Source organism: Diadema antillarum, unplaced genomic scaffold, assembly GCF_040938485.1.
Source record: "Diadema antillarum isolate AM-2024a unplaced genomic scaffold, OU_Dant_1.0 seq00000371_RagTag, whole genome shotgun sequence".
In the NCBI taxonomy this organism is placed as follows: Eukaryota; Metazoa; Echinodermata; class Echinoidea; order Diadematoida; family Diadematidae; genus Diadema; species Diadema antillarum.
Window position 1 is genome coordinate 44,168 of NW_027271371.1, and position 229,337 is coordinate 273,504.

At 39.9% G+C, this 229,337-nt stretch overlaps 3 protein-coding genes across 3 annotated transcripts; 1 reads left to right on the forward strand and 2 right to left on the reverse strand.

The window, feature by feature from the left end:
• The first annotated feature begins 13,787 nt into the window (after window positions 1-13,787).
• On the forward strand, window positions 13,788-14,435 carry LOC139731435 (craniofacial development protein 2-like). Its single transcript, XM_071642321.1, has one exon. The coding sequence runs from the start codon at window positions 13,788-13,790 to the stop codon at window positions 14,433-14,435; it is 648 nt and encodes a 215-aa protein (XP_071498422.1).
• Window positions 14,436-22,462: 8,027 nt separating this feature from the next.
• Window positions 22,463-161,089, reverse strand: LOC139731427 (trans-1,2-dihydrobenzene-1,2-diol dehydrogenase-like). The gene is made up of 7 exons (XM_071642310.1): window positions 160,643-161,089; window positions 99,085-99,248; window positions 92,886-93,021; window positions 91,070-91,183; window positions 89,867-89,991; window positions 65,810-65,981; window positions 22,463-24,154 (listed from the first exon to the last, which is right to left on the reverse strand). Exons 1-7 carry the CDS (start codon window positions 160,851-160,853, stop codon window positions 24,039-24,041), a joined length of 1,038 nt encoding a protein of 345 aa, XP_071498411.1. The 5' UTR covers window positions 160,854-161,089; the 3' UTR covers window positions 22,463-24,038.
• On the reverse strand, window positions 60,772-65,787 carry LOC139731428 (uncharacterized). The gene is made up of 2 exons (XM_071642311.1): window positions 64,169-65,787; window positions 60,772-62,499 (listed from the first exon to the last, which is right to left on the reverse strand). The coding sequence occupies exons 1-2, from the start codon at window positions 64,559-64,561 to the stop codon at window positions 62,221-62,223; spliced, it is 672 nt and encodes a 223-aa protein (XP_071498412.1). The 5' UTR covers window positions 64,562-65,787; the 3' UTR covers window positions 60,772-62,220.
• Window positions 161,090-229,337: the final 68,248 nt, after the last annotated feature.

The window sequence follows — 229,337 nt, forward strand, 5'->3', positions numbered from 1 at the left end:
CAAAGTACAGATCCGGATTGTCTAGAAGATATGCAACCAAGGAAAAAAAAAGTGGGAGGAACGTTTCACTGACGCCGGACCTAGGACCCCTCATGAAATAGACTGTGGGATGTCAACTTAAATTGTGAATTTCCGTGGGGCGGCATGTGCAACCACGTTTCCTAGCATGATAAAATGTAAAATAAAGCATTTAAGCCAAATTGATATGTTGCCATTAGTAACATTTGCTCTCACTCTCAAAATGTGATAAAATAACGTCTGTAATCGGTCTATACCTTTCATTGCAAAGTCCGTTATTCACCGTATGTATTAACATTTTAATTTTTTATATATGTATTAACATATATAATCTTGGCATATTCATGTATAAACTAACAACTAATGAATTACCATCTGTTTTTATTCACATGTTCAAAAGAAATCACTCTATTCATTGCTACCCCACTCGTCAGAGTGACGCTTATCACCTTCCCCGTACTCGCACTATTTTTGCAAAGAAAACAATTATGTTTACTGGACCCAGATACTGGAATGACCTCCCTCAAGATATTACTTCTTCCTTATCCTTATTCACCTTCAAACGCAAACTAAAACGGCTATTACTTAGTGGATACACACTACCCGGCTCTTAGCAACATTTTTTTTTTAATACCCCCAGTCTTTTGTCTTTGTCTGCAGCTCCAAGTTATTTAACGATACCGTTCTAGCACTCTTTTTGTGTGTGTGTGTGTGTAAACACGGCGAAATATGTACAGTCTCGTTTAAGCGATACTAAAGTATTCATGTGGTTCGATAGTTCGTTTTTAATACTGATTTTGCACTGGTACAATTTAAGTTGGTCGAGATAAACATGTCTGTTCTCCGTATAATTTCACGCCTATAAATTCGGGAACCTACAATTTTTACAAGCATCATTGCTTTTATGTAGGCCCCATCATATTTCTGACATTTATTTGTGATATCCTCAGATGATAACGACCATTTATATTTGTGTGTAATGTTTGTTTGCTTTTTTTTCAAACATAAGATATGGTTGTATATATTTTGTACTTTTGCTTTATTGTCAATCATTTTGTAATCCCATCTCTGAGAAAGTGGAAATATGAAATAAATTTGAAACTTGAAACTTGAAACATTTCACGCAACGCTGTAGCGTACAATACAGCATATTATGGTCTGCTCAGCTTTGCTGCTCAAGCGGGGTTCCCACTATCACGATTGGCGCCACGATTGAAATCGTGGTCTTAATCGTGAAGCAATCGTGATGATGTTATCAGATCGTATTAGATTGTATCAGATCTTGAGGTCAATCGTGGTAATCGCGTTAATCGTAGAAAATTTTTGGACGGTTCAAAAATTTTCTACGATTAACACGATTGATTTTTGATCGTGATCATCGCATCAGATTGTCTTGAATCGTATCAAAACGCATGAAACCTTATCTAGTATAATCGTGCTTTTTAATCGCGTTGATCGGGATCGACTCTTTCACTTTCCTTCTGCTTATTTAGCCCATTTGCCCTTATTTTACTCGCAAATTGTATATATTTTGTATTCCGCGAGATTGAATAAAAGAGTGGTGGCACAATGAAATAGATGATGACTGGCGGGGGAAGGAACGTACCGAATGTTCCATCCGAAGGGTTTGAAATGCTACTTCGGGAGGCTATAAGTCCCTAGACTTCGTCTCGGGACTTATAACCTCCGTCAATAGCATTTTGAGGGTGGAACGTTTAGTACATGTTCCCGACAACAAAAGTCATCATCTGTTATAATATTATATGGGTTAATCAAATCTGCTATTTATCCTATCGATTGCGTGAAAAATATGATCGTTCAATCGTTTGGTATCGTTCGTCATTTGTTACATGAAAATGTTTTCCCAATGGGAGAACATTACAAAAATGTTCTGCCCATGGGCGAACATAACGAATGTGCCTCCATCACGTGACTGTGTTTAGCCAATCACTAACCGGTATTTGACTAACCCATTTAATATAAAATAACAACACCACTGAAACATCCAGCAGAAGCAGAATTTTCCACATACCCCACAAAGTAACTCTTGTGACTTTTGAAAAGTGACCATTGTTGTGGATGTAAGGTCACTCGTGCATGACTATAAAGATCACTGTCATTATTTTTCACATAGAAGTTAGTCAATAAGTGTAGCAACCCCCCCCCCCAGATTTTTTTTTAAATTTTGTTAAAAAGTGACATTATTTTAGGGGAGTTACCTTTTTGTTGTATGTGTATGTCGGTTTTGTTAAACACTGTTTAAAAAACAATAAATCAAGCCAAACCAAAAACACTTTCAATGCCCCATGAGATAACGACATTTTGAAATAAAAACGCATATTCAAAAAACAAAATTCATGCTTTTTAGTAACTCTTTAGACAGCCTACCAGACAATATAACATTTGATACTACTCCCCTAGAAGAAGTTTCTTCCTTTAAATTTCTTGGTGTTTGTGTTGATAACAAGCTTTCATGGAGGAATATATCAATAACATATGTAAAATTATTTCACGTAATTAATATTGGCGTTATGAACAGATTAAAATATTATCTTCCTTCATCTGCATTATTAACTCTTGATTCTAGTTTGATACTACCTTATTTAAACTATGGGATTCTTGCTTGGGGTAATACATATCAGATATTACTAGATAACCTTTTTTTATTGCAAAAGAAAGCGCTCAGAATTGTTTTTAATCTACATACCCGAGAACATACAGATGCTTTGTTTTTTTACCATAAAATATTAAAAATAAAAGATTTGTATGTGTTTGAACTTGGCCAGTTTATGTTTAATTATAACCAGTAATTTTTTACCTAAAATATTTCATGACTTATTTCATCGAAACAGTCATGTACATAATTATCCCACGCGACGATCCGATGAATTTCATCTTCCATTAATGAGAACCGCACATGCCCGAAGTACATTTCTTTATACCGGACCCAAACTTTGGAATAATCTAGATAATAGTTTAAAAGATTCCCCCAAAATTCGTCACATTTAAATACAAATTCAGAAAACATCTACTCTCTACTTATAATTTTAGATAATTCAAATTGTTCTAATTCATGCTTGAGCTTTCACCTGTCCTGATGTCGCAGCACTTTGCGTGTTCTGAATGCAGACCTCTCTTCTTTCTTCTCTCCTCTTCCTTTCCTGGCTTTTGTTCTTCGTAGACTTGTATTGTTACCGTCTTCTCTCCTCTCGGTACTGTCTCGCGTCTTACATGTGTGTGGGCAATGTGCGTACGAGTGTGTTGTCCTTGTCATATTTTCCCGGTAGCCCGGTACACGTGGTTAAGTGAACAGTGTCCGGGCATTAGCATTGATATCTTTTTCCCGACCTGCGTATCTCAATATAACTAGATATATATATATTTTTACAAATGATTTAAATAATCTATATCAAATATAATAGCTATGAAAAACCCTCGAATAATATATTATTTACTCATTTTTTATCTAGCGATCCACGTTCCACAAGCTTTGCTTTTTAGTGGATCACTATTTTCCATAATCGAATCTATTTTCCGCACGTCCACGAAGTATGTGATTATGTATTGTTCCTCCTAATTATTGTATATATATATATATATATATATATATATATATATATAAACATATGTTGTTATATAATTTATCTCGGATATTACACGAATCTTTTGCAAATGTTTGAACAATATCATTTCATGACATGTATACTTTGTACTATGTCTTTTTGATTTTCGTTGATTGGAAATAAATTATGATTGAATTGAATTGAATTGAATTGAATTGAATTGAAATTGAATTGACTGATTCATACTATGCGAATATGAAATCAAACACACAAGCAATGATATCTGTTCGGCCAACTTATGAGCGTACATAGCACATATTATGTTCGCATTCAAAAAGAACCCTTCCTCTTTTTTAGCTTCAATTTCATCATATTTTCTTCATGTATTTCAAAGAAAGGTGAAAACATTTGTCTTGATCTTTTTTTCTGGAGAAGATGGGGCAATGATTTGATCTTGTGTACGTTGTATTCGGTTTTTTTTTGGGGGGGGGAGCATGAGCACGTCGATTCAATAATCTAGCATGTGTGTGTGTGTGTGTACATGTGTGTGTGCGCGCGGATGTGTGTGTGTGTGCATGTGTGTGTGTGTGTATGTAAATGTGTGTGTATATGTGTGTGTGTGTAACGGTATACATGTGTGCGTGCGTGCGTGCGTGCGCGGGAGTAATGGCAGGGTTAGATTTTCGGGTTGGTGCACCAACGTGTCTGCGCCAAGTGGCCTGCATTGTGTGTGCGTACGTAGGCGTGTGGGTTTGTAATTATTATTTTTTTTTTTTGGGGGGGGGGAAGGGGGATGGGTTATTTATATTTTATATTTTTATTCTATGTAAAGAAATATATCTATAGAGGTGATTTTATTTCATTTTGATTGTCTCTATTATGATAAGTATTCATGTGTGTAGATTTTAATGTTTTACTGTTCAATAATGTATGAAGGTTAATTTTGTGTTACGATGAATGTTTATGTATTTTAATCATGGGCAGGGCTCTCTGGAAGAGCAGGATCTGCTGGTCTTGATGAGACTACCCTGTGGAAATAAAACTGAAATAAATAAATAAAAATAAATAAACAAAGGCTGTACTTGAGCGCTGCAGAGCAGTATGTGACGAGGTAAGAAAATGGAGGCCAGTACAATACACCATATAGACGTAGTAGATGCAATAGGCATACGGCGAGGATAGATTGATATCAGAACGCACAGAAAGTAGAAAACTGACGGAAATTCAAAGGTCTATAAGTGTGTCGAAATATATGAAACATATCCCATGGCAGGTGATACAAAGTGGCGTCCAGTGACGATAAGAAGTGAGGGAACAGTTAATTACATGACGTATATAGGAGATGTATATGCAAACTCCAACCTCAATTTGTTAGCATAGGACTACACGTACCGGTCAAGTCTTTACCAGAGGACCAACGGACTTGAAGAATTAGCAGCCAAAACTCACATATACATGTCCAAACAGTCCAGAAATGTTTCCAGTTGATGCATGATATCCTTGCAAAAACATGAATCACCAAAAGCGATTTTCTTCTGCGTAGGAGAAGGGGAGTACTCAACACCTCTTCGCACTTCTCTCTCACACACACTCACTTCGCCGCCACCTTTCGCCGCCACCTTTCATATATATATATATATATGTGTGTGTGTGTGTGTGTGTGTATGTGTATATAATCAAAGTGTAATTATATAATTATATGTGTTTATGCCAGAATCTTGGAAAAGACAAAATGTAAAGCTTTTCGCAAGCATTTCGGATGAATTTTGGAAAATTAGGCGAGGGTTTTTTACCGACGTAATAAAATGGACTTAACAGCAGAAGACGACGTGTCACAGCTAAGACAAATATCATGAGTGTATTCATTGCTACTGAAGAAGAGGTTAAATTACTTCGAATTAGGCTAATTGTGATATTCTTCGAAAAAAAAAGGTGGCACAGAACGTACTCGACTGTACCAGTCCGCAGAGATTCCTAGGAATATCCCAGGAAAAGCCGATTTGCACACTTCTTCCGCGTCTGACGCGGACAGGATGCCGAAATGACAGCATTTGCTTCCTATAGGCTTGTCCGCGCCCTAGTGGACGTCGGTCCTTATAGAGCAAAAACGCAATACATGGTGTATAATTCCACCAGGAATGACTCATAAGCAGCATAAGTACGGTACACATAAATATTTGATAACACTGAAATTGACCACTAAACACATGATCACTTTGGCTTGTGTACAACGGTGTAGCGAGAACATGGCTACTAGCTGCTTGTCCACTACAAGATGGCCAAGTATTAAAGCTTTAGGAGATACACTTGACCGCACAGACACAGACTGCTACTGGCAGTGTACAAAGTGTAGTAATAACATGGCTTTTGCATGCAGGTACTTGCCCACAACAGTGATCAAACTTATAAAGGTACTTGCAGAACAATATACTTGATGATTTGACCAGAAATAGGTCCTGTAGCATAAGTGGAGTATACATAGGCTATATACAAATGTTCAATAACACTCAATTCAACAGAATGAAACTCGCTACCAGCAAAATATGAAAAGAAGAGAGAGTCACAGCAGCTGCTACGCACCCTGGCTCTTGTTGGAAGGTAGGCCTCGTGACATGTTATTAACTGTTAAATGTGGCAAGATATTATTATCGTTATGTAACAAGACTACACATCAAACACACTCTCATCATACAGCCATATTCCAACTTCCTGAGTTATGACTCCACTCGATTTACTAATTATAATAACAGTCGTTTGACAACAGAATATTATGTTCAATTATTAGTATACACGCTTTATTGTCGTGTACATTATGTATCACACGCAGGTGATAATTATAAGGGTATTTTCCACAGAATTATGGATTAATCAGTGAATTGATTATACGACTCTCAATGGGCAATTAACAGCATCACTAAATTATATCTGCTCAAACGTTGAAACGGAGGTCTTGAACTTGAGGGAACATAATACATGTGGTTATATTAAGAGCGGTAATACAAATCAAAGGGTGCATGAGGTACGAACCACCGCGACAGTCCGAACAGAGTCCCAAGTCGCTTCAAGGGTGAAATATGGCCACGTCACTCTCCAAGGGGACCTCGATCGCGATCGCGAACTGCAGTGCGCATTGCCACGATGAGCTCCGGGTCGAGATGCTGACGTGTACTCTGTCTGGAACGGGTGTTCGCCGTCTGGTCGTCGCCTGGCACTCACATCACTGCGTTGACACTAACGCGATTATTAAGGATGCGATCCCAGCTTGGAGATTCACATTCACGCTAATTCGTCGTGAGCTGGAAATGGATGAAGTTCATCCTCAGTCATTGACGACGGGGTTGACGATGAGAGGAGATGCGAGACGAGCTCTGATGCAATAGCCTCATGCAGCGTCCGCAAGTGTGACAGGAAGGCAACTCCCGTAATAATTGTTCCAAAACTATTTAAAATTGATGTTGTTGGAACCAAGCACCTCACCGACGTGGTGTAAAATAGACATGTATGAACTTCAAGAATTATAGTAAAACCGCCTCAATAAGGAATGGACTTGACTCTGGAAAGTAATATTGCATCTCCCTTTTGTATTAGACGCAGGAGAGCGATGGTCTATGTCCATCTCCTTTGGAGGTTGAGGAGCCAGAGTAAGAGTAAGAGCTATGTCCACGGTTAATGTTAGGAAAAGGGGCTACGTGGCAAGTATTATGGGATAAGCCTACCCGTACCTTTTTACATAACCGTGGTCAAAGGACTGGTCAGCAAAAATTAGCTCTTTTGTTTCTTTTTTGCTATCGGGGAGCGTCCGGAGAGAGTAACATGATTATACTACCGATTAAAATAGCTCCTTCTCTCGGCCGGTGACTTATTGTCAAACTAACGGGGTACGTGCTGCTACAAGAAATCCCCCCCCCCCCTAGTACGTAAGTCCTATGACCAGCACTGACGTGTGACAAAAGGAAAAATAACTGTATGTACACCGTCTTACTACCTGCCAAAAACACAATATCAATACAATGGTCATGTATACCATTGAGGACGGTATGCAGGTTGTTAGAAAGCAAACAAAACTTATTGTAAAATACTGTACATATGAGGTCGATCTGACTGAACTGTGTGTTGGTTCAACGGCCTCAAGCAAGGACCATGCATTATAGCACGGACTCGATAATAATACAAACAGATAAACATCTGTAATGAAAAGTACAAACAAAGCATGTTGGCAAAGTATGACACACACAAAAAAGAATTGTATGTCATGTTGCTCGTGCCGTTCTGCGATGGCAGCCCCTAAGCGTTATACTACATCGAGTATCGCAGAAAGCACACAAAGTAATATACATGTACGACAAAAATACGGAAACTTAATGTATCTGGTTGCAGTGAATCCGCCCGTGGTAAGCTTTCCTTCTACGGCAGTAACTCTGAGATCTTCACGCAAAAGAAACTAAGATGATAACAAATTATCACACACACACACACACACACACACACACACACAAATCTGTACAAACTGTATACGGCCAAGGCGTACACATATAACATACATACTGATTACCTATGACAGTCACATGATATCCACATTAATTAATTAAATCCGCCTTAAAACCTCGACATCATCAAGAGTGATAGCAGACGCCTCGTAACTAAATGAAATAACGTTATCCTAACGATTTATACCACATAACGCGCCGGCCATCTGACGTGGCGCCCCGATCTCGCTTGTCGGACCGGTGGATCCGACTTCGCATCGGGCGGATCCGACGCCGTCGACGTCGCCGGGGAGACTCGAGTGGGGAACGCGTTGTGTCGCGAGGCACTACTCTATGGAAGCAGGAGCCCGTCAAAAACATGGATATACGTCGCGTAGCAATTCGAATTACTACGCGACGTACTTAATTACGTCGCGTCGTAATTCGAATTACTACGCGACGTAATTATTAACGTCGCGTAGTAATTCGAATTGCTACGCGACGTAATTCCGAATTACTGCTCAACGACTTAACGTCACGACATAAAATGAATTAGTGTCATGTTGTAATTCCCAGTGCTACGCAACGTAAATAATTACGTCGCGTAGTAATTCCAATTACGACGAGATGCTAAATAATTATGCTGTGTTGTAAATAATTACAACACGACGTAATTCCGAATTACTGCTCAACGACTAACGCAGCGAATTAACGTAGCGACGTTAAATCAACCAATGGGATCGTTCGTAATAGCGTGTGAAAAACAGGTAGTGAAGCGCATGCAATATTCGCTCACTGCGTGCTGGTGAAAACCGGAGCTGACTGACTATACAGCAGGGTGGTGGAAGTTCCTTTCCACCTCCCTGCTATACAGCGAGCCATATGCCATTCCGTTGACAGTAATCCTATGAAATGTTTATAATCTAAATTATTGGGTTTACATTGCATAAGAAATATATGTATTCCAGGTATACCAGCTAACCAAGAACTCTGTACTGACAAACATGCTGTAGGAAATGAGTGTCTAGCCCTTTGGCACGTGCACCGTGATGCATCACTGAGCAAATAACGAACGATTTCATTGGTTGATTTAACGTCGCCACGTTAATTCGCTGCGTTAGTCGTTGAGCAGTAATTCAGAATTACGTCGCGTTGTAATTATTTACAACACTACGTAATCATCTGCGTCGCGTCGTTATTGGAATTGCTACGCAACGTAATTATTTACGTTGCGTAGCATTAGGAATTACAGCATGACACTAATTCATTTAATGTCGTGACGTTAAGTCGTTGAGCAGTAATTCGTATGGAAGCAGAAGCCTATGGAAGCAGGAGCCCGTCAAAAACATGGATATACGTCGCGTAGCAATTCGAATTACTACGCGACGTAAATAATTACGTCGCGTCGTAATTCGAATTACTACGCGACGTAATTATTTACGTCGCGTAGTAATTCGAATTGCTACGCGACGTAATTCCGAATTACTGCTCAACGACTTAACGTCACGACATAAAATGAATTAGTGTCATGTTGTAATTCCCAGTGCTACACAACGTAAATAATTACGTCGCGTAGTAATTACAATTAAGACGCGACGCAAATAATTACGCTGTGTTGTAAATAATTACAACGCGACGTAATTCCGAATTAATGCTCAACGACTAACGCAGCGAATTAACGTAGCGACGTTAAAACAACCAATGGGATCGTTCGTAATAGCGTGTGAAAAACAGGTAGTGAAGCGCATGCAATCCGCTCACTGCGTGCTGGTGAAAACCGGAGCTGACTATACAGCAGGGTGGTGGAAGTTCCTTTCCACCTCCCTGCTATACAGCGAGCCATATGCCATTTCGTTGACAATACAATCCTATGAAATGTTTATAACCTAAATTATTGGGCCTACATTGCATCAGAAATATTTGTATTCAAGGTATACCAGCTAACCAAGTACTCTGTACTGACAAACATGCTGTAGGAAATGAGTGTCTATCCCTTTGGCACGTGTACTGTACTGTGATGCATCACTGAGCAAATAACGAACGATTTCATTGGTTGATTTAACGTCGATACGTTAATTCGCTGCGTTATTCTTTGAGCAGTAATTCGGAATTACGTCGCGTTGTAATTATTTACAACACTACGTAATTATTTGCGTCGCGTCGTAATTGGAATTACTACGCGACGTAAGTATTTACGTTGCGTAGCATTAGGAATTACAACATGACACTAATTCATTGAATGTCGTGACGTTAAGTTGTTGAGCAGTAATTCGGGATTACGTCGCGTAGTAATTTCAATAACGACGCGACGTAATTATTTACGTCGCGTAGCAATTCGAATTACTACGCGACGTATATCTGTGTTTTTGACGGGCTCCTGCTTCCATAGAAGCCCGTCAAAAACATGGATATACGTCGCGTAGCAATTCGAAGTACTACGCGACGTAAATAATTACGTCGCGTCGTAATTCGAATTACTACGCGACGTAATTATTTACGTCGCGTAGTAATTCGAATTGCTACGCGACGTAATTCCGAATTACTGCTCAACGACTTAACGTCACGACATAAAATGAATTAGTGTCATGTTGTAATTCCCAGTGCTACGCAACATAAATAATTACGTCGCGTAGCAATTCGAATTACTACGCGACGTAAATAATTACGTCGCGTAGTAATTCGAATTACGACGCGTAGTAATTCGAATAACGACACGACGTAATTATTTACGTCGCGTAGCAATTCGAATTACTACGCGACGTATATCCGTATTTTTGACGGGCTCCTGCTTCCATACTTTAAAGTGATCGACGCTCACCTGCTCTTTCTTGCCATTGATTTCGAGTGTGTAATGCCTAATGTTGCGTCGTAACACTTTGTAAGGCCCATCGTAGGGCTGTTGCAAGGGCTTACGAACTCGATCAACACGGACAAAAACATAAGAATAAGTGTGCAGGTCTATCGGCACGTGAGTAGTCGTGTGTTGGGAGCGCCGAGGTGGAGTAGGTGTGAATTGAGACATGCGTGCTATGAGAGTTTGTTTCAGTTTGGTATATCGGTTGGCAGAAGGTGGGTTAACAATTAAGTCACGCACATCCTGCGCCACTTCGGATGACAATGCGGCGATAACATAGGGGTATTTTGTATTGTTGTGTTACGTTGTTGTGTTCAGACGTGTGTTGGTAGAGCTCCTGAAGAATCGATCATTTGCATACTTTCCAGGACACTTTTGATCACCAAAACACATCATCTTCAAGGGCTTTGTACAAGAAATTTCCCGGGCATATCTCTTTTTGTATTGGATCAACATTTTTTGGTCTCGTCATCATTTTTTTAACCTTTTTCCTGCTCGATTCAAGGTTGGAGTTTCAACAGGATATTCAAGCCATCACAGTGCTGTTTTTCCCTGAAGCCCTAATAACAGGCGTATGCGCTCTCCAGATCCCCGGCAACGCATCCAACTTTGAGCGCAATCTTATGAGGTGTGACGCACCTTCCTTTGTGACATCATTAACGTTACAGGAATCGACGCTATCTTCAATTGTGAAGTCATCGGAGTTACAGTGAAAACTAAGTTTCGGTAAGTGCTTGATAACCCGTCTAGCACTATTTAATTTTTGCTTGCAATATATTGAAAGAGTCCACTAAGAAACTTACCTGGCTGACGCGGTTTGCCGGAATGATGAGTCGGTTTGGAGTATTTTGAGAAAAATAATAATAGTAGGAAAACCGACTTTTATTCCAGAAGGCTCCAGACTAACTCGGTCTCGGGAAAAATTCGACCCTACTTCAGACAATTCACACGCAGTAAGTGATCGCCACATTCTACTGGCCACTGCATAATACCAAATGAGGCCTAACTGAATGGACAGGAAAGTGCGTGCTAACGTAATCCTGTACAAAACAAAACAAAAATGACAGCGCGCGGTCCTCAGTTGCTGAGACGCGCGGTCTTTGGGGTTTTTGTTGTTGTTTATCAAGCGACTTTGATTGTTTTAGAGGTGCTTGATAGGCGCACAAAAGAGGTTTTTGATGCGCGCGTTGTAACAACTCGGACCATAATACTGCGAGTAGCCAGAACACGAAGCTCTAGTTTATACAGGCCGCTCCCATAGGACAACACTGTACAATCAGAGGGACAACCATTACAACTCATCCCGCCGTCAAAGCGAAGCCGAGTTATCCCCGAGTCCGAGTTTAGCCTGACCCCGTTCGGGTAAGTACTGAGACTGAACCTTTTTGGTTAATATTTCGCATTTTCGTCGTTACCCATCGAATATCTTGTAATAACATCGTTATCCCGCACATTTCCTAAGCATACGTTCACATTTGGAAGCGAAATTTGACAACTTTTGCAGGCGTACCAGAACTTTGTTTGGGCTTTAAAGGAACGTTAAGCAACGTGTGAATTCCATCGGGGTGTACCGGGGATCGTGGTTTGAGGATTTACATCGTGGAGCGTGGTTTGTGGATTTACATCAAGATTCTTGTCACATGTCAAGCCTGGACACTTCAAGTAAGATCTTTCCGGTTTTTTTTTTTCTCTTCATGATGGTGTGATATCGTGGTTGAGTTTTCGCGTGTGTCAATGGAGCTCCTAAGAACGGGACATTAAGTGATAATGGGGCGACTCTTATAGAGTGATTTTAAAACGATTCTGATTACCAGAACATATCATCTTCACGGAATCTCCTGGACGTGTCAATTGTTGTACTGGATCAACATTTCAAGGTCCTATTATCGGGTTTTGTTTTTTTGTCTTTGTTAAATCCCCCTCATCAATTCATTCTTGGACTTTTGGAAGGTTCGAGTTTTTTTAAAGACATCACTGTTTTTCACTGAAGCCCTCTACTAGTAGTTCAAGCGTGTGCACTCTCTGGATTATTGGAAACGCAGCCCACTTTTTGCGCGATCTCAGTATAACGCACTTTACCAGTGTGCAGTGACGCACTTCCATTGTGACATCATTGGATTTGAAGGTTTTTTAAAGACATCACTGTTTTCACTGAAGCCCTCTACTAGTAGTTCAAGCGTGTGCACTCTCTGGATTATTGGAAACGCAGCCAACTTTTTGCGCGATCTCAGTATAACGCACTTTACCAGTGTGCAGTGACGCACCTCCATTGTGACATCATTGGATTTGAATTAATCAACGCAATCTTCAATTGTGACGTTATTGGAGTCTTAACGTAAAACAATGTGTGAATTTCATCGCTTTTATCGCAGGATTATGTTGACACTTTAGTGCGAAACGGCTAGGAGAGAGTAGTATTTAGTATAGGTCAGGTCAGGAATAATCAACCCTGCTACTAGTACCACGTAACCTAGTACAACCTGCCACGTGGTCCCACTGCCTTGTGGTTATCTTCGGGAGAAGAAAAGGCTAAGGAGTAAACCCTACAGAAATCCGGAGTGGAGTCCCTAAGGCGGTCGAGCAACCTATTGCGTTACCTTCTGGCAACTCCTGCAGCTGTGCTGGTGCCAAATTGTATTGGTTCATCCTGTCCTTTTGACTACATCAGCAACGCCGAGAGGGGAACTTGACGTATGGGCAGCACGAGTTCTCCATTTCCCATCAGCCCAGGCTCGTAGCACTCTGAAGAAGACACTCCAGCGACGTCTCAAGACGTCGACACAATTTAGAAGTAGCAATTATCGGGCAGAAGCTCAATCTGATAAGCAAACTGTAGGCCTAAATCATGCATCCGTCAGATAGGAAAAGAGAAGCTAAGAAGTGAAAATGAAGACTCCAACTCTTCGGCTAGCAACCTGGAACGTTCAAACCATGTGCCCTGGTTTTAATAACGACATCGAACAGAACAATGATGCCCGAAAGACTGCGGTTATCGACAAGGAACTATCAAGACTAAACGTTGACATTGCCTGTCTACAGGAGACCCGTCTGGCAGACAGTGGTTCTATCAAGGAAGCCAATTACATCTTCTTTTGGACGGGTCTGTCACAGGACGACCCAAGACAGCACGGGGTGGGCTTCGCCGTGAAGAACTCTCTGGCTTCCACCATTGAACCACCAACTGGCGGGACAGAGAGAATACTCACTCTGCGTTTGTCTACAACAGTGGGCTTCATCAACATCTTCAGCATTTATGCACCGACACTCTGCTCCACCTCAGAGACTAAAGGCCAGTTCTATGAAGAATTGGATGAGATGATATCCAGGATCCCCAACACTGAAAGACTTTATCTTCTAGGAGATTTTAATGCTAGAGAGGGTGCTGACTACAACACCTGGCCTTCCTGCCTCGGCCACCAAGGCACGGGAAAGATGAATAATAATGGACAGCGGCTGCTAGAGCTGTGCTGCCATCGTGGTCTGTGTGTGACAAACACCTATTTCAAAGGTAAAGAACGCCACAAAGTCTCCTAGAGACATCCTCGGTCTCAACACTGGCACCAACTTGATCTTGTCATCACCAAGCGTACAGACCTTAGCAGTGTTCTCCACACACGGAGCTATCACAGCGCAGACTGCGACTCAGATCACTCCCTCGTCAATAGCAAAGTGAGATTGATGACAAAGAAAATACATCGAACCAAAACCAAAGGTCTCCCACGCATCAACACCTGCTGTATCAACGACCTCGAGAGGTGTCGACGATTTCAAGACACGTTCCATGAGAAAATGATCACTTCAATTCCAAATGACAATGATATTGATAGTAAATGGTGCCACCTTCGGGATACTATCTACTCCTCAGCCTTCTCTGTGTTCGGGAAGAAGGAACGTCGGAGCGAAGACTGGTACGAAACTCACTGGGATGAGATGCAATCAGATGTTGAAGCCAAGAGGAAAGCCCTGCTGGCCTACAAGCAGAACCCCATCTCTAGCACACACAATGTCCTAAGAACTGCTCGCAACAAGGTTCAACAGACTGCGTGCCGTTGTGCTAATGACTACTGGTTGAACCTGTGCCGCAGGATTCAGACAGCTGCAGTCAGCGGAAATACCAGGGACATGTACGACAGCATTAAAGCTGGAATCAGTCCCACCGCAATCAAGACTGTACCGTTGAAGACAAAGACTGGAGAAGCCATCACAGACCAATGTAAGCAGCTTGAACGCTGGGTAGAACATTACCTGGAACTTTATGCAGCCCAAAATAAGGTAACAGATGCTACCTTGGACACCTTAACTAGCCTTTTAATCATGGAGGAAGTTGATGCCCTGCCTACAAAAGAAGAACTCAGCAAAGCCATTGACTGTCTATCCTGCGGGAAGGCTCCAGGAAATGATGGTATCCCACCAGAAGTTCTAAAGAGCGGCAAGCCAGTACTACTGCAACACCTCCATGAGCTCTTGTGTCTTTGCTGGGAAAAAGGCCACGTCCCCCAAGATATGCGTGATGCCAATATCGTCACTGTCTACAAGAACAGGGGAGACCGCAGCGACTGCAACAACTATAGAGGCATCCCTCTCCTAAGTGTTGTCGGAAAAGTCTTCGCACGTGTAGTTCTGGCACGCCTGCAGAGTCTTGCCTCCCGGGTGTATCCAGAGTCGCAGTGCGGCTTCAGGGTAGGCCGATCTACAGTAGACATGATCTTATCACTACGCCAGCTGCAGGAGAAGTGCCGTTAGCAGCAAAAGCCGCTGTACATTGCCTTCATAGACCTGACGAAAGCCTTTGACCTGGTCAGCCGATGTGGACTCTTTAGTCTCCTGCAGAAGACTGGATGCCCCCCGAGACTGCTCCAAATTATCATTTCCTTTCACGAGAACATGCAAAGTAGAGTCTGCTACAACGGGAGAACTTCTGATGCCTTCCCTGTGAACAGCGGTGTGAAGCAAGGTTGTGTCCTCGCACCAACACTTTTCGGAATCTTCTTCTCCATGCTCCTTCAGTATGCCTTTGTTGACTGCACAGAGGGCATTTACATCCGTACCAGAGCGGACGGGAAGCTATTTAACATCGCCCGACTGCATGCCAAAACCAAAGTTAGAGAGGTTCTTATCCAAGAAATGTTGTTCGCTGACGACGCTGCTCTGGTATCGCACACACAAGCGGGATTGCAGATGCTTGTTGATTGTCTGTCCCATGCCTGTAAAGAGTTTGGACTAACCATCAGCCTGAAAAAGACTAAGATCTTGACCCAAGGCACTGACTCTCCAGACATCTCCATTAATGTCACACATATGGAAGAAGTGGACTCTTTCACCTACCTTGGTTCAGCAATCTCCAGTTCCCTCTCCCTTGACAATGAGATAAGCAGTAGGATAGGGAAAGCTGCCGCAGTCATGGCCAAACTGAACAGGCGCGTATGGAACAACAGTCAGCTGACCAAGAACACCAAGCTCAGCGTTTACCAAGCCTGCGTCCTCAGCACCCTGCTATACGGCTCTGAGTCCTGGGTAACATATGCTGGCCAGGAGAAGAGGCTCAACACCTTCCACCTCATTTGCCTCAGACGACTCCTGCACATAAAATGGCAGGATAGGGTGACAAATGCAGAGGTCCTCCAGCGTGCCGGCATTCTCAGCATGTTTTCACTCCTCAGCCAGAGACGCCTGAAGTGGTTGGGTCATGTGCGTCGAATGGAACCAGGTCGCATCCCGAAGGACATGCTGTATGGAGAGCTATGCGAGGGGTCTCGTCCCATGAGAAGGCCGCATCTTCACTTCAAAGATGTGTGCAAACGTGACATGAAGACGATGGACATCAACACCAACACATGGGAAGGTGTAGCTGAAGATCGTCTGCTATGGAGAGGCACCGTCAGGGAGGGCGTTCAGAGAGCTGAAGCTGTAAGGCACGTACAGCCGACCGACAGCAGAGCTAAGAGAAAGGCACGGGCAGTCTCAGTATCGGCCCCAACAGACTTCATCTGCTGCAAGTGCTCTAAGGATTGCCACTCAAGAGTGGGGCTTTACAGCCACTCAAGGCAGTGCAGACTTCTTGCCTAGCTAGTGCTACGCCATCGTTTCTCGAGACGAATGGATGCCAACCAACCAAGTTTGTCTCCTCTTTAGTAATGCCGCGCGTGCTAAACTGTGCCTCCGCTTGGGCGAACCAAATTTGAGGGTCGTTTGCCCAAAACGGGGGCAATTTGATAGAAACTGTGCCTAAGAGTGAGCGTTCCTCGGGCTCTTTTGCAGGCGAGGCCGTCGGGGATAGAGTTTGCTCCGCACTGTCGGTAGCCATGGTTACAACCTCTTCACGCAAAAATAAAAACGCCTAACAAGGGCTCAAGGTCCTGACCGAAGCGTTATGTGGTATCGGTCACTGCCGCAGCAATTTGCTACTGAATAGGAACTATTAGGCCCACAAATAATCGTGAATAATTTGCAAACTTAACAGACAGCAACGTACATATAACTATGTAAGCATAACATAAAATTGCCAGTCTATGTGGTATGAGCATGAATATGTAGGAAGAAAATACTTGCTCAGATAATATGATCCACACTAGGTGCGTGTGTGGTTGTCACGTACATGAGTATTATAAAGTCATATTATCAAATGGAGTGGAATCACATCTCTCTTAGATCACGTCGGGGTCACCACTTTGTTGGAAGGTAGGCCTCGTGACGTGTTATTAACTGTTATATGGGGCAAGATATTATTATCTACAGATAACAAGACTACACACCAAACACACTCTCATCATACAGCCATATTCCAACTTCCTGAGTTATGACTCCACTCGATTTACTAATTATAATAACAGTCGTTGACAACAGAATATCATGTTCAATTATTAGTATACACGCTTTATTGTCGTGCACATTATGTATCACACGCAGGTGATAATTATAGGGTATTTTCCACAGAATTGTGGATTAATCAGTGAATTGATTGTACGACTCTCAATGAGCAATTAACAGCATCACTAAATCATACCTGCTCAAACGTTTAAACGGAGGTCTTAAACTTGAGGGGACATAATACATGTTGTTATACAGCTGTATTAGGAGCGGTAATACAAATCAAAGGGTGCATAAGGTACGAACCACCGCGACAGTCCGAACAGAGTCCCAAGTCGCTTCAAAGGTGAAATATGGCCACGTCATTCTCCAAGGGGACCTCGATCGCGATCGCGAACTGCAATGCGCACTGCCACGATGAGGTCCGCCGTCTGGTCGTCGCCTGGCACTCACATCACTTAGCGTTGACGCTAATGCCATTATTAAGGATGCGATCCCAGCTTGGAGATTCACATTCACGCTAATTCGTCGTGAGCTGGAAATGGATGAAGTTCATCCTCAGTCATTGACGACGGGGTTGACGATGAGAGGAGATGCGAGACGAGCTCTGATGCAATAGCCTCATGCAGCGTCCGCAAGTGTGACAGGAAGGCAACTCCTCTTCCGTAATAATTGTTCCAAAACTATTCAAAATTGATGTTGCTGGAACCAAGCACCTCACTGATGTGGTGTAAAATAGACATGTATGAACTTCAAGAATTATAGTAAAACCGCCTCAATAAGGAATGGACTTGACTCTGGAAAGTAATATTGCATCTCCCTTTTGTATTGGACGCATGGTCTATGTCCATCTCCTTTGGAGGTTGAGGAGCCAGAGTGGGGGCATCCCACGAGACCGACACCCACGAGTCATACGGTCCACGAGACCGACATCAATAATAGGTCCATGAGTCATACAGCCCACGAGTTACACGGTTCAGGAGTCATACAGCCCATGAGTTCGACACTACGCACAAAAGGCTCATGAGACCGACACTAAGCAAACATAGCCCACGAGACCGACACTAAATAATAAAGGCTCATGAGACCGACACTAAGCAAAGAAAGCCCACGAGACCGACAGTAGGCAAAAACGGCCCACGAGACCGACAATAAGCTAAAAAGGCTCACGAGACCGACACTAAGTAAAGAAAGCCCACGAGACCGACAGTAGGCAAAGCAGGCCCACGAGACCGACAGGATTAACAGCGCCATCTACATGTCAATCACCTGTACAGGGTGTTCCATGAACGGAAAAACAACATACTGGCGGGTGTAATTTCGTAACGCTATCAATTGAAAGATGGTGACCATCTACATAATTATGAACGTCATCAAATATGTATTTCTACATACTTCTGGGGGGGGGGGGGGGCAAGTGTGTCAGGGAGCGACATTATTATCAAGTAGAAAAATTGAATTGTATTCTTCATGCCCCCGCTCCTACCCCCCAAAAGAAAAAGAAAAAAAATAGAAGAATTAGTATTCTTCATCCCCCCAAAAAAGAGCCAAAAACACAAATGAATTTAAAAGAGGACAAGAACAATGTATGAATTATTTTTAGAGTATTGCTAATGCCATGGTGCTATTTTTAATAGGCTTTCCCAGTTTTGTTGTTCATTTCCATCTGTGAAGATGGCTGGATAGCCCATATTCAGCTACACTAAGCTGGTCTTCCATGGGGTCCAGTTGGTTGTGGGGTGGGACCACTTCACCGAGTTAGACACCCTGCTCTTTGCGATGAATGAATGAAGCGGGATCTTTTACGTGCATGAGCTGTGACTCTCTCATACACGGGACCTCCATTTTATGTCCTATCCGAGGGACAGAGTGTTTTGCCTCTTGCTAGAGGGGACGGTATGTTTACACACAACATTGCTCAGTCCAGACTCGGGTTCGAACCCGGGCCGCATGATCGTGAGGCAGACGCGCTACCGACTGTCCCTCTTCTCTTTCCCGATTCACTAGTTACTTATTCTATTTTAGATATTCTACCCTCCTGCTTTGACGTTTTGCAGTAAGATTTATTTGTAATTTTCTCTGTAACTATGATGTAATTCTACTGATTAAAACGCTTTATGTCGCAGGGATTCACCTCAATTTTGTGGCTTGTGTTATTCTCCTCCGAACAGATCGTGAAATACAATAGCTGTTTTCATGGATGCATCTGTTTTTTTCCGAATCCCTAACGCTACCTTAATAGACGATTACGTTATTTTTTATTTTTTATTGATACTAAATCAACACCCTCGCAGGTTTATTGTAGAAAGATCTGTTACACACTTTTACTGTACTTTGTTCATTTTTTTTTCACAAACACACACCCATGCAAACACAATTAAAGATCCTGCCCATTTCGGGGGGGGGGGGGGGGGGGTGGGCAACTGATGGGGTAACACCCTGCCAGAGATGGCAACTCTTCTTTTCCATCTCTCATATCTTCCTATGCTATTATCAGGACACCCTGTACAATTTATTGGTCTATAGGTGGCGCTGTTCATCCTGTCGGTCTCGTGGGCCTTCTTTGCTTAGTGTCGGTCTCGTGAACCTCTTTTGCGTAATGTCGGTCTCGTGAGCCTTGTATGCGTAGCGTCGGTCTCGTGGACCTTTTAAATGTTGTGTCGGTCTCGTGGGCTTTGTTTGCTTACTGTCGGTCTCATGAGCCTTTTGTGCGAGTGTCGGTCTCGTGAGCCAACTCCTGGGCTTATTTTACTTGATGTCGAACTCGTGGGCTTTATTTACTCAGTGTCGAACTCGTGGGCTGTATAACTGGTGGGCTGTATGACTTGTGAGCTGTATGACTCGTGGGCTGTATGACTTGTGAGCTGTATAACTTGTGGGTTGTATGACTCGCGGGTGTCGGTCTCGTGACGTGCACCCGCCAGAGTGGGAGTAAGAGCTATGTCCACGGTTAATGTTAGGAAAAGGGGGCTACGTGGCAAGTATTATGGGATAAGCCTACCCGTACCTTTTTACATAACCGTGGTCAAAGGACTGGTCAGCAAAAATTAGCTCTTTTGTTTCTTTTTTGCCATCGGGGAGCGTCCGGAGAGAGTAACATGATTAACCGATTAAAATAGCTCCCTCTCTCGGCCGGTGACTTATTGTCAAACTAACGGGGTACGTGCTGCTACACTCTCCCTTTACGTAGAGTTGTCTTGTCAGATGTTCGAAATACAGCAATAGGCATTTTTTTTTTTCGTATCAAGGTATCGGGATTCTGTATGTATTGTTATGCATTTCACTCTATATGTACAATGAATCATAATTTATGATTGTATTTGCAGTATAGGATTAGACAGTTTTGTTATTTATATATGCGAGGAAGTGTCTTTTTGTGATTACATTTGCAGTACAATAAAAGACAAGTTTGTTATGTTTTATGTATGCTTGTCCTTCTAAGTTTCTGTTACTGCTTTGTGTGCAAAAGCCATGCCTTTGCAGTAATGTAGCTGCTGGTCATGTGAAAGAAAAACAATCATAGATTTGTCATACAACGATACATCAAAGCAAAGCTTGGTATTTCTCTACAACTTTACTCACTATTTGTCCAGATCAACAGAAATCTATAGACGTTACATAGATTTGAAAAACAGAATGTTTTCTCAAAAAATGACACCGTTAGTGTCTCAGAATAATGTGGCACAAAGGGGTTTCCACCATGGCACAGGAAGAGTTAACCTCCTTCTGCGAGAGACTGCGAGGGAATATTATCTTGTTTCTTACATGCTCATGAATCTTATGATTATTCTTTTGTGTGTGTGTGTGTGTGTGTGTGTGTGTGTGTGTATGTGTGTGTGTGTGTGTGTGTGTAAGTGTGTGTGTGAGAGTGGGTGGACATGTATGCTCATGACTGTGTGCGCTGAATTGCGTATTACTCCCATTGACAAGTGTGACATGTATGCCGGCATTTATGTCAACACGTGTTCTGATGCTAGTTTCATTTTTTCTTTTTGTGTCTTTCTCTGCAATCTTCTCGCTAAAGGATTTACAAAGATGAACTTGAAATGTGAATGTTATGTTGTTGATAATTAACTATTTATCTGATTAATCATTTCAATTACTGCAGCTGATTTGGATTTGTATACTGATGATAATTCATTGTAATGACTGAATTTTTGTTTGTATGTTTTATCTCAGGACCTAGATGAAAAACAGCTCATGCTGATCAAGCAATCCTGAATAAATATGTTTCAATAAAATAAGATAAAATAATAAAATGTACAAATGGGAACAATTCAGCAATTTCATTACTGTAAGCACGCAAAACCAGACACTTGCACACACACATACCGGTACCCGCATATACATAAACATTATACACGTACACACATGCTCAAAGACACTTCCCTCAAGCACCTCAACAGATGTTGGAAATGCACCAATAGGCACTCTCTTCGTGGCAAAATATTGGAATTCTAAAAATATTTCTATGCATTTAACTCTATATGTACAAAGAATTATATGTATTAGCAATACAAGTATTATACAATTTTGTTATATTTAATGCATCATTCCTTTTATGTACATTGTACAATTGTGAGCAATCCAGCAATTTCATTGCTGGAAGTCACGATTTCAATAAACCATGAACAATAATAATAATAATAATAATAATAATAATAATAATAATAATAATTGACATTCTACACTACAAAAAAATACTACACGATGCGAACATCTTAACGAATATCTTCGTTTTTATTTGGTGCTCCTTTGCAAAAAAAGAATGATACATTATCGCTGTGCAAACGTCACTAAGGAATAGACAATACCAACGATGTATTGTGTATTGGGATCGGTTGAGCTTAGAGGTACAATGTACTTTCAATGAAGTATCGTGAAACGCGGTAAATGTATTTCCAAGTCTCATTTGTGTCATGCCATCTCCCTTCGGGCTTCAGATTCAGTCTTTCCGAATAATATAATTCTCTCCATACGTCTTAAATCCGTGATAACCATTAGTTATAACATACTATTAATGGGTAAGTGGTGAATGGGGGTGGAGTCTGGGGGGTGTGGGAGGGCAGAATGTTTGGGTTTGCCTCAACCTGGTCGGAAATTCGATGGAGCTAGATGTTGCTTGATACAGTGAGGGAACAATATTTTAACATTCTGTTGGTATACTCGAGGGATGATGAATGTCAGTGACTCACTGGAGGTGGAGAATATTGGTATGTGTCATTGACTGGCCTGGGGTGAAGTGACATATCCAGTCACAGTGGAGTATACCGAGAAGGGGGTAGAGACAACTTTGTGTGTCATTACACAACAGTATCACGCCATTGCATGCGTTTCAGTTATACACAATAAGTTCTTAGCCGCCTGGGTAACAGAACTTTGTAACATTCACATTCAATGATGTATCTGCAAGGTAATTTACAAACTAACTATTGACAATGGCAAGCAGACAAGTATCATAGATACAGTGATCTAATGATCTGCAACTTATATCTATCTGCCAATTTGTCTGAACGCCATGTGGTAATGGTACGATTAAAAGATAATGACTACATAACGCTTGACAACTATTCAATTCCCCAAAACGTCTACTTCGTACATGTTTTTGCCTATTTCTGTAATACTGAACAAAATAATTGCGTAATAAAGACGAAAGTGTACGCCACATTGGAATACATCTAAGAAATGATTTCATAAACAAGGGCATAGTTATCAAGCTAGAGTGTACGAAAAAAAAAAGAAGTTTGTAAATGAAAATGACATGAATCTACCTTTTTTAACTTCTGGAAGATTGTCAATCTAGATGTTTTCCGTTCTTTGCCTCACATGAAAAATAGTCAATGTGCGACTGGAAAATGAATGAATATAGTAGAAAAGATATCAATATGAAATTCGTGAGCAGTAAAGTCTTTCCCTTTTCAAGAATGATAAAAAAAACCGCAGTTACCACAATGTTATGAACATGTTAACACCGAGAGTCAGTCATGGTGAAGAAAATTGAGAAATTTTCTATCCGTCGAGGGTTAGTACGTGATACTTTTCCATCCTCTTCGAGCATATTCAATTCAATTCAATTCAATTCAAGTCACTAGAAATCTAGAAAACGGAAAGAAAGACACGAAGTGTCAGAATTAAATATAGGACTGCGACTCATGGCAGCAAATGACAAGTTATATCAACATGAAAGTGTCTTCGGCTGCACGATTCTTTCTTTTTTTACCCTTCCAATTGAAATCTCAAGATGACAAAAAGCAAAAACAAAACAAAACCTGAGAATAGCCCCTAGAAGACGGAGTGATCACAATTTGGTGTAGATTTTTTTCTTCGACCTTAACCCTGCAGCTCCTCTCCTTCCCAAACAATATCAAGATCTCTCCTTGCCTTGTCCATCAGGGATGCAATGAGCTCCGACTCCTTCCAGCTGATGAGGGCTTGCTCTTTTTTCCCTGCATGTACAAAAGAAGAGGGATATGTCATTCCGTGCAGTATACACTCTCTACGAAATTGACTTCCCTGGAAGTCAATCCGTCAGATCAGGCGCATTTTACTTCCAGTTATATTTGCTTCAGCATATGGCAGAAACTTTAATAAACTGTGAAATATGATACTTTGTGATTGTACAAGAAAAAAAGATAGACTGCGTTTTCATTTGCATCGTGGAGTCCGGCTAATTGAATTACAAACAATCCAATAAACAAAACGCTCACAACATCTTTCCTATCTAGTTTTGAAAATCCATGATTTTCATAAATGCTATCAACATCGCAAAATGATGTCCTACTATTTCACTTCATAAGTTTTTAGACGCACCATATAGTGTAAGTAGACATTGGGTCAACCAAACTCAAATAAACCATGATATGAGGATTAACATGAATTTAGAATCCTATCATCACTAAGAATTGTAGGTCTCCATTGGAAAAGCTGTGTCCATCAGTTCGTTTCATTATTTACCGTTGTCTCCTTACATGAATGGAACATCCTTTCAGCCTCAGACATGGCACAATTCATTAAAATACAAACAGAACAGTCAATTTCTGAAGGAGTATACCGACTACTTATAGCAAAGGACACTTCTGCTCATGGAAAACGTTGAGCACAAAACACCTGCAACAAGCAGCATATTATAATCTTCAGCGATCGATGTTGTAGAACAGTAAAATGCCTGCACTGTACCCTAAAGCGCACCACCAAATCAAAACTGAATGTCGCTAAAGGTGACTACTACCCTCGCCTAGAATGAGAAACATGATAAACAGTATACAAATAATGACGCACAGGTTCGAGTGCGTCAGTCGGCATTGTGTGGATAAGGTAACTATATAATGCTTAGGCTAAATTCCAGTTACCACATGCACACTACTTCGACTGACGCACGAAAATCACGCGCGTCATCCGTGTAAGAGAATGGGGACAGTTTTCTTGCCAGAAATCCATTTCCGATCATGTTATCTGATGGCAAATTCACTGGATGCATTTCCTTTTGGCTTGCCACAGACGAAATTTTGAAAATCAAGCATCCAGAACTTCAAAACCAATGGAAAAAGTACTGGCTCCCATTTCATAAAAGAAAACAAAAAATAATATGATGGCAACTCTTGCTGGAATGGCAATCGTCATGGTAATGCCCAAGAATTCAGCTTCCTGATTGACCGTAGCTGCTGAAACTACTCTCGCTTAACCATTTGTGGACAGACTGATTTTGCTATAACATGCATTTCCCACAGACACCAGCCGGAGATTTGAGGACTCGTCTTCAACGGGTTTACTTTGAAAACAGTCTAAAACAGTTCCAAAGTTAAACGCCCTGTCACACCTTTCCGGGCAAGCCTTGTGTGTGACTTGCGAAGAACAATTTTTGCTACCCGGAGGTCCCCGCAGAGGGCCAGCACATGACAGTAATTACAACGTATCTCACCAGTGCACCCCTTTCAGTAACTGTCTTGGCTAGGGCCAGGCCCGAGCCATGTCGTAATTTTTTTAGTTTGAAAATGGGCCGGGCCAAATTGGCACGCGCCAGGTTTGGGCTATTTTGGCCCTGCTGTAAGCTAGCACCAGGCGCGGGCCAGGCGCGGGCATGGCGCCGATCGAAGAGTTTATGAACGATAGCAGCGCCAGGCTCGGGCCAAAATTCCTTGCACGGTAAAAAAGTCATAATTACCTGGCCGTGCCTCCGCAGCGCGAGTTCAGTGACCATGGTAGTTATCCCTTACGTGGCCGAGTTCGTGAATGGGTCATCGTAAAAGTAGCGCCGCGGTGGCTCTGCTGTGGTAACTGAACGCAATTAAGCAAGGTTCCCACTTAGCTGAGTTGGAGTCTCGAGTTGTGCCGAGCTGCGCGAGCTTGAACTCGCGAGGACTCGCTTGAACTCGCGTGAAATTTGTCAATTTAATGAGCTGCGCATGAGTGATCTACGAGGCAACATCGAGTTTACTACGATAGCTGTACGAGGGATCCGAGCGTGATACGAGCCATACCGATCTCGGTGTGAGTTGTGATGTCCTGTGTCCGACTTAAACCGAGTTTCCATCGAGTTATGAAAAGCTTGTTACTTGCCCATTACGAGCCCGTTATGAAGTTCACGCAATCCCTACTGTTCGGTTTGGCCTCCAGTGGGGTCTTTCCTCCCATTTTCTTCTATTGGGACCTGGGGCCTGCTTCATAAAACTTGTCATCATTGACAAGTTGTCATAGATTTGACAAGCTGCTGAAATCCTTGCAGCTGATTGGCTGAGAGCAAATTTGTCATAGAAATGTGGCAGTTGTCACTGATGACAAGTTTTATGAAACGGGCCCCTGGACTCAATTTCATAAAAAAAGTATATACGATAGTAAGTCTTGCTGGAATGACAATCGTCATGGAAACGAGAAGAATCCAGTTTCCTGATTGGCTGTTGCTATTGGAAGTTGCCATTCCAGCAAGAGATGCTATATCCTAACATCTTCTACTCTCGAAAAAGATCGAACGAAAATATGTACTCTTGAAGGAGTGAATACAAAAAAAAATTGAATTTAGAGTGAAATTGGAGTGAATTTTGAGTGAAAATATTCATTTTCACTCGTTTTGGAGTGACCTCAGGGATCACTCAAAGATTTTGGAGTGATCCCTGAGGTCGCTCTAAATGAAAATGAACATTTTCACTCAAAATTCACTCCAATTTCACTCTAAATTCACTTTTTCATTTAATTCACTCCTTCGAGAGTGAATGTTAGTTTCACTCGATTTCTTTTAAAGAGTATGAAATGGGGCTCTGGTCCTTTGGGTCTAATTGTTCAGAGGCTTGGTCTTCTGACTGCCTCTGTAGCTCATCACGGATGATTCTGTTTCTACTGTCACTTCCTGCTCTTCTACCTCTTCTTCTGCCATTGCTTGATTGATCTCCGCTTCCTTCTCCGTTTTTTTCTTGGATTTTTTGAGCCGAGGCATGTTTTCTGTCTTAATTTTTACGTAGGTCTAAAAATGTAATGGCAATGGCCTATTTGTACACGTGCACGTGCGTGTAGGGTTGAATTAATGTCTCTTGTCATGAAAACGCTGGGAAAATGTGAATAATTCCATATATTAATGGGTCAGTACGTGTAATGCACTCTAAATAAGCTAATACTAAACTCACGCTTAGCTCGAGGGCAACTCGCCCTTCCACATACTGGTAGTAGGGTCGTAGTGCTCGTATCGCACTCTTCAAAACTCGAGCAGAACTCGCGTATATACTTGAAGGTGGCGAGTTGCGAAGAGTTCATCGCGAGCTTCGTCCGAGTATTGAGAGTTTGTTACGAGTAGTACGAGTATATCACGAGTTTAAAAAAGTTCAGCACGAGTTACTTCGAGTTAGGGGAAATTTTGATGACCCTCGGCTCATCACCGAGTTCACTCCACATAAGTTCTGTGGTTTACCCCGGTTATCGCGCCGCGCTCAAGCCACCTTATCTATGGCGTCACACTCCTCTCGCGATAGACGATATTGCGCGAGAGAGCATGATGACTTCTCAGTTCACCTGTTTTGCTATTTCTTACGAGAGAATATTGATAATGTGATTACATGAAAGCTTATAATCTCGATACGTCACAGCAGCAGCGCTGCCATACAAACTACAGCCTTTGGTACCTACTTTATTTGCCCGCTTTCACTGTTTCGCAATTTGCAATTGCACACCGTAGTCCCACACATGCATTTGCACGTAATGCGGTACGCAATCACATCTCAGTGCTTGGCCTAGCTAGTGCAGCGCATTTTACTTTGCAACCTTGCCATGCATGTTATAAATTCCACATAATTCATCCCAGGAAACTTATTTGGTATCTAGTTAAAGACAAAATAAATATTCCAGGTAGAAAAACAAGTCACAAATTCCACATATGTGCACCCAAGGCACAGGTAGCCACCTGCAGTACTGCACACGCCACGAGACGTGACGCCCGAAATCAAAATGTATTTCAGCAACAGGTCAACGTAAAAGACGTGAACGCCTTGACATACGCTTACGCTTAGCGTCACAACCTTCTCTCGTTCACACCAATCGAAAACTCCCAATAAGCCAGTTCGTAGTTCCACTTTGCGCATGAGCAGAAACAAGGTCATTCGGACCAACAGGCATAATGGTTTTTAAATTCACTGGGATAAGCATCTGTAATGTAATGATTATTCATGAGATTATAAATGCTGCTTGCCAGCACATCCGCCTGAGAGCAAAAGTGGTATTGGCAATATCAATAGAAAGGGATTGTCAATACATTAAATGCAAAATAATGAAATGGATGCTTTCCCAAGTGTAAATTGACGGATCGTTCTGCTCATCTGGTTTACGCAACTCTATTCTTTGTTCTGGTTCTGGTTCTGGTTATACTGCACACAACGCCATGTGTGGCTATCACGGTACAGTGGTCGAGGTCATTTGCAGCAGCAACAATTAAAATCTTGAAGTGTGCTTTTTGGGTTATGCTAAACACATCTATATTAATAGATCTGCTTTAAACTTGTCAAGGTTGTGGGCCGTTTTCACACTATCTGGTAGTAGGTTCCAATCTGGAATAGAGCGAGCGTAAGAGGGAGTACTTAAAACAATCCTTACTGAATTTAGGCCTCTCATAGGAAAATTCTCCATGAAGTCGACGAGTATGATAGTTTCCTTTGTGGGGTGAATTTCTCTACATTGTTTGGGATCAGTCCATGGGTTTCTTTGTAGATGGTTGTAAGTCTGGCTCTAATACGACGGTCTTCAAGGTCTCCCATCCAACACTCTTTGGACCAGGGAAGGCGAGCTGGTTTCTCTGTTGTAATTGCTGGTTACAAATCGTGCAGCTCTATTTTGGATTTTTTTTTTCAATTGATGATATGTGTACCTTGTGGTAAGGATCCCAGATGGCATGGCAGTATTCCAATCTTGGGCGTACCAGTGATTTATAAGTAATTGACTTAACTTCAGGAGGACAGCAGTGAATGTTTCTTCTTAAGAGCCCCAGCATGCTATTTGCCTTGTTGCATATTTTGTGTATATGACGCGACCAGGTAAGATCTTTAGATATCTCGACTCCAGATATGAGTAGTGTTCCACTTCAGCAAGGGGCATATCGTTCATCTTGTATGTGAACTTGGGAGGTTTGCGTTTGTGTGTAACACTCATAGAGTAACATTTGGATTTGTTGAAATTCATTTCCCATTTCTTTTCCCAGGCAATGACATCAGTTAGATCCTGTTGGAGTCTGCATTGGTCTTCAGGTGACTTGATCTCCTTATAGATAATACAGTCGTCAGCAAGAGTCGTTATGTCTGACTTAATTCCTCTGGGTAGATCGTTAATATAAACAAGGGAAAGGAGTGGCCCTAAAACTGTCCCTTGGGGGAACTCCTGATAACACTTTGGCCTCCGCGGATGACTTGCCATCCAGCACTACTTTCTGATGCCGTTGTGTTAAAAAATTTCTAATCCAGGTGAAATGTTATTTCTAATGCCCACACTGGAAAGTTTAAAAGCGTTCATGTGGAACAGTGTCGAACGCTTTACTAAAATCCATGATGATCATATCCACTTGCCCCTTTGAGTCCAGAGTTGTTGCAAGATCGTTAATAAGACCAGTAAGTTATGTTTCACAGGAGAGTCCTTTCCTAAACCCGTGTTGTTTGTCGAATAAGACATTATGTTGTTCAAGGTGGCATATTATATGATGGTAGATAATATGCTCTAATAATTTACATGTAATTGAAGTGAGGAGATCGGACGATCATTTGCAGGATTCGATCTATCACCTTTCTTGAAAACGGGAGATACGTTTGCATTCAGCCAGTCGTCTGGAAGTGAACCAGTAGACAAGGATTTGTTGAAAATCTTGGTTAAAACTGGAGCCAAGCTCTGAACATTCCCGCAGAATTCTGCCTGGAATTTCATCAGGTCCTGTTGCTTTATTTGGCTTAACATTGTTAAGGAGTTTTAGTACACCGGAAGCTGTGACATTAATTTCAGTGATATCAGGTATGTCCTCATAATTACATCTTGGCATCTCAGATTGACCTTCTGTAGTGAATACGGAGCAAAACTGATCATTAAGGGTGTTTTGCCTTGGTCCATTGGCAAGGTTGCAAGACTCCCATCACTTCTCTTCAGAGTAGATACACCAAAAACCTCTTGTTTTGTGGTTTTGATGAAATTCCAGAATGGTTTTGTGTTGTTTTCCTTTAAACTCCCTCCTATGGTGTCCCTTATATAACTCCTGTAAGCTTTACGAATATATCTATCAGTCTTACGTCGGTGGGTTTTGAATTTTTCCCAGCTTTCAGATGTTTTCAGTTTTTTTAGCCCTTTTGTACAATCGCTTTTTCTTTTCGTATATCCTTCTTAATGCTGTGATTTACCCAAGGGAGATTACGTCTCGACGAACTTTCCTTAGAAGGGATGTACTTATTCATTGAAGAAATAATAATGTTCTTGAAACCTAACCAGATTTCATTCACATCATGACTTGCTATGTAATCAGGAGTGAGGAGCTCATCAAAGGCTGTAATATCCTTGGAGATGTCATCGTACTTGGCCTTTTTGTAAAGGAAGATTTTTCGTCTGGGTGGTCTCACAAATTTTGGTTTGATATCTGCTTCGATGATTACCACATCATGATCACTAATACCTCCAGTATCTGTGACATTTTTCACAAAAGATGGACTGTTTGTGAAGCACAAGTCTAATATGTTCTTTTCTCTAGTTGGTGTAAGAACCTTCTGGTGTAGGTTGTGATCCTGTGTTATTTCAATCATGGCTTTGCTGGGAGCTGGATAAGATCCTCCACTGACAAATGCAGGGTTTTCCCAGTCAACGTGAGGTAAATTAAAATCCCCTAGTAGCCAGATGGATGCTTGTCTTGGGATTTTGTTTAATGCGATATCAAGTTGTCTGATATAATCTTCCTTAGTTGACTGAGGTCTGTAAAATGCACCAATAAACACGGGGCTAATACCTTTGACGTGTATGCTTGCCCAGACTGATTCAGTTCCAGTTTCTAAATTCTTTTCCTCCGAGGCAATTAAAGTATTTTTAATGGCTAGGAATACTCCTCCGTGAGCATCAGTAGTTCTATCTCGCCGAAAAACTTGGTACTGAGACGGAAAAATTTCCCCGGATGCTATACCACTGTGTAGCCAAGATTCAGTTCCCACAACGATATCTGGATCTTCAGTTTCAAGAAGCAGGAAGAAACTGGCTGCTTTTGAACAAATACTTTGACAGTTGACATTTATAATTTTCAATAACTTATGCTTTAGTCTGGAAGATTCCTTTGCCCTTGGGCTAGAGCTAAACTTAGGTGATCCAATTCCACTGCCGTTTAGAGCACTAGAGCTGGGTCTGGATCTAGTGGGAGATGAAATTCCACTGTTTGTACTTGTGTTCAGATTGTCTTCCGGTTCTGGTGAACTAGGTACATCTGATGATAAAATACTTCCTGTGCTTGATTTTTAATCATGTAGTATTTCAAAACTATTTGAGAGTTCAAGAGCAGCATTAGAACTTCCAAAACTATATTGGTCGAAGCTAAGGCAGGCCACATTGACAGCAGATCCAAGAATATGAGTCATGTTGGGCCAGAATATTATAAATATCTTCGTTTAATGCTAAGCATTCACGATGATACTAAATTTGACAATTGTCACATTCAATGGCTTGTTGGCCCCATTTAGCTGCTTTGGAGCAGATGCCACATGGGTATTTTGGCACATATGGACCGGGGTTTACTGCAATGTCCCCACACAGTAAAACAAGAAGGCACAATTGAGTCTTGAGACTGAAGTTTTGTATTGTCACCGAGTCTGTAATAAATCTGTTTAATTTGTAGGTAGAACTAACAAATAAAGAAGCATGGAACGGACTCACCAAGGAGCCTTGGTCAGTTGATGTATATGCAGTCAAGGTTGACGACCAGTGATGCTGACGATGACCAAAATATTTTGGGCTGTCAATGTTTGCAAGGCTAGGTCCAGGTCTAGGCGCGATGAAGATCCACCAGAGCAGGACAATGGTAGTAAGGAGTGTTGAGCAGTATGATGATATTCTTAGCAGACCCATATTTAATTCAAAATTCCAGCTAATTAAAATCTAAGTTGAAGCAAGATGGCGGCACAAAATGGCGATTCAAGATGGCGATTGAAAATGGCGGTACAAAATGGCGACTTCGTAGTTGAAAAATGATACTTCGTAGTGAAATAATTGATCTATTCTGATATCAAAACACGGCCTTGAAGTTCTAAAAAATCATTGAAATGCGCACAAGTCGAATCACTTTCAAACTATCTAAATTTTATTATCAGACACAATAAAAATAGCGCTATGTTTTGCCGAAGGATAACGGCTAAAAATTCCACGAACAACCACAAGTAGATAAAATGTCCACGCTGGAAGGGCACTGGCGTTAGCTAACTAACTGGCTCATCACACAATAGTCAATACGTGTGTATCCGTGTGTATGTAGGTAGGTGGTAGCCACGATGTATGCGTTGCACGAGCGGGTGCGGGGAAGCATTGGCGGGTAGCAGGACGGTGTAGCGTAAAGGTGATATGGCTGCCTGTACCGATCCGAACGCGGGAAACTCAAAAAACTGAACTCAAAAATCCTCCTTCCTGATGCGAGAAGATCATCAAAATTCCAGTTCACAATGATCTTGACGTCTTAGGGTAGTAAAAAATGCTTAAAACTCGCAAGAAAGGTGAACACAAAAAACAGAAAAATAAGCTAAAAATCCTAAAGAACGGGAGCTCAAAAAATTTGCTGCTGCTGCTACGCGTGACACTTGACCAGTTTGAACAGGATTGTGAATCCCATAAATTGTTATGTAAAGCTTATGCATTATGTCGCTCTAAAACGAGTTAGGTGCCCCTAACCGACTGAGAAAAGAGAAAGGTCATTCGTACCAATGCGCCCATGAGCTAACTCCGAACTAGCTTATTATACTGCTTGGCGCGGGCCAATTTAGCTCGGGCCACGAGCTGACCAAAAAATGCATGAATTACCAAAAGGGGTGATTGTTGCCCGGAATTGCGCACGCTAGTCCCCCCCCCCCCCCAACACACACACACACTCGGGTGGTCATCCGTACTGCATGCGCGTTACCGATTTTTCGGGAAAGGGGTATATTCTAAAAATCCCCGAAAATTCCTTAAAATAGGGGACCTTTAACACCCCCCGATATTTCTAATTGGGGTAGCTTATAAATCTTTTCCAGACAATCCTGACATTGCTAGATCCCGAAAAAAAAAGACAAAGAGCAACGGGGTCCGTGTTTTGCTTTACAGGATACCAGGCTCCAGCTGATCGCCTTTTCGTACACATTTCACCTCATGCGTTGCACGTACGCGCACCTTATATGCTGCATGTATACACTAGTAGACGACTTAAGGAGCTGGTTTTGCTTATTTATGCATGGACCTACAACACGATAACATTCCATACTACTGTGTACACAATACAATGGACAACACAACACTTGGGTTCCATAAACTAGGCGAACCATTTCATGGAGAACGTTCGAAAAGCTTCGTTATACAACCCTACACGTGGAGGGTTCCTGATTGTTCAACAGTAATTTATTCCAAAAGATAATCACAAGTGTGAAGAATTATTAGATATCTGTAAATATCTCTTAGGAAAAGACCCCCCCCCCCAAAAAAAAAATAATAATAATAACTTCTCGGTGAAATACATGTTGAATAATCATTATACACATGACTAATTCCATCACATGTCTGTCTGTTTTTCTTTAGTGGAAAAATGAGCAAAGAAATTGGATTCCATCGGGATACGAACCCGAGACCTCCGGATTGCAAGCCCGGTGCTCTACCGACTGAGCTTTAGAAAGCCCTAGTTCAGTTTTCGTCGCAGAAGCCCTTAATTCTTTTTTTTTTTTGTCAGACATGTCCATCTGTAGAAATCCCAACCTGGATCATGAGTGAATGAAAGTGCTACAGGAAGTAAATCTTCTCTGGTATACAGCATGAGAATGTCCCTAAATATACATGTATTCCCGTCCATGCAGGTGTTGAAATTGTGGACTCTCATCACCTCACCACTCCTCCTTCATTTAGGGGTAATTTTGTTAGCTTCCCTTCCAAAAAACATGTGATACAGGGTCAATTCTGTTGGCCTCCCTTCCAAAACCCTAAAGTCGTGGGGGGGGGGGGGGGGGGGGGAATTTTGATGGCTCCCATTCCAAAAGCCTGTGATAGGGTGTCAAAATCCTAACCCGTTTCCCTCCGTAAAGGGGGTATTTCTAGGAACCTGGAACTATCCGCCTGAGTGGGGGCGAGTTCCGCATGCGTCTAACCTGCTGGTCCTGCGCTACTCACGCTCTACTTACGTGTATTCCATGTGACCTGCGTGTCAGGTGCATGGGTGGCGCGTGAGGGCTGACAACTCTGTAAAGTACTCCCTCTGAAGTATTTAATATGCAGAAATTCCATAGGTTTAGGCCGCAGCCGACTCTCAAATAATCAGCAGAAAGGCAGTAACTGACCCTCAGCATGCACGCAATTTGCTCGTAATTGCTCTCTACACGCCCGCTGAACTGACTAGCTACACAGATGTTGGCATTATTGCCACCATTCCTAGCCAGTAAAACACCCGTATTACGCTCGTAGAATGCTCGCAGATGACGCGCGTGTCTGGCACATAGGCACAGATCCATGGGAAACCTACGTACTTCAGGCGGATTATTGCCAGTGACTTGCGGCAGCTACAGGCCTTCTACTGGTGTTCTGCGTTGACCTCTGCAGTCAATCCCCGCAACTCACCCGGTATAAGTTTTGAGCATGCTCAAAACTTGGCTGCGGTTAAATCGGACTTGCGTGCGTACCTCCTGGTAACTACGGGCGAGATGTGTGCTAAGTACTGTCGAGTGCGTGTCATCTGCGGGGACCTCCGGGCAGCAAAAATTGTTCCCCACACTTTTTAGTCACAAGCAAGGCTTGCCCGGAAAGGTGTGGCAGACCCTTGAGCATGGTCAAAACCTGTTCCGGGTGAGTCGCGGGGATTGCCCGCATAAGTCCACGTAGAACACCAGTAGGGGTCTAGTCCAGATTTGGGCCGCTTTTTGTCGGCCACAACTCTCACTGAACGCGAGACCCACTGATTTCGCTATCCCACAAACGCGATATCTTCACAAATCGCGCCCGGGTCTCTCCTTGCTCTTATACACGCCCTCAGCGACGGTTCTTGCCTGTATTATGTACATCCATCGCAATAATACTAGGTGTTTCAAAAAACATTTCCCACTTTTGATCATTAATAGTTAAAAAACTATTCATCCAATAACTGCCATTGATATGAGTAATAGCTGAATAGTGTACAATTTTGTTGAAGGTGATTTGAATGTTATCCAAATACCTTATACCGTTAATAAGAAAACCTACCCGTGTGACTGGCACATCATCCACGTTGATAGACAATATTTTTTGTAATAATATTTCATCTGTATTATCTGGTGTCATAGTATCCGATATATCTGATCATTTCCCGATATATGCAAAGGTTCCTCTCGCGAAAAGTTGTTGTCTTAAGTCTCAAGGATTTACTTTTCGTGATTTTTCTGAAAGAAACATCGATAGACTAAGGGAGAGGTTGTTGATTGCTAACTGTGAAGAAGTCTTTGGTATTGATAATGATGTAGAAACTGCATTTAATATTTTTTTGGATAAATTTTCACTGCTTTATGATGAAATTATTCCTTTACGACAATCCACCCGTTCTACCAATAAAAAAACACCAAGAATGCCTTGGATCACCAAATCCCTCCTTAAGTCTATCAATCATAAGAATAATTTATTTTGTAAATACAAGAGGAATCCAAATGATAAAACGAAAGGTAAATATGCTCGTTATCGTAATATTCTTACGACTAATTTGAGACTTGCTACGAGGAGTTATTTCACAAGGCAGTTTGACCTTTACAAAAACGATACCAAGAGCACGTGGAAGGTGATTAATAAAGTTCTCAGAGTTAAAGATAAACCAGAACAAGTCAAGGAAATATCCCAGCATGGTATTTTGATCCAAAATCCGATACATGTTGCTAATGCGTTTAATGATGTTTTTGTTGATTTAGGCCCCAATCTTGCTATTAATATCCCAGTAACAGATAAAGAATTTCATTAATTCTTAGCAGATCCAAATCCTCAATCTGTGTTTTTTACTCCCATCCAAGAATACGAGGTGAGGGATGTAGTTCTTAAGTTAAAAGCAAAAAAGGGTGCTGGACATGATGGTATTACGAATTTTTTACTGAAAAATATTATATCCGCAATATTGTCTCCTTTAACATATATATATTGAATTTGTCCCTTGTTACTGGCGTAGTGCCTAGTCAAATGAAAATTGCTAAAGTTGTTCCGGTTTATAAAAAAGGTAATAAACAAGATGTAAGTAATTATCGTCCTATTTCTCTTTTGACGGCGATTTCTAAGATTCTTGAACATTTGATATATTCTCGTGTAATTAAAATCTTAAATGAATGTAATATTTGTTGTGAGTCTCAATTTGGATTTAGGAAAAAACACTCTACTACTCACGCTGTGCTTGCTTTTATAGATAAAGTAGCCCACGCTATAGACGACTCATCTCATACTGTTGGTATATTCCTGGACCTGTCCAAGGCCTTTGACACTATCGATCATGGTATTTTGTTATATAAACTCTCACATTATGGGATACGTGGAAAGGCCTTGGACTGGTTCAGGAGCTATTTAACTAACAGGAAACAGTTTGTAAATATCAACGGCTTTAGTTCCAGTCTAAAAACACTATCTTGCGGGGTCCCTCAAGGATCCCTTTTAGGCCCACTTTTGTTTATTCTTTATATAAATGACTTTAGAAATTCATCTAATGTTTGATCTTTTCTTCTTTTTGCCGATGATTCTAATATTTTCTTTTCACATCGAGATCCAACAACTATTTTAGAAGTAGTGAACAGAGAATTAATGTCGGTTCAAATGTGGATTCAAGCAAATAAGTTATCTCTTAATGTAAACAAAACTGTTTATATGTTATTTAGTAACTCTGCTACGCATTTGCCTGGCGATATAAAAATGAATAATGGTTGTTTGACTCAAGTTGAATCGTCCAAATTTTTAGGTCTTTATATTGACCATGAATTAACATGGAAATATCATATAGATTATTTGTCTAAGATGCTTTCGAGAAATATTGGGATCTTAAATAAGCTAAAACATTTTTTTCCCAAGCATATTTTTAAAAATTTATATTCAACGCTTGTTTTACCCTATCTCAGTTACGGTATACTTGCCTGGGGCAACTGTGCCAAATTACACATTGATAAAATTTTCAAACTACAAAAACGGGCTATTCGTTCAGTTAATCTAGCCGATTTTTATTGTCACACGAATCATTTTTTCTTTGAGAACAGACTCCATAAGGTTGCTGACTTGTTTTTATATAACTTAGGCACATTTATGTTTCAGTTATCAGCCAACGGCTTGCCTGACGTATTCACCCACATGTTTCAGAAAAACTATGCCGTCCATGCTTACCCAACAAGACAAAGAGACTCATTTCACCTTCCACGTACTCGTACACTCCTTGCTCAAAAAACTATTGTTTTTACCGGACCTAAATTCTGGAATGATCTTTCCGCCGACTTAATTAATTGCTCTAGTATGTTTATATTCAAACAAAAATTGAAATCAAGTTTAATAAATGAATATAACCTGCCTGATTAGAATTTTTCTTTGATATGTTATCTGCAGTATCCTTATTTAATGTATGATGAATCAACCTGCAGTTTATGATTGTTTGCTTCTGGTTTATGCTCCCATTATATAATCACTGCATCCGTACCAGTAGTAACATATTGAACTCGTTATGAATTTGATTCTAGATATGTGTGTGTATATACTTGTGTATCTATATGCTATATTAACTTTTTTACCCTGTTGTTACTCCTTAGGTTCTTGTTTTTTCCTTTTCTTTTTCATCTCTTTTATTTTCTTTTTCCTTTGTACCTTGATAATTTAGTTTTTATATAGTTTCGTCATTATTACTTCGTGTCCTATCTCCATTGAATGCATATCAAATTTACACAGGTATACTTTCTTGGAACCTGCGTTTACAAGCTTTGCTTTTGCGGTTCCATCATATTTCACAAGTTATAGAGAATTGTTTTATGCACATTATATACGCTGACACACTTTTTGTCCATGACCCGATTTATAACATATTTTGTATCTTGCTTGGTTTGTATTCTTTTTAGTGTATTTCGATGAAATGTATCTCAAGTGAAATATGAAAATAAATATGTTGGAACTGTTTACTGTGTCTCGAGTGTAAGACCGGTGCAGTTTCAGTTATTCAATTCAATTCAATGTGTAAGCATAAATCAGTTTCATTGAATCTAAGATTGATTTTGAAGTAAGGTTTCAGATTTTGGTCAAATTTTAACCCTCTGTACAAAAATTGAACTTTGCATAGGAACCAATGATGTTTATGTGAGTGTGTGCTGACAATGGACCTGAATAATGGACATGCCTGAACCACCTGTTGACTAGGCGTCAGTCTCGCACTCCCAGGCACATGAATAATTCATGTGGATTGCCCTCGGCACTGCTAGTCTGAATTCATGCAGGGTAAAGGGTAAAATGCATGCACATGATTCACATATCACTAAATTTGGGATATAAATAAGCATAAATGATCTAAAGTTCTTCATTTTAAAACAACTGTGTACTAATAGCCTGACAAATTTGTCGCTTTTTCGATAAAAAGAGATCATATTTGGTAAAGAGTTCAGCAGCATTTTTCATTGGGGCGATTTGTTTCACAGTAGATTTATTTAAGGCTCCCTATACACAAGTGTATACTCTAATTCATTTTCTTTGCGTCCTGTCACCATGTTTACGACAGAACAAGGTATTCATTGTAATTTCGTTTTTCAGAAGTAGGGAGAGCACTGTCGCGACTCATCGACAGTATCGGCAGGCGTTTGAATTTACACAGATACTGCCAGAAGAAGAATAAAGACTAGTTGTGATAGTGGAATTTCTCATGAATAGATAATGAAGCATTCAAACCCTGGCCATTGTTCAGGACCATTGTCAGGGTGTTAACCACACACTCCCATACACACCCATTGACCCCTGTGCAAAGTGAAAGTTTTGTACAGAGGGTTGAAAACAGAGAAAAAATCTGGAACTTAACTGTGAAATTAATCATGGTTTTCATGAAACTGATTTATGTTTTCATATCTAAACCACCTCCAACAAAATTGTACACTATTCAGCTATCACTCATATCAATGACAGTGTTATCTGATATGTAGTTTTTGAATCATTAAGAATCAAAAGTGGGAAACGTTTTTTTGAAACACCTAGTAGTAGGCCTCCGTCGGTCAGTGTTGACCATGGGCAATGCGCTCTAGGAGTTGTCAAGTTTTGGTGATAATTCTTCCACTGGTGCCACAGTATCGGCTGTGGCTCACAAGTCCAATTCGCGAATGGCAGTCTCTACCACATCTGTGAAAAGTGTGGGTAGTAGCAGGGTTTTCTCCGCGAGCTTATGCTTTCCGTCTGGCTCTCTTTTTATCTGCAAGGCTCAGGATCCTCGCTTCACCTGCTTTGAGTTGCCTCTGAAGCGCATTGCGCCATCTGATGCGGTCTGCTGATATGCCCTCCCAACTGTTGGTATCAATGTCCAGGGCTTTCAGGTCACGCTTGCAAACATCCTTATACCTCAACTGGGGGCGGCCAATAGATCTTTTGCCAGAGGCGAGCTCACCGTATAGGATGTCTTTTGGTATGCGGCCATCGTCCATCCGGCGCACATGCCCGAGCCAACGCAATCTGTGTTTTCTTAGCAGCGTGTACATGGTGGGGAGGCCAGCACGCTCAAGGACCTTGGCGTTTGGCACTTTGTCGGTCCAGTTTATGCCAGGGATGCGCCGCAGGCTGCGGAGATGGAAGCTATTCAGCTTCCGCTCATGTTTGGCATATGTGGTCCACGCTTCACTTCCGTAGAGGTGTTTACTGATGATACATGCATTTTACACTGCCATCTTTGTAGTTACCGTTAGCTTGAGATTCTTCCAGACTCGTGTCGTCAGTCGGCCAAATGTAGTCACTGCCTTCCCAATGCGACAATTGATTTCAGCATCGAGGGATAGATTTTCGCTGATTGTGGAACCAAGGTAGGTGAACTTGGGGACAACATCCAGCTTATAGTTGTCAATAGTGATGACAGGTGGAGTGTCAACATCTTGGCCCAAAACATTGGTCTTTTTCAAGCTGATGGTGAGACCGAAGTCTTTGCAAGCTTGAAAGAGTCTGTCCATGAGACACTGGAGACCCTGCTCAGTGTGTAATGTAACTGCTGCGTCGTCAGCAAATAGTAGGTCTCTGATAAGGACTTCGCGTATCTTAGTCTTCGCTCTTGCAAGGTTGAACAGTCTACCGTCTGATCTGGTATGTAGGTATACCCCTTCAGTTGAGGTCCCAAAGGCATTCTTTAGTACTATGGAGAAGAAGATGCTGATGAGGGCGGGAGCAAGGACACAGCCTTGTTTCACACCACGCTCGGAAATGTTGCCCTCATACTGTACAGTTGCGCTCATGTCATGAAAACATCTACTTATTCTGTGTAGTTTAGGAGGACATCCAATTATCAGCAGGATGTTGAAGAGCCCTTCCCTGCTCACCTGGTCAAATGCTTTAGTCAGGTCGACGAAGGCGACATACAAGGACTTTTGCTGTTCTCTGCATTTTTCCTGCAGTTGGCGGAGGGAGAAGATCATGTCCACTGTTGAGCGTTCTGCACGGAAGCCACATTGGGACTCTGGGTAGACGCGCTCTGCTAGCTTCTGCAGGCGCATGAGCACGACACGGGCGAAGAGTTTGCCGACAACACTTAGGAGGGAGATGCCTCTGTAGTTGTTGAAGTCACTTTTGTCACTCTTGTTCTTGTACAGGGTGACAATCTTGGTATCTCTCATGTCTTTTGGTAGTGTTCCCTCTCTCCAATATTGGCAGAGGATGTCAAGAAGGGGTAGAAGAAGGGTATTTTTTTGTAACACTTGATCAGGTCTGGCGGGATGCCATCGTTGCCAGGTGCCTTGCCACAAGTTAAACTGTCGATAGCCTTGCAGAGCTCCTCCTGTGTTGGATTTACATCAAGCTCCTCCATTACAGGCAGAGGTACAATAGAGTCAAGGACGGAAGAGATAACAACGTTTTCTTTGGAGTACAGCTCTGAGTAATGCTCAACCCATCTCTCCATCTATTTTTCTTTGTCAGTAATTACTTCCCCACTAGCAGATTTGAGGGGGGCCGTCTTGGTCTGTGTTGGGCCTAGCGCACACTTGATTCCCTCATACATCCTTTTGATGTTGCCTGTGGCAGCTGCAGTCTGGATGTCATTCCTGAGCTGCTGCCAGTATTCGTTAGCACATCTTCTTGCTGTCTGCTGCACTTTGCCCCTAGCAGCTCTGAGTGCTTGAAGAGATTTCTCGTTTGGTGAGCGCTTGTATTCAACGAGGGCAGCACGCTTTGCATCGATGATGGGCATCATCACATTTTGACTTGACTTCTAACCAATCGCAGTTCTTGGAGGTCTTCCATCCGAATGTATGAAGAGTTGTTTTCTGAATGGTCTCCCGAAGGTGGTCCCATTTCTCAGAAGCTGAGTTTCGCTGTTTGTCTGCAGACAAAGCATCCACAAGTGACTTGGCAAACTCCTCAACTTTATCCGGACACTGCATCTTTGTGGTGTCGATGCGCGGCTTCCCCGCTGTCTTTGTTCTGTGGAACTTGTTCGGGTGAAGTCTGAGCTTGCTGCACACTAGTGAGTGGTCGGTGTCGCAGTCTGCACTGTGGTATGAGCGAGTGAGAAGCACAGTCTTGAGGCTTGTTCGTCTGACAATGACCAGATCCAGCTGGTTTCCAGTGCTTGGAGCGTGGGTGTCTCCATGACACTCTGTGCTGTGGCTTAGTCTGAAATTAGGAGTTGGTTACGCAGAGGCCGTGGAAGGAGCAGAGTTCTAGCAGGCGCTGCCCGTTCTCGTTAATCTTGCCCACACCGAAGTGCCCTAGGCAGGATGGCCAAGAGTCGTGGTCAGCACCCACGTCTAGGTAAGGCTCAGCATTGATTCCAGTTGCCTCCCATACTAAGAGTAAGACGTATGGGGTTACGCCTTTACCACCACTGCAGGGATCTGAAACACCTAGTACACACATTACGAAGACAGTCCAGGAAGTGGACTAGGGTCTCGTAGCGGCCGAACCTTGCAGGCAACTCCACGCAGGAAGCACGCAGTTGTAACGCAAGTACTTCGCGGTGCCCGCATGTCGTCCGTAACTAGAACGTACGTAGAACGTAAGAAGCACGCGTCCAGCAGGTAAGACGCACGCAGAACCCAAATCCTTGTCTGCCCGCAGAGAATTGTCCTGAGCGCTGGAAAATCCCTACACGCAACAATCCCGCGTGACTTGCCCGGGAAGGTGTGACAGGGCCTTAAACTCATGCATCCAATTCTTACCGATAAACTCTGTCCTGTGCATCATTTGTATAATATACTGTAACCACGAAACATGCTCTTTTTTTCCCTTTAAATCCTGACTGGGGAGCCGTAATGCACTGTTACCACGGCAACGTACTTCCGCTTCTCTTACAAATTTGTGCTGAACAACTTAATTTATCATCATAGTATAGGTTTTCCCGGCCAATATCGTAAAAATGTCATTTATTTTCATTTCATGTGCATTCACATTCATATGTTTGAAGCGATGCAGTGGTCAAACGATTTCACGTCTAATGCTTTCAAATACGTTTTCAGACACCCAAGTTATAGTGGCCACCGACAAGTTCAAATTCGGATGTGAGCATTCAATTTCGTGTTTAAGCATGGATTTCCAAGTTTGTGCATTCAAATTCATAGGCGCCGGAAGTGGGGGGGGGGGGGGGGGCGGCCGCCCCCCCCCCCCCCCCAATCCAAAAAGTGGGGGGGGGGGGGGGGGCAAAACGCATTTTTGCCCCCCCAAAAAGCCCCCCCCCAAAAAAAAATAATAATATTAAAAATAAGTGAATAAACAAAGAAAATAAAATAAATATGTATATATATGAATAAAAGGGAAAAAATATGGCTACAAAAGCTTTTGGACTGTAAAATGTCAAAATTTTCAAGCTCGCTCGCTTCGCTCGCTCGCATCCAGCAGTTGAGCCCGGTGCGCCTCCCCCTTAATTTCTAAAGCGAAAAACATAGCTACGACGGCAGTTGTTGGACTCTAGAATGTCAAAATTTTCAAGCTCGCTCGCATTCAATCGTTATGCCATTCTCCTAATGTTGCTGACAGTAATTGCCAGCAGTTGCGCCCGATGCCCCCACCCCTTAATTTCCAAAGCGAAAGATAAATATAGCTACAAACGGGAGTTTGGGGACTGTAAAATGTCAAAAGTTTCAAGCTCGCTCGCTTCGCTCGCTCGCATTGAATCGTTATTCCACTCCCCTAATGTTGCTGCCAGTAATTGCCAGCAGTTGCGCCCGATGCCCCCACCCCTTTATTTCCAAAGCGAAAGGTATAGTTACAAACGGGAGTTTTGGGACTGTAACATGTCAAAATTTTAAAGCTCGCTCGCTTCGCTCGCTCGCATTAAATCGTTATGCCACTCTCCTAACGTTGCTGCCAGTAATTGCCAGCAGTTGCGCCCGATGCCCCCCCTTAATTTCCAAAGCGAAAGATATAGCTACAAACGGGAGTTTTTGGACTGTAACATGTCAAAATTATCAAGCTCGCTCGCTTCGCTCGCTCGCATTGAATCGTTATGCCACTCTCCTAACGTTGCTGCCAGTAACTGCCAGCAGTTGCGCCCGATGCCCCCCCTTAATTTCCAAAGCGGAAGATTTAGCTACAAACGCGAGTTTTTGGACTGTAAAATGTCAAAATTCTCAAGCTCGCTCGCTTTGCTCGCTCGCATTGAATCCTTATGCCATTCTCCTAATGTTGCTGCCAGTAATTGCCAGCAGTTGCGCCCGATGCACCGCCCCATTAATTTCCAAGTGAAAGATATAGCCACAAACCCCAGTTTTGGGACTGTAGAATGTCAAAATTTTCAAGCTTGCTCGCTTCGCTCGCTCGCATTGAATCGTTATGCCATTCTCCTAATGTTGCTGCCAATAATTGCCAGCAGTTGCGCCCGATGCGCCCCCATTTATTTCCAAAGCGAAATATATAGCTACAATTAAAACTCCCGTTTTGGAACTGTAGAATATCAAAATTTTCAAGGTCGCTCGCATTTTATTGTTATGCCATTCACCTTATGTTGCTGACAGTATATAATTTGTCGATCGTTTCACACCGTCATTCCATAATCCATGTAAGGAAAACTTACAATGTTCCTCAATGACTGCGTTGTTAAATGTATCACATTCCGTAATGTATTGTAGTCCCATTATTGCTCACGCACACACGCACAAGCATACAGACCGTCAAAATTACTTTATGGTTCCCCCCCCCATGTTTCGACCCACCGTACGCCACTTTACATATATATATATATATATATATATATATATATATAATAGATGTGTGGGTGCGTGTGCGTGTGTGTGTGTGTGTATGTGTATGTTGTGTAACATATGCATGGTCTAATCTTGAGCCCCCTCCAATGTTTGCCCCCCCCCCCCCCCCCGATCCAAAACTGCTTCCGGCGCGCCTGTTCAAATTAGTGCGATGGGCTCGATAAGATCTTAAAAGCATTTTCGATTTCGTTTTTATGCAAGCGATTTTCACAAGTGAGTATTCAATTTCGTAATGCACGTATACTTATAAATAGGCAAGAGTGATTATGTTCAGCTGGTCATTGAATGTGACTTTTATGATTTTTATCTTACATTTCATGATCGTGATCAGCGCTTGTTTATTGGAACATCCAGATTGTTTTCTTTTGCTAAACATGTTATGTAAACTTCAATATAAAAATCCTCATTTTCGTCATAATCATCTCATGGCTGTCTTTATCTCTAATTTACATCTTTATTTCATTAAGATCATTATATGGTGTTTACAATCTTCGTTTGACTTCCTTATCTTAATTATCACCACAAAACTTTCTGATCTTCATCTTATATACTTAATTGCATCATCTATGTGATCCACATGTAGATATTTTCAACATTCAACCTAAAACGCAGTACAAGTAATGTACTTTTTAATGGACATTGCACAGTTTTAATTTGAATGCTTATCTTATAAACTTTTTTGCCCATATCCGAATTTGAATACTCGGAAAGAGCTGGCGAAAGGTGGAAGACGAAGTTGAATAACCATTGCCGAAAACGTATGCACATTCAATGAATTAGAATGCGCAAATGCGAAATTGGTTGCCAAATTAGACAATTTTAACAGGGAGGTGACTCACCTGCCTGATTTGAACGAAGAAATCGATTATGAATTACTGTATTTTGATGCCTGAGCAAATTTTACGAAAATGAATGCTCCTAATATAAAATGAAAGCATGTGTGGCAAACTTTTTAATGGCATATGAATGACTGGAGAATTTCAATATGTGAGGCTTTCTTTTTTTCTGTTTGGGGGGATAATGCACTGCAATGGCGTAAATCCGTACTGAGGAGTGGGGGGGGGGGGGGGATGATCGTCGATAGTCACCATTACCACGATTACAAGCCCATAACCGGACCGGCGCAGCCTTGGGAGTAGTCAGTCAGACCGCAGCACGTATGCTAATGAGCCGATCCCGCAAGATTTATTCAGCACTCTCGTTGACGATCTTTGCGTTCGAAAGGTGTCTCGTACGTGCGAGATTTTGCGAGAGTTTGACAGGGCTATGGTTTTCACAGTGTAGCGACTTGTACATACATTCATCATGGCTAGAAGTCACAGTAACTTGTTTTCCAGACTTTGATCTTTATTTTGATACCAAATTTGCGTATAATATCGGTTCTTATCATGACGATAGAATCAGGTGAATTTGTGTAAATTTTACCTGCTTTTTAAGGAAGATTTTGTCGTCTTAAATTCGTTTTTGGTTCCTGACCGGATTAAGAAACTGTTGTTTCTGATTTTGGCTCTTTCGTAGAGAGGAAACTTAGATGCTCATCATATATTGGAGCCAAGGAGACGCAAGCATGATTTATACTAGTTTTTCCGTTTTGAAATGTCTGTAAAATTCACTCTTAAGCCGGAAGTATGCTCCACACAAAGTGTACAGTGGCGCGAAAAAGCTCTCTCATTGGACAGTGCTTGCATTCAGCGCTTGAACAACACGCGTGCCTATATGCAAGCATGCGCTATGCACGCACGTGGCATGAAACCGTAGCAGCGTAATGACGTAAAGCAAGCGCTCTCCAATGAGAGAGCTTACTCTTGAGATTGCACGGTTTCAAGCCAACCAGCACTGACATCGATGTATATTTTACTGGTTCCTGACCGGATTAAGCAACAAATTGGCAAGATATTTACATAGATACAAAGATTAAGGTATTGACTACCAAATAATGCATTTTCATTGAGACGTAAGGTGAATTATTCTTTTGACGTCTTGAACGTGTACTAAACGAATTATTTTTTTCATCATTTTTCAAGCTGAAATTACGCTATGATATTTTTCATTTACAATAATTTAAGTAACATGTAACGATAGCTTACATATTTCCCTTGAATTTGATACCAAATTTGTGAAAAAAGGTGTATTTTTGTTGCCGAAAGCCCAAGGACAAAATCCCCTTCCGCAGCTCATTACTTATGCAAGCCTCGAGCGGACTTGCATACGATTTGAATAAATAAGAGCAAATCATCGGGTGCTGCGGTCTGACTGGTAGTCCACTGCCTGGACTGCCGTCGTATACGGTGTGTACTAGCATGGTCTACAGCACAAGGAAGTATCGTCGTTGAGGGCGTTTAGTATAAGGCGAGACCTCCCCCCCCCCCCTCCGATTTTCGGGGGGCAGCAGTTTGTGAACTGTCGCGATCGAGAAGATTTCGCGCTACCACCAATGAGGGCGTATGAGAGAGTGAGAAAAAAAAAAAAGAGAGTCCCGTATCGAGACCACAGAACTCTTGAGTTCTGTGATCGAGACTACCTTGGGGAGGGGGGGGGGGGGGGGGGGGCTTGGTGCCCCCCCTCCCCACGCACGCACACTTTACAGGGATCGAATGTCCCACTTTTTTGCATGAAATATAAAGTGGGAGGGAAGTGGCAGCAAAAATATGAAGACTTTTTGTTCTCGTTTTTGTTTGTTTGCTTGTTTGTTTTGCTTGTCAGCCGACTTTCGGCGGAAAATCAGACCTTAAAAGTATGAAGACTTTTTTGTTGCTGTTTCTCTTGTCTTTTGATTTTCTTTCTTCTTGACTGACAGGCGATTTCGACCCTCCCCCCCCTTTCAAAAACGTAGCCCAGCCCTGAATAATGCCCAAATAAATTCAATAAATGGTAATATGCATCTCCATTTCTTTGTATGTAATAACGTATAGTAGATATTTTCCTGTAGCTACTCGTATTGTATTTTTCAATTTTCTTGATGTAAGTCAATAAAGCAATCATCCCAGGGGCATCTTGCCGTTTTAATGATGGTGGGTGGGGGAGGGACTTGGAGTTGGAATATCTCTGCGAGGGAGCGGAGCGACCGAGCGGGGGTAGGATACCCTCCTCCCACACGAGGAAGATTTTGCATTTTCAGACCTGAAATTCAGCTATCTGGTGCACACTTTGGGTGATATTGTGGATTTTTTTTCCTATCAAAAAGCAAGTAAAAAAAGAAATATTCATAGATAATTAAATGACTAAATCGTGGTATCTCAGCTCTTGCTCCGCCTGTGCGACATCGCTGTGAAGGCCTACTAAATAGTGGGGCCTATCACCGGCGTAGCCAGGATTTGATCTTAGGGGGAGCGGTTAGATGTGAGTCAGCGAAGCGAGGGAGGGGGGTGTCCCCCCTCCCACGGTGAGAACATTTTGCATTTTGATGTTGCACATGATGCAATTTGATGCATGTTTTTGCGCGTTTTGTTGACTTGAAACAGTCCCACTTGTTTAAGATAGCAATATATGTTGATATCGATTATTATTAAACTATTTGGCTATAAAATGGTATTATTTAGATAAACTTCTTGTATTAATTCTAACACTGAATATCATGAACACGACCGAAACCGAGCGAGCGGAGCAAGCGAGGGAGGGGGGGGGGGGAGAGAACCCCCACCGTGAGAACTTTTTACATTTTGATGTTGTACGTGGTGCAACTTGATGCATGTTTTTGCGCATTTTGTCGACTTGAAACAGTCCCACTTCTTTAAGGTAGCAATATATTTTGATGTAGATTATCACTGAACAATTTGTCTTACGTGGTATCATTTAAATAAGCTTCTTGTATTAATTCTTCCACTGAATGTCATGAACACGACCGAGCCCGAGCGAGCGGAGCGAGCGGGGGGGGGGGGGGGGGATGTGGGAGGTGGGTGTCCCCCCTCCCAGGGTGAGAACTTTTTGCATTTTGATGTTGTAAATGGTGCAATTTGATGCATGTTTTTGCGTGTTTTATCGACTTGAAACAGTCCCACTTGTTTAAGGTAGCAGAATATTTTGATGCAGATTATTATTGAACAATTTGCCTTTTATAGTATCATTTGAATAAACTTCTTGTATCAATTCTTCCACTGAATGTCATGAATACTACCGAGCCCGAGCGAGCGGAGCGAGCGAGGGGGGGGGGAGGTTTGGGAGGTGGGTGTCCCCCTCCCAGGGTAAGAACTTTTTGCATTTTGATGTTGTAAATGGTGCAATTTGATGCGTGTTTTGCGTGTTTTATCGACTTGAAACAGTCCCACTTGTTTAAGGTAGCAGAATATTTTGATGCAGATTATTATTGAACAATTTGCCTTACATGGTATCATTTAAATAAACTTCTTGTATTAATTCTTCCACTGAATGTCATGAACACGACCGAGCCCGAGCGAGCGGAGAGAGCGAGGGAGGGGGGGAGGTGTCGGAGGGGGGTGTCCCCCCTCCCAGGGTGAGAACTTTTTGCATTTTGATGTTGTAAATGGTGCTATTTTATGCATGTTTCCGTGTTTTACGACTTGAAGAGCATTTTGAGAGTATTTTGAGGTAGATTACAATGAACAATTTGCCTATGAAATGGTATTATGTAAATAAACTCATTGTATTAATCTTTACGATGGGTAATTATCATAAACGCTGTCTGTTAAGCAATTCAAACAGGAAAAGCAAGCACACGAGGGTGTAGATAAGGGGCACATTTCCTCCCACACGAAAGTGATTTTGCATTTTCAGACCTGAAATTCAGCGATCTGGTGCAAACTTTTGGTGCAATACTTTCAGCGCCCCCCCCCCCAAAAAAAAATAATTGAAGAAATAAATAGGACTTTTTCAGGGAAGTGTTAAAATCAATGGAATTTAGCTCTTATTCCGAGTGTGCATCATCTCTGTGTATGTACAAAGTCTAGTGAGGTAGAGCTTAGGGGGAGGGTGTGGGAGGGGACGGTGAGCAGGGTGAAGGCGTGGGCGAGTGCTATCACTACCCTTCCCGTACGAGGGAGATTTTGCCTTTTCAAAGTTGAACTTGAGATATCTCGTATACGCATATTTGATGGAATATTTGGGAAATTAAAAAAAAATTATCTGTGATGGGGAAAGTGAGCGAGGAAAGGGTTGATTAAAAGGGGATATTCCCCTTATACATGAAGGAACTTTCGAGTTTTCGGAATATAAGTGATAAGTCTTGTGCACTCAGAATTATTCAGAATTTTTTGTAAATCTGACAGTGTGCGAAAGCTAGGGAGAGGGGCACAGAGGGGGAGGGTTTGGGAGGGGGTATCCCCCTCCCAAGCACGAGAGATTTCGCATTTTTTTTCAGAATTGAAATTCAGCAATCTGGTGCACACTTTGGATAAGATGTTTGGAAAAAACGCAAGAAAATATTCCTCATTTCGGGAATTATCGGGGGACAAAATTACATGTTTGCCGCCCCCCCCTCCCCTCCAGTCCTCCAGGATCGACGTCCCTGCATACGAGTGGGCTTTTGCATCCTTAGAATACAAATACAAATGAAAAGTCTTTGATGGAAAATTCGGAAAGCTGTCAATCCCCAAAGTGTACTAAAGCTTTTAATGGGAAACAAAGCAAGGAAAGGGTTGATTGAAAGAAGATATCCCCTCCCACCCGCGGTGGATCTTTTGTGTTCTTTTTTGCAACTGAAGTGACAGACCTGGTGCACACTTAAGACAAAACATTTGGGAATCTGTCAATTTAAAAAAGAAAGAAGGAAAAGGACCGAAAGGGGGAGGGGGTATCCCCTCCTACGCGATTGAGATTTATTTATTATCATTTTTTTCAGAATTTGAATTCTGCAATCTGGTGCACACTTTGGATAAGATATTTGGACAGTTTTTCTATCAAAAAAACGCAAGAAAATTTCCCTCATTTCGGGAATCATTGGGGATCAAAAATGATATGTTTGCCCCTCCCCCTCCCCCCGTCCGCGCCCCCGTCCTCCAGGATCGACGCCCCTGCATACGAGGGTTGCTTTTGCATTTTCAGAATTCAGATGAAAATATCTCGTAAACACATTCAATGTCATCTGGGAAAATTTCAATCCCAGAAGTGTATACTATTTTTTTCTTTTCTTTTTTTTTTTTTTGGGGGGGGGGGGGGGAACCCTCTTTTATAAAGTATCTAGATGTCTCCTCCCACCCACGGAACGTTTGCATTTTTTTTTAAACTGAAGTAACAGACCTGGTGCACATCATTTAGATGAAACATTTTAAAAATCCGTCAATCTAAAGTGCATTAAGTAGAAAGGACTGAACGGGGAGTGTATGGAAGGGGTTAGGCTTATCCCCTCTTACGCGAGGGAGATTTTATATTTTCAGAATTGAAATTCTGCCATCTTTGGGTGAAATATTTAGACGGTTTTCTATCAAAAAAGTAAGAAACATTTCCACATCTTGGGAGTTACGAGGAGGAGCAAAATGATATGTTTGTCCCCAATACTTTTATGGGGGAACCATCCCCTCCCCCATCGACGCCTCTGCATATGAGGGAGCTTTTTGTAAGTGAAAGATCTGCTGCATAGTCTTTGATAAAATATTAGGAAATACGTCAATCTCAAAAGTGTAACAAAGTCTATCGAAAGAGACCCAGTAGCGGAGCTTTTGCATGTTTATGATTGCAATTCAACGATCCGGTGCATAGTTCTGGCAGTATTTGGACAATTTTCCATAAAGAAAGTTCGAGATTTGTCCTCATCTCGGAATTGCTTGGGGGAAAAATGATTTGTGTGCCCCCAACATTTCCGTAGGGGCGGGGCAAATACCCCTTTGCCCCCCCCCCCCCCCGCGGAGATAGATTCGACGCCCCTGATCATCCCTGGGTATGCCCATAGATGTATCCTAACTGCAGTCATCAGAGTCATCATCGTTTCAGGAATGATTCAGGAAATGGAGGGGGGTTCAATAATTATGGCGGTATAGTTTTTGCTATTGTTTGTTTGTTTGTTTTCGTACATAATTTGCAGATGGTCCCGAGTTGCTCGCATGTTTACATGTAGGTCTATACTATTTGACGTTGTCAACGTCTGGACCATACCTTATGTCGATATTACTTTCTTCGCGAGCGAGCGAAGCGAGCGAGCGCTTGAGAAAATTATGTATACATTATCTTACAAGATAGAATACTGTTCCGCTCTGTTACCTGTCTGAAAGCGGGTGTACGAACGTCATGCAATATGCCAAAATTGATACAATCGCATGTCTGCTTCCTCCATTTTTTTTTCTCTCAAATTTCAGGGGGAGGGATGATTGTACAGGCCATCCCCCCCTCCTCCATTTCAGGGGGGATACATCCCCCCTCCTCCATTTCAGGGGGGATACATCCCCCCCGGAATTTACGCCCATGATGCACTGTAACCGTGGTAACGTACTTTTCCTTATTTTAGAAATATTTCTCTTGCACAAGTTCACATCGACTTTTTTGTTTCATTTCTGCAAATTTTGGTAATTGTTTCTGAAAAAAAAAATTGGAGTACATGTAGTTTGATCCTTCAGCCTTTTTTCCTGATTTCCATGGCAACACCGACACCAATGCTACTGTCGAAAAAATATTGTAATATTAGATATTGTAATATTAGATATTGTAATATTTTAGGTTTCATTGTTTTGTTATTCACTTTCGTATTACAAGCATTCATTTTGACACATTTGCTCAGGCGTCGAAATACCATCATTAAAAATCGCTTTTCTTCGTTCAAATTACCTTATTTGAAGTTTGTAACCGATTTCGCATTTGTACATTCTAATTCATTAAATGCGCATTCATTATCGGCAATGGTTATTGAACTTCGTCTCCACCTGTAGCCAGCCTGTTCCTAGTATTCAAATTAGCATATGGGCAAACATGTTCGTAAAAGGAGTATTCAAATAAAACCTGTATGATGTCCATTAAAAAGTACATTACTTATACTGCGTGTGAAATTGAATATTTAGAGCGTCTGCATGTGGATCACACATGATGCTGCAAATGAATACTTAAAATAAGGGCACAAAGGAGAATAATAAGCAAAATCAAAATAAAGATATCAAATGAAGATTAGATACACAATAAATTTAACGATCATAATCAAATTAAAGATGTTAATTAGTAATAACGAAAGCCATGTGCTGACATGATGAAATGAAGATTCTATGTTGAAGTTTGCATTACATGTTTAGCAAAAGAAAACTAGAAATGTCGCTATGCCGACGGTATGCCTCCACCATAATGCATGGTTCTCCTAATAGGTCTACAGTACATTGTCTTGACAATGTGTAATGACAGTTTCACATAACTGGCAAAATATTAAAATGACATGTTTGTCACAAATGTGTTGAATGTTCACTTTCCCTTGGACTAGATTTGATTGGATGAATGGCTATGATTATTGTCTACGAGTGCTTGTATTTGGGTATTTGAGGATTTCTACTTGACTTTTGACATTCTATAGGCTTATGCATTGAGTAATTTTCAAGGTACGGATTAACAGTATTGAATAGTAACATTTTAGTATTTTTACCAAGCCTTTGACCCTTGACCTTTGACACTATGACCCTAAAATTCCCAAGAGAATCACGGTCAGGTAGATCATGTATAAATATGTACTAAGTTTCATGATGATACCTTGAGTCAATTTCGAGGTATGGCGGAAGAAGCGAAATTTAGCACTTTCACTTGACCTTTGACCTTTTGGCAAGAACCTTCCCAGAGAATACATGTATACAATCTATTAAGTTTCAAGAAAAATCCTGCAGACATTGCAGAAGTATGAGGGAAATGGTGACATTTTGAGGAGTTGACCTTGATCATTGACCCCTAAGCTTTGACCCATGACCCCTACATTCCCTACATAATCACTGCCAGTGAGTACAAACATATGTACCAAGTTCCATGAAGACTTCTTGAACCCTTTGTCAGATATGGGGAAAAAAGTGAAATTTTGATATTTTCACTTGACCTTTGACCTTTGACGTCTTGACCCCAAACTCTCTCTGGTAAATCTTTATTTGGTAGTTCATGTATACACTCAGTTTCAAGAAAATACCTTCAGGCATTGCATTAATATGGGGGAAATAGTGAAATTTTTTGCATTTGACCTTGACCTTTTAAAGGGTGTGTACAGTTCTGGTCGTGGTGAGGATTTAGCTTATAACGTTTTGCGAGATATTCAGAAACCATTATATGAGATGTCAAAGAGTATGCAATTCTAAGGGGTATCAAAAGTTTACTTGATGAAAATCGGTTTTGAAATGGCTGAGATATCCAAAAACAAGGTGAAACAAAGAGATCCTAATAAAAGGCGTGGCCTGTCGCCTTTATCATTATCATTTTTATATATCTCAGCCATTTGAAAATCAATTTTCATCAAATAAACGTTGAATCTTACTCAAAATTACATGCTCTTTCATATTTCATAAGAGGTTTCTCATTATCTCACTTAGGAATGTTCAAAACATGAATCCCCACCTCAAACAGTACTGTAGAGTCCCTTTAACTTTTGACCTCGTGCATGTACACGCAAAAGTTGGTAGGCACAACTTCGCCCACTCATACATATGCATGCCAATTTTCACCAGGATGGAAGGACGGACGGAAGGACGGACGGACGAACGGACAACCCGAAAACATAATGCCTCCGGCGACACTTCGTGGCGGAGGCATAAAAATCTGGATGTTAGCATTAAAAAATCCTGATCATGACGATGAAATTAAAGATAAAAGGTAAAAGTCATATTCAATGAATTTCTGGACATGATAATTTTTATTCATAAGTAGCCCTATTTACGTGCATTACGAAATTGAATGCTCGATTATGAAAATCGCTTGCTCAAATCGCTTGCTCAAATCGCTTGCGCAAAAACGAAATTGAAAATGCTACCGAGCCCAACGCACGAATTTGAATGCACACACTTGAAATCCTTGCCCAAACACAAAATTGAACGCTTATATCTGAATCTGAACTTGTGACCATTGATTTGGGGTGCCTAAAAACGAATTTGACAGCATTAAAGGTGACATCGTTAGACCAAAGTCGCTGCACCGCTTCACACGTACGAATTTGAATGCACATAAAATGAAAATGAATGACAATGTAACGAATTTGGCAGAGAAAACCTATTATGATGTGAAAAAATCATATACTGCCTATTACAGAAAGTTTTTAAGCGCTTTACAGGTGAGGACACCAAGTTATATTGATAAGTAACGAAAGAAACAAACACAAATCAACAAGTACAAATAATCCATAAATTATATGATTATCGGTACTGTTCTTCAAATAATTCTTAAATTTTACAAGTAATACGAAGTATAATTAAGATTCTATTGGTAATATGAAATATAAGTTGAAGAGGTTAGCATTTTCCAGGTGTTTCAGGCAGTGATGTCACATAATGAAATTCAAAGTTCAGCTGTAGGTAAATTCCAAGCAGTCCCAGTTGGCTATATGTACCTATGTCAGTGAACAGCAATCATCTATTGAAAGAGAAAACAGTTTTTAACAGACCAGTAACACCAGTATTTGGTTCAATGCAGACAAACTCACTGGTCATTCTGATCATACAAACAAGCAAGATTGTAAGCGCACAATCATTGCTGTTCAAATGACACGGAGCAACCTACGTTCGGACATCTCATATCAAGCAATCAACCAGAACATCAGCATACAGTATTAGTTTTGACTTCTGTGCAGTGTTGGAAAGGGAGGGTTCAGAACGGGAGAGTATTGACTATAAAATGCTGGGTGGGAACCTCTTCGACTTATTTCATTATTACTAATAGGATCCTAATTATACTTCGTATTACTTGTATAATTTTAGGAACTCTATTACGTAATACTCGTATAAGTCTTCAGAGGTTAGCATGTTCAAAGTTCGGTACAGAAGTCAGTCTAGTAAGGGCAAGAGGACAAGGAAGGATTATAGACAGTTGTTTTCACAAAAGTTTGAAACTTTAATCATGACACTTCACGCACAGAGAGTGTCTATCGATGGTTACACACATTGCCGCAAACATAGAGGTACTCAAGCACAAGGCAAGTGTCAAAATGTGTCTCGCCCATTTGCGTAGAATGTTTTTCTAACTCCCGCAAGTTCATTGACCCGCCTATGACCTTTGACCTTGTGCTGACCTTCAACTCCCCAAGGGACATTTATCAGCCAAGTTTGGTCACAAACGGACATAGGGATCCAAAGTTTTGAGCCATAATCAAAACACACCGTAAAAAAAATAACATTGGGCCCTAAAAGTTCGTTGACCCCTGTCTGTGACCTTTGACCTTGAGATCACCGTCAATTCCCCAAGGGACATCTACCATCCAAGTTTGGTCGCAAAGGTACACATTCATCAAAAGTTATGAGCCATAATCGAAACGCGCCGTAAAAACTGAACATTTGGCCCTAAAAATGTGTTGACCCTGTCTGTGACCTTTGACTTTGTGATGAATTCCAGCTCCCCAAGGGACATCTACCATCCAAGTTTGGTCACAAACAGACATATGGATAAAAAGTTTTGAGTCATAATCAAAACACGCCGTAAAAACTTAACATTGGGCCCATGCAAAAATTTGTTTACCCCTTCCTTCTGATCTCTGACCTTGACGTAACCTTCATGTTTGGTAAAATTGTGTAACTTTGTATAACCACTCTTCCCTCCAAGTTTGATTGAAATTGAAGTCCTCAGTAGAGAGTTATTCAAGTTTTTGTAGCGTTACGGACGGATAGACGCCGCAGGCGATCCCTTAGTCTCCCCGCACCTCCGATGGGCTCGACAAAAATTGGCTTGTGAACTTTAAGTACAAGACATAGAAGGGTAGAATGGGACTCTTGTACCCTTTTCCTAATCAAGACTAGATTTTGGTTTCATAATTTATATACATTAGGATGGAAGAATTACACATCAACCAGTTCATACGCAGTAATATTGCAGCAAGCATGAGAGACAACTCCGTCGCCGTTTTGGGTCGATGTTAAAGCTTAAATTCATCAGTTTGGTGAACCGAACCTGTTGAACAAGTGACCCAGTAATGTGTCGCCAATTTCCAGTGCACAACGTGATATAGTCTTGCATCTTATATGACTCGTATTATAGGACATTGTTCGTAATTGATAAAAGGACATACAGGTATATCACATACTATCACAATTTACATGCTCCTTTATAACTCAGCAGAACTGAGAACTGTTGAGCTATAAAGGTGGAGTCTATTGGTATTAGGTAGAAGGTTCGAAACGTACCAGCGTTCGTCCAGTATCAGCTGGGGACATGATTTCGTTGAGACTTTCTCCATGTGCGAAAGTTTTAGAAGTTGAGGCGCTTCGGTAGCTATGAGCTGAGAACGTAGAAGTGTTCATACCTGCGACTGAGAGGGACGCTTTCAACCACCGCGCCAAGGTACTTGTCACCGATTTTCGGGGATGTTTCGTAGAAATTAAGAGTTTGCTTTCTGACCTTGCTCGTCGGAGATAATCTGCGCGTTTAATATACTTCCGAAAAGTTGATAAAACACAGAGTTTAGGATTGGAGGTGAAAGAAGGCACTTGGTTAGGAATATACTTTTCTTAGCATTAGTGGTTTTAAGAATATATCTTACGTGAAACTTCGCCTTGTCTTCCGATAATGTCATGTAATTAAGATCTAGATGACTCAGCGTTTGTGTATACGTAAGTGAGTGCAAGCAAGGAAAGCAGTTTTGCCTCAAGGCAAGAGATAGTTCATGGTTATCTTAAAGAGAAAAAAAATGAATCAAAAACATTGAAACACCATAGTCTTGTTCAACGGCGTAAATCCGTACTGCGGAGTGGGGGGGGGGGGGGGGGGATGATCGGCGATAGTCACCATCACCATGATTACAAGCCCATAACCGGACCGGCGCAGCCCTGGGGGGGGGGGGGGGGGGGCACACACACACACACTTTACAGGGATCAAATGTCCCACTCTTTTCCATACAAAATGGGAGGGAAATGGCAGCAAAAATGGGAAGACTTTTTGTTCCTGTTTTTGTTTGTTTGTTTGTTTTTTGGTTGTCAGCTGACTTTCGGCGGAAAATCAAACTTTAAAAGTATGAAGACTTTTTTTGTTGTTGTTTCTCTTGTCTTTTAATGTTCTTTCTTCTTGACTGACAGGCGATTTTGACCCCCCCCCCTTTCAAAAACGTAGCGCAGTCCTGAATAATGTCCAAATAAATTCAATTAAATGCTAATAAGGATATCCATTTCTTTGTATTGTATTCTCCAGTTTTCTTGATTTAAGTCAATAAAGCAATCATCCCAGGGGCATCGTTCTGTTTTGATAATGGGGTGGGGGGTGGGGGAGGGACTTGCAGTTTGAATATCTGTGCGAGGGAGCGGAGCGGCCTAGCGGGGGGGGGGGGGGGTATCCCCCTCCCACACGAGGAAAATTTGGCATTCTGAGACCTGAAATTCAGGGATCTGGTGCACACTTTGGGTGAAATTTGGGATTTTTTCCTATCAAAGAACAAGTAAGAAAAAGAAATGTTCATAGATAATTGAATGACTACATCGTGGTATTTCAGCTCTTGCTCCGCCTGTGCGACATCACTGTGAAGGCCTACAAAATAGTGGGGCCTATCACCGGCGTAGCCAGGATTTGATCTTAGGGGGAGCGGTTAGATGCGAGGGAGCGATGCGAGCGAGGGGGGAGAGTGTGGGAGGGTGGTATCCCCTCCCACAGGGAGAACTTTTTGCATATCGATGTTGTAAATGGTGCAATTTGATGCATTTTTTGCGTGTTTTATCGACTTGAAACAGTCCAACATGTTTAAGGTAGCAGTACATTTCATGTAGATTATTATTGAACAATTTTGCCTATAAAATGGTATCATTTAGATGAACTTCTTGTATTAATTCTTACACTAAAAATCATGAACGCGATCATGAATTTGGACATTTTACAGTCTCAAAACGGCTGTTTATAGCTACATTTTTTTTTGCTTTGGAAATTGAGGGGGGTGGGGGGCGCACCGGGCGCAACTGCTGGCAATTACTGGCAGCAACATCAGGAGAATGACATAACGATTAAATGCGAGCGAGCGAAGCTTGCGAGCGTGAAAATTTTGACATTTTACAGTCCCAAAACTGACGTTTGTAGCTATATTTTTTTCGCTTTGAAAATTAAGGGGAGGGGGGCGGAGGTGCACCGGGCGCAACTGCTGGCAATTACCCGGCAGCAACATCAGGAGAATGGCATGACGATTAAATGCGAGCGAGCTTGAAAATTTGGACATTGTACAGTCCCAAAACTGCCGTTTGTAGCTATACTTTTTTCGCTTTGGAAATTAAGGGATGGGGGCGCACCGGGCGCAACTGCTGGCAATTACCCGCCAGCAACATCAGAATTACATAACGATTAAATGCGAGGGAGCGGAGCGAGCGAGCTTGAAAATTTTGACATTTTACAGTCCAAGAACTGCCGTTTGTAGCTATATTTTTTCGCTTTGAAAATTAAGGTGGGGGGGGGGGGGGGGGCGCACCGGGCGCAACTGCTGGCAATTACCCGACAGCAACATCAGGAGAATGGCATGACGATTAAATGCGAGCGAGCGAAGCAAGGAGGCTTGAAAATTTGGACATCGTAGAGTCCAAAAACGGCCGTTTGTAGCTATACTTTTTTCGCTTTGGAAATTAAGGGGGTGGGCGCACCGGGCGCAATTGCTGGCAATTACTGGCAGCAACATCAGGAGAATGACATAACGATTAAATGCGAGGGAGCGGAGCGAGCGAGCTTGAAAATTTTGACATTTTACAGTCCAAAAACTGCCGTTTGTAGCTTTATTTTTTCGCTTTGAAAATTAAGGTGTGTGTGTGGGGGGGGGGGGGGGGGGGGTGTGCACCGGGCGCAACTGCTGGCAATTACCCGACAGCAACATCAGGAGAATGGCATGACGATTAAATGCGAGCGAGCGAAGCAAGGAGGCTTGAAAATTTGGACATCGTACAGTCCAAAAACGGCCGTTTGTAGCTACATGTATACTTTTTTCGCTTTGGAAATTAAGGGATGGGGGCGCACCGGGCGCAATTGCTGGCAATTACTGGCAGCAACATCAGGAGAGCGAGCTAGCTTGAAAATTTTACAGTCCTAAAACTGCCGTTTGTAGCTACATTTTTTTGCTTTGGAAATTAAGGGGGAGCCCGGTGCGCTACCCCCCCCCTCCCCCTCCCCAGGATCTGCCACTGGTAGTCAAGGGTGTCGGTTTATGTTCATGATTGGGGGAGGTATGACTAGCGAGGTGGCGTCGAAGTGACCAAGCGGGGGAAGGATGTCGAAAATCTGCACTGTAGAGCATCCCCTTATTGTTTGTGTTTGTACAATATATTTTCCATAAAGAAAGTTCGAGATTTGTCCTCATCTCGGGAATTGCTTGGGGGACAAATTATTTGTCTGCCCCCAACATTTCCGTTGGGGCTGGGCAAATGCCCCTTTGCCCCCCCCCCCCCCCCCCCCCCCCCCCAGATAGATTCGACGCCCCTGATCATCCCTGGGTATGCCCATAGATGTATCAGAGTCATCATCGTTTCAGGAATGATTCAGGAACTGGAGGGGGGGGGGGTTCAATTATGGCGGTAGAGTTTTTGTTATTGTTTGTTTGTTTTCGTACAAAATTTGCAGATGGTCCCGAGTTGCTCGCTTCATAGCATGTTTACATATAAGCCTATGCTATTTGACGTTGTCAACGTCTGGACCATAAATTACCTTATGTCGATATTACTTTCTTCGCGAGCGAGCGCTTGAGAAAATTATGTATACATTATCCTACAAGATAGAATAGAATACTGTTCAGCTCTGTTACCTGTCTGAAGGCGGGCGTACGAACGTCATGCAATATGCCAAAATTGTTACAATCACATTTCTGCTTCCTCCATTTTTTTCCTCAAATTTCAGGGGGGGATGATTGTACGTACAGGCCATCCCCCCCTCCTCCATTTCTGGGGGGGGGGGGATATATCCCCCCCCCCATCCCCCCGGGATTTACGCCCATGGTCTTGTTGTTTTTAGGCTTGGGAGGGTCGGAGTTAAATACGCCCTTCATAAGTCTGACTACAAGGGGCTGTTTGCCAATGTCGTAGCCCTCAGATTTAGGTAGTATTAAAGACAGGGCAGGTCTATATGAGTTAATCGTGGGGTAGGTTTTGTCTAAGCTATGCCGATGGCTTAGAAAGCTGACAACATGCACTATAGATGGGTTAAAGAGATCACAAGATTGTTCAGAACACCAACAATGCCATCGTCACTGTAAGAGACGTGTGACGTCAGAAGCGAGGGCATGGGCGCATTTCATAATTTTACACGTAGAGGGCGTTGTATTTTTACTGCTTACAGTCACATGTCGTTGGAGATGACTTCTTGTCGTGCATCCAGCTGTATTTCTCGATAGTTTCAACAAGCCCGATGTCGTAAGTAGCCCAATGATGTAAATTACCAGAAATTTAAGTATTCCAGATCCGATATTCCAGATCCGATAGGCCAAAGCACATTAAATGACAGTTATGACTTGTGTGAGTGAGAAATTTGTGTTGGAAAATCGGTTGATGCATATGAAGATTGCGTGGTTGGTGTATTGCATTGCATGCACGTTATATGATAGCGGACCGTTCGTTCGAACGGAGTAGGCATCGTAGACCCACATGGATAAGCTGTACAATTGTATATACACTGTATACTGTAATGAAATAAGTTGCAAATGAGTGTATGTCCGGTAGCTTAGTTGTCGGGAGATTTATAGCGAGTGTTTTGGCCGTAGTTACAGTCATTGTTATAGATGAATAGTAAGAGAAGTTGTGCTTACAGTGCACAGTGAGTACGGTTAGTGATTGGATATGTAGGAGCCTTGTGTATGAAAGTAGGTCGCAGGGTCATTACAGTAGTCAGTCTCGTTACAGTTCAGATATTCATACAGAGTTTATAGACACATGATAAGCAGCACGGTCATGTTGTGTAAGAAAAAAGTGATTTATTCATATACATAATTTGAGTCACAAGAGACAGTGGTGTGCACATGCAGGCAAACAATGATTGCTGATATACAGATGTAGGTATCTAGAGAGTGCACATGTGTATTATAAATCATATAGTGAAGGTACACATCAAGTATAAACATATGGGGGTATCTGAATACAATACATTGTACAGTCAGATGGTTATCAAGTGATGATTTACTGAGTTTAACAGTAATTGTTCTGTTGTACACTGTTCATGATACTCATTGAACCTTGTTTTTTTTTTTTGTCATTAAATCAAGGTAGAACCGCTCGCTCGCTTTCTAGCCAGTCGGCTTGGGTTTTGCCACTAGCAGCTTGTTGCTGCTTGATACCAATTGCAGGCGTGTACTAGTTTGCTGATGTGCACTATTCTGCGTGGTCACCTTGGTGTCAACATATTGACGTCTGGTTTGAATGATTGGAGAAATGCAGTGCAGTTAAGGTGGATGTGACCATCTACCAGCTACAGTCACCAAGCACCCTCATATTGTGTATTGATATTGCCCCGCTATGATGATGAAGGAGCTTTGCGGCGTGTTGCGATGTGCCTGTCGCTTGTCATCGCTGGCGAAGAGCACCCAGGCGGCTAACATGAGGCTAGTCGGTGTGTGAGGGTGTGGGGAGAGACTTCTCTCGGGGAGTAGTACTAGAGGTGGGGCTATTATCATTTTGAGCAGTACCGGGAACCATGGCTGCCCCGCCATATCGGGGCAATGAGGAGTGCTCTGTCCACCTGGTCCCGTTGAAGCTTGTGGAGGACCCTGGGGATGAGACAGAATGGGGGAAAATGTATGGGGTGAAAACATTCTAGGGTAAGGAAAAAGCGTCGGAAGCCAGGGCATTAAGGTCGGGCTTCCATTTGACATAAGAAGGGAGTTGGGTTGTTGAACCGAGATGCAAAGAAGTCAACATCTGGGTCAATGAGTGTATGGAATTTGTGGATCGTGTCATAAAAAAATATTACGTAGTAATTATAATTCTTTGTTCATGTCTCTACGAGACAAGCAGCTTCAGAATTGTCTACACCTGCTAAATGCGAAGCTGATATCCAATTGTTAGAAGTTAGACATCAATTCCAAATGTCGACTGTGATTTCGTTCGGGTCGGGTATGTTACCGCCCATCTTGTTTACATACGAAACAGCTGTAGTATTGTCTGAGTGAATATGAATATGCACACGTGTACATGAGCCACACAAGGCTTCAAGACCATTCTGAATTGCCAGAAGTTAAAGCATATTGATATGCAGGGAATTCTGCTTGGCACCCCAGACTCCCTGCAATGCCCTGAGCAAAGGAATTATTGTTCAGAATTAACTGCTCCCCAACCAGACATGCTAGAATCGGTTGAAATTATTATGCTAAAGGGGGTTGTGTAGATGGGGTGGAGAATACTTCGTTTTTGCGAGACAGCCACCAAAGAATCTCTTGTTTGGCATGACTCGATAAAATAATTAAAGCGTCAAAGTCACCTTCTGCCCTTCGCAGAGCGTTAGTGTATTCTTTTTTCTAGTTCCAAGTAACGAAAATGTAATTTTCCTTGTGGAAAGCATTCAAACGTAGATATGACAAGTCTAATGAATTTGACTAAATCCCGAAATTTGGTTTCGTTGCTTTAGACAACATTGAATTTCCAAGAGCAGTAACGTTGTCAATCTTGTTTTGAGGAAAACTGGAAAACATTTGCTCCGAATCAATATGAGAACCAAGGAAGGTCTCGACGTGCTTTCGGTTTAAACTTGCCGAAATTAATTGAAAATCCTATAAGGATGACAACGAGTTGATCATAAAATTGGTGTTGTCAAGACATTCTTTTCTAGTACGAGAAAGAATAAGAATATCATCGAGATAGGTGACTGTTCTAATGCCACTACTCCTCGCTGAGGCAATGACAGGTTTCATAACTTTAATGAAAATCCGTGGGACCGAACTTAGGTCAAATGGAAGGCACTGAAAACAGTAAAAAGGCCCTTTCCATTCGAAAGACAAACACCTTGATGAGCGGGGTGAATGGAAATCGAAAAATATGCGTCCTTAAGGTCGATACTAGTCATTAAGTCTAGGGGCAAAACGAAATCTTTTATCAAGTGCAACTGTTCCATTTTGAAGTGTTCGTATATCACAAATTTCAAATTTATTATTGGTCTTAGACCGCCAGTCTTTTTCGAGACGATGAAGATAGTAAAACTGAATTGACAATCAGGATGAGAAATCTCTATAATAGAGAATTTGAGAGAAGCTTAGACAATTCTGTATCCACTGCCTCTTCCCCCTAGGAAGAATGTACACTTTAGAAGTTCATTGGTAAGGGGTTGAAATGAAATCGAGTTTGTAGCCAGATATTGTGGCCAATATCCAAGAATCGGAAGTTATTTTTGACCAATTCTTTAAATAGCTTGAGATTTCCAGCTATGAACGGTTTTGGACTTACTAGTTTTTTTGTTAGGAGGTCAGCCGAGGCTGCGGGCACCATATTGCGACGTGTATCCGTCGAAGTGCGCCGGGGTGATGGGGTGGGCGTGGCACTGTTGGGGCTGCCAGGGGCGATGCCACTAGGAAATCTACGGCTGGGCCTCTGGTTCTGCCAGGATGGTCGCTGTTTGTAGTCGTAGGGTTGAAAATGATTGGTGCACATCCTTTTGGGTCGTTGCAACTTGCCGGCTACGGTAGATACTTTCTGACTCACATTGTATGCTAGTGCGACACTTGTCAATGTTTTTCGGATGTCTTTTCTGAACAGCTTACTATCAAGTGGAATCGACTTGCTGCACAAACCTTTGTATCTGGGGTTGAGAAGGGGTCTCGAGCTAGCTCGACGGTGCATGCTCAGTTCATACGATAAGGAAAGCCCGAGAGTGTCATTCGTTTTGTGTCAATTGGATGATTATCCGTGCATGATCTGTGAATTTCAGATAAGATTTCCCCTTTATGGTAGAAGTCCTTTCACTACACTTTGTCGTACCCATTGCAAGCTCACGTCAAGACCCCAAGCCTAATTACAGGGAACAGTCGCCCAAATTTCGACCTCGATTTTTGGTGTGCAAGCTGCTTGAGCATTCGATGGCGATTGATAGCTCTCAGCGATTTTATCGAGACTTCCTTCTTAGGCGGCAGTATGACCGCCTTCTTTAGCAAATCAGCAAATTTTTCAAATTTTGCCGGACCAAGATCAGAGTTTTAGTCATTATGTCATCGTCAAAATCAGACTTGGTATCAGGCTTTGGCTGTGAGGGCATGACATCCGACTCGAATTCGGTTGGGTCGTAATTCTTAGAGACATAACCATCAACCATCGAGGCATGAGTCAAGGCCACCCAGTGCAAGGCAGTCAGAGTCGCCGGGAAAGAGGCTGAGAGTACTGTCGTCCCATGAACTGCCAATGGGGTTGACTAGCTCGCTTAAGTCTTCTCACGTGTCTAGACAAACCGTTGGGATGAGCCCTCCTGCCGGAGCTGGCATGGCTCGCATGCCGTTTGTCATCATCACGGTCTGCCGCCGCTGTTTCCAAGAAGCGGGAGAGTGTTTCGGACAGTTTACGGATCTCCATAGCTTGAACTGCAGAGCGGCCTTCCATGCCCTGATCTCCCCGCAGGGAGGGGGGCTGAGAGATAGCGTTGTCTTCCCGATCACTAGACATTGGAGTTCGAGATGTATAATTCACTGCCGTCACACTTGAAAACATGATTACTGTTCACCGACACGGGTATTTGTATAGCCATGGAATTGCTTGGAATTTTACCAACTTTGAATTTCATTATGTGACTAAACACCTGGAAAGTGCTAACCTCTGAAGACTTATACGAGTATTACGTAATAGAATTGGGTCTCAAGTTTGTTTTTGAAAACGTCAATGGTAGTAGAGTTCTTAATATGGATAGGGAGGTTGTCCAGATAAAAGGCGTCTTGCACAGCTTTACACTGAACTCCAAATGTGTACCAAATTCGTTTTAATTGCCTGAAAACTGGAGTAGTAGATTTACACTTAACATATGCAAGAGACCGCTCAATTATGCTTCTGTCCAGCAGCTACGACAAACATGTAAATCAGATCAGTTGCAACGTAATGCCTCACCTTCCTCTATTGCCTTCTTCACGGCGTCTGCCTCGTAGAGCATGCCAGACCAGAGTGGGCCCAGTGAGTATTTAGCGCTGGACGGTGGGAGGGGGAACTCAAACTTCTCGATCAACTTGCCTTCACTGTCCGTCCACTCCAGCGTGGTTGGCGCCCAAAAGTTGTCCGGAATCTGATGGGCAAATACAAGCTGTGTTGACTGGCGCTCATATCTTTGCATAATCTAGCAGCAAAATACTTGACTGTGTCTTTGCAATATCCCTTGTTTGTCGTATCTATTCTGTCCATGCGGTATCTTTAGCCTTTTCGTTTTTTTTTTTCAATTTTGTTTTAAATAAACTTAGTCTTCCTTACGATAACGGTATGTCTTTGATATTTCTCCTTTCTTCAGTACTTTATTCTCTTTCCTTTTTTTTTCTCTCTCTCTCTCTCCACACACACATAAGACAGTAGATGTCGCACGATGTCGGCTAGTGGTAGAAGCTTTCGAACTCAAAAACATTCTTCAATTTCAGTGGCGGATCCAGAGGGGGGCGCATAACCGGCGCACGCCCCCTTTATTTTTCGTTAAAAACAAAAGAAATAAAAAGAAAAAACATGAAATGAAACCCAGAAGTGGCACCAGAAATATTAGTCACGCCCCCCCCCCTTTACAGAATTCCTGGATCCGCCCCTGAATTTATTACTATAACTAAATATATGATAATGGGTATATATTACGTAAAGACAAATAATATAATAGAATATAATATAACATAAATATATATATAATAAACAGAAATAAAGATATCATAACTAAACTTAATAATTTTGATTTTGCCAGTAATAGTTGATTCTGTTACATATCATAATTATATGTGTATACTGTATATTTTTGTGTTATGTGCCTATAGGGACAAGTGGCAACACACCATCTACTCTCTTACTGGCCCTGGTTCCTTGCCTGCCATTGTGAATGACTGTGAACCAGCGCTGTAGGAGTTAAAGACTGGCAATGACCACGTTATATTGTAGGCCCTACTTTTAAACAATCCTCCATTGACACACTTACATGAACACTGAACCCATTTTTCTATAACATCGACCCTACTCCTGCCTGACATGCACCACCGCACACACACCTTCCCTCCAAACATATCACATGATCACCCTCATCCTGCCACAGACAGCCACAACACAATCCAAGAAACACACGCGTCTACCTACCAGGTAACTACATTATTAAGTTTAGTTATTATTTGTTTATTTCTGTTTATTATTTTTCATTCTATGTATGATATGTCTGTACGCAATATATACCCATTATTATATATTTAACTTACAGTAATATATTCAGGAATATTTTGTAATTGCTAAATATGTTGTCGAGTATGTTCTTAGGTCTTTAACTCATGCTGAAACTATACATGTACTCGATGTATTATGTTCATTACTCCACATGGTTTGTTATGCTCAAAACCTCTATTCCATTTTGTATGAACAGACAATAAAGCTGACGAAGACCCGAGGTCGAAAGCTTCTACCACCAGCCGACATCTTGCGACATCTTTCTCCATTGTCTGAATTATATGATTCTTCCCAAGATGACAGAAACGTTCGGTACAAATATCAGCATCATCGCACTATATATATGATTAAGATTAATGCATTTTTTTTTTCGCCAATGAAGTTTAGCGAGTGGTGACGCACTTCGCGTAATACTGTATTGAGAGAACCTATTCTCCTTTTCTTTATATCAGGGTTGGTCAATTGAACTTCTAAAGCTATACTCTTCTGTAGTTTGATACATTGTTTATATTATCATTATTTTTAATTTGTTATTATCATTATTATTATTAGTTTATAAAAGCATACTAGTAGTACAACGTAATATGGCAAATTGTAAATTACACAAGAGGCCGACTGGTCTATACAAACTCGATACAAACTCAGTCTTCGCGACAGGTCGTACGCTGCACACGCACAATCAACATGTTAGCATTGAAGTTAACTTTGACGTTAGACCTGTTCTACTGACGGTGTGAGTGATACCAAAGATCCTACATGGTGATTCCACTCTTGGTTGGAATGCAGAATTCATTTGCCATCTTCTTAAATAGGGTTCTAGACGGACCTGTCTCTTCTCGTTGGGCTTCTTATCTAACGATAGTAGGCCTAACAGTGACAGTGAATGTTAGTAAACATGGTCATTCCCGAGTGATGAGACTCAGCTAGCTCATAACAATAGAGACAATCTTCTCGTATTTATTGCCATGCAGAACTGACTAGCCAAAACGTCCTAAAAAGGGCATTTCAGCCTAACTGAATCAGATCTAGCTGAACATCTAAGCCCACCTAAGTGATGTTTGACTTATCAATTTAATGAATTATTCCGAAAAAAAAAGTGTTGTTTTTTTCCTGCACAGATCTCAGAACTGCCTTCCAAAACACATCGCCGTTCAAACCCCCGGCGCTGAGGTAACCAGTCCAGTTACGTGTTTGCGGTTACTGCTTCCCATAGCATCGTCATTTTTTTTTTTAACGAGCAGCATGTCCACAAGAGATATGAATCCATTGCTGACAATAAGTAGGCCTACAACATAACGCTTTCTGCTTTTTCCTCACCTTTAAGCTCACCTGAGCCGAAGGCTCAAGTGAGCTATTGCGATCGCTCTTCGTCTGGCGTCCGTCGTCCGTCGTGCGTAAACTTTTTACATTTTCATCTTCCTCTTGAAAACTCCACGACCGATTTTCACCAAATTTGGCAAGTAGCATCCCTAGGGGGTTAGGATCTCAATTTATTAAAATGGGCACCACGCTCCACCCAGGGGGCCACCAAGGGGCCCCGAACCCCCCAAATTAAGGAATCTTTAAACATCTTCTTCTCCAGAACCAGAAGTGATAGAGCGAAGTTAATACTATGAGTTAGTAAATTAATGATTGTAGTTCCAAGTTTGTTCATGGCAGATCCAGGGGTGCCCCTCTTTAAGGGGTGGGGAGGTCCAAATGGGGCCTAAATTGTATATTTTCATCTTCTTGAAAACCTCATGATGGATTTTCAAAAAACTTGGCAGGTAGCATCCCTAGGGGGTTAGGATCTCAATTTGTTAAAATGGGCACCATGCTCCACCCAGGGGGCCCCCAGGAGGCCCCAACCCCCCCCCCCCCCATCAAGGAATCTTTAAAAATCTTCTTCTCTAGAATCAGAAGTGATAGAGCTAAGTTAATACTATGAGTTCATGAGTAGATAAATGACTGTAGTTCTAAGTTTGTTCATGGCAGATCCAGGGGTGCCCCCCCCTTTTTTTACGGGCAGGGGGGAGGGCAGGGGAGTTCCAAATTGGGGCCTAAATTGTACATTTTTTCATCTTCTTCTTGAAAACCTCATAATGGATGTTCACCAAACTTGGCATGTAGCATCCCTAGGGGGTTAGGATCTCAATTTGTTAAAATGGGCACCATGCTACTGCCTCCCCCACCATCCCCCCAAATTAAGGAATCTTAAAAATAGTATCTCTAGAACCAGAAGTGATAGAGATGAAATTGATACTATGATTGGGGGATGGGGTCTGAATTTGGGCCCTAATTGTACATGTACATTTTCTACATTTTCTACTTGAGAATGCCTGGTCAAATTTTGGAAGAGCTGTGTGTAATTTAGTGACTGCGTGAAAGGTGAACTTGCGATACTCAGGTGAGCGCTAGACCCGCGGGTCTCTTGTTTTTTTAGCAGCAAGAACAAAATTTACGCAACCATTTATAGAAGAAGTATTAGTGTACTAAGCATCGTGATCAGTGCAAAACATTGAAAGAGAAAAAGCACAGGCAGTACAGTGTCTGTAGCTCATTGTGATTATGATCCCTTGTGTGATCGTCTTCCCTCCGTAGGCACAGTTCAACGCGTCCATTAGAGGTTCATGCTGTGTGGACCGTATTGTGGGTCGTGGTATCGGAAAGTATAGATTTGCTTGTTTCTCTTTGTTAGGTTTTCGTAGATAGCGATTCCGGGTGGTTTTTTTTATATTTTATTTTCCGTCCCTCGGTGAGTACTGTTTTCTTTTGGTAGGATGCAAACTTCACTATTATGGGTCTTTTTTTTTTGTTGCTGTGTCTTTCCATTCTTGGATCTGTGCTCTGTCTTGCCTCGGTTCGCTCTGCGTTATTTCCTTTATCCTTTGTTCCGACTCGATGACTTCGATATATCTCAGATTTCTGTAGGTCTATCCCAAGTTTCTCTTTCGCGATGTGACAAATGATATCTGATGAGTTCTCTCCTTGTCTCCGGTATGCCGAAGAAACGCACGCAGTTTCTTCTTGAGTAAGTTCGAGGTCATAAATGTCTGTTGTAGATGGATGATCTCCTCATTTTCTCTCTCTAGCTTTGAGGACAGGACAGCAACATCTTTCAATTTTCTTTCCGCTAAATTTTCCAGATCCATGATGCGGCTTTCGTGTCATTCGATCGCCTCGTAGCATGAAGCAAGTTCTCTCCTGACAGCTTCTTTCACTACGTCGTGAATGGACGTAAGGAATGCTTTGTTCGTGCTCAGCTGCTTTGTAGCCACCACATCGACAGAAGCTTCGTTATAAAAAGGAAACCCAAACCCAAAGAGAAATGTGGATTGAGGGAAAGTAGCAACATTAGAAGAACACATCAGCGAAAGTACGAAGAAAATCGGACAATCGATGCAAAAGATGAATTTTTTAAGTTTTGGTGTTGGAACCGCTGGATGATGAGGAGACTATGAGAGGTTATGATGTCAAGTGTGGAGAACAATATGAATAAAAGGGAATTCAATTCACCTTTCTAGCATAATGACAGAGCACTTAAATAACCGCTTTCAGAAGGCAGGGGGAATAATAGCTACCCTTAACATAATTTATGTCAGTATCAAGTTAATGCAATATTTAATTTTCATGAAAAAGGAATTTTTGTGGAAATCTAAATTAGCCATCTAATACAACAAATTATATGATCGATAGACTGATATACATAAAAAGTGGAAAAACAAGAGAAACTGAGATATGGAGACCTATAGCTAATCTAACTAACCCGAAACAAACACTCTGGACAAATCCCTACGCTGTCATGCAAGAAGAGAAATAGAGAGAGAGAGAAAAAAACTTATTACGTGATATGAAGATAAAAGTCAAAAAGAGATAGAAGACTACAACAAAAGGAAAGGTAATGGATGGTTGGAGCCGCTCAGCAATTGTTGCTTGATTTTAGCAGAAAATAAAGTTGATTTTTTTTCAACCATTAAAGGATCAACACAATTTTACAATTAATAATATAAATATACATAATACTAATTTACATGATGAGATTCAGAAAGATTCTTCTCGAGACCCTATGGAAAAACCTTTGTGATAGTTTAAAGGCGTCCCCAAGGGAAGGTTTTTTTAAAAGAATGATTTGAAGAAAAAGATTTTTAAACATTTATAAGAATCTATCTGAATCTCATCATGTAAATTAAATTATGTACATTATGAATTGTAAAATAGTGTTGATCCTTTAATGGTTGCAAGGGTCTAGGGCAATTACCCCCCGGGCAATTACCCCGGACCCTTCCCCTGGCCCTAATTTTAATCCTAATCCTGAACCTAATCCTATATCTAACCCAAACTCCTAAATCTAACCCAGGGCTCGACACTAACGGTGGCCCGGTGGCCCGGGGCCACCAAAATTTCAGAAATGAATAATTTGGTGGCCTGATCGGGCTACCAAAAAGGTCGGATGTTTGCCTTTGGGCCACCAAATATAAAAGTTAGTGTGGAGTCCTGCCTAACCCTAACCCTAACCTTAATCTTTACCCTAACCTTACCACTAACCAGTATTTATATAATTGCCCTCTGGGGGTAATTGCCCGGATGCGATTCCATAACATTTAGTTCCTGCAAATGTATAGATTGCGTCAAAAAAGTCCTTGTTAAAGACAGATGAATTCATCAGAGTGACGAGTCGGGTATGGAATAAGCGGTTTCTCGCAGACATGCAGGTGAAACGGACGGCAATAAATCATTTACCGAGTTTGTATATAAATTGGCCAAGTTGATAATAATAAAGATCAGTTATCTTTACAATTTTGTTTTCGGAAAATGTAAAATCGGAGTGAGCTCTCCAAGATACATGGCAAATTATTCGAAAGGCTGTCGAGATAAGATGGATGAGTGTTTCCCCAAGCGTTGATACCATAAATAAGAAAAGGTAAAATTAAAGCTGAATATAACATTAAAAAGGTGTGAGTGGGAAAATGATATTTAACTCTATTAATGACACCAATATTTCGAGATATTGTTTGACAAACACTATCAACATGTGACTTCCAAGAAAATTAATCAATAACCAAAACCTAAAACTTCATTGATGAATTTTCATCTATAACTACAGTATACCATCTATTTTTTTATATATATTATTGGGGAGGAGGCTATTCAAAGTATTACTAATACGTACATTTAGTTTTAGAAGATTTAAAGAGAATGTATTAGACCTTATTCGACAAAACAATTTTTAAGTTCAGAAATTAACGTATCCACCAAAAATATAAAGATCTGAATGGGAAAGAAAAACATTTGACTCATCAGCAAACAATACAAAAGATAAAATATTAGAAGCGTTTGTTATATTATTTATATACCGTATGAACAAAAGAGGTCCCAGTAAACTACCTGAGGAAGCACCACAGTTGACGGATTGATTACAGAGTTTTGACCAGATACTGAAACGTATTGTTTGCGATCCGTAAGGTAGCTCCTGAACCACTCCAAGGCCTTACCACGAATACCATGGTGACATAATTTATGAAGTAATATCTTATGATCAATTGTATCGAAGGCCTTGGAGAGGTCCAGGAAGACACCCACTGTGTGATGAGCCCTATCTATGACAACTTTGGCTACCTTTTCAATAAAAGAGAGAATTGAATTTGAATTGAATTTTATTTATTTATTTATTTATTTATTTCTTATCTTTTGTCAGGGTAGTCCATTCACCAATAAATAGTGGTCTTCCATGGAGCCCTGAATAATATTGATGAACATTTATGTACATTAAATAGCAAAACGTATATACAGAAGATGACATAATACAGTGTAGATACATACCAGCATACTGTACATTGCAAAGTAACATAAAAAGTACATGCCACAGCAAGAGTTCACCAGAATGCCGAAATAACAATTAAAAACGCTATTATACAGGAATGATAAAGCCCAGAATGAATTTCGTGTGTTACTTACAAATAGCAACTTTGCTTAAACAATCTCTTAAATGAATATATGGAAGAAGCTGATCTAATTGAATGATCTAGCCTGTTCCATTCAAGTACAGAGGATACGATTGGGCTGCACTTGTGACAATCAGAGCGAAATCTTGGCACACATAGATTTCCACTGTCTATTAGCCTTGTATGATGTTCATGTACATCACTAGGCTTAACTAAGTGCACCTGAAGGTACGAAGGTGCTAAGTTATGGACGCATTTATATATCATCATAACGCGGCTGAAATCAAAACGTTTGTCTAGTGTCATCCATTTAAGACTTTTGAATAAATCAGCCGACGGTGTGTCATATGTTTTGTCCAAAATTATTCTTGCTGCCCTCTTTTGAATTTTTTCTAGCTTAGTTGTATGGTATTGAAATCTGTTTGACCAAACAACAGAACAGTAATCAAATTGTGGTAACACTAGACTATTATAAAGTAATTTTAGGGATTGTTGGGGCAAAAAGGCCTTCGCTCTCTTTATCATGCAGACACTTTTTTTGGGTACGTTTACATACATTTTCGATTTGTTTAGACCATTTCAGTTCTTCATCTATCAAAACACCTAAACATTTAGTGAACTGAACTCTTTTAATCCGACTACCATCTAATGAAATACTGAAATTGTCAATTTTCCCGAGATTAGCACGGGAGCCGATAATCATGACAGAAGTTTTGTCAGTGTTAAGGACGAGCCGATTTTTCTTAATTCACCCCATTACTTTATTTAGTGCAACAGCTATCTTTTCTTCTAAAACTGTTGCGTCATTAGCACTGACAGTGAGGGTCGTATCGTCAGCGTACATATCTATAACACCTTCTGAAGTACACTCGGGTAGACTGTTGACATATATTGAAAATAAAAGGGGACCAAGAATTGACCCTTGAGGTACACCCAATTTAATAGTTGAAGGGTGGGACTTGGCTCCTTTGAATTGCGTCACTTGCTGTCTGTCTTTTAAATAGGATTTAAACCAATCTACAGTCGTCTTACTACACCCTATACACTTTAATTTATGTAAAAGTAGGTCATGATCTACAGTGTCAAATGCCTTCCGAAGATCTATGAAAGCAACTCCAGAAATTTGATTATTATCTATATTCAAAGACCACTGATTCACAAGTTTTGCAAGAGCAGTTGATGTGGAATGAAATGGTCTAAAACCAGATTGATTATGGTGTAGTAAATCATTCGCATTCATGAATTCGCTCAGTTGTTGATGTACGGCCCTTTCGATAATTTTACTCACTGTTGGTAAGATTGAGATGGGGCGGTAGTTATTCAACGAAGAAATATCTCGTGCTTTAAATATCGGTATTACCCGAGCCTTTTTCCATTCACGTGGAACAACTCCCGTAGACAGGGATTTGTTGATAATATCGCAAAGAGATTCTACAATAACATTCTTTGTCATCTTTAAAAGTTTGCAGCCGATGTGATCTTCTCCGGTTGCTTTATCTATGCCAAGAAGCTCGATCTGTCTCAATACAAAATCTCTCGTTATCATACTTAAATTAAATTGAGGATGAGATGGAACAAAGCCTTTGTCCTCATCAAATATCATTTGCGAAGTATTCCTCTGCAGGTCTTTTGTAATTTTAGTAGCATTAGATATGAAAAAATTGTTGAATGCTTCAGCAATACTTGCGTTGTCCGATACTTCTGCATCATCAACCTTTATGGTATTGGGAGAAATGGGTGATGATTTAGGCGTAAGTTCCTTCAAGCTCTTCCACATTTTCTTACTGTTGTTACGATTTTGTAAAATTTGGTCAGTGTTATACTGTTTTTTTCTTATTCTCATGAGATGAGTAACTTTGTTTTTTAGATATTTATAGGTATTCCAAAGATCATCACTATTGTTAGATTTAGCAGCTTTGAGAACTTTATCACGTTCCGTCATGAGCTTAACAATCTCATCAGATATCTATGGACATGCATGTTTTCTTATCCGTTTTTTGCGCAAAGGTATGTGCTTGTTGATAACATCATTGAAAAGAGTCAACCACATATCCCACGCATCATCAACGTCGTCTATATCTTTTATGACCTGCCACGGAGCACTTCTCAAATCACTATAAAATTCCTCCTCATTAAGATTTTTGAATGAGCGAAATTCCGCACATTCAGATTTTTGATGGATCTTTGCACTGAAGTCCCGAATAGCATATACCAAATAATGATCGCTAATGCTAGTCTCAAATATTCCCCATTCACTGTAAAGTTCTTTGTCTGATACAAATATCAAATCAATTAAAGTAGAAGCAGTATTTGTAACTCTTGTGGCAGTATCAATTAACTGACTTAGTCCGTACATATTTGTATAAAACATAACTTTTTCGGCATTCACATCGTATTGGTGTGGCATATAATTACAATTGAAATCACCTAATATAATACAACTCACATGTTCCGAGAGAGCAGAGTCCAAAGTCCTGTCTAATTCGTCAAAGAAATCGACGTGAGAATTCGGAGGTCTGTAAAATTCCCCTACAAGGATGGAAGGCTTATTTGGATAATGCAATTCAAACCAAAGGCATTCTAAAGTAGATGAATTCAAATCGTCTCTTATTTTATAGTTGAATCTTTTGGAAATATATACAGCCACACCGCCACCATGTCTTGTACGGTCTCTACGTAATAGGACATAATCATTGATATGCAATTCAGAATCATCAATCATGGAATCACAAAATGTCTCATTCAAACCAATGACATCAAGTGATGTATGTCTCAGAAGTAATCTAAGTTCATCAATTTTAGAAATTAAACTACGAATATTCAAATGGGCAAATTTTAGACCCCTCTTTCTGAGCGGAGGAATTGAACCATTCATCAAATTATTAATTTTACTTTTGATTAGTTCATGTGGTCGCTCCTGGAGAGCATTTTGTGCTTCGCCAGTGTTAACATTATCATTGCAATTCAAATTTTCGGTACAAACTTTCAAAGCACTGTTAGAAATTGGTTGTGATTTTGACTTCAATAAACGAGAACTCGCACAGTGTTCACCAAAGTTAGAGCGGGAGGTTAACAGCATGTTGCCGTCACGAGACGTAGATGCTCGTGCCACCCCTGTTGAGCTTTTGTCAGTGGAAGCCACGGGTGGGTGGGGGTCGATTTCAGCCGCCCTCGAGGTGGAATCATCCTGAAATTCGGTGTTGAGGATCCCACCACTTCAGCATACGATCTCTGTTGAGAAGATGCAGTGGGTTGCTCTCTGGGTCGCCTGATGAAATTTCGCATATTCGAAGCAAGAACAGCTTGCCCAGCCTTGTTGATGTGAACCCCATCTCGCCCAAGATGCCTATCACCAATGCTGCTGTTGTCAATGAAACCCCAGCTCCGTTCACGGGCAGCGGTATGCAGACGTTCATTCACCCCATCGACGAGGCGCCTCTGATGAGCTGATTCCCATCTACGATGCACGATACTAGATAAGGCAACTTCACATCCTTCATTTGAAATCCCGTCTGCTAAGGCTATGATGTCATCTGCGGTGGATGTACTGTATTTATTTAACCACGGTAAAAAGCCTGCTATCAGCTATAAGCTGTTTTTCAGCAAGGCCGTGAAATGATATCAAAACATAGAAATCATACAATGAAGAGAATGCACATAAAAAAACACAAAATAATCATTACAAACGAACGCCAGAAAAGAAATGAAAAAAAAAGTCACAGAATAAACATTGTGTAAGTACAGACAAAAAAAAAAATGAAAATGAAAATGAAACATGTGACAAGTTATTGGGAGATAGCAATTACATAAACATTGTGTACTTTAATAAATTTAATATAATCAGGTAGAATAATTAGCAAAGGAGATGTGCGAAATTGCTCTTGAGAATGCAGTGATTGAAGTTAAGGATCTTGTTTCTGTTGGTAATGTATTGAATAATCTCGATGCCGAATATAGAGTGCTATTTTTAAGAATAGTTGATTTGGGCTTAGGGAGGTTAAGAATATTTTCATGATTACGTAAATTGTAGTGGCTTACTCTTTTCTCGAGACGTTCACATAAACTTTCTGGTAGAAAATTATTTAGCAGTTTGAAGATGAAAATCAATGCTTGCTTTTTCCAACGATCGATTAAACAGTCAACTTTAAGTGTACTATATAATGTTTGGCGGTTAAAACGATTATCAACTTGCAACACGATTCTCAGCGCCCTGTTTTGTATTATCTGCAATCGCCTTAAGTGCACTGAATTACCATTCATCCACAGAGTACAACAGTAGTCAAAGTGACTTTGGATTAAAGTGTGGTACAGCGTAAGAGCTGTTGCTTTGTCAATAAAACCCCTTGCCCTTCTGAGTAAATAAAGATTGCGTATGGCCTTAACTCTTACACTTTCAATTTGCTGAGACCAAGTTAGATTACAATCAATAATAACACCGAGGTATTTACATTGATAAACTCTTTCGAGTTCTGTATTACCAATACAAACATTGAATTTGCTAAAGGGTCTTAATTTTGCTTTAGATCTTAAGATCATGTAATTACATTTCTGTACATTTAATATCAGGTGGTTATGCGAAAACCAGTTAGCCATCAGCGAAAGATCATTATTCAAAACGTGTTGTAATTCTTGGGGGGTTTTGGATGCAAAATACACACAGGTGTCATCCGCGTATAAAGACAGGCGACACTTTTCAACAACTTTTGCGAGATCGTTTAAGAACAATATAAATAAGAGCGGACCCAATATGCTGCCTTGCGGTACACCACAATGCACAAAAGAACAGTATGATTCATTTCCATTGACCACAGTTATCTGTCTCCTTTGACTAAGGTAATGTCTAAACCATCTGGTCACATTCTCATCAAAACCATAGTAAACTAATTTCTTTAATAAAATGTCATGCGAAATTAAATCAAACGCTTTTTCAAGATCCAATGAGATTAAACCAACAACATAGCCTTTGTCTATGGCACACACAAGGTCTTCAATGACATTGATTACAGCAGTCGAAGTGGAGTGTTTTGGTCGAAAACCGTGTTGTTGTGAACATAAAAGACGATTTTCCGTTAGATACGCAGTAACCTGCTGAAACACTATTTTTTCCAATACCTTAGAAAGCACAGGTAAAACAGAAATTGGCCTGTAATTGGTTACATTGGTTGGGTCACCATCTTTATAAAGTGGCGTGATACGTGCTAATTTCCATGCGCTTGGTACTACACCTTTCACCAGAGATAAATTGATCAAATGTGCTAAAGGCCGAAACATATGACTTACTGATATCTTAAGTATGCTTGCAGGAATATGATCAAGACCAGTTGCCTTGTTCAAAGGTATTGTATTGACATGCTTTAGAATGTCTTGTTCTGAGATCTCCTGAAAAGTAAACACAGACGATGTTTTTTCCATAAATTGTTCCATGTTATTACCAAACAGTTGTGTTTCTTTACGTTTGTTTGCAATTCTTGTAAAATGGTCATTCAAATGAGTTGCAATATTTCTACATCCACTGACATCTTTACCTGAGACAACCAACTTATTAATAGAAGTATTCTTCTTTTTGTTCGGCAAAACACAACGCAAAGATTTCCACATAGCGGGGGGGGGGGGGTTACCCTTGTTGTCTCCGATCATTTTAGAGACGTATAATCGTTTGGCCGTTCTTCTCATGGATGTAACTCTATTTCGTAGTTTTTTATACATGTCCCAATGAAGCTCAGATCCAGACTTTTTAGCTTGCTTTTTCATCTGGTCCCTTTCTCGAATCTTACTTAATACATCATTATTCATCCATGGTGTCTCTTTTTGTTTGACTCGCCTTTTCCGAAGTGGAACATGTTTGTCGAGAATGGCATTGAATTTAGAGACCCATAATTCATATGCTTTTTCTACATCACTTTCCGCAAGCACGTCACTCCAAGACACCTGCTGTAAGTCTTCAATGAATTCGTCTTCACATAACTTCTTAACACTTCGGCTGACTACATATCTATGGTTACCTGACGGTGGTTTGGTATTACCCCAAGTAGCCATGACCATAAAGTGATCGCTTAAACTCAGGGGTATTACATCACAAAACGATATTTTGTCATGATTTGAGGAAAACAGAACATCAATTAGAGTTGAGGTTTTAGATGTAATCCGAGTAGGCAATTCAACGAATTGTTTCAGCTCGTGCTCTTCCGCTATTTGCAATAAACGTTTGGTGTGATGTGCTGATGGCACTTTGTTAAGATCACAATTCATGTCACCAAAAAAAACAAACAAACATAATCAATGCTCTGGGTTTCAATATTCTCTAAAAGATTTTCTATCTTATCAAACATATCGATATAAGAATCTGGGGGTCTATAGTAGTAAAGCACAAGAAATGGTTTTTGTTTTGGTAGACAAATTTCGATACACAATAACTCCAGTTTATCATCAAATATATCCTGTCTCTTTTTGTATATTACAGACTCGTGAATATATATCAAAATACCTCCACCATTTCTGTTTCTGTCCATTCTGATGCTTGCATATCCTTCAATAAAAATTTCATTATCAGTAATAGATTGGTCTAATCTTGTTTCAGAAAGACACAAAACATGGATTTTATTTGTTTTTACTACGTGTGTTATTTCATCAAAATTTTTCAAAAGAGAGCATACATTCAAATGTGCAATATTAAAACCAGGATGCGAGTTTACGTGCTGAAATATAACTTCAGGTTTTTAATGACTGATAAATGTATCTGGAGACAGTTTATCAAAACTTTCCTGACTGATACTTACATGTTCATGGTCATTATCATTCAACTTATCTATGTTTCGAGGCAGTTCATTCATTAAACATGCATTGCACATCCAATCTACATCAGAATTGAAAAGTTCATGAGAAGCTCCTGAGCAGCGAAAGTGTGCCCATTTTAAACAGGAGACACAAAGTATACCTTTTTGGTTAGACCTGACTGACTTGTCACATGATAAACACGGAAATTTAACAGCCATATATATAACAATTTACAAAAATAATATGCACAAGTGTTCTGATACCTCACAGCTTTTCAAGATCTGCTCGATGTCGAATGTTCACTATCTTGCTATCCCTTGTCAGTGCACGAATTCTGCCGTCATTGGTCCACACCCTGGTGATCGAGTCGCATCTCAGAGCCTCACGGACGAGTTCTTGCCTAGATGATGTCAGGTCTTCGCGAATGTATATCGGGGTTCTCTTCAGCTTCATTCTGGCGGCATACACTTTCTGACGAACATTGTACCGTGCAAACTTGACAATCAGTGGCCGTGTTTGATCAGCTCTTCCTGTCTGAGGTCTTTTCGGTTGAATCCGGTGTGTTCTGTCCAGGTCGCCTTCCCCCACGTTGAAACCGAGGTCGAGTTTGGAGTTGAGAAGATCGAGCACAACGTCATCGCTGATTTCGTCCTCCTTCTCCGGCACGCCGTATATTCGAAGGCAGTTTCGCCTGGAGTACTGCTCTTGTTCCTCCTGGTGGTTTCCGCTGTCAGAGAGCTTTTTCTCCAGTTGTTTGACTTTTTTCTCAAGTTCATTCACTTCTTGTTGCTTTTTCTCGACGTCCAGGTTGACTGCTGCATACACACTTTGAGATACCCGGTCTATCAGAGCCGCTGCGAGGAGGTCAACCAACTTTGAAAGGATGGGCTCGGCACAAATCACTTCTTTTATCTGGTCTTTGAGTTTCACTGTGTCACTCTCGTCGAACTTGAATGACGCGCATTCCGGAGTCGCATCATCGATTGTGTTGCTTGAACCCTTGTCCGTTTCCATGGTAGACTGAGCACCCAATTTGGTACCATCTTCATCCTCGTCTCGGCAGCCGGAGGGTTCCCCATCGTCGGACGCTAGAGACTCGTACCTGCCGACATTTTTTGATGAGCTACCTCTGCCCGTTTTTCTCTGTCCTGCTGTTCGATTTCCTGATCTCATCATGTCCAGAAATTGATCACAGACAGTATCAATAGTCACCACAGCATATTGCTTGGGAAGTGCTGTGTCCTTTACGGAAATCGAATTGTGAATCGGAAATGATATCATAACAATTAAGAAATTTAAAAGGTCTTGAATAAACAACTCTTTCTAACAGTTTTGAAAAAGATGATAATGAAATTAGTCTATGATTACAAATATCTTCTTTGTTACCGTTCTTAAACCGACTACCTGTTGAAATTTCTGAAATACGGCAAATCATACATCAAGAGAAAGCTAAGAGCATGAACAATGTCAATATGGCATTTTAGATACTAGAAGGTTTAATCAGACGGAACCAAAAAGCTGTATTATTTTTGCTTTCCTGACCGAGAAACAGCTACGATTTCGGCTCCCTTTTGGATGACGTTAGTCGATGAATGAAGTACGACTGACAGCCCAGCTGCAAATTGCATCAACAAGGATGATAGCGCGCCCGAAGCTCGTAAACCATCTTTGCTGCGAAATACAAGTACGGTATCTTGCACGGCGTGCGTGCATGTTGGTGTTTGCGCAGAAATAAAGCCAAAGATACGATGATAAAGTATTATTTGAAAACTGGCAATAACCAAAATGCATTGTTAGTACCTACCATTTTGCTGTGAAGAATTAGATTTCAATGGCTTCTCAAATAAACTCGGACAGACAGGAATATTTCATTTCTGATTTCTCGAATATAAAGGATACTAAACTTGCTCATTTGAATAAAAGAAGTTGATAATAATAAATAAGACGATAGATTTGAAGCAATTTTGATAAGAAACTCATACGATATATTGGGTATTTCAGAGACTTGGTTGAATGGTAACATTTTATTTATGGTCTCAATAGATGGTTGTAGTTATGAGGGATTGGATAGAAATGGTCTCGATGGAGGAGTCGGGCGTTAATGTTAAGAGCAAATATACATATTATGTACGAAGAAATGACTTAGAACGTATAGCGAAAATGAATTGATATGGTTGGAAATAAAGCGTGAAAGTAGTAGTTCATGGTATAAACATCAGTATTCTTTACAGAAAGCCCGATGCACACGAGTCGTTTTTTTTTTTGACGCTCTCGAAGAGTCAGTTGAGAAGTTGTTATCCCCGTTAAATAACGTTATGATATTGGGAGAATTTTTATCGTGATTTGAATACGAAAAATAATCGTAATATTTCAGAGCTTTGTACCACAACACAAATGAGGCAAATTATCGAAGAATCAACCAGAATCAACCCCCCGCGACAAGAGGGGGGGGGGGGGGGGTGCACCCCTCATTCCCCCATGAACAAACTTGAAACAACAGTCATCAATCTACTAACTCATGTGGTATTAACTCAGCTTTGTAGTTTACTTGTGGAGAAGATTTTTGAATACGGTATTCTTTAATTTGGGCGATTTGGGGCCCCAAGGTGGGACATGGTGCCCGTTTGAACGAACTGCGATCCTATCCCGCTAGGTATGGTACCTGCCGAGCTTGGTGAAAATCTATCATAGCAGAGCTACCAAGTCTCACGCATTCTGAGTGAGATTCAAGCATTTAGGGGTCGTCTCACGATCTCATGCATGGCACCCATTTTGCTAACGCATAGGGCAAAGTCTGCAATTTGGGCCCATAATAAGGAGCACAGCTCAAAAGACTAAAGTGATAGTTACAATTTGAAGGTATATTTTCCTTTTGTCTTTCAAAATAAGTAAAAATTGTTAATAGTCACTTAAGTATGCACCTGATCGCACCATTAAGAGCTAAAAATTGAAAAAGCTCTCTACCGTGGGAGGCCACGGGGGGGGGGGGAGGGACCCCTCCCACACCCTCACTTGCGTGCTCATTCGCTGGCCGAGATGCCGAGTCATGAAAATATCACTCATAACTTCTTTTTTTTTAACTTGGCATCCCTGTCATAGGCTTTTCAAGAAGAAAATGAAAATGTACAATTTAGGCCCCCATTTGGACCCCTCCCACCCCTTCCCCCTTTGATGCCAAGAGGGGCACCCCAATGCCGCCATGAACAGACTTGAAACTACAGTTATCAATGTACTAACTCATAGTATTAACTTAGCTCAGTCATTTCTGGTCCTAGAGAAGAAGATTTTTAAAGATTCCTTAATTTTGGTGGGTTTGGGTCCCCTAGAGCTCCCAGGTGGGGGCATTGGTGTCCATTTGAACAAATTGAGATCCTATCCCCCTAGGAATGCTACCTACGAAGTTTGGTGAGAATCGGTGATGGGTTTTTCAAGAAGATGAAAATGTAAAAAGTTTACGTACGACGCACGACAGACCGCCGGACAAAAAGTCATTGCAAGAGCTCACCTGAGCCTTTGGCGAAGGTGAGCTAAGAAGCTATGGGTATTGACGGCTTACACCCAAAACTCTTGAAATTTGCAGCTGATTATATTCGTGAACATATAACTTTTATATTCAATCGTTCACTTCTATACAAACATCTCAAATTCCGGCTAATTTTATAAAAGCTCGAATTACACCACTACATAAAGGTGTAACATATGACATTGATAATTTTCGTCCAATATCAATACTATCCATTTCATCCAACAACAACAAAAAATAAAAAAAACAGTACATGGACAGTTGTATAGGCCTACTTGTCTAAAATTTTAAATGAAAACAAATTATTAAGTATCTTCCCAACAGTCTGGTTTTAAGCGATGACATTCGACCGCAACGTGTATGACAGATATAGTACATTATCTGTTAGAAAATACAAATAAGGGACATCTCCCAGGGGCATTTTTTTTTTCTGGCTTAAAGAAATCGTTTGATATGACTTCCCATAATAAGATCCTTAAAACTGTATATACAGAAAGATTGCACTGTCAATCAGTATACGAGTGAATTTATTATGAAATCGAGGGTACCCCAGGGGTCCATCCTTGGCCCTCCGATTTTTTGTTTGTATATCAGTGATATTTGCAGTCTGAAATAAAATTCTTTCCCCCCTTTTTTTAAAATCCAAACAAAAAAAGACTCTTCAAAATGATTTGACAGTAAGATGGTTAGAATGTAAAGATAAGATTTATGCATTCTGAAAAAAAAAACTAAGGTAATGTTCTTTGGCTCTAAAACGAAGTTGGGAAATAAAGTACCTATAATAATCTATAATATTTTGATAAAAACCATTAATACTACTAAAGATTTGGGGTACCATTAGATTCACAATTATTGTGGAATGACCATATTCTGTATACTTACGTGGAAAGATATCTCGAACAATCGGATGCATTCGCCATCTAATACCCACAACAATTTTGATTAATTGATATTTTGTTCTTATATTACCCCATATCGATTACTACTGTGCGGCATGGGGAAGTTGTTGTAAAACCAATGCGCAACAATTACAAAGGATGCAGAGTAAGTATGCGCGATTAGTGCATGATGTTGATTGCTATACACCCAGTGCCCTCTGCTTACCACATTAAAGGAAACACAAACCAAAAGAGAAATGTGGATTGAGTGAAAGCAGCAACAGCAGTAGGACACATCAGTGAAAGTTTGAGGAAAATCAGACAATCAATGCAAAAGTGACTTTTAACAGTTTTGGTGTTCGAGCCACTGGATAAGGAGACTATTTGAGCTTATGAAATCATGTGTTGACAATATAAAGAAAATATAAAGAAAATTCAACATGCTTTCACTTTAATAGCGTAAGACACCATGACTAAACGCTTTTAGAAAGCAAGGGGAATAATTACTACCCTTAACATACGTCAGAATCAAGTTGATGGAATGTGTAATTTTCATGATTTTTTTTTTAGGAATTCACTTTATATTTTCTTTATATTGTCGTCCACACATGACGTCATGAACTCTAGTGGTCTCCTTATCCAGTCATTACAACACAAAAACTTCAATAAAAATAAATAACTTTTGCATCGATTGTCCGATTTTCCTCAAACTTTCACTGATGTGTTCTTCTAATGTTGCTGCTTTCACTCAATCCACATTGCTCTTTGGGTTTTGGTTTCCATTAAACTGGCTCTCTATTGAAGAAAGAATTAAGCTACAATATTGCATAATCACCTTAAAAATTCTTCATAATCTGGTACCTGCCTATGATTTTAAACCCTTTGGTTACTTCTTATTCGGCCAATTACTACAAAACGCGATATTCTCAGAATACGTTGTATAAGAAACAATTTCAATTTATTTTCACAAGCCATTCACATGTAATACAACCCCCTTGTGGGGACACGTACATTGTTTTGCATAATTACAAAAATTGAACCAGGTTGATGTTTACATGGAATTTTGTGTGGGACCTTGAAAAAGCACAGCTTGTTTTCGCACACCGGTATCTCTCTTTTCAACAATTCCCCATTGCAGTACATATGTCTTCGTCTCTGAATATATTCAAATAAATTATATAAGATTTATCCGCGCGCTTTATTTTTTGTCCAATGAATCCAACAATACTTTATTTTTCTTCGTCATTGTCACACCCACTAGACATTCTTATGGTTATTCTCCCCTCTTCCAAATTGATTAGGCCCCACCTTTGATGTATACAGTATTGTAACAGTAAGTAACAGAAATGTAGTTAAGTTTATTTCTTTTGTTTATGCCAATGTTGTGTATTTGTGTGAATCAAATTACTACAACTGTATTTGTCATTTCATTTTGTGTATACAGGGCGCCATTGTAAAGCAGTTAGCAAACTGAATGTAAGTACCCTCTATTTTTTTAAAGAAAACATGAATAGGTAGATAAAATAAATAAATCCAAAAAGTGACGTGTACGAACGCTACGTGTACGAACGCTAACGTATAGGCTGCAAACGCAGGGTCTGCCAAAACGTTTAGCCATAGTTTGAGCACCCCTCACTATAATTCTTTGTTTTTCTCTCCTGAAAAGAAAAAGGAAAATGCTAAAAGAAAAAAAGAGGGATGTCAGGTACTCTATCCACCCGTACCAAGTGATTTCCTCACATTACTCAAATTTATATCATCTTACTTTATAAAAGGTCGAAAGGCGGTTTCACATGCATACACGCAACTTTTTTCCACATTTATTTTTTCGCCTTCCAAACGGGGACTGCCCCCAAAGTCCCCAACCCCCTTGGCTATGCCTTTTCAATTCACGACCGACGTTGAATGATCGCAATGGAGAATGCACTGCTCAGAGAAGACGAATAATGACACGTATCAAGATTACTTCGATCGAGTGTAATGTGAGGTTATCAAAAGCATGGAGCTAAAACTCGTTATAGTTCCATGGTAAAAGCATGGAGCTACAAGTATCTTCATTGTAAAAAAAAAAAAAAATGGGGGAGGGGGAGGGTGACAAAAACAAATGGGACAGAAGACGGCATGAATCTATAAAAAGAATGTGTAGGAACTAAAGCCAGGACAGATCCATATTTATGACTCCTTTTGAGCTTCGGCATCGTATACTGGCTTGCAACTCTGCTCATTTCCTATCTTCGGCGGTCTTGAACCCCCGCCTGATAATACCCTCCTAAGGTCCGCCATAGCACGGAAAAGACAGTTTGGTTTGAAGTGAGCGGCCACAGAGAAGTCTTCACGTTTTGTTAAGATGAGCATTTGTGGTTGTTAAATTTTTAGTGGAATCGACTACTTGTTTCAGTAATATAAGAAATTCCTGGACCTTTTGGGCACATAATGCAGCATAGGACATTGCTCAAGTGGCAATTATGGTTGGGTGGTGTGGTGGGAAAGGGTGTTGGAAGGGGATAGCCCCCTCCCACACGAGGGAGATTTTGTATTTTCAGACCTGAAATTCAGGGAAATGGGGCATATTTTTGGTGAGATATTCTATTTAAACGAGCAAGAAAAATTCTAGCTCACATTTCGCAAATTCACGCAAATGAGCGGAGTAGGGCGTACGAGGGGGATATCCCCTCCCAACTCCTCCCAAGACGAGGATGATTTTCCATTTTCAGACCTGAAATTTAGAAAAATATGTATTTTTAGAAAGTGTGTGAGGATGCGGTGTGGAAGGGGAATACCTGCCCCCCCCCCTGCCCCCCCCCCCCACACACACATGCACACGAGGGAAATTTACAGATGTGATGCACAGTTCTGGTAAAATGTTTTTAATCAATAATAGAGCAAATATACACTCAGCAAAAAAAGTAAGTTCCCCCTAACATTTTCGGATATATCTCAAAAAGTATTTTACGGATTTTCATAATTCAAACGGGAATGGATAGGGAATTTCATTACTCATAACATGAATGGCATATCACTGCCATCAGATATCATTATTGGTGTAAAAAACGCATTTAATGTCAAAATGCATGGGAAAAAAAAGTAGCACTTCAGGCTATATGAAGCATATTGTACACATTTCCTATGTAAGTTGGCAAATGACCTTTTTACATTGTCTAATTCTCAGGAATTTCTTCAAATACAATGTGCTTCCCTATTAAACAGATGTTATGCCTACTTTTTAAACAATAGGCCTTTTCAATATGAAAATGTGGGTAGAAGCCATGTGATTTGTAATTCCAATTTGGGTTGATGACATTAATGTGCCTGTGGCCATTTTGCATCATGCGCTCAAGTTGTAGATCAGTTTGTTGAAGGAAATGGCATCGAACGTATGGAGTGGTCTGCAAGATCCCCTGACTGTATTCCAGTAGAGAATCTTTGGGATATCATTAAGCGGAAAGCGAGCAAGAAGGTGAAAGATAACACTTCACTGCAAGAATTTCAGCGCATCTTGCAGGGAGCATGGGCCAACATTGAGCAGCGCCAAATACAAACTTTGGTTAACAGTATGAGGAAGAGATGCCGGCTGGTCATTGAAGCGAATGGTGGACATATCAATTATTAACTACTTCACTGTATGCTCATGAAAAGAAAGAGATAGAGAAATATGCAATAAACCATGCTTAAAAGTTCAAAATCATGAGTGATTGTTTATTTGTGTAAAAGTCATTGCAAATCACTAAAGTGCAACTTTTGTTTCCATGCATTTTGACATAAAATGCAATTTTTCACACCAATGATATCTGGTGGCAATGATTTGCCACTCATGTTATGAGTAATAACATTCCTTATCCATTCCCGTTTGAATTATGAAAATCCGTAAAATACTTTTTGAGATATATCAAAAAATGCTAGGGGGAACTTAATTTTTTTGTTGAGTGTATATATATATATATATATATATATATATATGCAGGGAGAATTTGGGAGGTGAGGCAGCCCCTTTCCACATGAGACAAATTTTGCATTTTCAGACCTGAAATGTACAGATATGGTACAGAGTTTTGATAAAGTGTTATATTTTTCTTTTCTGTCAAAAAAGTACTAATAAGTAAAAGACTTGCATTCATGGCAATGTGAACGGGAGGGTGTGGGAGGGGGATACCCCCTCCCACACGAGGGAGTTTTTGCATTTTTGTGATTGTTATTTGATGATCAGGTGCACATCTTTAGTGTTATGTTTGGAAAGCTGTCAATCCTCAACGATTTTATAAGTCAAAGTCTCTGTATCCCCCACCCCCTTGAACACGAGGGAGCTTTTGTGTTATAAGAATTGAAATGACAATATGTCGTATACTTTTGACGTAATATTTGGGAAATTGTATATCAAAAGTGTACTAAATCCTATAAAGGGGAACCGAGCTGCGGAAGGTTTACTTGGAAGGGGATGTTATCCTCTAATACGAGAGAACTTTTGCATTTTGTAAGTGAAAAATCTGATGCATATTTTTTAATGAAATACCAGAAAAAATCTCCAAAGTGTACAAAGTCTATCGAAAGGGACAGAGTGGGGGGGGGGGGGGGAGCTTTTGTATTTTTATGATTGAAACTCTACGATCTGTTGCATATTGTATTTCGGTGGTATATTTGGACAATTTTCCATCGAAAAAGTTCGAGATTTTCCTCATCTCGGAAATTATAGGGGGTAAATGATATGTTTGCCCCCGACATTTCCATGGGGGGAGGGGCAAATGCACCTTTGCCCCACCCCCCCCCCCCCCGATCGACGCCCCTGATCATCCCTGTGTATGCCCATATCCTGACCGAGTCATCCTGACGTATCCTGACTGAGTCAGCACTGTTCAACGATTCAGTAAATAGGGGGGGGGGGGGGGAGGGTGTTTAATTCTGGCGGTATTTTTTTTTTCTGTACGTAATTTTCAGATGTTCCTTTCATCTTGGTCAGACCATATGAAGCTACCGTCAAACGTAATGCGCTTGTATCTGAGCAGCTGACTGCAAACAAATGAATTGTACTCTAAATGAATTGTACTCTAAGAAGTCAGTGGGTTAGCCGTAGGTCTACATGTGTTCGCCATAAAATGTATTTTATTTGTTAGTGTCCATTTTGATCAACTACTGTTAATCAGAGCCTTGAAGAAGGAAGCTTAAAGTAATTTACAATGAAATAACTTCATTGGCAAAAAGCACTAACTGTATTTTTCTTGACCTTCGTCAATGCAAAAACGTGGATAATATAACAACCACCCACGTATACCTACACACCATCAAGTACCAGTATAGGCTCACAAGTCATCTCATGCTCACACATTTACATATCATCTTCCAATACATCCACGTGAGAATCACGTCTATGTAACACATACAGTGTACTCCTGCGGCCCTAAATCCGCTCTTGTTTCATGAGTCTGTATGAAGTATTTTTAATGTACTGTTGCGTACAAAGAATAATACATTTTCACTACATGAGGTGGTTTTTTTTTTCAACATGCTTTATGCACCCATTCCTGTCTGAATATGTTAAATTCTTTGGCTCCGCAACCCTGTTGGCTCACGAAATGCAATAGCGTTTAAATATTAATGTAGATGGTGATCATAAAAAAAGAACCACACACACACAAAAAAAAACAAAAAAAACCTGACAAGTTGACACAAGTCATGTGCTCACGATCAGTCTTCCCTTGGTGCCCACGATTACAAAATTGTTTGGGTATTCCACTTTGTAAGAACATGAAATGGTTGCCATGGCGTTGTTTGGAAACATCATCACGGTGGTGAAGGTCTCGTCAACTCCTGTGAAAATACGAACAGTGTTGTAAGCTCATAATCTATAACACGATACATGATTAACGCGACGTCAAGACAACATGGCAGTCGAAAAATAAATACGCTTTAAATACGCTATTTACTAGCAATATCCCAACTCTTCCCGACATTTGTTTTTATAATCACATGCTTGATCAAGTGAACACTACAAAAGGTTTGATAATTGATTTCGTTAACAATGTCATTAGTAACATTTTATCCACAAATCACTGAGTCATAAACAAATTAAGAGGTATTTTCCTCGTTCTGCTTTTTTTTTGTTTACTTTATTCTACTTTGGTCTTTCCCATTAACATTATGGACTTTGGGTCTGGGGTAACTCAGGTAAACTTTCGATTGATAGAATATATCTATTCCAAAAGAAGGTTGTTCATATTACTTGAAGCACTAATTCTTATTCACACATGCACCGATCATTTGCTTCATGAACATACAATTTAAAAAATACATGGTTTATATGATATCTATTAAGGACAGCTCATGCATAAATTCAATTACAATGATCTTCCAATAATGAAATTTTCATAAAAAATATAATTCCAATCACAGTTACCCAATAAGACAGTCAAGCTCATTGCAATTACCTTAATGAACAGAGCTTTGTTAGCTAACAAAATGTTTACATTCATCGGGCCTAGACTCTGGAATTCGTTGACATAAGTTTGACTAACTTTCAGAGATAATTCAGAAATGTATTATAACGAAAATATTGTTAATCCGAACATTTGTGGCGTTATTACGAAGGTTCGTTAATTAGACGTTCGTTATTCCGAATATTCGTAATGCTAAAATGGGGGATAAAGTTTGTACAAACGAACCTCCGGAATACAAAATCTATTTCGTTTCCGGATTAATGAATCTTCGAAATAACGAACCCTTTTCAATTTCGGATTAACGAACCTCCGGAATAACAAAACTGTAACCTGATTACTTTGCCTGTTATCAGAACGTCGTCGATTTGTTTTGTTCTGCTTTTCTTCGAACTTTGTTCTGCGTTTCTTCTGTCACTTTTGACAGAAGTCTCTGTGATCAGTAGTCAATTTACCGTCTTCATTGAGAAACCCGTGTGAATGGCTTGACGTTGGTCCACGGCCGAAAACCATTGTGATGAACTGAAAAGTGTAGATCCCCATGTCGTACAGAGCGCCCCCACCCAGGGCTGTTAACAGATAAGATGAACATTGATAACAAAAATATTCATCATCACAACTTGCATGGCCGTCGGATCCGGCGGGGGGGGGGGGGGGGGGCATGGCGGCTCGCCCCCCCCCCCCCCCACACACACACACACTTTTTGTGCACTATACAAAAGAATACATAAGATGTCATCACTTTGGGCACCCCCACTTTCCCACTTTTTTTAACCCGGAAGTACGTAAGTGGCACTAAAAAGAAACAGATAGAGATCTTGAAGTGTGAGCGTGTTTCCGCTGAAGACCCCCCCCCTTTTTTTTTGGTTGTTAGCTCATGAAAGGGAAGTGGGCCTCCCACTTTTGAAAACGCTCCGCCGGCCCTGATTTGTACCGCCTTGGAACTTATTTTCAAGGCAGATATGATATACAAAACACTCACTGGAAAAACAGATACCCATCAGCTCTTTTGTTATTTGCTTATTGCCAGTAAGATCAAAATGCACACCCTCTTAGCCTAGACATAGTTAACAGATTATGATTAACAGAGTAAATCGGGAGATATTGGTTTGTGCATGTATTTGTATACACATGTCTGTGTTCGTGTGTTTATGTGATTTTTTTTTTTTCAAAATAATCAACTGCATACGGTCATGCAGGCCCGTAGCCAGGATTTTCATTATTTTTCCATTTTTCAAATGAGAAAGTAGGGAAACTGAATATTCAGATGCAATTTGAATGGCTAAATCATGGTATCTGTCACCTCTTAACCCGTATGTGCGTCTTCATGGTAAATTAAGCTTATGGAGGCTAAAAAAAGATGGAGGGTACTCTCAACTCTGAACGATCTGGCTCATTTTGCTGTAATATTTTCACATTTTTTCAGTCCTAAAAGAAATATAAAGCAATATTCAGGAACAATTTAAATGTCTAGATCGCAACATCCGTCACCTGTTGATCCGTTCTATATATCTTTTCAATAAAAAATATTTATAGTTTATGGAGGTGGACCAAATTGGAAAGGTGTAGAAGGGGGGGGGGGGGGGAGTCCCACTAACACACGAGGGAGCTTTTCACATTTTAAGAATTGAAATTCAGCGGTCGGGTTTGATGCATGCATCAGCGTACTTACAAAGGCCTTTCATTTGATTCATTTTTCAAGTTACACATTTTTCGTCATGGATACTTTGCACTAAACTACTTAACTCTTGAATAATTAGTATGGAGTCTATATTCTACAAGCTTTTGCTTTTTAGTAGTTTCCTCATACCGGGTACTACACATTATTCGTATTTACTTATATTTGTTTATTCCCATCACATGTTGAATGTCTTGTGTTGAACCTATTATCTTGGAATCAAACGGAATATAGCATTGTGAGAAATGTGATTGATGGAAAAATGAATAAATAAAAGAAAATGAGTTACACACTGCACTAGTGTGAGAGTGACGAGTTTTATCACTAAAATACTTTCTTTTGAAAAGGTGGACCTCTAACTCTTTTTTTTTTAGAAGGAGGGGGAAGGACGTACGCACGCGACGCACCCCCCAACACACAAACACACACACACACACACACACACACACGGGCCTGGCATGTAAGGGTTTCTCGAAATTCAACGGCAAACTTGCCACTGAAACTCTAGAATCTGAGATGTCCATGATTTCATGAATTATGTGGGAAATAACGATTAAATCATTATGTCTCTTTTATCATGTTTACGAGATTACCCTTTTTTATTGTGCGCTCTCGATTTGGCAGGCACAAACCAAAGTTGCTCATGATATATTTGACGTCACCAAGTTGCCCGGTTGAAATCAGTTCACGGATCTTGGAACTAACAGGAAAAAATCGTGTCCACACCGCCTGAAATCAATACAAAAAGACATAGATGATAATCTGACATTGCATCAGTCTGTTTATGCTCAAAAGAAAGTGAAATAACATGAAAAAACTCTGATTAAGCCAGTGTGTTCAACTTTTCGAAGCTATCACTTAGTATCGCGTATTATTACACGCCTTGTTGATTTCGTCAATTCATAACCTAAAATCAAGACACAGAGCGGACAACCATGCTACTGGTTACTTTGCAAAAGAAGGCAAACCAGAGCGATTTCACTATAATACAGAACCTATTCCAAAACGATGGTGACATTTTGGTGACAACGAAAATTAATAAGTTCTATGATGTCTGTTTAAAAGTCAACGACGTAAAAGATTATCAAACCAAGACAACAAACCCAAAACAAAAACAAAAACAACGAATGACGTATCTCATCCTGTTTGTATCCACTCCATCATTTTTTAGACTGAGATACAAAATATATTGGTCCCTGTGTTCAGAATTTATTTATTGACCATTGAGGCCTAGCTGTGTGTATTGGAATATCATCCTGGTAATTACTAAGTATGTCGATTAGAAGCATTGGCACTTGAATTAAAGCCGCGAGTGATGCGAGACGGTGTTCCGCACCAGTCTAGCATCAGTCAAGGCTTAGATTGTGTTCACATTGAGGTCCCCGGTCGCGCACTTACAGCGTATTTGCGTTTTCATAGTGAAGCCAGCTGGTAAACACCGCTTAAGATTACATAATCCCAAAAAGAAAATAAGAAAAGTTGCCTTCTTTCTATGCATGCTCTATAACCTGACTGCATGTGGAATGTGGTTACATTATTGTCGTTATAATAATAATAATAATAGTGGCCTCTGCGCTGAAGTCCATCAAAATGATGCTCATGGCGCTCTTAAATAACCAGCATAAACAGTACATAATACAACCATGCAATATTCAGATACGATAACTTATCAGAGCAAGTGAAAAACAAACGAAAACAAAATGCTTTACTCTGCATAACGAAATTGATCTCAGAACATAAGAAAAACCCATCATGTACGAAAAACAATGTTCGCAGTTATGTGTACAAAATCAATCATCCTTCATTCACAATTGAGAATTAAATAGATATGTTTTAAGGAGTTACTTAAAGGAATTGGTAGAGAAAGCCTGACGAACAAAAAGGGGAAGATTGTTCCAGAGAAAAGGACCGGGGTTGGAAAAGCTGTGGTCTCCCCAAGAGTGAGAGGATCGAAGAACCTGGAGAAGTGAAGTACCAGCTGAACGGCGTCTACGAGGGGGTTGATATGAATGTATGGAGCTCTGCAGGTAGAGTGGCGAGGATCCATGGACTTTGTGGTAGACCAGTATGAGAATAATGAAGATGATGCGCTTTTCGACTTGTAACCAGTGAAGGGACTGAAGAATGGGAGTTATATGACAGGATTTCTTAGTGAGGGTGACAAGTCGAGCTGCAGAGTTTTGGAGGCGCTGAAGTTTGGAGCGCTGTCGTTGGGAAAGGCCGAGCAGGAGAGAGTTACAAAAGTCCAGGCGAGAAGAGATAAGGGCGTGGACAAGCTGTTCTGTTACACTCCTGGTCAGATAACTGCGAATGAAGCTAAGGTTGTGGAGTTGGTATCTTGTGGATCTTGATATGTGAGAAACATAGGCATTGAAAGACATATTGGCATCGAAGATAACGCCCAAAGTGCGAGTCTTGGGGGACGGGTAGACGACGTTATTGCCAACGTGGTTGCCAAAGTCCTTCATGTCAACTTTGCCGAGCATTTGCTTTGAGCCCAGAACAATCACCTCGGTCTTCTGTTGATTCATTTTTAGACCATATGCACTCATCCATTCGTAGATGTCCTTAATGCAAGCTTCAAGGCGTCTTACAGCTAATGACATCGAGGAGAAGGCTGGAGGAAATGACACATAGAGCTATATGTCATCCGCGTAGCAGTGGAAGCTGACACCATGAGTCTTGATGATGGGACCAATAGGCTGCAGATACAGGGAGAATAGGAGGGGGCCTCCTACCGAACCTTCAGGAACGCCATAAATAAGATTACTTTCTTTGGGACAAGGCATCAACAATGCTCACACTTTGACAACGATTTGTCAGATATGATGTAAACCAACGCAGAGCTGTCCCACTGACTCCCAAAGAAAAAAGTTGGTCTAGGAGAATATCGTGGTCAGCAGTGTCAAATGCTGACGACATGTCGAGGAGAATTAGAGCTGTAACGTTTGCCCTATCCATCTGCATAGGTAGTACATCATCTGCTAAGTTAGTCAGGAATGTTTCCACGCTGTGGTTGGGCCAATATGCAGACTAATGGCTGTCGAGTAGCATGTTGTCACACAGATATTCTGAAAGTTGAGAGAAAGCCACACGCTCCAAGACTTTGTATAGATATGACAGGTTGGAGATAGGTCGGATAACTCTGAAGAGACTCAGTGTCCATTCCTGGTTTCTTTAGTGTCCGACGAACGATAACTCTCTTCAGATCCGCAGGAACTACTCCAGCAGGAACTACTCCAGTAGCAAGGCTGGTGTTGATGTTTGTCATGGCAGGAACAATGCCAGAAAAACATTTCTTCAGAAGAGACGTTGGGATAGGATCTAATTTGTAAGATTTCGCTGGTGACTCTGACAAGATCATTCGGACTTTCTCTTCATTGGTAGCAGTCAGAGTGTCCAATACTGCAGCAGTTTGACGAACTCCAGAAGGTCTTCTAACATCTGGCAATGATGCACGAATAGCATCTACCTCTTGGTGAAAAACATGTCGAAACGTGAGGTCAGATTCAAAGCAGATGCATGTGTTGGAAGAGGTGATTTCTGTTTTCTATTCTGAAGATCATTTGCAATTTTGATCAGTCGCTTTGACTCTCAAGAGCAGTCCTTGATTCGTTCTGAATTGTATTCCCTCTTCGCTGTACGAATCATAGACTGAACACATTGACATTGTTGGCGATAGAGTTGTCAATGTATTTCGAGCTTGGAAGATTGCCATTTTCTCTCATGTTGCCTACGTAACAGTTTTGCTTCTGCGATTTCTTGCGTGTACCATTCAGTGTTTGGACAAACAATAAACAGAACGCTGTCGGACAGGAGCATGCTTACTTAGAGTCTCCTCAAGAATAGAGTTATAGTTGTTGACAGCAATGTCTGCATTGCTCACCATGTATTTCTCCGTCAGTGAGGCTTTATCAAGATCCTCTATGAAGCAGCTGGCCTCTACAGACTGGATGTTTCGCGACACAAGTTTGTCGTGATGATATCTGGCTTGCTATATGAAGATGACATATGATGGCGGAGTGGTCCGAAATACCATCGATGACATTGACGTAAGAAAGCACGATTGTATCAGTTTCCTTCCGTTAAATGAGCAGATCCAAAGTATGGCCCCGTATGTAAGTTGGCAGCTGGATATGTTGCTGTCGGCCATATGAGTCAAGAAGGTCAATCAACTCTCTGGCATCTGGTGCAGAAGTCCCAACATGAATGTTGAAATCACCAGCAATGACCAGACTGGATTCGAAAACTCTTCGAGAAAACACCTGAATGGAACTGATGATCTAGGAGGTCTGCAGATAACTACTAAGTGCATCGACTTTGAGTTCTCTATTACATCCATCTGCATCATTTCAAAGGACTTGAAATTGTCAACCTGTGGATAAACTTTTGCATTCAAATAACTCCGATACAGGAGTTAAGCCAATTCCACCACGACGTTTCCCTATCCTGGGAATATACTTGAAGGTGTACCCCCTGGGGCTAAGCTCTGTAATGACAGCATCGTCGTCGGTGGATAGCCAGGTCTCACAGACGCTGACTAAATCGAACTTGTTGTCAACAACAAAGTGAAGAAATTCACTGCTTTTATTCCTGAGAGAACGTACGGTGATCACACAGAAAGAGGTTGTTGGCTCTCTCATTATCCGTTTTGTCTTTCCTTAAACAGCATCGTCGTCGGTGGATAGCCAGGTCTCACAGACGCTGACTAAATCGAACTTGTTGTCTACAATAAAGTGAAGAAATTCACTGCTTTTATTCCTGAGAGATCGTACGGTGATCACTCAAGAGGTTCTTGGCTCTCTCATCATCCGTTTTGTCTTTCCTTAAATCTTTACCGGATGACCTTGGCAGCTGGTCTCTCTTCTATTTTGCGAGGGGTCAAAGTTACTTCGTACAGTGATAGGTTTTCTCCGTCTCCCATGACCAATAAGCACTGGAATCAAACTTTGAGGGATCCTCCTTCTTCTGTTAGTTTCAGCTTTGCAACCCCTACGTGTACGTCTTCGGAGAGCACGATGCTCATCAGGATCATACGTTGGTGGATGCAGCAAGCATGGGGTCTGTCTGATATGTAAACTTGTAATATACCTGCATGTATGTAGCTGGAAAGGACACGCTTGGTCATTATTAAACCCTTCATCCTTGTTCAGCACAAAGAGCTGGGCAGATGTGTAAGTGAACTTCTGCTGGTGGGAGGTTGAATGACCAGAAGTCGTTGTAAGCTTCAATATACCTCCACAGAGATGAAATGATGACAGTGAAAGACTTGGCGGCTTACTGCTTTCCCGACAGCTGGCTAATCCAAAAAGGTAATGGTGCACAATACTAGGCCATGGGTGGTGCAGAACTGACCTACTGTGAATGATCGCCTTCTGGAATGCTATTGGTTGATATCCATGTTGTGTGAAAGCTGCTGAAGAGATCGTTGCACCTATGTCCAAAATACACAGAAAGGTCAGAAAAATGATCCTAGATATTCTTCAATCAGAAACCCTTTCACCGAGAGTGCAACAGCCCATGATGATCAGTGAATTTCAAGCTTTCTCTTGATATAAAACTCATAATAGATCTCAAAGTGGAAAAGGCTAAATGCAGCCGAGAATTAGGAGTCAGATGTGGAGCTGCCAGGTAGTAGCGCCTCACACATTACCTTTTATGAACATCGCTCCCTTTTTGCGTTTCGCAGCAGCATGCTTAATGTTGAAAATTTAATTGTTCAGCACTAGAGTTTGATTATCTGGTGAATGAATGAGCTCCACACATGCAGTTCGGAAAATGCTTGAAGCCTTCCATATGTTAGAGTCACACACGGCCGGGTAACAAAACGGCTTTGATCCGGGTGAAAATGAGCCGGATTAGTGCCGGAATGGAGGGTAATTTATGCCACAGTCACACACGGCTAGATTTCAAACCGGGTCCATAAGGAATTAAAACCGTATTGACCCGTACCGAACCGTATACAAATCCGCTTTAAATCCTTAACTGAATCCTTTTCAATCCCTATATCGACCCGTGTCAACCCGCTTCGACCCGTACCTACACGGATGTATACCTTGTCATCATCCGTTATATGAAGGCAATGTGGTATACGACAAGGGTCCATACGGTTTTATACTGCGGGTTGCAGCGGGTCGATGCGAGCCAATGCGGTTCGAACCAGGTCAATTTGAACATCAATACGGAATTGAAATCCGTGATAAAATTTTGAACATGACCAAAAATTTTCACCGCCGTTTCGTAACCCGCGGAATCCATCAGGAATTGACACGATGCGGGTCAATGAGGGACTCTACGGCTCGAACCGGGTCGATACGATTTTAATTCCTTATGGACCCGGTACGAAATCCGGCCGTGTGTGACTCTAGCAATACAAAGGCGACAAACACAGAATTGTTTGGAAACACAACCTACAAACAGTTCACTACACCAAAACAATTCCCTGCAGAGAGCGTTCAAAGTGGCAGCAGTCTCGCAGTTTTGACTGTAAGATTACTTTTAGACGGTGTTGATGCGGTGCGCGATCATACTGCATCAAATGTGCCGCACCCGTCGCGGACAAGTCGAGCACTCACTGCGGAGTCGCAGGCCATAGTGAACACGATATGAGTAGCATTGTTTTCCTTTTTCTTTACACGCTGTTTTGTCTTTAGTTGGAATAAAATACTGCATGAAACATTGCATTTTCATGTAGAGACTGCTATCATAGAACTATGATACACTTGCAGCACGTCATGCAAAGAGCTGCTGGCACAATCCATACGATTTTGATTACGTGATTCTCCGTCTTACTTCCATGAAAAAGACGTCACTTTCTTTCGCTGCTTGGAGAACATCTTTAGTTTCACGCAGAGAAAGAGTCAGAGGCTTTTCACACAGGATGTGCTTCTTGTGGCTTAGAAAGAACTTGCAGAGTCTTCGATGCTCCGTGTTCACAGACCCGATATAGACAACATCTAGAAAAAAATAGCAGGAAAGGAGATTGATGAGCACTTGGCCAAAAATGAACAAATCATTTACATTTCGGTTGCCAACTTGACTTATACAATCAGCAGCTTGAAGATAACCACTTGAAAGATGGTAATGACATGAACGAGTCTCATGGAATAGTCAATCTTGTCAATATTTTTACCTTGAACCACATGACACATGCTAGAATCTAATATTGTAATGTACATGTAGTTTCATTATCTTACTTGGCATTGAAAATGTAGGACTGGCGTTTACAAAGAGTCAAAGAGAAAATATCAACTGCATACTTCATCTTAAGAAAAAAAAAAACCCTAGGTACTCAGAACTAAGTACTAAGAGCTGAGGGGAGGAGAATGGTATATGGAGAAATAATGTACGGCTTAGGAGAGGAAGAAGATTGTGCTCTTGCCGTTGATGATAAAACCAAGAAAGCAGAAAAAAGGAGAATGACACATGAACCTTCCACTTTGGATGCGTCTATATCTGCCCGCAAGTCCTAATTTCTTGTTTCTCAATTCACTTTTAGTTCAACTTTCAGTTCAATCTTTATTTTTATCAACAAAAGTATAATAATACAAAGAATGTATTTGTCAGTTCATGTTAGTGAGCAATTTGAAAAATTAAAATACAGATCACGAAATATTATTTAAAAAAATGTACAGATGATTTGAAGTTGGGCACACAATACACACTTTCCAATAGAAACCAAGAATGATCAAGCCCTATACCCGACATTTATTCATTTGAGATTGGATTTTATAAGAAATTATTAAGACACAAAGAACCACTAGACCTATACATCGGTTTTGTTTTAACTTGATTTAGTTATTCTCTGTGTGGCATTACTTAACAATTCCTTATTATCAGGAATTCCATCAAACAATTATAGTAAAATACAGGGCGCTACACACCATGGCCATTTCCTAAAATTTTCCACCAAAAAATCATTACACATACATTTGTGACATGATTACATGTGTTATAAATTTGCATACAGAACGGTTGCCAACGATAAGCAAAAAGCTTGACTCTTTGGTAACCGATAATACATAGCATTAATACAATAAAACAAGGGGGTCCAACATGATGCTTTTGTGGAAGAGAGAAAGAGAGAGAGACAGAGAGAGACAGAGTAAAAAAGGGAGGGGTTATCAACTTGTAATGCTGATATATGCATACGTAATTATATAGATTATAGTAATATCTTCCCGTACAATTAGACGTATACAGTGTTGATATTGTTTTAAAAAATACTTTAGCAGTAACATTGGGCAAAAAAAAAAAAAACCCACACACACCTTTGGTTACACTGATAATTCCGCATTCAATCTCTTATGTAACCGAACATCATCTGGCATACAAAACTATCATCTGCATCGAGGTGAGAAAACATGTCATGTTATACGCTGAAGAATAATCCAGGTAATACAATTGTGTAATGATACCCAAATAAAGTACCACCCTCTTCCATTCAACAACAATGACCACATTCTACCTCCAGCCAGTCACTGACCCATGTCATCCCTTTCACATTCCATTTCATTTCCACATTATTGAATGATAAAACATGAAATTTTTATGTAAATCATTACACTGAATAGTCAAAAGATAATATCCTACACAACTTGCTAAAGTGTTATGGGTGAGCATATCTCCCTTATGTGAGAATATGATTTTAATTCATTGTGACTGATATCAATATTGTATATATAAATTTTGGATAAGCATGTTCCTATTTTTTTTTTTAGATGTAATAATTAATGAAGATTTCCTAGGCTGAGCTGGATATCTTAATCTTTTTTGCGATCAATCAATCGTAAGAATAATTTGTATTATGTTGATAAAATTAAACGCACTCAGCTATCTCATTATAAATATAATTCATATAAGAATTCACATAAGATATTCTTGCTTAAACATGATAACTTAGTTATTATTGCTGTTTATTGCTACATAAGTATCAAATATTTTTAATCAATATTTTTCGCAAATTGGAAATTATCTTGCTCGAAATATTCCTGATACTCAAAAGAATTTGTTTGATTTCATCAAACATTCTTTCCTTTTAGGCTGACGATTCTAATGTATTCCTTTCAAATTCTGATCCTGATATGTTAATTGATACTTTAAATTTTCATTGGATAAATTACTTCAATGGATAAGAGCAAATAGATTGTCGTTAAATCTATTAAAAAAACCCACACCAAATGTATGCTTTTTATGGAAAATGTACCACCGAATGTTTACATGATTTATACGGTCATTGAAGAAGTCTCTTCAATTTTTTAAGTCTGATTCTTGACCGTAAACTCACTTGGACTTTACATATTGACTACGTATATGTCGCATTATTTCAAGAAATATAGGTGTCATGAATAAAGTTCAATTTTGTTCACCCAAGAACGTTCTTTTAATGTTATATTCATCTCAGAGTTTACCATACTTAAATTATGGTATACTTGCCCGGGGAAACGCATGTTCCTCGCATTTAGAAAGGACATTTTTGTTACAGAAAAAAAAAGCTTTTCGTATAATTTACAAGGAATCATGGGTAAGTCACACTGATGTTTTATCTGATGAACCCAAGATTTTGAAAGTAAAAGATTTATACTTTTTGTACTATTTATGCGCAAACTTACCAACAATTCTTTCCCATCTGTGTTTGAGTCCATGTTCATTAATACATCTGTTCATTTTTACCATACTGTACCCGGCAATCCGTAAAAATGCATTCACTCAAATCACATGTATATGAAGGTGGATTTGTCCTTTAATTTTTGACCCATCTCCTCGACCCCCCCCCCCCCTCACATGGCCCCCGTGCCCTGCATCCCTGGATCTGCCATTGAACTTGAAACAATCTGTCATCAATGTCTTTATAGCACCAACATATACCTCAGTTTTATTTGGTTATAGAGTACAAGAAGAATTTTGATAAAACCATAGTTCTGGGACTTTGATCCCCCCTTTTTTTTCCCCGGGGGTGGTGGCTCATTTACACAAATTGAGATCCCATCGCCATAATGGTGCTTCCTGCCAGTTTTGGTGAAAATCTGTGAAGGATTTGATCAAGAAAATATAAAAGGTGGAGATTCATGCGCAGTTCTGATATGGAGTTTTTCTACCACCTTTATACACAATATCGCTAAAGTAAATGATTTGCACATTTCCCGGCAAAACTAAACGTTTGCTCATTTCTCGGCGTCATGTTTGCACATTTGCCAATGATGAATTTTGCACATTTCCCGGCATCTGCGCATTTCTCGGCCAGACGTTTGCACATTTCCCGGCTCCACAGGCCCTTCACTGCACCAGTGAAACGCTGTTGAAAAGCTCAAGACCGGGGGTTCGTTTCATGAAGTCAATTAAAGTCATCACATAAAAGTCTTTACATAAATCTCGGAATGGCCAAAGTCGCTCATACTCCTGTGTAGCTATAGGCCCTATATGAGACTTTCAAATCTATTTCATGAAGTCTGTCACAAGTATGTCTTAAAGGAGCAAAAAGTCTCTCATATTTAGGACTTTCAAGAAAGGGACCCCTGGATTTTATTCTTTCTTTTTTCATCAGTGCACTGATTGGCCGCCAAGTGCAAAAAGTAAAAACCCATCATACGTCAGTCTTACAAATGGATATCTGTATGTAAAAGATATGTGAACGACCGCCAATTGGTTGACTTTCTGTGGAGTTCCGTTTGACATACCTTATTCGCATTAACATAAAACATAATACCGTTTAGCATTAACATCACGTATAGGTGCTGCCAATATTCAGTAGACCATCATACTCAACTACATTGTATAGAGAAGCACTCTGAGATGGCAGACGATGTGAAGCCGGAAAATCTGCAAACGTCGGAAAATGTGCAAACGCCGGGAAAAGTGCAAATCTCTAAATTGCATCAACGGGAAATGTGCAAACGTGACGTCGGGAAATGTGCAAACGGTCAAATTTGCGGGAAATGTGCAAACCGTTAACTTCACCGATATTGTGTAGATAAACTCCCTATCAAAACTACGCATGAACCATTGATACCATTTTTATTTACAATTAAATCTGCCTTTCGCTAATAGCGACCTCTTCTCTATAGCGGCGACCTGTCTATCACGGCCACTTTTTTTTTTCATTTCCCTTTGGTGGCCGCTACAGATAGGTTTGATTGTAAAGCAAAACCTTTCTTCGCGACCACCTGTCTGTAGCGGCCACCTGCCGTATACAACCACTAAAAACAATTCCCTCCGAGAAAAAAAGCATGTTAAAGAGCTGCCTATAGCGGGCGCCTGTCTATAACAGCCACTTTTTCGTCTCCCTGGGGTGGTCGCTATAGACATGTTTTCACTGTAGGGCTGCAGTCAAACCTGTCTTAGCGAACAACCGTCTATAGCGGCCAACTGCCGTATACGAACCCTAAAAACAACCCCCCCCCCCTCTCCGAGAGAAAAGGCATGTTAAAGAATCTGTATTAAATAGCGGCCTTCTGTTTATAACGGACACTTTTTTCGCTATAGACAGGTTTCACTGTAAACATTAGGAATACAGTCCGTCTAAGGCAACCCGAGTAAAACAATGCTTTGCTAGGGTTTTCGACACCGTTTTGTCTCACCAGCCAAGCTTCTTATCTGCACAGTTAATTCCTTGTACAAACATTGAGCTATAACAGAAGAAGGTACTCCTTTGAATCCATACACGAGTGGCAACACCAATCTAATTGGCAAAGGGTCTGGAATTCAGACTACCCTTATCCAGAAAACGGTGTCAAAATAATCCCCACACCCGAGTTGGGAAAAATTTTAGACGTGCAACTCCTAACATTTTTTGGTGAGATAGTGAGAAACCTCTCATGAAATATGAAAGAGCATGTAATTCCATGAGGAATTCAACGTTTATTTGATGAAAATTGGTTTTGAAATGGCTGAGATATCCAAAACAGAGCGATTCTTAATAAGTGTGGGACCCACCTTTTATTACGATCGCTTTGTTTTACTTTGTTTTGGGGTGTTTCAGTCATTCCAAACTCGATTTTCATCAAATAAACTTTGAATTCCTCATAAAATGGTATGCTCTGTACTATTTCACAAGTGTTTTCTTGGCATCTCGCAAAGAGTTAAAAACCCAATTCTCATGTCCACCAATACTGTACCATCCCTTTAAGGATTATTTCAACACAAGTTTGTAGATGTGTAGTCTACATCAAAGGCACTCTTATACATTTGTAGCAGTGGAGATGCATTGCTGATGGCCAAATTACTTCTTGTTGCATGATTGTGATGTGGGCATTCGTAATATTGTGTAAATTTTCTACCAAACACAGGCTGCAGGATTTTTTTTTTTTCATTTCGTATTCAAGAAAGTGCAATCTTTATTTGTGCAGGAATATATTTTCTCTGCAAGAGTACTTCACAGCTCTTTACCACTCTATTCTGGGGATAGATTCAACACTGTTCTAGGGGATTGCAAGGTTTAAACCTGAATTGTATAAAGATCATATTCTGGGAGGTGGGGAGGTCTCTTCCCACCTCCCTGGCATGTAGAAATGGCAGGGAGAATACTCATGACAACATAGCAACAACAATGTGCGGCAAAGCACACTGATGTGTGCGTGCAGCACCCGTATGCATGCAGTCATTTTACACTTGACAGACGAAGATATAAACAAAGGAGGGGGGGGGGGGGGTCTCTAATAATGCCTCTCCTGGGTATGGCAGTCACATCGTAATAGCATTAAGATAGCAGCTTCTCTTGTGTAAACATTCAAAACGGTGAGTTCAATTTAGACGAGGTGTTCTCGTCATGAACATGTTTTAGAGCCACCACCTGTCTATAGCGGCCACCTGCCGTATACGACCACTAAAACAATTCCTTCCGTTTTCAAGAAGAAGCTGAAAATGTGAAAAATCCGCCTACTCGCACCTCCCCCCCCCCCCCTTGGGCATCCCTGGATTCGCCACAGCAAACTTGAAAACATATTTTTTGAATGTACTAATCAATATAGCGCTGTACTAACTCTACAATACAATACATTATGGACAATTATATTGCACTCGTACAATGAGTGAACACGGATCACAGCGCTTCACGGAAATGTAATATTCAACTTACATTTAGGAGGTAGGAGAAAAAATACAAAAGACAAGAAAAAATACATAATTAATCAATCAGTTAATATATTTGGAAAGGAAGGTCTTCAACGATTTTTGGAACATTGACAAAGATGGTGAGTCCAAGATACTTTGAGGGAGCTGATTCCACTGACGTGAGGCAGCTGCCGAGAAGGATCTGTCTCGTGCCCGAGTGAGAGGGCTAGGGACAGATAGCCAGGTTGGGTCTTGGCCTTTTCCGCATTCCTTGTCTTTCAGATTGGTGACGTGGGATCAGTTTCTGAAGGTAAGCTGGAGCACAATTCTGAAGACATTTAGGTGATTGACGAGATTTTGTACATGATTCGCTTTTGCTCGGGGAGCCAGTGTAATTCCTCAAGGAGAGGAGAGGCATGGTCACGCTTCTTAACCAGAAAAAAAAAAACAGTTTTGCATCTCGGTTTTGAGCACGTTGAAAGCGCTGGACATTACTACATTACTTGAAGAAGTGCCAGATAGCATGAAGTTTGCGTAGTCTATTCTTGAGGTAATGAGAGCTCTCACAGCATGTTCACAAGCTCTCTGATCAAGGAAGGGCCTGATACGTGCAATATTTGAGAGATGGAAATGAAGCGAACTGCTTAGAGAAGAAACATTATGATTCACCTTCAGGGAGGAGTCCATTTCAACACCAAGGTTTCTAACCCAACTTGATGGATGAATGACGACATTACCAACTGCCAGGGTGACATCGGATATCAAGGGATGGAACCGCGACTTCGGTTTTGTCACAGTTCAGTTTCAACAGATTACCCTCCATCCACAGCGGTAGATCCCTGACACACGCAGATAATGTGGTAAGAGCAAGTTCAATTGCCTGACTGTTCTTCGGGTCTGCAGAGGTGCAATAGTTGCACATCATGAGCAGAGCTATGGTGCTGTATGCCCTCATGGTGTTTGATGATGTCAGCCATGGGTTGAGTATATAGACTGAAAAGTTGCGGGCCTAGAACAGATCCTTGAGGAACTCCGAGAGAGAGACATTGGTTCGGAAAGTTCACTTGCAACCTTCAACCTGAAGCTGTGGTCGGAGAGGTAAGAGGTGAAGCAAGATTTCACGCTCCCGGAGATGCCAAAGTGGCTTGTCAAACGAGTAAGCAGAATATCATGGTCGACACAGTCAAATGCAAATGTCTAAGAAGACGACGAAGATAACGAGCTTGGTGTCCAGTGCTCTAATGATGTCGTCTTGTACCTTCAAGAGAGCAGTCTCAGTACTATGCCAACGTCGATAAGCTGACTGGTTCTCAACATAGAGATTGTTTGTATTCACGTTGTTCGAGATTTGAGACGAAGCAGCTTTCTCGATTACAATTTGTATCTTCAAAAGAAATGAAAGACTGGAGACTGTTTTGTAGTTTTTCAAGTTATCGCGATTGAGGTTAGGCTTCTTGAACAGTGGAGTTACCACAGCTTCCTTCAACGATGATGGAAAGACACCACTGCTTAGTGATGTGTCAACACTTGATGCAATGTACGGGTAGCCACGTAGGCACTGGATCCAGCAAACATGTCTTATTGGGGGCAGAGTGGATTAATTTGTACACCTCCTGGGCTGTGATAGCATCGAAATCTGCCAGCTTGAATATAGATGCATCCACAATTGATCTATTAAAACAGACGGCAGCATGAGGTACCTCGTTCCTTGGTCGGAGATTTACTCTTATCTTTTCAACTTTCTCAGCAAAAAATATGGCAAATCTGTCAGATAATGATGTAGCTGAAAAGTCAGCAGGTAGCTAGGCTTGCTGGTGACTGTTCAAGAGTGTGTTCAGAACACGAAACACGTTCCTCACATCTGCACCCTTTTCAACTGTTCTCTATAATACTTTGATTTCTCCTTGTGAATAAGGCAACAGACGGCATGAATCTGAGTGAGGTACTGATGGCGTCTCTCCGCCGTGTTCTCCAGCTTTCTCCAGCGTCTTTCGAGTTCGCCGTGAACGTCTCGCTTGGTGAATTTCATTGGTTGCAAGGGGGATGAGGGCAAAAACGATGAACACTCTTGGTGGACGGACAATGTTGGTTGAACACATCCAGAATGGTACTGTTGCAGAATGCAACCTGATTATTACCATCACCCTCGAAAGAAAAGTCATGACAGGCTTCTTTGATATCAGTGATGAAGGAACCCTTGTCTATAATTTAAAGTTTCGAAAGTTTCTGCGATGAGATGTCGCAGTATGTTGCTTAGGTTTGGCTGCATCAATAGTGCAGCCAATAATATAATGATCTGAGTAAAGTTTATCACAAGCTTGACAGTCTACCACAATCGAGTCATCCAGCTTGGAGATTACGAGGTCAAGAGTGTGGCACCACCCTCGAAAGGAAAGTCATGACAGGCTTCTTTGATGTCAGTGATGAAGGAACCCTTGTCTATAATTTAAAGTTTCGAAAGTTTCTGCGATGAGATGTCGCAGCATGTTGCTTAGGTTTGGCTGCATCAATAGTGCAGCCAATAATATAATGATCTGAGTAAAGTTTATCACAAGCTTGACAGTCTACCACAATCGAGTCATCCAGCTTGGAGATTACGAGGTCAAGAGTGTGGCACAATTCGTGTGTAGCGGTGGAGACGTGCTGCCGCAGACCTGCTTCCTCAATGATTTCCTAGAAACATGCGACATCAGGCTTACTAGGAGTATCTACATGCATGTTGAAATCACCAAGGATAAGAAGATTCCAGGAATGTGCAGTCAGCTCACAAACAAGTTCCTCAATTAAGTTCCTCAAACTCCTGAAGAAACAACTGTGTCTTAATCCATTCTTTGAGGAGGGTGGAGGTATGCAGATGACAACATAGCATATTAACCGTGAGGGATTGGTAACAACAGTTATTTCAAATGTATCGTGAGGAGACAAAATGTTGCTGTTGTTGGACAAGTTCAATGCAGTTTTGTATATGACTGCTATCCCACCATGAGGGTCATTCCCACCGCAGGCCACATTCAAGAATTTATAACCTGCTGGTGTACACCCACCATTGACAACCGGATCAACACTATGCAACCAGGTCTCCATAAGGAACAAGATATCCACATTGTTATCAATAACATGTTCAAGCAGGAGGTTAGTCTTGTTTCTCACAGAATTGCAGTTCCATAATTGCAGTTCGAAGAATTAATTCTTCAGTTCGGACGTCGGACGTCCTAGAGAGCTGACCATTTAAGTGATCATAATACAACGTACAGCTATTTTTGCCAAGTCCATTTCTTCATTTCCTTCACAAATGCTGTATATCATAGTGGTACTGTTACTTTTGACGAAAAAAACCAAACATTCCATGGAGAAAATGTCGACTTTGTGAGGAATACTTGCATGTTCAAGCGGATTCCAAGAGTGACCACTATGATTTGTGCCACCCCGTAGTCCCACCTGGTGCAGCGTACGTCCACTTCTCATCCTACACTTGAGCTATATACTACGAGCATTTTCCTATACGTTCCAAGGTTGATTATCTAGAGAAGGTACTGTATCATTGCCTTAATTTGACTCCTCATTGAATCATTCCCTCTCATGTTTGAAGTATGTGGTAAACATCGGTCGATCTCTCTGCGAAAGGTATCATCTTGGACATGTTGTGGTAACTGTCGGCGTGAAACATGATACTTGTGAATTACCGTGATTACCAAATTTGCAATGACGCAGAATGAAACCCACACATTTCACCATCTGTTATTTTGACTGACCCCCTGCTTATCTGATTATCTGCTTCTACATCATCATATCTTGAAATATTCTGCATTCTTCTTCCTGGAACATCGCCTAACATGGCTTCGACTAGATTCCAAGCCAACATAGAGGCTATCGCCGTACATGCCATGCAAGAGTACTTGCAAAGCGATGCATTCTTTGAAGCCTTTGAAAAGGCCCTTGAAAAGGGAATCAACAAACAATTGGGGAAATTTGCTGACCGATTAGCGAGTTTAGAGAAACGCAATGTGGAAATAATGACGAGGCTGGAGAAGAGTGAAAGTGCCACAATGGAGAACGAAGTCGCTATTCAGGCCAAGGCGAGTGAGATTGATCACCTGAATAGCCAGCTCGCTTCGCAGGCAGATACAATCCACAACCTCCAGCTATCCATCAACGAAATGGAACAATACTCTAGACGGAACTGCCTAAAGTTCTACGGTGTTCCTGAGGGCAACAATGAAAACACCGACGATCTCATGTGCAATTTGGTGACCCAGCGACTGAAGGTGCCTTTGTCTGTGACCGACTTGGACCGATATCACCGAATCGCTACGAGACACACTCAGCCTGGTGTCAAATCTACATCGTCCACCGCAAATGGCGCTAAACCTAGGGCACGTCCGCGTGTCATCATCGCCAAGTTCCACTCGTACAAAACACGAACGGCAGTGCTGCGCGCACGGAAGAAGCTTGCGGGCACAGGCATGGGGATCGACGAGGCCCTGTTGAACCCACAAATGTAAAAACGCCCACAAATGTAAAAATACATCGCCCACAAATGTAAAAATCGCCCACAAATGTTAAAAACCACCGCACACAAATGTAAAAAAATCCAACCACAAATGTAAAAACGACAGCGCCCACAAATGTAAAAAACGCCCACTAATGTAGTAAAAAATTCAAACATCAACCACATGTGTAAAAAGTTTTTACATTTGTGGTTGACGTATTTTTACTAAGTGGGCATTTATGTAGACCCTTATTTCGTGCGTCTTACCTGCTACTAGACGCGCGCTACTTAAAGGGGATGGCTAGTAACCGATCAGTGGGAATCACTGGGAATGCTGAGGGGTGATTGTTCCAATCCTTGTGGGATTAATTTAAGAGTACATTTTATATCTACTGTTGTGTGAAAATTATTTGCTTCAGAACGGTCTCATATTCAAGTAATGTGCAGATTAATGCCCCGTCACTGACCAGGCACGCTAAGCTGGAAACATTAAACTGCACATTACTAGAATATGAGACCATTCTGAAGCAAATAATTTTCACACAACAATAGATAAATAATGTACTCTTAAATGAATCCCACAAGGATTGGAAGAGTCATCCTCCAGCATTCCCACTGATTCCCACTGATCAGTTACTAGCCATCCCCTTTAATTCCATGTATTCCGTGTACTGTGACCTGTCGAAGCCGATCCGTTTTCAGTTACGAGCGACATACGGGGACTGGAGCTCTAAAACTAAGGCCTTGTCACATATCGTGTCTTGGGGAAGTGGGTTGACTTGCGGGGAGTTTTTTTTTTTCCTCTGGAGCTCCCCGCAGTGGTGTTGGCCCGCACTAGTACTCGGAGGCGTGTTTTTTTGTTAGACGGCACAGATTGGGGACCCTAAAACTCTATTGGGGACCCTAACCCCAACCCTAACCCTAACCCCAACCCTAACCCCTAACCCAACGTTTTTCCCATAGGTTTAATACGCGCCATGCCCCAATCTGTGCCGTCTTAAAAAAAACTCTACTACTCGGAGATGCGCACGCAAGTCTGATTTGCCAGTGTCGCCGGTCATCTGCGTGCATGTTGAGGGTCAGTTACTGCATGCCTCTCTGCTGGTTAGTTGAGAGTATAGGCCTATAGACATTCTGTATGACTTTCTGCCATTTCAAATTACTTCAGAGGGATTCCTTTGCAGATAAGTCAGTCCTCACCCGCCGCCCAGAAACAGAAACTTGCAGGAAAACATACATACACACACACACGCACACACACACACAAGCACACACACACACACACACACACACACACACAAACAGACAGAAGACAAGCATGTTATCACAGTAGTACATGCAACGATACTCCATGGTAGGTCGGCATGCAAATAGCAGGTAAGTGGCACGCGTCTAGCAGGTAAAACGCATGCAAGTATGGACACCCGCAGAAATTGTACTGCTCGTATTCGCAACAAGCCCGCGTAACTTGCCCGGAGGCGCAGCTGCTCGCCGGAAAGGTGTGATACGTAGCACACCGTAACACACAGACAGACACACGCACACACATCTCCCCCTCCGAACTCTCCACTCCTACTATACCCACACACACGCACTCGTCTCCGTACACGTACACACTATTTTACAAGAAGTGCACTGCTATCCTAGAGAAGTGAGTCTACTTATATCAACGTACAAGGTGTACCTTATGAGTACTTGTCGTTTTGACATTTGTGGGCGACGTTTGAAATCATTTCTACAATAGTGGGCGTTTTCTACATTTGTGGGCGATGTTAAATTTTTACATTTGTGGTCGATTTTCTACAGTTGTGGGCGATGTATTTTTACATTTGTGGGCGTTTTTACATTTGTGGGCGTTTTTACATTTGTGGGTTCAACAGGCCCTCACGGCACAGAACCAGCAGCTACTATGGGACGCGAAAAAACACGCAAAAGTGAAGGAGGCTTGGGCCTCTGACGGGCGCATTGTCGTACTCTTGCCTGCCACAAATGGGAAGTCTGTAAAGAAGGTGATTAGGGGCAGGGACGAATTGGTCAAATTATGAATCAAATTAAAAAAGTACATGCCAAGTGATATATTGCGATTTGTCATTGGTAAATTTTTGATAGCTTTCTGTTTGTTTTGTCAAACTACATTGTGACAATTTGATATTTTTCCCCTCCTTATATGTACATGCTCTGTTATTGTTTTTTTCTCTGCTTCAGTATTTACAATTTTGATATATTGATCTTCGTTTGTTGTTGATGTTGTTTGTTCTTCTAACGTTTTGAGGTATTGTTTCTGTATGTCACACTCAGTAGATACATTACAATTTGATTTTTCTGGCCGTGATGAAACTACTACTGGTTATGTAGAAAATGATAATTCACTAAATAATTTACCTTTTTTTTGGCGTCAGTGATGAGGAGTTTGTAGATTTTGATAAGCACGCAGAAAAGAAAATGGATTATCTCAATCTGGGAAGCAGATTTCAGTTTAATGCATTTGATGGTGATGATAATTTGATTTAGGATGTAAGAACTGTAGATTATGTAACTGATGCTGAATTTAATCTTAAAGTAAATAAAGTAGATTTCAATTTGAGTTTTATACATATAAATGCACGAAGTTTATTATGCAATTTTGTTAAAGTCTGCGGTTTTCTTGCGTCCCTTGATTTTTCTTTTTCTATAATCGGCATATCCGAAACATGGATATCTCCTGGCATGCCGTTTTCTTTTGATATTGACGGGTATGATTTTATACATTCTGATAGGTCTTCAGGTAGAGGAGGGGGCGTTGCAATGTTCATCAGGAAAGATTTGAAGTACAGTCTGTAAACCAATGCAAGAATGTGAAGGGCTTGAATCTCTCTGTATTGAATTATTATCTGGAATTTGTAAGCATAGTATTGTTCAAGTTTTGTACCGTCAGCCGAAATGTAATGTGCAATCATTTATTGCTCATCTTGAAACATTTTTAAATCACGAATTTATTAAAGATAAAACTGTATTTATTATGGGAGATTTCAATATCAACATACTCAATGTGTATAATTCTTCGTATGTAAGTGATTTTGTTAATTTGTTGTTTTCAGCCGGCGTGTATCCCTTAGTAGATAAACCTACCCGTATTCAAGGGAACTCTGCTTCTCTTTATATAGATAATATATAATGACAAATGTTGTAAATAAATCTATACATTCCGGAATTCTTTTAACTGATATGACAGATCATTTCCCAATTTATAGCATAATATATCCCTCACATGGTAAAGATAGTGAAAAAGTAAAATTGTTCACATTTCGAGAGATTAACCCAACTAATATTTTGAAATTTAATAATGTTTTAAAGTCGATTGATTGGTCATTTGTATATAGTGAAAGTGATGCAAATAATGCATACAATGTTTTCCTTGAATTTTTTTGTGCGGAGTACGATAAATGTATTCCTAAGGTGAAAAAAAGTAAACGTAAATGTATTATAAAGAAACCATGGGTTACATTTGATATTTTGAAAGATATACGAAAGAAAAATAGGCTCTTTAAACAATATATGAAAAAACCCATCTGAAAAAAATAAAGTAACGTATCAAAAATGTCGTAATGAATTGAACTCGTGTTTATGTCGAGCGAAAAGATCTTATTATTATAAGAAGTTTTCATTTGTAAAGAATGATTTAAAAAAGACATGGTCTTTAATAAATGATGTACTTGGACGTAAACAGAGTAAGCAAACTCTATGTAATTCATTTAAGAGAGATGATAATATTATACATGATCCTGATATAATAGCAAATAATTTTAATGAATATTTTGTTGATATCGGTTTGAAAATAAATGAGAATTTTTCTGAAAATGAGTATGCTTTCACTGAATATATGAATACACCCATAAATGAAAATTTGTTTTTGAAACCTGTAACTAAAAAGGAAATCCTGGATGTATGTGCAGAAATGAAATCTGGGAAAAGTTCAGGATTTGATGATGTTGATGGTGAAGTAGCTAAAGGGGTAATCGATGTAATAATTGAACCATTAATGTATGTTTTTAACCAATCTTTTTCTAACGGTATTGTACCTGATAAGCTGAAAATAGCCAAAGTGATTCCTTTTTATAAAAAAATGATTCTCAAGTTTTTAGTAATTATCGACCCATTTCAATTTTACCTTGTTTTTCTAAAATCCTCGAAAGAGTAATGTATAATAGATTTTTATAAGTTTTTATTGTCCAAAAATGTTTTATATCCGAGTCAGTATGGTTTCCGAATTTTTTTTTCAACTGAAATGGCTATCACTGAAATACAAGACCGAATAATTAATGAAATAAATGTTAATAAAAGTGTAATTGGAATATTTATGGATCTTTCAAAGGCTTTTGATTCACTTTCTCATTTTATTTCATTAAAGAAATTAGAGTATTATGGTATTAGATGTATTTGTCTGAAGTGGTTTAAGTCTTATCTCTCTGGTAGAATGCAATATACTGTTTTTGATTCTGTTTCTTCTGATTTTAAAACGATTTGCACCGGGGTCCCACAGGGGTCGGTTTTAGGTCCTTTGCTTTTTTTTTGCTTTATATCAATGATATTGTTAATTCTTGCCCTGATTTTGAATTTATTTTGTATGCTGATGACACCAATATTCTTGCTTCACATAGTAATATAGATACTTTATATGATATTGTAAATAAAAATGTTCTTAAAATTGTGACTTGGTTTCAGTGCAATAAACTGTCATTAAATGTAGATAAAACTAATTATATGTTATTTCAAAAGAGGGGAAGTGTGCCATTCATAAATGACATAAAAATATATGCAAAGCCAATAACTCAATGTAAATCAGTTCAGTTTTTAGGTATTATTCTGGATGAAAATATTGACTGGCGTGAACACATAGAAAATGTATGCAGAAAAGTTGCGCAGTTTGTAGGTGTTTTATAGCGTTTGAAGTTTGAATTACCATCTTTTGTTTTATTTTCTCTTTACAATTCTTTTATATTACCTCATTTGTTGTATTGTAATGTCGTATGGGGAAACACTTTTAATTCCAGACTTGATAAGTTATTCAAATTACAAAAGAAAGCAATTCGTAATGTTACAAAATCTCCACATTTAGCTCACACCTCTCAGTTATTTAAACGATTGAATACACTTAAGCTGCTTGATATAAATAAACTTCAAATAACTTCTTTGATGCAACGTTTTCAGACAGATACACTCTCTCCTTACATCATGAACATGTTCACATTAAATTCAAATATACACACTTATAACACACGGAGCTGCAATAAAATTCATCAATGGAAATGTTCTAGTACGAAATTAAAACAAACTCTTCGTCATACAGGACCAGTTTTTTGGAATGCAATAAACCCAGATAATTAAATAAGCAACATAATAATTCACTTAAGAAGCAGTATAAAAGACATCTTTTGTCTTTTTATTGAAATTACATTGACGTATTTAGCAATCCGTCTTATGTTTATTTCTTGTTTTTGTTTTTGTTTTGTTTGTTTGATGTTCTTTTGTGTATCCTCTGTATAAAACTGATTTATGATTTCTGAAAATAACTTAGATTCCAATTCTACATGATTTGTAACAACGGTGTATGCGCGCCTACAGGCCTCATTGGCTTTTTATGTGTACACCATTTTCCATTTTACTTGTTGCCTGCTGTAATCTGTAACAATTTTTGACTGTAATTCTGATGTCGTTGTGGTTTCTTTTATATGTCATTGTTTTTTTATATTCATCTGTAACAGTGAATGCTTCATGTTGTTTTTATTGTGATTGAAATGGAAATAAACGAATTGAATTGAATTGAATTGAATAATTGAACATTCAGTTAACAATCATGTTCCCGAGACACATTCACAATGCTACTCAATTTTCTGCTATTGCCATTACGTACTTCATAGCTCCAAACCCTATCAGTGACATTCGATGCAGAGTATACATGAATCTGTCTCTGTTTTCGCATTCCACCACTATTGCCACGATGGTTCGGGTGCACGTCACGAGACCGATCGACAACCACGAGTCATACAGCCCACAAGTCATACAGCTCACAAGTCATACATCTAACGCAGCCCACTAGTTATATACAGCCCACGAGTTCGACACTGAGTAAATAAAGCCCATGAGTTCAACATCAAGTAAAATAAACCCACGAGTTATACAGCCCATGAGTTCGACACTACACACAAAAGGCTCAGCAGACCGACACTATGCAAACAAAGCCCACGAGACCTACAATTCGCTTAAAAGGCTCACGAGACTGACACTAGGCAAACAAAGCTCACGAGACCGACACTAGGCAAAAGAGGCTCACGAGACCGACACTGAGCAAAGAAGGCCCACAAGACCGACAGGATGAACAGCGCCACCTATAGACCAATTAATTGTATAGGGTGTCCAGATAATGGCATAGGGAAGATATGAGAGATGGAAAAGGAGAGTTGCTAGGGATCACCCCGTCAACTGCCCTCCCTCGCCCCCTGAACTGCTCAAGATTTTTAATTGTGTTTGCGTGTTTGAGTGTTTGTGAAAGAAAATAAACAAAATTCAATAAAAGTGCATGATATGTTTCAACATTAATTTCGAAAATGCCACCCCCCCCCCCCCCCGTTTCTCTTTCCGCAAAACATATACCGGTAAAAACCTGCTTGGGAAAAAAAATAAAATAAATTGATGTGCACATTCAGATAAACCAACTAGAATAATACACAGGAGTGAAATAAAGTTTATAAGAAAATATTTCACAAAATCGTCAATGTTGCAGTGCACAATTCTCGCTATCGCCAATGACGTAAAAAGTACCCGGATGTGGCTTTCTCGTCAAGATTTAGTTCACTTGGTAGCAAGGGCACTTCCGGCGCGGGGCATAATTTGCACAACGCTAGCGTGCGCGTACGTGTACCTTACCTATAGCGCAGCGCCGACCACGGATACTAGTACAGTAGGCCGCTGTACTGCCCGAGCCAGCGAGTGGCCAGGCCTGTCATGCATACTCGTACACTGTAGTCCCCGCCGCCGGCGGCCGGCCTTTCTTGCTAGCATGCACCACTCACTGCACGCTGCAGCGCATAAGCTAACACATACCGGTACGGCGTACATCACAGATCAGTCATCTCTGCATACGCTGAAAATATGCTGGAAAATATTCACCCACCTGGATATACAGTATATCGTCATGGAATGCCCATCTTTTTTCTTTATTTGTTCTCTGTCGAAATGTCGCGAACACAATCGGGAACGAACAGTGATCTCGAACTTATCCTGTCTCCAAAGCAATTTCTTCCAAGTAAGTACACGTACGTACAATGTACGTAGGCACTGTACTAGGTCTACTACTAGTACCTAGTGCTACTACCACTACTAGTAAATCGCGCGTGCACGTACTGCGCTGTGGAGTCACCCGCAAACTTCACCCACGCTGCCACGTCACGTCTCGCATGCCAGTAAGGGTCCTATTTCTGCAGATTTTTTTCATTTATTGTCGTGCGAACAACACATGGCAGCTTCGCAGCAACAACCAATAGTTGTAGTAACAGCAATTTCTTAAGAATGGAGAAATTTCAAATCATATTAAAGCTGTAATTCAAGTCGAGAAAACCGGAAGTACACGTAGAATACAGTCGGTTGTGTGTGTAAATCGCATTAGTCACGTATCACGCGCGTACGAACGGAAGTGATTTTGCTACCGGACTATCCCATAATGCACCGTAAATGACGCTTAAATCAACATCCGGGTACTTTTTACGTCATTGGCGATAGCGAGAACTGCTCTACATGATATGGAAGAGGAGTAGTCATCTGCAAAGGTGCTGTTTTAGTACACATTTACAGAAAATTATATGATCGTCTATTAAGGTAGCTTTAAGGATTTGGAAAAAGAAGATACATCCATGAAAACAGCTATTCTAGTTCATGAAAATGTACCGTTTTCGGAAAGCCCCTGGGAGCAACTTTTTTTTTCACAGGGGTGCTTAACCCCTGACCCACCCGTTCGGTTGCCGGACCATTTTAGCAGCGTTTCAGTATATGGGGTGGGGGGGGGGGGGGGGAGATGCATAGGCCATACAAGCACTGTCGACAATTTCGGGGGGGGGGGGGGGGGGGACATCGAAACCAGGATGAGAAAGCCCTGTACCACACAAGGAAACTTTTGCATTTTTAGTGAAATTCAACACACTTTTTTGTGGTAAATTTGGAAATTCTTCAATAAAAACAGAACGAAAAATGATTACTCGTCACTATGTTCATGGATGAAATGTTGAACAAGGTATCTGTTATCTCTTGATCCGTGTGTGGGTCTTCACTTTGTATATAAGTCCATGGAAGGGGACCTACAGGGGGAGGGTGTGGGAGGGGGTTTCCACACTAGAGAGATTTAGAATTTTTACACCTGAAATTCAGCGATCTGGTGCACACTTTTGATGAAATTTTTTTTTGAAAAGAATGAAAAAAAATCTTCACAGAAATGTGAATGACCATTAAATCGGGTTACAATCAACTCTTGTTCTGTGTGTGCGTCATTACTGTGAAATAACTGTGTGGAAGTTGATGAGGCGGGGATGGGAGGGGGCTACCATGCGACGGAGCTTTTGTTTGCATTTGTAGAATTTAATTACAACGATTTGATGCACACTCTTGGTGGAATATGCCCATATTTGTATCAGAACATTGTGTGTTTCTTCACTTTGTATAGGGGGACCTAAAGGGGGAGGGTGTGAGAGTGATATACTCCTCCCACACAAGGGAGACTTTGGATTTTCAGACCTGAAATTCAGCGATCTGGTGCACACTTTTGGTGAAATGTAAAAAAAAAGTATGAAAGATAAATATTCACAGAAATGTGAATGTCCATTAAATCGGGGTGTGATCAGCTCTTGTTCCGCGTGTGCGTCATCACTATGTAATAAATGTATGGAAGTTGATGAGGCGAGGATGGAAGGGGTAGCCAGGCCCTTCCACACGATTGAGCTTTTGCATTTTTTTGAATTGAAATACAATGATCTGATGCACACTCTTGGTGGAATATCCCCTAAAGTTGTATCAGAGTTCGTGTGTGTGGATCTTTACTTTGTATAAGTTCATGGAAGGAGACCTTAAGGGGGAGGGTGTGGGCCCGAGGGGGTATCCCCCCCCCAACACACACACACACACACACACACGAGGGAGATTTTGAAATTTCAGACCTGAAATTCAGCGATCTGGTGCACGTTTTTGGTGAAATTTTTTAAAAAGTATGAAAAATAATATTCACAAAAATATGAATGACCATTAAATCGGGGTATAATCAGCTCTTGTTCTGCGTGTGCATTATCAATGTGTAATAAATGTACTCTCTAAAAAAAAATCGAGTGAAAATATTCACTCTTGAAGGCGTGAATACAAAAAGAATACAAAAAGATCTTCGAGTGATCCCTGAGGTCACTCCAAAACGAGTGAAAATGAAAATTTTCACTCAAAATTCACTCCATTTCACTCTAAATTCACTCCTTCAAGAGTGAATATCTTCACTCGATTTTTTTTTTTTTTTGGAGAATATGGAAGTTGAGGAGGCGGGGATGGGATGGGAGGGGTAACCCCCTCCCACACGACGGAGCTTTTGCATTTTTAGAATTGAAATACAATGTACAACGATCTGATGCAAAATCTAGGTGGAATATCCTGGAATTTGTAACAGACAAGTGTAGTAAGTCATCTATGAAGGGAGACCACGTGGGGGAAGGATGTGGGACATGTATCCCCCTCCTACCTGAGAGAGCTTATGCATCTTTATGGTTGCGATTCAAAGATGTGGAATTTCTAGAATTTCACACAATTGATTTAATATGTATATAATGTAATGTAATGTAATGTAGCCATAATCAATGCATTGAGTGGAGGCTAATACAGCAAGGGGGAGGGTTTTGGAAGGGCGTGTCCCCTAACCCCTCCCATTCGAGAGAGCCTATTGTCTCTACTCAATTAGAGTCATTTATGACAACGTGCGCGCGCACCTTGCAGAGGTTGCCCCACTGAGTGCTCTGAAATGCTGTCATTTTTGTGACTTACTTGGTTGTGTTTCACTAGTATTATACAGTGAAACCCCGTTATAACGAGTTCGGTTATAACGAGGAACCGCTTATAACGAGGTGATCGCGTCGGTCCCGTTTTCCTTTGCGTGTAAACCTATGGCAGAACGAATCGGTTATAACGAGTTCGGTTATAACGAGATTCCGGTTATAACGAGGACAATTTCGGTGCATCATGATAAAGAAAAACATAAGCAATTTGATCGGATATAACGAGGCTCCATTTCTTGACTAAATTGCCGCTTTCAAACACGCGACAAACGAAACACTGAAAACCGAATTCACGCTATCCACGTCTTTTTTACATTTGCAGAGAACTGTTCCTTCCATGTTTTCTCCTAAATCACGCGATAAGACACAGGAATGCCTTCCGATGTTCCTACTAAATCATTAATAATCATTCGATTTTCTTTTTCGCGAGATACGCGTGCGTGATATTAGGGAAGACCACAGCGCAATGAGAGAAAAAAAAAAAGATAACGCATTCAAAAACTTTCCATGTAGCGACACCTGTGGCCAAAAATGGACAATTGGAATGCGTGTACAACTCATCATTATATCCTTTCCATTGTTAGTTCCAACTTCCAGTTCTTTTGCTGGTTAGCAAATATGATTGTGGATGAGTAGAGCCTAAATAATGAAATCATCGCGATCCCGCCGGGTGACAGTAGCGTAAAAATAGTTGAATAACGCATGTTAACTTACTTAATCGGTGTTCAGAAAAAGAAACAAACGCATTTATTAATTTGAATAGATCGGGATTTGTTCATTATCATTTAACAAATGATAATTCAAATATGAGTGTGTATTGATTAAAGCCGAAATTATTAATGAAATCATAGCGATCTCGCCGGGGACAGTTTTTTAGCGTAAAAATAGTTGAATTATACGCATGTTACTATACTTAATCGGTGTTCGGAAAAAGAAAAAAAAAACGCATTCAACAGTTCAAGAATGTACAAAACGAGAAGAGATTTTCGAAAGAAAATAAAGAATGTAGTTTTAATCCCTTCAGACGCCACTATCATACATTGTATAAAATTATATATACCGCCGAAATGATTCATGAAATTATCGAATTCCCGCCTGGCACCAACAGCGTAAAATACCTCGCAAGTTAACGGTAAACAACGCATGTATGCTACTCTGAAATTATCACGATCTCACCTGGTAACAGTAGTTTAAAAATTAGTCGAATAACGCATGTTAACCTAAATCAGAAAAAGAAACAAACGCATTTATTAGTTTGAATAGATCCGGGTTTGTTCATTATCACGATTTTAACGCTGCATTTCACAATGAAGATTTTTCTTTCTTTCAGAATGGTGTATGAGGTATAAATTTGCGTAAAAAGGATCACAACGTAACCTGCCACATTCAATCCTGTCGCATATTTTTTAAGAACGGATGTACAAAAAGCGACGAGATTTTCAGAAGAAAGTAAAGAACGCATTTTTAATCCCATCGAGCGCATTTCACAATGAAGATTTTTCTTTCTTTCAGAATGGTCTATGGGGTATAGATTTGGGTAAAAAGGATCACAACGTAACCTTCCACATTCAATCCTGTCGCATATTTTTCAAGAACGGATGTACAAATCGGGAAGAGATTTTCGGAAGAAAATAAAGAACGCATTTTTAATCCCTTCGAGCGCAACAATCATATATATTGTACAAGATTACAGCCGAAATGATTCATGAAATCATCGCATTCCCGCTGGGCACCTACAGCGTAAAAATACCTGGCAAGTTACGTAAAAAGCGCCTGTATTTTACTCTATTTCCGCCAGTTTTAGAAAAAAAATTAACAAACACGAATTACAATGAAGAATTATCTTATTATTTCAACCCCTGCTTTTACGTCTATTCACAAATAATTTCCCTTTATTATCTCAGTACTAATGATCTATAATCGTGTAATAACAACGCAAAGGATGTTCTTATAGTTTCATTGACGGGTATATGATGTCGTGCTTATGTTTTTCTGTGTTTTTGATGCGTACGGTTATAACGAGGTACCGGTTATAACGAGGCAATATCGCCGGTCCCACGGACCTCGTTATAACGGGGTTTCACTGTATGACAGAACATTGTTTTATTATTCATGATTACACAGGACTTTTTTTGAGGACCATTATCATTGTGCCTGTACCCAGATTTTAAACCAACAGTCCTCACCTTCGCCTAGCCTCGTGACTTGGCTCGAGGGAATGTTCCCCATGTGGTATTACGGAACGCAAGCCACAATATGCACTGTCAAGACTGCACCTGCATGTTCTGTGTACGGACTAGACTCACACAACTGTGAAAACTGGGGAAACTGTGGCTCAACTAAAATTAATCCAATTTTTACCCTCCAAAAACGTGCTGTACGTTTAATTACCAATTCCCGTTACTTATCCCCATCCAATCCCCTATTTCGTCAACTAAAAACATTGGAAATTGAGGATCTTCACACCTTTCAAACTGCTGTTTTTATGTATAAATATACATTTAATTGTCTTCCAAAAATTTTTGACGGCTTCTTCACTCCAAATTCCACCGTTCATTCATATCCAACACGTCAGTCGTCCGATTACCATCTCGAAAACCCCAGAATCATTTTAGCTCAAAAATCATTAAAACATAATGGACCAGATATTTGGAATTCTTTACCCCCTAATATAAAACAATGTACGTTGTTGAACATTTTCAAACGAGAACTAAAAAACACCCTCATAATCCAGTATACTTCTGACACATAAATATTCATACCACCTGGTCAACAAACACCCTAAACAATGAGTTCATGGCCATATCTGAAGTAACATTCACCTCATCACACTGATACACAAAATAACACTCAACGTACAAACCAAGATTCATCCCAACACAATGCACACCACACTGCACCGCACGTCCTTCGCACAATTACTTCCCACTCAGTGAGTGGCAAGATTTTCTTTATGTATCTCTTTATTGTGCCCTTCGCACAATTACCCCCACTCAGTGAGTGGCAAGATTTTCTTTATGTATCTCTTTATTGTGCCCTTCGCACAATTACCCCCCCCCCCCCCACTCTGTGAGTGGCAAAATTTTCTTTATGTATCTCCTTACCTGGTTACCTGGGGCCATCTTCCTCGTCAAGCTTAGCTTATGATGATGGTCCCCTGCATTTCATTTTTATCATTTCCTATTACTTCCTTTCATATATGATATTCGTTCTTGAAAAAAGAAAATGTATGTATGATCCAAACGTTACGAATATTAGATCTGTAAATGACGATGTAAGTATTTTGTTGATTTGTTGATTTGTATTGATTTTGAAATGCAGAAATAAAAACTGAACTGAACTGAACTGAACTGAACAACCATCGCATTACGTAAGTGACTTTTATACTTCGCCATCTTTGCTGTAGCCTGTCACGGTTAAAGAGTGGGTAGGCTCTACCTACCCTGCTACTACAGAGGATATGTATACAATGTACACTTGTTCGTCATCTCTCAACCAACAACCAGTTTTATGACAATCCTAGCTAAACTGGCTTTATTTGAGACTTCGTGCCTGCTCAAAATTTACAACTCACTGAACTCAGCACTGTGCCACTGGCACTGAGTTGAGCTTTGCCTGAACCCACCCACTTCAAGTATTACATCCGTAGAGTGTGATCTGTTGTGCCGCACTCACTGATGTTTCGAATTTGGCCCATCGTATCTTTTCTTCTGTTATCTGTTTGTGCACACACAAGTACTGAGAGCAACTTCAACACAAAATCAAAGTTACCGCAATGTCAGCTGAAACGTTTGAAATTTTTAGGGGCTCGCATAGAATACTATGCAAACACGAGAGCAACATTTCAACTGTCTCTTACCATCTATGGAGACATAGAACCAAATCCAGGACCTCAACGTCAAAACATCAGTCATCGTAGTCATACAGCTGCTTCTTATAATAATTGGCCGTCCGCAGACGATGTTTCGGCTAAGCATGGGTGGAATTCCACAACTTCCAGTCATCAGCTTCATGTGCATGAGTGCCTAGGACTCCATGCGTGTACCTCTTCGCCATATTTGCATTCAACACTCCCTCATCAATATTTCAACAGACAACGTGCCTCGCTGGTTTTAAGATGTCGCCAAACTCCACGCTTTCCTCAGCATTTGCCCAAAGTACAATATACAGTGTGGAAACGAATTCATGATCTAGGAATATCACGAAAAAGAAAGACCCACCGGGGAAGCAAAGGAAATGGAAGGAAAACAAATAAATTCAACAGAATCTGTACTACAGGTATTTCGCAAATGTCGATTGTCCAACCAATACCAGTGTTATTATCAAGAACACGTGTGATTTTTAGAAAGGAAAGATCAAGTTATGGAAAACAAAATCTAATTTTTATAAAACCGGTTTCACAGTTGAATAAAGAGGTAAGATATGATCTGCCAAATGATTATTTAGCAAATGTACGTTCTCTTAGAAACAAATTTGACGAGATAGCTGTTACTGTAGAAAAATATGATGTTCATACCCTGGTTTTGACAGAAACATGGCTTGATGAAAGTACACCGATTGAGTATTTTCCCCTTTCTGGTTTTATTTCCTTTTCTCAATCAGGTATGAACAAAAAGGGTGGTGGAGTCGCAGCATATATAGCTATAGAAATTATTTAGATTTATATACGACCTCCTCGTCTCCCTCGGTCAATTTCAAGTATTATTTTGCGTACAGTATATTTTCCTCCCAAAAACCCAAACTCTGAATTATATATTGATCATATTTTAACTAGTTTGGATTTTTTAGCTACAAAGTACCCAAATGCAGGCTTCGTTATAGCTGGAGATTTCAATGATTTGGATGTTACTCAAATACTTTTATTAGAGAATTTCAAGCAAGTTGTGAATAAGCCAAAAGAGGTCTGAATATTTTAGATAAGATTATCACTAATATCAGTCATGTTTATGATTCAGTTGAGATTTTATCACCCCTTGGGATGAGTGACCACAATTGTATTTTCTGGTGTTCCTTACACCAACAATATAAGTCTGAATATTCAGGTAATAGGAAGAAAAAAAGAATTGTTCGACCCTTAACTGATAGTGGTATTCGTGAGTTTGGCAGCTGGATAACACACATGGGCGTCACCAGGGGGGTGCATTGGGTGCGAACGCACCCCCCTTCAGATCTATTAAAAAAAAAAAAAAAAAATCAGTCTGCGAGCGACCTCAACGCCGGACGCTAAATAATGATTCTTTTCTATTTTTTTTTTAATTTTGTACCAGGGACACACACACACACACACACACACACACACACACACAAATCGTCGGCAAAAACAATTCGCACCCCTGGTTCTGGTAGCACTGATTTTATACATATCTATTAGTATTCTACAGTGTTTACTATTTATCGACCGTACTGTACATCCGTACGATACGGAGCACTTATACACGCTTGCATGTATACGTGTGCTACTTACAAGTATGTAGGGTCTATGTACGTTACTTCTGACCAATTCATATTGTCAGCCCAAGAGCGAGCCTAAGCCTCATTAAAAAAAAAGAAAAAAAAAATGGAGGGGCAAGCACATCATTTTGCCCACCCCCCTCCATAATTCCAGAGACGAGAAGATTTTCTTATCTTTTTTTTTGACAGAAAAACAAAAAGTTACCCCCCTAAAAATATTGGAGGGTCAAGCATATTTTGATTTTGCCCCCCCCCCATAATTAATAATTCCCGAAATGAGAAGATTTTCTTGCTTTTGAAAGAAAACAAAAATGTTGCCTCCCATAAAAATATTGGACGGCAAGCGCACCATTTGCCCCACCCCACATAATCATAATTCCTGCGATGAAAAGATTTTCTTGCCTTTTTGTTAGAATTCAAGAAATCTGTCCAATTATTTCACCCAAAAGCAGTGGCGTAACTACGGAGGGAAGGGGGGGGGGGTGCGCCCCCTCCCAATCCGCTGGTAAAAAAAAAGACTTACCGAAATAGTAGTTCAAGTGTTAGTAAACTGCTTTTGAATGAAGGGGTGATCAAGAAATAAGATATTTTTCTATGATTTCTTTTAACCATAATCAAATAGTTATATAGTGTGAAACATTGTTCAAAAAGCCCGGACCCAACAAAAGATTGTGATTCAGCGTGATTCCTGGTTGGCATTCTGCAGATATAAGCAGGATGTGCGCAGTGTACTCAGTACATCCGTACTAAGAGTAAGAGTCGCTACAATGTTGCGCAATGTGATGTAGAATGTACACCTTTGTACCTTACGCTTCGTTATATCAAAGAAACATCATTGATTTTGCAGTGTTGCTTTACATACTAGTCTATATAAAAATGTCTTGCATTGCCAATAAAAAGACTTGACCTGGGCTAATTCCTAACTTTTCCATGTATATAATACACACACACAAACAAACACGCACAATTAGTTTAGGGGATGCTCTAAAGTGCAGATTTCGGACATCCTTTCCCCGCTTGGTCACTTCAACGCCACCTCGCTGGTCATACCTCCCCCAGTCATGAACATAAACCCACACCCTTGACTACCAGTGGCGGAGCCAGGGGGAGGGGCGCACCGGGCGTCCCCCCCTTTAATTTCCAAAGCGAAAAAAATAATAATATAGCTTCAAACGGCAGTTTTTGGTCAGTAAAATGTCAAAATTTTCAAGCTCGCTCGCTCCTCTCGCTCGCATTTAGTCGTAATGCCATTCTCCTGAAGTTGCTGCCAGTAATTGCCGGCAGTTGCGCCTGGTGCACCCCCGCCCCCTTAATTTCCAAAGCGAAAAAATATACACTGCAAAAAGTCCGGTGTTAAATAGTGAACACCGAGCTGGTGTTAAATTTTCGGTGCTCATTTATGGTGTTAAGTTAACACCTCAGGGCGTCATTTCCAAATTTTAAACTGTTTCTTAGTAACTGCACTTCTTGTTGATTTTTAATTTAAACAAGACGATCAAAAATTTTACATTAAAATACTAGATTTTTGAAAAAATGTGAAAATAAATTTACACCAAAGTAACACCAGCTGGTGTGGTCTCTTATTGAAGCTGGACGGGTGTTAAACCATTGATATTAACACCAACAAATATCAAATCAACACCATGTGGTGTCATTTTTGAATTAACACCAGTACAGTGTCAAAATAACACCAGGTACAGTGTCAAATTAACACCACGAAGTGTCAGGTGAACACTTTTCAACACCATCACAGTGCATTTTCAACACCTGTGGGTGTGGTCCTTTATTGAAGTTTGATCGGTGTTAGATTTAACACCCGTGGTGTTAAATCTAACACCGATGTTTTTACAGTGTAGCTACAAACGCAGTTTGGGGACTGTAAAATGTCAAAATTTTCAAGCTCGCTCGCTCCGTTCGCTCGCATTTAATCTTTATGCCATTCTTCTGATGTTGCTGCCAGTAATTGCCTGCAGTTGCGCCCGGTGCGCTCCCCCCCCCCCTTAATTTCCAAAGCGAAAAAATATGGCTAAGAACGGCAGTTTTTGGACTGTAAAATGTAAATTTTCAAGCTCGCTCTGTTCGCTTGCTCGCATTTAATCGTTATGCAATTCACCTGATGTTGCTGCCAGTAATTGCCAGCAGTTCCGCACGGTGCCCCCCCTTAATTTCCAAAGCAAAAAAATATGGCTACAAACGGCAGTTTTTGGACTGTAAAATGTCAAAATTTTCAAGCTCGCTCGCATTTAATATTGTTATGCAATTCTCCTGATGTTGCTGCCAGTAATTACCGGCAGTTGCGCCCCCACCCCTCCTTTATTTCCAAAGCGAAAAAATATGGCTCCAAATGGCAGTTTTTGGACTGTAAAAATGTCAAAATTTTCAAGCTCGCTCTCTTTGCTCGCTCGCATTTAATTGTTATGCCATTGACCTGATGTCGCTGCCAGTAATTGCCAGCAGTTGCTCCCGGTGCGCCTCCCCCCACTTAATTTACAAAGCAAAAAAATGTGGCTACAAACGGCAGTTTGGGGACTGTAAAATGTCAAAATTTTCAAGCTCGCTCGCTCCGTCCGCTCGCAAGAAGTCGTTATGCCATTCTCCTGATATCGGTTCGCTGCCAGTAATTTGTCGTTTCACACCGTCCTTCCATAATCCATTTATAGGGGGTACACCCCCCCCCCCCGGCACTTCCACACCCTCCCCTCGCATACTACCCCCCCCCCCCCCGATGAAATCGTAACTACGCCGGTGCCCTTTCCCCGCTTGGTTTCCCTCAAAAAAACAGTAGAAGTCTAGGGATTGAGAGCTTCCTATATTCCAAATGTCAGTCCAAAAAAAAAGCTCGTAAACATTTAGTGAAAACGCACCCCCCTTGAAAAAAAGCTGGTGACGCCCCTGACACAGCACACTTGGGAAGAACTTTGCATTACCACTGATGTTTCTGAAATATGTAATGTTTTTGCAGGTTTTAAAGCACCGAATAGATCAATTTTTACCTGTGAAAGAAATAAGTGTTCATGAGAATGATAAACCATGGATAAATTGTGAAATCAAAATATTGATGAAAAAAAGACAAAAAGCATTTATTAATAAGAATGTTAAATTATGGAAATATTTTAGGAACAAAGTGCAAACAGCAGTAAAAGTAGCCAAGAATAAATTTTATAATGAAAGAATACAAAGGTTGAAAATTAACAATCCTGCTGATTGGTATAAACATATTAAATTGATGACTCATAGAGTTCAATGTCAAATGCAGATTGATGTACCTGATGTTAGTGAGAATTCTGAGAATGTAGCAAATTATATTAATGAATTGTTTTTATCTGTAACAACCGATTTTTATAAACTGGACAGATCACAGTTACCTGCATATCTGCCTTCACCTTAAATGAATGCCCAGTCATACAACCACATGATGTTTTCAATAAGTTACGTAAGTTGAGTTTACGAAAATCAACTGTGTCTTATGATTTGCCAGTGAGAATAATCCGTGAATTTGCTTATGAGATATGTTTTCCTTTATGTCACATTATCAATATTGCTTTCAAGCAGGGTACTTTCCCAAAAAAATGTGGAAATATGCTGAAATTATTCCAATTCCCAAATGTTTTCCCCCAGTAGTATCTGAGTTAAGACCAATAGCTCTGACCTCATATTTTGCTAAGATTGCTGAGTCTTTCATTTGTAAATGGCTGTTAGAAGACATTAGGGACCAAATCGATGTCAATCAGTTTGGTAACCGCCCTGGCCTTTCAACTTGTCATTATTTGATTGCAATGCTTCATAACCTGTATAAAAATGCTGATAAGCAAAACAATGTATCAACTATGGTTTTAACAGATTTTTCGAAAGCATTTGACCGAATTGATCATAATATTCTGATTCATAAATTGGTATTTATGAATGTGCGTCCATTTGTTATTTCATTAGTTGTGGATTTTTTATGTTGCAGACAACAGGTTGTTAAATACAATGGCAGTATCTCTGATATTAGAGAATGCAATGCAGGGGTTCCGCAGGGAACAAAACTTGGACCGGTTTTGTTTTTGATTATGATAAATGATGCTTGCAAAGATTGCCCTTTTTCATTCTATAAATATGTTGATGATTTGACTATTGTAGAGGCTAGGAATAGAAATCAGCCATCTCAGATACAAAGAGAAATTAATGCACTGGCAAGTTGGTCATTGTTGAATAACATGAATCTTAATCCTCAGAATGTGTTTTTATGACAATTTCTTTTATGAAGCAATCAATTCAGCAAAGTTTGTGTATTAACGAAATTTTTTTGAAAGAAACAAGCACTGTTAAGATTTTAGGGCTGTATTTTCAGCAGAATCTCAAATGGGATGCACATGTTTCTGAAATGGTGAAAAAATGCAATAGGAGATTGTTTATGTTACGTAAACTGAAACATTTTAATTTATCAATAGTTGATCTTATTACAGTGTATACAGGATATATCAGACCAATTTTAGAATATTGTGCCCCACTTTTTTATTCGAGTCTTACAAAAAACACACAGAGGTAATAGAAAAGATTAAAAAACGTGTATTGAAAATCATATTAGGTTGTAATTATGTTACATATGATGAGGCCTTACAAGTGTGCAATTTATTATCTTTAAAAGAAAGGAGAAGGAAATTGTGTTTAGATTTTGCTCTGCAGTTAGAAAAGCACCCCAATCATTCATTGTGGTTACCGGATCAAAGAGATGTTAAAATCAATTTAAGAAATGTTACAAAATATTCTCAACTGTATTGTAAAACTGATTGGTTTAAGAAAAGTGCAATAGGGCAAGTCCAAGATAAGGTCCCCTCAGAAGGCAAAATTTCATCTTTGTTCAATATTGACATGTTTGGTATCATTTTGAAGCTTATGAGTTGAAGTTTTGATCTCCATGGAGGAAAAAAATCATATTATGTAAATTTATGCAAATTTCAAGGGCTTCAATTGCATAAATGTGAAACACAGCGTTACGTATGGGACATTTATAAAAATTCATATTAATTCAAAGGAAAGCAAATGATATTTGATTAATATGTGGACATAAGAAGTTCATCAAATAGTTTAACTTGGTATGAAAATTTAGGGATTATGCAAATGATTATGCAAATTAGCTCGTGTCCTATCATGAGATGTCCCATACGTAACAAATTAAGGTCACCTTTTTTAGGTTTTTTTCTGAAATTGCTGTTATTTTAATGCCCTTTTGGAAAGTTCTAATCTATTGTTTAGAGAAATTAAATACCATAGAAAAGAGAAAAAAAAAGCAGTAAAAGAAATATTCTTTATTAGGCATTGAAATAATGTTACGTATGGGACAAATGCGTTACGTATAGGACATCCTCATACATATTGCATGTGAATGCATGTAGCTAGCTGGGAAGGTCTCTCAGTACACAAATGGTCAATCATCCTGAAGAAAGCATACCAACATTGTAGCTACTTTTTGAGTTATAGACACTTTAAACAATACATGTACTTGACTGAACAATTTTCAGAAAGGGGGAGGGGAAAATGGCAAAATACACAATGAAAAATCAGCATTAAAGGGATGGTATAGTGTTTTTTTTGTAGAAATGGGGATTCAGTTTTCAACATTTAATGAGATGATTGGAAACCAATTATATGAATTACTAAAGAGCATACAATCATAACACTAGAGGAATTCAAAGTTTATGTGATGGAGATCCAATTTGAAATGGTCGTGATATATATTTTGAAAAAATATAAAGTAAAATGATTTTTTTTTTTTTTATTGCAAGTGATACATAAATTGTCCTTATTCAGTTTTCAATAGTAGCCACGACAAAATTCAGGGGTATAGGATATACATACTGAGGTGTGACTCGAATTAATGACCTGACTGCTAGACAGACATCATATCTACTCGATAACTGGGGTTCCACGCAGCAGGTATTGCTTACTTATTGAAATTAATATTTCTTGTGTCAAGTTGTTTTTTATTGAAACTAAATGGCAAACTGCCCTTCATCAATGGAAGTAAACACTTTCAACTATTCAATTTTTCAGTAGTAACTATCCTGATAAAAATAGGGCATACATACTCAGGTTGGTCATAAAAATATAGAATATGATTGAATATGATTATGATGGTAAATATTTGGGGAATATTGTTCCCTTGTCAATCTGCATCAGTATTTGAGTAATTTCAACTGATTCCATTTCAATAATTATGCAAAAATTTGTTTATGGGTATTTTGCAAAATTATTTTGCAAAATACCCATAAACATGGTTCTCCACACACTAAACGAATGGGGGACAAAGGGCATGCATACTCAGGTTGGTCATAAAAATATAAAGATATGATTGAATATGATTATGATGGTGAATATTTGGGTGTCACAGTGTGTTTAAATTAGATTTAAATCAACTCCTTACATTGGGGAATATTGTTTCCTTGACAATCTGGATCAGTATTTGAGTAGTTTCAACTGATTCTACATCAATAATTATGCAAACACGTCATGTCTGTCTTTAATTAGAACCTGTAATTAGAGCTTTTCGCCTAATGACATGAAACTTACCTGTGGTAATTGAGTGTTGTGACTTTCATCACAGAGAGTTACAAGTTGTAGAATGAAATACTTTCAGAGAGTTTTGAGGTTGAAAAAAAAAAATGTTCAAAAAAACAAACTTTTTCTGGTCCCATACGTAACGGCACATATTTTCTCTTCTAGAATATAATTGTCATGGTCATTTTTCTCAATTTTTTATATGATTATACTTCTCCTAGATATCAATCACCATGATGAAGTTCAATATGATCAAAGGCCATTAACACTATTTTTCAGGTCATAAAAGTCTCAGAATGTCCCATACGTAACGCGCGCGTTATCTTGGACTTGCCCAGTGGTGGGAATCAGCCAGTACGTGTGTGTGTATCTTTAGATGTCTGTGTGCGTCTGTGTGTCCGAGTGTCATTTCATAGCTCTTCTGCTATGTCAGGAAATGAATCCGCACACACATGCCCTTTCAAATACATGCTGTCACACTCGCCTTTGTTCTTGTGTTCGCACAGGCGGGACGTCCCTTTTGTTGAAAACGCAAGCAATTGCTTGTGCGGGACAAGCAAAAGGTGTAAGTACAAGCGAAGGTTATGCATATGGATAATTGCTTGAACTAGACCTTTTGATAGACGAGCTTGTGCTTTTGCTGGGAGCAATTGCTTGTTTTATGCATTCGGACCACTGAGGCCTTTATGCCCCAACCCCCTCCCCCTCCCCCGGCTTGCTGCCCCTTCAAACGAACAAAAAAAAAAAGAAGATAGAAAGAAAGAAAGAAAGACGTCCTATTAGCCTATATATGGATGCTACCTGCCACGATTGGTGAAAGTCTGTCATAAGATTTTAGAGAGAAGTTTAATATGCGATTAAAATTTTGACCCATCTACCCATGTCCCCCCCCCCCCCTTCCCAAGGTCCCCGTGGAAGGCATCCCTGGATCTGACATTAAACTTGAAACTATACAGTCATCATTGTCTTTATAGCACCAACCTAGCTCTATCTTATTAGAGAAGAATTTTTCTTTTGAGATTTTGAGGTGCCTCCTCCCCTCCCCCCTCCCCCCCCCCAAAAAAAAAAAAAACCGGAAGGGGGACAATTTAAACAAAATGAGATCCTATCCTATCCTGGTGCTTCCTGCCGTGTATAGGGAAAATCTGTCAAGGATTTTATCAAGAAAATATAAATGGTGATGGTTCATGCGCAGTTTAAGAGTTTATCTACCATCTTTATACGCAATATCGGTGAAGTAAATGGGCCGGATGCATAAACGCTGGAAATTGCTTGTGCTAGCCTTTTACTCGAATCCGTATGCATAAAAACAAACAGTGTTGCTTGCGAGCAGAAGCTTTGCTAGCAAGCACAAGCAATTGCTTGCTGCCCGCAAGCAATTACTTGGAGACCAAGCATTTGCTTAAAAACGTATGCATAAAACATACCTTTTGCTAGTTCTTGCTAGCAATTGCTCACGATTTTCCAAGCTCTGTTTAATGAGCTTGAGCTTTTGCTTAACTGGGACGTTCCCTTTTTAATATCATTTTCATATTCACGAAAGAAAGACTACACTTGTGCAGGAGTGGTATAAATCTACAATAAATCACTTTAAATGGTGTAAGAAACTTTTTTTCATTTCAAATAACGGGAATGTCCAGTTGTTAGCACGCAAAATGTGATGAAAAACAGGTAGGATGTCTGACTTCGGTGGAGAGCAAGGAGACCTCTCTCCACGTGCGATCTGGCAGATCCGGGCTACTGTAATAGTATATAGGCTTGCTAAGGGCGAAAAAAGGGATGATCGCTGCATTTTATAGTACAAATGTCCTATTTGGCACACATGTTCCTCGGTACAATTGGAATTTTTTCATCTAAAGAGACAATCTGCATCTATGCAAATAAGCCTTAATTTGCATAATTTATGCAAATATACATGTAAAAATTATTACAAAATATATGTGCATCCAGGAGAAATACCTAATTTGGTAGAAGTATTCTTTAGGGTATGTGAAAAAAATTCCTGCAAAAATTGATGTCATACCTATGTAAATAAATTTAAAATTTGCATAATTATGTGAGTTATGCAAATTGATTAACCCGTTAGAAACACTCTATGAAACAAAATGAGGAAAGAATTTGAATAATTGAACCATCATTACCAGCAAATTCACACAATTATTAAAGAAAGTAAAGTAAAGATATTATTTTCAAAGTTTTTCTTACCGTCTAAGAACTGCGTTAAATGATGAAAACTACCAAAGTAGTATGCATATCCTTTAGTCAAAAGGAAATGGTTTGTAATATCAAAAGACTATTTCTCTAGGCAAATACCACCTAATTAGCACATTGTGCACATTAATACCCGAATGTACTAGAAGTCAATGGTCAAGGTCAACTTTAGCATAAGAAATTGTATCAGTTTTCGTGATAACTGGATTAAGACTGGATTAAGTAAATTTCCCCAAACTTGGTCCAAGGATGACGTATGATGGGGCAATTAATTAAGCAGTTTTTAATAAAATTGGCAAGAGGTCAAGGGTCAAAAAGTTCAAGGTCAATGCTAAAATTTCATTATTTCCCCCATATCTATGCAATGTCTGAAGGTATTTTCTTTAAACTCAGTGACTGCATACAATGTACTACCAAAATAAGATTCTCCAGAGAGTTTCAGGTCAAGAGGTCAAAGGTCAAAGGTCAGGAGAAAATGTTAAAATTTCACTTTTTTTCTCTGCATCTCGCAAGTGGTTCAAGGTGTCTTCATGGAACTTGGTACTGGCAGGGATTTTCAAGGGAATTTGGGAGTCATTTGTCAAAGGTCAGGGTCAAAGATCAAGGTCAATTGGGCCCTCACAATTTTTCTCGAAACTTAGTATACATGTATTACCTAATGGATATTCTATGGGAAATTTCCTGCATTTTTCTTCCATATCTTGAATGTGAATCAGGGTATCATGAAACTTAGTACTAGGTGTTTCAAAAAACATTTCCCACTTTTGATCATTAATAGTTCAAAAACTATTCATCCGATAAAACTGTCATTGATATAAACAATATCTGAATAGTGTACAATTTGGTTGGAGGTAATTTGAATGTGAAAGCATGAATCAGTTTCATTGAATCTAAGATTGATTTTGAAGTAAGGTTTCAGATTTTGGTCAAATTTTAACCCTCTGTACAAAAATTGAACCTTGCACAGGAACCAATGATGTGTATGTGAGTGTGTGCTGACAATGGCCCTGAACAACGGACATGCCTGAACCACCTGTTGACTAGGCGTCAGTCTCGAGCTCCCAGACACATGAATGCTTAATCAATAATTCATATGGATTGCCCTGGGCACTGCTAGTCTGGATTCATGCACGGTGTAGGGTAAAATGCATGCACATGGAAAAAGGAAGCCCATGTTTCCATGTGCTTGCAAACACCACATTCCATTCCAGCTGGCAATCATTTTCAATTTTTGCTTCACATATCACTAAATTTGGGATATAAATAAGCATAAATGATCGAAAGTTCCTCATTTTAATACAACTGTCAACTAATTAAATAGTCTGACAAATATTTCGCTTTTTGATAAAAAGAAATCATTTTTGGTAAAGAGTTCAGCAGCATTTATCATTGGGGCGATATGTTTCACAGTAGATTTATTTAAGGCTCCATTTACACAAGTGTACACTCTAATTGATTTTCTTTGCTTCCTGTCACCATGTTTACGATAGAACAGAAGATATTCATTGTAATTTCGTTTTTCAGAAGTAGGGAGAGCACTGTCGAGACCCAACGACAGTATCGGCAGGCATAATTTGACTTTACACAGATACTGCCAGAGGCTGAATAAAGACTAGTTGTGATAGTGGAATTTCTCATGAATAAATAATGAAGCATTCAAACCCTAACCATTGTTTAGGACCATTGTCAGGGTATTAACCACACACTCCCATACACACCCATTGACCCCTGTGCAAAGTGAAATTTTGTACAGAAGGTTGAAAATACAGCAAAATCTGGAACCTAACTGTGAAATTAATCATGGATTTCATGAACTGATTTATGTTTTCATATTCAAACCACCTCCGACCAAATTGTACACTATTCAGCTATTACTCATATCAATGACAGTTTTATCTGATATATACATTTATAGTTTATGAATTATAAAGAATCAAAAGTGGGAAATGTTTTTTGAAACACCTAATACATATTTGTGCATGTTGTACCTGACAGTTACACGCTTGTTGATTATCGAACAAATGTTAAGCCCTCCCCTCTCAAGTGTTTTTGTTTCCTCTTGATAAGTAGGAAAGGACGTGGAATTCAGTGACATGGTATAGTCATCACCGTCATTGTTTCAAAGGTCAGGGTCAAAGATCAAGGTCAATTGGGCCCTCAAAATTTTTCTCGAAACTTAGTATACATGTATTACCTAATGAATACTCTATGGGAAATTTCCTGCCTTTTCTTCCATATCTTGAATGTGAATTTAATAGGGTATCATGAAACTTAGTACATATTTGTGCATGTTCTACCTGACAGTGATACCCTTGTTGATTATCGAAAAAATGTTAAGCCCTCCCCTCTCAGGTGTTTTTTTTTCCTCTTGATAAGCAGGAAAGGACATGGAATTCAGTGACATGGTATAGTCATCATCGTCATTGCATTTAATGTATGGGTCGCATGAAAGTTAATTTTGATGCACACATGTACAGTTTAACCTCTGACATCTTTACACAAAACCAGTTATATATTTTTTTTTTGAAAAAAGCTTGAAGATTATCTAGGTTATGATCATCTACACAGGTATTAGCTGATATGTGGTGGAATTTAACATTCTTTGGACTGCCACTAGGGAGTTACATTATCACAAGGGAAAACAATCACAACCAGGAGAATATGACATTTACGATCCTCATAAACAGTTACATGTGACGATCTGTTGACAAATCACATCCTAGTAATTGTAAAGGCCATCTGATATACTCTTTTATAACTATGAACATATTATTTTTGCTTTGATTTATGGTCGAAATTGACTGATTTTATGACAGAGACTTAGATTATTTGACTTAAAGTAGCCTATAACATCTCCTATATTGTTCACATGACAATTTTGGCATATTATTGCCTTATCAAAATGTTATTGTGTATAAATTTCCTAGCATATAGTTTCCATGCCATAACAGCTCATAGTATACTGAGGGAACGTTTTTTTTTTTCAGAAACAGACTTTGTTTCTAACTCAAGCTTGTAAGTTCTTAATGTGTGCAGATACCCTTGCATCCACATAATTTGCACAAGTTTATCATCAGTCTGATGTATTTAATTTGCGAAGCCTCTTATTCGCTTGGTTGCCTACAAAATACAATGAAGATCAGAATTCACACTTTCACTATGGTAATGTTTTTTGTAATGATTTTCTAACCATGACCTCAGTTGTGTACTGTTTGCAAGGGAAAAACAATCCTTTTGTAAGCAATATTGTTCCGATTTGCATCTGTTCATAATATGTACGCCCTACTGTTATATTTGCATAAAGAGTATCACTATCGGTTGCTATTTTTCCCACCCTGCAAAGCATTTATGCAATGAGGGAAAATTGATGGCAGAAATTATTTCAAAGATCAATATGTTTCGAAATTTCACGTCTTGTATACTTATTTACATAATTTATGCATAAAATGCATAAGTTAATTAAATAATATGGAAACGATTTAAGCAACTGAAAAGTGTTGTTGTGAGAATATTGTCTTATTCTATTAGCTTTTTGGCTATTAAGTTCAAAGCGATTTAAGACATTGTCACATAATGTTTTTTTTTGTTTGTTCTGATTATCTATGTGTAGGTATTGATATGCATATTATGCAAATAACAGGTTGTTTGCATAGAGACAGTTTGTCTCTTTAGATGAATCATTTGCTTTTGACCCAAGGAACATCCATGCCAGGTTCAAACTTTGTACTACAAGATCCAGTGCTTAATAGATTAGAAATTGTTTTAAAAATGCAGATTTTTGCACAATAACGTAACTAAATAAAATAATAACGTAATTATGCAAATTTTATGTTTATCTACATAGGTATGCAATCAATTTTTGCAGGAATTGTTTCCACTTACTCTATAGAATACTTCTCCCAAATTAGGTATTTCTGCTGGATGCACATATATTTTCTTATAATTTTTATATGTATTTCTGCATAAATTATGCAAATTAAGGCTTATTTGCATAGATACAAAGTGTCAAATTTTTCATTTGCCCTAGGGAACAGCTGTGCCAAGTAGAACATTTGCACTAAAAAATGCAGCGTTTACCCCCTTAGCAGGTCTACTATAAGCAGTGTTGGGAATCAGCCAGTAATACGAGTGTGTGCGTCTGTGTATGCATTTATAAGTGTCATTTCATAGCTCTTCTGCTATGTCAGGAAATGTTTCCGCATGCCACACACATGCCCTTTCAAATGCATGCTGCCACACTCGCCTTTGTCTTTGTGTTCGCACAGGCGTGACGTCCCTTTTGTTGAAAAAGCAAGCAATTGCTTGTGTGGGACAAGCAAATGTATAAGCACAATCAAAATGTTATGCATATGGATTTAAGCAATTGCTTGAGCTAGACCTTTTGCTAGACGTGCTTGTGCTTTTCCTTGAAGCAATTGCTTACAAGCAATTGCTTGTTTCATGTATTCGGCCCAATGATATTCACATTTCCCGGCAAACTTAAACGTTTGCACATTTCCGGCCGGCGTTTGCACATTTCCCGGTTCCACAGACCTCCGCCAAGCAGCTCATTACAACCATTAATCTTGTTCATCCATAAAGATCACATCCACCCATACGTAATGCATGTTGAAAATCGCCCGTTTTTTCCCTGTATAGAAGTCTTTTGTTACATCATTTCATTAACTTCCAGCTTGAAAGTTTGAAACATTGAAAGTTTGTTGACTTAATCACTCCATTTGGGGTATGCAAGTTCAAAAGCAACATTATATACAAAGTATGATAACACACCCAGACGTAATATGTACAGAAATGTATGGACACAAGACACAAGACGGCAGAATCAAGATCAAAACCACACACAACCTCTACACTATAGCGACACAAAATGACCGGACGGAACACTGCAAACGAACTCGAGAACGATGAGTTGCCAGGGACGCTCACCAGCCCTCATGATGTAAACAAACATGGCCCGTATGTATGTTATTCGAACTTGTGAACTTTTGAACCCGTCTTTCCTCTGCTTTGTACTCTGCTCGATTGTATTACTATTCCTTGCCGTCATTTCTGGTGTTACGTAATGTGTGTGCATGTGTATGTGTGTAATGTAGTTTATCATGAAGTGTTAAATCTGTCTCAACTCTGTGAGAGCCTTTCAAAAGAAGCGTACCTGTGTATAATGTAGATCGCCTTGTCATGAAACTTGCTGTACATCTAGGATGCATTTGCCCTTACCTTGTAATTCCTGGATTTGTTTCCAATGCACTGCAAACGAGCTACCTTTCAATCAAATCCTCGATGATGATGAGTTTCAAATAACAATTTACACCTTTTTCAATTTCTCGAGTCATTTTTGCCCTTCACGTCTTGATTCTTTTGCTTTTGATGTATTTGGCATGAATGAAGAGGAAGGTTGGTCAGCCGGTAACTTAGAAAATCCCTGTAATTATTATTTCAATGATACTTTTGATAGAAAGTTTAATAAATGCAGAGACTCCAACTCTCCCGTTCTCGACGGGAGATCTCCCGCCGAAAGCCCATTTTTGCACAATCTTCCGTTCTCCAGCTTGAGATTTGATTTCTCCCGCCCTGGCTCTGTGTCTTCCGGTGGAAAGGATTTCTTACTTATTGCTGTCGTATGTTGAAGAAATAAGCCTTAGATAGCACCAGAGAACATCTAGAACCCAAGGAACTTCGCGCTTCGCACACATCAACTTGGAGTCTCCCGTTTGCTTGGGGTTTCGGGCGGGAGAATCTCCAGATCAGAATTAAGGTGCTTGGGGTTGGAGTCTCTGTCAATGTGGAGATAAACAGGCATTTTCTGTCTTTCATCTTAATTCGCAGAGTTTGTGTGCTAAATTTCACTCCATTTCCGACTTTATTGACAGCTTATGTCACAAATTTACAGTTTATGCCTTTTCTGAAACATGGTTTAATTCCAATGTACCGTCTATGTATGATATGAAGGGCTACTCCTTTGTACAAAAACCACGTGAACATCGGAGAGGTGGCGGAGTCTGTTTATACGTTGATGAGAGATTCACTTTACAAGTGAGAGATGACGTCGTTTTCAAACGAATCTGTAGATACAATGTTCGGTGAGATCGAAATGGAAAACAAGAACATCATAGTACGTGTGGTTTACAAGGCGCCCAACTCGGATGCACAAGCTTTCAATGGAATGCTGGAGAATTCTGTAGCAAGTATTGCCAGAGTGAACAAGTTGTGTTACATTGCAGGTGATTTTAACTTTGATATTCTGAAGCACTCCATTAATTCATGTACTAATAATTTTCTTAGCATTATGTATACACATGGCTTGTTCCCCTTAATAACAAAGCCTACCCGAGTGACATCCTCATCATTTACATGTATTGATAACATATTTACAAATGTCTTGGACAAGTCCATTACTCCTGGTATCATATTTTCAGATATATATGATCACCTATACCTATTTTTCAAGTCACAACTTTTGATTCGACTGATATAAAACTGGGCAAGAGCCGTCAATACTTTAAATGCCAAAGCTTTGCAAATAATCTGAATTACTCAGATCTTATGCAAGACCTTTGTTCTGTTAGTTGGTCCTGTGTTGAATCTTGTAACGATGTAAATATGTCATTTAATGTTTTTCTTGAAACTTTAAGCCAAATTTGTAACAAACATGTGTTGAAATCAGCCCCAAAAGTTAAATGTAAGAAAACAATTGCAAGAAAACCTTTGGTAACGAAAGGCATTCTGAAATCCATAAACATTAAACAGAGATTATTACGTGCATATATTAGCACGTCTTCTAATAAAAATAAGCTGGTATATCAGCGGTATAGAAATAAGTTAAATAGTATAATACGTGCTTCAAAGCGAACATACTTCACAAACTTAGTCATGAGAAATAAAACCAACTTTTGTAAAACTTGGAAGATTGTTAATGAAATTTTGGGGAGATGTAATACATCCAAGTTCCCAAATTCCGTTGAAGTGCTCGGAAAAAAGATTGAAGATGACAAAGAAAATGCTAATGAGTTCAATAAGTATTTCTCTGATATTGGTGTTTCTGTTGGTAACAAGGTTGACACTGGTAAAAAATGTTTCACAGGTTTTTTGAACTCTAAAATTTCTGAATCAGCTTTTTTCATGCCTATGACGAGTCAGAAATAATTGAGATCACAAAAAGTCTGAAAAGTTCAGCTTTCTGTGGACATGATGGATTAAGTTCTGCATTTATAAAGAGAATTATTCACTCCATTGCTCAGCCATTGTGCCATGTTTTCAACCTTTCACTCAGGCATAGTTCCAGACTCCCTTTAAGCTAGCCAAAGTTATCCCGGTTTTTAAAAAGAACGAAAAACATCTCACAGAAAATTACAGACCATCTCACTCCTCCCTACTCTCTCTAAAATCCTCGAGCGTATTATGCACAAAAGATTGTACAAGTACCTGTCAGAAAAGAACGTATTGATTAAAGAACAGTTTGGATTCCGACCATCTTGCTCTACTGAAACAGCTCTTTTACATGTCGTGGAGCAGATTAGAGCTGCTTTAAAGAGAAAAGAAATTCCTTTGGCCATTTACGTCGACTTGTCCAAAGCTTTCGATTCATTAGACCATGGTATTCTGCTACACAAATTAGAACACTACGGCATTGGAGGTGTACTCCTTCGCTGGTTCGAAAGCTCTCTCAGTGGTCGAAGTCAATATACTAGTTTTAAGGGCACCAACTCAGACATTCTACCCATAACGTGTGGGGTACCATAAGGGACCATTTTGGGACCACTTTTGTTTTTGGTACACGTGAATGACATCATCAATGCGTCCAATCTACTTCGTTTTGTACTGTATGTGGACGACGTAAACATTTTGGCTTCTCATTCTGGCAAAACAATATTGAACAAAATGACGAACGATGAATTGCAAATAGTCTGTGACTGGCTTAAAGCTAACAGATTACAAATGAATGCAAGTAAAACAAAATATATGATATTTCAGTCCTCCAGAATGAAGCTGTCACATGATGATAAGATGATATACGCAGATGGTAATGCTATTATCAGAGTTGATTCAATTAATTTTCTTGGGGTTATTATAAATGAGAGATTATCCTGGAAAAATCACATCAATCACATTCATGGCAAGATCAGCGTATCCATTCGGATGATTTATAAGCTTCGCGTGATATTACCGAGGAAAACCCTATTAATGTTACACAACGCCCTTGTCTTGCCTTACGTATATTACTGTAACTTGGTTTGGTCTGGAGCCACTGAGCGTGACTTAAATCGTCTCACTGTTCTTGAGAAAAAGCTATTCGATTGTGTACAAACTCTATCTTGCTCATACTCCTCCCCTTTTCAAAGACGTAGGCTGTTTATCCCTCAAAGATAGGATTTCTTATAGAACGAGTATTTTTATGTTCAAATATGTACATTCGATATTGCCGTCTATTTTTGATGATTATTTTAAAACGCATTCTATGAGTAATAATTTTAATACACGTTATAAACAAAACTTTGTCTTGCCATTATGTCGATCTAAGATGAAATATAGGAACTCATTGCAATATAAAGGTGCAAAAATATGGAATTTTTTGGAATATAATCTTAAGTGCATTATGAGTTTAAATCATTTTAAGTTGAAATTGAAATATCTCTTTGAATCTTATGATTAATTACGTTTCATCAAGGTATTGGAACATTATGCATTCATGACGTTTTGTTTTGTGTTGTATGTATGTATGTTCTGTTTTTTTTATGTGTACTTTTGTCTGTTATTGAGTATCTAGTATTATTACGTAACATTTTGTATTTTGTATTTTCATGCCAATCTGTTTTTAATGTACTTCTGTATAGGGAATCAAAATCTTCAAGCCACTGGCTTTTTCGTGGTTTTCCTTGACATTTGTTTATTGTACAAATATTGGCTGTATTGCTTTTATGAAATCAATAAATTGAATTGAATTGAATTGAAAACGTTGCAGGCACCGCCCGCGAGAACTAAAACACGAACTCAGCTCTATCACTTCTGGTTCTAATAAGAAGATATTTAAAGATTCCTTTTTGGGGGGTGGGTGGGCATGGTGCAAATTCTAACAAATAGAGATCATATCCCCCTAGGGATGCTAGCTGCCAAGTTTGGTGAAAATCCATCATGAGGTTTTCATGAAGATGAAAATGAAGAATTTAGGCCCCCATTTGGACCTCCCCATCCCCCCCCCCCCTCCAGCCGCAAGGGGGACACCCCTGATAGATCCGCCATGGACAAACTTGGTCTACAGTTATTAATGTACTATTAACTCATAGTATTAACTTAGCTCTACCACTTCTGGTTCCAGAAAAGATTTTTAAAGATTCCTTAATTTGGGGGGATTTGGGATCCCAAGGAGCCCCCTGGGTGGGGCATGGTGCCCATTTTAAGAAATTTAGATCCTGAGACCCGAGGGATGCTACCTGCCAAGTTTGGTGAAAATCGTTCTTGGGGTTTCCAAGAAGAAGATGAAAATGTAAAAAGTTTACGCACGACGCACGACGGACGAGCGGACGCACCATGCACGACGGACGACGTGCAACGGACGACGGACGAAGAACGATCGCAATAACTCATTTGAGCCTTCGGCTCAGGTGAGCTAAAAGGGGGAGTTTCCGTTCATTCTATCGCGCTATTCAAAAATAATAATTCTGGAGCATATATTTTGCACTGTATAATGTTGCCATTGACGCACGCGCGAAATTTCAACTTGGACGGGCCTGTATGACGTCATATTAATTCGGAGTAACCTGAAATTTGGGAAATATATTTTCGATTATATTGTGGTAAAATGAGGGACATATCGAGGAGATGAGCTTTCGAGATTTTTTGTCCTTCGCTCAGCACAGCGCTTTAACCCGTTGAGGACGAGTCCCGAGTATACTCGGGCAAGTGTCTGCGTGTTGTAGCAAAATCAGCCCGTCCTTTAATAACCGTTACGAATTCAAAACCTTACGCCCCTTTTCGTATCGCCGGGCCTGAAAATGTAAGTTTTCTACTCCGAGAGAAATTCTCTACCTATTCCACTTACCTATCAGTGTCGCAGCACCCCCCCCCCCCGCCCAAAAAATAAAAAAAACAAAAACAAAAACAAAAACAAAAACCAACAACAACAAACAAAACAAACAATAACCAACACGTGTCACTGAATTAAACCATTAGATGACTATTTCATTGCAATGAAATGTGCACGTGGCATGAAAACAGCGACTGGGCTGTGTACTAAGAGTCAGTGGCGTACCGTGGGTCAAGACATTGGGGGGCACCTCGTGGGAAAGTAATTTTGAGGGTGTGTATGCTTGTGCGTGCGTAATAATGATGAAAACATTTATGATAGAAATTGTGTATTTTTTATGATATTCCGAAATTAAGTGACGAGAGTAGAGAAAGTTGTGAAGGGAAAGTTAATATAAATGAATGTTTTATGGTTTTAAAAGAAAGGTAATAAAGCTCCTGGAAATGATGGTTTTACAGTGGAGTTTTATCTCATTTTCTGGCCGGTTTTGGGGCAAATGGTTGTAGATGCTCTGAATGAGGCATATGATGAAGGGGATTTATCAATATCAGAAAAACAAGGTGTTATTACTTTATTAGAAAAAGAAAATAGGGATGTATTATACATCAAAAATTATAGACCAATTACACTTTTAAATGTAGATTATAAGATATTATCTAAGGTGTTATCAAATTAGTTGGGTACCTAAGGGGGGGGGGGGGGGGGTCACCGTGCACCCCCCCCCCCCAGGACTCCTCGAAACTTACATTTTCAGGATCCTCATGACATACCAAAACATAATCAAGATGTTAACAGGAACGAAAAGTGGCTGTTCTAGGTGAAATTTAATGTATTCTATTGTTTTTCATAATTTCTTATGTATTTCTCTGTTTTCCAGCTTTTTCAACATTTGTTTTTTCTTTGTTTTTCTATTGGAAATTGTCACTGACAACTTTTCTACCACAATTAGCACAAAACTAATCAATGAAAGTGATTAATTGTAAAAATAATCAGGTTTTCATGACTGTCATGACAGAGCACCTGTTTTCCATAGGAAATGTACACAAAAGCACAAAATTGTGGCCGTTTTGGGACAACATTCCGTTACGAAAATGGGCGTGACTTCGCACAAGTATGCGGGGAAGTTGCAATTTTGGTCTCGAAAGTTGCGTGAGACTTGAACAAAGCAAAGTCAAGTAAGTTTCGAGGAGTGGGGGGGGGGGGGTTCACGGTGACCCCCCCCCCCCTTAGGTACCCTACTATGTAGGCCCTACATGTAAGCACATATATATTACATACAGCACACCCTGTTGTGGAAACAGAAGAAATACATTAATATGTCGAACGCACCCACGAAGTTAAGTGACTTTCGGTTTATGAAAAAGAAAGATATGGATAAATACTTAGTAAAGCATACCACCTCCTTAAAAATGAGATTATGTGAAAATTGATTTTTTTTTCATGCAACATTAACCCTTTAAGGACGGGAGGGGGGGGGGATCCGCCCCCCCCCCCCCTCGAAGTTTCGCGCTATACATCTGTCGCGAGGCTTCTTGATTTTGTTTGTTCAAATCTCGCACAACTTTTGAGACCAAATTTGCAACATCCTCGTATACTTTTGCGAAGTCACGCCTATCATTGTAACGGAATGTCCCCCCTAAACGGGCACCATTTTGTGATTTTGTGTACATTTCCTATGGAAAACAGGTGCTCTGTCATGAAGGTCATGAAAACCTGATTATTTTTACAATTAATCACTTTCATTGATTAGTTTTGTGCTAATTATGGTAGAAAAGTGGTCAGTAACAATTTCCAATAGAAAAACAAAGAAAAAACAAATGTTGAAAAAGTTGAAAAACAAAGAAATGCATAAGAAATTATGAAAAACAATAGAATACATTAAATTTCACCTAGAACAGCCACTTTTCGTTCCTGTTAACATCTTGATTATGTTTTGGTATGTCATGAGGATCCTGAAAATGTAAGTTTCGAGGAGTCCTGGGGGGTGCACGGTGACCCCCCCCCCCCCTTAGGTACCCAACTAAATTATAGAATTAAAGAAGTTTTGGGAGAGATTATTCATTTTGATCAAGTTGGGTACACTAAGAATAGGAATATAGGAGAAGCGGTAAGATTAGTAGATGATATATAATTTCATTCTTTGCACTACACAAGTGGGTTTTTGGTCACAGTGGATTTCGAAAAAGCGTTTGATTCAGTTGCACATGAATTTTTATTTCGGGTCTTACATAGGTTTGGTTTCGGCGATTCGTTTTGTTCCTGGGTTAAGGTGCTTTATAAGGATATTAGCAGTTGTGTTATGAATGGAGGGCACTCTACTGGTTATTTCAAAATCAAGAGAGGGGTTAGGCAAGGTGATCCCCTATCTCCGTATTTGTTTTTATTAGTAATTGAAACACTGGCACAAGTAGTAAGGAAAGATAACACTGTAAAAGGAATATGTGTGGGGGGAAATGAAATAAAGCAAATTTTATATGCGGATATATATTATATATATTCATATTTCGTTGTTTATAAAGGACATAAAATCTTTGAATAGATTACAGTATATTTTTGATGAATTCGGGAAAATAAGCAGTTTAATTGTAAATAAAGAAAAATTCAATTTTTTTTTTTTTGTGGATGGGTAAGGATACAGAGAAACCTGTATTATCTGTATCTGGAAAATATGTTCATGCCGTCAAACCCCCGTTTGAGACGAGACCCCACTGGCAAACGAAGCTGATGGGGTGCTATACTCCCCTAACGAGTCCTCGTTTGAGAGGTGGGAGGATATGTATTTGCCCATTGCAAAATAACTTTCTACTCAGGCGTGGCAAACCTGGAGGCCAAGCCAGGGTTTAATGACTGCAACAGCTGTCATATTACGTAAGAGCATGATAAGGATATCTGCCTGTGGCAGACCATTCAAAGTGAACTCAATTTTCTCTATTCTTTCTAAAGTTTAAAATTTTATATTCTATTGAGAAATTCTATAGTCATTCGTTTTGAATTTCGGACGAAAAAATTTGACCCATAAATAACGAAAATACAGTGATGCAGTTAAAATTTTGGGGGTTAATTTTGCAAGAGATGTGAGGGGGAAGAATGAGATCAATTTTAAAGAAATATTAAGTAGAATAAAAAAGTTATTAGAATGGTGGAAACAGCGTGATTTAACACTCATGGGTAAAATTCATTTATTGAACACTTATGCATTATCAAGGTTAAATTATGTTTCATCACTCATAGTTGTCCCTCCATGGATATTTTCTGAATTGGATAAGATGATTTTGGAATTTTTGTGGAATGGTAAAGACCGGGTAAAAAGGAATATTATGTATCAAGATTATGTTAATGGGGGACTGCGAATGATAAATTTCAAGCTGTTTGTCAAAACGCAACGTATTATGTGGTTGAAACGTTTATTGTATGGTGAGAAGAAATCTGGGTGGATTGTATTTTGATTTTAGTTTTCGATCAGTAGGAGGAAGGTTTTATTTTTATGTGATTATGAATGGTCTAGATTGACATTGACAAATCCAGTTCCACCTTTTTATATAGAAATGGTTAAGGTATGGCAGGAAATGGATAAATGTACGAATTTTGAAGATGAAGTGATGAATCCAGTTGTATTTAATAATAGAAAAATATGTATAAAATGGAAGAGTATTTTTATTTGATTTGATTTGATTTGATTTGATTTGATTTATTCATTCTCCGTATGGCAACATGTACATTTTTTTCAACATAATGAAACATAATGATATACAAATATGAAACTCATTATAGCTAGTTTCAACAATTTCAACAATTTTGATTACAAATACATTTAAGACAAAATTACAATACATGTGTTATGAATTACCATACAGAACGGTCGCCAATAATAAGCTATAAGCTTGACCCTTTGGCAACCGATAATACAATACGTTCATGCAATAAAAGAAGGGGGTCCAACATGATGCTCGTGGGTTAGGGGGATAATAGGAGAGACAGAAAGAGCAGGAAAAAAAAGGGTGATAGAAACCTTCCGATACCAGGCTTGCCAGATCAAACTCACAGTAAATACATACAGGTGTACATATGATTATAGATTACAGTGATGTATTCACATTTCACGCACACATAGACATGATACAGTGTTGCTGTTGTCAAATAAAAGTTACATTGAATTACGAATAGAAGAGCAGTAAAAACAACTACGAAGTATACACAGTTCAGCGCCCTACCAGGGCTTATAGAAGAGGATAACTTGCCTGACATAACAAGAATAATAGATATCGGAGACAAAGACGTATATGATATGGGAGGAGTGCGGAATGGGCACAGGCAAGTGCGTCCCGTATGTGCAGAGTCTCAAGAACAAACATGTATAAAAGCTAGGGGTAAAGAATGAATAGGGTAGGGTTTCGGCAAAGAACATCACTGATCGTGCTGGTACTGTGTGATCAACATGTTCTTAACTGCTCTTTTGAATGAATATATGGACTTGATGTTACGTAATTCAGTTGGTAATTTATTTATTTGATTGCGATTTATACGAAAAGGGTGTTTATAATGTAAATCATATTTTACAAGGAGGTTTTATTAAACCCGTTGGGTATTTTCGAAATTTAGGTATCATGGGAAATGGTATATTTTTAATGGTAGTGCTCGCCTATGTGGCTGACACACTTTTGGAGCGCTGCTTTTAGAGTCGTATTTCGCTGCACTAAGTTGATATCCAGTTGCAGTTTTATCACCTTCCTTCAGAGGAAATTGCCTGGACTTTGCTGGAGTAAGTTTGAAATCGTGAATTGTAGCAGTGTTGTGGTAGTGAGCGAGAAAACTTTCTGAATTTTGCATGTGCAAGCTTTGGCAGACATCTTATGAGCCAGGCAGGTTCACTCAAGCAGGAACCCTTCAACTGAGCAGGCACAATGGACTTGGGAGCCCGAACACCACCCCTATTCAATCCAGCTTGCGCCCCTCTATTGTGATCTCAATTGTGCACTGTGCTAATCTGCAAGAAACTTGAATGAGAACATCAGCAACAATGAAGAAAGCTCTCCCCTTCTTACTGCCCTTCTTTTGTTTGGAATTCATGTGAATCATCCACTTCAGAGCCCTGTGAGTATTACTCTGCATATGACTGCCTGTATCCTTGTCCCTTAGAAATTTGCTGGCAAGCGTATCACATACACTGCTCAATCGACTGCCACGTTTCGTGCACTCCTCCTGAAATGTGGTGACATTAATCCGAACCCAGGCCCATTGCAGAACCATGATGAATACAGGTATTCTTGCGAGTTTCTGCACAAAGTAGGGGAACAAAGTACTGATCTTAAACTTTCCCCTGTGACCTGGAATGTTATAAAAGACCTTGGTATAAACTCCAAACCTACAGAATGCTGAAAAACTTAAATCAACGAAAGTCAAGCATCACCGGAGACTTACCCGTTCGAATCTTGCGGGAGTTTGCTTGCGAACTGGCCTCACCTCTTGCCAATGTGTTGAACGCATCTTTCCAGCAAGGTGTGGTACCCCACATATGGAAGTGCGCTGAGATTGTCCCCATCCCAAAGTGTCAACCACCAACTCTTCAGAATCTCCGCCCGATTGCTCTTACAAGCTACTTCGCTAAGATCGCTGAATCTTTCATGGCTAAATGATTACTAGAAGATATCTCCAAGCACATAGATAGTAAGCAATACGGAAACAGGAAGGGCTTGTCCACCAACCATTATCTTATACAATTACTTCACCAAATCCTAGAAAATGCGGAACTTCCCAAGACCATTTCAACACTTGTATTCAGTGATTTTTCGAAAGCATTCGACAAAATTGACCATAATGTCCTTGTCAACAAGTTGCTCAGCATGGGTGTTAGACCGTGCCTTGTCTCATGGATAATAAGTTTCCTTGAACATCGTCCACAGTGCGTAAAGTACAGCGGAAGCATGTCCAGCTGGAACACCATCAATGCAGGTGTGCCCCAGGGCACTAAGCTTGGACCTATACTTTTCCTAATAATGATCAATGATGCATGTGAAACAGCGCCTGTCCAATACCTCAAATATGTGGATGATCTCACTTTGATCGAAAGCAGAAAGCTAACTCAACAACCCCTCATTCAAGATGCACTCAATGACTTAAGTAGTTGGACTGGTAACAATAACATGAAACTGAATCCTACAAAATGTTGTACAATGCAAGTAACATTTTGCAAACATCCTCCACTACCCGAACCTCTGTTCATAGACAATGTTGAGTTGAGTGTGGTAACTGAAGCTAAGATATTAGGTGTTGTGGTACAGGCAAATCTCAAATGGGAGAGTCACATCTTGCAAGTAGTCAAAAAGTGCAATAGAAAACTGTATATGCTTCGTAGCCTCAAACGCTTTCATATCCCGTTGACTGATTTGATAACAGTATACTCCGGATATATCAGACCTGTCCTCGAGTATGGAACCCCTGTGTTTAATGGCGCACTCATAAGAAAGCAAGATAATCAGAAACAATTCAAAAAAGGGCATGCAAAATCATGCTAGGCACATCGTACTCCACTTACGGTGAGGCCCTGGAGTTGTGTAATCTCAGCACTTTGTCAGAAAGAAGAAAAACATTGTGTCTTGACTTTGACCACATTTTAGAAAAGAACCCCCTGGTTTGTAACTGGCTACCACAAAAAACGACCCATGACCATGCACTGCGCTCAAAGAAAAAGTATGAAATGTTCAAATGTAAAACGAAAAGGTTCCAGGATAGTTCCATACCTTACCTCATCAGACTCCTTAATTGTGAAACTTCTTAGCTGATTGAATGCAGTATTGTAGCTGCCCTTATGTAATTCAGTAATTAATAAGAAAATTAATATATCTTATTTGTTATCATTTTTTTTTGTGATAAATTCATCTTCGTAAGTTCATTTTGTCACAGTACTGAAACCTCAGTGGGTTCTGATGCCCCTTCTTCTTTTTTTCCCCCTATGTCACCGCTTATATAGCTATTACAGTAATTGTTAAGATATTTGAATGGTAAAAATATTATAATTTGTTATTTGTTTTTGTGGTGATAAATATCCTAATATGGAATTTATCTCTAAAGTGTTAGAACAGTCACTGCTGATACTTGTGTATTGTAACCATAAGTATTATTTTGGAAATCAGGAAAAAAAAAATAAACCCACAATCATTGTATATCTGGTCTGTATGTTTGATATACATATATATATTTTTTCTTAGTTGGAAAAATATGCGATATCATTATGTATGCCCCTCCTTTTTTTTTTTTGGTTTGTGCATCTCATTTATATACTCAGATATGCATAATGTGTCATTTGTAATTAGATGGTGAATAAGCAATACATTATAGCGTATTAATGGATTTGCAATTTATTTTGATACAATGCACAAGACTTAAAGATTGTGTACTTTATATATTTTAGGTGAGTATGACAATGTTTCCATTACTCTTTTTTTTTAATATAATTTACCATATAATTTTGATTCATTGATTGTGGGTATGCACACACGCACATCCACCCACCCCCACACACACGCACAAACACACACACGCACACATGCACACACACTCACACACACACACGCTCACACACTCACACACATACCCCCACACACACTCACACACACTTAGCCCCTTTCCATACACATGCGCGAACAAGCACACTCAAATACATAATTCAAGTTTCAATATTGATTTTGTTCCTAGTGCAATATATTATTTTTGTGATCAAACATAGAGTATATTATATGGATTATTCTTCTTATAAATATATCTTTTATAATTATATTTTTATGCTTTCGTTATTAATTCAGTTTACTTTTGATTGCTTTGAGCGTATTATAAACACTATTGTATTGTCTTTTTCAATAGTGATTACATTAATGTTTATTATAGAAATATGTGCAATTATGCCATCAGTTATGTGTCTTTTTAAGTTTTGAATGGTTGATCTAGGGAGCTAGTATATAGATAAAAATGTAATTAGTAATTTGTTATTTGATGATTAAATTATGTTCATATTTTTTTGTTTCTCATTAGTAGCGATAATTATTTTAGTAATAATTTTTAGTATATTTTAAGCTTTTCAATGTTTAATTTTAAGTTAATATTTTCAGTTTTAGTTAAGTGCATTTTGTAGGAGATTCAATTTTCTTGTTGTTTTATATGAATTAATAGTCATGATTGTATTTTTTATCTTTGTAAACATGTGCAATTCAGCCACTGGCTGCGATACATGACTGAATAAAACCTTTATTGAATTGAATTAAGATAAATGATATTTATAATGTTTTTTCCAGAAAAGTGGAAAGAGTCCACAGGGAGTGTAAGGTTTCAGCAAATTGATGTATTAAATTATGATATACAGGTGAAGATTTTTGCTAAAATATTAGAATTTCAAAATATTAAGTCAAGAATATTGTATGAGTATTTTGTTACAGCTTTACAAGAATTGTATACCCTGGAAATAAGATATGGTGAAGTGAAGTATGATTTCAGTTATAAGGAAATCAGAAATTTATTTATTAGACCTAGAAGTACGACTTTACTTAGTAAACCTAGGGAATTTCAGTTCAAGTTGTTACACGGGGTGATATATACAAGGGAACATTTGTTTAAGTTCGGTTTGGTGAATGATAATCTTTGTTCTTTTTGTCAATTTGAAAGGGAAACTTATTCACATATTTTTTTGATTGTGTGAAAGTAAAGCCGATATGGCAGTTTCTTATCAAGTATTATGATTTAGTTGAGTTAGAAGAATTAGAATGGAGAGATATCTTCTTGGGTTTACGAGGTAGTTCAAATCGAATGAAATGCGTGAATGCCTTGATAATTTTGATGAAAATTGTAATATTTCAGTCAAGAGAACAAAATAAGTTACCCAAGAGGGAAAAGATAAAGAAACTTGTTTTGGATTTCATAGAGGAGGAAAAGAACGTTGCGGTTAAAGCAGGTAAGCTTGGTTTTCATTTGCAAAAATGGGAGCAGTTGAAACTTTCACAGAGAGTGGTGTTGTTGTTGTTGTTGTGGTTTTTTTTGGCACATTGATAGTATGAATTATATATCTTTTTTTTTTTAATCTTTCTTCCCCCACGTCAGATGTATGGTCAGTTTAGGTTTTAGCCGTATTAATGTTTAGGAATCGGTATATGTATCAGCATTATGGTGGTCACTTTTTTTTTCTTTCCCATGTAAAACGTTTAGTTAGCTTCGGTTTTTAATGTGTGTCTAACTGTCAAAGAAACAGGTAACCAAGATACCACACCTATGTAGTGTGATTTGGCGTGCAAATGTTGGTGTTTGTGAGTGCGCACTTGTGGGTATGTCTGTTGTTGATGTTGTCTTTTTAATGTCTAGAGTATATGTGGGTGTGTGTGTTGAGGGAAGGCTACGGGGGGGGGGGGGGGGTATGTTAGTGGGGAAAAAGGTGGGGATGGTTAGGGCATGGAGCTACTAAGTAGCTCCATGGTTAGGGTTAGGTGGCTATGTAGTTAGGTAATAGTAGAGTAATGGTTATAGTGGGGAAATAGGTGGGGATGGTTAGGGTTAGGTAGATGTAGTTAGGTTTATAGTAGAGTAATGGTTAAGGGGCTAGGCAGGAATGTGGTTTGTTTTGACGATATACACATATTATCGTTATTTTGTTTTGTACGGGGAGGGAGGGGTAGGTTGATAGGTTAGATAAAAAAATGATGAGTTTTGTTCGGTTAATTTAAGAATGCTTTTTTTATGATACGTTTCAGGAAATGCTGTATTCTCAAGAGAGTGTAAGAGAATTTATGTAATGAAGTGGATATTGAGCATTCTGATCAAGTTGCTCAAGATCTTTTTTCCTTTTAAGAGTTATACTTTATCTGATATATTTGTGTATATAGCGTGTGCTCTGCCCAAAAAAAAAGAAAAGAAAAAGAAGGAAGTTACGTTAAAAAAGTGATTTAGTACATAGCACGAATTTCTTATTGGGTGTGTGAGTGATAAGGCACATTCGGATTGGCTTGATTAGGCTGATCAAAATAGCTTTTTCTGAGAATTATGCAGAATTTCATGTCATTTCTCTTATAAAAACAAGGGTATGATTTGGTAAAAAGACCCAAATATATCGTATTGTATGCTTGAAGAATGATTGAGCAGCACAAGAAAGAAGAATACAGCTGCTTTTTTGTTGTTGGTGGTAATATTGATTTTATTGTTAATATGGATTTGATATTTGAATGAAACTCAAATAAAGAATGTAAAACGAAAAAAAGTGTATGTGTGTGTGTGTGTGTGCTTGCGTTGTCAGTCTGCAAACTTTGTAGTCCGTTTGTAGCTATATTTTTTCGCTTTGGATATTAAGGGGGGGGGGGGCGCACCTGGCGCAACTGGTGGCAATTACTGGCAGCAACATAAAAAGAATGGCATAACGATTAAATGCGAGCGAGCGAAGCGAGCGAGCTTCAAAATTTTGACATTTAACAGTCCAAAAACTGCCGTTTGTAGCTGTATTTTTTCGCTTTGGAAATGAAGGGGGGCGCACCGGGCGCAACTGCTGGCAATTACTGGCAGCAACATCAGGACAATGGCATAAAGATTTTATGCGAGCGAGCGAAGGGAGTGAGATGAAAATTTTGACATTTTACAGTCCCAAACCTGCCGTTTGTAGCTACATTTTTTCGCTTTGGAAATTAAGGGGGGGGGGGTGGCGCACCGGGCACAACTGCTGGCAGTTACTGGCAGTAACATTAAGAGAATGGCATATAACGATTAAATGCGAGCGAGCTTGAAAATGTTGACATTTTACAGTCCCAAAACTGCCGTTTGTAGCTATATTTTTTCGCTTTGGAAATCGGGGGGGGGGGGGGGGCGCACCGGGCGCAACTGCTGGCAATTACTGGCAGCAACATCAGGAGAATGGCATAGCGATTGAATGCGAGCGAGCTTGAAAATTTTGACATTTCACAGTCAAAAAACTGCCGTTTGTATCTATATTTTTTCGCTTTGGAAATTAAAGGGGCGCCCGGTGCCCCCTCCCCCTGGTTCCGCCACTGCATGGTGGTCAAAGGTGTCGGTTTATGTTCATGATTGGGAGAGGTATGACCAGCGAGGGGGCGTCGAAGTGACCAAGCGGGGAAAACATGTCCAAAATCTACACTATGGAGCATCACCTATGTAATGTTTGTGTTTGTTTGTTGTGTGTGTGTGTGTGTGTGTGTGTGTGTGTGGTTTTTTATATACATGGAAAGGTTAGGAAAGAGCCCAGGTCAAGTCTTAATATTGGCAATGCAAGGCATTTTAGAATAGACTACTAGTAGTATGTAAATTAAAGCAACACTGCAAAATCAATAATTATAGCTTTGATATATGGGCCGGATGCATAAACGCTAGCAATTGCTTGTGCTAGCCTTTTACTAGAGTCCGTATGCATAAAAAACAAGCAATTGCTTGCGAGTAGAAGCATTTGCTAGCAAGCACAAGCAATTGCTCAGAAAACATACCTTTTGCTTCTTCTTCTTGCTAGCAATTGCTTACGATTTTCCAAGCTCTGTAAAATGAGCTTGAGCTTTCGCTTGACTGGACGTTCCCTTTTAAGTATCATTTTCATATTCATAAAAGAAAGGCCACACTTGTGCATGAGTGGTACAAATCTACAAGAAATACGTTTTCGTTTCAACAACGGAGTGTCCAGTGGTTAGCGCGCAAAATGTGATGAAAATCATGTAGGATGTCTGACTTCGTGGAGAGCAAGGAGACCTCTCTTCACTAGTCAAGGCGCAGGGACCCAGAAAAAATGACTTCGTTCAACCCACCCCGCAGAAAAGGTTTGACTGCGTGGGGTGGTCGGTTGGACCCTCTGGAACACCCCTAGGTAGTATGTGACTCCAAATTGTGGTATCAATAAAATTTTACAGGCCACTTAAGTTGCGACAAGACCTTATTCTTCGAGAAAGAGTCTGCGCACGCTAAGACTACTACACGTACCACTAGCTCTGCTACAGGCGCCAATGCCAGTGGTGCGTGTAGTAGTCTTAGTGCATACAGACTTTTTAGGTCACAAACGAGGGTTTTTGCCTGCAAACTAACATTTCACGCCAAGCTGGGGTCGGTGTAGTGTAGTTTCTAGACGTTTTTATTTCGTGTTTATTTCTCCGAGTTGAAGTAAGCAGAGTGAGAGCGCCAGTGGCGTATCTAGGGAAAACGGCGCCCGGGGCAAGCGCGAAAATTGCGCCCGTAATTTCAGAAAAAGACTATTGTTCAACCCCAACCCCATCCCGGTAGGGACTTTAAGCAAAGTCCACATGATATGCTTTTCAAGCCCTTAAAAGGGGTCTTTTGAGGGTGATTTAAATGTAATGAATTTTGATAAATTTTGGCGAGCGAGCGCAGCGAGCGAGCCGAAAATTTGTGTATTTCAGCTGACAAAACATGGAATTCTTGTCATTTTTTGTTACCAAATCTTACAATTCTAATCAAGATAGTGACGGCCTTATAGATAACGATTTATCTATACCAACAAACTGAGTACTTTAAAAAATATTCTAAATCAGAGGGGCATTTCATGAAGCATTTTGTCCGACAACTTGTCGGACAAAATTTGCTTTCAGCCAATCAGAAGCAAGGATTTCAGTAGCTTTTAACAGTTTGTCAGACGAAATATCTGACGAATTGCTTCATGAAATGCCCCCCCCCCATGTACGCGCGAGTGAGCCGAAATTTGTATATTTCTGCGTCATCATCACGTTTTGTTCTTATCTCCTTTTTAATTTTGATAAATTTTGGCGAGCGAGCGCAGCGAGCGAGCCGAAAATTTTTGTATTTCAGCTTACAAAACATGGAACTCTTGTCATTTTTTGCTTATCAAATCTTACAATTCTAATCAAGATACAATGTATAGTGACGGTCTTATAGATAACAATTTTTACCAACAAACTGAAGACTTGAAAAAATACTCTGAATTAGTACGAGCGAGTGAGCCGAAATTTGTATATTTCCACGTCATCATTACGTTTTGTTCTTATCTTGTTTGATTTTTTTGGCGCCCCCCCCCCCGTATGTTCGAAACCGTTGGCGCCTTCTTTTGATCCAATTGGCGATCGCTTCAGAACGAAAGAAATTGCAGCCGCTGCTCAGTGAAACATTTTGCCTGCTAAATATAAAATTACATGTGTGAACACAATAGAAATTGTCATTTTGTCCGCTTCATCATCACATTTTGTTCTTACCTTCTTCTTCTATATAAAATTTAGAGAGCGAGCGCAGCGAGCGAGCCGAAAATTGTATTTCAGCTTACATAACATGGAATTCTTGTGTGAACACAATAAACATTGTCATTTTGTCCGAGTCATCGTTATGTTTTGTTTTTATCTTTTTTTGATTTGGTTTTCTGCCCCCCCCCCCCCCCCTTTCCGGTGAGTTTCTTCTTCTTCTTCTTCTTTTCTTTTTTCTTTTTTTTTCTTTTTTTCTTCGTTTTTTTTTTCTTCTTCGTTTTTTTTCTTCTTCTTCTTTTTTTTTTTTTGCGCCCCCAAGGAGTGGCGCCCGGGGCACGTGCCCCCCTTGCCCCCCCCCCTAGATACGCCACTGGAGAGCGCATACCCAGTGATTGCGACGCCACAACCGTTTTTGTCGCAATCACTGGGTATGCACCCTCACTTGGCTTAGCGCAATACAGCGGGCTTCTGCACAATACACAAGCTGCAACTCAGAGAAATAAAGACGAAATAAAAGCGGCTAGAAATTAAGACTAGGGTCAGTAATGCTTGTCGCTATTGGGGCACTGAAAATGACAAACTTATCACAGTTCTTGCACTTATTTCATGAAAAATTCATCAAAACTGCATAAAACTATATATGTACACGTTGCTAGAGATGTCAGCAAAACAGTGGGATTCATTGTAAGTTATAATATTGTGCATGGTAACCATGGTAACGGGATGCCTACAGGTGATTGGTAACCCCCCCCCCCAAAAAAAAAAAAATATATATATGTATATACATTATATATATATATGGAATTTGATTTGTTTCTTTTGCCTTTCGTGCACATCACCCATTGTAGACCTACCTCAACACTTAAATTAGCCTGGATAAAAGGGAAAAGACGCCCAAGAGTTTTCCCTCATTGTCTCCTTAGCATTAATTCATTACTGCACGTTTTGATACAAATTTACATATCATGATTTTTTTTTCATTTTATTCTATATATATATATATATATTTACAAAAGCTAACGAACACAAAAGTACCTTTAATTCTTTGGTGGATAATCCAGCGCACGTGGGAGGTGTATTCCTTCTTTACAAAGAAATTTATCAGCATTCTTGAATAAACTTCCTTTACGAACATGAACAATCATTGCTTTCCTCTGCTCTCTTCCAGGATTGTTTTGCATAACCATCGCTTTGCTCTCTGTATTCACCTATACTTTTAAGGGAAATTTGTGTCCATACATTACTAAAAACTACATTTGCCTATGTACTTTGAAGTCAAATTTGTGTTGAAAGTACGACGGATGCAACTTTTTCATGCATTTTACTATTCGAAAATGATATCTTTCTTTCAATGGCCGTTTATTATGCCTTTGTTTACAAATATTGCAGTAACTTGAGAATGCTTCAGTATATTCTTCACATAAGTTGTACACAAAATATGCAAAAGGAAGGACATGCTCACTGAGCTTTTTGAAATTATGGGCTTTAGTTTTTGAGTTATTGACAGCTGAATCATGATTGGATAATACTAGTTGCCTTGGCAGCAGATCTTTTTTTTTTTACAATAGTCAATAAAAAGGTTTTTTTTTAATTGCATCTATAAAATCAAAAAAATCAAAGTTTGCAGCAGTAGGAGGCACTTTGGGGGTTACCAATCACCTGTAGGCATCCGGTTACCATGGTAACCATGTACAATATTATAACTTACATTGAATCCTACTGTATTGCCAACATCTCTAGCAACGTGTACATATAAAGTTTTAAGCAGGTTTGATGAATTCTTCATGAAATAAATGCAAAAACTGTGATAAGTTTGGTATTTTCAGTGCCCTAACAGCGACAAGCGTTACCGACCCTAGTCTTTATTTCTAGTCGTTTTTATTTCGTCTTTATTTCTCTGAGTTAATTGCAACTTGTGTATTGGGCAGAAGCCCGCTGTATTGCGCTAAGCCGGGTGAGGGCACAAGCCCGCTGTATTGCGCTAAGCCGGGTGAGGGCACATACCCAGTGATTGCGATTCGGAATGATGAAAAATGGCCAGTAAAATTCTACTGACACCACAATTTGGAACCACATACTACCTGGGGATGTTCATGGAGGTCCCATCTACCACCCTGTCTGGTCAAACCTTTTCTGCGGGGTGGGTTGAACGATCTCCTTAATTAAGCCTCCTACAGGAATTAGCGCCTTGACTACACGTGCGATCGGGCAGATCAAGCAGTGATGGGAATCAGCAGTACGTGTGTATTTGTGTGTGTATAGCTGTGTGTGTCTGTATGTGCATTTGTGAGTGCCATTTCGTACCTCCTCAGCTATGTCAGGAAATGTTTCACACACACATGCCCTTTCACATACACGCTGTCACACTCGCCTTTGTTCTTGTGTTCGCACAGGCGTGACGTCAATTTTGTTGAAAACGCAAGCAATGAGTATTGCTTGTGCGGGACAAGTAAAAGGTATAATCACAAGCAAAAGGTTATGCATATATGGATTTAAGCAATTGAGCTAGACCTTTTGCTAGACGAGCTTGTGCTTTTGCTGGAAGCAATGTATTGCTTGTTTTATGCATTCGGCCCGTTACGAAGCGTATTGAGGTACAAATGTGTACATTCTACATCACAATGCGCAACATTGCAGCAACTCTTTTTGCCGTTCGGATGTTCTTAGTACACTGCCCACATTCTGCAGACCCTGCTTATACATTCAGAACGCCCTCCAATAATCACGCTGAATCACAATCTTTTGTCGGCACCGGGCTTTTTGAACAATGTTTCACACTATATACCTCTCCAATTATGGTTAGAAGAAATCTCAGAAAATATCTTATTTCATGATCACCCTTTCATGTCGATTTCAAAAGCAGTTTACTAACCCTTGAATTACCACAGCGAGTACCACACGAGCCTGTGACACAGTACCATACAGTTCCTGTGGTAACATATATTTGTGTGGTACATTGTGTGATACCGACAAGTACCACGAGGAGTACCATATGAGCCTGTAATACAGTACCACACAGTTCCTGTGGTAACATTTGTGTGGTACATTGTGTGGTACCGACAAGTACTACAGGGAGTACCCTACAAGCCTGTGGTACAGTACCACACAGTTCCTGTGGTAATATTGCTTGCGTGTGGTACATTGTGTGGTACCGTCAAGTACCACAGGGAGTACCACAGGACTTTTTTGTTAGGGCAATTCGGTATTTTTTTTTCTTTACCAGCGGATGGGAAGGGGGGGGGGGGCACGTGCCCCCCGTGCCGCCGCCCCCCCCCCCCCCCCCCCCCTGCTAAGAGTACATACACGTGCACGTAGTTAGAACACTACATGAATCAATGCAATCAAAAGGGTGACAACTTCCACACTTTACCTATGTCAGGGTCGCGAGCCAGCTCTTCGTAGTTCCCATATGCCCTAGGAATATTGAACTCGGCTGCAAACTTTCGTGATCGTTCCATGGAGCGCGAAGCTACCGCACCGATAAGATGAGTGTCCTCGTGCCCTTGCAGGCTCGCTGCGAAGTCATGTGAAATTTCGCCCGCAGTACAAATTCCCCAGCGTAGGGGTTTTGTGGTCGCCATGTCGACGCTCGGGGAATGCAGTGATGGGAAGGAAAAGAGAAGCCGAGGTCGGTGACAAGCAGCGATCTACTACGGATCGCGGAATATGAATCACTTGGTGTGGATCAAAGAGTATACAGGCGCACGCAGGGCGAACTTCTACGCTCTTTGGTGTGGATTCCTCTCTATCACGCCGCGCCTCAACCTCGAGGCGACGCATGCACATCAAGTACGTGGCTACACAGAACACAGAAATGGTGTCTCCAGTCAATGTCTAGGGAGCTTTTGAAGAGAGAGCATGACTTGACAAAACAGTTGTGGGTTAATCTTTCATAATTTAAGAGATATGATTATCAAAGGTCAAACCTTCTTTATGATGACGACAAGCCCTGTCAATGAGTAGGCTTTGCAAACAAACTCGCAACGCAACGTGGTGCACTTTACAGTTCATAGTACACTATACCTCCTTGACTACGCAGGCCAGTGTCCTATGATATGCATAAGAACCAGGGCATAATGGACTGCTTGGAGGGGGAAAAAGAAGGAAAAAGGAAGGGGGAAAGAGGGGAAGAAGGGGGAAGGGAGGGGGGAGAAAAAAACCCACGGATTTCTACAAAATATACTGAAAAATACTTGGTTTTCTGTATATAATCATTCAATTTTGGGACCTTTGACCTTTATAATAGTCAGGTCAACTTGATACTTACAAATACTGACTAGACTTGCACCCTAGAGTGAGAAAAATGGCAACATATTTCAGGATCCTACTTCAAAGCTTTTAAATCTTAACCTTATTTTACTGCATCTTCCACGCAAAAAACAAGTTTTTGTAGATAACAGATGAACATCCACTCACACGTAACTCATGACAATTCAGACAAACACCAAGCCATGTATCGTCCTCGCCCACATAAATATTACACTCTGTCATTAAAATGTTTTTTAAGTGTATTAGTTCTAGAGTTTTACTTCTGACCTTTTACATTGTTCAATTTAACCAAGTACTTGACAGGCATATATCTTTAGCAGATGTACCCATGTTTGAGTTTTGCGGACATAGCTCGAAGTTGTGGAAATTCGTTATTGAGAGCAAACAATATATAACGCTAAATCGGAGAAAGTTCATAGACCATCTGACCTTTGACCTAGTTCCTAGAATATTTACCAATATTCAAACTTGAGCAGAATCTTCAGGTGATATGCATGTGGTGTTAATGTGTGGCTATCGTAGCTCTCAATGTGGAAAGTTATTGAGTGTACACCACAATGTGTCCTTATATTGTTTCAAGTGCTTATTAAGTAAGTTCACCGACCATTAATTCCATTAATTTGACCTCTGAATTTGTTGGACTTCACTCATATACAACTTGATTGGCAGTTTTTATTTATTTAGCCTACCTAATTTGTGAGTTTGGTGGTCATTGCTCAAATCTGAAAAAAAAAATATTGATGAGTACACCTCAATAATAACAATAATGATAATAATAATGATAATAATAATAATTAGACAAATCTGTATAGCGCAGCTACTATGTAAATATACTCTACTGTGCTGTGATGTAACAGAGCTCCTGACATTGTTACTGATTAGACACACACACAAAAAAAATAAATAACAAATTAATCAAATGCTTCTGAAAAAGGTAAGTCTTCAACCGGTGAAAGATTTGAAGACAGCAAGTGATGGGGCCTTCCTCATTTTCTCAGGTAATTCATTCCAAAGTTATGGAGCAGCGCAGCTAAAGGTACAATACCCAAAAGTTACTTTTGTTTTACGTGAGATTGCTTTAGAAGCAACTTAAAACTCTTGTGTACTTCGTAAATTATGTGAATATGAATATGATTTTATTAATATTAATTCTGATAGACAACCAGGTGCTTGACCATGCAGTACTTTACATATAACAAAATCTTAAATGCAATTATCTGCCTTACTGGCAACCAATGTAACTTCAATACTGTGAGTACCTTGCCTATGAGGAAAAATTTTTCAACCATCTGACATTTGAACTTGTTCGACTTTGACAACCACATTTTGAACTTGATTGGTATCTTTAGGTCATGCACCTGTGATGAGTTTGGTAGTCAAAGCTAAGCCTAAGATCTGTAGAAAGTTACAGAATATACATCAATATTATGAGTATAGTGCTTATCAGGGCTAGTTCACTGACACATTCACTTTGACCTTTGACCTAGTTAGACATCACTCATATTTGAACTTGACTGGCATGTTTAAGTATGTAGCTGTTGTGTGAGGATTGATGGTAATAGCTCAAAGTTGTGGAAAATTGGAGGAAGATTGGGTGGTATAAGACTTAAAGGTGCAACACTTCTTTCTAGAAAAGGTCTTATCCGGGCTGGGAAGGCCCTTTTCAGGGCCAAACATATAATCTTGAAAATATATGCGGTGCACCTTCAAGCCTTCTACGATCCAATGTTTTACCGCCGCAAAAACCTTCAAAGATTTCATGGAAAGAGTACATCAAATTGTTGATGTCACCATTGACAGAAAAGTGATGTCTATGCCTCGTTTTTGATATATGGGAGAGACCAAAACTTTACAATCAACATAATTATACACATGAACTTACTCGTAAAATACATAAAATGAAAATGAAAGAGAGGAAAACAAATTCATACCTTCATTTAACATGATCTGAACCAAAAGGTTCATATTCTCTTTATTCAAAACTACGATCTTCATTAAAATGAATTTGGCAAGATTCATCAAGATGTTACATGGCATTTTGCACACAGACAATGAATACCTGGAGTGTTTTCAGATGCAACTGTCAAGTACACCATGTTTTCACTACATATGCTGTCACAGAAAGTCACTTATTTCCTGCGGCAAATATCACATACATATTTAACTGGAAGTGTTTCCTAAATGAGCTGGGCAAGTATGTAATGCCTCTATCAATTAACATAATAAGTCACCAAAATCATTCAACATAATATTATACATTGTTATTTGGTACACTGGCAATACAGCTGTAGGGGCCTATATGCTGGACATATTTCCCAGAGGCAACTGGCAAGTATGCAACCACAAGTACAAAGTATTGGTAGCCTAAACAATTTCATGATATAATCATAAAACATTCTGGAAACTGACACATATATGTCTTAACAGTGTTCATAATAAGGTCATAATGTTCATAAAAGGTCCCTTATTTCACTGAGCACATGAAATAATGCAACGAGACAAACCAAAACTAGGCCAGGGGAGCAGCCCACCCCCCTCCCCCTTCTTAACATTCTGACATTTATGTTATATATATATATGTCTTAATAATGTTCATAATAAGTTCATAATGTTCATAAAAGGTCCCTTACTTTACTGAGCAGATGAAATAATGCCACGAGATGAACCAAATCTATAGGCCAGGGGATGAGCCCCCCCCCCCCCCTTAACATTCCTCTACCAATAAACATAATAAGTCATCAGAATCATTCAACATAATATACATTGTTATTTGGTAGGCCTACACTGGCAATACAGCTGTATATGCTATACATATTTCCTGAGGCAACTGACAAGTATGCAACTACAGGTACAAAGTATTGGTAGCCTAAACAATTTTATGATATAATCATAAAACATTCTGGAAACTGACACATATACAGTGGACTCCCGTTATAACGAAGTCCTCGGGACCGGCAGTTTTCTTTCGTTATATCGAAATTTCGTTATAACCGAACGAATAAACAATAGAAATACATTAACTGGATAACGTTATGGCCCGATTTTTCACTTCGTTATAACCGGAATTTCGTTATAACCGTGTTCGTTATAACGGGAGTGCACTGTATGTCTTTATAAAGGGGATGGCTAGTAACTGATCAGTGGGAATGCTGGGGATAATTGTTTCAATCCTTGTGGGATTCATTTAAGAGTACATTATATAGATCTATTGTGTGAAAATCATTTGCTCCAGAATGGTCTCATATTCAAGTAATGTTTCCAGGTTAGCATGACTGTGCAGTGACGGGGTGATCATTAACGATCAAATAAAATGGAATTTTAGCCTCTGAACCTGACCTTTCACCCTTGACCTTTCACTCAATGTCGCCCAAATCCCAAAGAATAACTGTCAGGCAGTACATGCATATCCACTAAATATCATGATGATACCATGAGCCATTTCTGAGATATGGGAAAAATAGAATTTTAGCATTTTCATTTGACCTTTGACCTCTGATCCCATAGCCCAGAATTTTACCAGAGCAACTTTATCAGGTAATATGTATACAGACAAATTTTTAACAATTGACCATGGCCATTGACCTTGAACATGTGCAACCAAAAGTTGAGAGGCACAACTTCCTTCTCTCATACTCACCGTTTATGCCAAGTTTCATTTGGATACCTAAAATGGTTCTTAACCCTAAAAAGACTGGGGGGGGGGGGCCTAAAAGGCCCCCCCTCGACATTTCGCGCGATTACTCAGCAACACGCAATGCTCTCGCCGCGATGCTCTATGACTTTTTTCTTTCGAGTTTCCCACACATTTTGACACCAAATTTGTGACGCCCGGGGGTACGGTTCTGAAGTTACATAACTTTTTGTACATGCATGTGAGACCGAAAATGGCTCAAAAATGTGATTTTGTGTACAAAGTCAATACAAATTGAGTTTTATCACATGGTTCATATAAATATGCTTATTTTTACTCTCAATGGCTAAAATCAATTTGTTTTAGTAGTATTATGCTTCAAAAAGGGTCTGCCACAAATTTTGCTGAAAAAAACAACAAAAACAAAAGGTCGAAAAAACAAAGAAATACATAAGAAATTCATAAAACAACAAAACAAATAAGAAATTAATTTTGATACCAAATTTTTTTTCAAGTACATTTGCTAAGAATGCTACAAAGAATATCTAGACCAAAAATGAGCACTTTTGGAGCTTTATTTACTGATTTAGATAAAAAAGTCTGATTTATCGCATAAATTAGCATAATTAATCAAAATAAAATAAAAGAAGACTATTTTGGAAAATTTAAATATACGATCTTGTAGATTACATCACACACTACCATTGTGCAAATTTCCGCGGCGATCGCGCGATCCACGGCTGAGATCTTAAGGGGGGGCCCTTTAGGCCCCCCCCCCCCCAGTCTTTCGAGCTACCAAAATAGCCCAGTCTTTTTAGGGTTAAAGGGAATCAAGAGAATTGTGGACTGAGTAAATTGAGTATTCCCTTGTTTTCTGAAAGCAATTAGTCATGTGCTCTTTCATTATGCTAGAAAAGTGAATTTTGGTGGAATTTCTTTAATATTTGTTAAATTGTTGTCTACACATACGTTATAACCTCTAGCCTCCTTATCCAGCGGTTCCAACACCAAAACTTTAAAAATTCAAAACTTTTCCATCGCTTGTCCAATTTTCCTCAAACTTTCACTGATGTGTTCTACTAATGTTGCTGCTATCACTCAATCCACATTGCTCTTTGGGTTGGGTTCCCTTTAAGTTTAATGCTGTCCACAAAACTGATTACTGACTGATGGAAGGAGGGATGGACAACCCCAAAACAATGTCTCTGGTTACAATTTGTGGTGGAGGCATCATAAAAAAAATGATTTTTTCATCAACCAAATTTACCAAAAATATGCCTTTTTGTGCAGTTTTTTAAAGTGTTTTTTTTTTTCCTTTAAAAAACAAAAACACCCAACTTTACAGTTTTGTATACTGAATTGCAAGGGGGGGGGGGGGGGCTGGGAGAGCTCTGCTCTCTTGAAGTCATCTGCAAATATACATTACAGAAAAATAACCCAACCAAATTAAAGTGTTAAGGGATATATCAGTCCTTACATTCTGAGTGAAATTATGTGACCTTTTTCACACACTAGACCATGTACAGTGCTTTTGAGTTGGCATGATGTTGTCCTGATGGAAAAACCCACGACTTTGCTGGTAATGAATATTATTGCTTGAAATTATCAAAAAAAGTTTAGTACCTTTAAAGATATCAAGAGCCATTGTCAACTTTCTCAAGGTTTCATCTTCCCAGGTTAATCATATTAATCATGAAAGATTACTGCTAGTTCATGCAAGTGTGCTAAAACAAGTTTGAACAGACAACCCAAAATCTTTTATGATGAGGGTATCATGACAACATGTCACTGTCATATAAGATATAAATGCAAATATTCTGTGATACACAACTCACATTTAACCCTTCCTAATCCAAGTATGGGGTTGGAGCTTATTTGTCCCCCTCCTCAGATCTTGACCTCCAATCGCCCGACCATGGGGAAAATGGGGGAGTGGGTTGTTTGGGCTCCTCCTTAAGATCTTGGCCATCCATCAGACTATCGCGGCGAAAATTGCCAGGCATGTTCCCTATCGCATAATCTCCAAGAATAAAGAGGCATTTTTTCCAAAAACATGGTTGTTTTCTCTAAATTATGTTCATTATGCTAGTTACATACAATAATTTTTTCTTTTGTGTGTGTGTGTGTGCGTATCAGATTTTAAGCTCTAAACTTTTGAATGAATTCTAAATGGGCAATTTTTTATCTTAACTTTTTATATAGTATTAAGAAATATAAATTTGAAAAACTGCGGTGTCAAAATAAATCTTCAGCAGGCGGTACAGATTCTTCAGCAGGGGGCACAGATTCTTCATCAGTGGGTACAGATTCTTCCGCAGGAGGCTGGGATACTGTGGCAGGGGGCTGTGTCTTTCCTGCATGACAAAACAAACAATGCAGAATATTTTCACAGACACATATTTCAATATCTCATGTGTATCACGCACAGCTGACAAGTATAAAAAAAATACAATCTATTTTGTTCACTATTCTAAGACTTATTCATACAAAGCCATGTCTGGGAAATCATTGCTTATCAACATTACAATTCAGCATCATTGCAATTGATTTACATATTGCTCCACACTGATTTCAATAAGCACTGAACTAATCAGTGTCTTTTAGTAGTAGCCATGACAAAAAGACATTATGGGCATATGTACTCAAGCAGGATTTGAATCTATGACCTTCTGATCTTCGGACAGGCGTCATCTCCACTAGACCACCAAGCCTTCGCCTGACAGCAAGTGGTGGTTCTGATCCTTATGGCATGCAGCGGATACTGCTCAATTATTCAAATTAATGAAATTCTTCCGTCGAGATGCTTCCATTGCAACTGACAGACAAATGGCCCTACACCGACGTGAATAAGCACTAGGTCTGAACTGATCAGTGTTTTGCCAGCAGCCATAATAATAGAAATCATGGGCATAATGTACTCAAGCAGGATTTGAACCAATGGCCTCCTGATTTTCTGACAGGCATCATCTCCACTAGACTACAGAGCTTACGCAAGACAGCAAGTGGTGGTCCTAATCCTTATAGCATGCAGCGGGTACTGCATAATTATTCACATTACAAAAATTCGACAAAGGAAGTTCATGAATTTGAATACAGCATCACTCAAAGAATCTGGTCAACACTAATTCACATAGTTCTTAGAAGTATAATTCAGTTTATCACTTGTATGATGAGCATGTGACCTTAGTTCAAAATGAATGATGCATCAATTGTCTTCCATAAGTTTTACGGTAAATTTGTGTAGCTGTTATATGTCAATATTGTCCCACAATTCTACAAGCATTTCAAGCATGTTCATTTACGATGGAGGAAAGAAATTTGGAATTTGGATACGTTTCACTTTTAACTTTTTTACAAACTTTATCAGCCAATAGACAATCATCAATTATGATACTAACCATACATTGCTGAATGTCTTGGAAGAGCTGGCAAAGATTGTGTTGTTGTGTGCTTTTCAATATCTTGAGTAAGCGTCTCTTCTACTTGGACACGACACATTCTGCCACATATCTGGCAAGACACCTGTGCATGGTACAGTCATGGTGCTCTGCAAAGTCTTTGACTAAGATATTTCAGTGACACAGGCAACATTCTCTTGCTGCCTGGTTTGAATACTGTTGCTCGGAAGATGCAGGTTGTTGAAGCCGAGCAGATTGTTGAGGTTGAGCAGGTAATGGAGGCTGAGCACATGCTGACACTGACTCAGTTGCTGGATGCCTTGTTGCTGCAGATGATGAGATGCTTGTCACAGGTAAAATGCCTTCACTGCTTTTCTTAGTCGGCTGTTTGTGAGAAAAATAAATGTAAATTCCAATGTAATACACCTCCACATACTTGTCATGACCATAAAAATTCAAATTTAAAGAAGGATAATAACAAACTGCTGAAACCATTAGACCTAGATAACTGGAAAGAAGAAGAAAAAAATCTTTCAAATGGGTAAAATATTTTTGATAGCTATGTATGTTACTGTTGTTATTGTGCTGATTTAATGTAATCAGATGGTTCATTCTTTGTCGAAAATTACAAGGACTTCTTGATATCTATTTAACAGGAAAAGAGCTTCAATTGAATCCATGGGACAAACCTGAACACTGCAGCACACAATTCACTTCCCCAAACAAACAAACAAACAAACAACAACAACTAGAAATGTCGCTATGGCGACCGGTATGCCTCTGCCATAATGCATCGTTCTCCTAATAGGTCTATAGTACAACATCTTGACAATGTGTGATTACAGTTTCACATAGCTGGCAAAATATTAGAATGAAAGGTTTGTCACAAATGTGTTGAATGTTCACTTTCCTTGAACTAGCTTTAATTGGATGGATGGCTATACTGCCTAAGAGTGCAGGTACAATTGTATTTGGGGATTTGAGAATCTTTACTTGACTTTTGACACTTTTATAAGTCTATGCATTTAGTAACTTTCAAAGTATGGAGAAAAAGTGTAATTCATGTATTAAATACTACAATTTTTGCATTCTTACTTGGCCTTTGACCCTGGACCTTAGACCCTATGACCCTAAAATTCCCGAAAGAATCACCATCAGGTAGAACATGCATTAATCTGTACTAAGTTTCATGATGATATCTTGAGTCACTTTCGAGATATGGAAAAAAAGAAGAAGTGAAATTTAGCACTTTCACTTGACCTTTGGGCAAGAAACTTCCTAGAAAATCTCTATTGGGCAATATATCAAGTTTCAAGAAAAATCTTGGAAATATTGCAGAAATATGAGGGAACAAATGATATTTTGATTTGACCTTGATCGTTGACCCCTGACCTTTGACCAATGATCCCTACATTCCCTAGATGATCACTGCTAGTAAGTACATGCATAGATGTAATTACATTCTATGAAGATGCCGTGAACCATTTCCAAGATATGGAGAAAAAAGGGTGAAATTTCAACATTTTAACTTGACCTCTCACCTTTGAACTTTGACCTCATAATTCCAAACTCTCTGGAGAATCTTTATTTGGTATCACATGTTTGCATCATGTTTAAAGAAAAACCTTCAGGCATTGCATAAGGGAAAAATAGTGAAATTTTTGAGCCATTTGACCTTGACCTTTTGACCTTTGACCTTGAGCATGAGCACCTAACAGTTAATAGGCACAACTTCGTTCACTCATGCATGATATACATACCAAGTCTTATTAGGATGCCTCAAAGGTTTTTTTTTGTTACGCTGTCCACAAAATTCATGACGGACAGAAGGACGGACGGACGGACGGAAGGACAGACAACCTGAAAACATAATGCCTCCGGCGACACTTCGTGGTGGAGGCTTAAAATTGTAGGCTGAGGGTCAGAATTTAATTTCAAAGGCATATTTGGAGCTTAGTTCATAACTGAAAAAAAAAAATAGCATTTAAAGACAGACTAACACTAAATTCATGTCCACTCCGAGGTACAATCACTCTCATCTCTCTGATACATTATTACAGCCCTGGGCTGAAAGTCATACCAAAAGTCAAATTGTAATTTCAACATTCAAATAGTTTATTATGTAGAATCGCAATAACACATTTTGGACAAGAACTTGCTGGTACAAAAAGATTAGGTCTAAGGCATGACTTCTAATATGAATGACTTCAAAATTGGTACAGTTTAGTGTGCACAAAGTATTTCACCAATTTCAATATATGTTTTATTTGGACTTTTTTAACTGACTTCTATTCTTTTTCATCATACATAATATGATCTAGAGGCTGCAGCTGAAATTAGACTTTCTTCACTTCTTTCCAATATTGCATCACTTTAAATTCCCCAGCAAACAATCTCTGAACCTAATATATAATGTATTGGACATTTACAACAGTCTGTATGAACTCTGCATCACATGTACAGCTATGTTTTGCAAAACATGAGGATGGAAATATTTAATCTGACAACTCAGGGGACTTTCTGGGTGTTATTCCCCCCCAAAAAAAAACAACAACAAAACAAAACAAAATAAAAACAAAAACAAAACAAAAACAAAAACAAAGCAAAACAAAACTAGAAAAGCACTGTGAGCGCAGACCTCCGCAAAGCATGCAGCTCATTTCCACCACTGATCTTGTTCTTCCATCCACCCATATGTACTTATAGCATTGTGTGCTGAATGTCGCCGGATTTCCCAATATAAAAGCCTTTGTTACGTCATAAACCCTCAGCTGCATGGCGAGCCTAGCCCTAGCAGAAACTAGACCACGCACTTTAGTGCGCGCATGTAAACCTCAAATACGTGCAGCCTGAACTCCCAAGTTCATTGACCCTACCTGTCAAAATATAAAAAATCCTTCATAAATTCCCCCACAATTCTCGGATCACTACCAAAAGTTAATCGTTTGTTACTTGTGTCATTCTAAACCTTTCCTGCAAGTTTAATCCAAACCGTTAACTACTTTTTGAGTTATGTTGCAAACGGACAAACTAACAAACAAACAAACCATAACGAAAACATAACCTCCTCCCTTGGCGGAGGTAACAAAAAAAAAAAAAAAAAAAAAAAAAAAAAACTCACCTCGTGGTAGGGCCTATTGATGTTTGCAGACCAGCACAGCTCCAAACACACAAACAGCTTGCTTCTTCAGATGGAACCATGAAGGTGGCAGGCGTCAATCCTCTGTTTCACCTCCTTCCACTTTTTTTTTTTCCACCTGGTGATTGGCCTACACCAAACCGATATTGTCCTCTTGCACACAATCTCATAATATGGTCTCAACAGCTGTACGGCTTCCCAGTCTTGGTCATTTTGCATGCTGAACTGTAGTAGTCTGTAGACAACAGAAGAGAAAACGGTAGAAGGTTTGACCTTTTTAATAGCATACTTATACTGTCCTGAGTTACTCAGGAGCGGATCCAGGAATTCCATAAAGGGGGGGGGGGGGGGGGAGGTGTAAAAGTACCGCTTTGAAATACAGCACAACTCTTTCTACATTTCAGTGCTCACTGAAGTGCTCCTTTTTTTAACAGTTACCCATGATTGACTAGACAACATACTTTCTATCCTGTCTTACTGCATGTGAGTGTATGTGTTGTGCGTGTGAGTGTATGTGATGGTGTCTTGTTTTATCTACTCGATTTCACACAGAATTATGTGTAATGTAGCCAAATATTTTCCTGTGTAGGCATCCTACTGTATAAGCACAAGATGCTTTGAAGGCTGCCTGGCTCTCATCGTAAATGCCACTATTATTATATTGTATGTTTTTGTGTTTTATTTTGCTGAATAAATAGCCTAAATTGGCCTCAATCAATTAAATGAATTCAATAATAATAGTTTTAACAATTTATTGCTATCATTATCATCACCGTCATCATTATTGTAATTACTATTCATGGCATGAGAGAGAGGGACTAGACGAGAAACAAAGAACAACATACGAGATACCAAACAAACAAAAAAAATTAAGACTAGAGAAGAAGAAACATGTACAATTATGTGTATGGTATGCTGAAATGGAAGTTTACCTTACACAGAACAGAACATTGATGTTAAACTGTATGTGAAAAGAACTGTGTTGACAAACATACTTGTAGACATACTTGTCATACAGAGAGAACTACATGTAGTAGAGGCTAGATTGTAAGACTTTGGGTGACAGATGACTATGTGTATCAGCCAGCTTACCACGACCATCCTCAACCTGACCCAAGTCAAATTTGAAGTGACAACAATTTGATTTTGTCACTGTAAGGGATCACCACTTGGCTAATTGTATAACTTCCTTTACCTCATCATCCTTCCTATTTCTGTGAACATTTCCCTTGTTTCATCTCAACCATAATTCTCTTCACCAATGTTCTTCTCTCTGCTGCATTTCTGTTATTAGTGATAACATTTCCCTTTAACAACTGTTGTTAATCTGTTAGGTATAGTTTCTAAAGCTAGGGTCCCAGACCCAGCTCTCCTCCTCTGTCGTCATTATAATGAGACAAAGGACAGAATGTAACATTCATCAATCAACCACACTTAATCTACAATATTAGACTCCGGTGACATATAAATTGTCTATTAGTAACCCTACTTGTCATATACCGGTCATAGAGAACTGGTTGAGGCTAGACTGTGTGACTTTGTGCGCAATACATATGACAATCAGCCAGCTCGTCACCCTTGTCCTGACCTTAGTCAAATTAGTAGTGACAACAAGTCGTTGTTGTTACTACCACATGCCCAAAATTGGTAGACCCATCATCTGCTTTACTTCACCTACTCCAAAATTCCCTTTACAGTGACAGCATGCCATAAAAGCCTTGGCCATAGACACGCTGCATTTACATCACAACGCAGCAAACACTGCACTGGCACTGGTCTGACGGTCCCAGAACATTAGTAGGCCCTAAAAACCACTGTTGCACGAGCAAATTTTCAGAGATTGTTAAATTTCTGGTCTGACATGACAGGTAAAGGCCAAATCGTGATGTCGGTCCCCTCTCGTTCTGCGTGTGTGTTCATAATTATACACAATTGTATGTGCAAAGTCTACAAGAAAGAAGTCCCCGGCTTTGACGAAATGACTGGAGGTGAATGGAGGGGGACCTACATTGTATTTTGCGATATGAATGCCCACGTAAAACAACAAATACAACATTGTCAAGGCCAACTGAAAAAACAAAACAAAAGTAGGCCACTACGCTACAGAACCAGTTATGGGAACAGAATAGGGAAAATGCATGCCCATGGTATGGGTTAGTCACTGTAAAGTGTGCAGTGCTCTATCTAGCTGTGTTAATACTGTGGCGTGTTACACGTACAGTTACTCTAGATCTGGTATTTTTAAGTTAAACAAGCAGCAGAAACATACGTGAAAATTAGATTTAGCAGGGGAATTTAATGAAATTAACTTTCAATGCTAAGTTACGTAAAAATTGAAGCAACGAGTGGATCTAACGTTAGAACCTCTATACCGATACCGTACTCATTGTGACTATTTTAAGTAGATTCTGTTTACTTTTGAATTTTGGTTAGGTCGTAACGTTAGAGCAACATTTTGTCATCAACCTCGAAATGTAGTGAGGACAAAACTAAATCATGTTTCAGTTTCAGTAAATATAACCACAGTAGATTAACTCGATGAAAGACGGAGTGGTTTAGATTCTACAATATCCGATTTGGGAAATAAATTAAGAAATGCAGAGACAACCTGGCCACTGGCACTGCACTGGCACTGTATGTACGCAAAGCACGACAATAAGCGTTGACGCGTGCTTGAGAAAGTAACTCCAACATCAACATTTCCTCACACATGCTCTATTATCACCCGGGTATTTCCCCACACACGTTCAATTAGTATTATGAGATTCTTACTCACCTTTACCTTAGAAGGAAGTAACTTTTCTCGAACTGGCATTCGCAAGAAACATCAGACAGAGGTTCGACCGATCCACCTGCCTCACCGTGCACCACCACCGCCGGGAACCGTCGCCGCGCCGCCGGGCGGCGCTCGGCGGCCAGGATTGTCGAGAGTTCGCTCCAGGTTTCGAGTCTCGCGCGTGTTGGTTGCGCGAGAGAGAGCGACGATGATACGAAGACTGTAATTTACATATGCAAATACAGTACAGTGATGCAGCCATTCACGGGCGACGGACGTATCCGCATGCGCAGATAAGGTTTTGACACAGGGGCATAAGTTCGGAAACGTTAGGAAAGTGTTAGGAATGTTAGGAAAGTGTTAGGAAAGTGTTAGGAAAGCGTTAGCAATGTTAGGAAAGTGTTAGGAAAGTGGGTGCCGTCCAATCCCCTCAATCTGCTAAGAACCTTGCAGGCACAAACCCTTTTTGGTCGTACGTAAACGAGTCTGCGCCAAGAATACTATTGCACCACCCTAAGGCTGCGTTCACATAGAAGTATTCGCTATTCGGTATTCGCTATTCGCTATTCGCTATTCGAGCACCGAATACACCATCACCCGCACCGTCAACTCACCATCCCATGTAGTGAGGATTTCTTCCTCCTACATCGCAGCAAATCTTATTAACAATTTCTAAACTGCATCAGAATGTCAGTCTACATGCTTATATTTGCTAACGGGCAAAGCCAGACCAAAATTGTCATTATTTCATAAACGAGAGACGGTATACGCTGCAAGAAAATCGAACAAGCTCGATTCCCACTTTGCTATAGGCCTACTTTTCACAGGTATTCGGTACTTTCGAATAGTGCCCTCTTATGTGAACCGGTGTGAGGAAATCCTATTGTTCGATTCAAGCTATTCGCGTACCCTCGAAAAACGAGCCCGAATACCCGAATAGTATACTTCTATGTGAACGCAGCCTTATCAACATCACAACTAACACTGTTCCGTAGGCCCTGTGTTGTACCAAGGAGGTTCAAGAGAATGGAGTCACAACTGTCGTATTTCCTTTGAAGTCACGTTCGGTGCCGCCACTCGAAAGTATTTGAAGCATGTGGCAAACTAGATCTGCCGCGCAGATAGGAAGACAATTGACTCATGTCTCATTGCATAATTATCAGCCACTTTCTAATGAAAATATGTCTTTGTGATGGTAATTACTTTTCGCCATCCCTACTTATGAAAGATAGGTGGTATATGATGGTAAAGACACGGGGATGCGCGAATAGAAATTGCGCAAAAAATGATGAAATGAAAATGAAAATTACTCGACTGGCCGTGTGCCTGGCCACTAATCTGATATAGGTGTTTCAAAAAACATTTTCCACTTTTAATTCTTAATAATTCATAAACTATATATCAGATAACACTGTCATTGATATGAGTAATAGCTGAATAGTGTACAATTTGGTTGGAGGTGGTTTGAATATGAAAACATAAATCAGTTTCATGAAATCCATGATTAATTTCACAATTAGGTTCCAGATTTTGCTCTATTTTCAACCCTCTGTACAAAACTTCACTTTGCACAGGGGTCGATGGGTGTGTATGGGAGTGTGTGGTTAACACCCTGACAATGGTCCTAACCAATGGTTAGGGTTTGAATGCTTCATTATTTATTCATGAGAAATTCCACTATCACAACTAGTCTTTATTCAGCGTCTGGCAGTATCTGTGTAAAGTCAAACGCCTGCCGATACTGTCGTTGGGTCTCGACAGTGCTCTCCCTACTTCTGAAAAACGAAATTACAATGAATACCTTCTGTTCTATCGTAAACATGGTGACAGGAAGCAAAGAAAATCAATTAGAGTATACACTTGTGTAAATGGAGCCTTAAATAAATCTACTGTGAAACATATCGCCCCAATGATAAATGCTGCTGAACTCTTTACCAAAAATGATTTCTTTTTATCAAAAAGCGAAAATTTGTCAGACTATTGAATCAGTAGACAGTTGTGTTAAAATGAGGAACTTTCGATCATTTATGCTTATTTATATCCCAAATTTAGTGATATGTCAAGAAAAAACTGAAAATAATTGCCAAGCACATGGAAACGTGTGCTTCCTTTTTCCATGTGCATGCAGTTTACCCTTTACCGTGCATGAATCCAGACTAGCAGTGCCCAAGGCAATCCACATGAATTATTGATTAAGCATTCATGTGCCTGGGAGCACGAGACTGACGCCTAGTCAACAGGTGGTTCAGGCATGTCCATTGTTCAGGGCCATTGTCAGCACACACTCACATACACATCATTGGTTTCTGTGCAAGGCTCAATTTTTGTACAGAGGGTTAAAATTTGACCAAAATCTGAAACCTTACTTCAAAATCAATCTTAGATTTAATGAAACTGATAAATGCTTTCACATTCAAATTACCTCCAACCAAATTGTACGCTATTCAGCTATTATTTATGTCCGTGACAGTTTTATCGAATGAATAGTTTTTGAGCTATTAATGATCAAAAGTGGGAAATGTTTTTTGAAACACCTAGTATCTATTAATATAAAATTATACTCGAAGATTATTAGTCCATGGGCCAGGCCAGATGTTGGTACCACCTGAGGTGGCAAAACCTTTTTGGTGTCATTTTGTTTGTCGGGCATAGATATGCTTATCAAGCTATGATAGCATTTCCAAATGAGTAGCTTAGTCATAATAAATGAATTTTGAGCCAATTTGGTCTCGTTGTTATATCCCTATACTTCTGAATCGAAACTAACCGCTATACAAAGAAGAGCACTGTCTTCTATGTTCACAGGTGTTCTGTTGTAAACGCGGTGCAATTAGTCTTTATTCAAGGCAGCGAAGGGAATATCCTAGGGTTATGATGTCCACAGCGCTTAGTCTAATATTCAAGACGGCGAAGGGAATATCCAAAGCTTATAATACAGTGTAAATCCCTTTCTCAAAAACAACAAAAAAGCAATTCCTTGAGAATTTTAACGTATTTTTCAATTATTTATCATTTTCCGGTGCAAACGCGACGATGAAAACGCTAATACCACGCCAATGTCGCTTTATTTCCATCCAACAATGAAAGATAATGCAAAAAAAAAATGTACCGGTACAATACAATGCATTATAATAAACAATGTTGTAAATGGACAGAGTGATTTTTGTTTAAAACTGATGTATTTGTTGAGAGGGTAGTATAAAAACAGTATAGATAATCCCTTTTATTAGGAACTTTAGATATGATAACGGTACATTGTTCTGGATAAAGACTAAGCGCACCGCGTGACAGCTGTGGACATCATAACCTTTTGGATATTCCCTTCGCTGCCTTGAATAAAGACTAAGCGCATCGCGTTTACAACAGAACACCTGTGGAGATACAGAAGACAGTGCTCTTCTTTGTATAGCGGTTAGTTTCGATCCAGAAGTATAGGGATATACAAACGAAACCAAATTGGTTAAAAATTCATTTATTATGACTAAGCTACTCATTTGGAAGTGCTATCATAGCTTGATAAGCATATCTATGTCCAACAAACAAAATGACACCAAAAAGGTTTTGCCACCTCAGTTGGTACCAATAACCCATTTTTCGGGTCTTGGCCCATTAGCATGGACTATATTCCATATCAGTTTTATTTGGAGGAATTAAGTGGAAAAGTGATAAAACCGGCTTTCCGGGAGGGTACAGTTTTAAACACTTTCACATGATACAGCTCTGATTTACACTTTTGCACATATTTCTTAAAGGGATTGACCTTTGTTAAATGAGCTTTATCATTAAGTGAGATTTCGTTTCATTTAATAGATAAACAAGCAAAATGTAGTCAACATTAAGTTAACGTTCAAAATGAATCTTCAGATTGCTCAGCAAGACGGCGGCATCAAACCCAGTCACCAAAGGCACAGATGCACCTCTGGAATTCTTGTGTACATCAATAGAAAAATGACAACTGTTTGAATTAATAATCACAGCCAGTTGGAACTCCATCTCTTAAACCTCCTTGGTTGTACTAGTAGTGGAGCAGCTGCAGTAAAGTGGTGCGTGCAGTAGCCTTAGCGTGCGCAGACCCTTTACGACCAACAAGGGTTTGTCGTGCCTGGGAACTAAATGTGACCTGCGTAAAAAGATGAGATTGTGCTTGAGGTGGCCTAAAATTGTGTTCAGTTGCCATGAAATTATGTCACATCATTGTCAACCAATCAGCTGATGAGCAAAAAGAAAAAAAGGTCCTCACATTTATTTTTAATATCCTTAATAACGTTAAGAATCTAGGCGCCCAATCGGCTGACGGTCCTCCTTTTTTTTCTTTTTTTCTTTACAAATTGTGCATGGTGCCTAATCAGCTGACAAGCGATTAATAGGCATAATAATATCAATAATAAATAATAGGCACCAACTTTTCGCATTGTGCTGCCCAGTCAGCTGATTAAAAAAAAATGCACACACACACACACACACATAAACACACACATGCACATTGATAAACAAGTCTTGGCAACTTTTTTAAAAAAAATTTTAGTGTCAATTTCGTCAACAAATCAGCTGACAAACTAACAAACAAGCAAAATAGGTACCATATTAAAACGCCTAGAGATTTTCTTTCTGCTGCAATCATTGGATACTCTAAAATATTGTGCTAAAAAACAGACAAATTATGCCCAGCATATTATTATGCCTAGCAATTATGGCTAGCATATACCACAATGAATTGTGGTGTTCCACAAGGTAGTTTATTGGGGTCATCCCACGAGACTGACACCCACGAGTCATACGGTCCACGAGATCGACATCAAAAATAGGTCCATGAGTCATACAACCCATGAGTTATACGGCTCACGAGTCATACAGCCCGTGAGTTCGACACTAGGCACAAAAGGCTCACGAGACCGACACTAAGCAAATAAAGCCCACGAGACCGACACTATACACAACAAAGGCTCACGAGACCGACAGTACGCAAAAGAGGCTCACGACACCGACACTAAGCAAAGAAAGCCCACGAGACCGACACTAGGCAAAGAAGGCTCACGATACCGACACTAAGCAAAGAAAGCCCACGAGACCGACACTAGGCAAAGAAGGCTCACGAGACCGACAGGATGAACAGCGCCATCTACATGTCAATTACAAATATGTACCTGTACAGGGTGTTCCATTAAGGGGAAAATTACATACTGGCGGGTGCAATTTCGTCACGCTGTCGAGCGAGAGATTGTAACTAATAACAGCACCATCAACATTAAGTATGTATTTCTGCACGTTTGGCTTTTAGGGGGCAGTTCTGTGACGCTACGGGTAGCGACATTGTTACCATTTTTTCTGGTTTTTTTCAATAAAATTGCCCTCTTCATGGGACCCCCCCCCCCCCCAAAAAAAAAAGGATGAAAAAATGAAAGAGGACAAGAACGATGAATGGTTCAATTTCAGATGCCATCGCGCTATATTCAAAAGGCTTTCCTAATTTCTTATCAGACGGTGCACAGGAACTAAGGTGTGTTTTTTTTTTTTGCCCTTTTCTTTCTCGCTTCACAAGTAAAGAAGGCCTTATAAGATATCCTATCTGCCTGCTTATACCCGCCTGCTTAGAGTTTAATTTGTAATTTTCTCTTTAACTTTATAATGTACGAAATTAAACGGATGAAAACGTTTTTGGTTTTTTTCTGCGGCAATTCACCTCGATATCAGTGGCTTGTGTTTGTATAATCATTCTTCTCAAAACGGTACATTTTTCATGAAATAGAAAAGTTGTGTTCATGGATGCATCTTCTTTTTCCGAATTCTTAACAAACGCTATATTATTCTCATTATTTTTCTGTGAATTTATACCATTTCAGCGCCTTTGCAGATGACTACCCCCCCCCCCATCATGTAAAGCAGGTGTGCACCACAACATTGACCATTTTGTGAATAATATTCTTGTAGTGAACTTCATTTCATACCTGGGTATTTTTCTATAGTTGGTTGATCTGAACGTTCACATCCTTTTATCTTTATTTTTTCTAATTAGGTGTAGATCTATACCGATATGGGCTTTGCAGGTGGGGAAACGAGGGTGTTTTGGCATGTTCGAAAGTTATGTTGAAACATCTCATGCACTTTTACTGAATTTTGTTATTTTTTCACAAACACTCACATACGCAAACACAATTAAGGATCTTGAACCATTCAGGGGGTGAGGGAGGGCAATTAAAGGAGTAATACCCTAGCAACTCTCCTTTTTCATCTCTTATACCCTCTTTATGCCATTTATGTGGACACCCTATACAATAATTGGTCTACAGGTGGCGCTGTTCATCCTGTCGGTCTCGAGCTCGTGGGCCTTCTTTGCCCAGTGTCGGTTTCGTGAGCCTCTTTTGCCTAGTGTCGGTCTCGTGAACCTCTTTTGCCTAGTGTCGGTCTCATGAGCCTTTTGGGCGTAGTGTCGGTCTCGTGGGCATTCTTTGCTTAGTGTCGGTCTCGTGGGCATTCTTTGCTTAGTGCCGGTCTCGTGAGCCTTTTGTACGTAGTGTCGAACTTATGGGCTGTATAACTCGTGGGCTTATATAATACAGATTTTGACTGGTACGGGGTGGAATATAACATTCTTTGGACCGCCAGAGAGTTATATTTTCCCAAGGGAAAATATAACTCCCTGGCGTTCCAAAGATTGTTACATTCCACCCCCTACCAGTCGATATCTGTTATATTAGATGGCCTTGCCCTTGATTACGCGGGTGCACGTCACAAGACCGACACCCACGAGTCATACAGCCCACGAGTTATACAGCTCACAAGTCATACAGCCCACGAGTCATACAGCTCACAAGTCATACAGCCCACGAGTTATACAGCCCACGAGTTCGACACTGAGTAAATAAAGCCCACGAGACCGACATCGAGGAAAATAAGCCCAGGAGTTATACGGCTCACTAGACCGACACTACGCACAAAAGGCTCATGAGACCGACACTAAGCAAACAAAGCCCACGAGACCGACACTACACTTAAAAGGCCCACGAGACCGACGCTACGCATACAAGGCTCACGAGACCAACATTAACACAAAAGAGGTTCACGAGACCGACACAGTGCCGTATATCAATCACCGAACTAAAACATAGTGGAATGCGTGTCCCTATTCCCAACATACACGAGACCGTGCAGCCAAATTTACCGTGTTGCGTCGCCATCTTGTTAGGTCAATTTTTCCTTATATGGAGTGCACGCTTAGACGCGGTCAGACTGGGCCACTGGTACGCGCGCAAGCAAGAGTACGCCGTCCAGTGGCTTGTGATTATGACGTAACAATGCACGTTTGTACATGACAATGGCCTTGCGCTTCAGAGACATAGCCCGCAAACAGATCGAGAAGTCTGGCGGAAAGTTACGTGGAAAGTTTGCGGTCACACTGGCAAAACTTCGAGTTAAACTTCTCGATCTTTTGCCAGTCTGACAAAGTCGATAAAAAGGGTCCAGAGCTCGACGAAATCATGTGTGCACGGGCGCTGTGTGTAGGCTGTATGGCGGCTATGCGGAGGACTCACATTAGTTCTTTTAACATGTTTGCGGCGGTTTTTTTTTCTTGCTGTTGAATTTCTAGATTGCTTTATAAAACCTAGACTTACATAATATGCACCGTAAATAAATGAAGTTTCTTCATTAATAAGCACTTTAATTTAGGCATAATGCTCGTCACTAAAAGAAGTTAGGCCCAGAGTTTCAGTTGCTCATCAAAAGCAGGCAAGATCCTGCGTCTGTCTTATTGCTTCATTTCATCAGTGCTTCCACTTTTCAAGGTCAGTCCTCCTGAAATCAACACTAAAAACTCCTGGAATTTACAAGAATATCCTGGAATTTTTCAAACAGGCTACAAATACTATGATTACTTGTGAGCTGGGGGAGAGGGTCAATGCATGATACTCAATGATATGTGAGAGAGCGAGCTGATTTGTGTGTGTGTATGTGTGTGTGTGTGTGTGTGACACATTTGCCATCAAAATAGACTCAACCTTAAGTTAAGGAAAATTATTGATGTAAATTTGTCATTTGAAATTTAAATAAATACAAACATTACAGTCCTATTAATTTTCAAAATTGAAGGGGGGGCAACCCCTAGAAAAAAAAATTGAGGGGGCATGCCTCTCCCCCACTTTTTACAGTATATCCCATTTGTACTCCCCCCCCCCCCCCCACCTCAGAAGTACCTTTACCAATTTTCTATGGCAAAGTCGAATTGGTGTACATGTAAATTCTACTCATTCTGTCTGTGCCACATTCTCTCTCCCTCTCTTCCACTTTTTTTCTCTATCTAAGTCTCTCTCTTTCAGACATATTTATCCTCTTAGTGCATTTTTTCTTAGTCTCAGCATAACACACAATCTCTACTAATGTATACGCTGTTATTTTTGCGTAGATATTTTCGCTGACAAGGCTATAAGACACTTTTGCGAGACGTTTTCGCGAATTGACACCGATGCTTATGTTAATGCACTATTCACACGGCGCATGGAGACATTTTCTTTAAATCAATTGTTTTACTGCCTACCTGTACCAGAAGTAGCAGCTCAGGCTTGAGTTTAAGTTGTGCTAAATCAGTAAATGTCAAATCAACATTTTTTTATCATGATTGTAAATGTACATATATACAATGTAACAGTTGTAGCCTAGGCCTATGTTGTTGTTAGATCTAGAGTAGACCATCTGCATAACGTTAGGCCTGAAATATACGGCTAAAATGGACTTCAGTGAAAAGAACGGGTCGATAAAGCGGTAATCAATGTCTGATGCACACCGGAGAATTACAGCTGTACCTATACCAATACCATTCCCTAATTGATTTATTGATCAAATTTCAGATTATGGCTATCAACACGTTAAGACGGACTTTATCAGACGTTCGCAGGTACGGTACGGTTTCGGGAACACGGTTTCATGGAATTTGAAACGCACCAAAATTTGGCAAAACGAACATTCATTCGTGGATTTGATCTTAATCATGGCATCATCAACATCATCACCATCGATCATCATCATAAATTTACACACTGTCAGTGTCACTGTCGTAGGCCCTAGCTCTATCTAGCTATGGAACCTGATTGGTGCCAGGTAAAAATGGCAGAGGTAAAAATGGCAGAGGTAAAAATGACAGAGGTAAAAATGTCATAGTAAAATGGCAGAGGAAGAAATGGCAGAGGTAAAATGGCAGAGGCAAAAATGGCAGAGGTAAAAATGGCAGAAGTAAAAATGGCAGAGGTAAAATGTAGAAGCAATGAGAGCGATTTCGTCAGAGGTAAACGTATGAAGAGGTTTTGAATAATTCAATTTTTTCAATTCAATCATAGTTTATTTCCAATCAACGAAAATCAAAAACATAGTACAATGTATACATGTCATTAAATGATATTGTTCAAACGCTTGCAAAAGATTCATGTAATATACGAGACAAATTATAGAACAACATATATGTACAATAATAAAGAGGAACACTGTACAAATACTACGTGGGCGAGCGGAAAATAAATTCGATCATGGAAAATAGTGATCCACTAAAAAGCAAAGCTTGTCGGACGTGGATCGCTAGATAAATAATGAGTGAATGATATACTATTCTATAACAATATACATGTAGTTATTTTGAGATACACAGGTCGGGGAAAAAATATAGAATACCAATGCTATAGTGCCCGGACACTGTTCATTGAACCACGTGTACCGGGGAAATATGACAAGGACAATACATTCGTACACACATTCAATTACCCACACGCATATACACTGTTGGACGCGAGACAGTACCGAGAGGAGAGAAGACAGTAACAATATACAAGTCTACGAAGAAAAATAGACGGGAAAGGAAAAGGAGAGAAGAAAGAAGAGAGGTCTGCACACAGAACACGCCAAGTGCTGCGACATCAGGACAGGTGAAAGCTCAAACATAAATTATAGCAATTTAAATTATCTAAGATTATAAGTAGAAAGTAAATGTTTTCTGAGTTTATATTTAAATGTGACAAATTTGGGGGAATCTTTTAAACTATTATCTAAATTATTCCAAAGTCTGGGTCCGGTATAAAGAAATGTATTTTGGGCATGTGCGGTTCTCATTAACGGAAGATGGAATTCGTCGGATCGTCGCGTGGGATAGTTATGAACATGACTGTTTCGATGAAATAAATCGTGGAATATTTTAGGTAAAAAGGTACTATTGTAATTAAACATAAACTGACCAAGTTGAAACACATACAAATCATTTACTTTTAATATTTTATGGTCAGAAAACAAAGCATCTGTATGTTCTCGGGTATGTAAATTAAAAACAATTCTAAGCGCTTTCTTTTGCAATAAAAGAAGTTTATCAAGTAACATCTGATATGTATTACCCCAAGCAAGAATCCCGTAGTTTAAATAAGGGAGTATCAAACTAGAATAAAGAGTTAATAATGCAGATGAAGGAAGATAATATTTCAATCTATTCATTACGCCAATGTTACGTGAAATAATTTTACATATGTTATCAATATGATTCCTCCATGAAAGCTTGTTATCAACGCAAACACCAAGAAATTTAAAAGAAGAAACTTCTTCTAAGACCTATGACCTATAGCCAGAGCAAACTGTATTTATCAAATTATCAAATCCAAATTGCAGATTTGAAGAATATTTATTGAATTATGTTTTAAAAAGATGACAGCACTCTCAGTATTCTGATTTTGATTCAAGTGCAGTGGCGTAATCTGTCTGTTCAGAGGAATAATAAACCAGCTAAAAAAGAGCCTAGTATAGGCCTATGGGAAATTATCATTATTATCGTTATTATTATTATTATTACTAAAGGGGGTTTCAACAATGCTGCATAGCCCTTAAAGAGTATAATCCTATACGTTGTTTCGCCCAACGAAGTTATCACACACACAAACACACACACACACACACACACACACACACACACACACACACACAAACACACACACACACACGCACGAACCCACTTTTGGTATAAACTTATACTTCTATACGCAGACATACAACATTTACTCTCACATACACACTCTTACACAAACGAATTCCGCTCACTTCCAGGCTAGTATATTGTCATTATTTTTCATTTTTTGAACTGTTTAGTGTAAAGAAGTGAAGGAGACATTGTCGAAGCGAACCGCTAATTTTTCACCTGGGGTCCGTTGCATAAAACTTACCATTGAATTTCAATGGTAACTACCATCAAAATTAGGCGTCACAGCCAATCAGCATCAAGGATTATAAAATTTAACGCTGATTTGAAGACTTACCGCTAGAAAGGAGCGGTAGGTCCAGCGGTAAGGGTTTTATGCAACTGATTTCTATTCTATGTTATTTTCTCACATTCAGGTTTCGTAGGAGCCTATATCTTTCTCACAAGGCCTGATCACGACATAATGTAGAAGTAAAAATACAAAACGCAAAAAACAAACTACAGCTAGATGTATCGGCAGACATCAGTAGGCTCTTGCAAAATATTTCATTACATTGTTCAAAGATTTAGGAGTGATCCCTGAGGTCACTCCAAAATGAGTGAAAATGAACATTTTCACTAAAAATTCACTCCAATTTCACTCTAAATTCACTCTTTTTTGTATTGTTTGATATGTTTGATAGATGTTTGATAGATACTTTATTTTCTGCAAATCAATATACATAAGTTACATAATCATGAAAATGCAGGAAATATACAAAGTAAATTAAACGCAAAGTCGTTTGACTTGCATAAACCACGATACATACTAAGTACATAATCATGAACACGTAGGACATATGTAAAGTAAATTTAACACAGTCTTTTGACTTGCATAAACAACGATATGAAAGAAATTTAATATACAGTATGCATGTCTATGCAGCAGTGATAAGAATAACATTTATAGTTAAGAAACGATTATGCAGAGGGCCGCCATTATAAGCATTGCTTGAAAAGATGGCCGGCCCGAGGAAAAGATAAGGACGTACTAAATTCGTAACAATATAAATTCTGCTGCGAAGGTAGCAGGGGAAAATAAACTCTGGTGTGTGATGGTGGTGGTGGTGAATGTGTGTGCAGGTGCTTGAGGGTGCACAATAGCAGATAGGCTGGAATTTAGAATAGTGAAATTGGTTTACTGAAAGAGGGGACGATATGCGCTGTTGCTATCAGGAGACCAACATTAGTTACAGATTTATATAAGTTATTTGTTTTTAGTTCATATTTGAAATATACTGTAATAAAATGTACTTCTTTAAGTTTGCTTTAAATGAAAACAAGGAGGCACACTGTTTCAACTCCTCAGGAAGAGTGTTCCATGTATCCGGACCTTGATGTCTAATCGACTTTTGAGCAAGTAAAAGCTTCGGATTACTTAAGTGAAAATCATGGGAACGACGGGTAGGGTATGAGTGAATATGGTCATTGGTTACTAGGGTATTATGAAAAAATGGTAATGCATTTCGAGTGTGTTTATACATAAATATGGCAGTTAGGTATAAATGTATATCATGGGCCTTCAAAGTTTTTAGGCGATAAAATATGGGGTCAGTGTGAGCCAAAAAATGTGAATGTGTGCATATACGAAGAGCCTTTTTCTGGAGAAGAAAAATTGTGTTCAATTTTGTTTTGCTACTGTTGCCCCATACAATATTACAGTACATTACATATGGTAAAAATAAAGTGTTGTATAACATAATTAAAGTTTGATCATTAATCAAATATTTTATTCTTCTTAAAACACCAGTTGCTTTAGATATTGCTGTTGTAATATTCTGAACATGAGTATTCCAAGTTAGATTGCTATCTAGGGTTACTCCTAGGAACTTGGTTGAATGTTTCTCAGCAATGTTTATATCATCAATGAAAATACTTTGAGGAAGGGTGGGTTGGGATTGCAACGTATGAAAGTGTATAAAACACGTCTTATCAATATTCAATGAAAGCTTATTACTTCTAAACCACTTCGAGATGTTGCTTAATTCCGTATTTAATGTGTCAACCAGTGTTACAATGTCCTTGTGGGAATAAAAAACATTGGTGTCGTCTGCAAATAAGATGAAATTTAAACGAGGAGAGGAGTTGATAATATCATTGATATAAATCAAAAAGAGTAGGGGCCCAAGGATAGATCCCTGAGGGACACCGCATGACACGTTTGAATATGTTGAGTGAGTGAATTTAAATACAACATATTGTTTTCGATGACTTAGATAACTTCTGAACCACGACAGAGTAATCCCTCTCACACCATAGTTATATAATTTTTCAAGTAAAATATCATGATCAATAGTGTCAAACGCTTTACTAAGGTCCATAAAAACTCCAATTATGTGCTCCTTTTTAGAAAGCGCATCAATAATATTATCAACAGATTTAATTATAGCATAATCGGTAGAAAATCCTTTCCGAAAACCAGTATTCACTCCTTTAAGAGTGAATATTTCCACTCGATTTTTTTTTAGAGAGAGTATGTAGCACAGGAGTGTAGGAACATTAGTAGAGCATTTTGTGATACCCCTATATATATATATATATATATATATATATATATATATATAATGTTTTCGTGTAATTAATGATTTGTTTAACCCCTAATTTGGGGGGAAATGGGACATCAAGCGCTGAGACAACCTGGAGAGAAATTAGATAACCATCATGACCGAAGTAGGATTTACATGTGCTGCGGGGAGAAATGTAATACTATGCCCTATTAAATTTCTCCCAGTGATAACAAAAACAGTAAAAGATCCCTGCCAATTTTTCATACCTGCATGTCTGTTATCAAGCAATTCTATTTTCAGAAGTTTGCACACTTATTAAAATACCTATTAACATAGTATAGGACCTACGAGATCTAAGTTTGATATTTTACTGACAAGATACCTGTAGAGCTGTATGGTAGTCAATATGTCCTTTTTCAGGTGTACCGAGGCTCATACTGATATAATTGGATTGTCGACTTGCCGACCATTTTTCAACTTATATACATGAGTTTATATTTCTCCCCGTGTCCCATTTCTCCCCGGTCTCCCCCGTGCTTTAATTATGTGAGAAGGCACGAAAAGCGCGTATTGCTGGAAAGGTGTCAGAAACATGAAGGAAAATACAATCTCTGTCACTTTTACCTCGTCATCTTGCATTTCTACGACTAAATTTTTATCAATGACATTTTTAGCTCTAGCATTTTGACCACTGACATTTCGACCACTGACAACTTTACCTCTGACATTTGTACCACTGTCTTAATCATTTACCTCTGCCATTATTACCTCTGACATTTTCACCTCTGACATTTTTACCTCTGCCATTTTTACCACTGCCATATCATCTATGCCATTATTACACCGAATTGAACATATCTCCTTGATCATACCATATACCTCCCGTGTTACCAGTGTGTGCGCGATTGATGAGGAAGTGGGGGTGGGGTGCGCGATATGACGCGTGCATGAACAGTCGAAAATGAGAGAATTGTTGGATCCACATAGCGTTGCACTCCATATAAGGAAAAATTGACCTATCAAAATGGCGGTGGTAGCAAGTTTTGGTGGCTGCGTATTTCCTGGGTGAACACGCATTCCACTATGTTTTAGTTCGGTGATATCAATAGAGTCTGGCCAACTCGGTTTTCGGCTTATGTGTTTTGAAGCCTGTGATTGGTCAAAAGCTGGTCCCGTGATCTACAGGCGCCATGTCGTTACCAAAGTCAATCACGCCGGCGCGAGCAGAGCTCATACGCAGTGCCCATTGTTCAATATGCGCAGCTACGCACTAACATTGCTGGACTTTGGGACATCCCCAGTATCAGTCACGGTGCAGTGAGGGTCTTGCCGTTGTCTACTTTATTGAAGTAGAACAGTGGCGGATCCAGAGGAGGGCGCAACCGGCGCACGTCCCCCCCCCCTTTATTTTTCGTTAAAAACAAAAGAAATAAAAAGAAAAAAATGAAATGAAACCCGAAAGTGGCACCAGAAAAATTAGTCACGCCCCCCCCCCCCCTTTACACAATTCCTGGATCCGCCCCTGTAGAAGATTAATAGGCCTACACGAAAGATATTTTGATATCTTACTGCGATAAACTGAAGATTCTTCATGCCTTAATTCCTGCGCAGCATGGCGTTGCGCGAACTGACCTGGCTCAAATGTAACGATGTACCGCTTTCCAACAGATCCAAAACGAAAGAAAAAAGAAGTTGGAAATCCGAGTGCGAGGGGAAAACTTTATGATTTGTCGTCTTTAGGTTCCTAGCGGTGTCTTTCAGACTATCCAAGTTTTTATTCACATTTGTATGTCACCGCCATAACGTACGAAGTGTCGCCTGAGGCATTAGCTTGTCTTGGTCGTCCCGTCCGTCCTTCCGTCTGTCCTTCAGTCCGTATGATCAATTTTGTGGACATCGTTTGTAATGAAACTTGACATTCATGCATGTGTGAGTGGACGAAGTTCTGTTTAGCTTATAAACTTTTGTGTAAACACGCTCAAACACGGTCAAAATCATGTACATAATGGTCAAATTCCTAAAATATTACTATTTCCCCCATAATGCAATTTCTGAAGGTGAGTACAGTCGTATTTCCAGACGAAAATTACTGCCCGACCGTGATTCTCTTGTGATTTTATGGTTTGTTTGTTTGTTTGTTTGTTCGCTGTTGTTGTTGTTTTGTTTTTTTTTTTGGGGGGGGGGCGAGTCATGGGGGGGGGGGGGGGGGCAAAAATCAAGGATCAATGTTAGGTAACATGTTAAAATTCTACTATCTCATTGTTGAAATATTATTTTATACCCAGTTCCTCCATACCTTGGAGATTGCCCAATGCACAAACTCAAAACCAAACACGATATTTACATGCCACCATTACTACAATGACGCGTAGGGAAGATTTTGGCTTTGATGGTCAAAGGTCAAGTGAATATACAAAAAGGACAGGATTTTCCATATATCTTTCAAACAAGCGCTCAAAATATTGCCATGAAAATAGATTGGTCAACTTACGGGTAAAAATGCTCAAATGCCTAATACTTGCTCTCTTAAACAATAAAAGTCATCCATTCACACCTAGTTCAATGAAAGGAAACACTCGACGCATTAAATTTTGTGATAAACATGCCTTTTTTTTCTGCCAACTTATGTGAAACTGTCGGTTAACATTGCCAAGACGTACTCTACACTTGCCAAGAGAACATTGTAATATGGCGGAGGTATACCGGTCGCTATTTGGACATTTTTATTTTATGCTTCTTGACTTATTTCATAATCTTTTATTCAACTGACGTGATCATCGTTTCTTTTGGTACGGATGTCACTGAGGATGTCCCACAAATCATGTTATTCAGGTACTTGTGCTTTCGTTCAATTACAGGTCTTTAAAAGTATTTTTAAACAATCTGAGATCCTTTCACATACCTTAATAAGCACTTGCCGATGACGTTTTATGCTGTACACTGTACATGTGTAGGCCTATATAATTCCTTTTGAATTACATACTAGTATACCTTCATGTCAGTTTAATGCATACATAATAATGGTACTAAATAGGATGGTAATTGATGGTTCCTTATGACGTGCGAAACAGATTTGTCTATTGTCTGTGCACAGCTATTGTTATATAGACTTGTAAATTTATGTCATTATCATTTTGTTATACTATACTTTTGTTCCTTGGACAACTTGCTAAATACAATATAGCATACAGTTTAGTGAAAGTTTACGAAACTGCATACTCTGATTTCTTCTTTTATTTTGACAGCAATAATCTATCTTATCAATATTCAGGAATTATGTCCTTTAGACAGCCGCCCCATTATTTTTCTGTGTATACAAAACCTGTGTCTATTTAAATGTGTAAAAATGATTGATTGTTGGCTTTGTTCAACGTGGATGGAATGAAAGAATATGTTCCCCCAACCTACACCCTTCTCTCTCTCCCTCCCTCTCTACTCTCTCTCTCTATTAAAAAAAAAAGTCAAGCAACACAGTCTTGCGCCTTTTAGGACGCTAACCCCCAAGCGCACACGCTAAAACCATAAGCGCACTGTACGCTGGGTAACGACATGGCGTCCAATTTATGAGTTGGCCAGACTCTCTTAAAGGGGCATAGTCCCGGTAGTGTAGATGGCGCTGTTGATGATACTGCCGAAGATTACCGAAGTAGAGCTGTCATCAAGAGTAAAGTGCGTAGGTGTTGCTAAGTAACGTTGCCTTTGTTGTCTTCTCTGCGCATCGCGCAGTCTGTAGTAATGCCAGGGTGCGTGCATATGTGCTTGTTATTATGACATCACAAAAGAAGTTTGCTAAAGCTGTCATCCCCCTCAGCCGAATCATGAGCCGAACTGTGATCGGACCACTGACTACAGTGAATCGGACTTCTTCGGACTCGGGAAAGTGGGCCAAAGCGTAAGCGCCAAAAGAAGTCGATAGCGTAGGTCTCTATAGGAAACTTGCGCCGTGCGCCCGCGTACGCATTTGACTAAAACACGGGGACCATGCACCTTTAATATACGGCACTGGACCACTGATCTCCCCTCTGATAAGGGGAGCAGTGCACTGGACCGACACAGTGCGGTATATTAAGAGAGTCTGGCCAACTCGTAAATTGAACGCCATGTCGTTACCCAGCGTACAGTGCGCTTATGGTTTTAGCGTGTGCGCTTTGGGGTTAGCGCAGGCGTCCCAAAGGCGCAAGGCACTGTGTTGCTTGACTTTTTTTATAGAGAGAGAGAGAGAGAGGGAGAGAGAGAGAGAGAGAGAGAAAGGGTGTAGGTTGGGGGAGGGACATTCATTCATTCCATCCATGTTGAACAAAGCCAACAATCAATCATTTTTACACATTCAAATTGTCACAAGCACACAGGTATAATCAAATTATAAACAATAGGGAAGCTGTTTAAAGGACATAATTCCTGAATATATGATAGACGAATTTCACAGTTTTACTGTTTCGCACATAAATAACCATCAATTACCATCCTATTTAGTTCAATAAACTGACATGAAGGCCACTAGTATAACTAGGCCCTAATTCAAGAGGAATACACCTATATGTACAATGTACAAACGTCATCGGCAAGTGCATATAATGGTATAAAATGATCTCAAATTGCGGTTTTAAAATAATTTCAAAAAAAGACCTGGGGTGGTATTCTGAGACCGTTTTATCTCTGTTGTAAGTCTGTTGTAACAAATCGGTATTCTGAACACCGTTTTATCTCTGTTGTAACTTCTGTTGTAACTTCTGTTGTAACTTGTGTTTTATCTTGCGCACTCTTTGCCTGCGCATACCATTGTCTTAGGGTATGCGCACGCGCGTAACAGTGGGCGCAAACCTGAACACCCATTAGATTACACGGTATTCTGAAAACTGTTTTATCTTCTGTTGTAAGTCACGCCCCGTGCAAATTTATGCTTCTGAGATAAAACAGGGTGGAAGGTGTTTTAACTCCGTTGTAACTTTCGTTTTAACTTATGTTAGATAGTGAGATAATTCATCAAGTCAATATTGTGGTATGCGAGTTCAAAATAAAAAAGATATACAAAAAATAAAAACAATGTATGTACAGAAAGGCAAATGATATAGCAGTTTGACAAAATGTAAGCTCATTCCACAATACAAAATTTGGTAACAGTAACATTGCAAGTACATACGCGCAGCATAATTATGCACATAGATAAAAACACAAACACATGAACAGAAAGGTTACCGGCACCGTCGGCATTAACTTGTTTTAAGCACTATTCATTTTAAAAATATCTTACAAAAATTAAATATTTTTTTATATGATTTCACTATTCAATTCAATTCAATTCAATTCATTTATTTTCATTCTTCTTCTTTTTTCTTTTTCAACAAAAACATAACACAAGATCGATCAAGTTTTACATCATAAACAAAGAACATTTGTCTTAATTAATAAATGGTATCAATAAACATAGGAGCGCATACTGGCAAAAAAAAAATAATAATACAAAGTCATGCTTCAGCTTCACCAATAAGAATTCATTATCAGTATCTTTGGGTGTTTCAAAAATATTTATTGCTGGGGATGGCGCGAATCTTGAGAAAAGTATTAGAAGTCTAAGGTTCCATGATGGAACTTGACGTGATAATGATTTCCAAGAGATATCTTGTGAAGATAGTGACAACAACAACAACATAATAATAATGATAATAATAACATGGCATTGCAAGGGCTTAACTTAATTTAGAAGCGTCTAGTTCCCCATAAACCATGAAATTTGTTTTTCTCTTATGAAGGCCAGATATCTTCTTATTTTTTAAACAAAATTTCAGATAAAAAGACTCAATCTGAGATAGCTTTGCGAATCCCCTACTGCACCAACTATACGTCAAAACCGGTAAGAAGGCATAATGATCAAGCTTCTGTTGTAACTTTATTTCATCTCTGGCTCTCTTCACCTGCGCATACCATTGTCCTATTTGTGCGCACGCCAGAGAATGAGCGCTTGTTAAAACGCGCAGAGTTAAGCAAGGCGCATTTGCCCAAGGGAGCAATCTTATTGGTTGAAATGTCTTAGATGCTACTTCTAACAATACTTCCTATTGGATATGATTATTGCGATGGGCGTGGTTATCATGACTTACAACACCGTTAAAACAGTTTTCAGAATACCGATTTACAACTGTTTTAGCGGTGTTGTAACTCACAGACTTACAACACAAGTTACAACACAAGTTACAACAGAGATAAAACGGTGTTCAGAATACCACCCCTGTAATTGAACAATTGAACAAGCACAAGTACCTGGATAACATAAGAATCATGAGGGATATCCTCAGTGAAATCCGTACCAAATATAAACTATGATCAGGACCATTGAATGGATATGAAATGAGTTTTAAAAAATGGAAATGTCCAAATGGCGACCGGTATACCTCCGCCATATTACATTGTTCTCAGCAGATGTAGAGTACGCCTTGACAATGTTACACGACAGTTTCACATAATTATCATTGGCAGAAAAATTTGTCACAAAATTTAATGCGTCGAGTGTTTACTTTCCTTGAACTAGGTGTAAATGGATGAGTTTTATTTAAAAGAGAAGTATTAAGGAATTTGAGCATTTTTTACTCGTAAGTTGACCAATCTATTTTCATGGCAATACTTTAAGCGGTTATTGTACAAATTTGCGGAAATTACTGTCATTTTAGTATTTTCACTTTACCTTTGACAATCATGGCCAAAATCTTTCCCTATGCGTCATTGTGTAGTAATGGTGGCATGCAAATACCGCGTTTGGTTTTAAGTTTGTACATTGGGTATAATCTCCAAGGTATGGATGAACTGGGTAATAATATTTCAACAATAGATAGTAGAATTTTAACATTTTACCTGACATCGATCCTTGATCTTTGCCACCTCCCATGACCCCCAACCCCAACCCACCCCCCTCCACCCCCCCCCCCCAAAAAAAAAAAAAAAAATCACAAGAAAATCACGGTTGGGCAGTAAGTTTCGTCTGGAAATAAAGTCATGTACTCACCTTCAGAAATTGTATACAGATCGATATGGGGGAAATGGCAGTATTTTAAGATTTTAACCATTATGATTTTGATCGTTCACTTTGAGCATGTTTACACAAATGTTATATGCTAAAAAAAAATAAATAAAAAACTTCGTCCACTCACACATGCACACAATCATGTCAAGTTTCATGGCCAACGGATTCAACAAAATTGATTATGAAAGAAGGAAAGACAAATGCCTCAGGCGACACATCGTACGTTATAGCGGTGACATACAATCTTAATGTGAATCAAAACTTGGATAGTCTGAAAGACACCGCGAGGAATCCAAAGAAAAAACAAATCATATAGTTTTCCCGCCTATGTCACATTCTAATTTCCCACTTCTCTCCTTCGTTTTGGATCTGTCGGAAAGCGGTGCATCATTACACTTGAGCCAGGTCGGTTAGCGCAACGCCATGCTGCGCAGGAAAGGCATGACGAATTTTCAGTTTATCGCAGGAAGATATCAAAATATCTTTCGTTTACTTCAATAAAATAGACAACGGCAAGGACACTGCACCGTGACTGATATTGGGGATGTCCCAAAGGCAAGCAATATTAACGCGTAGCTGCGCATGTTCAACAATGGGCACTGCGTATGAACTCTGCTCACGCCCGCGTGATTGTCTTTGGTAACGACATGGCGCCTGTAGATCACGGGACCAGCTTTTGACCAATCACAGGCTTCAAAACACATAAGCCGAAAACCGAGTTGGCCAGACTCTCTTAATATACGGCACTAGACCAAAGAGATTTTCCGCAGTGACTGCTAGAGTGCGGAGTCTTCATACGCGCTGTACTATTGTTGTGTGAGCGCAAGGAGCACTGGATGGCAACGAAGCGGTAGGCTCACCCCTCGTGCTAACACGCTAGCAAACGAGGAACCGAGGAGCAGCCAAAATCAAGTGCGTACTCGCGTAAAAGTTCAGAAGTTCGCGTAATACGCGCTGTAGAAATGTATACTTAGTACGCAAAGTCCGCCATTTTTAAGTGGAACAATGGCGGCCCCCATGAAATCACTGACTCCGTTGTAGAGTCCGCCCTCTAGTGGTGGGGAGGAGAAAAATCTCTTTGCACTAGACCGACAGGATGAAGACCGCCACCTATAGACCAATAAATAGTATAGACCGATTCTGTGACGCGCTATGTGTATTTTTGGCATGGGCAGCGCCATTAACGAGGTGTCTTAGCCGACCCCCCCCCCCTCCTCTCTTCCCCACCCCCTTCCGCGCTCGGAATGAAAAACTGATGCATGGTCGTTTTAGCCAATAGGCGTCTCGTACTGAGTGCGCGAACGCTTGCTTAGTGCGCGAACCTTTGTTACAAGTGCGTGATAAACATGTTGCTAGGGGGTTGGGGAGGGGGGGGGGGGTCGGCTAAGACACCTCCAAATGAGCTCATGGCTGCGCCCAGTGCCACAAATCAGAGCGGGTTGATAGATATCTATCAACCCGCTCTGCCACAAATTGTCTGCTGCCCTCAACGAACCCGAATCGCTCTATTGACCGATTCGGGTTCGTTGAGGGCAGCAGACATTTCATGGCACTGGGCGCAGCCATAGTGGGTGTCTGAGCCGACCCCCCTGCTCTCCCCCTGCTCTCCCATGTTTATCACGCACTTGTAACAAAGGTTCGCGCACTAAGCAAGCATTCGCGCACTCAGTACGAGACGCCCATTGGCTAAAGCAGTTTTTCATACTGCGCGCGTGCTAATGTAGGGAGAGGGATGGGGAGTGGGAAGGGGGGGGGGGGAGGGGGTCGGCTAAGACACCCACTATGGCTGCGCCCATGCCAAAAATACACATAGCGCGTCACAGAATCGGTCAATAGGGTGTCCTGATAATGGCATAAGGAAGATTAGAGATGGAAAAGAAGAGTTGCCAAGGTGTTACCCCATCAGTTGCCCCCGCCCCCTGAAATGATCAGGATCTTTAATTGTGTTTGCGTGGGTGTGTGTTTGTGAAAAAAAAATGAACAAAATTCAGTAAAAGTGTGCAACAGATCTTTCCACATTAACTTAAAGATGCCAAGACACCCTCGTTTGCATGTTAACCCTTTGACCTCTTTTATGTATTCCTACTCCCCCCCCCCCCCCAAAAAAAAAAAAAAGAGAGAGGAAGAGAGAGAGAGAGAGAGAGAGATCTGCCTTCGGTGATTGTTATTTCTAGTGGCATCATCGAGAGGCATTTTATAGAGTGAAAATCGGCATGATTCGAGTATGCTTATGGGTTGAACAGAGAAAAAAACGGCTTGTAAGAAAAATTCTTAGTGCAATTCCATCTAATCTGAATAAACAAAGTGGCTACCAAAATCATTACGTTTCTATTCCTGTAGGCGGTTGCTTGTGGAAAACTCGTCACAGAACTGGCAAATTAACATCACTTAAATTACATGATGAGAAGGTGGGGCTGCAGACAAGAATTTAATACAATTAGGAAGAAAATAAAGCATATACATTTTTTTTTTAATGCAAACACAATGCATTGAATGGATGAGAGATAAGTGGTTTTTACGCTACTTCACGGATCTTAGGATCTTATGAGATACTATTGTACTATGATATCAGTCTGCATTGGCTTGACGAATCAGATTATCAAGGAAAAAAACGAAATGTAATGGCAGTAAATGATTTCAAAATGACAATTTCTCATATAGGTCCTATAACATACAAAATCAATGAATCATTTTGCTTGTTTTGCATGTATTCTTTAATTAAGACTCGATTCTCTTATAGAAATGACGAATGAACAAGTGGAAAAGTTTAGAAAGAAATTTCTTATGCGATTTGCATTATTTTCATACCAAAAGATACCAAAATAAATGAAGGAAAAATTAATTAAAAATCAATGATGTAGTTTGGCAAAAAACTGAATAGCTGTAGATATTGAGTATGAATTCCTCTACAATCTGCATTTTGGTTGGAAGATGAAAGCTTTTCTGATGGAATTTGAGGGGACTATATTTCATTGGGTACGTGTACGGAAAATAGGTGATTTTTTGAGTGACAAGAACACGTAGTCTGGCTTTGCGGACCCCTTGGACAGAATTTGAGCAGAATAACCTACCATGGAAATTTGATGGATGAAAGGGTATATCTCACTTATCCAGGTTAGTGAAACTGAAACACCTCATTTCTCCCAGTTATTTTACAGAATTTTTTGAAATTTGAATTTTAACACACGTCTCTACGGGGAATTATTTACCCGTGTGAGCCCTATAGAGAATGCACGCAATGCACACAAGATCTGATGGGAAGTATTCATCCCATAAAAGCTCTGCTGGTTTATGTTGATCTATTGTGTCAGATCTCCTCCTCCCTCCCCCTTTTCCTTCCTACCCCTAGAGCTACCAAGTCTCACGCATTCTGCGTGAGACTCAAGCATTTAGGGGCCATCTCACGATCTCACGCATGACACCCATTTTTCTCACGCATCGGGCGAAGTCTGCAACTTGGGCCTATAATAATGAGCATAGTTCAAAAGATTAAAGTGATAGTTGCAATTGAAGGTATATTTCCCTTTTTTCTTTCAAAATAAGTAAAAATTAGTCACTTAAGTATGCACCTGATCGCACCATTAAGAGCTAAAAATTGAAAAAAAAAAAGCTCCCTACCGTGGGAGGCTACAGGGGTGAAAAGCCCCTCCCACACCCTCGCTCGCGCGCACATTCGCATGCCGAGATGCCAAGTCATGAAATCTCACTCATAATTTTTTTTTTGAACTTGGCATCCCTGTACCCCCCCCCTACCCCTCTCCTCTATCTCCCCCTCCCCCCAACTCTGCTAGGCTACAGTTTGTTTTCTTATTATGTTGTTGTGGTATTAGACCTTTGTACATAGCAGACATCAGTATCACACAACTTTGAATGACTGTGATATTTTAATGTATTTCTTTGTTTTGGCTACCACTGAAACAGCTCAAAATACATAAAGTTAGTCTGTTTGACAAAACGAAGTCTTTTAAAGTACTTTGTTCAGGCAATAAGGTGATAATGACACCCCCATAATTAAGGATAACTCCCTGCATCTATGTATTGATCTTATGAAGAACTGATCAACACTGCAAGATTTATTTTTGAAAAAAACCCAAAGGGCATGATTTTCAAAAGTGTCCCTTTGAGAAGCTTTATAACCCTTGAATGTGTAATTTCTCATATGATCTAGGGGCAAATATCATCAAAAACGCATGTGGTTATGATGTTAGAAAGTCAAATAAGAAATATGACCTCCACTATGGAGAATGCACGCAATGCACACAAGTCTATGGGAAGTATTCATCCCATACAAGCTCTGCTGGTTTATGTTGATCTATTGTGTCAGATCTCTTCCTCAGTCCCCCCTTCTCCTTCCTACCCCCCCCCCCCACCCCTCTCCTCTATCCCCCCCCCCCAACTCTGCTTGGCTACAATTTGTTTTCTTATTATCTTGTTGTGGTACTAGATCTTTGTACATAGCAGTCATCAGTATCACACAACTTTGAAATGACTGTGTTATTTTAATGTATTTCTTTGTTTTGGCTACCACTGAAACAGCTCAAAATACATAAAGTTAGTCTGTTTGACAAAACAAAGTCTTTTAAAGTACTTTATAGGCAATAAGGTGATGATGACACCCCTATAATAAAGGATAACTCCCTGCATCTATGTATTGATCTTATGAAGAACTGATCAACACTGCAAGATTTATTTTTGAAAAAAAAAAAAACAACCAAAGGGCATGATTTTCAAAAGTGTCCCTTTGAGAAGCTTTATAACCCTTGAATGTGTAATTTCTCATATGATGTAGGGGCAGATATCATCAAAGACACATTAATGATGTTAAAAAGTCAAATAAGAAATATGACCTCCACTATAGAGAATGCACGCAATGCACAAAAGTCTATGGGAAGTATTCATCCCATACGAGCTCTGCTGGTTTATGTTGATCTATTGTGTCAGATCTCTTCCTCCCTCCCCCTTCTCCTTCCTACCCCCCCCCCCCCCACCTATGTACCCCTCTCCTCTATCCTCCCCCCCCCCCCAACTCTGCTTGGCTACAATTTGTTTTCTTATCATGTTGTTGTGGTACTAGATCTTTGTACATAGCAGTCATCAGTATCACACAACTTTGAATGACTGTGTTATTTTAATGTATTTCTTTGTTTTGGCTACCACTGAAACAGCTCAAAATACATAGGCCTAAAGTTAGTCTGTTTGACAAAACAAAGTCTTTTAAAGTACCAGTACTTTGTAGGCAATTAGGTGATGATGACACCCCCATAATCAAGTATGAACTCCCTGCATCTGTGATGTATTCATCTTATGAAGAACTGATCAACACTACAAGATTTATTTTTGAAAAAAACCCAAGGGGCATGATTTTCAAACGTGTCCCTTTGAGAAGCTTTATAACCCTTGAATGTGTAATTTCTCATATGATGTAGGGGCAAATATCATCAAAAACACATTTATGATGTTAAAAAGTCAAATAAGATATATGACCTCCACTATAGGGGTCACACCCGTAAATACAATGGAATGTCCCAGACCCCTTCACAAATTCGTACGGTACCAAAGATACCAAAATAAATGAAGAAAAAAAATAATTAAAAATCAATGATGTAGTTTGGCAAAAAACTGAATAGCTGTAGATATTGAGTATGAATTCCTCCACAAATTGCATTTTGGTTGGAAGATGAAAGCTTTTCTGGTGGAATTTGAGGGGACTATATTTCATTGGGTACGTGTACGGAAAATGGGTGATTTTTTGAGTGACAAGAACTCGTAGTCTGGCTTTGCGGACCCCTGGACAGAATTTGAGCAGAATACTAGTAACCTACCATGGAAATTTGATGGATGAAAGGGTTTATAAAATGGGTTCAAGAATGTAGCCAATAGGAAGCGCTGAAATGAGTCACATGTGCTCCCTTTACTCTAGACCCATTGCACTGCGTGTTAAATCCTATTGCTGATCGTCTGTGCGCGCGGCGGCTCCTTTGAATTGCATGCATACGCGCTGTCAATCTTGTAAATAGCCGGGTTCACACGTACAAATTAGCGGGATGACGATCGCGATGCTCATCCCGAGTTTTTTTGCGAGCGTCTACACGTACCAAATTAGCGGGATAGCGATCGCGATCGGTATCCCGCTAATTTGGCGAGCGTCCACACGTACCGAATTATCCCGCTAATTGCCGATAGAGACAACAACAAAGCCTGCAAACTGGGTCACACAGCGCCCTTCCTGATATCACTGCCTGCGCGCACTTACCTTTGTCTATTGTCTTTTACGCGTCAGTGGTGTGGTTCGCGCGCTGTTGTTGTTGTGCTCCAAAGAGGTGAAGGACCTCTTCGCAGAGGCCTCGCTGTTGTCATGTGCGCATTGCATGATGGGATGTAAAAACTCGAGATTGTAATCCCGACCGTTCACACGTACCAGCGCGGGGCCAATTATCCCGCTAATTGACGAACCAGCGCAAGATTTCTTGGGATTAGCATCGCGATGCTTATCCCGCTAATTTTCGGGTTTTTTCTGTCCACACGTGCAAAAAACTCGGGATGACGATCGCGATGCAAATCTCGAGATTTGTATCCCGCTAATTGGTGTACGTGTGAACCCGGCTAATAACTTCTAGTTCGGGCTGCCGGCCGGCCGGCCTTTCTTCCCTTGTGCATAACAATAGTCATGTGTGGCGTACGTATACTCTGATATATACGTACACTTTGTACAGTACAGTAGACCAAGCGTTGTGGGACCGGACGCGTACATGGAGTCACTTTGAAGGGCAAATCCAACGATTTAGCAGGTTAATTCTCACGCCGTTTTCAGAGTATGTTGTCTAGTAGGCCTATATGAGGAGTCTATATCAAGTCTTTAAGGTAAAGGGTGCATATTCTATGTAAAATAAGTAAGTTTTCATGCGGGAACTTAAGTGTCCGGAAACCCAACCCCCCATCATACTTATACTGTATGTGCGGGATTTCCGAGTGCGACGTGCGTAAATGTGTGGGACGAACATCTTCGGACGTCTTGACCCACAAAGGTACGTGGAAAACGCTGAAAAATGCTGTTAGTTTTCGAATTTTCGACCCATTTTATAAAACAAATGATGCACAGGATTATTTCTATCCTGTGCATCATTTGTATAATATCTCACTTATCCAGGTTAGTGAAGCTGAAACACCTCATTTCTCCCAGCTATTTTACAGAATTTTTTGAAATTTGATTTTTAACACACATCCCTATGGGGAAATATTTATGGGTGTGAGCCCAAGGCTCTGGCCTCCGCTACTGGACGACGCGTATGGGGCGCCAAGTGTTGGCTTGAAAATTCCGTCCAAATAGACACGAAATTACCTTAAAACTACAGAAATCATACACTGAAATCCATTTCGTTACAAAATGAAATTGTACAGACAATTTCGTAACAAAACAATTTCATTTTGTAACGAGATCTGGTTTAATTACAAAATTAGGAAGACAGTTATCCATTTTGTTACAAAATGAAACAACAAATTTTATTTTGTAAACAAAATCTCATTTTGTTACAAAAAAGACTTGTGCTTTTTCATTTTGTGACAGAATGACATGGCAAATATAATTTCGTAACAGAATCTTATTTTGTTCAAAAAAAAAATCATTTCGTGTACGGAATTGAACTACAAAACAATTTCGTGCGCGGAATGGTTCTACAAACTGCATTTCGTGTAGAGGGTCTAACAGAACTGAACTACACTCCCTTTTGTGTACGGAATTGAACGACAAAAGTCATTTCCCTGTAAGGTACTGTGGGAAAAATTGATTATTAGAATAAGGGTTTTAGGTAAATAATAGAGTGTGTGTTGTAGTAGTGAAGGTCAGAAGGTTAACATAACATTACAGCTTCAATCACACAAACAAAAGGCGTGCTCAATCAATCTCCCTTCTTTTAACTTTATGATCCACCTGGAGAAAAGTTCACACAAATAATTGAAAGGAGTCAAGTACAGTGCATTCCCTTTTCTGTTTTTATTACAAAATATAACTCTGGTAGGTATGTTCAAATCTGAATAGAGGTCTATTGCACAAATCAAAAGAGTGTAATTTGACATTATATAGCGAAACACTCAAAATCAAGAAATGGGGGAATTCACACGTACAACATATAGAATGTTGAATGTAGCGCTACAGAGTACAATATACAATCAATCTAAAAATGAGGACATACCAACTAAATGAAAGTCAGCGTAAATGAAGTCCAAATAAAAGCAAGTGTATGGCGAATTAGAGTCCACAGTCCACGGTCCATTTAACTAAGCGATTTAAGCGTGCCGACTGGTGAAGGTAAGCGAATCGCTGTAGCAGGAGACCAAAACGAAGAACTGGAACGGTGACAGAAAAAGGGGCTCGACGAACGGGATCCTGCGGAGCTGAGCGGACGCGAAGATGCGATGAAGAGCTCAATGCGGGGATCGTTCGGAGACTTGATGCGACACTCCGTCGTACGGGGCTGAAGAGCCATCGGAGGTTGAGATGGAATTGCAGCTCTCTACCAGCGCGGTAAGTCGGGCGTCGGCGGGAGGCTGAAGAAAACGAGTTCGACAGGACAGTGAGTCGCCTGGAACGATGGTAGACATAGATGATGCTCAGCCGGACAGCGGGTCGTCCATGGCGGGAGCGATGTCTGGTGTGCGGTCACTCGACGACAATATCAATGAAACGTCTCGGAGGACGACTAATAAAAGTTCTGTGTCGGAGGCAACAAAACTGCGAAGCTCCATCCCCGGATCTCTGGTACGGTGCGCAGAGAGGACAGCGGCCGGGTAGAAACTTTAAACAGCCAATGGGCCCATAAAAAACACAGAAGGTGGAGGGTGACTCTACCGCAGGACAGATCCGGAGGTCGTTCCTCAACGGCGGTTGAAGCGGGAGTGTTTCGATGATGCGAAGGGTCGCCTGACATCTCGCACGTGCGATAGGTGACGCGCGAATAGAGGTCGCGATTGGTCAAAAGTAGCGTTAATGATAATAATTACGCACTTAATACGCACTAAAATCTACAATGATTGGATTGACACTATATGATGAATAATAAATCTAGGTAACGTGTGCTACATCATTGCGACACGACATGACAGTGAACCGGTATGAACTAGATAGCAAGGTCAAACAACTATAAATTTTAGTCTGGTAGGAACGGGGGGTCCCCATGCACCCTCCGAACACATTTTTTTTAACTTACTTTTTTGTAACCCTTAGGGTGTCTAGTTAATGAAATTTTTTGTTCCCAAGAAAAAATCGTGTCCCATGGGGGTCATTGGCGGCCATCTTGGCAGCCATCTTGGATTTTCAGGGAAAATCATGAATTTCCATAACTTTTTAACTACACAGCATACAATTACAAATAAAGCATTTATTCAGGATAAATGTGACATGAGGAATCGATTGAAGTTGTTATTTACATGATTAAAGCCAGTTTGAAACAAGAAAAGCCTACAAATATGACAATTTCAGTGTCATTTACACCGAAAAATACCCAAATAGTTTTACTTTTGAATTACATAACATACAATAACAAAGAAAACATTTCTGCAGAGTAAATACGGCACGAGGAATCGTTTGAGATAGTTATTTACTTGATTAAAGCAAGTTTCATACTAGAAAAGTCAAAAATAAGCGAGAAAAACTAGTGTCTTTTACTCTAGAAATTGACCAAATAGTCCATATTCATAGTACATGACAATCTCATACCTCATAAGAGTGACTGACCACTTTGTCTAAATAGTCTTGTAGTAAAGGGGGATCTTCATACACCCTCCTTTTTGGTATCCCTTAGGGTGTCTATTCAATGATTTTTTTTTTTTTGGTTCCAAGTAAAAATCGTTTCCCATGGGGGTCATTGGCGGCCCGGCATCTTGGATTTGCGTGGAAAATCATTCATTTCTATAACTTTTCAACTTTCCAACATACAAGGACTGATAAAACATTTCTTCAGGGCAAATGTGGCATAAGGAATCGATTGAGATGGTTATTTACATGATTAAAGCAAGTTTGATACAAGAAAAGTCCAAAAATATGAACAATTCAGTGTCGTTTTTATCGAAAAGTACCAAAATAGTTCAACTTTTAAACCATACATAACATACAGGGACACATAAAACATTTGTCCAGAGGAAAGGTAGCACGAGGAATTAATTGAGGTAGTCATTTACATGATGAAAGCAAGTTTGATACAAGAAATGTCCAAGAATATGAAAAAAATTTCATGAAAACACAAAATGTTCAGTCGATTTCAAAAATGTAGCTGGCAAAATATTTTTATTTAAACTTATTTAAGGCTGGGTTATAGAAGCAGTTCATTCAAATATATTTGTTTAAAGCTTATTGTCCGAAAACAAAGAGCAAATTTTCACTTGACAGCCGGAAATCTACCCTGTGTAAAGGGACTGTTATACCAATGTGGATTGCTGCTACTTTTATTAAGGAATATTTGCATATGAATCGCTTTTCTGCTTTCATTCTGTATTCAAAGTCAACAAAATACAGTTCAAATTGATTGGAATTAAGTTTTTTCTTTTCAAATTCTGTTAAAAGTTGTCTGATACAAGACACAATATTTAAGCTGTTATCAGAAGACAAAGTGATTACATCTGTGACGTGTGTATGCTTTCCATGAAGCATGGAAGTAAACGTATATTGAAAAAACAAAGTAGCACAGTATGACTTCACTTTGCCAAAGTATTCTGAATTCTCATCCTGTGTAACTGTACAAACAAAAGAAGCGGTAAGTGTTACGACCAAAATCACTCTGAGAAAGAAAAAAGAAACAATAAACTAATGTTCAGGCAGTTTATTAACAGTGATATTGTGGGTACAGACTCGTAATCGTTTTTAACATCAGTACAATAATAATCAATATAAACAATTATGTATCAGTAATGGAATCACTTACATGTATTACAGCCAAATCTCAAATCACAAAATCCATGTAATCTCCTGGAAATGTCCAAATACGATGCTCAATGCACACATGAATGATCCGCGATTCACCGATGAATGATCTGTGACTCACCGATGAATGATTCCTCCGACGTAAATCCAGAGGCGCTGGTTACAATTAAGAGTCCACATTAAGTATATCCAGGGTATATGTACACAGCGAAATATGTACAAAAATGCAACGTTATGACGACCGCGTCTAGTCGATGCGTTGAATGATGATTCACTTTAATAATGTCCAGCTAGGAATCCAGCCCGTCACAGCTTTGCCGTAGCAATGTCCGTTGACATTAAAATATGGAGTCTATCTCCAATGAAGGCAAAACAATTCTCTACAGGCAAAATGTCTCCCTAGCCTAATCTCCACAAACACACTTTGTACAGCAGGTCAGCTGGTAACACAGGAATGACTATATATAACAAGTCGCTTCAGAGCCAGAAGTGACGTAACTCTCAGAGCAGAGGTGTTGGGTACTCTGCCTACCTCAGAATTTTCCCTTCTTACAATACTATCCATTCACCCCTGTCTTGAAGATTCTGTAATTTTCTCCAACCTGGGGCCACACACTTGTATATACTAGCAAGTCCAAGACGGTTCTAGAAATCCGAGCTGACTCACTAACTATGTGCATAACAGCCTACTAAAAATAACTACCAATCACATTGGGCTACAGGGACAGTGCATCACTCAGCCAAATATGTATTTTAAGCACTTCCTGGAACATTCTAGATGGGTGAGATAAAGATTGAGTGAGCTATAATGTACATGTATTTCCTGTCACATGCATGTACTGTAGCTGCATTGTATACCACCTAGAAAATTCTCTACTAATCTGGTCAGCCTGTATGTACCGTACTATATTTATACCAAATAGAATGTTCCTCTGGTCAACCTGTGTACATACACATTAAAACAACCATGCATACAGTACATCATTATGTACATAACTACTAGTGTTTACATTTGTGACATAAGCGATATGTCAGCTTTTCATTTCACACTTCTGTAATTTCTAGTCATTAACAAAACCATCATCGTAATCAATGTCTAGTTCATCCTCTTCATCCTCCTTCATCTCCTAAGTAATTTTCTGAAGCAAGTCAATGAGGGAGGTGGGAAAGATAGGGCCACTTGACCACACTGGCTCCGTGATACCGAAAGCTGTCTTCTGCCATCCTTATCCAGAATCAAAGGGGTCATGCAATACAGAGCACCAGAAGATTGGCTGGTCAGCTCTCTTTAAGATGGTAAGGCGATGGATCACACATTAAATGTGTGAGATAAGGTTGTCTCTTCAAGGTTGGAGCATGGAGAAATCCACTTTGGAGTTGATCGTCATTTGTTCGCCTATTCCCACCATCTGTTTCAGGATGATGCTGCTGTTAATAGACTTCTCCCAGGCCTCGTGGCCATACATTCGGCATGCGAATGCTCCAATCTCATCTGTCACCTCTGGCTCTACAGATCACCAATCACCAAGATTTATGAGGGGGGCAAAACATTGGCACATTATAAAGTCATGTTCTAAGATCTTAGCAGTGTTTATCAAATGTTATATTGAACAATTTAATACATTTCAGTAAAATATTGCTGAAATTATAATATCAGACTACTCTCACCTGAATCCTGTGTGGTACATGGGGTGGCTTTGTAGATTCTTTAGGGGTCCGACTTTGTCCCTACCCTTGAAGGCAATTGTTACATCTTCCCCGGTAAACACTTGTAGTCCAAGTATTGTGGTACAGTAGTTAGCTCCCTTTGATTCTGTATGCCAGTTCACCAACATTTACAATCTGGCAATGCTCGAAAATCTGTTTATCACGGAATATAGAGCTACTGACGGAGTGAGCATGGTGCAAGAGGATCAAGAAAATGTCTATGTCTGGCGTCCTCGCCCAGCTGCTTTGTACCCAAGCTTAGTGGAATACTCGAGGTAGAGCACTACCCTGGTGTCCATCTCCTGGTTGGACAGCAGCTCATGGATAGAGCTGATTGTCTCCTGGGACGCATCATTGTGTGAATAGAAATAATGTAACAGGAATCACTTGAGCTTCAGAGAATGTGATTTTTGTTACATTCCTTTTGTTTACACAATGATATGTTCCAGGAGACGATAAGCGATATCCATGAGCGGCTGTCTAACAAGGAGGATCAGATGGACACCAGGGTCGTGCTCTACCTCAAGTGCGCCCCTAAGCTTTGGTACAAGGTAGCTTTTGTGAGGACTCCTGACACAGACATTTTCGATCCCCTTGCTCCATGTTTAATCCATCGCCCTCACTTCTACAATGTAGTATCTTCCTTAATAAACGGACTGTCAAGTATTGCCAGATAGTGAATGTCAGTGAAATTGAATGCAGAATCAAAATTCCTGTACCACAATACTTGGACTGTATGTGTTTACCGGGGAAGATGAAGTACCTTCAAGGGTTGAGCAGGGTACGTTGGACCCCTAAAGAATCTACAAAGCCACCCCGTGTACCACATAGCATTCATGTGAGAGTAGTCTGATATCATAATTCCAGAAGTATTTTACTGAAATCTAGTAACTTGCTCAGTATTATCATAATAAACACTACTGAAATCTTAAAATATGACTTCATTATGTGCCAATGTTTGTTAGGTTTTTCCTCAGAAATCTTGGTGATGGGTAGTCTGTGGAGCCAGAGGTGACAGATGACATTAAAGCATTCACATGCCAATGTATAGCAAGGCCCGGGAGAAGTCTATTAATGGCGTCCGCAGCATCATGCTGAAGCAGATGATGGGAGAGGGCGAGCAACTGATGACCAAATCCAAGGTGGTTTTCTCCATGCTCCCACCTGGCAGAGGCAACCTTATCCAACACTGTCAATGTGTGAACCACCACCTTGCCATCTTTGAGCGAACTGATCAGCCAGTCCTATGGCGCGCTAGCCCCTTTGATCCTGGACAAGGGTGGCAGAAGACAGCCTTCGGTATCATGGACCCGGTATGGTTAACTGGCCCTATCCTTACTACTTCCCTCATTGATTACTTCAGAAAATTACTGCGTAGATGGAGGAGGATGAAGAGGAGCAGCCAGACATTAATTACAATGATCGTTTTGATGATGACTAGAAATTACAGAAGTGTGAAACCAAAAGCTATCATATCGCTTACCGCTTCTGTGTTTTGTATAATTGCACAGGATGAGAATTCAGAATACTTTTGACAAAGTGAAGTACTTTTGACAAAGTGAAGTCATATTGTGTTACTTTTCTCGATATACTTTAAGTCCATACTTCATGGAAAACACATACTGCAGTACACAAGTAACAAAATGTGACTAACCACTTTGTCTGTTGATCTAAGGTTAAATATTTTGTCTTGTATCAGACAACTTTTAAAAGAATTTAAAAGAAAAGTTAATTTCAAACAATTTGAAATTTCTTTTTGTTGAAATAGAATACATATGTAAGCACATCAGCGATTCGTATGCAAATATTCCAAAATCAGTTGCCGCAATCCACATTGATATAGCAGTCTCTATTCACAGAGTGGATTTCTGGCTGTCAAGTGAAATTCATGTTTATTTTCAGACAGAAAGGCTTTGAACAAATACGTTTGAATGAATCACTTTTAACTTAATCTTCAATAAGTTTTAATGATAACATTTTGGCACCTAAATTATTGAAATCGGCAGAGCATCTTGGCAGAGTGATTGTTTTCATGAAAATACCCCAACTCAAACTCTTCATATGCAAATTAAGTGAAATAGAATGCACACAAAAAGTATTCAATTTCATTTTAGGTTCTATTTTTGTCGATTATCAACGGTCACTTTCACATGTTGTGATCAAAATCTGTATGTTCACCTCTTTTGATCTGCTATTTTAGGGGTATTTGCATATGGATTGCCATAATGCTTACATTCTTCATTTGATTTCAACAAGTGAGAAGTCAGAATGCTTGGAGTTGATCTTTTAAAGATAATGTTGAATGTTCTTTTTGATACAAAACACCAGATCTGAGCTATGATCTAAAGACAAAGTGATAAGTCACTTTTGTGAAGTAGTTTGTGTCATGTATATAAACGGATTATATAGTGGGTACTCTACAGTGTAAACGACACTATACTTTTCATATTTTTGACTTCTCTTGTATCAAACTTGCTTTAATCATGTAAACAACCATCTCAATCAATTCCTTGTGACACATTTACCCTGAAGAAATGATATATTTGTCCCTGTATGTTGTGAAGTTCAAAAGTCATGAAAATTAATGATTTCCTTGCAAATCCACGATGGCCGCCAATGGCTCCCATGCAGTGGCGTATCTAGGGAAAACGGCGCCCGGGGCAAGCGCGAAAATTGCGCCCCTAATTTCTGAAAAAGTGTTCGACCCCAACCCCATCCCGGTAGGGACTTCAGACAAAGTCCATATGCTTTTTCAAGCACTTAAAAGGGGTCTTTTGAGGGTGATTTGAATGTAATGAATTTTGATAAATTTTGGCGAGCGAGCGCAGCGAGCGAGCGGAAAATTTTTGTATTTCAGCTTACAAGACATGGAATTCTTGTCATTTTTTGCTTATCAAATCTTAGAATTCTAATCAAGATATACTGACGGCCTTACAGATAACGATTTATACCAACAAACTGAGGGTTTAAAAAATACTCCAAATTAGTACGCGCGAGTGCACCGAAATTTGTATATTTCCACGTCATCATCACGTTTTGTTCTTATCTCTCTTTTTCTCTTTTTGATAAATTTGGCGAGCGAGCGCAGCGAGTGAGCCGAACATTTTTTGTATTTCAGCTTGCAAAACATGGAATTGTTGTCATTTTTTGCTTATTAAATCTTACAATTCTGCTCAAGATATAGTGACGACCTTACAGAAGACGATTTATACCAACAAACTGAGGACTAATACTCTAAATTAGTACGAGCGAGTGAGCCAAAATTTGTGTATTTCCGCGTCATCATTACTTTTTTTTCTTATCTTTTTTTATTTGTTTTTTTTTTTGCCTCAACCCCCCCCCCCCCCCATGTTCATAACCGTTGGCGTCCTTTTGATCCAATCGGCGATCGCTTCAGAATGAATGAAATTGCAGCCGCTGCTCCTTACAACATTTTTCCTGCTAAATATACAATGATATGTGTGAACACAGTAGACATTGTCATTTTATCCGCGTCATCATCACGTTTTGTTCTTACCTTCTTTCTTTGATAAATTTTGGCGAGCGAGCGCAGCGAGCGAGCCGAAAAATTTTGTGTTTTAGCTTACAAAACATGGAATTGTTGTCATTTTTGGCTTATTAAATCTTACAATTCTACTCAAGATAGAGTGACGGCCTTATAGATAACGATTTATACCAACAAACTGTGGACTTGAAAAAAATACTCTAAATTGTACGAGCGAGTGAGCCGAAATTTGTATATTTCCGCGTTATCATTACGTTTTGTTCTTATCCTGCTTGATTTTTTTTTGCGCCCCCTCCCCCTATGTTCGAAACCGTTGGCGCCTTTGTTTTGATCCAATTGGCGATCGCTTCAGAACGAAAGAAATTGCAGTCGCTGCTCCGTGAAACATTTTGCCTGCTAAATATAAAATGACATGTGTGAACACAATAGATATTGTCATTTTATCCGCGTCATCATCATGTTTTGTTCTTACCTTCTTTTTTATATAAATTTTGGCGAGCGAGCGCAGTGAGCGAGCCGAAAATTTTTGTATTTCAGCTGACAGAACATGAAATTCTTGTGTGAACACAATAAACATTGTCATTTTGTCCGTGTCATCATCATGTCTTGTTTTTATCTTGTTTGATTTGGTTTTCTGCCCCCCCCCCCCCACCATTCTCCCTTCCCCCCCCCCTCTTTCCGGGCGAGTTTGTTTTTCTTTTTCTTTTTCTTCTTCTTCTTCTTTTCTTTTTTCTTTTTTTTTTCTTCTTCTTCGTTTTTTTTTCCTCTTTTTTCTTCTCCTTTCTTTTTTTTTTCGTTTTTTGCGCCCCCAAGGAGTGGCGCCCGGGGCACGAGCCCCCCTTGCCCCCCCCCCCTAGATACGCCACTGCTCCCATGGGAAACGATTTTTACTTGAAAAAAACCCCCAATCATTCAATAGACACCCTAAGGGATACAAAAAAGGAGGGTGCATGGGGATTCCCCATTCCTTCAAGACAAAAGTGGTTAGTCACTCGTATGAGGTATGAGATTGTCATGTATATTATATGGACTATTTGGGCAATTTCCAGAGGAAACAACACTGCTTTTTTTTTGCATTTTTGGACTTTTCTTGTTGCAGACTTGTCTTAATCATTTAAATAACCATCTCAAGCGATTCCTCATGCCACATTTATCCTGAAGAAACGTTTTATTTGTCCTTGCATGTTGGAAAGTTCAAAAGTTATAGACATTAATGATTTTCTTCGCAAATCCAAGATGGCGGCCAATGACCCCCATGTGACACGATTTTTACTTGGAAACGAAACAAAAATCATCATAAAGACACCCTAACGGATACAAAAAGGAGGGTACATGGGACCCCCCCCCCCCCAAATTACTACCAGACTGTTAAGACAAAGTGGTTAGTCACTCAATGAGGTATGAGATTGTCATGCATGTATATGGACTATTTGGTCAATTTCTAGAGTAAACGACACTAGTTTTGCTCGCATTTTTGGACTTTTCTAGTATGAAACTTGCTTTAATCATGTAAAAAGCTATCTCAAACGATTCCTCATGCTATACTTACTCTGAAGAATAATGTTGGTAATGTGAAAAGTTATAGAAATCAATGATTTTCCTCGCAAATCCAAGATGGCCGCCAATGACCCCCATAGGAAACGATTTTTACGTGAAAACATAAAAAATCATTTAATAGACACCCTAAGGGATACCAAAAAGGAGGGTGTATGAAGATCCCCCTTTACTACAAGACTATTGAGACAAAGTGGTCAGTCACTCTTATGAGGCATGAGATTGTCATGTACTATGTATATAGACTATTTGGTCAATTTCTAGAGTAAACGACACTAATTTTTCTTGCATTTTTGGACTTTTCTAGTATGAAACTTGCTTTAATCATGTAAATACCTATCTCAAACGATTCCTCGTGCCGTATTTACTCTGAAGAAATGTTTTCTTTGTTATTGCATGTTATGTAATTCAAAAGTAAAACTATTTGGGTATTTTTTGGTGTAAATGACACTGAAATTGTCATATTTTTGGCTTTTCTTGTTTCAATTTTTCTTTAATCATGTAAATAATCGTTTCAATCGATTCCTCATGTCACATTTACCCTGAAGAGATGCTTTATTTGTAATTGTATGCTGTGTAGTTCAAAAGTTATGGAAATTCATGATTTTCCCTGAAAATCCAAGATGGCTGCCAAGATGGCCGCCAATGACCCCCATGGGACACGATTTTTTCTTGGGAACAAAAAATTTCATTAACTAGACGCCCTAAGGGTTACAAAAAAGTAAGTTAAAAAAATGTGTTCGGAGGGTGCATGGGGACCCCCCATTCCTACCAGACTATTTCTATGCATGGAAATTTCCACTAGCTATGTAAGGCTGGGGAAATCTTACCGACATTCAATACTGAAACAGTGACAATTGTAAAATTAAACTAGCCACAACACAGGGCTGCTACACACAAAGTAATGAGCGGCTAATCGAGCCACTACAGCAGTCCCCCACCAGACTCGAATCCGTAATAAAATTACGTATGAGAGACGATAAAAAGAATTAAACCTACCATCTCAAATGGTTAGGGAATTTAGGCTAAGCCTTCCCTCCAGGTAGATCACGTCGGGGTCACCAATGTGGGAAAAATTGATTATTAGAATAAGGGTTTTAGGTAAATAATAGAGTGTGTGTTGTAAATCTTACCGACATTCAATACTGAAACAGTGACAAAATTAAACTAGCCACAACACAGGGCTGCTACACACAAAGTAATGAGCGGCTAATCGAGCCACTACAGTACCATACGAAATGGATTGAGTTGCACACGAAATGGATTTCGTCGCACACGGAATGCATTTCGTTCCATATCAAATGGATTTCGTACCATGCGAAACGGATTTCGTGTTACACAGAAAGGATTTCGTGTACGGAATGGCATTCTGTCAGTCTCTGCTGAGTAAGGGATATAAGAAGGACGCTGATTGGCCGCCTTGTTGATCCGAGCAAGCTCCGCCCTATATTTTGCATATGCAACAATTTAGAGGTGAGTTTTTGTCCTAGTGTTTGTTGAGCTTTTTTTATTGAACACGATGTAGCTTATCTACGTGTGTGCGAGAACATCGTAGTCTGTGCGCTACCCACTCGTTTGTTTCCGTGTAAGCATTTTTACCGTAAAGTGTCTTCATCGTTCGTCTTCCAAGCATCGTGTGTTCACCCTAGTTTTCCTCATCGTAGTTTTTTACTTCGATTTTTTTTTTTTTTTTTTTTTTTTTGCGGTGCAAGATGTTCTGTGTATTTTCTCTACGGTAGAATGCCATCGTTGATGATCTTCGTGTATTCATTACTAGTTTTCCACCTCCGTCTCATTTTTGTGTACAACTAGTGTCAAACGTAACGTAGTTACAACTATGTTTAGAGCTAGTTAGCTAGGTCTGCGATGTCTGTATCGTTTGCTGATGTGTTTTATGAGCTGAGAGTGACTATGATAGGCGTGATATTCAGGGTTTTGCTGTGGTTGAGGTGATGGCAAGATCGATGCAATTTATTTCGTGTAACCATGCATGACGTTGATGATGGCGAGTAAAACTACGACACGAGTAGCCTAGCCTAGGCCAATGACGAGAGTGACACTGAACTAAGAAACGGGGGCTGATGCTCGCTCGTGCACGGGAGTGGTCTAGACTACAGAGACCTGCATTATTTATATTTTTTTCCTTTTCTTATTCACTCGGGTATAGTGCTACCAAAATTCGTGTCTCTGAAGAAACTCAACCAAAAGATTGACAACAAGTTTGCATCAGGTCTATTCTGTAGTAAATATTAGATCTAAATGGCGATGCTAATTTAGTTTTAATTTAGAACTCGATGAAATCCATTTTCTTTGCTCATTTTTCAAAGCTGATAAATTATTTAGAACTGTACTTAAATTCTGATGTGCTGCATTCACCATTGTAATAAAAAAGAGCCTGTTGATCAGGTGTTTTATTCTATCCTTTTCATTTCCTCCCTATCCTTTTGGTTTCCTTCCTGTCACTTTCTTCATTGACCCTGGATGGAAAAAAAAATCCCATCTTGCCATGTTAAGACAGAAAACATACCATCATGAAATATCATGACATTGAAATAATAATAAAAAATATATAAGTGACCAAAATACTTGTTTGTGAAAATAAATAACAAATGAAAGGTGATTTCTTATGGAGCAGTTCTTTCAAATGTCAAACAGCTTCGATAATGAAGCAAGTGAAATCTGAAAACTATCCTGGCAACAAGTTGATATTGATAGGAGTTCTGACAAAAACTGTCACACCGTTTGATGTTTGAATTTGTCTTTTTTTTATTGGATGAGGTTATAAAACTATAAATGCCACCGATAAAATAACAATCCTCTCAATTTGAACAAGAGCAGTACGGTGGTACACTGGTACGACTCAGTAAACAGCTGATTATTTATGCATCGTATTGTGACGATTCTCGTTTAAGATAGGTGTTTAGGAAGTTTGGTGTGTGTCTTTTCTTTGTGTGCTGTTCTTTATGTCGGGGCTTGTTTGTATACAAGGCTCTGGAGTCTTACTCATTCCTTGCTCCTTTGTTCCCCAACATCCGAGCGGTCATGTTTCTATTGGTCACACAGGCACACACCTGTAGTGCACATTGGCAAGAGTTCCACCAAAGTATATGGTATATGGCATGTCAACATCTCGCGCTCACCGCATCCAGCATCCGTCTACCAACATCACTCTTCACACTTCACACTCGAGCATAATGACATCATCACAAACGTACGATGTACAATGGTATAGAAATGCAAAGTTATCCAAGAGGATACATACCGTTCAAAGTTGTCTTTTATTCACGAAGACCAAGTCGGCTCCGTCCTGATGAATGTAGTTTACAACACAGGCAAATTCCCAATGGGCTACTAATGACACAGACTCATAACTTAACTGACTGAACAACTAAAAACTATATGAACTGAACTGCTGGGCTATCTCATACTAAAAAGCAAACTCTGGAACTGCAACTCCAAAACTGAAACTCCACTCCAACTGCATCGAACTAAAAACTAACTGCAAAACTGCAACTCTAACTGCAAAACAACTGACCCTTCCCAGCGCATGCACCCCCTTTTATATCCCCTCGGGGCTTGGTCACTGACAGCCAATGTCCACTGGACATGCCTCAGTGCATTCAGACAAAGGCTTGAGGTGCATGCACTTGAGCAGGTGAACTTGAGTTGGGTAACTTGTGTTAAATGTACTTGTGTATATTGGACACATTTAAGGGTGTGTATCAACCGCCCTCTGTTGACCATTGACTTGGGGCAAACCCAATTTTGTTACACAGCCCCCCTTCCAAGATTTAAACGTCCTCGTTTAACACAAATCCACTAAAAATAACAAAATTGAACGGTTGAACTCATTGTAAATACGAAAAGAGAGAAAAAAAACAACAACAACTATCAATCTACACAAATGCATGCATCTAAATAACATATTTACATTTGGCATTACACAACGTTAAGTACCATGTCTTAAAATGCACACCATACTTTCTTTTCACACACGAGTTGTATTCATGGAATGGCAAATTCACTATTTCAATATGCAATGTAAGTGGCAAATCATGGCCATCTCAAAATATTAAACATATTCAACCTTCTCAGCCTTCATATTCGAACATATCAAAAGCCTCACTGTCATATCATCTTGCGTATGAAGGGGAAAAAAACGTTCAATAATAAAGCGATCATGAAAACAGTATTCATATCGTCGGTTAACTTGACACAAGCGTAAATAATTCGCTGAAACCTCAACTTGTTCAGCAAACACAACAGAGACATCGCTTGGATAATCCCATTTGGGCAAATTACTTGATTAAACTGTGTGTTGTATCATATCAAAATGATCAATACTACACCAAATTCTCAAAACTTGACACACTTTGCCACATCATACACAAAACAAATTTGAAATAAGTTCAGATTATCGTGTGACCATTGCTTATCACGCATACTATAGAGCAACATGAAAGAAAAGAAAAGGATCATAGTTTAAGTGAAGGGAGAGGACAGAGTGAAATTGGAGAAAGGAGGGAGTAAGACAGGAGAGCAGAAAGAAATTCAAAACAGAGGGTAATATACAATGCAATGTATAATGTGTGCTATCACACAATGTCCGAAATCAGCAAATACACATTCAAAATTTCGTTCATGGAAAGCAACACATTTATGTCTGGCAATCAATCTACAACATTCAAACAACTTTATCAACATATCCCTTCATAGCCTGTGAACAAGGTGCTACAGCTATAATGTATAAACATATAAAAATTCAGCAAGAAACAATGGCAGGAAAAATAATCTTTGGCATATTTTCCTCAAGGCACTTTTTCATCTTTGGCATTTGCAGCACGTTTATACATGCGTATATAACATTTTAGCACAGTTAAATGAAATGAACCAAAATCCTCCATGTTCACTTCCCTTCATGATGAAATACATAAGATAATTATTCTATCCACATAAATCTACCGGGTAGATTTCAAATAAATACCTTTAAATCCTTCAGCACCTTACACTATAATACCTGAGTTAAAGTTTCAATAACAAACCAATGCACTGTAATACACTTTAAGTATTTCTATCATGCAAAGTGACAGAAAAAGAAAGAAAGAAAGATAGAAAGAGTGAAAGTAGTAAGAGAGAGGATGGAGAATGAAACAAACAGTAGGTAAGGGAAAGATATATTAAGAAAACAAAAATCGCAAAAATGTCGCATGGAAATCATTATACAAAAAGTAGTTAGAATTAAAGCCAATGAGGTAGAAACAGATACATGTAAGTATTCCCATGCGATATTTACACTTATCTGAAGTGACTTTTCACCTTGCTTATAATTCTACACAATATCACACATGAATGATTCGTTAGAAGATCTCTTCAAATTCAAAAGTAATGACTATCTCGCAGCATTCTCCAATGCTAGAAGAAGAAGAAAGAAATATATGTACCGGGCCTATGTAAACCACGATTATAAAACTTACATAATGTCCATGAATGATTTTACCTGCATTAATATTTCAAAACAAAACAGAGTTATTAACTAGAATTGTACTTCTCTAATCCATGTTGCCAATCCACATCTTGGTCCCAAGAGGCAGGCAGCAGAACTGGGAATGTCTCCAAGATTTCTGCCCGTCGAATGACTTTTCCTCTGTAAAAGTATTGGATTGTCTTCCTCTCCTGCATGGTGGCTAGGATTTTTCCAGGTGGAATGTTCCTAACATCCCTTCCGGTGGGGATTTCCACCTCCTTGGGGATGTGGGACGGATTTTCTTCGGCAGCGCGTTGGTCGTTTTGGATGGGGGAAGGGGGAGGGGATGGAGCTGGGGACTCGGCAGGTGTTGGGGGTTTTCCAAATGTTTCTTTGTTGTAGTCATCCTCGTCCTCTTCTGAGTCCGAGTCTGATGTGTCGGACTCCTGCGCCATTTGGTTCCTCAACATGGCCAGCGGCTTTCCACTTGGCCTTGGTGGGGTAAATGTGGGGGAGCACGAAATTGAAATTGTTGGGCTCGCTGCCTCTTTCTTTCCTTCCTCTGGGTGTCTAATTGGACTTTCAGTTTTTCGGATAACCTGCCTTTGTTCTGTCACAGGCTTTCCGGCAGTATGGCGTAGTGGGGATCTGGACCTGGGCCGAGACCAAGTTTGTGAATCTCGCTGATCCCCTTCATGTTTGAGGCGGATGTGGCGATTGAGGTTATTGGAACGGTTGGTCTCGTATGGGCACCTCCTGCACTGGTAGTTCCTCGGAGTGCCAATGTTATGTGCTTCTTGGAGGTGTTCGAACAGCCTGGACCTCCTTTGGAACCCTGCGTCGCAAATTCGGCACACATTGGATTTTCGGATGGAAAGTTGGTCCGCCATATTCTGTGTAATCAACATATATACAAAAAAAAAAAAAATCACAACATTAATAAATTTGGCTATATATGAATATGTGCATTATGCTGTGAAGTTCGACAAATATTTGGGAGGGTGGCGGTTCCTCCCTGGATATCTCCTATTTTGATGATCTATTCTATCATCATCACTTTCATTCTCTTCCGATCCATGTCTCGAGTCATTTGTTGGAGAAGAGAGGGGATGCTGGTCTGCTTCTCCTTCTGACTCAGAAGTCTGTTCATTGGAATTTCTATTCATCTCTTCATCGAGGGTCTCCTCCTTATCTTCTTCCCCTTCATTTTCGATGGTGGGATGAGATGGTGTCTGCCATGCCCAAGTTTGTAATTTTTCCCCCTGATATGGCTTTAAGCGATCGCAATGAACTACAATGGGTTTGGATCTGGGAGTAGCTTGGATCCGAAACGTCACATCGGACAGTTTGCTGATAATGAGATATGGTCCCTTCCATCGCAACTGGAGTTTGGGTGAGATACCCTTTTTCTTGGAGGGGTCGAAGAGCCATACAAATTGATTGACTGTGAGGTTTGCATCACTGCTTTGCCGGTCATACAATTTCTTTTGCTTGTGGGCTCTCTTTTTGGTGACTTTTTCTGCTCTTTCGTGAGCTGTTTGCATTTTATCTCGAAGATTCTGTGCAAAGTCACCACTCTCCTCCTGTTCCACTGGGATAGTGGGCACAGTGAGCTCGACAGGGAGGCGAACTTCCCTACCCAGCATCATCATGTTGGGTGTCTCTCCTGTCGTCTCTTGTGGCGTGCTCCTGTAGGCACTGGTTGCATATGGGAGAAGCTCATTCCAGTCTCGTTCATCCGAGTCTTCTTCAATTAGCAAGGCTACTGTATTCATCAGAGTTCTGTTGAATCTTTCAACAAGTCCGTCTGATTTGGGATTATAGGCCGTGGTTCTAGTTTTCTTGATGCCAAGGAGTTTGCACATTTCAGCAAAGAGCTCAGACTCGAAATTGGTTCCCTGGTCAGAATGTAACTCACATGGGACGCCATATCTGCACACAAACTCTTCAACCAGCTTCTGGGCTACTGTGGAGGCACGGGCATCTGGGATGGCATATGCCTCCATCCACTTGGTTTGGTAGTCTCCCACTACCATCACCCACTGGTTCCCCAGTTTACTTCTTGGTAATGGACCAAGAAGATCAATGGCGACCCTTTCGACAGGCATCCCCACTCGATACTGCTGGAGTGGTGCCCGTCTTTTCTTTGGAGGTGACTTCCTCCTCTCACACAAGTTACATTTTCTCAAATGGGACCTAACCTCTTCGGTCAGACCAGACCAATAGAATCTAGCTTTCACCTTGGCAAGGGTCTTTTTCACCCCTAAATGCCCTCCCAGAGGACCGCCATGAATTTCGGTAAGCACTTCTTCCCGAAGTTTCTTTGGCAAAATTATTTGCCACCTCAGAGACTTTCCGTCATCCGATTCATACCGCCTACACAGCATGCCGTGGTGAATCTCTAGCTGGTCCCATTGTGACCAGTACGTTTTGGAAGCAGTAGGTAAGTGAGAAATTGTTTCCCACTCTGGCTTTGCTTCTCCATTTTCCTTGGCTGTTACCAGCCAGGACATTGTGACATCATCGAGCTGAGCGTCTTTTATTTGTGGATTTTCAAGGGTAGGTTTTGCAGCAATACGCCTGACATTTTTCCCTTCCATACTAGAAGCCTCAGGTTCCCATGTATTGGCTGACTCTTCATCCTCCCTTCCACACTGCTTGCACCTTGGTCGAGAAAGGCCATCAGCATTTCCATGCTTTCTTCCAGGTCTATGCTGGATTACTAAGTCGTATTCGGCTATTTGTTCGAGCCATCGTGCAGTTTGCCCTTCAGGGTTCTTGAAGTTCAGCAACCACTGAAGAGAAGCATGGTCTGTGCGGATGTTAACTTTGCGCCCATACAAATACTGCTTGTATTGCTTCAGGGACACAACAACAGCTAACAATTCCCGTCGTGTGACACAGTAATTTCTCTCCGGTTTGCTGAACTTCTTGCTGAAGTACGCAATTACTTTCTCCTCTCCATCCTGCACTTGAGACAAAACTGCTCCCATGGCCTCTGCGCTTGCATCCGTATCTAAGATGAATTCTCCTTCTGGCAGTGGGTATGCCAGGATGGGAGCGTTCTGTAATCTTAGCTTCAATTCCTGAAATGCATGCTCGCAGGGCTCTGACCATTGGAACTTCTTTGACTTCGAAGTGAGGTCATGAAGAGGGCTGGCTATCTCCGCGAATCCGCGGATAAACCGTCGGTAGTATGAAGCCAAGCCTAAAAAGCTTCTGACTTCTTTCAGACACCGAGGTGTTGGCCACTCTTTGATTGCCTTTATCTTGTCGGGGTCTGTCATTACCCCGTCCCCAGATACTATGTGGCCCAGATAGAGGACGGATGTCTGGAACAAGTGGCACTTGCTTGGTTTGAGTTTCAAGTTGGCTGCTCGCAATCTAGAAAAAGTGGTTCGGAGCCTCTCAATCTCCTCTTGTACAGTCTTACCATAGACTATTACGTCATCAAGGTATATCAAGAGGATTTCCCATTGTAGGCCCTTCATCACCTTTTCCATTAGTCTTTCGAATGTGGCTGGGGCATTCGTTAAGCCAAAAGGCATAACCTTCCATTGATACAGCCCATTCCTCACCACGAAGGCAGACTTGTTTTTGGCATCCTCATCTAAGGCAACCTGCCAATAACCTGAGGAAAGGTCAAGGGTGGAGAACCATTTTGCTCCTCCTAGTGCGTCTAGTGTATCGTCTATGCGGGGTATTGGGTATGCATCTTTTATTGTTACCGCATTCAACCCACGGTAGTCAATGCAAAGACGCTTCGAGCCATCCTTTTTCTTTACCAGGACCACATTAGCAGCCCATGGGCTGTCTGACGGTTCAATGACCCCACGCTCTTCTAGTTCCTTTACCTGACGCTTAATTTCCTCCTGGTTACAAACAGGTTGTCTTCTTGGTTTTTCTTTGATGGGTGTAGCATCTCCTGTGTTGATACCATGCTGGACGATATCTGTTTTCCCAATGTCATTGCTGTCTCGAGAGAATATATCTTGATATTCTATCAGACAGGCCTTTATGTCCTCATGGAATTCAGGGTCTATGTTCTGTATGCTTTTGTGATATAAGTCTGTCAGATGTTGAGGTATCTCATTGACTGGTTTATTTGGTTTGCTTTCGTTCTTGGTAATACTGACAGGAGTCATCATGCCAACTGTGGTGCCTTCTTTCAGGATCAATTTTTGGTTGCCAGGATTCAATACACGTACTGGAATAACCTCGTCCTCTGCTTTTACAAGCACTCTGCCTAGCACGAGTCCTTTCTCTCCCAGTTCGCCTCCTCCCTCTATAGATTCAACTAGGGCTGGGCCTTGCATATGGTCCTCTCTTTTTGCAACATATGCTTGGACAATGGCCTCATGTCCGGGAGGAATAGTTGTGGTTTCAGCTACCACAACTCTGGTATTAAACTGTCTGCCTGATTTGCTTGTGCACTGAATTTGCTCACCATTGATGTTAAGTGTTAGAGTTCTGAGGTCTAGGCTACCTTGTGTTGGGAGGAGATAATCCATCCCCAGAATTCCATGGCAATTGATGTCTGCAAAAATTGCTTTCACTGTTTGTGTGGTCTTTCCTATCTGGATTTCTACCCAGGCTACACCAAGTATAGACAGTGGTGTCCCATCAACCTGCCGAATGATCATACCAGAATTCTCTAATGTTGGCCTTTGTTCACTCCTGATGCTATAGTATGTGCTTGAACTTATGATGGTGTCAGTTGACCCTGTGTCAATGAGGAAGGAGCAATCGAGTGACCTAATTTTGCCCTGTACATACAGGCCCTGCTGAGGTTCATTCCTTAGGGCTGGAATGTGAACAAGTCTTTGGTCTATCGCTGGTTTTGTGATGGTGGATTCTGGGGGTCCTGGACTTGTTGCAGCCTCTCCGTGGACCCTCCGGTGGGCTGAGTGTCGTTTCCCTTCCCCCTAGAAGCATTTGTGTTGCTCTTTTTGGAATGACACTGTTTAGCATAATGACCCACTTTCCCACAGTTATAGCACTTGTTCTTGTCTGTGCGGTTATCGGTCTTAGGGATTGGTGACTTCTGCTCTCTTTTCTGTTTTTCCAGAATTTCTGTGAGTGAAGCCATCTGTCTCGACTGCTGAGCTAATAGTGCTTCCATTCGTTGCATACGATCTTCATTATCGTGGTCTGCTGCACGAATGAAGCGAGGTTTCGCTATTTGACGCTCGTGTCGTCGTTGTGTCTCGATCCTCTCAAAGTTGTCAGTTTCTAAGGCTGCCCTAATTGCCTCATTTAGTGATATTGGCCGAGCCCTGTATATGCCTTCCCTGATTGTCTGACTCTCAATTGCGTCAATAAAATGGTTTCTTTCCAGCCTATCTCTGGATTGGGCAGGAATGTCAGGATAAGCTTTAATCGACAATTCATGGATGGCTTGGCCTAACTCTTGGATAGACTCTTTTGGGGCTTGCCTTCTGTGCCGTAATTCTGCCAAGAAATTTTCGGCTCGATGGCTAGTGCCAAAACGTTGGGCAAGCAATTGTCTCATCTCACTGTAAGAATCCCTTAATCTTGGGCTGACATCACTTATTGTCCTCAAGGCGCTGCCTTGTAAACTGGCATTGAGGAATATTGCTGCTTGGTGATCATCCCAACCATTTACTTGTCTGCATGCATCAAAGTGTTGCGCATATTCTTCCCATGCTGTCTGGCCATTATACCTGTCTGGTATCAAAATTGGCCGTTCACGTTTGACATGCTGCATTCTGGTCTGTGTATATGGTGGTTCACCACCGGGTTTAGTGTAGTGCGGATAGTCATTTCCTATCCCTGTGCCTTGCTTCGGAATGAATGCATCTTCCCTGTACATAGCTGATGTAATTCTGTCTCCAGCATTTCGTTCTGGATTCACCACCGTGGGTGCTACTGGGGTTGACATATATTCTGTGTCTTGGAGGAAGCGATTTCTATTCACCTGCAATGTACGTTCGGCTGTTGCATAGTCTCTATCATTATATGTCTTCGCTGCCTGTGGCAACTTGAACCTCACTTCAGAATCTACCTCTTGGAATATTTCACCTTGTCTTTCAGGTCTGGGGGTAGGAGTTTCTGTGGGACTGTCTCTTGGCAGAGGGTTCTCGGCATTTCTGTTTTGTTCAATCCTTGATGGAGACTCTGTTGTGTGGGACTTTTCCCATTCCAACAATTCCTTTTCCATCCTTGATCGATTTAATGCCTCCCTCAATTTCACCAGTTCCCTCTCTATCTCCATCTCCCTTACCCCAGGAGAATCCATTATTTTTTTTCTCTTTCTCTCAGTAGATAAGGTCAAAGTCTAGAGGTTAATCCAGTACTAGGCTATTGTTCTAGGTACAAATGCATCAATGTACAATAGTAACTCCAAGATAGAATAGTTTTCATAACCCAGTAGACATATACAACATATACATTCTCATCATAAAAAAAAATATCAACCGGACTGTATGTGCAGGTAACTATGCAAGGGAGGTAAGCACGTACATGGGTATCATAAGCACTGAAATATTCTCATAGCCATCTACATATACTTTATGTAGTATTCAGATGCTTGTGTCTATAGATGTATACTTGACTCATTAATGTTTATGAGCTTGCATACTAGCGTATTTCTGATAAATTGGACATAATTATATATAGCTATACTCAGCTATGATGTAAGCTTACTTGGTTCTTCAGATTCTTTATGCATCAGTTCAGAGCAATTCATAATATGCTTCTACTTTGAGCCATAATAGGTACAATGTAGTCTAATCATTCATAGTCAGAAACTGTCGTACCTTGGTATACACTGCTTCGAACAGTGTTGTGATATATGGAACTATCTTCGCAAACAATAAGTATTACCAGATAGGCTTTGCAAATATATGGTGTATCTACCCATAAATTGCTCATCTCATTCATATCTCACAAGCTCTGTTTCTCTTTATCTCCTCATGAGCACTGTTTGCCAATTGCTAATGGGTACTGCTCATGAGCACTGTTTGCTAATTTGTAATGAGCACTGCTCATGAACACTGTTTGTTATAATTACTCACGAGCACTGCTCACGAGCACTGTTTGCTAATTGCTCACAAGCATTGCTCATGAGCACTGTTTGCTAACTGCTCACAAGCGTTGCTCACGAGCACTGTTTGCTATTTGCTCACAAGCGTTGCTCACGAGCACTGTTTGCTATTTGCTCACAAGCACTGCTCACGAGCACTGGGTTTTTCTGTGTCACTATATGCAACATTAGTATTTTCTGTACATTCTACTTCTCTTGTCTGCCAAATTCTACTGGCCACACAGATCTATATTGCATCATTGAGCTAGGGTTATTGGCATCTATATCATGAGCTTCATTTTAGCATCATTGAGAGCCATCTGCTTTGCATCCAAAGCACTCTTTTTGAACTTCCTTTAGATCTGCCCATATAGGCCCTTTATACTGGTATTTGGCAGAGCTACTGTACGTACTGGTGCTCAAAAACTGAGCTGCTTATAGTGTTATAGTGTGCATGAAGCTGTAAACTTCTGCTGGTGTGGGAGTCTATTGTTAACATGCCATTATCCCACCGCTGCCACCAATGTGACGATTCTCATTTAAGATAGGTGTTTAGGAAGTTTGGTGTGTGTCTTTTCTTTGTGTGCTGTTCTTTATGTCGGGGCTTGTTTGTATACAAGGCTCTGGAGTCTTACTCATTCCTTGCTCCTTTGTTCCCCAACATCCGAGCGGTCATGTTTCTATTGGTCACACAGGCACACACCTGTAGTGCACATTGGCAAGAGTTCCACCAAAGTATATGGTATATGGCATGTCAACATCTCGCGCTCACCGCATCCAGCATCCGTCTACCAACATCACTCTTCACACTTCACACTCGAGCATAATGACATCATCACAAACGTACGATGTACAATGGTATAGAAATGCAAAGTTATCCAAGAGGATACATACCGTTCAAAGTTGTCTTTTATTCACGAAGACCAAGTCGGCTCCGTCCTGATGAATGTAGTTTACAACACAGGCAAATTCCCAATGGGCTACTAATGACACAGACTCATAACTTAACTGACTGAACAACTAAAAACTATATGAACTGAACTGCTGGGCTATCTCATACTAAAAAGCAAACTCTGGAACTGCAACTCCAAAACTGAAACTCCACTCCAACTGCATCGAACTAAAAACTAACTGCAAAACTGCAACTCTAACTGCAAAACAACTGACCCTTCCCAGCGCATGCACCCCCTTTTATATCCCCTCGGGGCTTGGTCACTGACAGCCAATGTCCACTGGACATGCCTCAGTGCATTCAGACAAAGGCTTGAGGTGCATGCACTTGAGCAGGTGAACTTGAGTTGGGTAACTTGTGTTAAATGTACTTGTGTATATTGGACACATTTAAGGGTGTGTATCAACCGCCCTCTGTTGACCATTGACTTGGGGCAAACCCAATTTTGTTACAGTATCCATGGGCAATGCGGGGTAACTGCAAGAAGGCGCAGGAAATTAGACTTGAGTCGAGAAACATTATAAATATTTTTTTTATTCAAACTATTTTTTTTTCTTGGGCTGAAAAAAAAGCCAAAATATTTCATATTACGCTTCTAAAATATATAATGAATATATGAAGTCTTTTTATCGTGATTTTATGAAGAATTAGAATTATTATAAAAAATATAAATACTAGAAGAGCTGAACAAGGAAGTCTAATTTCACCCCAAGAATTTGTAGCACACCGCACCTCGGGTGCATTCCTAGCGTTCTTGCCGCACTCTCACCTAGCTAGCCATGTGCAAGCCAGTCACATGTTCACAGTACACACGTTGTAGCCAGTTCACCGATCTCATTCCTGATCTCGTGCGTGTAGATAATTCTCTCAAAACTAAGCCAGACATGATTTTGGAACATACATTACAGTGTCAAGACCTGTTCAGTGGACTTTGAATTCGCTATTTGTCTGTTTTAGCTCTTGAATGTACGACTTCGAACGTCCGATTTGTTTTTTTTTAACCACACCACATGGAGCTGCATTTTTTTCAGCCCCATGCTTCTCCACACACGTACGTCACACACACAAGCCATCGCGATCGAAGTTTGAGCGATAGTGATAACATGTGCGGAGCAGACATGCGGATTTCAGCACAGGGTAAATGAGTATAAGTTGAACGTATCACGATTGTAAAACAAATCTTTTTCTATGTCTCTGCAAATTTGAATTAGGTTATCTCAGCAAAGATAGATTATGATACATTACAAAATAGATTAGCCATAGCAAGAACTTGCTTACATGAGAGTTATTAGATAACGTTGCAAAATAAAACCCCCATCATTGAATGGAATGTTCCAGAGCTATCTCGGGCTCGAGGACATTATGGACACGTCGATTCGCAAGTGGGTAAGATGCGATTACAGATGGCCTGAAATGAAGAGGATTTATGAATGAGATACATAGAAACAATATTTTTTCATAATTCCTGCACAGTTTATTATTTCTTTTCATAAAATTCACATAAACTAGTGCTGTATTGAGTCAACTAAGTGCATATTAGCACGTGTGTACACGTATATCCCTCCTGCCTAGTGGGAATGACACAGGCAGTTTTTTCAATGACGTATGAATGATCAACAAGGCGGCCAATCAGCGTCCTTCTTATATCCCTTACTCGGCCGAAACTGACCGTATGACAGAATGCCATTCCGTACACGAAATCCTTTCTGTGTATAACCGGGGGGCCAAAAGCTATAAACAGAGGTCGAGTTGCACTCTCTCTACAAACTAAGTAGACCATGCTTATTTTCTAGTTTTTATTGTAACAAATAACATTCCACTGGTCTACCTCAAAAAAATTGTTGCGAAAGCCTCCAAATCCAAGATGGCAGATTGTTATTTAAATGATAGAATTTGATAGAAACATCAAATTTCAACAAATGTGATGTCATATGAAAGAAAATAAAATTGTCTACAAGTTGATACCATTTTTGTGGGTTATTGTGATAACTGGATTGAGATTTTAAGGAAAAAACACTCATTTTTTGATATTTTTCTGAAAAAAAGGAAAATCATGAAAATGCTTGATTCAGCATAAATCAAAGAAAGACTGAAAGATTATCTTGAAACGTTTCAAGAATTTTGTTTGACATATAATTAATATTTGGAGAAAATTAGGGGTCAGTACCATTTTTGGTTCAGGAGTTATAATGTCTCAAACTTGAAAACTCACTACGTAAGAATGGCCACTTTAGTTGTGACCAAGACCTTGTTGGTCATTAAAAAGTCTGCGCGCGCCAAGACTACTACACGCACCACTGGCACTGGCGCTGGTAGCAGCGCCAGTAGTGCGTGTAGTAGCCTTGGCAAATTCAGACTTTTTCTTTGACAAACAAGAGTTTGTGCCTGCAAACTAACTTTTCATATCAAGTGGTAGCTCAGGTGATACTGATCGCTATTATTTCAAAGTAGATTGTTCTGAAGCAGATGAGATGAAGCAAACAAAATTTCAAATAGAGGTAATAGCTTGAAACTTGGCACCAATCTTGTTATAGATAGTTTAAGACACAATTTAGATCAACCGCTCAAAAAAAAAAAATCAAGATGACAGCCATCAAAGTTGACATAGTGTATTGCGCCAAATTAAATGTATTATTTCGATTTTGATACAATTTTGTCTGTTGTGATATCTTTAACCGTCTTAGGTTTTTATGGACACATTTTTAAAACCAGTGATATTCTACTCTCCGAAAAAGAAAAAAACAAATCGAGTGGAAGTTTTTACTTTTGATGTGAGGAGTGAATAACAAAAAACGGTGAATTTAGAGTGAAATTGGAGTGACTTTTGAGTGAAAATGTTCATTTTCACTCATTTTAGAGGGACCTTAGGCAGGGCTCCACACTAATATTTATTTTTGGTGGCCCAAAGGCAAATATCCGACCTTTTTTGGTGGCCCGATCAGGCCACCAAATTCTTCATTTCTGACATTTTGGTGGCCCGACGTGCGTTTTTGGTGGCCCCGGGCCACCGGACCAACGTTAGTGTCGAGCCCTGCCTTTGAATAGGGATCACTCGTCACTCTTCGAGTGATCCCCGAGGTCACTCTAAAATAAATGAAAATGAACATTTTCACTCTCGAGTGATCCTGATATCTGATATGGGAAAGTATCTACCAATGGCATAAGTTCAGATCAATTGTGACACTATAACCCACATGAAATCAGCCGAAAAACAAT

Bases quoted from the DNA above. Each gene is read 5' to 3' on its own strand.
- LOC139731427 (XM_071642310.1), bottom strand. From the start codon at position 160,853: ATGGCGACCACAAAACCCCTACGCTGGGGAATTTGTACTGCGGGCGAA. The intron at 99,249-160,642 runs GTAAAGTGTGGA...ATTTTTTTCTAG, and splicing joins GGCTCGCGACCCTGACATAG to ATGTTGTCTATATCGGGTCT. The intron at 93,022-99,084 runs GTAAGACGGAGA...TATTGATTTCAG, and splicing joins GTGACGTCTTTTTCATGGAA to GCGGTGTGGACACGATTTTT.
- LOC139731428 (XM_071642311.1), bottom strand. From the start codon at position 64,561: ATGCACCGTCGAGCTAGCTCGAGACCCCTTCTCAACCCCAGATACAAA. The intron at 62,500-64,168 runs GTAAGTCCAAAA...TCTCATCCCCAG, and splicing joins ACCTCCTAACAAAAAAACTA to GGTCCTCCACAAGCTTCAAC.
- LOC139731435 (XM_071642321.1), top strand. From the start codon at position 13,788: ATGAAGACTCCAACTCTTCGGCTAGCAACCTGGAACGTTCAAACCATG.